The 288358-nt window shown below is 34.2% G+C and overlaps 3 non-coding genes across 3 annotated transcripts; all 3 read right to left on the bottom strand.

Moving 5' to 3' along the window:
* Positions 1–2829: 2829 nt before the first annotated feature.
* Positions 2830–2903, bottom strand: TRNAA-GGC (transfer RNA alanine (anticodon GGC)). The gene has a single exon. It is a non-coding gene; the product is annotated as a tRNA-Ala (tRNA).
* A 93646-nt stretch (positions 2904–96549) lies between these two features.
* Positions 96550–96625, bottom strand: TRNAP-AGG (transfer RNA proline (anticodon AGG)). The gene has a single exon. It is a non-coding gene; the product is annotated as a tRNA-Pro (tRNA).
* Positions 96626–260957: 164332 nt separating this feature from the next.
* Positions 260958–261064, bottom strand: LOC116157313 (U6 spliceosomal RNA). Its single transcript, XR_004141340.1, has one exon. It is a non-coding gene; the product is annotated as a U6 spliceosomal RNA (small nuclear RNA).
* Between the last annotated feature and the right edge of the window lie 27294 nt (positions 261065–288358).

The following is a 288358-nucleotide window of genomic DNA, read 5'->3' as shown; positions in this document are numbered from 1 at the left end:
TAATGAAAACTTTAAAAATTAAAAAAAATGCATTTATTAGGCAAAATTTGAACAGGTAAACAGTTATATCTAGAACTAGCTGGCTAACATAGACAAGATGTTGAAATTAATATTTAGGCATGTTATCATGCTACATTTTGGTTTGTTGTTATTGCCTTGGTGGTTTAAGAGTTCTACTTTGAGCTTTTACAAGCATTATCACACAACAGTGTTCATGCTGGTAAGTCAAAACTTTTCTGGATTTGGGGAAGCAAAGCAGTGCACATACATGAAAAATTTGGGGTCAGGAAAGTGATGGGGCCAGAATTTAGGTAGGTAGCCAGGAACCAAGAAGATAAATATCGCACAGAAATCAGAGCAAAATAGGTACCAAGAGTAGGCAGGGCATTGACAGGAAATGAGAAAGAGGTGAAATCAAGGAGAAGAGTAAGCTCCGGGACCCATAAATAAGAAAAGGCACCACAACTAAGGCAATTTTCTATTGCAGCTTTACTGAACTTTAAGTTTCTTGAAAGAAAGGACCATCTTTTATCCCAACACTTAGTAGAATGGCTGGAAATAATGGGTGTTCAAAAGTAGAATTGAAGTAATGGACTTTTTACCTTTTAATCCCAAGACAATCTATTCTGGAGTCTTTCAGCCACTTAATATAAAAAAAATTTTTCCCAGACATAAATAAGTGATAATTATAATAGTAATTATATAGTTATACTTTGAACAAAGGGCAGAAATATGCATTTTAGTTATTTTACACATGAAGGTAGATACTCTGGATTAAAAAAGCATCTAAGGGAGTATTTTTATGTTGTTTTTTCACTTTGAATTATTCCTTTATTATTACTGTTGGTATGTGATGTTGTCTGCATTTGTTTATCTGTTCATCTCCCCAGCCACCCAGTGTGAGCATCTAGGCTTGGAACATTTATTCATCTTTACATTCTCAGCTCAGGGCTGTATTGATACCTCCCACTGTTTTTGAATTGATCAGAATGATCTTCCCTTTTGGACAACCACTCCTTTCCTATCTCTTCCCCATGCTTTAGGCTGATTTAACTTCACATTCTAAGAGTTGACCTGTACCCCAGGCTTGAACAGCATTATCATTTCAGAAGTAGCCAAAGTTAGACGTGGCCAGTGAAAATAAATCCTTGAGATGATTGCTGGAGTTCTTAGATGAAAAACATTCTTTTCTTTTGAACTCCAAACTGTAAAAGTGATGTAGGTGATATTTGCTCATCTTAGAGAAATTCTACCTAAGAATGACATGAATAAAGAAGAGAGTAAAATGGAAAGATGAAGGAAGAAAGGCAGAGAGAGAGAGAGGTTTGATAATGACGTTACTGAGTCCAAATTCATTCTGCTCACCACGGGACAGGCCAATAAATTAGGATATGAGATGGTGGGGCAAGGAATAACAGCTTTATGTGGAAAGCCAACTGACTGAGAAAATAGCAGACTAATGTCCTGAATCACCATCCTCCTCAAGTCAGGATTTAGGTTCCTTTTATATGAAAAAGGGGAGGAGGTGTGGTTGGTTGTTGCAAACTTCTTGATGTCAGAATCCTTTGTTCTTGTGGCTGTCCATGTGGGTCAGGTCATGATGTTCCTATAAACGGCCAACAAGACTAATGTTATTTTCTATTTTGCAACATTTTATCTTTATATGAACAGGAAAGTGTTATACCATTAAAGGTCAGAGCTTTGAAAAAAAGGCTATCCTGCATATTTCAGGTTATAGGCAACATTCTTTTTAAAGGTGCAGAACCAGCATGACTAAGCACAGGAAACAGAGCTAGAGGAACAGATCTAATATAGAGTCAGATTTGTTTTTCCTACTACAATGATATTGAACACTTAGAGCTCTGCCTAAAATGTATCCAGGTCTTCTCAATCATATGAACCAATACATTTATTTTTCACACCTTAATTTGAACTAAGCATCTGTCACCTACAAGTGAAAAATTCACTAGTAGAAAGTAGGAGCAGCTATACAGACATTATCTGGAAATTAGGGACATTTGATTATAGACTATATTAGGTGATATAATTGTATAAATGTCAATTTCTTTGGGTATAATAATCATAGCATGGCTGTATAAATCAATGGTTTTAGGAAATACATGCTGAACTATTTAGGGATAAAGCATCATAAAATCTGTAGCTTGTACTGTTAAATGGATCAGCAAAATATATATCTATAATTAGAGATAAAACAGACATGGGAAAATGTTAACAATGAGTGAATCCAGGTGAATGATGTATGTTGTTGTGAAAATGAACAGGGGAAACCTAAGTCAAAATGGAGTTGGGAAGCCATGAAGGAAAGGCTCTGGTACATATTATCACTTTCCAGTTTAGGGACCCCAGCAGGAAGAAAGATTTCCTTCTTCTAACCCAGCAACAACAAGCTGCCCATCGCTTGCAGTGCACTCCCTTCCCAAGAAAAAGCCACAGCTAAAACCTAGTGAAATCTGACTTTCCCTTGGTCTCTGTAGTTTGCCATAGTTTGCTTGTCCCAAACTGCAATTCCACTGCTGTTCCCCAATAAACTCATTTTGACTAGCTACAAACCTTGTTATTTCATTTTTAAGGTCAACAGTGTTCACTGACTATTCTATTGACTTCCAGTAAGTTTGACATTTCTTGAGATAAAATCTGAGGGGAAAACTCCAAAAGCAATAATTCCTGAGTAGCAGAATTGTTTTATAATAGAGGCTAAACAAAATACATTTCTTTTCAATTTTTGCAAAACTTTTTTAAAATAATTTTTTTGTTTATTTATTTTTTGGAGGGGGTGGTAATTAGGTTTATTCATTTATTTATTTTTAATGGAGGTACTGGGGATTGAACCCAGGACCTCGTGCATGCCAAGCAAACACTCTACCACTGAGCTATACCCTTCCCCCTATTTTTGCAAAATTTTATAAACTCCTTTACTCACTAGAAGTAATCAAATATTAGCCAAATGAACACTATAATAACTTTAAAAAAAAATCTTCCTAGCCATGCAGAGATCAAACTGTGTAATAGCTTCAACATTTAGCAAGTGAAGTTATGTTTAACCGAAAGAATCAAATTGTCAAGTCAGATTTGCATTAATCAGAGATCTTACCCAGTACTACTTTCTAATCATTTTGAGGATATATGTAATTACTAGGTACATGTGAACTACATTCACACATTTCAGTAGATATTTTATTGCCTCATTAGGATATGCTCTGTCCAGATTAAAATATTAGGTTTCTAAGTAATATATGTAGCTGGATTATGTATGTAAAATGGAGACATTTCACTGCTGAAACATCTTCATTTTATACTCAGACAGTTACATAGGTTACATGACGTTTTCCAGGGAACTATATCTATAAATTCTCATTTTCTAGACCTGTTTACCATAAGTAATGCTGGACAAACCAGGCACCTCTTGCTAAGAACATTACATAGATAAAGGGACTTTGATAGTAAATATCATTAGTGTGTTAATCAAAAAGTCTATCTTCTGCATGTTTATGAGGAGCTTTGTCCAGATTACATAATTTTTTTCTTTCCACTGGGCATGCAACCCCTCACATTGAGAGAGTGGAGTGTAGAGATATTGCTGATTGTGTTTTCCCCAGAATCTCAACCTTCCTCTCCTATCCTGAAGACTCCCATGTCAGTTACCCATATTGGTGTCAGCTGATCTAGCTCCTTGCACCAACATTTGGTTTCCATTGCAGAATAGCATAGCAGCTGGGCAGGGGGCCTGAGTGAGTTGCCCTTGCAAATCCCTACTCCTTGTGGCCCTGACCTGGAGAGGAGAGAACTCAAAGTATTATTCTGTCTCATAGAGCGAGGGGTGGAGCCTGGCAGGGAGTGGAACTGTGAACATGCAGTCCCTAAACAGACTTGCAGATAAGAACACTGAATATTCAGAGCTAGTTGCTGGAGGGAACACTAGTTCATGAGGATACTTCAGAAGAAGATGCAGAGGCATAAGAAGCACAAAGATAAAAGGCAGTAAGCTATACTTCATCAAAAGCCAGCCAGAACAAATTAACCCTCCCCTCAATTCCTGGGAACTGAAATCAGCCCAAGGACAAAGGCAGGAAAGGGGAGAATTGTGAAATGACTATTTACTTTTAAAAGACTGAATTATATACCCTGAAATGCCTGAAACAATACTCATTTGGAGTGAGAAAGCACATTAAATTGACTAGAATATGTTGTCCACCATTTGGAGAGTGAAAGCTGAGTCAGATTTGAGTGATAAAACAATCATTCTTTCACTACACACAAGTCTAATGGACTCCTGTAAATTTTATATCTTCTGAACGTACATATTTCTACATTTTTATGGTTGAAAGCGCAAATGGTTTATATACTATAATGCTACATTGAGAAACCAGGACTTGTGGATATCATCAGAAAGCATCTTTATTTTTCTCTCCTGTTGCCTATTAAACATGTGTTTAATGATAAATTTCTTCCTTTTCCCTTGGTTGAAAATTCAGGCATTCTCATGCTTTTTGGCTTACTCCTATTATAAAAGGTTTCATAGTTGCATTAAGAAACAACACATTTTCAACTCATGTTACATACTCCTGGTTCTCATGGTAATGAAACTCACACCTGATTGAAAATGAGATCTACTCTGGTATTTTTGGGGACACGCCACTTGCTGGCCTCTTGCAGGAGAAAAGGATGTTGTTGTTCCTCCTCTCATTCCTTTATACCTCCTCATCCACTTAGCTAAAATCTGTGGCCAGATTGAGACAGTTGAGGGGAGGAGAGATAAGGGAACTAGAAAGTTGTCACCTTATACTGTCACAAACAAACTTTGTACTTTTGGGGTCTACTATCTGTCTAAAACACACTCTGATTCATTAGAGTCATTCATTTTATCTTTGCATACTCTAGAAGTACATGCCCTTTCCACTTGTAGCATTTCTTCTCCACTGACCTGCCAAATCAACAAGCCACTCCATTTCTCTTATTTCCTGCCTCTAGATTTCCCAGGTGGGAGGCACACACAAGTCTATATAATGAAGCAGAGATGCACTTTGTCTTCACTGAGTGATGTTCTATTTAACTCACTTTGCACCACTGGAGGGTAGGGCCTCACAACGCAGCCCTCTCCAAAAAAATACTCAAAGAATAACCTCTGTCTTTTTAATCACTTAAAAAAAATGCTTTATGTAGATAAGGGGGCCAAGAGTCAATAATCAATTTTGGATTATTTTCCTCTTCAAGAAAACCAACATAGTCAATACTATATTTTCATATTCAATATTGATTCTATTTATGCCTCATCTAAAACTGAGACCAAACAAATTAAATATTTATATGCTGAGTGTCTATCTATTATCCACCTATCTTTCTATCTATTTATCTGTTTTATTATAGTGAATGTTGCTAGTTTAGGAAAAAAGGGAACTTCTCATTTGCAGTGTCTATACTTAAGAATTCAGAAAAGGGCCTATTTCTTCAGGTATATAATGACCAAAGTTTGATTCTTACTTGTATTGCAAGCACTCAAAGCCTGGCAGCTTCACCTGGGATTTGGGCAGACTGAAGAACACTCTCGGAGAAGTAGGTATCTCTGACATGCCTTTATTGTGGAGGAGTACACAGGAGATGATGGTGGTGGCAGCTGAAAAGTCCCGTCCACCTTCCATATCAAGGCAAACAAAGCCGGCATCGAGCCAACTATGATAGGAGCTAACCAGCGTGCTTACGTGGTGCAAATCATACTTATATAACATTACATGGGTCCTGCACATGTGGGATAACATAGCTAAGTCACTGGGCACCGGATATCCAGCAAAAGAGCCTGAGTGACTCCATTTTCCCTACAACCCTCTTTAGATTCTCATCCAAATCTGACATTTTAAATCCTTTGCCCCTTGCTTTTACCACAGATCCTTTTTGGAGCAAGTGGGTAGTTATATAAGTTGTGTTCCAGGAATAAAATTTTATCTTTCACAATATGGCGAGGCACACAGTCTCAGTAATGAGTGTGGATAAGCTACACTGAGTTTTCTTCCATTTTCATATTGTACATTCCAGCTCACTCCAGGTGCCAAGTTGCAGACACCTTACTATAGGAAAAGCAATACATGTGTGAATGAGAGCAGTTGAGAAATTAAAATTAAGAGAAATGGCTTGGGATACAAAATGAGAATTTTAAAAAATAAATAAATAACAAGACTGTAGGAGAGTTATACCCTCCAGATCTCAAATTATACATTGCAACAAGAAATTACATATGTACAAAATTCACTTCCTAATACTAAATAAAGGAAGTGAATTTAAAAAAAAAGAAGGAAAGTGAGAAAGAAGTCTCACAAGACTGAATAACAATAAGATAAATAGCTCCCTTGGTGCTTAAAAAAACAAAGATGGTTCATATACCTCAACAGCACTAGTCCCATGGACATAAAGCTGAGACACGATGGTTTCATTGGCTCCCTTATTGAACTGTATGCTTGTATTTTTGGGAGGAGTTTTTAAAATGAACTGTTTTTTTCCACCTACTTATTTCAAATTATAATCATCCAAATAGAAAGTTCAAGAATTCTAACCTTTAAAAAATAGCAAAACATATACATTTTTGTTTCATTTCTCTTTGTCTTTTAAACATGAATATAATTTTAAGGTCCTATTTAAAATAATGAATTTGTCTTTTTAATATTTCCTTGGAATCCTCAATTCTGAAAATAACTTGACCCATTTTGGTTTTATATCTTAACTTTCCTTAAACTATGAATATATGAACAAGGCTATTTGATGCATTTTGCCACGTTATCCAGTTTAGTGATTGTACTCCATATTTATTAAAGGTATATTCTTTTTTATCTTCTGGTTTTTGTCACTGGCCTCATTACCTTTCATTGCTCGAGAAAGAATATCTCAGTCAAATGCAGTCATTAGCTAATGATCCATTGTCTCTTAAAGGCAAGATTAGAAGCACAGAGATGTTCATGCTGAGCAAGTGAGAACTGAATACCTAACACATTATGAAAATGAAATAAAGGGGAAAAATCTAATTAGGTACTCTGAGTAGGGGTCAAAAGAAGTAAGGGTTTTCGTTGGCGCTAACATATTCCCAGTGTCAGTGTACTACAGAAGGAAAGCATGACACATTGCAGAGTGCCACATTTATGAGTGAGTCACTGAACAATTTTTGCAAGTTGCCACCAAACAAAATGTAAATTACAAGCAATAGCTTAACTTCAAGTCAGCTTTTACTGTTTAGTCAAACTATCTCTGTATTGCTCCATATACTAATTTCAGTATCAAAAATGTTCAGTAACAGTAACAATCTTTGCATGTTTTGCCAGAATTTTCTGTAGGCAAAGAGTCATAGATCCTTATATTTAGTGTTCAGTTTCTAGAATTAATTTAATGAAGTAAGAAGTCAAGAGCACAAGACAATTTTTTAATTGAGGTTCAAGCTGAATAGTTGACATTGAATACTTTTTTTTTACTAAATAGTTGTACTTTTTCCTCATTACACATTTATAATCTTATTCACAACTTTATCTCCAGTCGTGGTGTCATTATTCCTCACAACTTTAATTATACTGAACATAACACTGTATAATGTTGACAGAGGGTCTTTAATTTTAGATCTGTGACTTATGCATACAGCTTCCAGAATTAATAATATAAACTTTATCCTACCCCCCCCAATTATTTTAGTAGATGTGATAATTTAAAACAGCAGAAAGGAGAATGTCTGGTAACAACTTTCTATTATTTTATGTGGCATTTCTCATATTCTTTGTTTTTAAAGTTAGACTTACCATACATAAGTATTTTAACCATCTTAAAATTATAATTTAAATATTTGAACTATCTTCTTTCTATTTTTTCTATTGATCTCACCCTTTGCAATAAAAAAAAAATCTAATTAAATTCTAATGTATCTTTCTTGCATACACCTCCCAGAGTATTATCAATTATACCATATGTCTTATCACAGTTTGGTAGCTCTAAAAACCATGTTGCATGTGGGCTTATGTGTTATAAGTACTGTTTTTATATACAGTCATCTGATACTTTAGCAGAGATGTATTTAATTTCTAATTTTAGAAAGCTTAAATATTCAAAAGGTAGGATGACTATGAAATAGAAGAGTGACCAAAGAAAAAGGCTGAAAATCAGAGGCAGCAATATCATAGAAAACAGGACAGACTGAGATGCTAACATTTAGAGAGGGAGAAAAGAAGCATCTACTCTGGTCCCACGGGAGGGAAGATAGATATATCCATAGACTAGTTTAAAAGAGTCTCCTTGGATGGAGGTGGAACCCTGGGAAGGTTAATTTTACATGTCAAACTGATTACACCATGGAGTGTCGGAATTTCAGTTAAACATTATTCTGTGTTTTGCTGTGAGGATTATTTCTGGATGAGGTTAACATCCGAATTGGTAGACTGAATAAAGCAGTTTGTCCTCCCCAGTAAGGGTGGGTCTCATCCATACTCATAGAGGATTGAATAGGACAAAAGGGGAGTAAGAGAGAATTTGCTCTCTGCCTGTTTTAGGGCTGGGACAGAAGTCTTCCCTTGCACTTGGATCAGACCTTATATCATCAGTTCTCCTGGTACCCAGGCCTTTGGAATTGGACTGGGACTACATCACTGCACTGGTTCTCCTGCGTCATGTGACCAAATTCATATATATATATGTGTGTGTGTGTGTGTGTGTGTGTATATATATTTATATATAAATTTATTGGTTCTGTTTTTCTAGGGAACCCTGAATAATAGACATGATTTTGAAACCAAGAATAGTTCTAGAGGAACAGAATTTTAAGGATGAGTTTTCTGAATTGGTTCTGGAGTTTTGGGAATTGATTCTCCAATGTTATTAGATTTATAGACACTAAAGACTCTTTCCAGTAGTAAAGAGAGCACTGAGAGTTCGTGGCATTAACTAATGACAGAGATTTACAAAATATCTCCATTGAATACTCCCAGTCAACCACTTATAAGAAATCAAGATGCCAAATGACTATGTATACAATACTTTTAAAGATTTTTGGAACACTAATGAATATAATAATTTGGCTGATTGTTCCTAATGTTCCTGGACCAAGTGTTTAAAGAAAAGGATGAGTTCAGTGATTGAATCACCAGCTCAAGCATGCACAAATGGCCTGAAATCTCCTTTGTGTGATCTGAAAGAAACTCTTATGTCCTGTAGCCCTGGGTGGAAATTGCTGAAAATCAAATGCAGAATCTCATCTTGCAAGTTGAACTTCCAGCCTCAAAAGGTGTCTACTTTTAAAGTGCGGGCATTGATTAAGACAGAATGGGATCCTGTAAATTGGGATGGGCAAACTGTTCCATGCTCTGATGAAGACATAGACCCCGAGCTCCTCAGTTCTGATGAGTTTTCTTTTCCAGTGGAAGAGACTTCCCCACCGCCAAATGGGAGTGGCTTTCTTATCTTCTGAGAGGATTAGCCCTGCATTGCCTGAGGAAATTTAAATGGCCTCCCCTGAGATAGTCCCCTTGTAAGGAAAAGATGGCTGCCCTTAACCCATCCCTACTACCCCTCTTTGCTCCTAGACCTATAACTAGATTTAGTCCCCTCAGACCCATAAAGATGGGAAGTAAAATGTGACCCATAAAGAGAGGCACTACACCACAAATGAACTACTTGGGTTTTCTAATTTATATAAGCAGAAGCTGGGGGGCTATGTGTGGGGATAGAGACTAAGGATGTGGAATAGTAGTGGGAGAGACATAAAGTTGGATCAGGTCAAATTTATTGATATTGGCTTACTAAGAAGAGATTCTACATTTAATGTTGTAACTCAGGAGTTATGAAGGGTTCTAACAGTTTGGATGGTTGGCTGAAACATGGACCAAATATTGGCTCAGAGTGAGCATCCTGGTGATGCCAGACCTTCCCTGGTTTAATGTAAAGGAAGAGATTCAAAGACTCAGGGAGACTGGAAGTTTGGAGTGGATTCATTTAAGACCTACTCACTCACACTGAGAGGATCCAGCCAGGTGTTTTAACTTTTTATTTATTTATTTATTTATTTATTTATTTATTTATTTATTTATTTATTTATTTATTTATTTATTTAATTTTCATATTCTTTTTCATTAGGGGTTACTACAAGATATTGAATATGGTTCCCTGTGCTATAAAATATAAACTTGTTGTTTATCTATTTTATATATAGTAGCATCTGCAGATCTCAAACTCCCAATTTATCCCTTCCCACCCCCTTCCCCCAGTAACCAGAAGTTTGTTTTCTATGTCTGTGAATCTGTTTCTGTTTTGTAAATAAGTTCATTTGTCTTTATTTATTTATTTATTTATTTAGATTCCATATATAAGTGATATCATACATATTTTTCTTTCTCTTTCTGGCTTACTTCACTCAGAATGACAATCTTTTAGAATTTTAAAGCAAGGTCCTGCCATTCTCTGGGGATACCTATTCTTTTAAGAAATAGCTCTTGGCCTTCTGCTGGGCCTTAGTAGAGACTGAACACTTAACCATGGGCTACCAAGTTAGTATGTAATCTGAGCACAGCTGTGCCCACCCAATTGCATGAGTTGATGGGTATTCTGAAGGTTCAAAGGTCTGAAGGTCGGAGAACTGGGCAGGCACAGCTGTACCCCTTCATCACATGGAAGTGGTATATGCATGCTTGGGCTCCTGCAGGTCTTGAAGGCATAGGAAGCAACATAAAGATGTGGCCCACATGCTTATGGTCCCCACTTCTGCTCTGTTGCTCCCTTTCTCTCAGCCTACACCTATGACCTCATGGAGAATTCCCCACATTCAGTTGACAGAGGAAGAGAAGATGTGAGTCACGTATACAGGTGGTTCTGCATGATATGCAGGTGCCACTCACAAGTGGACAGCTGTAGTACTAGAGCCTCTTTCTGGGACACCCCTGAAGGTCAATGGTGAGTGAAAACCCTTGCAGCAGACAGAACTTTGATCAGTGCACCTGACTGGGAGGAGAAATGACCAGATGTGTGATTATACACCAGTTCATGGACTGTGGCCAATGGCTTGGCTCATAGTCAGGGATTTGGAAGAAAAATATTTGGAAAATTTGTGACCACAATTTAGGGGGGAAAGATATATGGATGGACTTCTACGAATGGGCAAAAAAAAAAAAAAAAAATTTGAAGATCTTTGTGTCCCACATAAATCCTCACAAAAGGTGGCATTAGGCAATGGAGGATTTCAATAATTTAGTGGATAGAATGACCCATTCTGTGGTTACTATTCAGCCTCTTTCCCCAGCTATGCCTGTCATCACCTAATGAGCTCATGCTCACTAAATTCACTAGTCTTAATGATGTTCCCCACCATCCTGAAGCACCTCGTTTGATAGGTGAACAGGTCTTTTGAAGAGTCCTTTATACCACCAGCTAGGTGAGAACACATTGCAGGGCTGGGGCAATGTCCTCCAAAAGTTTTATATGTTCTGAATCAACATCCAACATTTGGTGCTGTTCCTCCCATTGCCGATTCATAGTTCCAGGAATCAAGAGGTAGAAATGGTAACCTCAGTGACCCACTAGCAAAATTTTTGCTTCCTGTTTTACAACCTTGTCCTCTGCTGAGGCAGCCACAGCCAAATTGGTAGTGGTAGGTAATGAAAAAACAGGAAGACTGATTCAGATATAAAAATTCTTCATGACCACAACACAGTGGTAAAGAAGAAAATGACAGATGAGAAGTAAAAAAAAAAAAAAAAAATTCATTGAAAACTTTTGTACTTATAATATCATTTTTATTTTTTATGTCTTGGGTCATTTTATATTCTATGAATAATTTTGATCATACTTATTCTTAATTGTTATTACATCACTTTTAATATATCTGTTAACAGACTTAAATGAGAATGTTGGAACACTGCAAAATCGGCTGTTATGAAAAATCCTCATAAAACAAATGTCTACCTGCTGTGAGAGTCATGAGTGTCTCATTCCACAGGTTGGAATGACTGTATTTCACCATTAAAACGAATAAACTTCTACTTATGTTTTATTTGTTTAATCTAGGGGGAGAAAAAGATCATGATGCTTATATTTATGTCCATTGCTCTATTTCCAATTATTTTTTTCTCCTTAACTAGAAAAGCTACAAAAGAACTCTTTCAGTTTAGACCGGTCCTATTGTGCATGACTTAACCAAAGAGATAAATGTGTCACGGAGAGGTATGACTTGTGTTGACATTGGAAAAGATGAGTTCCAGGAGGCACTTTAAACACATTAGCTGTGACTGAATCCTATTACTTCCGCACTACACAAATAAACACTTTCTTACTGCTTGGCTGAGTGGGTTATCACCTTTGTGTCTTTGGCAAAAATAAGGACAAGGAAGCTGATGAATTTTTAATTACATCTCTGTTAAAACATGCTTTAATTTGGCTTTGGTAAACAGGGAAAAAAACTTACTTACACTAGCTGTATTGATAATGTCTTTTGAAAGCAAAAAAAAAAAATTTTTCCAGTACGTTTAATTGGATTTGCTATTGTCTCTTTGTTTTTGGTCATGTGCATCCATGGGTCTACACACTGATGATATTCACAATATAATTTTTTAGATTATGATGTTAATTTGGAGTGGCTGAAATTGTCATTTGGACACCCTTATGTTCACCCTGAGGTATTGCTATGGTAACTTTTCAGAAGGGCTTAGATTTTCAGAAAGTGAAATTCTATTTCCTCAAAGCAACCACATTCTTGGGAATAACAGACAAAAAGCACTATCAAACTTTAGGTCTCAAATCATTAGATAGAAATGTCCAACTATAAATATATTGTGTCCAACTATAAATAACGTTGTGTTAAACATCAGTTAATGAATATTGGGTGAAATTATTAGTTATTTGTATGTTTTTATTGCTTTGTATTAATAGAATGGAAAAATTAAAAAAATATATTAAAAAGCTATGGTATGTTAAGAGCTTTACATACTATATCTGGAAACCACATTTTACAGATGAATAAATTGATGATCAGAAAGCTTAGGTGACAGGTTAAAAGTTTAAAAAAACTTACTCCCCAGTGATAAGGAAATTTAAACCAACTTTTCCTCTATACCCTGATGCCTTCTGATATTTAGAGTATGTGTAACTCTAAAGACTGTAGAAATGGCAGGAAGCCAATTTTGAAGCTCAATCAAATATATGGAAAGGCTTTTTGGTTTATTTCACAATTGCCAAATTTAGCATATTATATTGTTCTGCAGTCACTAAGTGATAACTTGAAAGTGTACAAATTCCATTGTTCAACTTGCTAGAAATTAGATATGTATCTTCAGGAATAGTCTAAATCATTAAAGAGATCAGTCATGGGTGAGTTCTGATCTTTCTTTTTTTTAATCTATTAATGTACTAAGGAGCATCACTTGACAGAGAGAAAATATGTAGCAAGAAGGAATGTTCTCTCTCCTGAACATTGCATCCAAATGTAAAATTGACTCAGGATCAAAACTCCCCTTAAAAATGTAAAATGAGTTTTTAAACAATTTTCAAGCATATTTTTCTCAACATTTCTTTATAGATATTTCAAACATATGAAGAAGTTGAGAATTTTACAATGAACACTCACCTACCCAGCATCACAGTTCTACCTGCAACATTTCGTCATACTTATTACAGAACTTCCCTTTAGCGCCTCCTCTATACCTCCACAATTCTTTTTTTTTTTTTTTTTTTGGTGAATTTAAAGAAAATTGAAGATGTTAGTATACTTCCTCCTGAATCTTTTATTATGCATACCATTAACAGAAGTTCACTATTCTATTTTATATACAATAAAATGGACACATTTTATAAACATGGGTTGAGTTTTTAAGAATGTATAACTGGGTTGCGCACATAATCTGTATAACCCAAACTCCTATGTAGCACATAGACCATTATGCCCAGCCCTGAAGTAAGTAAGTCCCTGCCCCTTGTTCACTCTATGAAAACACTGTTCTCATTTTTTTTCTGCCATATATCATTATTTTGTGGTTGTAAAGCTTCATTTAAGTGAAATCATATACCGTGTACTCTTGTGTAAGGTTTCTTTCAAATAGCATAATGTCTTTTCTTTGATGATTATAGCATTTATTTTTTTACCCCTACCACTTAGAAAATGTTACTTTTATTGCCATAAATTATTGAGAATTAGGTTCTTTTCTTTGTAGTAAACTGAGAGTATTTAGTTTAATTTCTAGCAGTGCAGAGATGTTTTTGTTTTTTCAATTCTGAAAGTTCTTCGATTCAGTGTTCTTTTATTTTGTCATAATCACAAGTTTCATTCTTTCTCGCTCATTTTTAGTCATTGATGTCACAATGATGTAAATTGTTTTTGCTTTTCAATCCATCTCTTTTTTTATCCACTTCCGTAGCCTCTCACTCTTTATTTATTTATTTTATTGAAGTATTGTCAGTTACTATGTGTCAGTTTCTGGTGTACAACATAATGTCCCAGTCGTGTGTGTGTGTGTGTGTGTGTGTGTGTGTGTATACACATATTTATTTTCATGTTGTTTTTCATTAAAGGTTATTACAAGATATTGAATACAGTCCCCTGTGCTATACAGAAGAAATGTGGGGGTGGGGGTATCTATTTTTATATATAGTGGCTAACATTTGCTCTCACTCTGAAGTGTAGATACCTCCTTCTTCAGTTAACCCCTTCTGACTCTAAAGTAAAGCATGCTTGAAATTTAACAGTGAAAATGTATTCTTCTAAATGACATTTGTTTGTTAGATTCTGAAATTCAGGGAAGCTTTTTTTGATCATCCTGATACTTTAAAATAGATTCTAAATAAATGTCAATACTGTATCTTCCACAACAGGCCAGTTATAGATGCTATTAGTTGTCTGCTCAGTTCCCTGTGCTGTGAAGGTTCACACATTCCTCTGCTGCTCTGAGTATTGGCTGCTGAGAGCTCACAGCTGTGCTCATCACAGGGGAAATTTTCCAAGACCAAAGGGCACAGGCCCACCTGGAAATTCCTGGGAGGTTACAACTTCTCTAAAGAGTACATCACAGCCAATGACAGACATGAAAAAGGATGACCCTCTTATACCAAGTAAAAGCCTCTCTAAGGTGTCATTCATTCCTGGGGTTCACCACAGGATCAAACACAGGCTAGATTTCAGCTGATTTCAATCTGGTAGCGACTGTCCTATCACTGGCAGAAACCCCAAGTTATGGAGGCCACGCTGATTTTGGTTTCCAGGGTGGTTGCAGGCTTTCCCCGTATTTTATGTTCTTCTCGTTGAAGGGGAGACACGGGCACATAAATGTTAGCCAACTGTGCTGTCATTTTATTTAGCTGGTAGAATAACAACGTTTTAAATAATGGTTGGAAGGGGAGGATATTAGCTCAAGTGGTAGAGCGCACTCTTAGCATGCACAAGCACATTTTTCCTCTAAAAATAAATAAATAAATAAACCTAATTACCACCCCCAAGTAAGTAAATAAAAATTTTAAAAATAATGGTTGGAAATCAGCTTGTTCAACCCTCTCATTTTATAGATGAGGAAATTGAAGCCCAGAGAGTGTAAGTAGCTTGCCTAAGATTCCAAAACTAGTTAGGAAAGGAGTTAGAATGTTAATTTTTTTCTTCTAATACTTTTAATTACAATAGCTTACTTCCATTGCTGCTTTTAGCTAACACTCAATATTCACTCTTCAATTGACTTCGGCCTCATTTTCTCTTCTCTTCTTGAAATGTATTGTGATATTTAATTGATTATTTTTCTACAAATTGAAATACACTGCTATGAAAAATCATTCCTGTCTAATTTTGCCTCTTTTATGTACAGTGCATAATTGAGTTACTTGTTTTGCTCTGGGCATGTGCTTGATATTTTTGCCTGGGAACCAGTAGTTATGAGAAATTTTAGATGATTCGGAAATGAGTGGCTTAAAAGGAGTGTTGTATTGTAATAATATATTGTAATAAAGGTTGTAATAGTATATTGTATTAATTTTAGCATACTGTTATTAGTAGCAAATTTACTGTATTTTTTTAGGAAATATATTTCACAGGAGCAATTTAATCAAGTGTCATCATTTCTAATATCTTCACATGGTACCTGCATATTATACTTCTTAGTTACACAAGAATTAGTGAATTACACTATTATAACAGATACTTTTAAAGGTATAAAATTATGCATATAATCAATGATATTAGGTATCTTACAAAATATAGCAAATTGATTGCTAGAACAAGAAAGAATATTTGAAAATATATGCAGACTTTATAAAATACCAACAATTATCAAAATTTATGCTTGGAGTTTCTTTTAAAATAAAAACAATCTGTGTAAAAAAATGTTTTAAAGTATATGCTGATTTAAAGAAAATTGTTAAGATACTTGTTGACTCTTCACTAGTTTGTATTAAAACAAGCAGCTTGGAAAGACTCGAAAGCTCCCTGAAGCGCCAGGGCTGTAAACATTTTCATTCCTGCTTCTCCAGTCTTGCCTTCAATTTGTGATGAAATGGCAGTTAAATAAGGTTGAATGGACTGTTCATTTCCATCTAAGAAAACCCTACCCTGAATTAGCTCTTAGTGTGGACAAGCTCTTAAATTTTAGACAGTATGCTGTGCAAAATTGGATTTTATATGGGGTGTCATATCACCAAGAAACTGTTTAAGGGATTACAGTCAAAGAGAATAAAACATATTTTATAGCAAAGGAAAACTGGAATTTATTTTTAAACTTTACCTAGATTAGAAGAATAAACAGAAAGCTTTTTCTGTGGGGAAAACCACACCAGCAAATTTAAGTAAATTAAAATTATTTAGCTATTTAAGAAAAACAAGTACATGTGTCACAATAAGAAGATAATTTTAAGTGTCATATAAACTTGGTATCTTACAAATAAATGTATGTCTGTCTGTTGAGTAGGCATTTATACCTTTATGTATGGATGTATTTACCTGTTTCTGAAGTCTTTACATGCTGTAACATGTTCTTAGGGATTTCTAGTGACTTTCTTTAGTACAATTAACTATGGTTAAATTTTCTTTTACTAACAACTCAAAATCAGGAATGAGTTGAAAATTAATCTTTCCTTAGGTCATTGATGACTTAGACCTTTATCCTAATCAAATAATTGAAATGGAAACAGTTATCTTTTCTTAGAAACTTGTTTTCTTCCTGTAATTTCAGAGAGAAGATAGACCTTCAGAACTTCATTATAGACAAAAATTCTTAAGATTCTAGCCAAGGATGACTAAAATATGAATATTTAATATTGGTTATTAAGTATGTTTTGTACTGAAAATCCACAATTTGTGATTTTTTTCATTTTTCTGTATTTAATTAAATCTGTCCTATCTTCTATGTACAACCTAACACTATTTGAAAATACTATACTGATATAAAAATATGTCCATAATATAATAAATTGAGGAATATTTCTGCAGAAATTAGAGAGATGCCAACATCAATTTTCATTAAAGTGATAAAATATAGTCAATGTATTTCACCCTTTAAATATATATAAATTTTCACATATACTCATTTTGTCCCAAAGAATAAAACATTCTAAGATTTTAAGATAGTTTCTCATATTAAAATACATAAAATTCTATTATAATAATAAAATGCTTGTTTCTTCACTCATGAAGGTGTGTTTATCCTAACAATACTTCTTCACTCATGCAATTGCTATCACATATTTCTGAAATGTTTCAAATCAATTGTGGTGATGTTACTTGGTAATTCAGAAATGTGTGTGTCTGGCAAAATATTATATATAATAAATAGTAGGTCATCTGTTTTTGTCTACTAAAATATTGCAAATAACTTCATGATGATTGGGAAAATCTTGCAGTTAAAAGTGACAGTTTGATGATTACCACAAACTTCTTTTAAGAAAAATGTATTAAATGAAAAATCTACTGTAATTTATATATTTATTAAAAACTTCCCAAGCAAAAATATTGACAAAATAAACTGCATAGTTTATTTTAGCATCAGTTATGTTTAGAATTTAATACCATTTTATACTCACATCAAATGCCTAATAACTTGTGATTTCTATTAGAAGATGGATCTCATCTAGAAATTAGCATATTAATGTAAAAGCACTTTTTTCACTATTAGCTAACCATCAGTCATTGGATAGCTTAATTTGAAATCATTTCTTATAGATTTAGTTTATATTATTGTAACTGTCTGAAAGTGTAATCTTTATCATCTTGCATTATCTTTATACTTCTTTAATTCCATGTATCTTACCAACAAAATTTTTACTGATTGTACAATATGAGAAAAATCATACCATCATACTCTTCTCCTGATATTCATTTTTATTAAAATTAATTAGCTAAGTAATATTGAGTATTTCCTTACAAGGAAAATACAAAAAAAGCTAAACATTATTTAATTTTTTAAATTGAGATATAATTGACTTCTAACATACTAGTTTTAGGTGGACAACATAATGATTTGATATATGTATATATTATGAGGTGATTCACAAAATAAGTCTAATTAATATTCATCACATTACACGGTTACAAATTTTTTGCTTTTCTTGTGATGAGAACTTTTGAGATTTACTCTCTTAGCAATATTCAATATAAAATACAGTATTGTTAACTGTATGTGACACAGCTCTCCATACATTCCCTGGATTTATTTTATAACTGGGAATTTGTACCTTCTGACCACCTTTATCCATTTTCAGTCCACCTCCCTCCCTCCACCTCTGGCCACCATCAATCTGTTCTCTGTATCTGAGGGTTTTGTTTTGTTTTCCCCAGAATCCATGTATAAGTGAGATCATATGGCATTTGTCTTTCTGTGTCTGACTTTTTCACATAGCATAATGACTTCAAAGTTCCTCCATGTCACAAATGGCAAGATTTCCACCTTTGTTACAGCTGAATAATATTCTATTGTACACACCATCATTTCCTTGTCTATTCATCCATCAGTAGACACTTTGTGTCTTTGTCTTGGCTGTTGTAATGCTGCAATAAACACGGGGGATACCTTTTTTTTAGTAAGTATTTTAGACACTCTTTCATCTTAGGTTGTTAGATAGTTTAATAAATTGAACAGTAAAAAGTTTATCAAATTAAAGGACATTGATATAAGGTAACACAAATCCACTTACTTGTTTACTGAAGTACCATGTTATACAATATTCAGGTCTAAAGTTTCTATCAAGATTATCCATTCTATATATTCTCATTCTTTCCACAGACATAACTCTACTTTGATAGTTTTGATTTTTGATTTCCCTTGAATTCACTGTCTTCTGGAATGGAGCTGTCCTTGGAAAAATGAACACAGCTGTACTCCAAATACAATGCTTCAGAAACTATTATTGACTGCTTTTATTAAATAATTCCCTTATTCCCTCTCTAGTCTTCCAGAATTTATCCTGCTCATTTAAAAAATTGACTCTACTTCTCCCTTATAATGAACTTCAACTTTCAAAATCTTGTTTTATCCCAAATTCCCAACATCTTTTTTTTAAACAATATTTTTTCCCACACTCTATTTTATAACTTTTTCTATTTAAAAAAAATCAGTATAGACATGGGTAGTCACAAAGAAATGCACAGGAAAGTCTCTTACAGAATTATAGCATTTTCCCACCCCTTCACAGTGTTAGCTTCTTATGCATTATAGTACATTTTGGAAATAAAGAAATTTACATTGATGCATTGATGCATAGAGCTTAACAGATTTCACTGGTTATATATGCACTCATTTGTGTGTGTGTGTGTGGTCCATCAAATCATACAATCAAAAGACTCCTTTGTCATCCCTTAATAACCACATCCATTCTCTCCACCTCCCCACCAAATCCAGGCACCCAGTAACCTGTTATCCATCTCTATAATTATAATATTTTTCAAATGTTACATATGTGGAATTATTTGATATGTATCCTTTTGAGATTGGTTTTTTTCACTTAAAAAAAGGTTCATCCAATTTGTTGTATGTATCAATAGTTTAATCTTTTTTATTGTTGAATATATTCCATGGAAGTACAACAGTTTGTTTAACCATGTATCTGCTGAAGTTGTTATGAATTAGACTTGCTGTTACTAGCTGCTAAAATAATTGTATTATTCTACATTTCCTCTGCTACTGTATAAGTGATCTGGTTTCTCCACATCATTGCCCACATTTGGAATTATTATTTTTCATTTTATCCATTATGATCATGTATAGTTATATCTCATAGTTTTAATTTGTATTTCTCTAATGGCTAATGATGTTGAGAATCATTTTGCATGCTTAGTTTCCATCTGTATATCCCCTTCAGTGAAATGTCTGTGCATGTTTTTTGTTGTTGTTTTGTTTTTGGTTTTTTCCTATTTGTAATGAATTTATTTTTTGAGTTTTTAGAGTCAGCCATATATTCTGTATACAAGGTCTTTGTCAAATATGTGATTAATAAATAGGTCTTCTCAGTCTGCCATTTGTCTTTTCACCCTTTTAACAGGCTCTTTCACAGAGCAAAAGTATTTCATTTTGATGAGGTGTAACTTATCAATTTTATATTAAAAAATTGAGCTTTTGATGTCAAGCATAAAAACTCTTTACTTAGTCCTGGGTCCCAAAGATTTTTACATTCTGCTTTAGAAGTTTATGGTTTTATATTTTACATTTAAGTTGATTATCCATTTTGACAAAATTTTTGAGTAAGGTTATGTTTTAGGAAAAGGTTCATTTTTTTGCTGATGGATCCTCAATGTTCCAGCAGTATCTGTTAAAAAGGCTTTCCCTCCTTTGTTGAATAATATATCAATTCAATATAATATAATTTTTCTTTTTTTCAAAAATTAATCGGACGTATTTATTGTGATCAGCTTTCTGGGCTCTGTATCCTGTTCCATTATTTATTGCAATCAGCTTTCTGGGCTCTGCATCCTGTTGCATTCATTCACGAGTCTCTGTCTGCAGCAACGCCATGCTGTCTTGGTTACTATCGCTAGATTCTGGGCCTTAACATCAGAAAGAATGATTCTTCCCACTTTATAATTCCTTTTCAAAATTCTTTAGGGTATTTTAGGACCTTTCCCGTTTACTCTCTCTTTTTAAAATCATTACTCTTTAAAACTTCACCTGCCACATTGTTGACGTTTCTAACACACATTTCTCATACTCACTGTTTCCCCGTATTTGTAGGCCTCTGACTTTCTTATTCATTATACTTCGACCGAGTACTGTTGTGGAGCCAATGTTATGATCTAAAAATGTGTTTACTTCCCCAACACAAAGTCAAATTTCCTCTCTATTCTCATGTAACTCTTTTAAATGATTTCTTTCCTGCTTTACTATCAACTTACTTTTTCATACTCATCGTATCGCTAAAATAACAAACACCGAAGATTTACTCGGTCTATCATTTCTTGTTCTGAGTTTCACTTGCTTCCATGCCAAATTTCAACTCATGGTCAGCCACTTCAACAGTATACTCGAGGAGTCTAGAATGTACCACCAAAACAGAATTTCTATCTTTCTTGCCTGGTTGACTCCAGGTCTGCAGCAATATCCACTTCCCACTGTACCCTCCTCTACTAGAGCTACTGAGTAGCTCAGAAAAGGATCATAAAATAATGTACATTTCCTGATCCCCTACACCTCTTCTATTCATCTTGTAGTGCTTTCTTGAGAAGTTACTCATTCCAGAGTTTTCAAACTGTCTCCTCCACTTTTCTGCAACCCCCCACCTCTACTCTGTAAGTGTCCCCACCTACTAATTTTCATGGGATCCAAGTTGCCAATATGATTTCCCTCAATTCCCTTCTCTCCAGCTCAAAATAATTTCTTTATCATCACACTCCTGTTCCCGCTTCCCCAACCTCTGTATTTAAAAGAGAAGTATGTACTTTATTCCTTCCCAAACTATACTTTCCTACTTTGGATTGTGGATCCCAAGAATATCAAATATAAGTAATGGATTATTTTCCCACTAAAATGTGCATACAATTTTTTTTTTTAATATTTCAGCTTAAAAATAAACTCCAGTGCACTCCAAATTAAGGAAAGGTGATTTATTGCAGATTTCTATTTGTTTCATTGATTCATGACTCTCCACCATACACATGTATTTGATGACAATGTCTCTAGTAAAAGTCTCTGAATAACTCATTAAAGCATTGACATCAAATAAGTCTCCCTGAGCTCTCTCTAGTTTGACGTGGTACCTTCTCCTCTTTTTTAAACAATCCCTTTTGTCTTCCAGGAATTTCATGTTTCCCCTTTTATCTCATGTGTAACATTCTTTCTTTTACCTTTAAGTAACTTCTTTATTTCCTTTGCTTCCATTGCTCCAGAGCTCCTATAAATGATGATTATTTTACCTAAAGTTCTGTTCTCAGGTTTACTGTTTATACTCAAAAAAAGTTTTGTTTGTTAGTTTTATCCATTTCTATGACCTCATATTACCCTTATTTAGATAAAATTAATTCTAGATCTCTCACACCATTCTAGTTACACATTTTCATCAGTCTTTTTTGAAGATCTCTGGTTTGGATGACTGCCCAGGATCAATTGCCTACCCTTCTAAAAACTACTCTCATAATTCTTGTTAAATTTGTGCCCATAATTTTTCTATTATCAGCATCTGTATTTAATTTTTGTTGTATATAAGATTATTAAAATAGCTTTCTTGTTCATTCATCTTTCCAATCTAGATCTCCCTTTAATACATCCTAATTGATAAATCATCTTTTATTTCTTCTCACATTACTTATCCAAAAATCATCAACCATTTCTCACTGCCTGCTAACTTAATTTGGAGCTTTTCACTTTGTGACTCAAGAATATTGAAGTTTTATTTTCCCCCTTAACTATTGTTCTATAAGACCTGAAGGATTCAGAAGAAAAAAAAACAAAAAACAAAAACCTAAATCAAGATTAATCTCACTGACATCTGGAATCAAACTGCTTAAGGTTTCAATATCTGCTCTGCCACTAATTTGAAAGAAATTGTGCCTCAGTCTTCTCATTCGGAAAATGAGGAACATAATAGTACTTGGCACACAGAGTTCTAAAAGGTTCAGTGGGAAATGTGGGAAAAGATCTTTGCACAGTCTCTGGCACATAGTAGATAATCAGTAATGTGAACCTTTTTTTTTTTTTTTTTTAAGGGCTTGAGGATATTTACTCTTGCATATACTCAGGTATTTTTGGACTAATATAAGGTTGTGCAAAAGCAGAAAGCATTTTTACTCCACTACAATTTTAAAGAAGAATTGTGAACATAAGGTACGAAGTGCAATGTCATATTTATTGTTGCTAATTATATTCTTTTATTCTAAGACACCAATGTTCATGACATTTGGATTGTTCTTGAAGTTTCCATTTAACTTTATTTACTGTAGCATAAAATATACATGGGTGAGATTTATTTTATTTTTTATCCATTTTTATCTTACATATGGAGGATATATGGCAGGCCACTGATGTCAGGCCACTGATTTATGAACCTTTTCTTCAGCTCTTATTTTTTTATCCAAAATATCAGGAAAGCTCAAATGTTCTTTCTGTACATTATCTACCACTGAATTAATGTAAACTTGAATAATACCTAGATGATGGGTGATTCTGTCAAATACTTTGTCATATAAAGATCTATTTGATGGCCTTTCTCCTTGGATCATCTTCTATTTCTTCCATATAATCTACACTGCATTAAAAATTTCATCAGTATTTTCTGGTGATTTTGGTATTTAAACTGAACATACTCTGAGAGTATTTTCATAGTTTTGAAGACTATCTTGAACATTTCTCCATTAAATTGAAAGAACAAACACTGCTGGATTTTTTAAATTGACTTGTTCACTTGACACATTCATTCTCTCTCTTTCTCTCTCTCTCTCACACACCCCCCACATGATTGTATACACATATATATAAAACATTAGGAACCACATTTTGGCAATATGTATAAACCAAAACTGTGGAACTGTCTCAAGCAAACTCCTTATCTGATACTTGCAAGGTTTAAATAGGAGAGTACTAAACACAGAAAACACTACACAGTAAGGACAGCGAGATATTACTGTTATAGGAGAATAACTTGGTGATTAAAATATTGTTCAGTGACAAGTGTCTTTACTACATCATTATTTCCATGAGCACTTTTTGAGCAATCTTTTAAGAAAAAAAATTAATTCATAACTTCCCAACTTTAGGCAATGATTTCACTAAAAGAATATTAACATCACCCCCTCAAGGGCTTGTAACAGTAACAACTGTAAATGGATAAGAATAGCATCAAATTTTTCCTAGAAGTTATTTTATGACTAATAATGGAATCTATGTAACAATGACATCTGAGGTAAATTATGCCATGAACATGGTTCTAGACATTTATTATGATAGTTTGCACCCTGAATTACCTGGTTATGTAATAACAGGTAAAAATAAGAATAAACAAAATTATCTGAAGCTTAATTAGACACCTGAAAATTAGAACAATGTACAACATCATCACCTCATTGGTCATTGTTTTTGTTCTGTTAAGAAGAGTATCAACTGAGTTTTTCGATTTAAAGTATTGAAACTGTAAAACTGAACTATAATAGATTATACATACCGAGTTATAAAGACAGAAGAGCCCAGCACAGTGGTATAAAGCATGTTCACTTGTTAAATATTGACCAGCTAAGTAAATAAGTGAATAAAACCCTTCAACAATCTGAGCAAATCTGTAACTTCAGATGTAAATATATTAAATAGGCATTTGGATTCCACATTTCTATGTGCATATATGTAAGTACATACACACTCTGTCTTTCTACTCACTGTCCAGTGTATTATCAAGTTCAATTTTGTAGAATTTTGCATATAGTACTTTTACATGAATGTCTATTTATGAGACAGATTTATTTATCATAAAATCAGAATAATTGTTTGGCTTAGATAACTTCCATAATGTAAGAGAAAGTAATAACTTTTGTGTTGATTAAAAGGTTGTTCTCTTTATCTTCCATTAAAATAAATGTCTATGACATTGGAGAAATATAACCAAAGTAATGTTGTTGCTAGCATTATTTTTTAACATTTTTTATTGATTTATACTCATTTTACAATGTTGTGGCTAGCATTTTTTTTTAATTATGAAAGAGTGGACGTTTCCTAAATTACCAGACAGATGAGATTGGTTGACACCAATGTTAAGGTAAATATATGCTATGCTGTCTATGCAGAAATAAGAAAGAATGAGGATAATCTATATGAGATGCTGTAGGATGTTTCTTAGCATATATTGTTAAATTAAAAAAAAAGTAATCTAAAATCAAAACAAAAGAAATAAATAGAAATCCCACCCATTAGCATGGAAAAAAAATTAAGTTCCAAAAAGGCAAATGCAGTATGATTCCTTCGTGTAAAACAGCAGAAGAAATAAACAAAACAATGTGTGTGTGTGTGTGTATGTGTGTGTGCTGTGTATATGACATCTTGTATTTGCAAAAAGGTCCATAGGGAGAATAAACCAAAATTAATGAAACTGATTTCCTGTGTGGTAGAGGAGAATGAGGTGGAAGAAATAGGGAAAAAATAACATTTTTCTAAGTGTTACTTTTCTTATACTTTTGACTTTAAGGATCATGTTACTGTTGTCCATACTTGAAATAAATAAATGAACACAGAGAGAAGGCAGAAAAAGCCTTAAAATTTAATGTAAACAGAAACAAATGAACCCAAAGCCATTTCAAATGAATTATGTAACCATACTGAAGGCGGAGCAAACATAATCTAAGTCAAGAAACTTTTGACATCGTGCTTTAACTGTACACACGTAGTCTAAAAAAAGCAAACCAAAATGTTGTACTGTCTTAGTAGGATTGTTTGCTATTGTGGTACAGGTATAGTAATTCTGAAATGATTCATGATTCTATGTATACTGTCATATTGAACAAATGAGTAAATATAGTGATGTGTTAGGAGCCAGGGTAATTCCCTATGGAAAAGGGAGATCCAAGTACAGAATAAGGAAAGTCAGAAAAAAGCAAGTATCAACCTACATTGCTCTGTCTGATGAAGAAAGAGACCTAGAAGCAAAGATATCCAAAAGCAATAACCATACCTATATTACTATCTTTTATTTTTATTTTTTTGGTTAATGGAGGTACTGGAGATTGAACCCAGAACATGGTGCTTACTAAGCACGTACTCTAACCACTGAGCTATACCCACCACCACCCCAGATCATTATTTCTAACTACAATTTTTGGATAAATGGTATTCTCCAAGATGGCTGAAGTTAGACTGTTACAAAATGAGTCTGAAACATCTTTTTTTATGCCAAAAAAAAAAAAAAAGAAATAGCTTAAGGTGTAATGGAGCCATATAAGCCAGATTTAAGGAGTTCCAACTACCCACGGCTGAGAATATGGGAGTACCACAATAAACAATAGAATTCTTATATTGTAAATAATTCAATAAAATATATGTTCATACAAACGATAGTTGACAGAAAAATTAAATAAGTGGAAGCTCTTTTTTATAGTAGGAGGCTAGAATAAGAGAATGTATTGGAAGATTAAAAAAAGTTTTTTAATAATAATAGATACAATTAAAAATATTTAATATTCAAATGACATTGAAATATATGAAAATTACTAAATGGAGTCACAAAATCACCATTTTATATCATTTTAAACATAATTCAAAGAAGATACACAGATGGCAAATAAGCATACGAAAAGGTGCTCCACATCATGTCATCAGAAAAATGCAAATTAAGGCAACAATGAAATATCATTACATACTTATTAGCAGGGCCAGTATCTGGAAACCTAACAGCATCAAAAGCTTGTTAAGATATGGAAAAAGAATTCTCCTTCACTCCTGGTGGGAATGCAAAGTTGTGCAGACACACTGGAAGACATCTGGGGGTTCTCTTACAAGACTAAACATACTTCTACCATATGATCAAGCAATTGTGCTCCTTGGTGTTTACCCAAACTACTTGAAAATTAGGTTCATACAAAAACCTGCTCATGGATGTTTATAGCAGCTTTATTCATAATTACCAAAACTTGGAAGCAACTGAGACATTTTTCAGTAGGTGAATGGATAAATAAACTACAGTGCATCCAGATAATGGAATATTATCATATTCTAAGAAGAAATGAGCTATCAAGCCATGAAAAGCCATGGCAGAACCTTAAATGCATATTACTAAGTTAAAAAAAAAAAAGCCAATCTGAAAAGGCTACATACTGTATGATTCCAAATTATGACATTCTGGAAAAGGCAAAAACTATGGAGCCAGTAAAATGATCAGTGGTTGCCAGGGGTTGTAGAGGAGGAATATATGAATGGGCAGAACCCAGAGGACTTTTAGGACAGTGAAACTATTTTGTGATACTGTTACAGTGAATATGTGTCATTTTACATTTGTTCCAATCCTTATGGAATGTACAACATCAAGAACAAGTCATCATGTTAACTATGAACCTTGGATGATCGTAAATGTGTCAAGGTAGGTTCATCAGTGGTCACAACGTCCCACTTTGGTGGGGGATGTTGAAAGTGAGGGATGTTATGCATGTTTGGAGTAAAGGAATATGTGAGGTATCTCTGTACCTTCCTCTCAATATTGCTGGGAGCCTAAAGCTGCTCAAAAAAATAAAGCCTATCAATCAAAAAAAAAAAAAAAATCTGGTAAAATAATGGTTGTAAAATCTAGAAAGGGGAAGTTTGATGATCTTCACTTAAAAAGGCCTTACTGTTTCCCTGGGCCGGGTGGCAACTTCCTGCCTCTAGGTCCCCTGATTTACCTTTTCTTTGTGCCTTTACTTTAGAAAACTTGGAATGCAAATTCCTTCTTTGTTCCTTTAAGATGCAAATCTTCTTAAAAACCCTCTGATAGTTTTAAAACTCAAAGCCCTCTTTCTCAAGGACCTTCCTTCAAAACAGAATCATCAGTGAAGACAATGCCTCTGTCTCCCAACTTCTGTGGGATGGTCAGAGGCTGGTTTTAGCGGGCAACTCCCTTCAAGTTTTAAAACTGCCTCCTGTCATGAAGATACAAGAAAGTTTATTTGGGGGGGGGGTGGTAAAGCCAATAAGAAATATGATCAACCAACCCCACCCCAGCTCTTAAACATTCTCCAATCATCTTTTCAACAGAGTTGAGTCCAAACTTGAGTCCACTCACCCATGTGCAGTAAAGCCAATCTACTGACACCAGGTTGTGGTTAAAGAAAATGCAGCATTTGTTGCAGGTGCCAGACAAGGAGCCAGGGACAGCTAATTCTCAAAACACCCTCACTCCTTGATGAATTTCAGGAAAACATTTTTAAAGGCCATGTGAGGGAGGTGGGTCACAGGGTTTGTGATCAGCTCATGTACAATTCTCTGGTTGATGGTGAGGTAACAGGGCAGTGTCACAGGGGTTAACATTATCAATCCCTAGGCTCCAGTAGGTCTGGGGGCTCCGTGCTCATTGTCATCAAGTAGTTAATTTCTTCCATTTGGTGTGGGTTTTAGCATCTGTAAAATAACTTAGGAAATGTGTACCATATACTATTATCAAGTTACTTCAGAAAGGAGCTAAGGCAGAGGATGTGGGACAGGGGTCTGTCCTGGGAAGGCCTCATAGAGTTCTGCTTGGTTACAATTCTGTTACATTCTGATCTCTCTACCCTTTATAATAACCTTGAATAAAGTCTTCTTACCTAACTTTGTTCAGTGCAAATATTGCTTTGATGAGACAGAAGGTATTTACATGGGCTTCAGGTATCTTCCCTCAAATTACTTTATAATAACAAATGGAAAATATTAATTATGCAAAGGAGAAACTGAAAAAGTACAATATATGCCATATATTTTATTATACAGATGTAGGCTCACAGAGTGAGAAAGAGAGAGAGAGGCCAAGAGACTAAGAAGATAACAGAAATGTGGCAAAATTTTAAACCTTGGTGAAATGGGCCATTGGATCTGGGAGTTAGTTATTTTATTAATAATAATTTTCTAAAAATTTAAATTTAGTTTGGAGTAAGAAGTTTAATAAGTTTAATAAAAATACCAGCATGATACTGTTATACCTCGAGTACCTCTTTCCTCTGCCTTTTTAATCAGGGACCCTTTCCAACAAACCAAGAAATAAAGACAGCAGTACCTTAGATTTGGGTCAAATATCACCTTTGTTACCAATAAAGACAGTACTGGCACATTTGGCTTATGTCATCAGTCAAATTAGATATCTTAATACATTGGGTTTAAATGTTGGGATTGTGGTCAATCAGAGCTATCATTCTTCTCTTTTCAGAGGTCAAAATTATATCAAGACAGGCTTCATTCTACCTTCACAAGCTGGTCCGCTACATCAACCCCTATTCATTTGACTGTATCTGAGGAGACATGCCTTCTCTCTAACAGCATTTGAGACACTGACAACTGCAACATACTATTAAACAAAATGTATTTGAAGCGACCATTTAAGCAATTTTTATTTTTTATTAAGTCTTTCTTTCTTAGCTTGGCTGCTATAAAAAAAAAAAAAGTGCCTTGGACTGGGTGGCTTATAAACAGAAATTTATTTCCTACAGTTTTGGAGGCTAGAAGGCATGGTTGGTTCTGGTGAGTCTCTTCTGTATTGCTGGGTTGCAGGTCTTCTTACGTCCTCATATGGTGAGAAAGAGGGTGAGAGAGCTCTCTGGTGTCCTTTTTATAAGGGCACTAATCTCATTCCTGAGGGCTCCACTTTGGTGGCCTAATCACTGCTCAAAGGCCCCACCTCCTAAGGCCATCACCTTGGGGGTTAGGATCTGGAGAGCACACAAATATTCGGTCTATTGCAACATTCTAAACCTCTTACTTTCCAAAAGATTTCTGACACTTCTTCAAGGAACTGAATATGTGCTTTATCCACTAATGTAACATTGAGACCCTCTTACATGTAGGCATTAATAGCCTTAGGACAAAACGGTGTTCTTTTCAGACCCATTCCTAACATTCCTGGGGCCCAGGAAATTGTACCCGAACAACCCCACATACGACTTCCCTGAGGTTTCTCCTCATCCTGTTGACAGCAGTTGGGTTTTGCCTCACCACAAAAGAATTCAGAGATGAGACGCAGAGGTCAAGAATGTAAAGTAAGAATTTTAAGTTGCAGGTATGCACCCAAGGGGAGAGTGGGGAGAGCGGGCAGGCTCAAGTGAGCAGCTGTGCTGGTTTCTCTGTCAAGTTGGTTACATGAGGTGTAAAAACGAATGGGCAGAATATTCATTGGAGAGGGAAGGGCTTGGGGTCATAGTCCTTGATTTTCATCCCAGCTCCACCTTCCTTAGGGGAGGAAGGATTTTTGTCCTTATTTAGTCTGGATCAGAAGTGTCTTGGTGTCAGTGCATGATGGGTACTTCCAATCTGCAAGGCTAATTTTATTGAAATGAGGGCATAATGAGCAAAAGGTCATGTTCAGACACTGGAGAATCCTGCCTTTCCCCACCTTTCTTTGTCTGCCTTCAGGACACTTGTTACCCCAAAATGTGTGATCTCTTATCAGTCCAGAGCTTCCTGCTTTTCTCTGTCTGTCCAAGGACCCCTGTTGTTCTCAAGATGTATGGTTTCCTGCCATTTGGCCTGTACCTCTCTTTCTCTGCTCATATCTGGCTCTCTGCCTGCTCTAACAGTCCCACGAGTCTGAGATTAACAGGTGTCCCTGACTGTGTGTCCCTCCATGCCCTGTCTCAGGTTGTGCCCTAACAGCATCATATTCCACATTCTTCAAAGGAAACTGAGGCTGAACGTAAGCCACAAATTTAGAGTTAGCAAAATTCAAGGAATGTAAACCAAAACATGGACTATGGACCGAGCCAGCTTCTGACCCTGGGAACCTTCCTCATCCCCTCCGCCCACTTGCCTTTGATTCCAGCACCAGTAAACATTTACCACTCGGCTATGCCTTAGATGTAGGGTGATGTACACCCGCTACCTTGAGCCCCTGGGAAGAGGGATCTAGGGAAGGGCTCTGCAATCTTTGTAAGTGGGTACAGGACCATTTGGGCAGAATATCCTGAGGTTCTGAATATACTTGTGTGTAGCTTATGAAGGGCCAGGGTGGGTTCTATAAGTAGAACTGCCTATTCCCTGAGCTTAAAGGTGGTTCTGATTGTAACCCTACCTTTGGCTACGTGATGTGTTATATCTCAGAACCCCACCTTCTAAGGCAGTTTTTCCTCTGTGTAAACAAGTGCAGAGACAACTGGAGCCCACTCTGTAGCGCCCTTAGAACCCGTGTGCCCAGATAACTAAAGATGGAAATATTGTTCCACACTGTAATGTCTAAAAGACATGCCTGCAGAAAACCATTTTCCCTGGATTCAGCTGCCACTGTATACTAAGATCTTCCCAACCCACTATCTGCCAAAGTAACTAACTCACTGCCCTCTTTCATGTGGTCATGTTTATGCCTGGTTCTGCAAGATCAATCTTGTAAAATTGCAAGTTGCATCTTTGAAGTCCCATAATGTGGTTATGATCATGTGCGTGGATGTCTAGGTTTTACTTGCCAAGGCTCAGTAGACTAATATCCACTGAGGCACGTTACTTGGTTAAAAAGTATGTTGGAGGACCCCTTGGCCATGTCAGTCGACGTGGCCAAGGGGTTCTCTGCACATCTGCCTGAGGCACAAGTGGTCCAATGTCTTTGCTGAAGCCTGCAACTTTGCACTAGGACTTGCACGTACATCCCTCCCTACTATGAATTATATTCCTTTCCAATAAACAAGGCTGGCATAAGCTGTGGTGAACTGACAAGGTCAATACCACATGTGATCTAAGGCTTCCAGCCATTCATCTAACTAGCACTAGTAAATCAGCTACTTGCATAAGACACTCAGTCACACGACCCATTTTAAGCTTTTATGAACTATCAAGATCAAAGTTCCCTTATAACATACCCAAGTCCAGGGTTTTAGCCACATGAGAAAACTCAACCTCTCCATTTATATTTTGTCCCATACAGTTCTGCTTTCCTTGGTTTATTTCCTGAGACACACAGATCAATGCAACAAATGTGTGTTTAAGGAGTCCAATAAATGCCCATCCTGCTTCTCTATGTGAGCGCCTATCTGACAAGTAATTAAAGCTGCTGAGGACCAAGATACTACTTTTATCATTGATAAAGTTGGTATTGAGAATCTGGCTTTTTCTGTATGAGAGATAACTCCCTAATACTGAGCTTCAGGATTAAATTCCATGCTCTCTGTGGTCAGCAAACACTTAAGGGGGAGAGAGTGAGGGATCAGGCTGTTCAAGATCAGCTTCTCCTTCCAAAGTCACTATTCAGGATGTTTGTCCTCTCACCCTCTAACCTACACCTCCAATAAGACAGCATGAAACAGAGAAGGCAAAAAGTTTTGTTTAATAAAGGTCTCTCTGCCCTACACCAAAATAAAACATCAGGACCAGGATGCAAGTTACACCTCAATGGAAATTGTGTTACATTTCCCAGAAAACCAAACAAAGGAAAATGGTAGGAAGCTGAACATTTGGGGGTGCTGGGGGGGGCAAAAAAAAAAAAAAACACTTACCATTTAACACAATCTTATAAAATTCCAGCTTGCTAAAACTTTCTGGTTATATTTCTCTCTAGGTCAATTTGAAAGAAAATACTAATTGGTGCATTTAACCTAATGAAAACAGCATCATGACCTTGTACATGATAGGTGTTCCCGCTGACAAGAATATGCACCAGAGATTCTGCAAGCAAATAATTATTTGGTTTCCTGCCTCTCTGATCTCTCTTGTAATGTGCCTATTAGTCAATTGTAAGACTTCTTAACAAAGCAGAATTTCATTATTTATTTTTTGAAATTTTGGCATGCATGAGAAATTTAATTTTGCAATTAAGCTTTATAGCCAACTAATACACTTTGTCTGACTTCATCCTATTTATTTAATACAATAAATGCCACATGCTAACCTATACAACAAAGTACTTTCGAATAGTTACAAAAGGCACATCTTCTGTGAAACATTTGCCCATCTGGAGATCAACTTTAAAACATTAAGATGATGCTAGGATATTTCTTAAATCTTTCAGTTGTACTTATTGACTCGGTAATTCATAAACTAGATAGATAGGTAGATAGATAGATAGATAGATAGATAGATAGATAGATAGATAATGTATCTTTTTAGTTAAATGAATTTTAAGTTTTTTACTAACTTATAAAGCAACATTTTATTTTATTTGACCTAGAGTTACTCTGGAAGTAGAATTTGGTTAAGTCTTAATCTGAGGTCTGACAATAACTTGATGTATAAATTTGGACAAATTGCTAAATTTCCCTGGGCTCCATTTTTTTTTCCAATTGTAATGATTTCTCAGCCCATTCCCATTCCAAATCCATATGGACATGTTGTTAATAGGCAGGTCATTTCAGAAGCAGAGCTCTGGGGTTTAAAGCAATGGATCTCATTTGAGAGTCATACACCTAGGGAAAATTCAATAACCCTCTCTGATATTCAATTTTATTATTTTCAAAATAATATTGTCAAAGGCATCATTTATTTCAAAGGATCAGAGGGAGAATCAAACAAAATAAGATTACATAAAATCATTTTGTACCTGCAGAGCATTATTTAATTGTAAAACACTGCTTTAATTCCAAGAAATAACTTCCATACTTCAAAGGTTTGGTGATGAAGATTATGCTTATTTTAGTCATAAGTTTTACTTTATCCAATCAGAAGTATTTATAATACTTATCATGTGTTATATATTTACAAATCATTATTTTCTTAATTCTGTTTCTGACATTATATTTTTTGTTCTCAGAGGCTGTTCCTCTGTCCTCCTGAACATCTTTGAGCCATGGTTTTAGAAATTATTAAAGAGTGTCATGTCTCTGTGTGAATAAATAGAATGATAAAGGTATTTTTTTTTAACATGGAACTAAACAATTTCTATTCTATTTCAGGTACTCCTTGTAATGGTGAAATGTTTACTCAAATAACTTAGAGGTCTCCTGTCCCAAATGAGAAGTGGGTCATCACCTTAGTTACTCTTCAAGATCACAGAGTCAGAGGTCTACCTACCCCTAGACATTTTCCAATCAGAAGTAAAATAGAGATTTGTTTTGCTGGCATTTATTCTGTGCCTGAACTGTCCATAGGTGTCAAGATCAAGTTTCCCAAATTTGTACTGATATTTAGTGGCAGGGGGTGGGGCAGAAGTTGTCACTTACTGTAGTTGAACACCCTTCCAAACTGAATCCTGGGTGTCTGTATTCCCAGAAAGTAATTTACAAAATCTCTATGTTTCTGTTTTCTGGGGTCTGGAAGAAGCAAATTTTTTTATCAGAAATTTTTATGGATCAGCAAAGATCAATCCTACTCTCTCCCTTTTGTCAGGACTTTTAACAACATTGAACTTCATCTATACAGTATTTCTCACTCTCGACAGCATTCTTATAGGATCTTGTCCGTGACTGGCCTGTGACATTCTATGCTCTGTATTCTCAGTATTAAACTCCTGTCCTGTTTGTTAATAACCCGGAATGCGATCTTTCCATTTCATCATGAAGTTTGGGGAGGGTCAATAATGTTGTGTTGATTTTTTCTTGTTTAATCTTTAATTTAGTTCAGTTTTCTTTTCTTGAGATGTTGGTTGCTCCATAGATAGATACTCTTTATCTTGCATAAATAACTTACTGTTTTTAAGCTTCATTTTTTTCTACAGTGACAAATCTGAGTCATAAGAGAGAGCTATAGAATACTTATCTACAGATTACAGTCCATTCTGACATTCAGAATTTTCAAAAACCATACTAAATACTGGAATTAATTGAGCTGTAAAGCAATTAATATCAGGAGAATATATATGTACCCAATCTGCAGAGGTACAAACAAAATTTTATACCATGTCCCCAAATAATGCATCTCAATTGTTCATTTATGTATCAAACAATGTTTGCAATGGAACATAATTTATATACACTGAAGATGTCAACATTTTTATCTGTCCCTATAATACAAATATTGTGATTTTCCAAAATAAAAAACAAAAGAATGATAAGGTAAAATATAATTCCCCAAAGATACTTACTGTTACACATTAGATTGTGACCTCAATATATACTTAAATGTAGTATTTTTTATGTAAAAGCGGTTATTGAATTGAGAGATCAGAATCCGCAGTTCTCAGAATTAAAAAAATATGGTTGTCGTAAAGAAAATATACATTTCTGATTTAGTGTCAATAAGGGATTAAAAATGCATATTCAGAGGAGTGGCAAAGATGGTGGAGTAGAAAGAGCCTGAGTTCACCTTCCCTGATGGGCATGCCAAAATTACAACTATTTGAAGAAAAGCTATTAAAGAGAATGACCTGAAATCTAGCAGAATAGATTTTCTACAATGAAACGTATAAAGAAGTTGTGGCAGATTTATACAATGGAATACCACTCAGCCATAAAAAAATAATAAAATAATGCCATTTGCAGCAACATGGATGGACCTGGAGATCATCATACTCAGTGAAGTAAGCCAGAAAGAGAAAGAAAAATATCATGATATCACTCATATGTGGAATCTAAAAAAAAAAGACAAATGAACTTATTTATAAAACATAGACTCACAAACATAGAAAAAACACCTATGGTTACCAGGGAACCAGGTTGCCAAGGAAAAAGGGGTGGGAAGGGATAAATTGGGAGTTTGAGTTTTGCAGATACTGACTGGTATATATAAAATAAACAAGTTTATAATGTACAGCACAGGGAACTATATTCAATATCTTGTAGTAGCTTATGGTGAAAAAGAATCTGCAAACAAATATATATATATATATATATATATATATATATATATATATTCATGTATGACTGAAGCATTGTGCTGTACATCAGAAATTGATACAATACTGTAAACTGAGTGTAGTTCAATTAAAAAAATAAAAAGAAGAAGAAACCACTGAGAGACAGGTAGGACGGATGGAGGTGTGGTGTCAAGACCCACACCCCCTGCTAGGTGACTCACAAATGGAAGGATAGTCACAATTTCAGAGGTTCTCCCCACATCAGGTTCCCCAGATCAAGAGTTCTGCACCAGGAAGACAAGCCCCAAAGTGTCTGCCTTTGAAGGCTAGCAGAGCTTGCAGATAAGAGAGCTGGGGGGCTGAAAGGAACAGAGACTCGGTTCTTGAAGGGCATGTGCAAGACCTCACATGTTCTGAGATGCAGAACTGGAGCAGTGACCTAAAAGGAGCCTGAGTCAGACCCACCTGCTGATCTTGGAGAGCCTCTCAGGGAGGCAGGAGGCAACTGAGACTCTCCCTGGGGACACAGATGCTGACAGCAGCCATTTTTGGGGAGCTCATTCCACAATGAGGACACTATTGTGGGCAAGAGCCATTTTGGAGTCCTCTCTCAAGTCTATTAGCACCAGGACCCCGCCCTGATCACTGGAGGGTGGGCACCAGCCTTGGATTTCCTTATGCCTCCCCACAAACCATGCTAGGAACTGGCATCACACACCAGCAGGCTAGCCTCAGCCATGGAACGCCCAAGTGGTTGGCCAGGCCCACCACAGGCAAGCACCAGCACTGGGACTTCCAGTCCCTGCAGCCAGCCATCCCAGGACCCAACCAGCTACCCTGGAGCCAGGCCACACTCACAAATGGGATGGCGCCAATCTTAGGACCTGCAGGCCTGAAAGCCAGCTTCCTCAGGGTCCCGCCCTGCCCATCTGTAGGCTGGCAGCCCCACACCAGTCAGGGCCAGTCTGACAACTGGGCCAGAAACCAGCCCTGCCCACGAGGAGGCCCACATTAGTTGGCCCCACCACAACAGAAGGGCACATTCAGCTCACACGGAAGGCTCTCCTAGATCGTATATCTCTGGTTACTGCAGGGGAGTGTGCTGCTGGGCACCCCCAGGATGTCCATGTAAGACCACTTCTTCTACAGCATCAGAAAATGTAAACAACCTGCCTAATACACACAGTAAGCACAGAGAATTAAGCAAAATGAGATTACAAAGAAATATGTTCCAAGCAAAGGAGTAAGATAAAGCCCCAAGAGAATTAAGCAGAGTAGACATGAGCAATCTATCTTATGAAGAGTTCAAGGTAATGCATGTAAAGATGCCCAGTGAACTTGACAGAAGAACAGATGAACACAGTGATCATCAGAAAACACAAAGATAAACCAATCAGAGCTGAAGAAAAAAATGACGGAAATGAAAAATACACTAGACAGAATCAGCAGTAAATTAGATAAATACAGAGGAACAGATCAGAAAACTGGAAAACAAAGTAGTGGAAACTGACCAAGCTGAAGAACAACAAAATAAATTAAAAAAATTAAAAATAAAGACAGTTTAAGGGACATATGGAAATACATCAAAAAGTACTAAAATTTGTATTATAGGGGTCGCAGAAAAAGAGAAAGAGAAAGGAGGTAGAGAACTTATTTGAAACAATAATAGCTGAAAAATTTTATAACCAGGAAAAGGAAATGGACATCCAGCTCCACAAAGCAGAGTCCCAGTAAGATCAGTCCAAGGAAGTCCTCACCAATACACTCTGTGATTAAAATGACAAAAATTAAAAATAAAGAAAACAAAAAAAGGGTGGGAAGAGTGAAGATGAAATTCTCAGGATGGAAGAGAAAATACAGAAATACAAAGAAAAGACTATAAGAAAAGTCATGAACTAAAAATTATAAAACGGACAACCTAGAAGAAATTGATAAATTTTTAGAAATGTACAATTATCCTAGACTGAATCTGAAAGAAATACAAAATACGAACAGATCAAATACCAGTAATGAATTTCAACCATTACTGGGAAAAAAAAAATCGAAAAAAAGAAAAGAAAGGACTTCATATGTGAATTCTACCAAACATTTAAAGAAGAGTTAATGCCTATCCTTCTCAAACTATGCCAAAAAAATGAAGACAATGGAATAATTCAAACTCATTCTATGAGACCAGCATATTCCTGACACCAAAACCAGGCAAAGACACCACCAAAAAAAAAAAAAAAAAAGAAAATTACAGGCTAATATCGCTGATGAATATAGATGTAAAAAAGTCCTCAACACAATACTGCAAACCAAATTTAACAATATAATGAAGGATTATACACTGCGATCAAGTGGGATTTATCTCAGGGAAGCAGTGATGGTTCAGCACCTACAAATCAACCGATGTAACATACCACATTAATAAACTGAAGAATAAAAACTCTCACTGTTTGCAGATGACATGATTCTATATAGAAAATCCAAAAGATTCTACCAAGAAACTATTTGAATTAATCCTTGAATTCAGTAAAGCTGTAGGATACAAAATTAATGTATAGGAATATGTTGCATTTATATACACTAAATAGATAATTTTTTTTTTAAATCCCATTTACAACTGCATGAAAAAGAATAAAATAGCTAGGAATAAATCTAACTAAGGAGACAAAAAAAAAAATACTCTAAAAGCTGTAAGACACTGATGAAAGAAAGTAAAAACAACGCAAACAACTGAAAAGCTACTACCATGCTCATGGATTGGAAGAATTAATATTGTTAAAATGACCATACTACCCAAGGCAAACTACAGATTCAGTTAAATCTTTATCAAAATACCAATGGAATTTTCCATAGAACTAGAACAGATAATTCTAAAATTTGTAAGGAAATACAAATACATTGACTGCACAGCCTAACTGTACTAGAGTACACCCACTCACTTGAGTCCCATAATGGTTCTTCACAGCAGGTCAGTCAGGTAATCTTAATCCACATTGAATATATAAAAAAAAAGACAGAGTTTTTAACCTAATATACTAATGCATCTATATGTCATATGTCTAGGACTAAATTTAGGTCTAAACTTCTTGCTTCTTTTTCAATAAAAATAACCCTCAAATATAAATCCTTTGATGATTTTTCCCTTTTTTTAAAAAAATATTTAAGCCTAGGCATCCTTTCCTAACTTCTACTTCACTTAACAGTCCTCTATGAAGTCATGCAACAGCTCAGTTAACAATCTCCTTACCGACATCCCTTACCCCTCCACGCTATGGCCAGATTTTTTTTTTTTTTTTTTTTTTGGTAATAAAACTCTGTCACTTCCCATATCAAATCACTTACGTGGATCTTCACTGTCAGAATAAAAATGCCAAATAAATGATTTGGTTTGCAAAACAAAGCCCTTCTCAAATAGTCATTCTTCTCTTGCTTTTCTCCCACTGGCCATGTCTATTCAAGGCACATCTGACTACCTACTTTTCCTCAAAACCATTATTCCCTTTCTTCTAAGAAAGTGTTAAACCTTATCCTCATCCCAGTAAAATGAAGGGCTGGGAGGATACTTGAACCATTCTGGTTAATGTATTCAATCTTTTTTTTTTTTTTATAAAAAGCAGATACTTAAAACTCTAATACAACCTATAGGGGGAGAAAAAGGAAAGTTTGGTGATTTTAATTGCCTGAAAAAATATTTTTTCATTGTTATCAACTTGTCCTTGGTGATATTTTATTCTTTCTTGGGTCTTTAAAATTAAATGTATCATGACATGTTGTGCCAAGGAAATAATGTTGGAGCTGTAAAGATCATAACTGGGTGATGGCACTTATGAGAAACCTTATAAATTTTAATAAATGACTTTTCTAAGAAGCTGTCGATAGCAAAACCTTTAGGCAATAAATCCAGTAATTCATTATATATCATTATCTATTACCTAATTATCTAATCCATGCACATTTATAAATTTAATTTACAATTATGCATTTGGGAATAAAAATATATTAATGTTGCTAAACACTACTATTTAAGAATAATTTATTAAAAACATGGCTCTAATCTAAATTTTAAAAAGTTTTATAAGCAATGCTATTTTCACCATATGCATAACATACAAAATGTACAGGATGTTCACAAATGTATGTATATATACAGAGAAAAAAATGTATCCTAAATAGCATGCTTGTCAGAATGCTAAAGGCTTGTTTTTCAAATTATGTGTAATATCACAATGCAAGGGGGAAACCCTGTCATTTTAGCTATGGAGTTCAAACACACTAATGAGTACATATTCTGGCATAAATGTGGTTAGAAATGTACTGTGTCAAAGAGATTGATCTTCATAATAGTTAATGAATCTGAAATGAAGAATAGAAGACACAGTGTCATAGATCCAATTTTATTGCTTGGAATTATATTCACCCTTGGCAAAGCAGCTTGTTTATTGGTGCTCATTACAGCTGATACAGTATTGTAAACTACTTTCATCTAGAAATAAAGGTTATCAAAGATCATAACATAATGCAGGCATGAGGAGTTTTCACAACACTTCAACACGCTTTTATTACTGACTATAAGATAGCAATACATGTAGTGAAGGAATTAGCATTACGATTATATTACCAACACCTTACCTGTAGTTTTAGTGTCAAAAGAAATTATACTTAGTCAAGCTTAGATAATGGTGCAACTGAAAGCAACACTGAAGAGTCAAAACTGAATGCCTGGAAAGCATCTGAAAACACGTAGGACAGACTTACTATTCATGTTGAATATAATTATTCCAAAGTACCAATGGAAAGAAAACACAAAACAATATGACATGCTGAAGGCCACAATTGTTTTAACATTAATTTACAGAGAATGCTCTTAGCTTAAAGAAATTATTGGAAGGAGGTGGCAGGCTGCTATATCAAACTACCATGTTATACAAATTTTATAGTTTAAAATTTATTGCTTCTTGCATACAAAGAATACGTAAAAGGCAATAACTTCATTACATAAGTTACATTGAAGCCCCACCTAAGCAAAGCTTGGACATTTGAAATATTCTTAACATGAATTGTCTGTCCATTAAGCATCTTTAATTGCATAGTATTTTAAAATTAAGCAGACATTTTAAATTGTATTGAAAAAGGTGGTGTTCTCTGGTTATATTAAAAGGTAATTTTCTTCTTCACCCCAACAATATCAAAATGTGTAAATAAGCTATTAAAGGAAAAAAGATGAATATCTTGCCAAAAACATGAAACGACATTTGTTGAATGAATAAATACCTGCTTTTGTTTTCATTATAAAGCTAATGGAATTTTCTAAAGCTTTGTAAACTCATATACGGCATTGAGCTTCTTTTTATTCATTTTATCATTGATACTTATAAAAATGTTTGACTAGTACCCTTGATACAATATTTCCCACTATTTTATTAAAATGCTTATGAAAACAAAGACCAAGATGTACCTAAAAATAAGTGTATCCTAGAAAGGGCACCTGAATTATTTAAAAATATTGTGTAGATTCAACCTAGTAAATTAGTGACTTAAGTAGAAGAAAAATACGTAGATATGTATTAACCAAACATGCTTAACCATAGGTGACACTAATGTTTATTAAATCTGTAATTTATTATTCTCTTTACACATCCATTTTAGAAGCTCAAATAAAGATTAGACCTTATAAACAGTCAATTTGTGATATAAAAAAAAATCCAGGATTGAATTAGACTGAATCTTTATACTGTCCATTGATTCTGTATGTCAAAGAATGATTAGGGAAAGTTTATATTCAACCTACATTATTACTGATTTAATCCCTACCACACAGTGTTAATTGATCTGGGTGCAGGCAATCTGACCACTCCTCATGGAGGAAGTGAGACTAATGACATTACTTGAAAAATAAAAACTCTTCATCCAAAAACCAACTAATTGAAGTTTTTGTCATCTAAGAACAATTAAAGAGATAAATGAGACAGCATAGAAAAAGAATACTGCAGAAGAGAAAAAAAGTTTTTACCATACTAACAACTTAGGGGCAAAATACCTGGGTTAAAAATATAAGCCTTGACAACACAGATTCAGACACTCATGCACAGTAAATTAAAACAGACATACACATGACATGAGTCTAAATTTCAACTGGAGGAATTAAAAATTTCAGCATTTAGGTAAACATATTCCAAATAATCAAAAAATCAATCACCTCTATTATATAAAGATACATGTGAGTTAATGGGTCTAAAAAAAAAATAAAAGGAAATAAAATACCAGCTACAGTTAAAAAAAAAAATCAAGCAAGACTCAATAACCCCCTTTACAACGCTAAATGAAAGATAACAAGGTGAGTTTGTGAACAAAAATACAGTTGTAAACAAGAATTTCCATATAATTTAGTTTGTTTATATATAAAAATCACTTCCGAACCTGCATGACCATAACAAGAGAAAAAGAAAAATAAACACAGCATTTTTCTCTTTCTACACAGACCAGAGTCAGATGATGTTGTTCCGAGAAATTACTGGAAAAAAATAGGTTAAAATTGATTTTTAAAAATATAAAAAATTTACAGTTCAGTATATATATATATATATACACACACACACACACACACACATATATATATATACACATACACATAAAAATCAGGTGTATACCATGATAAAATTTGTATTGGGGAATATTATTATGCTGGCAGATATGTGAAAAATGTATTTGATTATAGTAACATTAGTAAATATTAGTAACTAATAGTCTGAATGAGACTTTTGTTATAAAATTATGAGGTTTGGGTGTGTGTGTGGGATAAATCAATGGTAGTGTCGGTAAAGAGAAAAGGTAAATTATTGAGAGATAAAATCATCTGGATTTGCTAAGCAATATAAAGATTGGAATTTAGAACAAAGGGGAGAGAATTAAAAATGACGTCTACTTTTCACTTACAAGAGAATGATGAGTAGCTTCTGCCATTTTTCAGCACAAGATGAAAATTAGTAAGATAAATACATTTTTAGGGGTGAGGGAGGAGAGGGAAGGAGGAGATATGATGACTTTATTTCACATATTTACTCTGAGGTGCCCATTGGCATCTGTAGAGAGACACAGAGAAGGGAATTCAATACGTGCATCTGGAGTTGGGAAGGAGAGAGTGATTATTGGTGTCACAACTAAAGATTGTCATTCAAGCCATAAGAATAAATGGGGTTCATCAGGGACAGTCTATACATGCAGGTTTGTAATTGGTGGGTCCTGGCATATTTTTGTGCTGAGAAGGCTGAGAAGGGTTTCCAGGTGTCCCTGAAATATTTTTAGCATTATGTCTTATGAAAGCTTGATCCAGCTTAATTTCTAGAGTTAAGAAACGATTTACCCTGACATTTTTACCCCATTTCCAGAAATAAAACACTAATATTTAGATGCTAGGTACTTTATCAGGCAGAAGCAATTGAAATAGAAGAAAGAAGTAATACCCAAGGGGCCAAGAAAAAGAGATTGGTCAGTTTCATGAATTAAAATATCCAATTAATTTTGGCACGACCAAACTGTTATAAACCTAGAAGTCCAATTTAAATGTTTTAAATCAATGGGAAAACGTGATAATTAAATATCAGCTTTTCTGTTGGGCAGCTGGACTACAAATGTGAAGAGTGAGATACATTGATAGTGAGACAGTGTAAAGATAAGGGGAGTGAGCGATAGCACATGTCCACGTGGAGGGAGGAAGCGGGAGTAAAGAGTGATTGGCTTACTGTATAAAGAAGATGGAACAAGACGCCTAGAAAGAATGCAGGTGTGGCATTATCCATTGGAGGAAGAAAATGGGGTTATGGGGTTACAGGCAGACTGAAAGAGAACTGGAGAGACTTGTCCTGTGGGAGCTCATAATCCTTTATAAGGAAGTAGGCAGTGTCATCTGCTTACAGCGAGCAGGAAGCCTTGGAAAGGAATCTCAGGAAGAATAGTGAGAATCGGAAATAGCAATCTCGTGAAAAGAGTGGCTTATTAAGGACTCATTACTTTGTCAAACAGATATCTTTGAAATCATGAATTTGTAATGGCGTAAAATATATTGTGCCTACTAGGAATGCTGCCAGCATTTATCTATTTCAACAAAATTAAATGTTGCTATGAAAATCTTATGTTGTGTACATTGAACAAGCTATTCCCCTCTACTTCAGATTTACTTTATTTTTAATGAGGGAATGGATGAGGAATTTTGTCTAATATAGTTTCAAATCTATTGAAATAATCATGATGTTTTCCATTAACTTAGATTTGTTCATCTTAGTAACATGCTTCTTAAATCTCAACCATTTAAGATTTCTAACATTAAGCTTCACTTACATCAAAACTAGAAAGGAGGACGAGGAGCAGGAGGGAAAAAAGAGGAAGAAAAACATAGTGCTAAATGTTGTATGTGCCTTGTTTCATCTGATCTTTACTGTGTGTAATTTTCACCGTTATTTCCATATTCAAATTATGCCCGTGAATGTGGGCCATCCAGTGAAAGGAATGAGCTTCTGGGTATGTGTGTGAGTCACTTAATCCATCTCTTGCATAATGTGCAGCCAAACCATATACCTCATATTGAATTTTTTGGCACTGTGTGAAAAAAATTCAAACTCTCTAGCAGTTCTGGGCTGAAGAGCAACCAGTTCCAGTCAAGTCATACCACTTAGCACTTGTCCTTAGACCAGGAGGAAATGGGGCCATTCTTGAGTGAGAGTGATTGATGCTGGCAGTCCCTTGGATGACACAGACCAAAGATCTAATTATTTTTCACATCAGAATAGGCTTCTGGGCCACATTTTCTGAGCAAGTGACCCATCTCTCCACTTCAGTTTGCCAGGGTGGCATACAGGGTGATGTGGTTTCTAGCACAGTCTCGTTTTAACATCAAAATAAGGAAATGTTTGGAAATTGATTTAAATCTAGTTTATACCACTGTGCTAAAGCATGTGCCCCAATATAGTTTTCCCCTCATTTAAAATACTTACATAGGCCACCATGTCAAAATATTCTTTTACCATGTTTCATATTTGTATTTATTTACATAGAGTGTTTTTTTTAAGACCATATGTCCTGAAGGTAATCTCCTATAGTTCAAAATGTGCAAAAAAATAATTAGAAGCTTTCTGACTTGGATGTAGAGTAGGAGGAATAGAGTGTTACAACCAAGTACCATAATTTTGAATAAATTTTATGGCTTATTTAGATAGTGATGTTCAGGCACAGATTACTCAGGGAAAACAATGCCTCTTTTTACATTTGAATTTTATGTTTTTTCCTCTCGCTGTGCCAATATTTTTCAGTATAACATTTAATTTGGATTTTTTTTAACTCCTCTGTTTGAAAAATTGTTACAGGCAATGAGGAAGAGTACGCCAAAAGTAAATGTCATTGCTCTCACAGAAATAATGGATTGACAAGAAATACAAAAATCACTTTGAAATGTCTTTTCATTTTCTTTAACTATCTGATGTCTTTTCACTTCTCAAAATAATTGACTCTATGTATCTGTGCTGAGTGTACCCTATGGCTGCAACTACTTTGATAAAAGTCTGCGTTTATGTTTTCTTCCTTATTTTCCTAAGAGTAGTCCAGCACTTTTGAAATGGATCGATAGAAAGTACTCCATTCTTTTTTCAATATTGCATTTCCTTTTAATCGAGGGCTTCGTTTGTACTCTTTTTTTTTGTTGGAGATCAGTGTCTAAATGAACTGGCTTATTCCTACTTGAAATGGAATGTAGACTTTCTGGACATAAACTGTGTCTGAATCAACTACAGAGTGAATCGCACTGGCCGTAGTCATAGCAACTGAAGATACAAAGTGTTGTACACATCTTTGCACATAAAAGTTTTTCTTCTCTAATCTTCTTAAACACTTTCAATGCTGGCTTTTAATAAATGTAAGAAAATGACAACACAATCAACTAATTTGATCAGTATATTTCAAACAACTAGGTTTATAATAATGATAGAAAAATAATTAAACTGGCAATTTTGGCATTTTTCTGTTCTTTTTATTTTCAGGTACCTGGATATTTTGGCTACTAACATATTTCATTATTTTCTATGATAATAAAAGTAGGTGTGTGAACCTTCCCTGCAATTTTCATGAAGTGTACTGATATGTGCCTCAGAAGGCTTAGAGCTTCTTCACTGGATGAGCCAAGGCTGCTACCTTCCTCCTTTTATCAAACCTCTGGCACAACACATCTTTCTCCTAAGACTTTCAGCATATAGCAAAACAACTTTTCTTCATAATCAAAGGGCATGTGTACAGCTCCATATCCTGCAGTGCAAAACTCCTTAACCCCACGTAGGACCACAGTTGTAGAATGACACAGAGGCAAATTTGTGGATGATGCCTCTCCCCAGAGAAACTTCCATATATTGCCTGGGAGCACATCCTCCACTTGACTGGCAACATAGTTTGCTGCATTCTGGAGTCTTCTGTCATTAAAACATTACCTGGCACTATGTAGGGTGCTTACGATACTCTCTACTGTCTTTAGATTCGGCAGTCTCCTGAGGAGCTCTTATAGAAATGACACCAGTGTTTTTATAATTTCAGAAATGTCTGATGTTAGTAAAATTGATTTTTAATGAGCTCTGTAAATAGTAGGAGATCAGAGTATGGGAAATCAGTGAGAGTTTGTACATTTAAATCTGAGGAAAAAAAAAGACTAAATATTAGGACGTAGACAGTCATCAACACAATCTTCTATGGAAATTTCACTTTGATAGGCTCTCCATTTGTTGTACAATTTATTTGGTTTTTAAGATAATATTGATTTTTTTGCCTTTTTTAAATTGAAGTATAGTTTATTTACAATGTTGTGTTTATTTCTCATGTACAGCATAGTGATTCATTTATACATGTTTATATATATATTCCTTTTCATATTCTCTTTTATTATAGGTATTGAATGTAGTTCCCTGTGCTATACAGTAGGACCTTGTTGTTTATTTTATATATAGTAGTTAGTCTCTACAAATCCTGAAGATAATATTGATTTTTATGTTATCTATGAAAAATAGGGTAGTATTGATTATTTATGAGAAATACATAAATATTTGATACTAGTTTGTTTTGAAGAAGAGCAAGTCACAAGGAGATATATATATATATATACATATAATTATATGAATCTTTGTATAACTACATAGAGTTCATACATATAACATATACATATAGTCAACTATATATGTATGTAAATAATTTTTACATAATATTCCTTCTCTCATGCCTGAAAGATTAGGACATTTTTAGCAAGGAAGTCTGTCTTCCATAAGGAACATAACCATGAATCCTAATAGCAGGCAAAAATAAAACTGAAATACAAAATTCCTCATGGTTTTCATAGTTACTGGCATACAAGCTTCTGAAATGTGTAAGAAATGTTTTCTTTGTGCTCCCATGATAGTCTATCATTGATCATAGGAATTACTGGAATAATCACTTTGCCCCATTTTTCAAGGACTCACAGTTTTTCTGCTGTGTGGCTTTGCCATTTCTTGAGCATCAGAATCTATGCTACATCATCTTCTACGTCTACATCATCAAAGAAGTAGAGGATCATAGGGAGATATTAAGGCCTGACATAAAAATAATGCCTCACTTACTTCCATCCACATTCCATGGGACTAATCGCAACCTCCTGGTCCCAACTAACTAAAAAGAGAAAAAAAAAAAAAAGCTGGAAACTGTTGTCTGTTAAGTATCTCTGTCAAAGCCTTATATTCTGGCATTCAGTAACTTTTTATATCTTCCTTTTGCACAGTGAACATATGTATCCTCTTCCTCCAAGAATCCGAAGTCCCAGCTTGGAATAGTTCCAAGTCCAGAATGTCCAGAGATTTGCAGTCTTTGTCAGCAAGTCTATGTATGAACTTCATGGTCTGGTCGTATCATCGTTCCCCAAGCTCTTCCACAATTCAGAAAATATGGATAAATAACTTGGTTATCATCACTCTTACAGTCTACTTCATTACCACACACACACATATATACACCAACACATGTATACATGAAGAATAATGGTGATGGAAGGCCATTTGATGGTATTTATATATGTAATAGATCCATATTTACATCTACGTCTACAGCTACATCTTTGTATAATATGTAATTTATATATGTTATATATGGGTATATATTTTATATATACATCTCTATGTGTATACAGAGATAGTTGTATGAATACACATGTAAAATAAACAGGTACATATATACACACAGATATTAATTATTTGAGATAAATTTTACAGAGTGAAATGTACAGATCTTAAAGTACAATTATTTGTGGAGTTTGTATAAACATATATCATCACTTCAATCAACTTACAGAATACTTTCATCATCCCAGAAAGTTTCTTCATGCCATGTTCTACTCAGGCCTCAATACTACCCTCTTCCAGGCAACCACTGTTCTACTTTCTATCCTTGGAGATTAGTTTTGCTTATTCCTGATCTTCACATATAAAAAGAATTAAACAGTATCTATTCATTTGTGTCTGGCTTCTTTCATTTAACATAATGTCTTAATGTTAAGTCATGTTACTATCACGAATTTAAAGGGGTTATGTTGTTGATAGAGTCAGTTTGTATCATTTAAAAAAAAACTGAGCAGTATGAATTATACACACACACATTGCAATTTTTTATACATTTTTCAGTTGATAAACAACTGGGTTATTTATAATTTTTGTTATTATGGTTTAAGTTGGATCAACACGCCTATATAAGTCTCTTATGAATTTTCATTTCTTTTAGGAAATAAATTTTTTTTATATAATTTTTTTATTTTCATTTATTTTTTGAGGGGAGAGGTAACTAGGCTTATTCACTTTATTTATTTGTAGAGGAGGTACTAAGAATTGAACCCCGAGCCTTGTGCATGCTAAGCATCTACCACTTGAGCTATACCCTCTTCCCTGGGAAATAAACTTCTTGACTTACTTTGAATACCTTAAGCTTATACAACGGTACATGTTAACTACATCTTAATAATAAAAAGGAGCACTTGGAAATATTCTTTGGCCTAACTTGAAAGTTCCTTTATGTCAAGCAACTTGACATGTAAAATGATAATAATACCACCTACTTTGTAGGACCATTTTGAAGATTAAGTCATATATAGAACACTTAGGATAGCTTGTCATCTACTGAGGACCAAGACACTATCTACTGTTACTACTGCTACTGGAGGGAGTGAGGCACGTGATGAAATCGACACCTTAGAATGATTGTGCTGTGATTAAGACTAAATTGGAAAGTAGTAGATACTGGAGGTAATTAATATCGAAAAACTAAGTGTGATAATTTAGTCAAGTGATGCAAAGGGTGTGGCTAAGGCAGTGCCATTGACTGTGGAAAAAAGACTTTCTGTTTTGGTAACCATGAAATGCAGTGAACGAGGGAAGCTGTTAAAGATGGCCCTAAGTCTCCTAAGTTGTGTACCTGGATGTACAGTGATACCAACAAAAAGGACAGGTAATAAAGAATGAAATGGAAAGGTAAGGTGCTCCCACTTTGATACATTGAGTTTGACTACATTTGGAATAACCAGCTACCAGTGTCAGTTAGTAGCTAGCAAGTAATTGAAAATAAATGTTAGGAGACAAGTCACGGTTATTCATCCATTACAAATGAACGATGAACCAATGTGCTAGATTACTTTTCTTCAAAATCCATAGATTAATTATTCTCGGTCTATCTAAAGATCTGTTTCTATTAAGTACATGTGGCTACTCACATTAAATTTGAGAACAACTAGTATTAAGAGAGAATGAGCAAGAGAAGGGTATAGATAAATTGTGGGATTAATCAAGAGACAAGATAAAATTATACAGAAAGTAAAATACACATCAAGAGTTAAGGAAGAGTTACAGGGAAGGATCTTGAAGACATTAAGACAAAAGAGAAAGAGTATGGATAAAAAAGGCATCACAGAAAGCAAGATACAAAATAGATTCGAAAGTTAACATTAGTTATAATCATTACATTTAGTGTGTCACATTGTCACTTTTGCAATAGTGATTAGCTATTTAATTATAATACCGATAGGTTTAGGAGTATTATGCTGAAGAATATTATAAACAAGTATCTTATCAAGTCTAATTATTTTTGTGTTATATCAGTGTTAAAGTATTTTATCACCATAAAATGGTTAAATTAAATCAAGCAGAGGTTTTGTATTGGCCCTTGTCCATAACTTCTTCACCCTATTGTTGTAGTTAACATGATTAGGGTTGTGTTTATACACACAAAATTATTTTGGTCTACCTCTACCTACACCAAAATAAAAGAATTGTAATCTGTCTATATGGAGATAAAACCAGGGTAACAAGTAATTCTAGTTATGGGTCACATCACCTCATAAAAAACTATATGATGTCAGTTTGATATCAAGTTATATGGTATTAAAACCCATACACACATACCCAAACACACAAATACACATGCATTCATGATAGAAAACTCAGATTAAATATTTGACTAAATGAATCCAACTGCTTTAATATTTTGATAATTTTTGCCAATGTAAGTGCACAGTTCATGTTATCTATTTGGAGTAGAACATACAATTTTCTAAATAATAACTAATTAATGGAAACTAATTTATTGTACATTCTAAGCAGATAAGGGACTAGATATGTTTTTCAGTATTAATGAAGTACTGTTCTGATATAATTAAGATTCTTGAAGACTGACAGAATTCAGACACTCCCCTGCCATTATTCAGGTTATTTTCATTTTTCTAAAGTCTACTGTGCATTATTCATATGGGAAATTAAAGGGAGTAGCATAAATGGACATTTTAACAGCAGCCAAAATTCAGGATTTGTGACACAATGTGATAGCTGTTCTGAGTCCATAATCCATTTACCCTAAGGAGCCTGAGAATAGCCTTAATCTTCTGTATTTAAGCCACTTTGTTTATAGTTTTACAAATATTTAAGAAGATAACCATTTTTCCACTTAAAACTACAAAAAAGGACATCGATAATTAATGACTGTAGTTCAGCACCAGGAAGTTGGTGAGTAATATTAGGATGAAATGGATTAAAGAATTTAAATGGGGGCATTTTTATGCTCATATGGATGATGGTGTTTTATGCTTTCTTCATGCTTTACTTTGGTTTACAGCCATGTACATTTAACTACCTAAAGTCATCTATGAAATAAGATGAGGTGTTAATAAACACGTGAACTATTCATTATTACAGAAATAAATTTTGTATTTGGGGAGGAAGATTAAGACTATGGATTATGAAACATAAACCAATTATAACTTCAGGAGAGACTTCCAATGATTAACTCTGTCCTGATTTTCAAGAATGCACTTAATAGATTTCTTTTTTCATTTCTTTGTGGTTACTGTCTAGAAACAGAAGCAGGAAAAATTCCAGTCCTGTGACGTAAATAATTTAAACAAACACAAAATAAAAAAGCATAATGAAGAAAAAAAAAGCTTTTAAAGGAAGTGGCAATGACAGCACAAATATACCATTAATTAAGGAGATTGTGAGTAGCCAACATGTTAATGCTTACACTGACGTTAAAGCTTCATTCCCCCTGCCTTCTAGTTTGGCTCCAAAGCATTTATTTTGACACTCTTCAGGTTATGACTTTCCAAATAAAACCTCTCAGCTGCCAATAAGTAGGGTTTCAGTTTTTAAAGCATTCTTCTTAGGTACTATGCAGATATTAAAATTTTCACTGCAACATTAGAAAACTATTACAATATCATCTAAAAGAACTCTATGCTTCTTAAATCAAGGATAGCTTGGGTAGACCAGAGATGGTCTAAGTAACAAATATGTCCAATCTTCTTCAAGTAAAGTTGTGGCACTTCCAAGTTCCTAAAATTTCTACAAGCATACACTGACTACTCTGAATTGGGCAGACCAAATATATTTCAGACCTGCATTCGTATACCTTAAGTCGATAAATTGTATCTTGTTACTATGAAATTATTAAATAACCAATATTGAATTAAGGGCTAAGATCTAGCACATAGAATAATATTACAGCATGAAGATAAAGCACTAGGATGATGTGTGAAAAAATCTGATTTTTAATCCTAGTCTCTGAATTATCTGGCTGGTACTAGTCCCTGAGTTGATTTATCATTGGTACTACTCAGCAATTAGATATGATGAGGACATGATAGATGGCAAATGAAGATAAACATCATTAGTAACACGATTAGTAAGTTATGCTGGACATCACTTTCTACTTGCTTACTCTCTGCCTATGTGTCTGACCACGTGGAAACCTTGGTTCACGTCAGTGCATGGGAAGGACCGTCATAGTAACTTATATGGCGCTCACTCAGGAGGCAGTTGGTTCCATGACCACTGTTCTTGGTTTCTCAGGGTATCTTCCTTAGAAAAGACTGTTCCTTTTTCACGAGCCTTCCTCTTCCCCTCTTTCGTCTGGACTCATTTAGGACTCAGTAAAAGAGCAGACCATGCTATTTTGATGGCAAGTCTGTGGGCCTAAAATACTTTATTTTTTATAGACAATTTTTAAGGGTCAAACAGGTAATCATAGAGTCTCTAACATTTACATTAAACTAAAAAAAAACCAGTTGCAGCAGCTTAGATGTGATTTATATATATCTAAGAATAAACACTCCAGTGTTCTTTTTATTTACCTAGCTTGTGCCTCTGTAACTAGCCTAGCTCACTAAAGATGCTCATCTTTCTGTCCTTAATGTATGGGTCTTCTGAAAAATTGTGGCAACACTGTGAAAATCTGAAATTTTTTTTTGTCTTTTCTCACAAAAAACACAAATCCATCAGCTGCTTGACTTGTACAAAAAAAATGAAACCTGACAAGGTCAGTGGAGTGCTGACTCTGGTTTCTGATCTGTTGAACTGTCAGCATATTTTAGGTCCAACTGCTCCAAATCAACTCTAAATATTTACTTACGTGGAAAGGAGTGTCTATTTTGAGAATATTACTGCTTATTTTAACAGTGGAACAATTATCATCATGCATTTAAGATAAATAATGTTTCTGACTAGGGATAAACTAAACACTTCTCATCCTATTTGTTTTATGCTATGCCTGCCATGTGGAAGCACCAATGCTGAATGTAGAGTAATAAATATAACGTGAACTGGCTCTTTTAATGCTTTACAGTGTGTTGTTATTTAATTTCTCTACTTATAGCCATGTAGATGAAACCATTTAGAGAGAGAGGAAGTTGAAACGGAAACTATGATAAACAAAATTTAATAAATATTTAGTGGTATTACATTTGACTACGTTTTAACTTTGCTTTATTATGGAATATACTGCTTATCTGTATTAAGTATTTTAAGGTTTATAAAACTCCTGGGATAAGTTAAAAAAAACACAAAGAAGACTTTAGAAAATAATAAAATAGATGTAAAGAGTTTAACTATTTTGTAAACAATGCTTTGATAATACCCGTGAATTGGGAGAAAAAGTTATCTTGGACTTAGATCTATGTTCCTGACTGGTAGTAAGTGTGGACCCAGGATCTTTCATGAATGACTAATAAAACAAGGAAGAGAAAATTTTGAGAAGTATTCAAGAGACAGGTATTTCTGAGTGTAGTTGATGTCAGAGTGTAAGAAATAAACAAGTATATAATATGTCCCGTGATAAAGAAGACAATGAAGGGGGGATTGCTTGCTAATGTTAGAAGTTACCATGAGAAATAGTGCAAAAAGAGGTGAATTTGTTGCCTAAATGTAGTAGCTCTGGGCCATATCAACCATTTCTAGAGGCAAAAAATAATATCTTCAGTGATCAATTTATAAATACCCAGAATTTTACAGAACTAAAATTTACTCATTACATGAAATCTCATATTAATGACCTTACTACATATAATCTCAATTTACTGTCCTTATTTATTATAGAAATCACTTTTCATGCAAATCATTTTATTGAGAGACTACTTTGTGCTAGTTATACTCTGAAGTGCTAGAAATGCATAGTGAACAGGAACTTCCACCAAAAATATTCTAAGAAATTTAAGTTTGATACGGTGAGATTTTCCAGGAGAGGTGACAAATAGGTTGCTAGTGTCAGTATATGAGACATTTGGGTGAGATGCTTAAATCTGGATATAATCATTTATGAAGGAAATTGAGATGGAATAAAGTAAAGTTATCTCCAAGTAACCTTCACATTTGGGTAGAAAAGGAAGAGTAACTCACACATGTCTGAGAAGTAGCATCAGCTAATTGCACAAAAATCAGGAATATGTATTTTCATCATTCATTCAAAAGAGGAACATTTTTCTAGCAATGTTATTTGCTACAATAAGCATCTAGAAAAACTGAGAAGAGGAATCTGAAAGAAGGATTAGAGAATGAATGCAAAGTCAGAGAAAATATTTTTTTAAACACCTTTATTATGGTTTGATTCCTGTACAGTAAATTACATATATTTCAGATGTACAATTTGATGAATTTTATAGATATATACACAAATGCAACCAGCACCATAATCAAGATAGCTAACATTTCCATCAATCCTCAAGAGGTGCAAATTTCAAATTCCCAATTTATCCCTTATCTTATAAGCGATATCATATAGTATTTTTCTTTCTCTTTCTGGCTTACTTCACTTAGAATGACAGTCTCCAGATCTACCCATGTTGCTGTAAATGGCATTATTTGATTCTTTTTTATGGATGAGTAGTATTCCATCACACACACACACACACACACACACACACACACAACCTTTATCCAGTCATTTGTTGATAGACATTTGGGTTGTTTCCATGTCTTGGCTATTGTAAATCATGCTGCTGTGAACATTGGGGTGCATGTGTCTTTTTAAATTATATTTTCCTCCAGATATATGCCCAGGAGTGGGACTTCTGGATCATATGGTAAGTTTAGTTTTACTTTTTTACAGGACCTCCATACTGTCCTCCATAGTGGTTGCACCAATTTTCATTCCCACCAATAGTGTAGGAGGGTTCTTTTAGAGACAAGGGTTTTGATAAGCCTGCCGATGAAGAGGAATAGAGAAAATGGGCTGTCTTTGAAGGATGATGTGGGGAGAAGGCATATTCTTGGTGTTTCATATTTTGCTTTGTTTAAAGAAAGAGAGACACAAAAGCATCTTTGTAAGCAGTGGGTAATGATACAACAGGAGTCAGAGAATCTGATAATGCTGTACAATGATGAGTTAACCAAAGAGAAAAGTCCTTGCAAAACTAAAAGGTTATGGCATCCAGGATACACTGCAGTGATTAATTTTTCATAGAGGGGGGACAAATTTCATCACTGAAATGGCAGAAAAGAACGAGGGCACAGAATAGTAGTCTACCTGATTTATGGAGAGAGAACATAGATGGCTTCTCTTTGTTCAACATAGTATTGAAAAGTCATAAGTGGAAAGTGAAGTGGTGAAAGGGAAGAAAAGATCTGGGAAGAGAAAAAGTGATATGAAATAGTCCTTTGGGGAATGTCAAAGTGATTTTATAGCTTATCAAAGAGATACAGTAAATGGCTGAGCCCACTAAAGGTTCATCCTATTTTGCAGATCATGAGTTGAAATGGATCCAATCTGCCCAGTAGGACACACTTTTTTCCAGCCATGCTTAGTCCCTCCCTCCCCATTCCCCACCACAGGAAATAAGAGATGGAGAGAAGGAAAAGATATCTAAACGATTTTTTTCTTTTTTTTTTTTTTTTTCCAAAAGAGAGTTTATGGTAGATCATAGATCTATTAGCTTCCTAGGGTTGCCATAACAAATTACCACAAACTGGGTAGATTAGAACAAGAGAAATGGTCTCTCAGAGACCTCTGAAGGCTCTGGGGAAGAGTCTTTCTAGCTTCTGGTGGTCCTAGATGTTCTGTAGTTGGTGGTAGCAGAACTTCCATCTCTTGTCTCCTTCTTCACATGCTTTCTTCTGTCCATGTATCTCTCTGTCTGAATCTCCCTCTGCTTTCTCTTATTAAGTAAGATTCCAGTCGTTGGATTTGGGTTCCACCTAACTCCCGGATAATTTCATCTTGAGATCCTTCACTAACTATGTCTGCAAAGACTGTTTAATCATAAGTTATATTCTGAGATTCCAGGTGGACATAGATTGGGAAGGGAGGCACTATTCAACTCACTTCAACAGACTCAGCACAGGCAAGAAAGCCAAGGAACTGACTGTGTCTGTGGAATTTGACTGGGACAAATACATTATACATAAACATTTAACTTATCCCTCTCATTCTCCACCTTATTAATTTTCCTCCCACTCCCTCTAGTATCTGGTAAGTTTGAGCCCAAATTTTTCTCACATTCTTTTCCACAGATTGTATGCTTTGCATCATTCCCCAGTTTAATACTTCAACCTTGTATTATTAACTTTCAGTCTTCCATCATCCACAAATGTATTAAAATCTCTCATTTCTATCTTCCCAGGCTCCTCCTTCCATCATCCTGTTACTGTATTGAGTTCATTTCTTTCTGAATTTCTTTACTTTAATTGTAGGGTGGTTTCCCAATGAAAGACAGAGTCAAATGTGCATACCTAGTTTTTCATTTTGAATTAATTTCCCCCTATTTTTTAATGACTTGCTTTCTTGCTTTGCTATAGGAATTGTCTTTTCATAGTGTTGTTTTGCTTTTATATGAATGCTTCACTGCAATTTTTTTACAAGGCCTGTATTCTGATTTTCTTTTCACTGATTCACTTTTAACTTAAACTTAAGATAATATATTAATGCTCTATTTCACAATATGAAAGATGAGAAAATTAGTTCACTTATACTTCCTTGTGCCACTCCTTCAATTCATTTTCCCAATATTCATTAATTATTGTTACTATTTTTAGTGCTTTTCATGGTTCCTTTACCAAAGTATTAAAAGACCATTTCTTTATTAACTTTAGATACTTTCTAGGGCCCCAAATCAGAGGAAAAGCATGAAAAACAAGCCCTTCCATGTCATCTTATCTCTGTTATCTGTCTTATTTGTGTTATATTGGTATACTTAATTGCGAATGTCATAATATTTAGTTTTTATTATCATAGTTTTCATGGTTGATTAATCTTGGTTCTACCTTTTATAAGTGTAATGGTCACAACCAGTCATTTCACTATGGCTTAGAGGGAATTACCTTCAAAATCAGCTGAACTTGAAAATCTTAAATGCAAGTCTAAAGGGGTCATCAGAGAGAAGAAACAAGAGGAAGTTACAACTGGGGTAGACATGTTGGCCTTCAGTGAGATTAGAAACATCTTTCAATATTAAAGGAATGAAGTGGGAAAGGAGTGAGAATACAGACAGTTTTGGAGAGTGATGGTGAAAGTTGGAGGCAGAGCACATTTAATGTCATTTAAAAACAATCTGCAGATACTAACTACTATATATAGAACAGATAAACAACAAGTTTGTACTATTATAGCACAGAGAACTATATCCAATATCTTGCAGTAACATATAGTGGAAAAGAATATGAAAACGTATGGACGCATATGTATGACTGAACTATTATGCTGTACACCAGAAATTGACACACAACATAAACTGACTAGACTTCAATAAAAATAAATAAATAAAGACAATTGTGACAGTGACACCACTATGTGTTGAACTGGGGGAGGGGTGCTTTTGAGTTCAGAATCTGAGAATGAACAGAGAACATATAAAATTGATAATAAACTGTAGACATATTGCAGAAGTTAAAGAGAAAATTGACAAGAGAAAAATATCACGGGGCAGGATTTAGGTGTTTAGTGAAGTTGGTGGCCATGCTCTTCAACACGATCCTCTAATGTCTCCTGAAGCCAATATCTGTAATGTATGGGGCTCTTACGTGCCAGATGTTTTACACACATCACTAGTGGGTCTCACAAATACACTATCACTTGGTATAATTATTTTTAAACATGAAGAAATTAAGACAATGTTGAAGTAGCACCGAATTTCACAATTAGAAAGTTTACCATGTTTTGTTCTGTACTAAGAAATAGCAAAATTAAAATTATATGCCATTACCAATTTATTCTTATTTGAAAAAATATACTAAAGCTTGCTTCATTAAAAATGAGGACACAAAGTATATTAACACAAATAGAAACTAGCTGGGGTAAAAATCCCTAGAAATAATTTACTTAGATTGGTTTTAATTGCCACAAAAGACAATATACTTCATGTAGATTTTTTCCATCCAGACACTAAATTATTATTATCATTAGACCTACTTCTACTGCTTGAATATACACTACTAGATTGTATTTAATATGATCATTTAAAGGAGTCTTTTTCTTTTTAATTACCTTCAAAGAGAAGTTGGGCCAGAGCAATTTTATGCTTCATATGGTGTTCGTAATTTGGCATACCACAATCATGAAAAGACCAAAAGCATGGAGTTTAAACAGATGTCTTACTTGTATAGGTCCATAATACCTTGGCAGCTTTTTCATCATGAACTCAGACATCCTGCTTTCAGTTAGGTAGAAGAAAAGACAGACCTGATAAATGTCTAGGAGGAAAAAATAAATCAGTGCAGCTGTGACCCAGGTCAGGATTATTCTTAATATTCACAATTAATTTCTGGAGAACAGCTTGAATACAACATTCCCAGCTGCTCCTTTAACAACTATGCACACATTTTGGCAAATACAGATTTAGTCATTTGCTCTACTCACATGAAAACCAAAAGGTGAACTCATCTTGCCTGCTTTCCTTTTTTCCCCTTCCCAGCTTCCTTTATAGTGATAATGCTTTTTTTCATAAAAACTTCAAGTAAGAGTAAATTAAGAATGACGTGGCTGACACCTGAGCTATGAATGAGCATTGTTCAAGTTAGCATGCATCTCTTAATTAAAACACTGGTGAATGGTAAAATAGATGTCTCAATGACTTTTTAAAAAAAATTATGAATTGCTGTAGAGATACTTTTTCACTTTTGCTAATCCACATATGTACTTTGTTTAAAGTATAGATATCGGCTGAGATTACATTATTTCAGATTCAGTCTGGGATGACATGAATCTGTAATAAAAAGACACCACTGTATGCACTTTTTTTTATTTTTACGGAGATGAATGGTTGGAAGCCACCATGTTATCTCCTATGAAAGGTGATACCCTTCTCTCCTACTGAATCTCTTTAGAATTGTTTTTTATAGATTCCTGTCCAGAGGCTGAAAGACGAACGACATGACCTTTTGACATCAATTTCATCTACATGCAGACTTCCAACACTAAAGATACACCAGTTAAGAAAATTCAATAGTACCATGTAACTATTATTTAAATGCATTCAAAGGTGGGGGGGGGGAGCAGCATTACAACTCTATAAAAACAGAAGAGCTTTGGAGTAATACAAACTTTGTTTTTATTTGCAACTTGCCAATTACAAGCGATGTTTTCTTAAAAGATTCAACATTTTCAAGTTTAATTTGTAAAAGTGAGAGTATATGTATATATTCATAGGATTACTGAAATGCAGATTCCCATCAAGTCTGTCATGAATTCTGTGCTAAAAAGGAATATAGATTATGTTCTCTTTTCTAAAATAGATTTGAGACAGCTTAAGAACTAAGTGATGTGGGTGGGAATGAGGGGGCACTTCTAAGGGTTACGCCCAGAAGCCCCAGTGTAAGTAGTAATAGTTGAACAATAACCAATCTTTATTTTGAGCACTTGTATAGTCAGAGAAATAATGGGGAGGACCAAATCAAAATTCATATTTTGCTTATTTAAAAATAATAATTTCTACGATTAATTAAAAAACAAAGACTTGCAGGTTATTATCATTGTTGACTTTTGAGAAGGCGTATGTTTTTTGAAAACTTCTAACTTTTTTGAAATGTATTTGTAATACATATAGCCTCTGTTATTTCAGGGATGGCTGGAGGGAAATAGGACCAGATTTTCTTTAAAATTCAAATGTATTCAAGCACTGTATTAGTTTACTAGGGTTGCCGTCATGAAGTACCTCAGACTGAGTGGTTTAAACAACAGAAATTTATCTTCTCACAATTCTGCAGACTAGAAGTCCAGGGTCAAGGTGAAGCAAAGGCTGATTTCTTTTGAAACCTCTCTCCTTGGCTTGTATATGGCCATCTTCTCCCCGTGTCTTCACATGGTCTTCTCTCTCTGCTGATTTGTGCCTAATCTACTTCAGGATGACACCTGCACCCCAATATTCATAGCAGCACTATTTACAATAGCCAAAACATGGAAACAGCCTAAATGTCCATCAACAGGTGACTGGATAAAGAAGAGGTGGTATATTTATACAATGGAATACTACTCAGCCATAAAAACCGACAACATAATGCCATTTGCAGCAACATGGATGCTCCTGGACAATGTCATTCTAAGTGAAGTAAGCCAGAAAGAGAAAGAAAAATACCATATGAGATCGCTCATATGTGGAATCTAAAAAACAAAAACAAAAACAAACAAACAAACAAAAACAAAGCGTAAATAAAGGACAGAAATAGACTCACAGACAGAGAATACAGACTTGTGGTTACCAGGGGGGTGGAGGATGGGAAGGGATAGACTGGGATTTCAAAATTGTAGAATAGACTACACTGTATAGCACAGGGAAATATACACAAAATGTTATGATAACTCACAGAGAAAAAAATGTGACAATGAGTGTGTATATGTCCATGAATAACTGAAAAATTGTGCTGAACACTGGAATTTGACACAACATTGTAAAATGATTATAAATCAATAAAAAATGTTAAAAAAAAAAAAAGAACACCAGTCAGATTGGATGAGAGGCCACCCATAGGATATCATGTAATTATCTCTTTAAAAACCCAATCTCCAAGTACAGTCACTTTCTGATCTACTGGGGAATTGGACTTCATCATAGGAATTGGGGGGAAGACACAATTCATCCTATAACATATGCCTCACTATGATTGTAAGTGTACTGAATTTTTGTACTACAAAGAGTTGCCTTTGCAATACTTAGCAATGCTTTACATGGAATCTTTTAGGACAAACCTGAAGGTCTGTGCATTGTATATTAATCATTATAAAATGTTGCTTTTTATCCTTTCCTATTGTCTTGGTTTTCAGTTCAACTTAGCAATTTTGCTACTAATGCCTTTTTTGTAGCTTTACATTCACTTGCCTGGAGTTCATCCATTGCATAATATTCAGTGATGCTGCATTGTTATTTTTAAATTTTTAACAACAAAATGTTGAAGGAATTTTTTTAACTCAGTTATAAAGTTCATTTGTTCATTAGCTTGTTGATTCATTTGTTTTACTTGCATCACTTAAAAATGTTCAGTGGCTTTGCATTACACTTAGAATTAAATCCAAATCCTTTATTCTGGCCCACACAGCCCCACCTGATCTAGTCTCTTCCTACTTACCTGTCCTCTTTTCTCAATACTCTCCCTCAGGCACTATGCCCATGTGTCAGGGGCCCCCTTTCATCCTTAATTTCCTCAAGTTTTATGCTTAGAATTTGTGCACAGTATTTTATGACTTTAGAATGTTCATATGTAGCCATAGCAAGTATATAAAATATCTGTAAAATTAATACATGAACAGACCAGTAAACAATAGGAACATGTAATCTATTTATAGGATTGTGGTTCTTCATGCATTTTGTTTGCCTCCTGCCTTCCTATCATAGTATGAGCATCTTCTTTTCCCTCCCTGACTTTAGTCAAATTGATCAAAACTTTCCCTTTAGTTTTCTCTTATACATTTGGATATTCAAATAACAATTTTGAATATATGTTAAATTCTTATTAATTGATGCCAGACACTTCTCTGAGGTCTTTACATATATTAACTCATTTGATGTTTACAATAACCCCAAGAAGTGGGTTTCATCATTACCCCATTATACACATATGGAACTTGAGATGCAAGATATTGAAGTCACATGTTGTAGTTATTCATGTCATAAGTGAGGGAGGGAGGCTCCAGTGACCACATTCTCACTCATTGCTCTACGTTATCTTTATTTATTTTTTTTAATTGAAGTATACTCAGTTTACAACATTGTGTCAATTTCTGGTGTACATAATGTTTCAGTCACACATGTACATAAATATATTCCTTTCCATATTCTTTTTCATTATAGGTTACTACCTGTTTTGCTAGTGGCTACTCTTAAATTAACAAATATTTGAAATTATTTTCACTGTCATATTGAAACATACACATTAAGAAATGAGTATTAACAAAAAAAAAAAAAAAAAGAAGACCAGATCTATGGCACTTTCTTTTCTAGCAGTTTCTGTCTTTTACTTCATTCTTATTCCAGGCTGACAGTTGTGCTGAACTAATTTGGATTTGGAGGTTGTTGAGAGATAAGTTTCCTCTTTGCAATAATCCTTGGCCTCAGCAGGCAGGATCCCCAGGGAATTTTAGAACCAGCTAAGCCATACGCTACCAATCTGGGCTCTTTCTTTCCCATCCAGGTGGCTACCTTGAATACCAAGACAAACAGTAAACTTTGTTTTTTTCCTATCACGTTTTCCTCCACGCTTCCATACTGACCAACTAGTAAACAAGTAAAGCAAATTTTTTTTATCATTATATAATTCATTAATGTCACTGACATATCTAGAGTCAACAGGAAAACTAACTGCTTTATAGAAACAAAAAAATTCAAAAACCTTGTTTAGAAATATATGTATATACACAACCCTCCATCTTTTGGCTCCAGTTGCACTCTTAACTTGTCTTTCTGGGATTATTTGTGTCAAAGAACTGCCTACAGTTATTCTCAAATTAGTTTTGCTTCTCTACCATTTATTTCCATGTCATTAGTGGCATCAAAACTTGAGTTTGGATTTGCCACAGCCCATCCTTGAAACCTGTGTATTTCTTTCTTTGTAATGACCCTAATGACAGCTGATTTTCTTCCAAATGTGCAGAAAATATGTTTCTGTGGTCAAAATTATATAAAGAACCAAATGTTTACTTTCTATTATGTCTTATAAACACCAGTTGGTGTTAATATGACCATCACTATTCTTATTTTGGATCTGTTTTATTGCACAAGTCTTTTTTACCTCTGATGGTTTATTTCTAAAACATTATTTGTGTTAAGTAGTAATATAGTTCATTAGTTTCGTTCTTCACTGTTTTACTCCCAAGATATATAGATAAATAAATAGAGATGAAGAAATATGTACATTCAAATACTGATGGAATCCAGGTTTGTTTAGCAAAAACACTTTAAAGCTCATAGGAAATGTAGGTGAGTAATTTTTGGACCTGATGTGGGAAAGGATTTCATAAGTAAGACATAAAAGAAAAGTTTAGTAAATTTAACCACATTAAAATAAAAACACTTAAAGATGGTAAAGACACAGGTTATAAACTGTTTAAATATAAAAGGACATTTAAACAGATATCAACAAAGGATTCCTATCAGGAATACATAAAGAATTTGTACAAATCAATAAAAAGTATAAAAAGCTAGGGAAGAAACAGGATGACCAATAGGAATGTGTATTTCAAAGACTGGGAAACACACAAGGCCAATTAACATAGAAAAAGACCTGGAATCTAACCTGTAATTACAAAATCCAGTTGTTTCTTTTTATTTTCACTTCATTATTTTACAACATTGCATAAATCTTCTCACATTCCTCAGTGAGTCTCCTTTCTTTACTGACTTGCAGTACATGCTCAATCACACTCCTCTGTACGTCAGAAGAATCCGTATATGTTACAACCTTCTGCTTATTCTTAGTTCAACAGTTTCATTTAATAAACCTGTCTTATACACCTTTTGTATCCCAAGTGCTATGTGACTCATGGATGATAGGAAATGAAAAAGACATAGTGCTTGTTCTCCTTGTCCTCGAAGTGCTTATGATCTAGTGAGAGAAGACAGGGACATAACAGGTCATTTTTAGCATGAACTTTCTCACCCAATGATTCTATCATACGAACGTGATATATGACTTCCTCTGTGAAGCCTTTCCAGAGCTTGTTTGTCAGTTGTCACAGACAATCTCGGTGGTATGGCTACCACTACTACTTCATTATCTGCTTTTTGTGGGAAGGGATGAAATTTTCATTTGGTCTAAGAAGAAGGCAACTAACTGAACATACAAAAACCATGTTCTACTTTTTATAATGAAAGTAATAAAAATATGTAGAGTTTTAATGCAAATAAAATCAATGGGAGAGATTGCTAAAAGGAAATTTCAGTGGAGCAAAATGATGGTCAAAATGGATGTATCAGTAAGGGGCACTTGTTAGAAATGAGAGAAATGTGATTAAATGTTTCTCCTGATGTGTGCAGAGACAGTAAGGCTGTGATTTGGCTCCAAAGAGGTCTCAGGACTTATAAACTTTGTTTCAAATCAACTAGAAATCATAAGAAAAGAAGTGGCTTCAATTTTAAAATATGAGCAACTATGGGGTATATAATGCTAAAGTCAGTGGTTATTGTACATATTAATCACATCTCCTGCACTTGAGGAATTGCAACAGGAGAAAAAAAAATAATATTTATATTACATAATTTCAAAAGTGCAGGAAATTAATAGAGGTGAGTCAGAGATTTTTCTTTTAATTGAAGGAATATTTGGTGTGATTCTGCTTAGTTCTTGTGCAAAAAAAGGGTAAGACATTTTAGCATCTCTTAGAATGTATAATATTGCTGTAATGATGTGTGTAGCCAAATGAAAACTTAGAAATTATCTAAATCTGATATTTTCTCATATGCTTCAGTTGTAGGTGAACAGCATGAGATTGCAGTGTGGATAAGGAGAGACTATTTTCAATGTTTGTAAATATTTTTTGGAGAGTCATATTCTGAAGGGTTCAGGCACAGTATTTTGGGGGAAATATTCAAAAAGAACACTTCTCCAAACTAGGAAATATGTAGGCTACAAAAATGGATTCTAAGTTAACCTGAAATCTGACCTAATTTTTGTTGTTTTCAAAAACATTTATTATTTTTTAATTTATTCAACAAATATCTATATTACTATTTCTTGGCTATAATGCTAGTGACTATGTGTGTATGTTTGTGGTGGTTGGGTGATCACACAGGCATCTCTAACCTTGAAAAGCTTACAGTCCAGGATAAGGAAAAGACACGTGAACAGATGGTAACCCAAAAAGAAAAACAGTAGTGCAAATACTGAGGTCAAATATGAGTGTCAAAAATGCCCCTGGGAAGGAAGCAAACTTGATTATGATACCAATTGGATATTGTGAAGAAGAGCATTGCAGGCTATTTGCTTTTGCCCAACTCTGCCATATCCCACAACCAACTTGACTCCCATTCATTGCTCTGCTCCTCATTCATGTGTTCGTTCTTTAGTACTGAGTCTCCGCACTAAGTCATGTTTCTACAAGCTGCTTGGTGGAGTTGACACTCTCTTAAGACTAAGACCTAAAACTTCCCACTTGAATCCACCCTTTTTAAACTAACTTACCCTTCTACTTCCATCATTTCTGTATTTTTTTCCTGGATATTTTAATGCCTACGACTGTCAGGAGCTCAGCTTTCCACTGTGAGCACATTGTCTACTGGTCCCTCTGATGCCCAAAACGATTTGAAGTGACCAGATGACAAATTTCATAAAGCCCTATAAATACCTAATTCTTCTCTCCATAAAACTTGAGTCACATTTATTTTGTCCATATTGCCCTCATACAGTTTTACTACTTAATTTTGTATCTTTCCTTGACCAAAGACTCATGCTGTTATTTCTCTCTTCTCCCTGTTAATAGTTTAATATTCTTATCATACATAATTTTTCTTTTTTTAATAATTTTTTAAAAATTTTCCCCTTAATGGAGGCACTGGGTGCTGAACACTGGACCTCGTGCATGCTAAGTATGCACTCTACCACTGAGCTAAGCTCCCCACGCCCAATATGTTTTTCTTTTTTAAAAAATATTATTATTATTATTATTTTATTGAAGTGTAGTCAGTATACAATGTTGTGTCAATTTCTGGTGTACGGAATAATAGTTCAGTCATACATATACATACATATATTCATTTTCATTTTTTTATATAGGTTACTACAAGATATTGTATGTAGTTCCCTGTGCTATACAGTATAAACTTGTTGTTTATCTATTTTATATATAGTAATTAGTATCTGAAAATCTCAAACTCCCAATTTATTCCTTCCCACCCTCTTCCTCCTCTGCTAACCATAAGTTTGTTTTCTGTCTGTGAGTCTGTTTATTTTGTAAATAAGTTCACCTGTCTTTTTTTTTTAGATTCTACATACAAGTGACATCGTATGGTATTTTTCTTTCTCTTTCTGGCTTCCTTCACTTAGAATGACATCTCCAGGTCCATCCATGTTGCTGCAAATGGCATTATGTTATTATTTTTTATGGCTGAGTAGTATTCCATTGTATAAATATAGAACAACTTTTTCTTAATGAGTAAAGTACTACTACAACTTACACATCCCTCATAGTATGCAAAGTAATCAGGAATTTTGCTTTAATTGCATCCATGACCACAAAATTAAACTTGGCAGCATAAGCAAAATGCATTTCAAAATGCCATTAGCTTCCCCCTTTCTTTTGTAACTTTGACACAAAACATTATTTGAAGGACTCTTTTAATGCATAATGGAAACTTTGTTCTTTGAATTGAAGGGAAACATTTTATTTCTAAAGATTCAAGAACGCTAAGTAAGGAAAACTTGAAAAAAAGTTAGAAAAAACGTTTACATAAAGTTTGCCTTTCTCAAGAGATCCACAATCTAATTAAAGTAAGTTGATCTACCATTATTTTTAATCTTTTAATCAGGTGCTCTTTGCATTTTTTTCCCATTTGAACAAGCTTATATCTTTTAAGCTAATGAACCATAAAGTTACTGCTGGTCTGCAATGCTAAAAAGACAGACTTTACAAATCATCAGGACTGTTCGGGTAACGTAAGTCAATTTCATCTGTGTAAAGTAGATCTCCCTATCAGGGCTTTTTGCTGCAGGTCTTTTAATTTCCCTACAGGTTTTTAACTCCATGATTTTTTTTTTTTTGTAATTAAGAGTTATATACTTGATGACAGGAGGCTCGCCAGGTAAATTGCTGCTGCCCACACTGCTAACAGCCAGCTAAGAGCTCTTCCTGAAAAGCTGGCTGCATTGCCGAGCTGAAAGCAGAGAAATCTAAGCTTCCCTCTCCAGGGAACATGCCATCCTCTCAGACGTATAATTCACCTGGTTGATGAGCAAAGGTTTGCACTCGATAGACTCAAGAAACAATCTCATACTGTTGAAAGGTTTCAGATAAGGTGGAAGAGTATACAAAATTTAACACTGTCATTAAATTGAGGAGCTTTTCAGTTGACACTGTTGCAGGCAATGTCTAATTTCATTGGCAAAAAAGTAAAGAAAAGTAAATTAATTAAAAATCTTAGACAGAAAACACTGCTTCAACGTAACCAGAACATATTTCCAGCAGTATGTGCACATTACTTTGCTGTGTTTTGCAAATGGGATGTTGATTATTGTTATTACATATTACAGATCTCTTAAAGGAGCAACTTTACCGCGGAGGGATGATGTTCACTTTCATTCATCTGCCTATGAGTTGTAGCTAAGAAGTATGATGGTTATGCTTAACATTTGCATCACTGTATCCTCAAAAACACCAAAATATAATGTTTCATGTTGTGTGATCAGGACTGAGTGTATCAACACACTTGCTTCAACCTCTCTTTATGCTCCTGTAGACCACTTGTCATTATACTCTAAATTAAGGGATCTACTGCAAATGATTTTTTTAAAGAATAGAATTCTGATTCAGATTAGTGGACATATTCAGTGTCTGATTTTTATTCATAAAATATTAGGAATAGTTTATATGATGGTATGGTGTATATATAATAATGGAATGTATTTTCTGTGGGGAATTTTTAACTTTTAATAGGTAAACACTGGCACTGTTTCCAGTCCTTTGAACCAACAAACACCTTTAAAATGTTTGAAAAATACGTGTTTATTTAGATAATTTTTAAATTTATAAAAAAGTAGAGAGGATGAAATAGACAACTGAACATACCCATCATCTATTTTCTATAATTATCAATATGCGGTCAATCTCTTTTATCTGTAACTCAATCTTACTCCCTCTCAAATTATTTCAAGAAATTCTAGACATCCCATTATTTTACCTATAGAAGTCTTCATTTACATTCCTAAATCATGGACGCTTTTAAAAATGTAACATAACTACAATACTATTATCACATCTAGAAATTACCAATAATTCCTTAACATTATCAACTATTCAGTGAGTATTTCTGAGACTTTGGGTGCCTTATAAGTGGTTTTAGCTACTCATTTCTTTATGAGTTTTCACATAGTATGGTGTCAATAAGGATCCAAATCAGTTTATGTATTGTAACTAGAGCTTATGTCCTAGAAGACTACCCAGGCCCATAGCATCTAGCACTTTTTAGGATATATTTTTACCATGGCTCATGACAATTATATTAAAATAATTCTAAGTTTTGGATAATTTCCTCAGTGGGATAATCAGATCTGAAAGTTATTTATTAATTGTTTGGAGATTTATATTGTGAGAGAGTTGCAATAAATATAATCCTTAATAGTTTTAACCCTTTAGATAACAGTATGTACTCCAAGAGGACCTGACAGTTTCAGTAGCTTCTGAAAAAAGAAAATGATTACTTGAAAAAGAAGTGCAAATTAAGTCCAAAATAAGAAGAAGGAAGGAGATAATAAAGAAATAAACAGAAATCAGTGAAATAAAAAACAGGAAAGTAGAGAGAAACCAATGAGTTAAAAAGTTGGTTTTCTGACATTGACAATAAAATTGACAAAACTCTGGTCGGACAGATTAAACAAGAAGAAAGGAGGAAAAGATAGAAAAATAAAGGATGGACAGCAGGCAAAACACATTTTACCACATCAGGAATGAGAGAACTTCTTTATAGATCCTACAGGCATTAAAAGTGTAATAATCGAGTATTAAAAAAAACTTCCATCAACACATTCAACAAATGAGATAAAATAGCAAATTCCTTGAAATACACAAACTAACAAAGCTTACTCAAGAAGTGAATGCCCCTTATCTATTAATGAAATTAATGCCCCCCCCCAAGTCTAGATAGCGTCCCTTGTGAATTCTACAAAATTTTGGAAGAAATCATATCAATTCTACACAAAATCTTTCAAACCATCAAAGACAAAAAGAACAATACCCAATTTCATCCATGAGGCTAGAATCATTCTGCTACCTTGCTATAAAAACCAAAGACACTGAAATAAACAAACAAGAAAATAAATAAATGGTCACAATGGATGCAAAACAAACATTTGAAAGAAATCCATCCATTTATAATAAAAAAGAATTCAGTTATTAAATTAGGAAAGTCCTCAACCAGATAAAAGGTATCTACAAAAAACTTAAAAATTAACAATACTCTTAATAGTGAAAGACTGAATGCTTTGTCTCAAAGATGCGGAAAAGGGGAAGATAGCTAAACACAATACTTCCAGCGCAACTGAGTGATAAATAAATAAATAGACGAAAATTCAGCCAAACTTAGAACTGCTTTCTCTTCAAAAGACAATGTTTTGAGAATAAAAAAGTCAGTCATATACTTAGTTAAACACTAAGTGGAAGAAGTGTTACAGTAAGTGAAAAAAGCCATTTACAAAAGAATACATGGTGCATATATTAAGTTTTCATATAATAAGAAATACTAATTATAGTTATCTATTGCTATTTAAGAATCTTGATTTTTCCTGGTGCTAATAACCAAAGATTCCACCCAACTCCCAAAAGCTCAAGGTTTTCAGTCTGATATTTATATCTATTATCTTGCCTTTTAGTTCCATACCACAGATTTTTTTTATTCCATTCTCCAGAATCTCTCAGATGAGATACCAGAAAGTTTTGCCTCAATGATCCTATTGTAATGTCTCAGTTTAATCTGGCAAATCTCTAGTTTGTACTGAGTCAGAATCAATCAGAACCCTTACGCGAGAGGTACACCAAGGACTGAAGCAGTTAATTTTAGAAATAATTCTTGATTCAAAGATAGTTCAAGTGATTAAGCTCAATTTACATGCCTAGGATGTAACGTTTATACTTAAGTAAAGGCACTTTTAATTTTTCCTTCTCCTTTTTCATTTCATTATGCTTAAAATCTCCAGGATTTCATTAAGAACATGGTAACTGTTTTAGCATCCTTTTAATTAAATTTCGGTTTCAATTAAGAGTTGTTTGTATTGACAAATACTTTGTTTCATTTTTTTGTTTCAGATATTTTGCTATGCTTTCTCCTCTAGGAAAAGTCAAATATTTATTATAGTTGTGGAATTACCCTATCACCCAATGCTTTAATTGTTATTATTCAAATAGTTTTATGAAAATTATCAATAATAAGTAATCCTAGCACAAATATATAACTACTTTACTTGACCTTTCAATCCATACCATAAGTTTTAAATGCATTTAATAAAAAATAAAATAATAGGTCACACACATGTGCACACACGTGTGTGTATAAAAGTTATTTTAAAATAATTGCATGAAGATGTTATATTTTTCATTTGAATCACCAACACATACAAAATTGACACTAAATATAGATATTCAGCACTTCCAGATTATTCAGGCCTTCTAATATTGGCTTAGAATTCTATGATTTATGATGCAAACATGCTTTCAGGCTCAATCAATTACTTCATTACAATATGTTTAAAATTTATTTTACATGTGTTCACATGACATAAATCTATGTTACAGAAGAGAATGCTTGTTGATTCAAGGCTTCCCGTCTTCTTTCCCTAAAGCTAAAGCCCTGTGTATTATGCTGAGAGTCTTTAGGGAATGTGCATACATGCACCTGTATTTATGTTTTATGTATGTATGCTTTAGCTGACATGCTTAGATTTAAACATTTTGAATGTGAATTTCTTCCACATTTCTTATTACTGACGTTCTTTAACTGAAATTTTAGAGTGCATTTTTGTTTTCTTTTTTTTTCTATTTTGTATTTATATATTTTTATTGATGTATAGTCAGTTTACAATGTTGTATCCATTTCTAGTGTACAGCACAATGCTTCAGTCATACATGAACATACATATATTTGTTTTCATATTCTTTTTCACCATAAGTTACAAGATATTGAATACAGTTCCCTGCGCTATGCAGTATAAACTTGTTCATCTATTTCATATATAGTAGTTACTATTTGAGAATCTCGAACTCCCAATTTATCTCTTCCCACACCCTTCCCCAAACTGGTAATCATAAGTTTGCTATCTATGTCTGGGAGTCTGTTTCTGTTTTGTAAATATGTCCGTTTGCCTTTTTTTTTTTCTTTTAGATTCCACATATAAGTGATATTATATGGTAGTTTTCTTTCTCTTTCTAGCTTACTTTACTTAGAATGACATTCTCCAGGTCCATTCATGTTGCTGCAAATGGCATTATGTTACTATTTTTATGGCTGAGTAGTATTCCACCGTATAAATATACCACAACTTCCTTATTCAGTCATCTGTTGATGGACATTTAGGTTGTTTCCATGTCTTGGATATTGTAAACAGTGCTGCGATGAACATTGGGGTGCATGTGTCTTTTTGAATTAAGGTTCCCTCTGGATATATGCCCAAGAGTGGGATTGCTTGATCATGTGGTAAGTCTATTTTTAGTCTTTTGAGAAATCTCCATAATGTTTTCCATAATGGCTGCACCAAGCTAAATATCCACCAGCAGTGGAGGAGGCTCCCTTTTCCCCACACCGTCTCCAGCATTTATTGTTTGTGGACTTTTGAATGACGGCCATTCTGACTGGTGTGAGGTGATATCTCATTGTAGTTCTGATTTGCTTTTCTCTAATAATTAGTAATACTGGGCATCTTTTCATGTGCCCGTTGGCCATCTGTGTGTCTTCACTGGAGAAATGTCTATTTAGGTCTTCCACCCATTTTTTTGATTAGGTTGTTTGTTTTTTTCTTATTAAGGTGTATGAGCTGTTTATATATTCTGGAAATTAAGCCCTGGTCAGTCTCACCTTTTGCAAGTATTTTTTTCCCATTCTGTAGGTTGTCTTTTTGTTTTGCTTATGGTTTCCTTTGGTGTGCAAAAGCTTGTAAGTTTAATTAGGTCCCATTTATTTTTGCTTTATTTCTATTGCCTGGTAGACTGCCCTGGGAGAACATTTTTGTTTTATTTTCTAAAGTTTCCTAGCTAATAATTATTCTCAGGAATTTCCATCATCATCATCTCTATACTGATTTTCACAGACACTTTCTGCTCATTAGACTCTAAAAGGCAACTGGCTTTCGGCTTACTTGTATATAATTACATACTGTAAGCATAACTGACATATCCTAAGTTGATCTGGAGATGCTTCAAGGTAGACAATCTTTTTTTTTTTTTTTGTCCACTTTCAACTGTAATAGATGTGAACATATCTACATTATGATTACTTTTCTAGAAAGATATCAGATTATTTCAAGCATAGTGGCTTATCTATGTATGAAACAATGCTTCCTGAGCTTTTAAATGGATTTCCAGGGTTTGAAAATATGTCCCCAAATTTAACAATTAAATAAGTACTACAAAATTTAATAATTTCTTATTAATATCCCAAATCACAAAATGCTAGAAATTACAGCTGAGGTTTCATTAACTGAACATTGACTGAATATCTACTCTATGCTAAGCACTGTTTTAAGTGCTTCATAAAGGTGTGTGATACCTTATTCTTTTGGTGCTTTCTCTCTGGTGAGTAAAAATATTGCTCTAAAGATAAACTGTCATTCAAATAGAGATTAGTGATATAGATATAATAGAACAGGGTATGAGGGAAGAATGATGGAGGTGAAACTTATAAAGGCAGCTCCGGGCTGGTCTCTATGAAGAACAATATTGGAGCTGGGACCTGAAGGAGGAGAGAAAGCAGGTAACAGGGAAATCTTGGGAGGGGCAATTTAGGTAGACATAATAGAACGTTCAAAACCCTAAAGATGCAGTGAGAGACTGAAAAGGGGCCAATGTACAGGGCATACAGGAAAGAGTATTAGTAAAGGATGCTGTGGGAAAGATAGAGAGAATGTGATGCAAGCTTTTTCTCGTAGAACATAGCATGGGGTTTGGATCTTATGCAAATAGTAATGGGACGTCATAGATGGTAGTTTAGTCATTATCTGATGCAACTCTATCATGAAAATTGCTATTCACCTAACCCAAACACCCAAACTATTAGATACAGTGCCAAACTACAACAGGAGTCACTGTATCACTTGACATTCTATCACAATTGTGCAGTATATACAAATATTCATGAAAATAATTATATTCCCATATTATGCCCCCTTATCTGGTATTTGTCACTTTTTAAATAGCATCTCTTAGAATATTTATGGTGTCAGTCCATTTCTTTTATCTTACATAGCATAATCCTTTACTAAATTGTACAATCATGGAGGAAAAACTAAAGTGTCTCCAATATTCAGTGCCGTGATCATACAGATAGTGATCATATCTTAGTTTGATGACCAATGGAACAAAAAGAGATGCTGAGGTGAGCAGAAATGAGTAACAGTCCTGAAATGTTCACGTACAGCCATCATTTCATTATTCAGAATTTGCTATGGGCTAATAATGATTCAGATCTTTGAACTAAATTGTTTATTCGCTTGCTGTTGGGCTACTGCATTTCTTAAAAGTGTTCTTATCTATGTGGGGAAAGGAAAAAGAGAAGAAGAGAAATATTAATCAAAGAATTAATCAGGGTAACCAGTATATCCTGAACCTAAGAGTTCAGTTATGGATTTTACTGGGCCACCTCAAGTGGTTTGGCAAAAAGCAGTTGTCTGCTGCCTTGTGTGTAAAGACAATCTGGACTTTCTGTATAATTTTTAATAGTTTACCTTTAATGTAGTTATTGATATGGTTAGATTTAAAACTATTAGCTTGATTTTTTCCCTATTTATTCCATCTTGTTTCCCCTTTCTTCTTTTTCTGCCTTCTGTTTGATTGACTATTTCAAACATAATTTTATTTTATTTCCTTTTTTGAGGGGGCTTATTAGCTATAACACTTTGCCTTTTTTCTTAGTTTTTGCTTTAGAGCTGATAGCGCAGATCTTTAACTCATCATAGTCTACCTTCAAGTGTTGTACCACTTCGCACGGTATAAGAACCATAAATAGTATATTTTCACTTGCCTTCTTCTGACCTTTGTGCTTTTGTTGACGTACATTTTCCTTTGGGGAGGGACTCTAGGAGATGGCTATGTGGAAAGAGATTTCTGTTTTGTGATGATACTCTATTTGTAAGACACCAATAAATTGTAATATACACAGGCATTATTCTGGAGAAGTAAATGTTTTCTCTACAGTTCTTCTATCTTACAATTTATAATTTACCTAGGGCTACCCTGCGGCAGATGTAGGGCATTGTTTATTCTTTATTTCAGGTATTCAGTGCCTAAAACGATGGAGTTTAATAAATCTCTAATCTCAAGTCAATCAGTTTACAAATCTCTTTAAGAGAACATTTTCGTCTGAACTATCCCAGAAAGTTGACTTTGCTAGCGAATCAGTTTTGTGCAATTTGATAGTTTTGGGGGAGGGAAAAACCAGTAGATATGATAAATTTATGGACAGCATTATTTTCCTACTGATTAGTTATATTTTGCTATTTGTTTATTAATATTTACGACCATCACAATCACGTACACACAAAAAGATCTGATACAATTTTCCAGGAGATTAAGTGTAAACACAATAAATTAAACAGGGAAAAGGACAGTATCAGAATTTAATGATCTTTTTCTTGCCATGCTGAATAGAGGTTACAGATTTTTATCTTCAAATTTAAGCCAGTGACATATTCAAGTAGAGAATCCAGGATTTGTTGATAGAAGAAAAGTGCTCCCGTGCTTGCGTGAAGAATAAACCTTGGGTGCTTTAATATAGGATGTTTGCTTACATAAAATGTTTATCATATAATAGATTGCTTGTCCTACTTCGACCCTGAAATTCAACTCTAAAGCAAATTTTGTTATGCAGGACTCACACAAAACTGCTTACACATCTGTCATTGTCCTTTACAAGGCAAGCTTTAAGTCTGTACTATATTTATTATGCAAATTCCTTTGAAATCTGTGGTGCAGGTGCCTCATGCCTTTCAAAATTAGTTTGCATATTAAATGTAGCATAGAAAATGATGGCCCACCAACTTTAGCTGCTTTGGTTTTAATGAGAGACTGTAGAATAAAATGTCTTGGTTATTCAGAATAATTCACACACAATGGAAACAATTTATGGAAAATATTCTAGGACACCCTTTGTTTCATACTATACAAGTTGAAGAAAGAAGTTGTAACCCAAACACATTTTCCTCAATTGTTTCCTTTTATTTGAAAACTATCTGAACAAGAAAAAAATGTGCAATCCTTGCTAGAAGCATGTTTGGGTGATTGAGTTACTTTTTTTTTTAATGTACTTTTTTAAGTGAAAAAATTGCCTAAGGATGCCAGATATACTTTTCTCATGACTGTATAATGAAAATGGACAAATGCTTTATGCAAATATTTATCAGAAAAATAAATCACTAGAGCATTATTTTTTAAACAGAATGAATTTAAATAAAGTGTAAATCAGCAAATAAATTGATGCATAATTTCAAGCATTTCAGAAATGGAATAATTACTTTAGTGCCCGCTCCCATGATGAAATCTGAATTACATGACCATAACAGAAAATTTTATTTTTTAAAATATGTGCAGGTAGTTGGGGGAGGGATGAATAGGTGGAGCACAGAGATTTTTAGGGCAGTGAAAATACCCTGTACGGTACCATGATGATGGATACGTATCATTGTGTATTTGTCAAATAGACAACAACAAGAGTGTAGCCTAATCACCAATTTTTCCGGTGATTTTCATATGTCAATATGGGTATGTTAACTACAGCAAATGTCTCTGCTGTGGGATATTGAGAATGGGGGAGGCGATGCATAGGGGATAAGAGGGCATTTGGCAATTCTCTAATTTTCTCTCAGTTTTTCTATAAACCTAAAACTGCTCTAAAAAGCTGTCTATTAAAAAAGTACTTCCAAGGTAGTATTTAAATGCCATTTAAAAAGATAACTCAGTAGTACTTCCCGTTTCAGCTCTAATATTTGAAGAGCTTGGAAGTCATCACGCCATTCTTTCAAGAAGTAATCACTGAATAACCTGAAAATCAATGATTTTTCTTGGACCAATAAGAGAACTGAGGTTTCAGGTATTTTTTTTTTTTAATCTTCTCTTTGTTTTCTTCACTAACCTATTCGTTTTTAGTAGCATATTGTTTAGCCTCCAAGTGTTTGTTTCTAGTAGTTTTTTTTTTTCTTATAGTTGATTTTTAGTCTCACAGCATTGTGGTAGGAAAAGATACTTGATATGATTTTAATCTTCTTAAGTTCATTGAAATTTATTTTGTGGCCTATCATGTCATCTATCCTGGAGAATAGCCCATGTGTACTTGAAAAGAATGTGGATTCTACTGCTTTTGTTAAATATGTATGCATGTATATATCTATTAAGTCTATTTGATCTAATGTGTCATGTAAGTTGAGTGTCTCCTTACTGATTTTCTGCCTGAAGGACCTGTCCATTGATATAAGTGGGATCTTTAGGTCTCCTGCTATTATTGTGTCACTGTCAACTTCTTATGCTTGTTAATATTGCCTTTATATATTTCGGTGTTTCTTGGGTCCACAGATATTTACAGTTATTCTATCTTCTTGGATGAATCCCTTAATCATTATGCAGTGTCTTCCTTTGCCTCTTGTTACAGTCTTTGTTTCAAAGCCTATTTGGTCTGATACAAGTTTTGCTATCCCAACTTTCTTTTTGTTTCCATTTGCAGGGACTATCTTTTGGTGCCCTTCACCTTCAGTCTGTGTTTGCTTAGAGCTGAACTCAGTCTCTTTTAGGCATTATATACATAGGTCCTGTTTTTTGTATCCATTCAGCCACTCTGTCTTTTGACTGAAGCATTTAATCCATTTACCATTAAAGTAATTATTGATAGGTATGTACTTATTGCTATCTTGTTAATTGTTTTCATAGTTATTGTAGTTCTTTTGTGCTCCTTTATTTTTCTTTTGCTCTCTTCTGTTATTTGATGACTTATCTTTAGTGTTATGTTTGGATTCTTTTCTCTTTTTATATGTGTATCTATTACAGGTTTTTGGTTTGTGGCTACCATGGGGTTTATATATAGTAGCCTATACATACAAATATATATATACATATATGTGTGTGTGTGTGTGTATGTATATATGTGTGTGTGTGTGTGTGTGTGTATACAATTAGTTTGTTGATCTCAAGTTCTAACACATTCTGTCAACCCTGTATTTTTACTCCCTTCCTCCACTTTTAATGTTTTTGACATTACATTTTACATCTTCTTGTTTTACCTGTTAACTACTTACTGTGGAAATTGATTATTTTACTCCTTTTTAATCTTTTAATCTTCCTACTAGCCTTATAAGTGATGGATCTACTACATTTACTGTATATTTGCTTTACCAGTGAGATTTTTTCTTTTTGTTATTTCCATATTTCTCATTGTGGTCTTTTCTCTTCTGCTTAGAGAAGTCCCCTTAATATTTCTTGTCAAGCCAGCTCAGTGGTGCTGAACTCTTAGCTTTGTTGTTTGTAAAACTCTATTTCTCCTTCAAATCTGAATGATACCCTTGCTTCACAGAGTATTTTTGGTTGTAGGTTTTTTCCTTTTATCACTTTATATGAATTGTGCCTTTCCCTTCTGGCCTGAAATGTTTCTGTTGAAAAGTCAGCTGAGAGTCTTATGAATGAGTTCCATTATATGAAATTAGTTGCTTCTCCCTTTCTGCTTTTAGTATTTTCTCTTTATCTTTAATTTTTCCATTTTAACTACAATTTGTCTTAGTGTAGTCTTCTTTGGGTTAATCTTGTTTGGAAATCTCTCTGCATTCTGGACCTGGATGTCTGTTTCCTTTCCCAGTTAGGGAAGTTTTAAGCATTTATTTCTTCAAAAGTGTTCTCTGACACTTACTTTCCCTCTTTTCCTACTGGGACCCCTATAATGCAAATGTTTATACATTTCATGCTGTCCCAGAGGATTCTTAAAGTGTCCTCCTTTTTTAATCTTTCGTTGTTGTTGTTGTTGTTGTTGTTGTTGTTGTTCAGTTTGGGTGATTTCCATTTATCTGTCTTCCAGTTCACTGACCCATTCTTTTGTATCATCTAATCTACTTTTGAATCCTTCTGGTATATTGTTTATATCAATTATTGTATTCTTCAGGTCTGTTGGTTCTTCTTGGACTCTTTTTGAGTAGATTACTTATCTACTTCATTTCTTCTTTGCAGGTTTTATCTTGTTCCTTTGTTTGGAGCACATCATTTTGTCATTTTATTTTGCTAATTCTATGTGTTTATTGCATTTATTAGGTTATTTGGTTACATTTGTTCAATTTTAGAGAAGTGGACTTATGTAAAAGATGTCTTAGGGGGCCCAGCGGCACACTCCCCTCTGTTCACCAGAGCTATATGATTGAAGAGTGACTCATATGTAGGCTGAGGGGGCCCTTCTGTTTTGGCAAGGCCAGCTATTGTGGGTGTGCTTCTAGGTGGGGCTGTGGATGCCCTGGCTGGCTTCCATGCTCTTCCTTGTGCAGAGGCTACCCATCATTGTTGAGCAAGACCGATCAAGGCATAGCTGGCTGTGTTGTCCATGAAGTCCTGGGGTTGGTGCTGGCCTGATGGCAGGAAGGCCAGTCCCAGAGTGGCTCGCTGCAGCACTAGGAGTTCCTGGTACTGGTGTCTGCCAGTTGGTTGACAGTGGTGGGTCCTGGCATGGTTGGGTCCAGAGTCTATGGGATCTTGAGTCTGGTACCAGCCCACAAGTGGGTGGGGTTGGGGCCAGGGTGGCAGACTGTGGGCCCAGGTGTCCTGGGTCTGCTAATGGGCCACTGGTTGGTGGGACTGTGGCCTTGAAAGTCCTGAGGCTATTGTTATCCCTCTGGTGGGTGAGGCTTGTCCCACAGGGGCTGGCTAGGAGGCCTGAGGGAGCCCAGGGCTGGTCTTGTTCTGTTGGTGGGCAGGGCTGGGTCCCAAGGAGACTGGTGCTCACCCTGGGTGTCCTAGGGATGGTGTCTAATGGCTGATTGATAGCGTCGTGTCCTGGTGCTAACAGTCGAGGGAAAACTCCAAAATAGCACTTACCAGCACCAATGAACTCATGGTAGAACAAGCTGCAAAAATGGCTGGCAGAGCATGTATGTACCTAGGGGTGTCCCAGTGGCCTCCTGCTTCTCTGAGAGGTTTCTCCAAGATCAGCAAGTGGGCCTGACCCAGGCTGCTTTCAAATTACTGTCTCTGCACTGGGTCTCAGAGCATGTTAGAATTTGTGTGCCCCTTTTAAGAGTGGAGTCTCAGTTTTCTTCTGCCCTCCAGCTCTCCCGTTTGTAAGCCCTGCTGGCCTTCAAAGCCAGGATGTTCTGAGATCTCATCTAGAGTAGGACCTCCAGGCTGGGAAGCCAATGTGGGACTCAAACCCCTTGCTCCTTGGGGAGAACATGTGCAATTGTGATTATCTTCTTGTGGGTTGCCAACCCCAGACAGTGGGCTTTGAATATACCCTGTCTCTCTCTGCTCCTCCTACCCAACCTGTTTTGGTACCTTGTTTCGTTGTAGAAAATCTTTTCTGTTAGACTTCTCATCTATAGTTGCTCTATAAATTGTAATTTTGGTGTGCTTGTGCTGGGAGGAAATGAGGTCAGAGTCTTCCTATTTCACCATCTTGGTCAAGACTTCTGAATTTTGATAAAACATAGTTATTTTAAATCCTCTGCCTAACGATCCAAAAATATGCAGTTTATCTGAGACTGGTTTAAATGTTTCCTTTTTTCTTCACACTAAGTTTTTTTTTTTTTTTCCTTTCCCATGATTTCCAGGAATTTTTTGTTGAAAGGTGACCATGATGTATCATGTAATAAGCACTGACATAATCTGACATTTAATGTGAATTTTCATGTAATTTGGCTGGGAACTGGGCTGTATTTACTGTGTGCTCTAGCTGTAGGTGCCAGAAATTTCATTTTGCTCTAATTTCCTTGTTTTTGATTGTTTATTTTTCCTTTTGCCTGTTGTTTTTAGGTTTCTTTAAGAAATTCTGCTAGTGTTTGTCTTGTTCTCTCTCAGCTGCAATCCACTGTAATTAGGCTGAAGCTTGCTGATGTGGTGATAAAGTTTTGGGAAGGAGAAAAGTGTTCTATCATGATTAAATCTCAGCTTTTAGTGGACTCTGGCTATGATCTTTAAAGTTGTTTCTTATCTTTTCTTCTCTGCTTAAGTGAGATAGAAAGTCTAATTCGGAGTTTACTAATTACCCTTCCCCAGGTCATAGAAAGTCTTTGGTAATGTTGATATCCTTGGAAGTCAAGCCTTGGTTATGAAGAAAACTTTAGCATATTTCAAAATGGTGACTTGTTTCCTTCCCCTGCTAAAACACAGATTTTCCTCCAATTTTTTTCATGAGAATCTGATGGTTTAGGGGCTTCTGTAAAACAGGTCCTAGTAGTTTTTGTTTTGTTTTGTATTATATTGTTATTGAGATTTTATTTTTTTCAAGCAGTTCTAGGTTAATAGCAAAATTGAAGGGCAGTACAGAGATTTCCCATAGACCTCTGGCTCCATAGATGCATTATAATGCATCTCTCCCATTATAAATATCTCCTAACAGTATGGTACATTTTTTACAACTGATAAAATTATGTTCATACAACATAATCCCCAATGTTCATAGTTTATGTTATAGTTAACTTCTGATTTATAATTCTATGGATTTGGACAAATGTATTCAATGTTATGGTAGCAGACAGAATATTTTCACCCCTAAAAATCCTCTGTACTTTGCCTATTCATTCATCTCCTAACAAAACCTCTGGCCACCACTGATTTTTTTTTACTGTCTCCATAGTTTGCCTTTTCCAAACTGTAAATAACTTTCAGTTTATGGAATGCTGTTTCACTCTTCTACAAGATCTATTTGAAAAAAAAAAAGTTCCTTATTTTCTTAGATCAGTATCCCAAAGCAAAAGAAATAAAGGCAAAAGTAAATACATGGGACCTAATGAAACCTAAAAGCTTTTGCACAGCAAAGGAAACCATCAACAAAACCAAAGACAACCTTTGGAATAGGAGAAAATCTTTGCAAATGATATGGCAGACAATGGGTTAATTTCCAAAATATCCAAACAGCTCATATAACTCAATATCAAAAAAACAAACAACCCAATCAAAAAATGGGCAGAAGACCGAAGAAGACATTTCTTGAAAGAAGGCATACAGATGGCCAAGAGGCACATGAAAAGATGCTCAACATCACTAATTATTAGAGAAATGAAAATCAAAACTACAATGAGATATCACCTCACACTGGTTAGAATGGTCATCATTAAAAAGTCCACAAAAATGATAAATGCTGGAGAGGGTGTGGAGAAAAAGAACCCCCCACACTGTAGGTGGAAATGTAAACTGATGCAGCCACTATGGAAAACAGTTTGGAGTTTCCTTAAAAAACTAAAAATAGAGATAACATAGGACCCAGCAATCCCACTTCTGGGCATATATCCTGAAAAGATGAAAACTCTAATTTGAAAAGATACATGCATCCCAATGTTCATAGCTGCACTGTTTACAATAGCCAAGACATGGAAACAAACTAAGCGTCCATGAACAGATGAACGAATAAAGAATATGTGGCGCGTGCGCGCACACACACACACACACACACACACACACACACACGCACACACTACGTATATTACTCAGCTGTAAAAAGAATGAAATACTGTCAATTTGCAGCAACATGATGGACCTAGAGAATATCATACTACATGAACTAGGTCAAACAGAGAAGGACAAATATTATATATTACTTATACATGGAATCAAAAAATCATACAAATGAACTCATTTATAAAACAGAAACAGATTTACAGACATAGAAAACAAACCCATGGTTACCAAAGAGGAAAGGAATGGGAGGAGGGATAAATTAGGGGTATGGGATTAACAGATACACGCCACTATATATAAAATAAATAAGCAACAAGTATATATTGTATAACACAAGGAACAAAATTTAATATTTTGTAATAACCTATAATGGAAAATAATCTGAAAAATATGTTTATATAATTGAATCACTTAGCTATACACCTGAAACTATATAATACTGTAAATCAATTATACTTCAATTTAAATAGTTCTTAAATTTTAATAGAATGTGTCAAAACTTTTCTTTTTTTTTATATTTTCTTGCATACATCTTATTCAAAAACTGACTGAGAATTTAGACTAAGTCTAAAGTTATTTCCTTAAAAAAAAACTACATTACAAATTTTTCCTCTGTAACGTTTTTAAAATATTTGAGTTTTACTTTCCTCATTTTGATCTTTAACTTACCTTAAATTTTTTTGGATATGATATGAAATAGGAGTCTTACATTCATTTTCTACATATCTAAATATTCAATTACTTTTAATAGCCTATCAATTTCCTTACCATTCTGTCAACTCACTCTGAGATAAATCAAGTTTTCCTTTATGTATTTCCCCCCATGGAGACTCTATTCTGTTCCATTGATCTATCCCTATATCAGTACCAATTGCCTTAATTACTAAAGTTTTACCTCTTGATATCTGGTAGAAAAATATCCCTCACTCCCTGCTTGTTTTCTCTTTTCCTTAAAATGTACTTCGGTGAAATGTAGTGCATCTTTTCAGAGAGAAGGTTTACATTAATGAAGGCCCTTATATGTTTTTCATACGGAAAGGAGAAGCAGACTTCTAGAATTTTTATGATAATCCTAAAATAATAGAAAAGTTCTCCCATACTTATTTCTACATTAAAATTTGCCTCTAGGCTTTTCCTCCTCAGGGTAAATGTAAATTAGTTTCTTAACTTGTTCAATGTTGTCTGATGTTTAGTTTGTCAATATAGCTTACTTCTGCTTTTCACAACATCTTCCCTGTTCTAGAAATAATATACATATATCCTCAAGGTTCTTCCTGTCATTTCTATAAAAAAAATGTTTAAATCACCTGAGTAATATATATTTAGTTACACTTCCTCCAGCAATATTTAGATGGCTGTAACTTTTTCTACACATTAAAAGGTTTATTCTGTAATTCCACACTACAGTAGACACATCTTAAAATAGAGATACACGTCAGCATTTACAATTTTTCTTAGAATAATGCATATCTGTTTGAGAAGAATGAATATACTGACTGAATGAAAAAACAATGGTTGTGTTATATTTTGTTATATCCTGTGGTTTAATTTGGATAAGAGGTAATCCAGTTAGCATTAACAAAATGTTCATATTCTTTTAAACAGATTATGGAATTTAAAAACAAATTTACAAATTGCAAATACAGAAAAATAGTGATTAAATTTTTTACAATTTTAATACTTACATTTACAGGACTCTAATAATAGATGTAACTTTAATATTTGGGTACAACATATATAGATATGTGTGTGTGTGGATGTAATGTCTACAGAAAAGTATGACAGTAAAAAGTTCATTTAATACATATTTGCTGAACATGTAATATGTACCAAGACCTGAGTTTGCCATCATTTAGTATAGAATATATGAAAAATACGTATCTCACAAACTTAGGTATCTTCCAAGTTAATGAAATTGATTGAACATAATGACTCTCCTGTAGTATAATACACAGTAAAATAAAGGTCTGATAAAAATACTATGTGAATATAAAGAATGGGATGATAACATGCAAACTCAGAAGATTCTCCCCCAAATATGTCAAATTTACATCAAAGAAATTTTTATAGAAGTAACTGAAGATTTAGGAATTGTTCAGCTAGCAGAACGATAACTGTTTACATATGCTGAATATACCAAGCTCATACTTTCCAGAATGCATGTGTAGTTTTAGATATATCAGGTATGAAAATGGGAATTTCAACTGTATTACTTAGAAATTGGAATTTAAAATTTATACTGACATGTATATATAGAATAGACAAGTTTATACTGTATAGCACAGGGAAATATATTAATGATCCTGTAGTAGCTCATGGTGAAAAAAGAATATGAAAATGAATATATGTATATTCATGTACAACTGAAAAATTGTGCTGTACACCAGAAATTGACACAACATTGTAAACTGACTGTAACTCAATAAAAAAAAATTAAATTCAGAAAATGTATGAATTTCCAATTTTTCTGTATAGAGCACATTTGTTCTGAATACCCTCTTATAAACACATTTCTTTATAGTTCAACTAACACAGGAAATTTCTTTTATAAAACACACATATAAATGATTACAAAATATTCCTTAAAAAGAATACAGAGGTCTGCAGATGGCTTTAAAGTCTTTAACTTGAAATTTAAAATATTAATAAAATATTTACTGCTCTAGGACTGTGGTGGATATAAAGATAGACTTATCTTGTCTACTAGAATGATAAAATTACCATTATATTTATAACTCATATTAGAATATTAAAAAGAATGTGGCAAATATAAGAACAATATAGAGTTCTAGGAAATCAAAGAGGATAGAGTTGTTTGTGATGGAGAGCGAGAGAGAGTTATGCTGGAAGTAGGCCTTGAAGGGTAGACAGGATTGTGTCCCACGTTGGTTGCTCAGGTAAGGAGACTCTGAGACAGATATTAGCATAGTGGGGAATGACTAGGTCGTGCTATTGGGATTATTACTGTGGACAGGAAGGTGAAGAAGCAAGTAACACAGAGGGAGATGTAAGGCTGGACATCTCAAGAGACTCAAGCAAAGTCAAGGAAGTCGCTGAAGCTGGGCTAGTCCTTCATTGTTACCCAAAGATAGAGCAGTGAGGTGGCCATTTGTATTTTTATTATTGGCCATTCACTGGTTGTGGGCAAGACAACTCAGATATTTCTAAGAGTTATAGCTGAAGGCTCTACAACCTTAATTCCAGCAGTTGAAGTAATAAATATTTTAGTCTTAAAGGAGAGTCCAGGTGGCACATTCACAGCTTTCATTATAGAATTCAATGATCCGAGATCAGAGTAGGAAATCTAATCTCAGTATATACAACAGCCTTAATATACAAAACATACATGCAGGAAAATGAAGATTTTTTTCTAGTAAGGAGGGAAGAAAACAAACAATTGGAAAAATGATATTTTTTTACCACATCACTGAGACACCTGAATATTATTTTAAGTTCTTTGCAGCTTATTTTGAAGACACATTTTTAGGATGACATTTACACGATTGTTAACAGAGAAGTCAATGAATGGGAAGTAGAATGAAACTAAAAATGGACACAAAGCATATAAGGTATTGCAGTATTCCTCGTGAAAGCTAATGAGTGTACTTTCTGTACTATTCGTAGACAAGTAAAGAAAGTAGTTCATTGTAGAGAAAACACATAAATAGTAATAGCAAAGATTTCATAAGATGTTACTAGATATTAAGCATTTTAGATAAATTATTTCATCTGAGTTTCATAATAATGCTATTGTTGTCATTCACATTTTGTGGAGTAGGTTCTAAAAAACAAACTAAGTAGCATGCTCAAACTAAGGTCATGTAGCTAGTAAGTCACTGAGCCTGGATTCAAACACAATTTGACTCCAGAATTAGCACATTTAACTAGAAACAGAGAGAGAGAGACAGAGTGAGTGTGAGTGTGTGTATGTGTGTGTTTTCCTATATTCTCAGGCTGAGTAGGTAGAGCACTTGGTGACTAATACTGTAACAAAAATCAGGGGGAAGTTGACAGGTGTCCTAAGATTTGAAGCTGGAGTGACAAACAGTGATGGTGTCATCAAAACATAGAATTATAAGAAGAACAAATTTTGGGGACAAAAGTATGAGTTGGGTTTTGATTATGCATTTTTAGGGGGGGTCTGGCAATTCATCTAGGTAAAATTAGAAATATAAAAGAAAAGCTGAGGTTAGAGTGCAAATTTGGAAGTTTTGTTTAGCAGAGATAAATTTGTAGGCTTTAAGACACTATATGGCATGAATAGTTTTGTATACAGTCTTTAGTTGACTAAAGCCATGATATTCTAAAGGAAAAAGGAAAAAAATCTTTAGATACTAAAATACCATTCACTACCATTTCATGTTCTTTGATGACTCTTGGTTATCTCCTTCCATGCTGTGTTTAGAGTTCTCTCGCCAGCACTACTTCACTACTTGGTTCCTGATGTATCTAATTAGGCAATCAATAATGTACTCTGGTTTCACATTGCATATCTGCCCTTTACTTCTTAGGCAGTGTGTATCACTCGCAGCTTCTGGGAGCTTCAGAGAACAATACAACCACATTTTCTCCTACATGCTCATATCGTCTCCTAATAAAGACAATTAATACCTTGGAAGTTATGCAGCAACAAAGGGATAATATTTTTGACCTTTACCCAGCCCCACCACCAAATGTTTCTAACTACCCCACATCTTTTCACCCAAAGAATATGTAGCATTTAGTGCTTCTAGAGCAGCCTATGAGAAGGCCAGACTTGGGGTTTTTTTAATAGAGTTTTTAAATGTCTCCTAGAAATAGTCATTTGAAAGCAAACACATTTAATTTGCAGAAGTTTGACTTTACTAAGAAAGAAATGAACTTTCTCTGAATACTCAAATCTGGATACTAACAGTATAAGACAAATTTGGGTTCTAATAGGCTATAAAGTTTATACAATAATCCATCAAATGGATATAAATTATGGGATAGATTTTAACCATACGGGATGAGGAAGAACACTTTTTTGAGTGTTAAAGAGTTTAGCTAAGCTACTTCATGGCACTGCATCCATTCAGTAGTGACTTTAAACTGACACTAGTCCCCTCATGTAAGCACATGCCTGAGACAGCAGCCCACAGAGTCCCAAGCAAATGTAAGTTGCTCATATGACCTCACCAACAGTTCATGTGATTAACAGTCTCCCCTGCCTCCCAGCAGTTGTATGACTTATGTGCCTCTCAGATAAGACCCCAGGGCTTGGCAAACCTTGCTGTTTTGATTTAAATACAGTAATCTAGCTTGCATTGGAAATCCCAGAACACTCCATCCACGGACCCTAATACAGCATGTGCCCAGGGTTCTGTCTTAGTCTGCACTTTGCCTTGACCTCTCTGAGTGGCCCCTCCAGGACCTGTAAGTTTTAAACTTCTCCATTTTAGTTCCTCTTGTGGTCTGTTGTAGAACTGAGGAGGACCATCATCAGGCACACTGGGCTCCATTTGTTAGGTGTTAATTTGACAGCTTGATAACGCTGAGTCTCAGGAGTAAGCCAGTTAGAGACGAGAAATGTCAATTAGAACTGATTGTCCCTTGCTGCTTTGCTTATGTTAAAAGTCCAGTGGGATGAAGGAAGAGATGCTCATCTTAGCTTGGAGGGGACCAATCACATTCCATACTGTGACTGGTGCTTGTTTTCCCCAACAAACACTATGGATGCTAACATGTCTATAATCAGTGCATTGGTCAGGGTGCCAGGTCCAACATAACACAGGGACAGGAGAGTGACAGGGTAGGTGCCTGAGCATACTGAATGAGACTGAGTGGTAAGAGAAGCGTTTAGAGATTTTCTTGAAAAAATTGTGAATTTTATTATACAGGGAATGAGAGCTAGATTCACAGTCAACTTTTGATCTACTTTACTTTTTATACAAACCTCTCCACAGTGGTTTATTATAAGAATAAACTGTGGAGATAAGAATGGAGACTAAGTGTGATAAATGAGAGACTAATTACTAGTCTATAGTAACGGTTCACTTTAGGGATGAGGGTGGCTTTGACTAGAGTTGAATAATATAAAAGTGAGAAGTAATCAGGAACATGAATTATATTAGAGATGAAGTTGACAAGACATGGCAGTGCAATTGTTGTGGGCTATAAAGAGAAATAGGATGATAGATCATGTCCAAGTTTTAAGTTAGAGCATGTGAGTGAGTGGTGTTAAAACGTGTTGACCCCAATGTTCCTAGCAGCACTATTCAGAATAGCCAAGACATGGAAGCAACCTAAGTGCACATCGACAGATGACTGGATAAAGAAGTTGTGGTGTATATATGTGTAATATATACTTATATGTAAGACAGAATACTACTCATCCATAAAAAAAATGAAATAATGACATTTGCAGCAGCATGAATGGACCTAGAGATTCTCATACTAAGTGAAGCAAGTCAAAGACAAATATCATATGATATCACTTATATGTGGAATCTAAAAAATGATACAAATGAACTTATTTACAAAACAGAAAGAGACTCACAGACACAGAAAGCAAACTTATGGTTACAAAGGAGAAAGGAGGGAGGGGTAAATTAGGAGTTTGGGATTAGCAAATACAAACTACTATGTATAAAATAGATAAACAAGGTCCTACTGTATAGCACAGGGAAACAACATTCAATATCTTGTAATAACCTACAATGGAAAATAATATGAAAAAGATAAAAAAGTATGTTGAGATGAACTCATGAAGCTACCAGACTTTATGCTACTAAATACCTGCCTCTAATAACTAGATTCACGTCCATTCAGTTATCTCCTAGCGATAATTTTTCTCCCCATGTAGGTTGTCTATAGGGAAAACAAATTAGTACTAAGGCAAACACAGAAGTCTGACCTACCTCCTGTAACATCTCTCACTGTAAATTAATTAATTGCCTCTCTGGATTACATACTTTGTGTTTTGTGAGTTTTAATCAGTGAAAGTCATCCTTTAAAATTCCAGTCAACAATGTTACCTGACAAGTCTTATACTTTGGTCCCCTTAGATAATACAGCAAATTCAGCAAAGTGCCTCGTAGAACCAACCACCTAGAGTAAGAGAGAACCACGGTTCTCCTTCCATTTCAATTGCTGTTTCCAGCAATTGTAAATTTTCCTGCTTTACACTTTGCAAAAGACATAAGGGACATTTCTGGTCAACCACAGCCTCTAACATCCTTCTGTGGAAACTAGTGCAGGAAACTCAACAGCCACAGCACACAGAACATTTGAAAAGGAATATCATAATTAATTTGAATCCTCCCTAACTCCACAAATTCTTAAGGTACTATTTTCACTATTTATTCTGCCAGAAAGTTGACTGTCTTCCATCCAGGCCTTTGAGGTTTCTCCTCTCTGTCTCGCACTATTTTCCACTGTGTCGTGTTCCTGGAACAATCCTGAAACAAGCCACTTTGCCTGTAAATTCTCCTCTTAATCCCTGAAGGCACTGAAGTTCTTCCAGAGATGATTATTAGTACAAACACTCAAAAAAAAAAGTTGGCTTTTCAGAAGATTCCCATTATTTATTATTTTGAAAGTCTATTAAAGCCCCACTGCTCCAGTAAAGCAGAAAACATTTGTCAACCATCCATGGCAATCCCTTATCTGCAGTTTCCTGTCTAGAGTTAAAAAAAAAAAAATCATAGTTCAGACCTAATCCAGAAACACTGCTCTTAAAGCAAACTTACTGAGCCTACCTCAATTTTCTACAGGAAACTTGATGTGAAGAGAGAAAAATATATTTTCACTTTAAGGTAAACTTTCCTCAAGGAAATATTAGAGATTGAAAAGGGTACTATAATTCATTGAAAATTGCTTTATCCTATACAAGGTGATACAAATGTTTGCCTTTTTTTTTTTCCTATTTCTGGTACAGCACAATACTTCAGTCACATAGGAACATACACACATTCGTTCTCATACTCTTCTTCACCATAGGTTACTAAAGATACTGAATATGGTTCCCAGTACTGTACAGTACAAATTTGTTATTTATCTATTTTATATATATATATTAGTATCTGCAAATCTCTAACTCTCAATTTATCCCTTCCTACTCCCTTCCCCTGCTGGTAACCATAAGTTTGTTTTCTATGTCTGTGAGTCTGTTTCTGTTTTGTAAGTAAGTTCATTTGTCTTTTTTTTTTTCTTTTTTTAGATTCCACATATAAGTGGTATCATGTGGTATTTTTCTTTCTCTGTCTGACCTACTTCACTTAGAATGATGATCTCTAGGTCCATCCATGTTCCTGCAAATGGCATTACGTTATTATTTTTTACAGCTGAATAGTATTCCATTGTATAAAAATACCACTACTCCTTTATCCAATCATCTGTCGATGGACATTTAAGTTGTTTCCATGTCCTGGCTACTGTAAGCAATGCTGCTATGAACATTGGTGTGCATGTGTCTTTTTGAATTAAGGTTTGAATTGATTTTTGCCTTGGTCTTAATACACTAAGTCTACAATCGAGTTACACTTTAAGGTGCTCTAATGAGCAAGTTTCACCCCAGGAATGGTTTTGTTAACATTTGAGAGACTAAGCCAGAGTTTATGGTCCCAAGCATTGATAGAATGCTACAAGTATTTACCACTAACACTATTAGCAGGTGTTAACATACACAGATTGACTAGAAATATTATTATAGGCATCCACAGAGTTGAATAACTATTATATAATAATATCCACACTGCAGTTGTTCCTGAGGTCAAAGACCCCATTCAATTCTGTATCCAACCACTAAGATGAAGGATTCACATACTTAATCAACTAGAGATGGAGTTAATCATGCAACAAAAATAGCTAGTGTTTTTCTTCGATCACTGAAAAAAGTTTATTCATGCGGTAAAATTTGGTCTTAGATTTACATTTGTTGGGTTAAATGACCAGGTTATGTGACTATGGGAGTAGGGGACATAAGCCCTTTTCTTCCTCTAAATTTGGAGGCTACAAAGATCAAGTGAGGACATGATAAGAGGAAGAAGTGAAATAACATTTATTTAATATAAACTAAGTGTCAGACTTTATAATAAATCAGTGCTTCTCACATGTTATATCTATCTATCTATCTATCTATCTCACCTAGGGAGTCATGTTAAAATGTAAAATGTCATTCAGTAGGTCTGAGGTCTGGCCTAAAAAGTTCTTAAATGGAGGACTACTGTTACTCCTTGTCTAAAAGCAAGAAGGAGGTAATGCATTTGTGTAATTATATCTACACATAATTTAAATATAATAAGATAAGTGTCTATCTATTGCAGGTGCATGCTTAAGACTCTAATACTGTTAGGGATTTTCAATAAAATACAGGAAATAATTAAGAGAGAGAAAAAGTGTTCTTTTTTAAAAATGTAAAGTAAGTCTAAAGGAATGGGGGATTTAGAGATGTCCTGTATAATTCTATGGTAGATGTGTTTTTGAACTTTCTAATGATAATTTTGAATTGATTACTAAGTTCTTTCTGTCTTGATTCAATTCTGATGCCTGCAGAGACGAAACTAAAATTTCCATTTCTCTGAGTTGGCAATGGCTCTTATATACCAAGTCATCAGTTATTCTGTAGTTTAATCTGAGATTTTTGAGACTTTAGTAACTTCTATAAAAGCAGATGGATTTTCTTTTAATATAAATGTGGGGAAGAGGTTTATGAAAAGAGACTTTTCTGCATACTTGCTTGTCCTGATGTGGTAGAATTCTCTAATTCATAAAAGAAAATTATTAATTTTACAAGGCTAAGGCTAAATATATCATTTCTTTTCTTTATATTTTTAATAAAGAAGTTCACTTCCTTTTCAATTTTTTTGTTTTGTTTTAGGGGGAGATTAGGTTTATTTATTTGTTTATTTATTTACTTATTTATTTATTTATTTAATGGAGGTACTGGGGATTGAACCTAGGACCTTGTGCACACTAAGCACGCACTCTACCAGTGAGCTATACCCTCCCCCATATTATATCATTTCTTAATACCAAGCAGATGCAAGAAGTATTTATCTGTACCAGGCACCATGCTAGGAACTGTTGACTTAACATTAACTGTTGACTTAACATTTAAACATGTCTTCAAGTAGTGCTTGGGATGGGATGGTAGAGCAATCAGCCAAATAAACAATACATACAGCAAGAGATATTGGATGTGTTTAAAGATGCACAAGTATTTCGATCAAATAAAAATACAACAATAGCCAGTTCAATATTAAATATGTACTCTAGTATATAAATTGAGTGCCTCTCTGTGAATGGAGTTAAAGAGAAAAATGGAATTTTTCCACACTTCAAAACAACGACCTTTGAGTTGGACCTTTGAGTTTGAAGGATGAATAGAGTTTGACCCTGTAGATGAAGGACTATAAGATGCTGGAAAAAAGAAACAACTTGGGTAAAGTGAAGAGGCAGGGAGGGAAGAGAAGGTTGAGAAAAGATTAAGCCAAAAATGGTTAACATTTTCAGCCTATGGTTACGTTTAAAAAAATGGAAGATGCAACTTTTAGAGAACATTCAGATGTTATTGTATGGGCTATAAAGTAAATAAAAGATAAAAACCTTCATTATCTTTTGACACATTAATGATATCTCTATTAGAATTCATTAGATGATACTTACTAACAAAAACTGTTTCCTTGTTTTGCTGAATAAGAAACTGATGATATAAAATAAGTATCACTTTGATTTTCATGTATCCATATCTAAAGGAACTGCCTTAACTACTGAGAGCATATTATTTTTGGTTTCTAATACAATTATTTGTCTAAGTTTAGTTATATAGGTATTTTTATTAGAATTCACACAGAACTGGAATGTGATAAAGTAATACATGGCATTTGTTTTTGTAAATACATTTATAGAAAAACACTGATAGAGCAATAATGTGCTTTAAATACCAACATGCATCTTTAGCAGAAATAGCCTAAAAAATGCTTTTGCTTTAAATATTCAGAATCCTAAACAGTGCCATTGCCATTATGCTAATTTGTTAGGTAACACTATTTATATTTAGTTTGTTATTTAATTTGTATATATTTTAATTAAAATATTATATTCATGCCCATATTTGTTTCAGAATGTCAGCTTTCATTACTTCATTATAAAATGAGTTTAAAGTGGAAAGAATGAGAAAATAGAAATCACAGTAGGAAAAAGTAAAGCCAAAAATAAGGCTAAAATTATTAAACATAATGATTTCTTGTATACTAAATTCAAGTTCACAGATTTATCCTTTGAAAGGAAAATCAAAAAGGGTACCATTATTAGTTAAATAATTCAAAATGATGTGAGATTAAAAGCAATGATAACAGCAACAAAAACAAAGTTTCTCAGGAGAAATATATTATTTCTGGTAACAATATATGACTGGATTTTTCTCAGAGTTGTCTGTAAAGAAAATACTGAATATCGCATTTATATTAACCCCTAAATTAAGCAACTTCAAAATTTTATAGAAAGAATTCCATTGGTGGTCAATAAATTGTGATCTAAATATTCGATAGTGTCCTGAACTGGCTTGATATAAGGGCATGCATTATAAAACAAAGTAAAGAGAATGAATTATATTCCTTTTGTGCAATCTTCCCTAAAAATTATTACTGTCAACTGAAATTTTGATAAATAATAACAGGTCATAAAGCTTAAAGGCATTCAAAAATTTGGGGAACTTAGCTGTACTCTTTCTTAAGTTCATTAATTTTGATTTACTTTTCTTTTTTATTGAAGTATAGTTGACTTACAATATTATATTAGTTTCAGGGTACAACATAGTAATTCAATATTTTTATAGGTTACACTCTATATAAAATTATAAAATATTGGCAACATTTCCACTGTACCTCTCAATCCCCTTCACCTATCTTCCCCTTTCCCCACCCCTCTCCCTTCTAATAACCACTACTTCATTCTCTGTATCTGTGATTCTGTTTCTGTTTTATTTGTTCATTTATTTTAATTTCAAATATAACTGAAAACAGACAATATTTGTATTTCTCTGTCAGAGATACACATTTATTTTAATTTTTTTTAATTGAAGTATAGTTGATTTATAATATTACATTAGTTTTAGATGTACAGCATAATGGTATATTTTTACTATGGATTAACACGGCCACCCCAACTCTCAGGCTTCTTTTCCAAAATTTCTTCCCATTATTCACTTGGCTCCAGCCACACTGTCTTCTTGATTTTCCCCCAAACAGGTCAAAATCACTCTTACTCTAGAGCACTTATACTTAGCATTATCTCTATTTGGAATGATTCTGAACAAAATATCTGGGTAGCTTGCTTGCTTCCTCACTTCATTCAGGGCTCTGCTTACATGTCATTCCATCTGACAGGCTTTCTATAACAATTTTTCTTAAATAAGCATCCTCAGTCTATTACTTATCACTCATCCTGCCTTATTCATCATCACAATGCTGATTATCACTGACATATAATTTAGTAATTGTCTGTTTGCTTCACTAAAACATAAGCTCTATGAGAGTTTTACACATATTTTGTAGATTTCTGCTTCCCCAGTAACTAGATCAATGCCCACCCAATGAATGTTGGTTACATAAGTGAATCAATAACGCATCAGTGATATATGATGGATGTTCAAAAATGCTATTAATACCCCCAGCCAAATACTCCAGTACCTATATACAAACTAAATATTTAATACTACGTGGACAGCTTATTATATTCAAAATCAGAGTACTCACATTGCCTAGATAATTTAAGGCAAACATGTTTCCAATACCTCTTAGTACTTGGATACAAAATATTCTAAAGTTCTGAGGTCACAAACATAAGTAAAGCACACACTCCTGTGTTCAAGGAATTCACAGTCTAAGGAAATGGATGAGAGTATGTGCCTGTATATTCCAAACTGTGTAAAAGATCATTTCAGACAGCAGTGCTTTTGAGATCTGAGACCATGATTTGTTTCATAACAAATTTCCTTGCTAAGTCTAGTATCAAACCCCCCCCCCCTTCACTGTTGCACTTTATTTGTTGGCATCCTTCTTCTCTTTTATTCTGGGGCCTCCGCCTAACCATGATCTCCCACAGGGGCTATTTTCTCTGCCAGGTTACCTCCCTGTATAAAGTAAATTAAAATTCTTATTCCATGCCTACCAAACCAGTGATCTCTGCCTACTTACAGCCAGAGTTTTTCAAATGTGAAATAAATAGGTTGTTGCTCTGAACACTTGAATGTGGGTATTTTTACTCTCAGTCCTTGTTATTAGGCCAAATCTTTCAAAGTACACTTTGGAAATAAAACAAAACGTAGGCAACAGTTTACTTTAAAATCCATCAGAGTCATGTGTTTACACTGAAACAAGTATAAAACTATCTAGTTTCTACTCCAACTCACCCACCTCTAAAGGTAACACTTATTATAATGCAAATTGCCACTGCTGAAATACATCTTTTCATCTTTATACAATGAAAATCACTAAGTATTCGTTTTGTAAAATGCAGTATCTCTGGCCAGTCATTTAGGTAGTACCAATGCTAGGCTACGAACACTGCTATATTTACTGTAATTGAATTTCTCTAGGATGGCAAGCTGTTAGGACTATTAAGTGCCCAATCAGAAACTTCCCATATGTCTCAATTAAAATGTGGCAGCTACACAGGATAAATAAACATGCATTCCTCTAAGCCATGTGTAACACTAAGATTTTGCTGTCAGATGAATCATTTTTAAACAATCTCTTTATGAAAAATACATATCTATGTGTTTTATTCTCCCCAAATTTTCATAATTTTATCTTACTTATCCTCCTGAAGGAAAGCCAATTCAAGACTAGTTAGGCCAGAGCCTTATCTTTAATCAATTGTTTTTAGTGAGTTTTAAACATTCTATATTTTGGAATACAGTTAAATTATCATCATAACTCATTACAGTACTGTCAAATACGTATAAGATTAAAATTGTAAGTAATATTTATCTGATAATGCTTAGGGTTGGTTTTGTTGCTTTAAGGAGCAAAGCAAATGCACCATGTGCACCAAATGTATTTTTCAGTGTTTGCTTTTAGGATTTTTAAAATCATTTATTTTTCCACCAGTCTTGAATCTTCATTCTTATTTATTTTCTAATGAAAGAGAATTTTCTGCTGACCAGAGACTGATTTTATACAGATTGAATGTAAGTGTGAATGCAGGTGTCTCTGTGTGTGCACATTCTCAGTTTTTGGTTTGTTTTTAGGTTTTTACTATTTCTAATTAACAAATAGATCTATTTATTGTGTTTAATGTGTGTACATGGAAACATGTATACAAATATTCAAAAGCTGCATGTAAAGTGAGTCATAACAGATTTTTCTGACATTAAATTTACCTAAGAATTGCTTATACTCTTTTTGCAAATGAGATGACACTCACATTTAGAGATGCGGTTGTTACAATACAATAAAAATACATTAAAATAAAATTCACAGCCTTAGTGGTCTCAATATTAGAAATGAGTTTTTGCTACTTCATTTGTGCAGGAACTAAGAAAATAGGCATTTGGAGTCACTTGATGGGAGTGCGTCCACAGGGGCGTATTTTTGTTCAGTCTTCAGATTCGTCTTGCAGAATTTAATTATAAATAACCCTAACCTAATGCATATTTAATCTGGGAAGTACTTGGCATGTGGTTGTACTTTTAAAATTCCAGGAACCTCAAAGTTACAAGAATATCAAAATATTTGTGTGGGAGAGTTTCTTGGTTCTGTAGAAGCATTTCCTCATTTAGAAGTTTTACCCTCATTAGTCAGAAGTGCCTTTTGGTCTATTATATAATCTGAGAAAAAAAAAGTCTCATATCTATGATGGCATTTATTGCAGTTTTTCAATGCTATGCTTTTTATTCTTTTACAGTATTTTTTTTTTCTCAAGTTAATCTTGAACTCAGAAAAATGTACATTTGGTCAGGGATTATCCTGTTGTGTGTGTGTATGTTTTTGGTTTTATTTGGTTGGTTGGTTTGTTTCTGTTTTGTCTTTTGGGGGGGGTCAGGTAACTAGGTTTATGTATTTCCTTTTTTTTTTTTTTTAATGGAGGTATTGGGGATTGAACCCAGGACCTCATGCATCCTAAGCATGCACTCTACCACTTGAGCTACACCCTCTCCCCTGGGCTTAGTCTGTTTTGAAAATGAATGTATGCCTTCCCAAACAGTTCCTCTGACCACTACACTGTTTTTTCCAACATTGTTCAAAATCATAGTTTATTCATTTTCCCTTTATTTGTTTACTGGTACTTAATTTTAAATGTTTAGATATATTTTGCACTCTTATGTTAAAAATATATTGTGTGCATGCTGTGTAGTATTTCTGGATGTTAACTAAATAAATATCTTCATGTTCTTTGCCTACTCCTTCTTCTTTTTTAATGTAAGTGAGCTGAAACTCTCAAAGTTGGGACACTTTATAGTGTCCCAGTGAGTCTTAAGAAAAGTTAGGAGATATGTTCTACTCATACATGTGACCCTAACTATATAATATTGAGACAATCACATCACTCTTTAGATCTAGTTTTTTTTGCAAAACAAATCTAAGTGACTTGATAGTGTTAAGTTCTTTCCTTCTGAAATGACATGATTAGTTTTGGGTCAAGAACTATGCGACATCATTTAACCATGAATAAAATTTTCAGAGATACACAGCAATATTAATTCCTTTGAAGCGTATAACTGATTCCCTAGACTTTTCACTCTTTCATTCTTGATTCAAATACATATTATCAGCAATCTTTCATTTTCCCTTTATGTCTCCATATGTTGGAAAAATACTTTAAAATTCAATGCACTCCCAGTAGCAAATTGGCTGTCAGGATTTCACAGAAGAAACAGAAGCCACGTTAGTTATTTCCCATGAATGGAATTCAATAGAGGAGACTTTAAAGTACTGGAAGTGCAAACAAAGGAAGTCAGAGTCACTGTAACCAAGCTGCACTTCACTGCTGCTTCTGCTGCTACCCTGACTACAGCAGCTCTGCCTCCAGATGCCCTCAGGGCTGAAATGCTGACTCTGGATGCCTTAAACACTCAATTCTTGTGCCTTGTCACTTGCTGAAACAGCAGCAAGGGGCGCCCCTGCTACACATTTGCTTTCTGTAAGTAAACAAGTGAATCTATCCACTCATTTCCAGAAACTTGACTGCAACATAGACCAAGAAACAGAGTTTTCATACGTCCTATCTTTTCTAAATAGCAAAAAAATGGAATGATGAAAGCTAATGTATCTACTACACCGTTATATCTAACAAGATTGTCAAATAAATGGATGTCTTAGGTGGACTTTTTATTTCACATATATTGCTAATTTGCTTGAAAACCCCAGCAGGCATCTTTAAAAAAAAAAAAAAAAAGATCTGAAAGAGAGTAGCTGTGGGAAAAGACAGCCTTAGTGAATAGATTAAAATATCAAGCTTAAAAAAGAAATACACACACACACACACACACACACACACACACACACACACACACACGAGTTTTACAGATCAGTGTGCTTTTCAGATGATTGGCAGGCAGTGATTTTAAGCTCAAGTGTAATATTTTATAGTTATCCGCAAAACTCTAGTGGCTGGATGCAGCTCAGAATTTAGTACGTAGAGCTTGTATCAATAGAAATGTCACTGAAAGGATTTTTGCTGGATCTTACTTTAACTCATCTAATATGATTAGAATTTGAAAGGGAAGATTTGTAATTTTCTCAACTCGATTGGTTATTTATAGGGGTGTTTTTTTTTTTTTTTAAACACACACACAAAAAGCCTTAAACGTAATCTGAATAATCAGATGGGCATTATGTTTTGGGTTTTGGTACTGGGAGCATAGCCAATTGGGGTGGAATTTTAATAGCTGCTTTGCTACTTTTACTATTTACTTTAAGCAAATTTTTCATAAAAAGAGCTGGATTGACAGTCTCAGAGATCAAAGTCCTCTTTTTATCAACTGAACAGATACAGCACAGGGAGGAAAAATTTCCCATCTGCCCAAACCACTGCTCTGGAGATTTTACCTATAAAGGATGAGAGGATTTTTCAAGCTCTTTGCCTTTGTCTTTCTCTTGAGAGGGTTCCCCATGCAGTGGCACTTACACAGGCAAAAATGTTTTTTGAATTAGTACTCCTACACAGATTTCATTTGCTTTAGGCATTCTTTTCACTCCTACTTAACATATCATATTTGGAAATTATTTTAGAATTGACTGTCTATTTTAAACTTAATAATATGTTTGTAAGCTTGTATTTCCCTTTTGGTAATTAATAAGTTGAGTTAAGAACATTAAGTTATGTCTCTAAAATCATAAGGTCAATTAATAGTAGTGCTCGAGTAAATATTCATAGATTCTGATCATATAATGCAACAGTAAGCAAGAGAACTGGCAATGGATTTGTAGGATATTATCATGTTTATACACCACATTTAATCTGCTCATCAAAACTGCTATAATAAGAGTCCAACTGAAGGTGAATCAGAAAAGAAACTGACATTCAAAAGATCTAAGGAACCATGTTATGTATTTTACATATACTATGTTGCATTATGTAACAAACATGAAATGTCTTTGTGATTTTTTAAGAAGCACATTTCTGAAATTAGAATGCGTTTTGCTATTGATGACTTGTTGCAATTAATCAGCCACATTTACTCTTTTTCAGTGGAGTAAAGCATCACTTACAATACATGGTGTTTTGGATGGGATTAAATACAAGGGCTATCACTACCTTCACTTTATAGACGAGGAAAATGCAGATTAGAGGGAGAAAGTAAGCTTTTTCAAGTAATTTTTGCAAGTTGATAAATCATGTGGCCTGAATCTGAATCTAGATTAATCTAATTCTGAGTCCCTCCTTATACAAGTATACAAGTACACAGAATACTGTATATGACAAAAAAGACAAAATAGAATTGGAGACAGTCAAAAGATGTTTAATTACCTTGCTAACATGCAGCAGATAAAGCTGCCTGAGACCAGGCAAAAAGACTGATTTTTTTTTAAGTTTGAAATATGCTCAAAATCTCCATAATCATTAAGCGGTAGGTATGTACTATACACACACACACACACACACACACACACACACACACACACACACACACACACACGAGATTTGCTCCTTTAATCAAGGTATATTGGAGTAAGAGTCAGGAGCTTGCCATTTAAAACCTGGCACTGATCATTTCAGGACAAAAGCTCAGAATATCATTTTTCACATTTATAATATACAGAGAAATAGCTGTCTTAAAAACAGTTTAGAGATGATGGGGATATTCTTTGTTATGCCTTCTGTACTTGTCAGAGTACGTCTGTGTAATTTAAAAGATACAATACTGCAAATGCTGCTTTTACAATAAGGGAGGATGAATGATAGCACAGGAGATACAAGGCATTCTAAATTCTCCACAACAAAAATCAAACTAAATATTATTTCTACTCTAAGGAAGAATACTGGAAGAGGTAGTGCACTGAGTCCAATAATGCAAAGACTGAATTCTGGGGGCACCCATATTTTATTCTTTGTGAAACTCTTTGATTTATGCTGTCCCCATCAGAAGGTCATTGTCTTCATGAAGACAGGGACACTGCCAGTTGTTTTATCCCCATTGTGACTCTATAATTCCCACTGTTACTCTAGCTCCTAGCAGAATGCCTGTCATAGTTGTTACTCAGTTTAACTATCACATGGATTAATTAATTCAGAAAGATAATTTTGAAACTCTAGTATTATGCATATAAAGAGAAGGGGATAGCTCAGTGGTAAAGCGCATGCTTAGCATGCAAGAGGTCCTCGGTTCAATCCCCAGTATCTCAATTAAAATACATAAATAAAATAAAAGTGAAGCCTCTCCCAGGTTTTAAAATAGCAGGTACAAATATTTTGCAGCATATTCTGAAACAGTCAGCCCATTTGGGCAGTTCTGTTAGATGACAGAGCCTTCAGTGTGAAAGTCTCAGTGGCACTGACCATACCTAAGTGGTCAATACCTAAGGTTTAAAGGTGGAATAAATTGCATTGAGATAAATGCCTATCTCAAAAAAAGTTTCTACTCATCTAATACTCATTTAACATCTAAAGAGCGTGACAAGCACTTTGCAAGGTTTTGATACAGCATATACACACATACACAACACACACACACACTCCCCCCAAAAATGAAATTTACAGTCTAATAGGGGACACAGATGATTTAAATAAACCCTCTGTCACTTCACTTTTCTCCCTATTTGTGGATTTAGGGAACCAAAGTGCAGCATCCCACCTGCTGCTTCTGTTTTTCCAGCAGCCAAGGAACCATTTACAGTGGGATGGGGTAGGGTTGGCCGTGAAGAGTGCAGAGCTGGGATGGTGGAGGGAGCTAGTGGGAGGCACTGGGGTACCTAGAAGCTCCGAGACACATAAGGCTGCTGGGCGTGACAGACGGAGATCCCTTTTAGCTAGTGACCGGGAATGCCCAGGCAGCACTGAGGCTGGTACTTGGACGCTCGCTCCCTTTCCAGAATTATGAGAGCTTGCCCACAGCCAGCGGGGATGCCAGGTGGCCACTTCCCCAAAAGGCCCACCCATCCTTGTCCTGTTTAGGTCTAAGAGCCCAGAACGGACAGAAGGGTACATCTCCTCCTTACCTTCCACTGAGGCCCAGTCCCATCGCCAGAGGCTGGCCCAGGCAGGGCTGCGGCGACTGGGGCTGTCACTATGTGAGTTCTGAGCCCTTGGTAGTTGAGGGTTTTTAGCCGTACCTGGGGCAGCAGCGGCATGGGGTCGGTGGGGTGGCTCGCGCTCCAGGGAGAATGAGAGGCTGAGGCCCACAGTCCGGAGTCCTCCAGAGATGGGGTTGGGAAGGTGGGAGGGGTGCAGACAGACAGAGCCAAGGTGGGAAGGCCCAGCCCTGGGCCCGGGGCTCAGAGCTGGCGGCGGTTCGCCTCCTCCTACGGGACCCCGCACCGAAAGTCCACACTGCGTCAGCTGCTCTGCCTCCGCTGCCGGGCCTCGGCTGCGGTAAAAGTAGCGAATGAGCGGGGCTTTCTCTTGCTCCAGTTCGTGCGGCCACGGCGTGAAGAGCCGGGGGCATCCTGGAAGCCGTCTTGGAAGCCGTCCTGGAAGCCGTCCTGCGCAGGAAGCGCTTCCGGCAGCCGGAGGAAGCCGGTGAGGCATGGTCTTCCTGGAGCTTCGCGTTCTTCTGTCAGGTGGTGGTGCAACCTGCGTGTCTAATATGGGGAAACTGACCCTACAAGTAAACCAGGTAATGCTTTTGCTTAAACAAACAAACAAACAAATTATTATATCGTTTCTGTGGGTCAGGAGACCATTTTCAGATTAGCGGGGTCCTCTGCTCAGGGTGGAGGAAAGGCGCCCGGTGGAGAGGTGATTGCATCTAAGGCCCAGGGTTCTCTTCCAAGCACAGTCAGGATGTTGACAGAATTCAGAATTAATTTGCGATGATATGACTGAGGTTCCTGTTTCCTTGCCAGCCGCTGTCTGGAGACCTCTCGCAGCTCCTGGACGTCACCCTCAGCGGTGCTGGCTACGTAGCCGCTTCTCTCCGCAGCCCGGAACGTGGCTGTTGCTCTTCCCGGGCCTGCAGGCGAGCTGCTGCTGCTGCTTCTCGACCTGATTAAGTTGGCCCCACTCCATGTTATCTCCTTTTTCATTAACTCAAAGTCAGCTGATAAGGGACCTTAATTATATCTGCAAAATCCCTTTTTATGTATAATGGAGCATGATCGTGGGAGTGATGGCCGTCTTATAATTCTGTTTACTATAGGTTAAGTGGAAGCAAGCATGGTAATGAGGGCCATAATCAGTTATTTAAATAATGGCATTAACATAGTAACACTAACATAGGTGGTGCTAATAGAATACCTGTTTAAGATTTCATTTGTGCATGTGTTTCACGTAATGCTTTTTTGAGACATGTTTGCGCACCCCCCACCCAGTGATTTTAAACATACACTTAAAAGGATATATTCCTGAAAGATTCTGAAAGATATTTTCACTGTATCTGGAATTCTGGGTTGACAGATTGATTTTCTTCTAGTTCTCAAAAATTAGTGTGCCATTTCTTTCTGACCTCCACTGGTTCTTATGAATAATACTGTATTTCTAATAATTTTTTCCTTTACGATGGTATTTTTCACTCGATGCTTTTCAGATTTTTTTTTTACTTTTAGTTTTTAGAAGTTTAATTATAATGTCTATTAGTGTGGATTTCTTTGGTTTTACCCAGTTTAAGTTTCATTCAGCTTGTTAGACCTGTGGGTTTATGTCTCCGGCTGCATTTGGGAAGTTTTCAACCACTGAATGCTTTTTCAGCCTTGCAGGTTTTCTCCTCTCCTTCTTGGGCCCTGAAAACATAAAGTTAGATATTTTGTTGCATTTCCAAAGGTCCCTAAGGCTTTGCTCATTTTTTTTTTTCTTTTAAAAAAAATACTTATTTTTTAATATATTTTTATTGAAGTATAGTCAGTTTACAATGTCATGTCACAAAAAGACAACCCACTACTCAGCCTATTTTTTTTTTTTTCCTTTGAGTCTGTTTGCTTTCTGTTTTCAAATTGGATAATATCTATTATTCAGTCTTCCAGTTACTGATTTCTTTCCTCTGTCTCCTCCATTCTGGTGTTGAATGCACCCACTGAGCTTTTGTTGCATTTTTGAGTTTTGAAGTTTTCATTTGGTTCTGCTTTATATCTTCCTTTTCTTTGATGAGACTCTCTATACCTTTGCAGAGGCTTTCTATTTTTTGTTTGTTTGTTTGTTTCCATTTTGTTTGTAATTGCTAGCTGAAGCATTCTTACCATAACTGTTAAAAATCTAATTTTGAATTGGACTTAGTTTTTAAATTAGATTTAACACCTGTGTCATCTTGATGTTGGCATCTGTTGATTGCTTTTCTGATTTAAATTGAGATTTTCCTGGTTCTTGTTAAGAGGAGAGATTTTTCAGATGAAACCAAGCTACTTTATATTTTATTTGAGGCTCTGGAGCTTATTTAAGTCTTTTGTTTTAGCTGGCTTTCTTTGACACCCCTCAGATAGGGGAGAGAGGGATGGCACCTCATTACTGCCAGATAAAAGTTGAAGTCTAGGTTTTCTACTCAGCCTTTGTTGACATCTGAAATGAGGGGAGGGGATTCCTGATCAATGCTGAGGAGAAGACTGGAAGTCCAGGCTACCATTATGGTTCTCCACTGACACTTCTATGAGCAAGGTGATTGTAAGTCATCAGGGTTGAAACTGCTAACACCCTTCTTGGCCTTTTATCACATCATCCATGCAGGGATATTTGCATGACTTGCTTCAGGCTCCAGAGAGTGGAAATCTAGGCTCTGCCCTCAGCCTTTGCTAGGGTGATGCATGTGGGGCCAAGTTTTTTTCTGTTTAATGGGGATGGGTTAGACTGGTTGTTGTCTACATGTTTTCTGTTTTCTTAGCCTGCCCATTTGTTTGTCTTTACCTAGAGAGAGCAGGCTTTTGTTGGCTTTTAATGTCTGTGCTCATTGGCATTTCTAGATTGCTGGCTTCTTCAGCTCCTAGTTTTGCATATATGAGGCAAAAAGAAATCCACCAAAGTTTGTGATCATGTAGTTTCTCAGGTCCCAAGTTCCCTTGATGATCTGCCTTATTTTTCTGTTATTGTGTTGAATAAGATTTTTATTTTGCTTTGTTTTGTTTTGGTATAATTCCTATTGTTTTTAGTTGTACTTAGCAGGAGGAGTGGTGAAAATTACACTCCATTCCCAGAAGTGGAGGCTGCTATTATGATTATGATGATGTTGATGATGATTTTCTGGTTTTGCTCTCTTATTTAATGTTTTTTAAATTATTCCCCCATCTGATGAAATACTTGTGATGCTCTGAGGGGAATTTTTTTTCCTATTTCTTGACTGTATTTTTAACTTAATTTCTTATCTACAGTTTCTTTGACCTTTGGTGGAATTAAAGTACTTTGAAATTGAATATCAAATGCAGAAAAAATCAGGTGACTTTTCTGGTCCATTTTTCTAGATTACTGATTAAACAACTTGATAGGTCAGAATATATTTCTACTATATACCTTCAAAACTCTTATGTGCTATTTTATTTTATATGCTACCTTTCTTCTAGTTTTGAGAGATTTTTTTAACTTGTATTTTAAATACTTTAAATTATTTGGTACTTTGTTTTCATAATGATCTCTTACATTTTTTAATTTGCTAAATTAGAAAATTTTCCTACTGTGTTTTGTTTGTAAGTAATAGGCAGTGTGCTATCATAGAAGAAGCACTGCCATGAGTTAGGAGGACCAAGTTCTGATTCCAATTATGCCATGAGTTTAAATCTTAATATCTGTCATGAACAAATCTTCACACCTTATCTATTCTCTAGCATCTTTACCTTTGAAAACGATGTGTCTAGACTCAATGACCACTAAAATGATATGAAGGTCCAAGATTCTACACTTTTATAAATCAATCATTGTCATTGTCTCTGGTCTATTTATTTAACCTTATGAGTATACTCAACTTTTGACAGGAAAACCTTCAGACAGTAAGGAAACTTGATCTAAAATGACAGCAAAATGACAAAGCAAAATTGTTTTAGAAGCCTAAGAAGTTCTGCTTTAGCTTTATTTCTGAATCATATGAAAAAAAAAGAAAGAATCAGAGATCTATTAACTCCAACAATTCTTGTAGAATGTTTCTGTCTGCTTTTGTCAGGTTTGTAGTCAGTTTTCATTGTGGATTTTCCTTTGACATATATTTTTTGTAAGTATTACTTTAAATACTTCTATTATTCTGGAAAAGCAGCTATTTAAGTAGTTGTGTTTGAACTATTGTGTTTTTACAACTTTCGATATGCGGTGGATATGTGGTTCTTCCAAACCAGCTTATGTTTTCATCACTGCCAGGTGCAATAATGAATCAATCTGTTTGCAACCCCAGTTATCAGATTCCCCTCTTAGGTTTTAGCCATGCCCAAATATTTTTATTCTAATTTTTATTCTAATTTTCCTTTTCTTCTCTGATGTGGTAATAGATATCTAAGAATAGTCAATTTGTTATCCGATCTTGTATACTTTGTTGTCTAGAATAATTATGTTTGTTTTTGAAGAGAATATATCTTACTGTTTATCACAAATTTAAAAAAAATAAAATTAGCTTTAGTAAAAGCAATATATTTCTATGATTTCATGTCATTAGATCATGTTTATGAACCTTTGGCCACTACTTCTTGTTCCTTCATATCTTATAATATGCAAAAAATGCAAACTCATCTTTAATTTACTGGGCAATATTGATGGATATAACTTTTATTTATACATATGCTTTCTATGCAAGTTCTGTGTAATTGAATTATTTTTTAATTTAACAAAGAAACTCAATGAAATTTTATTTTTTTAAATTTAACACATACTTATTCCATACATACTTTGTTCCAAGCTTTAAACCAGATGCTGTGGACACATTCAATGTAGGCATCATAAGTTGCGAAGAGTAAACACAGAACACCTAAATTAACTGGATGTCTCTCAGGAAGAGAACAGGAGAGCCTCCCAGGCAGAGGTAAAATATAAGTTAATACTTGAAGCGTAAATTGGAATTATCCAAACAGGGAAAATAGGAGAGCAGGTGGTGAGTTCGCAAATGTCACTTTCTTCCTCTGTAGCAACACTTTCCAAGAGCATGGGTATCAGAAGTTTAGAGGAGTTACTCTCCCCTTACTGCACTTCCCCAGACCACAGTTTCATCACGTGTTCCTAATAACTCTTCCGTCTATAAAATACTTCACATGAGGTATGCACATCTCCCCTCTACCCTCTATGTTACTTATTATCCACTTATCATGAAGACACTGTTTTATATGTTTTGGAACACCTAAGTGCTAGTCAGCTGGCAATTAATTATTCTGCCTTCTGTCCTATCATCACTCTTAGGACTTTAAAGATGAATGGTTCTCAAACTAGCCTTACTAATCTCCATTTTCAATTATAAATCTGATTTAAGAAATAATTGGTTTCCTTGTCACTTGACTCCATTAACAATGGCACGTGTATAATGCTTTCATGATTTCCTGTGATCTCTCCTCTTGACTTGCCTCCATTCCCAGGCTTCAGACTATCAGCGATGTGATCATAGGCATCCTAGATGAAGGAATCTTCCCTGTTGCACATCTGAGATAGCTCAGTCCCAAGAACTTATATGCTAACGATAATGAAATTTCTGTTGAAGATATCAGAGAGAATCTGGAGATAAATACAAAATAAGTCCTTAGAAAGTATACTGTAGATCTGTATTAAAGAAAGGAAATGTTATCAGCAGGACTAAAAGAGAAGTCCCGGATAAATATAAGTGCTACCATGAGGTGTTGATAAATTAACATATAGTGAAAAAAACTGAATGCTGTTATCTTAGAGAACCAAGAAGAATTTGAAGTATTAGCATGAAACAAAACTGAGGTGTCCTTGATTCATAGTCAGTTAAATTTAGGACCATGATATAGGAATGCTAGGTGGGCAAACATTTTAGGTTTGGGTAAATCACTCGATTTTCTGAGTATCTATTTTTTTCTTTTTTCCTACCCGTCATATCAATCTCATGGTTTGATAACTTATGGAATAATTGTTATTCATTTTCTTAATACTGCTCCAGGTTGGCTTGGTAGTTCTAGAAAAATCCATGAATGACAATTGAATCTCCTCCAAATTCATTCTCTCTAACCCCAACTATAGTTTTCTTTTCTTTTCTAATTTTCCACTCATTTTACTTTCAGCTCACTCACAATTCCTTTTTCTGGGGAAAAAAATATAAACAACTGTTTTCTTCTCATGTATTTCAAATATCTTATTTTTTTTGTTTGTTTTATACAATATTTCTTCATTTCCTCTATCTTTAAAGATGACATAGAAATTTTTCTCTCTTTCATTAGATTTGCCTTCTCAACCAAGCCATGATACATGGGTATCTCTCAAGGTTTCCATTATCCTTATTTTTTTCTTTATAATATTCTATAACATCTGTGCATACTGATGGATGGCTATTCACCTCTAAATATATATAAATATATTTATCTGAATATATGTAAATAAATATATCTAAAATATGTACAAAATTCTACATTTTAAGGTTTTATCTTACCTTGATTTACAAATTCTTTTTCCAGTATGTTCCTGGGTATCTCCACATGGACAGCCTGCTATTACTTAAAGCTAAAAAATGTATAACACTAAAGATTTAAATTTTCCTCCCCAAACCTGTTCTGTCTCCCATATATCCTATGTGAGGTTAATGACATCAGTATCTTCCCAAAGAGTTCAGATTATACTCAACTCATCTTTTTCCATTAATACTATGACTTTCAAACTTGAGTGAGCATCAGACTTGTGTGGATGGTAGACTCAATCTTTAAAACAAAGTGCTGGACTCCACCTTTAGACATCTGATTTAATAGGTTTGTGGCGATGCTCAAGAATAAACATTTTCAAAAAGTGATATTGATGCCACTGGTATAAGAATCATATTTTGAGAATCACTACTTTCACCTCATTATGTAAATAGTCATTTTGATGTTGTTAATTTTGCTAATGACATTTTTGTATCTCTCTACTACCTATAAAATATACTTGAAATTAAATAGTATGGATATTAAAACCTTTGGTGATCAGGTTATAGTTACATTTACATTCCTCTCAAATACCATACCAAGGCACCACCATCGAAACATATTTGACCCTTCAACAGGTGAATAATTCTTTCAAACGTGTTCTTTTGTTTACTTAATCTCTTTTTTTTGTAGAAATTCTCTAAATGTGATTTAAAACAAAGAAACAGAAAACAAAAACCACATACGTAAGTGCTGCAACTACCCTGAATTTCAACTGTCAATTTCCGTTTATATTTTGGGCATTTCTACCTGGATGTCATGTCCGCAGCTCATACTTTGCAAAACTGCCAACGTTAAGAATATCAGCCATAATTTATTCATTCTTTCTTTTCTCTTGGAGTACCAACCCATTGTTTTAATACATGTTTATTATTAACTTTAGGACATTTATAAATGTCTGTTGAATTGAAAAAAGAATAGATACTTCTTCCATGCAGCTGTGCCACGTCAACTTCTACATTAAGTTCTGTGCCAACTGAAGACTGTCGCTAGCCATCTGGCTCTGCAGAGCTTAGTTGTCAGTACAGCTGCTGACCTTAAACAGACTCTGAAAGGAGTTCAGGGCAGAGATCAGGAATGAGACATGCTGTTCTCTAGGCAAACTGGCAGAACGCGTCTTCACATAGATATTTTTAGGAGATATTTTTTTATGAACCTGTATTCTTGCTTCTTGCCATACTTAGAAAAGCACTAAAACCATTAACTAAGATATCCATTCCTCATAACTAGCAGCAACATTCTAATGAAATGTGAGCTTGGTCATACATACCTCCTTCGCTAAAATCGCACATACACTGACCACCTCCCTTACCTCTTTGGAGCAGTTTCTCAGAGATATCTTGCGAGGCTGTTTCCTGGGCTATAGTCCTTAGTAAGACACTGAATAAACTCAATTCACAGCTTTCATATGGTGGATTTTTTTTTTTTTCAGTCAACAACTGTATATTACCCTGTGTTTCCTAGATGATTAAAAGGGTTGTTTCTCTTGTTTGTCTGAGAAACTCTGTGTATATCTGTTAATCATCATTTAAAGGAGTGAATGACCCCCTCAGTCTTTTACAGGTCTTTTTTTAATAGTTTCTACTTATTATTAATATTTAATGTTCATGTTTAAACAGGAAGGTATTTTCTTCTATAAACAGGGTAAAAACAAACATGTATACATGTTGTCCTCATCACACAAACACGAACTCCTCTAAAGCATGGGACTATAGGAGACATTCTGTATATCCCCAGAGCACATGGTTACACACCAAGAAATCTAGTCCATGAATACAAGTTGCTCTGCAGAACAAAAGCACTGATCTTACACTAATTAGCAGTATGTTCTCCAGGAAGGAGACCACTCTTCAAAGGTTTAATACATAGTAAATGTAGAGGAGCTACTCATACTTTGGTCTCAAAGAAAGGTCCGTTTCCAGGTGCAAGCACCGTTCGTTTTTTTTTTTTTACCCCCCAACAGTTTCTTCTCAAGTTACTGATACTGATGATGGTTTCATCTTCAATTTTGTGCTCCAGAATGGACATGGTCTTAATTTTTTTCTTTTAATTGTCCTTTGTTAGAAGGAAAAACAGGGAACATTTTCATGTTCTTTTCCTACTGGAATGGTTCTTTTGAGAGCTTTTCCTAGCTCTTTGTTTTGGATTCTGACTTCTGTCAGTTTCTCTGTAGCTGCTTTTCAGTAAGCTGCCTCATTTGTAGGACCTTGTAAATGTCAATGACATCAACTCCATGAACGCCTTTGAACTCCCTCAGAAACTCCTTTCCTATAGTTGATTCTTAAGCTAACATTCCATTGATCTGTTTTTCCCTTTCTTTTACATTCCGTCCTCTACTAGTCACTACCTGTTTACCCACTCAGCTACTAACTCCCATTCACTTTAAACTCCTTTTTATTGGGACTCATGCAGACTCTGCCACGCTCTCATGCTGTCTTTCAGTAGCTGGCCTCTCAGAGCTTTAGACTATTGATCATTCGGCAGGTGAGAAATTAGGCTGAAATTCCTCTGCTTCACTTCTGCAGTTATTCATGTTAGGCTTCAACTCAGCATTTCCAAATGTGTTTTACTTTATAGAAACTATTATCTACATTAGTTGATGGATTATTTATTAGTAACTAATATACTCAAGAAGGAGTGTAAGAACTCAAGTGACCTTGAATATATCAGTGTATAACTTAAAGATGAGGAAACTGAGATTCAGAAATGTTAAGTGATTGGAAGCAGATTTAAGTGGTAAATTAATAAAAATCTAGGGGAAAAAAAATCTGATTTTCTAACTCCTGATTTAGAGTTTTCCAGTGTACTATAATTAACTTATCAATATATATATTTATTACTAGCCAGCGTTACTTTATCATATAGGCATTTAAAGCTTTTATATCTATACTACTGAACAGTCATTGTTCAAGTAGAAAATTGCTTTCCTCAAATTTTGGTATTCTTTCTCCTAATAGTAGTCCTGTGAGATAATGGAAACTAGACGTTCATTCTTAAATGGTATATCAAAACCAGATACTGTGAATAGTGGTTTAGTAATAGTTGCTCATGGTCATCTGAACTATTTTTCTTTTAATTTCATCTTTTCTTTCTTTGTGAACTGGAAAAGTCACTGATAATGTCCCTAAAATAGCACAAATGTTTTATTTTACAGTCATTTTCACAGTTTTCCTATATTGCTTAGAAAGATCTTCTCAATCTTAAGCTCCTGGGCTTGAGAAATTAGTTCTAGAAGTTGCCTAGTAGTGAAAGACTAATAATTTAAAAAAACATTAAAATTGTGCTATATGGGTTCCAGTTGGTTTTTCAGAACCTGAAGTCCCCATCTCGTTGGATTCATTTAACTTTTACCTTAAAGATCTAAGCCAGCCTCAATTTCTAACACCAATACTGATTTAAAGAGAGAGAGAAAAAAGTGAGATTGTTAGTAGGTGCATTTTCTACTATAAAACATTGATTTCAGGACCATTTTACTACAGACCTTTTTCATTTATTCTAAACTCAATTCCCTATTGGTTCCCCAGGACTGATAAATACCTCCCTGTAACTATTTCCTTTTCATGATTATTTGCCTCTCCATATCTCTAGGACTTACTCTCTGAATCAGTCTAGCCAATTTGTTAAGAATTCAAATCACACCCTTTCGCTTCAGCTACCCCTAAGATTACCACTTTCTAGTTTGTATTTGGAATATTTCTGTGTGAGGAATTTCATAATCTATTCCTTCCGGTGGAACTCTACAAAGGTATTGGCCTCGTAGGGTTCTCTCCAGGAATAGACTTCCTACTAGCATATTTGATAGGAACAACTTCCAAATTTCAAATACTAGTACTTTTAATTTCCCCTATCCCTTTGAACTTAAATGTAAATGAAATTGAGCAATAACAGATTTCTCATAAAAATGTTCCATGTAGTCTTAAATTGTGTATTTTACTAAATGTTATTTTTAAACTTTATTCTTCTTTTTTGTGGCCAACCTGGTATTAGATGGATTAGAAATACAATTTAAAAAATTTTAGTCTGCTTTAAAGTTTAAATTGATCCACTCAGATCTCCTAAATATCACCTATGTTGTTTATATATCTATAGTTGCATTTATTAATACCACTGTTAGAATAGTATTTTTGTAGATGTAGGCCTTCCCCTTCATCAGGGAGAAATAGTTAAAGAATCATGACTAATGAATTTGCAAGTCACAGTTGTAATTTCAATTAAAAATTTTGGTTTGGCATCAATTATGAACATAAGTAATTGGAAAGGTACAAGTTATAGTTTAGTCTCTGTTTTGTTCTTTTTTTAAAGAACAAAATTTGTACAGATATTTGTACAAAAATGAATAAGACACCAAGTGCCCTCATGTATATATAAGCAGTGAATTTTCCTCAGAATGCTTGTACCAGCATCATCACTGTCATCTGGGAACTGGTTAGAAATGCACATTTTCTGGCCCCACCCCAGACCTAGTGAATTAAAATCTCTTACTAGGGCCCCACACTCTGTTTTAACAAGTCTTCCAGGTGATTTCTTAGGCAGTACCATTTGAGAACCACAGTCTTAAATGATAAATCAGCTTTCAGTGAGAAAGTAAGCTATTCTCAAAGAGTAAGAATCAATGGATACCTCATTTAGAATGTAAAACAAAGTGATAGAAAAAAAATAAAATAAAATCAGAGGGAAAAATGAGTTTATCTTCATTTTTCATGCAAAATCCTTTAGAAATGTGAAAATGTGTTTAGTTTTTCAGAATGAACTAATAATTGTCATAAAATGTATGATGGGAATTTAAATTTTGGAACTCACATGATAGTCTATGCTTGTATACCATGACATCAGTCACTGGGTCAGGTTATGCATAATTATCAATGGCCAGTTTTACTATTCATTTGTAAATACACAAATTTTAAAAATCGTGGGAAGAATATTTAGCAATTGGCTTCTCAATGAAGAATTTGAAATGCAATTTATTTTCTTGGCTTTGTTAGCAATGCATATATTAGCCCTGCTCTAATAAAACTCACATTTTCTCTGCCTGCTTACTGAGTGAGCTGTTCAAAAGGCAAAGATCAAGAGCTTTGCTTAGTAAACAAGAATCAACAAACTTATAGCAGGTGTTGCTAGCCTGATACTCAAGTTTCACAGGGAAACGATTTAGAAACGTTAGTGAAAGCAAGAGTGTGGACATTATATGTTTAAATTTTTTTTATCTTTTGTGACTATTTTTTTAAAAAGTCATAGACTTTTGAGGATAATTTTTATAATTTGTCCTTGATCTTATAACTTTTATAAAACTACCTGTCTAATTTAGGTCTGGTATTATCTTACTAGTACTGTGAAACCCACCGATGTGTTTCATTCACTGCCTTCTCATAGGAGTCATTAAAAACATTTATTAGAGTTGACCGTCAAATTGACCAAAGCCTCCTTTAGCAATGGAAGAGATTACAGTGTGGGGCACACTAGTATAGAAGTCTAATTTTTTTTATTCAGTAAACATATATTGGCCACTTCTTATAAGAAAGAGCATTGTTCTCAATGTGTGGTTCCCAAAAGGGCAGCATCAACGTCACTTGGAGACTTAGTAGAAATGATAACCCACAGGTGTGCAACTCCAGACCTACTGAATTGAAAATTCTGAGGTTGGCGCAGCATTCTGTGTTAAAATCACCTCCAGATGATTCCAGTAAATGTTCAAGTTTTAGAACCACTGTCCCAGAGCTAAGCATTCTATTAGGTACCAAGTATACCCAGATAGAAAGATAGGAGGGATGAGAGAAAGGGAGAGGCGGAGAGAAAGGATGAAAGATGGATGGATGGATAACAATTCTATTCTTGCTTTCAGTTTAGTCGCAATCTGGGAAAGGAGACAATTAGATTGGCAATAAATGTAGATTAATAAGTTTCCAGAAGGATCCATAACCAGGTTCGCTGAGAATACTGTGGGACTGGTGGACAACATAGAGCTAGCAGAGAAAGCTATACTTGAGTGAACGCTTGTGAAGGAGACTGCTAAGTGCATTTCGAGTAAGGCCCTATCTCTAACGTCATACACGTCATACACATACCTGTCTCTTCTTTTTTTTGCCTCTGGTTTAGATATCTTTTTTTTCATATTTGGTTTGGTAAATAAACTATGCTTTCTGATCACTTAGTACCGGAAGCAGTGTTTGTCAGTATTAGGAGGCTAAGAAATAGAATCAAAGGCAATCAGGTGGATATTTCTATGGTTCGAAAGCATTAATTGATAAATCAATTCAAATTTGGTTTCAAGGAATTCTTTTTTAATTGAAGATATTAATGATAATTTTGCTTTATCAAATAAGAAAAGAGAGGCGTGGAAAGATGGTCTGGTTTCCTCTAGTTGTTAGGGCAACTGAGAGGTGAGACTTAATACACATTCTCTCACCGTGATCTTTAGGTTCTTCCCCTTACCCACTTATTTTTTTTTCCTGCACAACTAAAAATAAGCCCAAATTCATGAAATTTTGACCAATGATGGGGAGTTTATTCTCTGTTTCATAAGAAGGCAGTAAAAAGAAAACATTGCACACAGAAACATTTTCAAAGGAAACATAAAACAAGAATAAAATAATGTATCATTAAATAGATATAGAAACAACATAATAATTCATACAGCTCAACATGTTCAGGCTTTCTGTTCTCTCTCCTACTCCGTTTCACTTGAAATTAACCCTACCTTAGTATACAGACAGATACCTGGCGCTTTGATTCTGTAGTGTAGGTTTTCTACCACCAAGCAAGCCAGCCTGTCACGCACTGCAGCTAGCCTTGCCGTACAGCTTTCCTTAGATCTGTTTTATATCTTTAGAAAGGATGCTGTGTGTGCTGTACTGTGTAACAGAAGGCAGTTTGTAATTTGGTGTGAAGTATACCGATTAGGGAATGTGGGGACCTTGGTTCACATCCCAGTTCTGTGTTAACTACTCGTGAGACCTCTGGATACTCTGTCCTCCCTGTCTCTCAATCTGTAAATTAGAAAGGCTGCACCAAATAGCCTACCAATTCCTTTCCAACTCAGTTTTGTTGTTGTTTTTTTTTTTTAACAAATACGATAGCAAGCTTAGCTAGTCTGATATTTTGTTATAAAAAATACTGTTTTTTTCCTAACGGTGCACTCTGGATGCAGGAGAGTGATTACTGGTAGTCAAATGTGGCATGCTGTTTCCATGTTGTATCCAGTCATGCTAAATAACAAAGTTAATTTTAACTTAAATAAATACTGTGTTTGTTTTTCATGACCGGAAACTAGTGCTAGCTTTCTCAGTATTCGCACGAGCACCCTGATATTAAGACCTGCTGCTGTGCTGAGTTTGGACTAGTCAATTTCTGCAGAAAGGGAGACATCCAAGTAAAGGGGGAACATGACTAAAATAAAAAGGGAAAAAAAAGATAGTAGGATGAGAATGGTTGAGTATTATATTGACAAAATTATTTTTTATATGCCTTACCCCATGTCACTGCATCCTTTGGGTGTCAAGCAATACTATCAAAAGTGTTGCTATAACAACACTAATTAATTATAGTGGGATTTCATGCACTGCAGCTTAGAGCCGATTCACGGTGCTCTTACTGCATGTCACACTCAACGTGCAAGGCAGCTCTTCGTGACTATTTTAACCTGTGGGCTAAGTTATGTGCATAATCTCATTTTTGTTGTAAGCATATGGCATGGCCATCAGAGTTAATGAAGCTTAGAGTGTACATGTACCATGGACATTCTTTGAAGTCAAAGGAAAATTGTGATAAAGGACAGATTTGTGGAACCCAGGTTACCACTAATACTGAATTAGAGGGCTGAAAAAACTCACGGCTCTCAATGCGCTTACAACAGTTAGTCCCAGGGATTCTCAAACGACTACAGTAACCATCTGACAGAGAGATGCAATCCAATGTAAGCCATAAAGAATCTGTGATATTTATTCTCGAGGAGGATGTCCAGAACAATAAATAAGAGTACCCAGTTGTCTGTGTTTTACCTGTGGTTGTTGCAAAATGTCATCGTCATTGTTTTGATTACTGAATTCATCATCCCTTCTTTTCCTTCCCCTAAATGCCATGTTTTCCATAGTTTCCTACAATAATCACTACTGTGAAATGCCGGTATATTGAAATCCAACATGTTTTCCTTCGGGGTATATTATTATACCCAAGCTATTACAGATGCTGAAGAAAGGTTAAAAAGAACTATTAGCTTAAAAATTATTAACAATCTTTAGCTAATTCATTTCCAAAAGATGTCTATTTGTCCCTAAGGTGGAGAGAGCTGGTGAAATGAGATTACAGATCACTAAGCAATTGACTAGGTGAGGAGAAATTTGAACTCTCAGCCATGATTAAAACAGCAACAACAAAAACAAAAGCAGCCCGTCTGGTAGTGTGGGTTAAAGCAATGCAGACATTTGGAAGGCAAGGTGGATGCTTCCCGATTAGCAGTGTCGAACCTGATTGTCATGTCCCTGCATCCGGCTGCCAGCTGTGTAAGGGGCTGCCAGCGACTGTGATTCCCCTGCAGACATAACAGCAGCTGTAACGCCACCTGTGTAAGGAGATGAGCCTGAGAGACGGGAGAATTACATTGACCTCAGGCTAGTTTTGTCTTTCTCTAATTTCTGCACCACTGTCAGATTTGAAAAAGAAAATCACCACCTTCCGATATTGTCTCATCAGACCCCTCGGTGCTCTCTGTAGGGCGCTCGGTAGCAATCAGAAGCGTATAAATACCAAGCACATCAGTGAGAAGCACGTGAGCTCTTTGGTCCTTTTAGAGAGATCTAAATTAGATTAAGGGTAAGTGATAGACTCGAGAAGAGATGTGATAACAAGGAGTAAAAACTACCAACTCTCTCCGGTGGAGTTCATCATTTAACCTTAGGAAATCTGTGGTTATTAGTCAGGAGATCCCAGGGGAAGTCTGTTTTAAGCCAAAAAAGGAAAGGACTGCAAGTAATTTGTGTTCTTGATGTAAAATAGAAGGTTGCTGCAGGACGATGAGGAATAAGAAGGGAATGTTCACAACAAAAATAATGTATATGCGTTATACATTAGGAAGGAGTCAAAACAGGTTAACGTAACCTAATCAGAATAAAAAAAGTAAATGAGAGATTGTGATGATGAAGTAACACATGGAAGCGATATCGTCTTAAGCAATTTCGAGATTAGCTAATTGTCAGACCAATAGGACAACGGAGAATGAAATGAAAATAGAAAGTACTGTCTTACACTATGAAGATGCTTCTACAGTCCTTGTTGCAGCCAAATTCCCACTGGTTTCAGCTGGGGTTTTGGATGGAACCAGAAGACATATGCTTCAGTAGGGTACTTAGAACTGCAGTGTTTATTTTAGTAAGAAATTTAGAGAAATCTAGGAGACAATAATAATTAATAGATTTCTAAAAATCTGACACACCTATATTTAAAGAATAACTTTAAAAAATTTATAAAAGGATCTTGTTTTAGAATTGGCGTGTTTAAGCGGATGGCATTAGTATGTATCAGTGACTTTTATCAATTAACCAGGAATCTGGGTCTCTCAGCACAATTTCTCCATCCATCTTTGTGGTGAAACTGGAAACGGATTTGTTTAAATTATTGGTCTTTTAATTTGCCTCATTTTGTCTCCTGTCTGAGAAGCCTGTTTATTTGCAGGCAGCTGCATATGTTGGCGTGATTGATGAGGTCGGCTACAGTCAAGCAAGCAGCCCTGGGCAACCAGTTTACCCTTCCCCGCTAGGGTTTCAGCTGCCAGTTGCCCCCATTCTGTGACAGCTTCTCCTTCTCCTTACCTTGTCATCCAGCCAAGATTGTACACTGTAGGAGGACAGGTAAGCATCTGCCTCCCGAATCATTGCCAACAGCTCTCCATTATCAACTGCCAGGGATGCTTCAAAGCAATGCAGAGCTCTTTCTCTTGACACAGACTGAGTGTTTTCATACCTCAGACAAACTCTGCCTTTACTGACAGGGGAACCTCACATTTAGGTCTGGTTTTTTTTTTTTTTTTTTAATTGCATCCCACATCACTACAATATTATAAAACAGGTCAGATCAGCCCCCACTGCCACCCCCACCCCCTGCAGATGTTCTCCATTAGTCTAGGCAAAGACCTGTCATTTAAAGATAGGATTTTTTTTTCTGATTATTGTATCCCTGTATACCCCTCAAAATTAAAGAGCACTGTCAAATATTTTCACTCCAGCATAGTGTAAATTAAATCTACCTATAAAGGTGAATTATCTTGTAACATCTGTCCTTCTGTTTGAACAGCAACAACATGTGTGGATCAAAAGCAAATGTGAAAGAGAATGTTTGCATTATAGCAATGTTAGAGTGGGTTGTCCTGCTTTGGTTTTTAACTGCACGATGCTGTTTTATTGCTGAATGATCTGTTGTTGCAATTTAATATTTATTGAGAGCCTGTAGTAAGCTAGGAACTTCATGAACTATCAGTACAACTCCTGCTTTTAAAAGGAACTAAATATTTACAGTAATACAGGTTATTAATTATATTTGTGCATCCAGCGATTTGTGTATAGAGAATCCAGTACCTAATTTTGACAAAACCATGGTTGTCAGAATAACATTTATTTGCTTCAAGATAGTTAAAGACAAAATGTTAGACAGTAGTTACTAAGACCAAAGACTGTCACAGAAAGAATTCCATTCAAATCCTGGGTTGGTACATACCAGCTGGAAGATCTTGGACTCTTGGACGAGTTACTTAACTTCATGGAACATAAGTTCCCTTATCTCCAAATGGTGATAAGGAAACTTACCTTTTGTGATTCTTCTGAGAACAGAAAATGAAAACATATGTAAATAAATGTAAATCTCAGTGCAATGCTTGACACATAGCTATTATTATTACTAAAGCAGTGACTGAAGTCTGTAGGTCTGAGACAGTCATGATCTGCACTCTAAGAACCTTGTATCAGTTGAAATTCACTGATACAGCTGTACATAGGAGATACAGGGTATAAATACAGTGGTCAAGGAGAGGAGTTTTTTTCCTGTGAATTTTTGCCTTAATGTAGAAATGCTTGACCCAATTTAGTAAGTCAGAGAGACTATAGTCTGATTTGTTACCTCTACAAAGACAGGATTCGAAGTCTACTAAGGCTCCTGTTTATGTGATGACTCACTTTGGTGAGCCTGATACATCGCTGGACTCTTTAGCTTCTTGGTGTCTATTTTCTCACGTGTAAAATGACCCAATTACTAATTACATTTACAGATTACACCTGCCCTTCCCAAGCTTCAGCTTCCCTGTTTTGAGAAAATAGCAGAATGTCCTCTGCTTGTGGAATTGTTCGTGGATTTAGCCAATGACAGTCCTTTTTTTTTTTTTTTTAACTGATGCATGATCATTGTGAACAAATTATTCAATACTCCTAATTCTTAGTTTCTTGATAAATAGCATGGTAATGAACATCAGGGAAACAATTCATGGAGAACACTTGGCAGAGAGCTTGGTTCATTCCTTGCTTTATAATTAGTACTATTAGTGTTATTATCAGTATCATTGTTTCCTTATATTTAACTGAAGTTAGAAAATTGGCCTTCCAATGTCAGAGTAACATGGAAAATTATTTTCTAACTCAGTTTGGATTAAAAATGTTACTGGTTGCCAGATAATAACTAAAGGTTGAAGGGGAGAACCTTTAAACTCTGGTGCGTGTTTTCCCTACCCAGAATTCCAGAAGACAGATGGAAAGACAACTGTATTTGTACAAGTAGTTCATGATTCTCACCAGGGGGTGCAGTTTCCCCTCATTAATCTGCATGTAGCTCTCAGGGTGACACTTATCGGAATGAGCGTGTGATCACAGCTAACAGGAAAGAGTAAAAGATGCACTATGTAAAAAAATCATCCTTTTCCTTTTTTTTCTTTCGCAAATTATTGTCATAACTGTGACTACTAGTCACATTGATTTAAAAGTAATCCATCAACAATATAACAAAAAGTAGCATACCAGTCACAAATAATATTGATTTTAATCGCATTTTAACCCATGCGCTGATGTTGGCAGAATACTTGAGTGACAGAAACAAAAGGAACAGGGATGGATATAAAACCATTAGGCTATTTTGCATCATAATCTCAAGGTGAACAGATCTTTGAGTACTCACAGCAGGGAACGAGCCAGTAGCTCTCAGGAGAACAAATGGGAGTCACACATGAGTGGGAAGGCAGAAGGACAGTATTCAGACAATATTTGTTGGAAAGTTTTATCCTAGTAGGGTAAGCACTGAAGCAGTACGCATGCCAGGGGTTCTTCGGTTAATAGAGAAAGATATATAGACAGTTTTGTAAGTAAAAAATGACTGAGGAGGAAGGAGTGAAACACTTGATGCAATAAAGCATGAAAATGGAAGATGGACTAACGGATGCATTGGGACTATTTTGCCTTTTATTTTCATTTGGCTTGAGAAAATTATCCATGATTTATCTCAATTTTTCCTAACTTTAATAAGCATATTCATATACAAAATATGTATCTGCTTCCCTCTTCCTCCACATTGAAATATATCTTTTTTCTCTTTTTTTCCCACGGACTTTGAGACAGAAATTACCATCATATAATATATAACACAGTAATAATGTTCATTAGTATCTATCGCCCTGTATGAGAAAAATGAAAGTAGTTCACGAAAATAGCTATTGTCGTAAAAAAAGTAATCTATGTTGGTCAAGAATAAGTCAACAGTGAGAATTCTTAAATCATTCAGTGGTTTTGGGTCAGTGACTTAATTTTTTGCATTCTTTAGTTTCTGCAAAAAGTAAATAGTATAAAGTACACCATTCATCTTCACACCCTATGGGTACTAATTTTAATGAGTGCTTTTATTAAATGCAAACAAATGTCAATCTATATTAAAACATATTTTATTATATTAAATTATCTCACAGTACAATTTTTATTTTACACATAAAATTACGATTGCGCCTATACTGTTTTGTTGAAAAAGATTATGTAGTATCTCAATGCAGTTCAAGGACAGAGAATGTATTGATAAACTGTGTTTCATGCACAATGAGAGCAGAGTGAAATATTGGCTATTTCTGATCCAAATAACTAACTTGTTTTCCTGGCACAGTCTTATTTAAACCTTCAAATCTGTGATAACTGTTTGTAATCGCTCTGTTTTTGAAAAATTAATTCTATTCTGTGGTAATTATCATTGACTGCCTCTCAGCTCATTGTTTTATTAAACTGGAGCTTAATCCTATGAACAAGTTGAATTTAGAAGAAATTGACAATTCGAACCTATTACTAACTCTCAGCCTCCCTGTTTCATTTAAGTAGACTGATCACCCGGGCCTGAGGAAATCAGCCTTCCTTTGCTTGAAAATGCCGTGATAATCTCCCCTGGTGCAGGCATTTGTTAGAGGGTACTGATTCTTCTCCAGATCCTAAGAAATCACCCCTTATTGTTATGTGACCCATAAATAGTCAGATACCAACATGAATGTAAGGAAATGGCTCCAATGAGAGAATTATCTAAACGTCTTCAAAAGGATATATTATTTCTAGCTTCCAAGGCCTTCACTATTCAAACATACTTCTTACTTAGAAAGGCTGGAGCATATAGAAACATGAAAATGTTCCTGGAGAATATCTTCCAACAATTTATTGTGAAGAACAGCAAGGACACACTGGTAACTGCTTAAAGCTTTGGCCTATAGGGGTCTCTATGTTTGTAATTAATCATCACCTTCCAAGAAAACAAATAGATGGATGGCAGTCTAGAATATTATATGACTTGTATAGCAGGGGGAAAAAGCCTTCTAGGTGTGGTGGCCAAAAATCTAATGAGTCACTACAATGAAAAATCATGGCCTTGCACTCAGTTTCTAGACTGAAGCCAGGCACCACCATAGAGCACCTTGACTGTAAGGGAGACTGGTCCCTCTTGGAAAAGAACCTCACACTATTGCAGCAAATATATACTATAATATTCTTTCAAGCCTGTTTTCAAAGGAACTAGCAGACATTTATGGAGTACCTGTGTACAGGAATATGTAAATGCCCAGAATTTATGGGAATTGCAACATTGGCTCTGAGTTGACAGTACTTTCTGGAGAGCCAAGACATCACCGTGGCCCATTAAAAAACTGAAAAGGTAGTAAACCAGATGTAGCACTGCAGCTTTGGGAGGATTGCAGAAATTAATGGTGCGAGGGTGGTGATAAGTTATGTATATACATTGAACTTGCCTGTTTGGCCTATGTGAAAGGGGGCTGGATCTTGAAGATTCAGTATAGATCATCATAAACTTAATCAGATGCTGATCCCATTGTACCTGCTGTCCCAACTGTGGTGTCTTTACTGGAACGAGTCAACACATCATTGAATACTTTGTATACCGCTATTGGCATGGCTGATGCTTTTTTTCCTCCATATTTTGTAAGGACCCCCCCAGCTGTTAGTTGCTTTGATCTGTCAAGGCTGACAACAGTAAACCTTCATAGCCTTACTTCTAGGCTACATCATCTTTCTTGTTCTAGATATAATTTAGTCTGCAAAGAAGTTGATCATCTTGACTTTTACCAAAACACCACACTGATCCACTATATTGATGATATTAGGTTGACCGAATCTGATGAGTAAGATGTAGCAATTACTGTGAGGTATCTTAGTAAGACAAATACTAATCAGGATCTGGGAGATAAACCCCACAAAAAATGTGCAAGTATGCCACTTCATTGACACTCCTGTGAGTTCAGTGGTCTGGAACAGGTGAGGATTTCCCTTAGTGGTAGAAGGCAAGTTACTTTATCATGCATAGCCACAAAGAAAATATAAAGGCTCAATGCTTGGTATGGGTTTTAAGATTGTGGAGGCAACATACACCACATTGGAGTGTGTTTCTTTGATGAATTTACTAAAACAGACATATGTTAAGGCTACCTGTTTTGAGTGAGGGCTATAACAAGAAATGCAATAAATTCAGGATGTAGTGCAAGCTACTCTTCCACATTGGACTAATGATTTGGTAGACCCATTGATATTCAAAGTGTCTGTGCCGGAGAGAGATGCTGTACAGAGAATAAGCACCGATAGAAGAATCACAAGGATGACCTCCAGGGTTCTGGAGCAAATCTTTGTCCTTTCTCTGAAAGTAAATTTCCTTATTCTGGGGAACAACTCCTGGCTTACTATTAAGCCTCAGAAGAGAACAAACAAGGTGACATCAGATGAACAGGAAGCCTGAGTTTTCCATGTCTGATTCATCTATTCATAAAGTTGGACATGTGCAGTAGTAATCTATCATCAAGTAGAAATAATATATAAAAGAGCGGGTTGGGGCAGGGCCAGAATATACAAGTTGCATAATGCCTCCGTCTCTTGACACTGATTCCCTCTGCATCACTTTCTCTTAATCCACATCTGTGGGCCCATGGACGTTCCGTTCAGCCAGCTGACTGGAAATGAAACACTTGAGCCCAGTTTACAGATGGATCTGCAAGAGACGTTGGTATTACCTGAAATTAGACGACTGCAGCATTACAGTGGTGACCTGTCTTACAGGTTGCAATATGTGCTTTGCAGCAGAGACGAGTATATAGATCATACTTTCCATCCATAACTAGGATATGTGGTTTCTGGAATCAAGGGGTGGAAGTAGGAGTGGTTCCTCTTGTTTTTACACCCAGTAACCCACTCACAGAATTTTTTATCCTTACTTGGCAGCTTTTTCTCTTCTAGGTTTTAAATTTTTAGTTCCCAAGAAAGAATGATTCCACCAGCTGACACAGTGTTTCACTGAATTTGAAGACAAGACCTGGCCTTTGTGTGTTTCTTCTATCAGTCAGTAAACAAACAGGCAGGAAAGAAGGTTATTTTACTCACTGGAATGAATGATTTCCTTTACTGAAAAGAAATTGCAAAGAAAAATGGGCAAGTAAGACTACGTCAGTTACCCAGGAATTTCTCTAGGATATATGTTAAGACTCCCATGCTTAATGGTAAAGAACAACCACAAAAGGCAGGATGATTTAGGACTCAGACTTTCACAAGTAAAATTTGGGGTCATTTCACCAGGTGAAGCACACCACCACCTTAGATTCTTGCTGAGGACAAAGTAAATGTCAAAAAGCAGTAAAAGGAAAAAAGAAGCTATGATATCAACTATGATTTCATGTTCAATTACAGAAAAAATGAATAGCTTTGCATAATTCCCCTGTGTGTATGTAAGTATATTTTGTATATATTAATTACGTTCTTCTTTACTATCTCCTCCTTTATTATTTTGCATACATATTGTTGGAGATTAACTTTAGAATTAATATTCTGGCTCCTCATTTTAGAGAAAGGGCCAGAATGCCACTTGTACAAATGATAACTGTCCTTTGTTTGGTGGAAACAAGAGTTGTTTTATTGTGTTGATGTTCAAATACAAATAAAGGGTATTTAAAGAAGCTAAGTAGCTAAAGGAGTAGACTAAACCTGTTACCAAATTATTACCTCTCAGCTCCACAGCTACCTTTCTTTGAGCTGTTATTTGATAATGAAGTTGTACCCTGTGAATAGTCTGATGTTGCACTTTGTCAAGAAAGGGGACTGGAGGACACAGCAGAGGTAGGAGCTACTCTTCCTGGTCCTGGTGTGCTTTTGTTTTTCCCTCCTATGTCATGGCTACCAATAAATTGAGTCAGATCCTATAGTGGGGAGGGTATAGTTCTAGTGGTAGAGTGCATGCATGGAGGAGGTCCTCAGTTCAGTCTTTAGCACCTCCATTAAAAAAAGACCCTGAGATCCTGTGGCACACTGTCTCCAGTGAGTTTCCCTAGCACTCCAGCAGTTGGTGCCTTTCGACCAGCTCTTCCATCTCTGTCCTGAATTTCTATACCTTACAGTGGGCTATAGTCACACCTTCTCAAATGAGGTCTGTCTCCAAGTTTTTTGATCCTTGCCCTTGAAACAGTAGCTTCTCCATATATAGGTTCTCTCTGTATTCCTTAGAGTTCCTTTTTCACTTTAGTAGGTTTTCTTTTTGTACATGACAACGTTTTACAGGTAAATAATTTTTATATTCAAGTTCCAAATTACTGGTACAGTTTCTGTCTCCTAACTGGTTATTAATTAATACTTATTCTTACAACAGATTATATAAGCAATCTTAAATTAATAATTTTCTAACATATAATTATTTGTCTTAATTTATTTCTCAAATAGCTAGAGATTAGATTATATATTAACATTATCTCCCAATTTCTGTATGACTAAGTTTTAGTCAAAATAATCTGATTATGAACATTGTATCAGTTAATTCTCTGAGATTAATTTATTTCAAGTTTAACTACCATATTGTGTAAAAATGTAAAAAAAAATTAAATTGAACTTCCATTAATTGTTTTTGACTTACTGCGATCCCTGGGTCATTGTTGTCAATCAATATAATTTTGAGAAAAGTGGATATTACTGACTTTTTCCTACATTTGTTGGGAATTATTCTAATGTTTCTCTCACAGATAGAAGATTTCTATTGTTTTCCCTTTGCATATAGACAAATGAAAACTAGATTTTTTAGTTGCTTAAATTAACAACAAAAATATCCAACAAAACTGAGGAGGCATCTTAATTTGTTTTTTTTTCCATGTACTTACATAGCTAAAATTTTTTAAAGTTTATTACTTAAATTAAAATAAATTCCATGTGGATAAAATATTTTAACATAAAAACTATAAAAATAACAAAAGAGAAGATGAGAGATCTTATAGGTCACTTACTGTATTCCAGAAATTGTGAAGGAAATATCGACAAATTTAACAACATTTAAAAGGGGATGTAGTGTGACAACAGACAAGGCCCTTAAAGGAATACAAGTAGGAAAAAGGATTTTTAACTCACAAGACAGCCCCATGACTAGTATTCTATTCTAATATATAAAAATACCTTACACATTAATAAGAAAAATACAAAAAAAGAGGCTTAAAACTTAAATTTGAAAACATTAGACCTGAAAAGCACACATAAATGGATTATAAATAGGTAAGAAGTTGTTTAGACTCATTCCTAAATAGATAAATGTAAGTTAAAAAATAAGAGGACATTTTATACTTTGAGAGAAAAGCTAATTTTTTTTTTGTATTACATAGTTTAAATTGGTTTATAGTAGATAAGATTTTACCTTACACCTAGATAATGTAAACTGGAGGACAACTTGGCAACTATTATTAGTTATAAATGTGCATACTCTTATAGTAACAAATATTCACTTAGGAATTTAGCTTATAGTTTTGAATCTAAATAAAAGTGTATATGAATAGGAATATTCCTGAAGTATTATTGATAAAAGCAGGAGTGATAGAAAACTTATCGATCGACATTGAACTCAAACAACGTATCTATAATAATTCATCTCATAAAGTTATTTCCCATATTTATGTTTTTTCATGTATTTTTCTTACAACAAACACAGGTAGCCCACTTAAATATCTTGGATTTATTCTATTATAGTGTTGTCTAATATTTATGCTTTTCAATATGGTAACCATTAGCCACACATGACTACTGAACACTTGAAATGTGGGTAGTGCTACTGAGGAACTGAATTTTTAAATTTACTTGATATTATGAATTAGTTTTAAATTAATTTATAATTATATATTAATATCAATAGTATTAATCTTAATATTAACTAATATAAGTTTAAATTTTGTGGCTAGAAGACATCTTATTTGACAGTATCGTTTAAGGCAAGTTTTGTTTCCTTTGCCAGCCATCTAAATTAGCACCAATATCTGTTAAAATTATCTCCTAAATATCTTCCAAATCATCCCTCTCCTTCTCATGCTGATAGTTACCTCCTTTAATTCAGTTTTTTTTTAACCTGTATTGCTGTACCATCTTCCTATATGCACCCCTGTCATTGAACCCCGCCCTCCCAAAGGACCCTAACATATTTGTAATATATAAAACTTAGTTTGTTACTTCTATGTTTATAAACATTCAACTCCCTAAAGCCATCAGTATTTTTGCCCCAGATTCTCTCTCTAGCTACATATTCCTGCCACATTATCAAAAACGCACCCTATTTCTAGACATGTCACTCTTTCTAAAATTATCTTTAAAAATCATGCACTTCTTTGATTCCATGGCTTTGAACATTCTAATGCTTCTTTCTTGAAACCTTCCTTCACTTATTTTTTTTTTTACTTTTTTTTTTTTACTTATGTTTTTTTACTTATGTTTCTCCAAGTCTTTCTTTTTAAAAAAAAAAACTAAGCTCATTTGCAGCCTGGTGGTATTTAACTGTCCCCAACTCCCCAAAGAAATCTAAATTAGGGATCTCTTTTTACATTACATCTAGTCTTATTACCCCAGTGATATCTAATAAGTTGACAAATAACTATAGTCATAAATGAAAGCTCCTTAGTGTAGGAACTCACGGTATAGGACACGTTTCCTTAGAACTGACAGTTGACTGAGAGAAAGCCCCTGAAAGATGGCAAGAATTGTCAAAAATTAAGTAAGGTTTCAAGTTTGATGGTTTGAGCTACTTTGAGTATTTTATTTTCACTGCCTGTTTACAATCTCTTCTTTGACAAGAATAATGTTGGCATTATGTATTTTAATTAGGGGTGATTACAACTACCTAGGACATGATGAATGGGGTCCCACTCTTCTCCTTGCCCATCTTTGAGTAGTACCTTTGTACTTTTTGTAGGAAGCTAACATCTGGAGGTCAGTCACCAATCACACTATGAACATATCCCAAAGTCATATCCAGTACTCCTATCTGCCTTTGTGAAAGTCCATCCTTTAATCATTCTAAATATTTCTGTCTATCTTTCAAGTCTGTGGTATTTAAGCAAACCAACCCTGTTTGAGGCTTTATAGAGTATAAGGTATGTGTGACATGTTCTCCTGCACTCACAATGTTTCCAGTCCAGTAGGAAGTTCAAACTTTGTCCTGTCTTTGGTTGCTAATTTTTCTGTCACCCCAATCCCATTATTTGTCCTGTCATAGTGGATTTATTCCAGCTCTCATCAAAACTCCAGTGTAATTTATCACATTTATCTTTCAAAATCCAATGTATGTATCAATATTAAATGATAATAAGATTGATAAATTACATTTATTCTGTGTTTATTATGTGCCAATCACTATTCTGAGCATTCTTTTTACCCTATATGGTTTGAGGATTTACAGTGCTTACTGATAATTTACTCAGAAGAGTCATATAAGTAAATGCTGCTAATTGTCCTATGCGCTTAATGAAATTTAGTATTGCTATCATTTAAATACAAAGCCTGTAAGTCATACTGAGCTCTGGTTGGACTCATCCTGTGGTATCCCCCAATAAGTCAGATCCTTGTATAAACCCATTTACCCAAGTGTGAGTGGAATTTTTGACTTAATTCTAACTAGCAGAGTATGACAGAAGTGATGAGATGTTACTATCATGATTAGATTACAATACAAATATAAAATTTCATCTTTCCAGATTGCCTTAGCACTGTTCTCCTGCTGGTCTCAAAGAACTAAACAGAGATGTTGCGAAAATGCCGATGGAAAGGCCTACTGGCAGGGAAGTGCAGGCAGCTTCATGGACATGAGGCTGGCCAACAGCCAACAACTAGTGAGAAACCAGGGCCCCAGTTCCATAACCGTAAGTAAGTAAATTCTGCTCACCATGTGAGTGAGCTTGGAAGCAAATTCTTCCAGAGTCCATCCTCCACATGAGAAAGCAGCTGACACCGTTTTGCATCTTTGTGAGTCCCTGAGCAGAATGCTCCATTGTGCTGTGCTTGGACTCTTGGCTCATGGAAGCTGCTAGATAATAAATAGATGTTTAATCCACTGAGTTTCTGGTGATTTGCTGTGCAGAAAACTAGTATAAGTGCCATTCCCCGAGTTAAAAAAAAAAAAAAGTATCCTTTTAACAGTCTCTTGAGTAAGCAGTGATTGATTTCACTCATAAATTCTCGAATGTATGTTATCAAAATGTTTAAGTTGATGTATAATTTTAAAATATTTAGGTTGTCAGTGAAATTTGTTCAAATAAACTGAACAATTTCTATTACTTCCTTTCAATATTAATTTTATATTGAAAAATCTCGCCAACCCAGATTTCAATTTGCAGAACATTCAAAAGTTTATAATTGAAGGACAACAAAATTTTTAACTTTTATATGTCTCAAAACATTCCGTTTAACAGAACGTGATGGTGATGTTTATCTTTTTTTTTAATTAAAGAGTGCTTGAGAGATGACACAATAGAGGATTATCAAATGATCTAGAAAGTGGTTTCTGTGAGATTTTAGTGTAACTTTGATAACTTGTTATTTTTTTCCCTTAGGTAGTAGAGGTTTATTTTTAATGTTAAAATTCTGATTTTCTTGACATATTCTGAATAATGTAACATGTATGAGATGCAAAAGAGAAGTGACCCCTCTCCCCATTGATACATAATCTGGTATAAAAAGCAATTTAGTCACTTGATGAGATTAAATATCAATGAATAAAACGTATCTGCATTATATATCATAAAATCCATTTTTAAAATTTTATAAATATATTATCTATTCCTGTTTCTTGATCTGTTACACTTACTGAGAATCTCACCTTTGATGAGCTTTCTTCTGTACATGCCTATTTTATATTTGTTTTCCTTGTTGTCTCAGTGTCTTGAGTCATAAAAGTATGCATAATGGGAATAATTACTCTTAAACTTATATGCCCTTCATTTCACAGTGCATTTAAAAGATCTAGTCTATAAAAGAATGGCTTCCTTATCCCCTGAAATAACTACCAATTCAACAAGGTGTTTATTGGTGGCAACGTGGTCTATTAACACAATCCCCCAGGACTTGCACTGCTATGATGAAAAATTCTGCTATGAAAGAAGCATCCCAGGCAGTAAAAATATAATCTCTTTTCAGAGTCATTGCCCTCAGCAATTAAAGCTTTTAAAACTAGAAAACACTCATATTTTCAAGTTTTTTCAACAGATGATCAGATTTTTTTTAAAAATAGGGTATAAATAAGGAAGTCACAATTGAATATTTTACTCTCATATGAATAAGTACCTTAATTGATTTGCACTTTGAAGTTAGTCTGAGCTACTCTAGTAACCTTGCTCTTTTAATAGTAACTCTAATATAATTTTTTTCAATTTTAAAATGCTTGTTTTACAATTTTTAAAACTCATTTGTGAATTCTGTTGCTCATGCTATATAAAACTGGGTATCTTGATATAACTTTCATTTGAAGAAACTAAATTTCTTTGTTAATTGCTGAGAAGTCACGAAAGTAAAGATCAGATAGAATCTAAAAGGAAATTAAAGGAGGAATCCTGGCAGAACTTGAGCTTCTTACACCATGGCTGTGTACAGTGCAAGGACAAAGATAAAGCCTAGGTTCTTTCCAAGATGGAGCCAATAGAAGAGTTCCCTGCTCCCATAACACACATGCACACACATGCTTGACACTGTGGTCAGTGTGGGCTACACAATCAATGTAAACATGAACAGAAATGAACTCTTGCAAAAGGGGTAATAATGAAACCTGCCTATCCTAATGTTTTAGTACTTAACAGAGGGAGGAAATAAGTTTCCCTTTGGAATGCGTACTACCTGGTAGACCTCATATGATTTTTTGTAATCCAGAATTAACACCACTTTGTAGCAAGAATGTACAAAGAAAAACTAAACAAGCCAAATGGAATTTCAAAAGTTACCCAGCTTTTCACGTTGATAATTATTTACAGTACTTCTTCCAAGTCAGTACTACCCAGACTAACCAACAGACATGGAAGACAAGTCCTCTCTGAAAGAAGATAACTTAACCCTGTGTCACAGCAATCCTACAAAGTTCTAAGAAAAAAGTCACTTGATTTTTTTTTTAATCATGAAATGTGTAGAATTTAATTTACCAAAAGAGAATGTTATGGGGGAAAAAAGCAGTAAGATGAGAATGCATGCAGTCTTTAGAGATTAAAATGATCACATACCTACTATAAAACTCATATTTTAAAATACATAATGCTAAAAGAGAGTAATGTCATATTTTAAGCAAAAAATAGAAGACTGTGTAAAGTGGTAAAATAATTAGAAAAAATGAAATGTTTAGAAAATAAAATATAATAGTTGAATAAGTATGTAATTGTTGGATCATGAAGTTAAAATCAAATCATGCAGTTAAATACTGCTTGGTTATAATAAAAGCATACAAAAGATTGGTTATAATAAACATAACAGATTGGATGTAGATAAATAGAAAACTGATGTACCAAAGACAGGGAGTGGGGAGAACTGAAGGACTTAATTCAATATGCCTCTTATAGAGACAGAGAGAAAAGCAAGATGTCAGTATGAATGGTAATATGAAAAAGAGGTTGTAAAATGGAAGATAGAATGGCAAGAACCAACAGAAACCTTTTGGAAGTTGTATAAAAAAATATAAGTTAAAATGGAGAAGCCAAAATATCTGAAGATAAAATGGACAAGAATTTTACAGGATTATTCAAAGATATCTTTTCTCAGATCCAAGAACTTTATCAAATTCCAACCAGATAAATAATAGTTAATTAATACATAGTTATTTCATTGGAAACTAAATAATAGGAAGAAGACATTAAAATTAGTCAAAGAGGGAAAAATGACCCCCAATTAGTTTAAAAATTAACAGGAGAACAGCCCAGTGGAAGCCAGAGACAAGAAAATATGTTTGAAGTTCTGATAGAAAATAGCCTTCAATTTTCAACTTTATAGATGGCTAAACTATCCTATCTTTAACCAACAATGTTTAAATAAATGTATTTTCAAGTGAAATAAGTGAAAAAAGAGTTTATTTCCGATATATTCTTGATAAAGGAGCTTTTAAGATGTGCTTCAGATAATAGAAAAGTGGTCACAGGTGGAAATCTAAATTTGAAGGTTCAATATTAAGTGAAAATATTGTGAAATAGGTGGATAAATGAAAATAGATCTCAACACCAGAAATAACAAATTCTAATTTTTGAAGAAAAACAAGGTAGAACTTAAAATCTGGGAAAAAGGGGAACAAATAGGTTATCAGAATTTAAGCATTTTAAGATCCTTGAATATTTTAGGATGAGGTAAAGGTATTAAATAACTTTAGATACAATTCATATGCGTATTTAAGTTGCTCTGCTAATCATTAAAAATAATAGTTGTCATAAGTAATATAATTTTTTAAAAGTTGAAGGGAACAAATGGAATAAGCAAAAAAAGACAAAAAATTTGAATCAACTCAAACCCATAATGGAATAAAAGATATAAGGCATTTAAAAATAATGACAATAGTACATAATAATTTCGAAGAAAACATACAATTAAGCTGTCCTTTTAAATCACAGAAATAGTCCAAACAAAACACAAAATATGGTTATATCTTCTTCCAAGGCACATACCTAAATTTAAAAGACTGATTTAATTTGAAATCATAAAATACAAATTATGCAAATACAAGCAAATAAAAATATAATTATACAATTTCTGACAGGTAATTTTAAGAGAAAAAAATTGAGATTAAAGGATGTAACTGAGTAATATGAAAAGCTGCTTAACATAAAAGGAATATATAACAGTTGTAAGTATATAAGTATATAAGAACATTTTCAAAGCTATAAAGCAAATTGTATAGCTCTTTTACATGAGAAATTGATAAATGTACCAACATAATGAGAGATTTTAAAATATCTCCTTAAGGTATTGATAAGTACTCAAAACAAAAACCAAAAATATATGGCATACATAACAAGTTTACACAGTTTGATTAACAAACTTCATCTCTAGACATGTGTCTACTGGATAGTACATGTTTAACTACATGTAGAACATTTATAAAAGTTGACCTATATGTTAAACTGTAAAACTGAACTTAACAAATTTCAGCTAATTAGTGTTACTGAGTCTATGCTACAACCAGGCAAATAAATAAATAGCCAACCTACCAACCAACATATTGAATTATATGTCCTAAACAACATTTTTAGCATTCAGCCAAAAATTACAAAGTGCACAGAAAGATAAGGCAACGACACAATTTGAAGAGACAAATCCCAAGAATCAGAATCAGTTATGACAGATGTCAGATAGATCAGGTGAGAAATTTGGAATAAATATGATTACTATGTTAGAGTCTCTAATGGAAAAAATAGACAAAATGCATGATCAGATAATTTCAGCATGGAGATGGAAGTTAAGAAAAAGAACTTAAAATGCCAGAAATCAGAGAAACAATAAGAAAAATAAAGAATGCCTTTAATGTGCTCCTCTGTAGCCTGGAAAAAAACTGAGGAAGTTATCTGTGCGCATGAAGATAGGTCAACAGAAAATTAAAAGTTTAAAATTTGCTTTTAAGACTTCGAGATAAGAAGTTGAAATAAATCTCTGGCATTTTTAGGTCTTATTGACGTCTTCAGTCAAAATGTCATTAGTTATTCTAGTAAACAAAACCACAAACACACTTTCTTGTTAGTTTATTTTATTATTTTAAATGGAGGACTATTTCCTCAAGGATATGAGCTGGAAACAAGTTTGAAAGAAGCAGTTTCTCTGAAGCTCAGTTCGGTTAGAAGTATTGTCAAGTTTGGCAGAATACAGAGAAGTATCTAGTTTAACTTTACTTGTTGGGTATCATGGCTGTGAATGATCATTAGGATGCGTTATCATCAAGACATTTGTGTCTTTTCATAATTAGAGCTATAATTATTGCCATCCATTTCAGCCATGTGCCTGGTATAGAGTCAGGTAGTTTTTATATCTTATTTTAACTCTCAATAAATATAAATAATATATTTTATTTCATTTTTTGGAAGAACAAATTGTAGCTCAATATCACACAGCTGCAAGTAGCTGGGCCAGGAGCTGATAGCTGTCTGAAAGTTTGACAACTATTTTCCAAACATTCATGTCAAGACAAAACTAAAATTAATGTAGTCTCAGTGATGACCTATAATACATGTTTTATATTTAATCATCATTTCTGTCAATTCTAGTCTAGACAATTTTAATAAATGAATAGGTTGTGTGTCGGTTATGTGGCTGTGTTTAATCGGCACAGAGAATGGGGTTAAAATTAGATTGTGAGCTAATTGTATTATTAGAGAAGGATACATAATTATGGGAAGGATATTAACAGGAAAGATTTTTTGAAAAGTGAGTAACAGACATTTGGCGGTTACAAAGTTAGAAAATAAGTGAGAGATCCCTATGTAAAAAGAGGATTCAAATATTAAAGTAATTATTTTAAAAGTGCAATAAATTATGATTTACTTTATTATTTTAAATAGTGGAAGAATTTTTTTAATATCCAGAAATTCAAGCTAATTAGATTAGGCATTCATTTATCTTTTTAGTAATTCACCTATAAAAATGATGGTATAGCATTTTGAATAGATTGTGTGTTTTGGAATTAAATGTATCTATGCTCAAATCCTGACACTGCCATTTATTGTTTTATCTGTGTGATATTGGGTTAGTTATTTAAACATTATATTGTTTTTCTTTAAAGCATGGGGGATAGGCTAAAAATTAAATTCATAACTCTCTCTCTCTATATATATATATACATATAAAATTATTTAATTTCAGTTTCCTGAAATTCTAATCCAGTTTTAATGAGAGATACAGAGCAGAATACATCACAATGTTTGGGGTGGTGCTGTCACTTTAAACATCTATTTCATAAGTACATTTCAAATGTATTTTAGATTGAATTTATTTATGGTTATTAGTACTCTTATTTATCTATAATTACTACAATTACCTTATTCATAATTAGCGCACCAAAGACCCAATTAAGGTCCCAATTAAAGGCTAAGACTGGATGGTTTCCAAGTTTTGAATTGAGACTGAAGAAAAGGGTTGAGAGGGGAAGGCTCAGCATGGCTGCTGAGACCTCAGGGGCTTCCTTCAGCTTATAAATAATAAAGGATCTGAACAAATGTGCCAATAATTCAAGCATAGGAACAACAGTCTAATATTTACCTCTTGTGCATTATTGCATAGGTACTTAAAAAGTAACTATTTCCTGTTTTCCTATGCCCTTGTTTATTACTTGGAAAATATTTAACAAAGTGGTATTTTCTGATTTTGATTTCTAATAGTGACATTTTCAGATCTCCTTACTGGTCTGGCCTTCTTGACTCTTTTTATTGACTTTTTTTAGTTACACTTTTAGTGGATGTAGATCATCATCATCATCATCATCCCTTTTTAATGTGGTACATTTTGAAAAGGTAGAATTCCAAATAACAGAATCCATCTGTCTCAATTTTACTCTGTTTTTTAAGTTTACTCCAAGCATTATGTATGCTTTCTATTATGCTGCCAGTCACAAGGGACACTGCATTTTTTAAATATTAAGCAAAACTAAAATCTCTTTTTCTTAAAAATTTTCTTGTAATTAAGTTTATTTTGTTCATTTGTTTATTTTAATGGAGGTACTGGGGATTGAACCCAGGACCTCGTGCATGCAAAGTATGCACGCTCACTGAGCTACACCCTCCCTCACCAAATAAATGTCTCTGCTGATTTTTAGTAGTCCTCAGCAACCAAATTAAAATGGTGAGTGAATGTAAAATCGGTTTTTATTACACCCACACTTTATTTGCTGGGAGCTATTTTCAGTGGCTTTATTTCCAGAAACACGTGAAATAGAGCATCATGAAACTATAGAAGATGTATTGCATAGCCCAGTATGTGATGATGGAGACAGATCATTTTTAAAAGCTGTATGAAAATCCATTTTGTGAATTAAGTAGGTTATAAAATTGAGCACAAATAGGCCACCAATCAAATACTTTGTCGAAATGGGAAAAGATACCTGTATCTTTTAAAATAATTTAAATGTAATATATTGAATCAAACTGGATTTCATTTTGTGACTAGTAGTAGAAATCACATAAGAATTTCTTGAGAGGAATTTACTTGGATCACATCAAAGTATTATTCAAAATGACCATTGATCTGAGTGACTGTGATCTTTGTGCCTTTTCTGATAGTCATGCTTCAGTCTAAAATGCTAAGAAGATTCATATCATTTATGAATGCCAGGTTTACATATACTTATAGGATGGATGATAGATAGATAGATGATGGATAGATAGACAGATGTTCTATGACTGACTTCAAGGCTATTTAAGTGCAGTATCAAGAGCTATTATGTAAAGAGACAGGAATAATACAGGCAAAAACAATGTCATCTTTTTCCCAATATATTTAGACAGTTCACACAGAAACACTTTCAAAATTTATGTTGCCAAAAACTTCTCAGAGGCATCTAAAAACCTACAGATAATGCATATCTTTAAGATATAAGTTAATTGAAGCACAGGGACGTATCCTGTTTTATGAAAACAGAATGTCTTGCAGTCTTACTTGGAATCCAAGTTAATTGCCCAAGGAGGACTAACATTTAAAGGTGGAATGTGAAGCTACGTTATATAAGTTTGAAAGTGAGTTTGAATACATAGTCACCTTGAACTTAAATATTAAAAATATGAGATCCGTGCCTATCATTACTTTTTTGCTTCAGGATATAAAATGGATTGATTTAACTGTGGATCATTTAAGTCCCATAATTCACTGTAACTAATTTAAAGTTACTCATCTTATCAAAAAGAGACTTTGGTGGGAAAATATAATATTTAAGATCCTGGCTCTTGGACTCAGACTCCCTCAGTATGAGGCTGCTTAAAGATTATCAGACATTGGGAAGCCATTAAATTACTCTGTTCTACAAATTCACCTGCAAATAGGAGTATAACTAGTACCCAATTTCTACTTGTTTTGTGGATTAAATTATATATATATCTCAATTGACTGCTTGTCATGTGTTACATAATTATTTCCATTACTCCTGTTCTATTATTATAGTTAATACTGCATAGGTGTAAGTATACCCCTAGAAGGATTTAAATTTCTATTGACAAGAATATTGTCCATAGAGGAGGAGAGACAGTATATGTAATAACAAATAGTGAAGCACAGGAACACAACAAAACTGTGCCCAATTAAGACACAGCCACTCTAATGTGAGATTAAGACAAAGAGGTGTTTTGTGTCAGCAAATAACTTTGAGGAGAAATGTAAGCATAGCACACACATGAAAGTTTTCTGAGCATAATGTTATAAAGTTGGAAGTGAAAAAGCAGAATTCTGGGTAAGAAAGACAGAGGTATGAGCAGGAATATTAAAAGCATGCAGCCAAGAATAACTTCAAAGGACACAGATCTCAGAGGGTTTAAACCAATAACATTTTCTGTCTTTATAAGGATCTAGTGCCAATAAAGTTAAAATATTTAAAAATATCCAGTAATATATCATGCTTACACATGTAGTTAATATTCTACATGAATTCCAAAGTATATATTTTGCAATGAACATTTAACTTATAGTAAAGAAAAAAAAGTATATATATATATATATATACAGAATTCAAAAAATAATAATAACAATAGCTAATTTTTGTCAAGTGCATAGTCTTTGTTAGGACTATGATAAGCTTATTATAGGAATTATCTCATTTATCTATCCACAAAATCCTGTACAATAAGGACACTGCCAGACCTAATTATGAGTTAATTTTATACAATAAAATTCACTATTTTTAAATGTATAGTTAAATGAGTTATGAAAAATATGTATGTGTAGCCAACACCACTATTCACATATATTACATCTGTTTCATTGCAATAAAATATGTAATGAAAATTAAAAGTCATATAAACAGTAGCCCCCAAAATATGTCATATTTTGTGGAGAAATTAAGTATGCACAAGACCTGTACACTGAAAACTACAAAACATTGCTAAGAGAAACAGAAATAAGCTTAAATGAAGTGCTGTTCTCAGACCAGTGGAATCTGTATTGTTTAATTCCTTTTCTTGAATCTGACAAGGCAGTGCCATTTTCGTCATAAGCAGAAATGAACCTTTAAAAAGAAAATTTTACACCAAGTAGAAGAAGCTTTTGTGTCTACATGGATCAATATATTTACGCGATTTCAAACAGATTTAGGATAATGCTGGTAGCAGTGTATTTGCTAATAGTTTAGCCTCCTTGAGCCACAATTATCATTTTTTCTTAATGCCCTAGACTCTCTATGGCAGGTGTCCCTTTGAAGCTCTCACTTAGTCCTTCAGGCCACTGATGCAAGTCATTTGTGTCTGTGCTGCAGGTCTGTGCGTGACAACCACACCTCTTTGCGTCCCGAAGAGAACATACCTCACTTCATGCCTGTTACACTACAAGGCCAGATGGCTGCCTTATTATTGGTTCCTGGTGAAATATTTAAGCTTAATTTTAACATTTCTTCATTGCAATAGTGTAGAAGTCTCATTTCTATTAAAGATGAAACTTTAATGTTAAAAAAATTGATCTTGAAATTATGGATCTACAACAAAATTGACAAAGTTCCTTTTATGTGCAGCAAAAATGTCTAAATGTTACGCTCACAGTTTTTTCAGATTGTAAGAAATGCATGAAGAATCCTTAGTGATAGGGAAAAGGCCTCTGGGACCTTAGATGTCAGTTATAAGAGACAGATTGTTAGACTTATAAATTTGTCTCTCCTGGAGCTGACATCCAAGGTCCCAGAGCCTTTTTTTCCATTCACTGAGGATTTTTAATGCAATTCCTATAGCATACTGTATTCCATTCTTTACAAGAAATGTTCAACCATTCATATTACGGAGACAGCCGGACACCTTGCCTCCTGCTAAAGAATGGAAGGGAGAAGTTAGAAGTGAAGACACGACGTATGTAACACACCTATTGTTAAAAAACACAAAGGTGTAATTACAAAGAAAGTTATTTGCCATGTTAATGCATTCAAGTATGAGTGCAGGCCGTGTATCTAATTTAGAAAAAGAATAGAGTGTAGTGATCTGAGTTGACTTTATTTATTTATTTTTTTTTTAGTGAAAATCATTGAGCTAGTTAGTTTTTAGTAATTTCAAAAAAATTAAAGTGATTTTTTTCCTCAGTGTCCTTGTGGCTTTGTGCTGGTAATAAATGATACTGTTAACGAACTCAGATTTGGCCACTCGCCACTCAAAAGCCAATAATTTGAGAGGCAAGTGTCAGTAGAAAGGAAAGGTACTTTAATCAGAAAAGCCGTCAGTCTGGAGGAGAAGCTGAACTCATGTCCAAAGACCAACTCTGATGATTTTGCTCAGCCACGGCAGGTTTTAAAGGGAGAAGTGTTGGGAAAGAATCTCAGTGAATCACTGAGGCAGGAAGTTGGGTTCCCCATCATTCTCCATTGCATGCAGACTGGCTGAATCTCTCTTCAGGTGTTATCTTGTCCATGTGACCTGCCTGCAGGATTGTTGGGGGTCAAGAGCTAGTCATTCTGTAACAGATTAACTCTTTATTCTTACTTCTTTTTATCTAGGAAAAGAATCAACAGATTAGGCGAGACGTGGTGTGCGCTTAGGAGAGAATGAGGGTAGTTGCATTTGCTTAGTGGTCTTTCCTATAATTAGGTTCTTTTAAGATTAGAAGGGAACAGAAATGGGCAAAAAGGAAACGGGCAAAGAAGCTGTTTTCATTATCCTTTTAGTTCAAATATAATTAATAGAATCATAGGTCTCTACACCAAGGTAACAGATAACATAAAATTGATTTTTGTTTTTATCATAATCATCACATTGAAGATTACTAAACTGATTTTGTTGGAAGTCCAGTGTATTTTGTCTTAAATAAAATATAGCTTTTAATTTTATGCCGAAGATAGCACTACATTTGTGGATGTCTCTATAGGAAGGGGCTTGGCTGAATCACTAAGGAAGTTTTTGACTTGGAGGATACACATAGCTTCTAGTGCCACATTCATTCATAGCAGTAAAATGTGTTTATTTATTTGCTCATTTATTTGTGATGTCATATAGTAACCAAAATATTTTTAAAATTTCTTCTGATTATTAAAATAATAGTGGGTTCTTGCCGATAATCGGAAGTTGTATTCTCTAGACAGAACCTATTTTTTAATTATTTCAAAATAGCAAAAAGGTAGATATTTCAGGACACCAGCCAATATTAGGAGAAATTAACCTTATATCTCTATGTAAAAAAGTACACACCATGTTTAGATATTACACTTGCTTTTAGCCCTCTGATTATTTACAGTTTTATGCTTGTAAAGAAAAATCCTTTCTTTTTGCTGAACAAACCTGGAAACCTGAACCTTCAAAGGGTAAATCCAAAGAAATTTGTCACTCAACCCAGAACCTCTTTCAGAGTGGTAAGATGTGTTTACTCTGCTCATGACCCTTTTCAAATAAAAAAATATTGATTGATGACCTCCAATCTTATCTGCTGTTTCATATAAGAGATTTGTTGGGAAAGCCTTCTTCCTCCAATAGCACTTTTAAACAGCAATAGAGATTTAACACAAGAAATTATTAAGCGTAACAATTTTCAGGATTATAATGATGAGGAAATTACATTTTTGTTATAGGTATTTTTGTTAGTGGGATTTATTTGAAAACTAGAGTTGATAATCAGATTCTTGGATTTTCATCATTCATTACCAAGAAAGAAGGAAAAAGGAAACAAATTATATGTTGAACATTAAAGGATGTCAAGAATCTAACTGAGAAATTTGACCAAGAGCTTCTGGGAAAATATTATTTTTCTTTTGTATTTGATAATTATTTTCATTTATATGTGAAAGATATTTGTCTTCTGGGAACACCCACCAAAAGACTCCTGCTTATTATGGAGACACGCATCTGATAAAGGATTTATACTTAAAGCTTATGAAAATGTTCAAAATTAATAATAAAACAACTCAATTTAAAAATAGACAAAAGATTTAAACAGACATTTGGCTCAAGAGGATGTATGGAGGGCAAATAACATAATTGTACAACATGAAGTCATCAGTCATTTGCGAAATGCAGATTAAAACAATAATAAGATAGCTTTGTACATCTATTCAGTTGCTAAAATAAAGACTGACAAACCCAAATGCTGGAGAGGATATGGAGGTACTGTAAATCTCATACACTACTAGCTGGATTGCAAAATAGTACTGAAAATGTTTTGTGTGGCAGTTTCTTTAAAAATATAAAATTGTAGCTACCATATAATGCAGTCATTCTACTTCTAAGTATTTACCAAAGGAAATAAAATTATATATTCATACAAAAATATGTACAGTTTTATTCCTAGCAATTTTATATGTTGCAGCCTAAAACTTCAAATGTCCATGAATAGATGCATGCATGGGAAAATTGTTATACATCCACACCAATAATATTACCAGAAACACAAAGGGGTTAACTGAGCTGTTGAAACTTGTAACTAAATGGCTGGATCCCAAAATAATTATGCTCAATGAAAGATGCCCAGATTAATTATGGTGGATGAAAGAAGACCAAAAAGAGTATACCTGTAGGATTTTATTTATATAAGAATCTAGAAAATTCGAAATATCCTATAGTAACAGAAAGCATATTACTGATTACCTGAAATTGGAGAGGGGACTACAGGAAATCACAAAGGTACACAAAGAAAATTTTGAGGTGGCGGGTAATTAATCATTACCTTGATTAATTTTTTTAAATATTCTGTGAGATAGTATATAAATAAACTTAATTCTGGGAGAGTTTCAGATTTACAGAGAAGTTTCAAAGAAAGGGCAAAGAGTTTTCATATTCCTCATACCCAGTTTGCCCCATTATTAACATCTTAATATGATAAATTTGTTATACTTTTTAATAAGCCCACATTCTTTCCAGATTTCTTCAGTTTTTTATTCCTTAATATCTTCCTTTGCTCCGGGATTCTACCCAGGAAAGCACGTTATCCTTATTTGCCACATTTCAGGTTCCTTTTGACTTTAACTTCCTAGACATTCCTTGTTTTTGCTGACTCAAGAGATTTGAAGAGTTATGTCCAGGCAATTTGTCGAATATCAATCAACTAGTATTTTTCTGATGTTTTTCTTATGACTGGACTAGGGATATGGTGTTTTGGGAGGACAAATACAACGTTAAAGTTCCATTTTCACGACATAATACCAAGGATACATACTGTAAACGTGGCTTATAATTGTTAATGTTAACCTTGATCATTTAACTGAGAGATTTGTTAGATGTCTCCACCATAATTACTCTTTTTTTTCCTCTTTCCACACCATATACTTTGGAGAAAAATCACGATTTGCAGCCCACACTATCTTTCTTTTATTAATTTCTAATTTTTTTATTATCTGAGAACATATTTTGTATGACTTCTGATCTTTTAAATTTGTTCAGCAGGGCTTTATGCCTTGGAATTTGATCTATCTTGGTAAATGTTTGATTCTTGAAAAGAATGTGTATTCTGCTGTTCCTGGAGGGAATATTATTATAAATATCAATTAGATGATGTTTGTTAGTGCTGATCAGGTGAACCTTACTCTTACTGTTTTTTTTTTTTTTTTTTGCATTCTTGTTATATCAATTACTGGCAGATAGGTATGAAGTCTCCAACTATAATGATAGTTTTGTCTATTTTTTTTTTGCCTTTCAGTTGTATAAGTTTTTGCCTCATAGATTTTTAACACTTTGTTGTTAGGCGCATGCATATTTGTAATTGTTAGGAATTCTAAGAGAATTGACCCCTTTATCCCTGAAAATTTTCCTCATTCTGAAGTCTATGTGAAGTTAATATAGCTATTCCAACTTTCTTTTGGTTGATATTAATGTGGCATATATTTTTATATCCCTTTCCTTTTAACCTGTTTGAGTCCTGATATTTTAAATGTCTAAAAAAATTTTTTAGGCAGCATGTAGGTGGGTCTTTATGTGTTATACACTCTGACATTCCCTGTTTTTTAATTGGTGTATTTAGATGACCACACTTAAAGTAGTTATTGATATAATTAGATTCTCACCATGGTAGCAGGTGGGGTTGGAGATGGATGGGCCAGAACTGGAGCTGGTTGTGAGATGGGGCTTCCCCTCTGCTCAGTGGCTGCCACTAACTTATTGGAGGCAGGGTTGAATACCCAGTTGTTGGAGTAGAAGCCCTGAGGTTTGGATCCAAGTTGGCTGATCATTCTCCCAGTACCATGATCCTTGACCCAGAGAGAAGCAGAGCTGAAGCAAGAAAGGCCTGCTTGTGCACTCATCTCATGATGGGGCATGGGCTTTGGTGAGTGTGTCCTGTCTCCAATGTGCCACCTGTTAAAGCACCAGCAGTGGCTGCCCTGCCTGCTCAGACACAGCCTCGGGTTGAATCTCCTTGATTCCTCACACCCAGTTACTACCCCCAGCCTCTGCTGCCCTCTCCCTTTTCTGGAGCTGTGCTGCAGGGCAGATGAGGCCTGTTTGGGTTCTAGGCATGTATCCAGGCATGGGCTGTGGCAGTCCAGCTACTGTCAGTGACTGGGACCACCCTTGATGCGCTGCTTGTAAAAGCACCAACAGTGGCCACCCCTCCACCCCTCCACCCCTGCTCTACTCAGACATGGCCCTGGGTCCGAGTTGCTTCTGTGTCCCATGACCAAACTCTTTTTCCTGCCTTGGCAGTACTTGCTCCAGGATGGAGGTGCAGTGTGAAGTAAGCAGGACTAGAGCATTGGCTTGGCTTAAGCAGGGGCCTGCATCAGTGTGGTTGCAGGAAACTGACCATCCACTCAAGCAGCCCTCTACAGCCTGGCTTAGGAACAAGCCAGTATGCGTGCACTATTTCCAAGTGGTGTCAGGCTTCCTAGAGCCCTCCTGTTAGTCCCAGTGGTCCTCCAGGCAGCCAGGGGACCTCATCTTCCCTGTCAGACCCCAGGACTGGGGGACCCAATATGTGGCTTGAGCCACTCACTCCCCAGGGCAGATCTCCACCTGTGTAATCTCCTTCTTCCTCTGAATCCCCTCCCAGAGTCACAGGTTCCAACCTGATCATGCCTCCCTTCCTCCTCTGATTCTGTGGTGATATTTCTTCTTGTACATGTCTTTCTGCCAAATTCCAATTAGTTTTCAGTGAGAGTTATTCCACATGTAGAGGGAAGTGATGTCCAAGTTCTCTTATCCTCTATGTTTATCAATCTCATAATCTCTTTAAAAATATTCACATACGTGTGACACTGTTTTCAAAGTACATGCCATACTCTCTTCAGTGCCATTTATGTACATTAATATCTGCACCATAAACCGTGTTTCCTTATTTTAAATACTGCTCCTTTAATTGTAGTCTGTTAGTTTATATGAGAAATATGATACTAAGAATTTTTTTGAATTGTTGAATCTGTTGAACATTTTAAATAATCCTTTCTACTTTTAAGTGGTCAGTTTATTCCCTAACTCCATTCTCATTCTCACAAATTCTGATCAAATGAAATTTGTTTGCAGCTGATTTCTCATTCCATTTACTTGGTTAGATCATCACTTTTGAGTACTTGGCACAGTGACAATAATTTTTTTCATCACAAAGCATTTTACCAACATTGACTTTAGAAGTATGTATTACTAAGATTATTTATTCATAGGTATCTGAATATGTTAAAACATAGAGTGACATAGTCTATGTTAGAAAATTGCTAAAAAGACTAAACAGTAGGTCTAAAAAGCTAAAAAGATAAGATTCACACAATAGAGAACAGAAAAACTATAAATAAGGAGATGGGCATTTTTGAAACATGTAAATGATTACATTATTCAATTTATACTGTCTAACATCATTATGGGAGCTTCTTTATTAAATTGAGGCTTTTTTTTTTTGGTAATTTACATGGAGACCAATCCATGGTAATGAAGAATAAAAAAATTCTGAGTAAAATAAAGAACATATAAGTCTGCTGTGTTTTATCTGAATCTGGCTATTTTGGAGAGAGAATTTTCCTTATATCACTTGCTTTCCGTCATGGCTTTGTTAGATGTGTTCTGCACTATCTTCCAAAAGATGTTTGTATAAAAAACAGCCTTTATAGTAAAGATAGTGTCTCCTTTCAGGGAAGAGAGTGGATTTATTTCCCAAGGAAGAAACTAAAGGCAATGTCTGCAGAGTTTGCCAATAGCCCCCCTTCTAAGATTGAGGGTTTCCTACGAGTGAACTTCCTCTGCTGTGACCCACATCACTGTGTGTGCAGAATCACTTAGACCTCCATGCTTAGACCATGGGTCTTGGACAGTAAGGGGAACTGATGTGAACTTGAAGCTCATGCCATGAGTAATACATTTCTTTGTCTCTGGTCCAGCAATCTTGTGGCTTCTGTCAATATCTATGCAACAGTGTTAGGCTAAATTGTTAGCTTGCTTGCAAGTAGGGTAAAATCTCAGACCCCTCACAGTTCCAGACAACTATAAACAGGTACATTCCCAGAATCTCCTCTACTATACCAAAAATATATCTTGTCATGACTTCTTTTTCTAGGAGCAAATATAAATTGTGAATAGAAATATGATAAGTTGTTCATTTAAGAAAAAGGAAGAAAGAGAGAAGAAAAATATAAAAATTAAAAGCAATGGTTTTTCATCTGTTATTTAATTATTAAATTAAGAAGTGTCTATCCCATCTTAAGCACTTTTCAAGGTAATACAATAGAGAACAGAGTGGACAGGGTTCCGTGTTTATGGAGGATACTTTCTAGTTATACATAAAGAAAAATCAACAGATGATGATATGTATCATGAAAGAAATGAAGACGATTGGAGGTAATGTAAGAGAGGGCTACATTAGGCTGTGTGATACTAAATTCCTTCTCAACTCTTGGAGACTTAATCTAGGAGCTTGGCTTAGTGAAAGAAGGCCCTGGAATCCAATATGGATCTAATATTTATTAGTTGTGAGATCTCTGCAAGGAGATAAAAACTGATACTGACTGATATTGTCTCTAAGAGTAATATTTACATGCTGTAAACGTATTTTGATACTAGAACACATAATAACACTTTGACATTACTAGTAATACTTATACTTGCCAGAATTGTGTTCACTTAATTTATTTTTTTCAGGTCAACTAAAAGTTGATATGACCCTTTGTTTCGCCTTTAATACTTGGATATTTTCAAGTATTAGTATGCGTTCCTTATACTATTGAGCACTGTGGGTAAAGTCAGGCTGTCCCTGATAAATAAGCTCCTGAAATGTCTCTGGATCATTGTTTTATACAAGCTATCATAAAATAAAGTCATTTTGCAGATGTAAGTGTGAGTTTGATTTTGAGTGAACACTACTCTAGGATAAATCAAGGAAGCTAAGTAGCCTTTCCCTCTTTTAGCTTAGACAAATTGTTTCTTTTTATGTTTTCTGTTCCTCTTGTGGAAAAAAAGGGAGGGACTTATAATTGCATTCTTGCTAAGTGGAATTTGGACTGTTCAGAAATTGTTTTCTGTAGTATATGAGTTAGAATGTTTGAAAAAAGATCTCTATTTAATAATTCCAAAAGCTTCTCCTAAATTGCTTTTAATCTCTTCAAATCACAAAACAATAAATGCATAGACCTCATAGTCTCATGTTCAAATCTAGGGACCTACTTCTTGTAAATTAAATACAATTTGATTCTCATTCTTTATCATGAAGATTATTAATGAGGAAAATGCTACTTGCTTAATTTTGGATTTAATAAAAAATGTTATATAGGTTAAAATTTGTTCTAGGTTAATTTTTTGAATTTTACATCGAATTTATTCCTTGATGAAAATTCAAATATAATTTACTCCTATTACAGGCAAAGATAATACAGTAAAAATAAATAAACAATTTTCTAATAATCATATGACTAATAAAGTTAAAGTAAGTTCCATAAATTTCTTTTTCCTTGTAACTATTTCATATTTCCCAGATGTGATTCTTGGATTATATACATCAGAATCATCTTTGGTGCCTGTTGAAAATTCAGATTTCTAGGCCCCCCAGGCCATGTTGACTCTGAATTAGATTGATGAGGCTTAGAAATATGCATTTTAATAAGTTTCTTTGGGACCTTATGTGTACTTGGAAGGTACACAGTCATAGAATTAATTAGTACATTTAAAACAAAATGTCTGACTGGGCTACTAGAGTTATTTGAAATTGTAATTTATATAAATGAAACAATTAAATAAACAATAGACTTTTCTTTAGAATTTGTTGATAAACTTGTTTTTGTCTTGCAATTAAATTTAATTTTGAATCCTTAATTTTGCTGCAAAGACTGTACATAATGCTGTGGATAGAATAAAACGTATATACGTGCCCACACATGCGCAAGCAAATGCATGCACACAAACACACAGCCTTTAGAGCTCAGATGATAGGATTCTATGCAACAGTAAGTAAAAAGATATAAATGATGAATAATTATATAAAAGAAATTAATTTAGGATAATTTATTTTAAAAGTTATATTTTTCTTATCATTTATTATATTTGATTCCTTTAGATTCACTTAATCATCTTCTAAGAACTTCTTTTGGATCTCAAAACCAAAAATTTGAGTCTTGGGTCTGTAATTCTTTCTTCTCTAGGACAACAACCCTCTCCCCTTTTGTTTTTTTTTTTTAGTTCACTAATAATTTCCATGCAGTGAATTGCATACAAATTTGTATGTTTACAGTTGGGTTAATTAATGTAGTTTTAATGTTGAAAATGCAGCTAAAATTATTGGGAAGGAAATATATCAGATAATATTTTAAAATAGTATTCTGGTTTACAAGGAATACGGTGTGGCTCTGTAAAGTTAAGTTATTATAGTCCTGTTAGTTTTAATTGTAAAATCATGAGAAGAAGGAAAGCTATTGTTAAGATGTGTACTTAAACACAAGAAACCACAAAAGAACACCCCGAGAATAGTTGCTATAGAAAGCTGGAGTAACAACTGCAGGTGTAAAGACAAGTTTTGAAAAGGAAGCCAAGTGCTAGAATTCTGCATCTTGGTCAAGTTGCTTAATCTCTCTGAAGTCAATTTTACTCATATAAATTGGGATAATATTATAATATCATTCAACAAATATTAATAGGGCATATGTGTTAGGTAGCATCCTATTTTCTAGGGATATACTAGAGGAAAAACATGATGTATATAAAGTCTTTAGAAATTCCTGGCATATAGAAAGCACTCAGAAAGTCATGTTAAATAAGATGAAAAATAAAAATTAAATATGCATAAATAGTAAGAAAGAGCTCCCTAGAGGTGGTATATAGCTACACGAGTATTTACAGTCCAGGAAAAGAGGGCAGAGACATAAGGAGCTGAAATGGGGTTCTGAGAAATAGGTTATTTCATACAAGAACCCCCAATAGTATGTGCAGGGTAGAATGGGGAGAAAAATAAGGACAGTGGATCTAGCCCTTCTTACAGGTTCTAGTTAAACCTCTCATGTCCTAAAAGATCTATTTGTGTTTGTGTGTGTGTGTGTGTGTGTGTGTGTGTGTGTGTGTGTGTCAGGTTGGGCAAAGGATGTGAGGCAGAGCAAGAGTCAGGAAGAAGCTGCAGTCATGAAAGGCGATGGGGGTAAGGCAGGTAACCAGTCAGTCTTTGGAGTAGAGATCAAGGCAGAAAGTGAAACATGAAAGAGCAGATCACACTGAGTGGGTGATTTGGGTGTTCGTTGACTCAAGGAACACACAGGAGCCCAAAGGTCACGCCTGAGGTCTTTGAACTTGATCTTAGTTTTGGTTGGCAGGTGATGGAGTGGGTCATTAAGAGGACATGACTTCAGGTTGACCCAAGAGTTGACCGAAGCGGTTGGAGGCTTCTCACCACCACCCCTCCCACTCCCGTCCTTGGAGGGTGCGTTCCACCCACCATTCCCAGACTAAGAGTTCTTTCAAGGACACAGATTTGAAGGGTAAGGTGTTGTTGAGACCATTTAGTTTCAGTAAGTGACAGAAAGCAGTTAAAGCCTCTGTACAAACTTTTAAAATTTTGTCAGGCAGTGTGGAGACCTACTCCTCTGGTGGCCATCCAAGATTAAGCCTCTTGTATAAGTTTCTTTGCTTCTCAAACCTGCCACCAACCAGTCTGGAGTGGTTTTCTTTCTTCAGCCTCTACTTGTCCTCCACATATTGGAGCCAGTTTCAGATATCACCCCAGAACAACCCAGTTTGGGAATACCCCAGCAGGACAAAAATCTTTATCTGAACTCTGGAGAATAAGGGGACCGGAATTTCACAAGAGCTTCCACTTTGAAAGGACTCTCAAGGGACTCCCTTTCAAGTGGACACTTTTCAAGGACTGAGGTAGATTTGGATGAGGGTGATTCTCTCAGTAGATTCCACTTAAGGCATTAGGAAGAATACAAAAGATCCTATAAATCTGCCAATTTCTTATTTAAAGATTCAGTTGTTACATATTTATTGGCACCCTATGGTCTCTCTCCATAATGATGACTTTTATCTTATTCCATTTGTGCAATGAATTGGAATGTTGGAAAAAATGACCATAGGTATGCTTACACTAATTTAAGAAGATCTTTTTGCTGATAGATGAGGTTTTCTGGGGGAGAGAGGGGTGGTTTCTGTCTATACTGTTCCTTCTCCTCATCAATTAGTGGTTAATGTGTCTTCACACTTTACAGAAAAAAACACAATTTAATAACCAGGGAAACATCTGGCTAATATATTTTAAAAGAGTTTTGATTAATTTGTGAAAGACAAAGATATTTAGGAGGAAGACAGAATTTGACAGAAGGGAAGGGATAACTTTGAACTACCATTTTTTTTAACTTAATTTTTTTATTGAAGTATAGTCAATTTACAATCTTGTGTTAATGTCTGGTCTTACTATTTAAACAAGGTTCAGAGTAAGGATACAAGCATAATCACAGAGGCTAAGTTGTGTTATTCTTTTGTTTCCTTCCAGGCATCCCTCCATCTCCACTTTCTTCCAAAATCCAAGTTAGACTGAAGGCTCCTATACCACTCTGAAATTCAAATGTAGCACTTATGTGTCTGCATTCTAGAAAAATCCTTCAGAGCAGGGACTGTTTCTGTCACCTTTTTCTTGTATCTTTGGTGCCTAGACATATGCCTTAAAACTTAAGAGGAGCTCCATGAATATTTGTTCATCATTGAAAGAACCTCATCTCAACTCAGTCAAAAATAGACAATTTTTATTATTTTTAGTTTACCATTTGCTTATTTAGCCTGTGCTTCTTTCCTCTTGAGGAGGAGTTTGGAAAGACAGAAGAGAGACATGATAAGACATGTATAACCATTTCTCTCTGTCTGGAGGTTCTGAATCAAATTTGAATCTTGCACCCCTTTGCCAGGAGTGCTGCTTGTGCCGTCCTCCACATGAAAACAAGATTCTGCCAAAAACTGTGGTGATGGTGTCAGGTAGTTAGATAAGTGGGGGTGTCAGGCAGATAGGTGGAGAAAGGGAGGACAGTCTGGAAGATGGCGTTATGCCCACCTCCAGCATGAAGGGGCTTTTCTTCCTCTAAATGAGAGCCAGCAAGAAACTGGTTAGAACCTGACACCATGACTGCACGGTAGCAGCAAGGACCTAAGCAGACAGGACTCAATACTCATTGTAATATAATTAACATGGTGGTTTATGGGTTTTTCTGTGTGCATCATGGGTAAGGACATGCACAAAGAGGACAAGCATGACTAAGCACTCCAGGGACAAAAGCCGTCAATCAATCAAGAGACCACCTCTAAGTGAGGGTATAAAAGGAAGGGCAAACAAAGACCTCATTTTTCCACCCTTGGATCAGCCCGCCTCTCGTTCTTAGAGGTGTACTTTCCCTTTGCTAAAAAATCCTGTAAAATCTAACACTACACAATGCTCTGTCTCCTGTCTGAAATCTTAGTTTTTGAGTAAGACAAGAACTGAGGTCTTTTCCCTTCCCCTTTTTGGGGTAACAATGGTGCATGTTTGGATGTGGCCTCCGGGTTAAGCCCCGTCTCCTCCACGTGGTACCCTTCCATGTTGTGAGGGTTGTTCCTCTTTTCCTGGGATTTCTAAAATCTGTTCCTCTTTGTGGCTGCCAAACACTATATAGATGGAATATTTATACAAGATTCTCAAGTTTTAAAGTTTTTATTAGAGCTAATAACCTTTCCAAACCTGAATATCAAAGAGCATTTCATCTGTGGGAGAGAAATTTTTCACATGCTTTTATACACTCTAAAAATATAAACTGAAGCTGTGGTGTAACAATGATGTGTACTGGATCACTTCATGTATTACTATTCTGAGAGATATGCGCATTTGCCTGAGGGTGTGTGTAAGATGGTTAGTATAAAAACATAAACAGAGTGGGCGGGTGATAGCACAGTTAAATGAGAAAACATTTAATGGAATGTTTTGCACTTGGTATTCTACTTTGAACACTTTATTTAGGTGACAATCACAGGACTTGAATTTGAGATGGAAAGAGATTTTACTGGAAGCAAATTCCAAAAGTAATTGTGTGGGCTGCTCGGAGCAGCCTCTGGGTCCTCTTCCTGATTAGACTGCTGATGAGAAGGTTCAGGCACCTCGATCTCTCCTATAGGCCATTTCCTTTTAATTCCCTGTCAGTTCAGAGAAATTCATATGATCTTATTCACTTTTGAATATGAATAAAGATTCTTAGAATCTTTAGTGAGATTCATATTAAATCAGACCTCTCTATAAGAAAAAAAAGGTTTTTTTTTTCCTTTTTGTCTTACAAGATCTTTTTGTCTTACAAGAATTTTAACCCTTAAAACTCACTTTCTCACTGAATTCTTGACTCTTTGGTTGGTGTAATCCTCACAAAGTTTTTTTTTTTTTTTTTTGAGCCTTTCAAAAGTGTAAACAAAATTTAAAATGTTTTATCTGTAATTTGCCTTACACGCCCCTGGGAAAACTTTAATTATGAAAGCTAATAATTTTCTAGATTAGGAAAGAAACATGTGTTTGTGTAAGTGATTTTTTGATTGAAAAAACATTTTCATTTGTGGCTGTGTGAGGACTATTTTCAGTTCCATTGAAGTGATAGCTTAGGACTCTTAGAACTTCCAGAACTTGAAAATCACATTAGAAATAGCTTGACAATTGTGCCTATAGTTACCAGGCCAAGAAGGAATTACTTTGGATAATTTCGGAGTTTAAAAGTGATGTGTTATAATCTGTCGTCAAGAATGGAATGGCTGCTGTTTATTTGCTGATGTAGTCATTATTGGAGCCTTATTTGAAAGAGCAGTGATTGTGCATAAAGCTAAACACCCAATTTTAAGCCCAGATGGTTGGCTTTGGGAGAACTAATTTTCACCCTCAGGGAGAACGTCAGGTAAAACAAAGCCTTAAGATACTTCAATCCTTTTCTCCCCAGTTTGATACTCAATAAGGAGCTAGAATATTCCATCTTAAAATTTACTTTAAGAGGTACATGAGAACAAAATTAGAAGAAAACTATTTAATGCTAAAAAGTATTGAAGCGATCTCTTTTCAAATTTGGTTTTTTTTTTCATATGATCTATCATTAAGCCCTTTACATGCATTTTCTCACTTAATGATTTGAACAGTAATAACTATAATAGTTACACACACAGTGTTCCAGATCACATTTTCACTGCATTGTTCAATGTAATAAAGAGGTATTAAATTCTAGGGGAAAAGGGATTAGTGAAGTAAATTCCCAAATTTCAAAGCATTAACAAACTTAACCTGAGAGATATATATGTAAATACATAAATATAATACAACATTGCAAATGTCATAATAATGCTATGAAGACATAGATGGAGAGAAAACATAATAATTTGGGAGGAATATTATTTATTTTATCTGGTCCTTGTACTAATATGATAGATATTCCTTAAAGGTTATTCAAGAGCTTTTCTACATATTATCCTCTCTTTCTCTCATGACTTGGAATGTTTTCTAGACACTAATTCCCTGACATCAGCACTAAAACATGGTTAAGTCTCTCTGTGCCTAAAACACACAGACATATAAATGAAAGTAACTTAAAGTCAAGTTCTTGTTCAGATACTCTGACACCTCTCACCTGCCACGCCCACTTCTTCTTTTTTTTATTGATAACTACAGTTTCTCCCACTTTCCACATCATTCACCCATCAAACAACTCACTGTGGCTTCTAATGCCTAACATTTTGGGATGTTAAAGCCCTCGCCAAAAGAAAAAAAAAAAAAAAAAGCTATAAAAGGCTAAACAATTTGTCCAGAGTCAAATAAACCGTAGAAGATAACTGAGCGCAGGGGGTAATCCCTGAATTCTAAAATAGCCTGAGAAACCAATTTATGTTTCACATCAAAAAGATGCATATTTTAATGCCAATCTGTTGAAGTTAAATAAATGGAATATCATTTGCTTTTTTCAACACATAGTTCTTTGTTTCTGCTCACTGACATACAAATACATGTAGAAAACTTCATATACTTCTAAAATTTTAACAATGTTGATAACTGAAAATATGTCAACAAGAATCACATCAGTAATCCTGTATAAAGCGGTCAGTTATTTTATATTACCCTTAAATTCAGGTCCAAGTTGCTGGCAATGACGTGAAAGCCAATGCTGGTTTAGGCTCTGCCTGCTCTGTGATCTCATCTCAGGCACAAAAAGCAGCGAGGAAATACAAGGTGAGTTCCGTGAACTGACCCTGTGTGGCAGCCATTTGGACCCTATGTGGTGGTACAAAGAGTCCCTTAGGAAACAAGCTTACACAACCAATCATAAAAAGAGGAACTGACTTGAATATTAGGATTGCAAGAAATCCTGTGCACCCCCATACTGTGGCATTTTGTTTTAATTTGTAATGAACTTGTGATTTGATTGACAGACATTTTCAAGATTTGTTGCATATGATTCAAGAATAGTGGTGGCAGCTGGGAAACTGCACGAGACGCTTTCTTAGGGGAGGTCAATGTCTAATATAGTAAACACGCAATAGACATTTGTTGAAAATGAATAAACAGATGAATTAATAAAAGTTAATTGACTGACATCCTTTGAAATAAATTCAGTTAATTTAGGTGATCCCCAAAGTAGTGTTAGCATGAATAATTTAAATTGTATTTAAATGTATTTCACTGGGTGAGACCCAGTTTTGGATTTTATCATTTTTTAATATCTTACAATTATTATGGGTGGTTTTCAGATTTACCAGTAAGTAAAGAATGCTGATGAGACTACTCTAAAAATTAACAATGAATTATCAAAATTAGAAGATGTACTTTACAAAATGATCCATAAAGTTCAGTAATTTCCCTTTTAGTTTTTTTTTTAATATTCTTATAGAAGATTCTTTTGAAAGCAAAGAATTATTTAAAGTTAAGTATTCTCAGCTTGGGTTTCTTCTGTGACCTTTCATTGATATCACATCATTTTAGTCTGATGTGAAGTTCTACAGGAAAGTTGGAATTAGGGATATCATCACGTATGCAGAGACACCATCGGTACAGTCGTCCCACAGGTAAGATTTACAGCTGAAAAGAAGGATGAATAAATGGTAATTTTTTAATTTGAATATGTCTATTTTTCTCAAACTATTTCATTGAAAGTAAGACAAAAATTTTAAGATATTTCTAGTTAGGGAGATGTATTTTCTGTGATTTGTGTTCATTACGAAAATGCTTGTCAAATATAGTAACAAAAATTGAAGGTACTACTGGGTACATGCTTATGATTCTGGTTTGGAAAGGTAAGAAAAGGGGTAGAATAGAATAAACAGGGCACCTAAGAAAGATGGATTTAAAAGTTAGAGCAATCGGTTTGATAATTGCTGTGTGAATGAGATTTTTTTGTTTCTTTGTTTAGCTTAGAAAAATATCTATGTAATATATTAGAATACCCTTAGATTCATCTTATATAGAAAATTATAATTTCTCAATTACTATAGAAGTATATCCTAACTTTTATGTTTTATTTTATTTTTTTACATATGTATATATATTTATTGAAGTATAGTCAGTTTACAATGTTGTGTCAATTTCTGGTGTACAGCACAATGCTTCAGTGATACATGAACATACATATATTTGTTTTCATATTCTTTTCACCATAATTACTACAAAATTTGAATATAGTTCCCTGTGCTATACAGCATGAACTTGTTTATCTATTCGATATGTATCAGTTAGTATCTGCAAATCTTTAACTCCCAGTTTATCCCCTCCCACCCTCTCCTCCCAGTAACCACAAATTTGTTCTCTGTATCTGAGTGTTTTTGTGTTGCAATTAAGTTTGTTTGTCTTTTTTTTTTTTTAGATTCCGCATATGAGTGATATCATGGAGTATTTTTCTTTCTTTTTATGGCTTATTTCACTTAGAATGACAATCTCTAGATTCATCCATGTTGTTGCAAATGGCATTATTTTATTCTTTTTTATGACTGAGTAGTATTCCATTGCATAAATATAGCACAACTTCCTTATGCAGCCATCTGTTGATGGACATTTAGGTTGTTTCCACGTCTTGGCTATTGTAAATAGTGCTGCTATGAACATTGGGGTGCATGTATCTTTTTGAATTAAGGTTCCCTCTGGATATATGCCCAGGAGTGGGATTGATGAATCATGTGGTAAATCTATTTTTAGTCCTTTGAGGAATCTCCATACTGTTTTCCATAATGGCTGTACCAAACTAGATTCCCACCAAGAGTGTAGGAGGGTTCCCTTTTTTCCACACCCTCTCCAGCATTTATCATTTGTGGATTTCTGAATGACAGCCATTCTGACTGGTGTGAGGTGATACCTCATCGTAGTTTTGAATAAATATATTTTAAAATCTCATGTAGTTAAAATTAACTGTTTGATTATACTTTATCATCCTAATCAGCATTGTTAAATGCTGCTAATATTTTAAAATATTATTTCATTAAGAGTTCATATTTTACTCATTATGATTCAGATTAGAAAAATAGTTATAGATAGCTAATGTAGAAATGGGATATTGACTTGACAGTACAGCTTATATGGTACTCTTCTCATATACATGCCTTCTTATTCTAGAACAACCTTGTGAACTTGAGCATCTTTTTGCAGAAAAGAAAACTGAATGTCATAATAAATAATAAGAAATGGAATGAGAAATAGAATTGAGATTTTTCTGGCTTTGTAGGTCATTGATGTTCAAATATAATAAGTTGGAAGTGATCCTTAATACACATGACCTTGACGTTCAATAAATTGAAGTTTAGTTTATAGTTCTGCCACAAATTAACTGTCAGCCCTTAAAGAGGATAATTAACCTCCTTAAAGAGTAGATTCCTAACTTGGAAATTAATATATTTAAGCATCTTGCCATCTCTAAAATTATTCTCTGTGACTGGGATCCTACCATCCTCATGTACACCTACTGAGTGTGAGGGCATTCAACAGAGCAGCACATTTTCCTACTTAAATTTGGACCCAACTCAACCAAGTATAATAAATGTGAAGAACAAAATATCACTTTATTATTTGTGAAGCTTACATTGGAGAATGTGGTTTATATTTTTAGGAAACTAGACTCAAATTAACACTCCAAGATAAGATAGATGTATCCACCAGTAGCCACACTGGATTGAGCTGGCCAGTCCCCACTTTTAGAAACAGAATCTGTCCCTCTACTAACATATGCCATTGAGGAACAGTGCAAAATATATCTTCACTTCTCGAGAGCCAATTTCTAAGGGAGAAAAATAATGAAGTAAGGGGTAAAGTCCTAAATGACTGGAAATTCACTTCCTCATACTCAGCAGTTGGACAACTCTCCCCACCTCTGATGGGGAGAAGTGAAGTATAAGAGAAAAGCCAGAGGTTCTGTATCAATTTATCTTCCTTCTCTTGAAGTATGAAGAGTAAAGAAATATTTTGCACTTAATATTTTGCTTAATTGGACCTTAAATTACCCTATACTCAAATTCCCAGAAGGGAGTAAAAAAGTACTGAGTTTTAAAAAATCTGACTAAGTTGCTTTACTTACCCCATTGGCTTTCTTCTATAACCATTTCAGTTAAATGCCATAATAGTCAAGGACCTTCTTCTTTGGTTTAAAGTGCATTTTTTTCTATACCATTATTGGCCAACCTCTCTACATTCACTAAAAATGGTCATTTTTTCACTAAAAAAGTCAATTTTATTATATTTATGATGTTCAGATATCTCCTTGTGTGTGTCTCTGATGTCAAAGATTTACTAAATTTACTAGATTTTTAAAAATAGATTTTTCTAGATTTTATAGATTTTTCTTCATATATGTGTTAATTTTTTGCATATGGAGATAAGGGTTTGAAGGGAAAAATGTAAGTTCTATCTACCTGATTAATTCTGATTCCTCTCTAAGCTGTGTAGATATCTCATATCTTACTCATAGCTTATCATTAATTGGTCTTTTTATAGATCAGAATCTAAGAATGAGATCATTACCTTACTATGTATTCACACTTTACAGAGATGGGAACAGAAATAATATCCTGCACATTTGTTGTTCTCTGATATTAACCTTTAAAATCTCATAGTCATCTTGCTAGTATGAGAAAACAGAAATCCATTCTCTCTGAAAACTTCTAGTTACTGAAAAAATATATATATATATGAATGGTAGAGTAAAATCAAGGAAAGAAAAATGAAGGAGGACCAAGAAAATAACTAAGGCTTTTAGAAGAATAAATACACATCTATATACACATTTCAATCTGAGGGTAGAAAAAGAAAATATTATAAATCACAAAGAAATAAATAATTTGCTAAGAATATACATATTTTCCTAATAAAATATTTATCGAACATACATAATCTATTAACCACTGTGCCAGGCACTGGGCTTAATACCTATAAAATATGGTCTCTTACTTCAAGGTGGAGGAAACAGACACTTAAAATAACAGTTTAACCCAGTGAACTCAGATTCCTAACAGAGGAATACTCAGAATGCTATTGGACTCAGGAGAGAGATGTTTATTCTATCTGATGAGTCAGAGTAAGAAAGAAAGAGGAAACTTCAATCAAGACTTGCTAGAATAGATTCTAAGATGAAATGCAATGAAATCTAAAGAATGGTTGTCTGGACTAGCTGACTACACAGAGATCAGTTTATGTATATTCTATGAGTAACCAATAGTACAACTCAATTAGAGTATTTTTAACATCAGGCATTAGAAAAAAATAAGGTCTATTTATTGAGCATAGGTTTAACAAAAGGAAAAATGAATGAAGTATCAATCATCTTTGGCCTCTTATTCCCCCCATGTTGTTGAACCATTCTGTTTCATTGTGTTACGGTTAGTAATGAATTTAATATAAATAATTATTATTGGACCATCATTTTGATGCACTGAATCTTATTTTCAGTACCTTGTTTGTCATTAAGGACAGAATTTGGGATGATTTTGATCTACTCTAGATTTGCAGAGACTTTCACATGTTTTCATCTAGAAATTGTAGGTTTAGCTTTTAAATTTAGATCTCTGGTGCATTTAGAGATTTATAGTTAATTTTTGTGTAAGGATGGGTTAAGTTTCCTTTCTTCCCCAGGAGAATATTCTAGATGTACTACTTCTTGGAAAGACTTCCTTTTTCCAGTTGAATTTCTCACTACTTGCCTTGAAACTCATCTGAAAATGAATAATTGAGTCTTTTTCTACACTCTCTAGTCTATTCTTTTTTGCCAATGTTTGTCCTTTTACCAATATCATACTGTCTTGATTAGTGTAGCCTTGTAATAACTCTTAAACTCAAATTATAAAAATCCCTTCAACCTTGTGTTCATTCATAATCTTTGTCTGTTCTAGGTTATTTATATTTCTATAAAACCTTAGTTTGTCAATTGTTACACTAAAAAGATGTCTGCCAGAATTTTTATTCTGACTGAATGAATCTATAGATCAATTTTGAGAAAACTGACATCTTAACCACACTGAGTCTCCAATTTGTTAAATATGGTATACCTCTCTACGTATTTAGAGTTTCAATAATTTTTCTCAGCAATATCTGTAGTTTTAGTGGAGAGAACTCAACATGTCTTTTCATTAACTCCATACTTCAAATATTTTATCATTACAAACTTATACTGCTTTATATTACATATCCATCCTGCTTTATTAGATGTACAAGGCAAACATCAATTAAAAATCCTGCACTTGTATTAAAATTTTGGATATGAATGTGATACAATCAAGTTTAAAAATAAGCCCTTTTTCTAATAAAACTTATAAATAAAACTAAATAGAAATATCTAAATATACTTAAGAATCCATAAATTGACAGAAAATGAATCATGAAGGGACCCTGTTGAAAGAAAAATGACATCGAGTAATATGTTCATGTAACCTTCCCAGTTCTTCAGCTATATCAGTAAAAATCTTTTTTTTAACTGTAAAAGTCGTTGAAATAAATATGACTCAATAGTAAAATAAATCTTTTTCTCTTTTCCTTTTAAACGTGCTAAACTGTTTAATGATGTTTCACTTGCTTCCTTTGGTTTCCATTTAGAGTGTTTAAGGAGTTTTAAACTGGATGTATTTGCATTTCTAAGCTTCCAAACTTTACATAAAGCAGTTGTCATTTTAAAATCAATTATGTTTTCTACTGCTCACATATACTTGTTTGTTATCATCTCACTCAGTAAAATTTAGAAGTACCTACTCTCAAGACCATTTGAATCAAAAGTACTAACCTTTTCTTTTGGCTTCCTTTATTTTTTTTCCCCTTTCTTGCAGACAGGCAATTGAGAAAGATTATAATTAGAAGAGGGGAAATTTCATATCCTCACATGATCATTCAATACATAGCTAACATTTTAGCTTTATGTATGAAACAGAAGGTTTTTGAAATAATTTAATTGTATAGAATAGATAAAATTAATGTGATACAACAGCCATTAAGCCAGATTTTACACAGAGAAGTAACAACACACACACACAAACACACACGAACATACAAATATATACACATCATCACCACAGCAGCTGCCACTACTGTTTTTTTGTAAATATAGTTATGGCTCAGTATTTTAGATATTTAATGATTTCAGAGAATAAAGTTACCCAAATATTGGATTTAATTCTGCTTATTTTAGAATGCAGGCTCTGAAGGAAAGGAATAAGCCAAAGTTAGCATCCTGTGACTGTTTCATCTCTCAACCAGACCGTGGACTTCACTCTACATGTCTGACCTTTTGTCTCATATGTTACATCTACAATTAATGTGGTTCAGTGCCCCTCTTGTCAGTAGCTGCTAATGAGATTTCAAGCCATCTTTAAAACCAGCTTAAAAGCTTTAGTGTCATTTGATGGCATTTTTTGATCTGCTTTAGTATTATGCATGTTAAAAGAACACCGAAATTGATGTTTGGCACAGATGTTGATCAGGCATCTGATGTAGTACTCTTGTTAAATTTTAATGTATTCTTTGTATGATTTGTGGTTGGTGAGGTTTCCTTCGACTAAGGGTATTCTCTTTGTAATTACCATTTCTGCTTATTTGTTTGTTTTTGGTGTTTACATCAGTCTCATTCATAGAACTTGGAAATATGTTGCCTCTATATTGTCAAAATCATTTTGGACTATCCCTAAACCAAATATGGTAGTGTTAGTAAAATAAGTGGAGACCCTGGGCAGATAGGTGGAGGAGAGGGAGGATGGTCCGCCTCCAACATAAAGGGACTTTACTTCTTCTAAATGAGTACCAACAAAAAAACAGAACCTGAGAGCCATGACTGTGAGGTTGCAGAAAGGACTTAACTGGACATGACCCAGTGTTCACTGTGTTATAATTAACATTGAGGTTTAGTTCCGCCTCCCCCACCATGGGTTTTTCTGTGCACATCATGGGTAAGGACATGCACAAAGACCAAACATAGCTCTAAGCACTCTAGGGACAAGAGCCATCAATGAAGAGAGGATATAAGAAAAATGGGAGACAAAAACCTCCACTTTTCATCCGTTGGATCAGCCTGCCTCCCGTTCTTGGAGATGTACTTTTCCTTTTATAAACAAATCTTTTAAAATCTTTCGCTACACAACGCATCATCTCCAGACTGTAAATTTGTCTTTCGGGTATGAAAAGAACTGGGGTCTTTACCTTTTTGGGGTAACAGTAATAATTCCAAAACTATATATACACTATCTGGCAAATAATGTGAATTTCCAGGACCCTCAATATAATAACATTTTTGTAGTTTATCAAATCAATAAAATGTAGTATATTTTACAACTTGTAAAATATAATTCACAAGTGGTTTGTAGAAAATATAATGCCCTTTGACTATATAAGAAAGATCCCATGAAGAAAGAAAAATTATTTGTTCAATACATGTTTTTCTGATATTAGGTAAATACAAAAATGATACACAATTTTATTTTACATCAGATTGGCAAAGAGGACACAAAGGAACGATTCTTTTCATCCAGTTTTCATGGGATCATATTTGGTATAAAGATTTTAGAATTGTAATTTTGTAATATATATGAGAAAACTAGAAAGTTTTATTAATCTCTTGATCATATGCTCTTCAATTAATACGTAATAAATAAATAATCAAGTTGAAACAAAAGACTTAGTACATATAGTGTGTTGCAGGATTATTTTAAATAACAAAATAATAGAAATTACTTTATTATTCAAAAATAAGGTCATAGTTATATAAGACTGTATATATCTAATGGGTACTGTACTGTGGTCAGGAAAAATATGGTTCAATGTTTTAAAAATAATAAGAACAAGTGCTTAAATATTAGAAAGCCAAAAGAAACCAACTCAATACTGTAAATTTAGTGAAATGAATATACTTAAAGAAGTATTAGATTGCTAGAAAGATAAGCAACAAACAGGTAAACCTGCCATTAATTGTGGTTATTTATCACTTTTGAAATTATGGGTGATTTCCATTTTTTATGTGGTTAATGTGTATACATTTTCTCTAATATGTATAGATTTATTCAATAATCAGAAAAATAATGTATATTAGAGCAAGATAAAACCAAACAAATGCAAAACTACCCACACAACTCTCTCAATTCTAGATTCAGTTCTTCTATGGTTATTTGATCTTTCTAGCTGTCAATATTTATCCTGGCTGAAGTGGCTGGTAATAAAATGAATTCTTTTGGCCAAAACGAGATTTTGATTTCACCACTCTTTAAAAGTCTACATATGCTACATCTCTTATTTTGTATTATCTGTTATATTTTTAATAGTCAACATTTCAGGAATAAATCCATAATATGATACATTTTCAGACAGAATAAGCCTTACAAATACATAATACTCTAAGGATATTACACTTGCATTTTTAACACACCTGTAATTCATAAACCTAATCAGATATTTTTGTATAGTAATACCTAAACTAGTTCTTAATTAGCTGTTGTAAATATAGCAAGGGGTTTTCTGTAAATAATAATCCATATTTAGTAGCAAAGAGCACGTATAGTTTTAATATACATGATGATACAACCTAAGACAGAGATTGGCAAGCTATGGCCATAGGTCATGTCGATCCTACCCCCTGTTTTTGTACAACCTAAGAGGAAAAACCAGCTTCTACATTTTTTTAGTACAAAACCCTTTTATTTACTGTTTATATTTTGTCTCCCTATCCCTACCCCCTGATCTGGAACCCAGCCAGCTCCTAAGGCTTCCTGCTGTCTGGTTCTTGAAATTGGGGCCTTGGGGACTTGAATGGGGGTTATGAGCGGTGGGAATCTCTTCACCCACTGGTCATAGAAGCTTCTGCATTTTTAAACATTGAACATTAGTTGCAATATGGAATCAAACTTTAACTCAACTTTTCATCCTTCATTACACTGAAATCTGTTACTTTCCTTGATTTTTCAATGCAGAATTAGAGTCACAGGCCATCTGTGAAGTTCCCAGTGCTTCTCAGTGTCCTAGGGTCCAATCTCCAAGATCTGGAAGAAAGCATCCCCTTTCCATAGTATCTGAGAATGAAAAATTACTCAAGGTGTCTATCATATTCTGATAATATACCAGTTAAAGAGCAACCCTCTTCGCATGGTCTGCCCCAAAGTCAGAGATTTCACCTAAAACTGCACTTGTACAAAAAAATGCCAGGAAAGCTTGTAGGATTAACTTACAAATACCTTAGAAAGTGGGAGCCTGGGCCGCACAGAGAGTGCTGTTTTATGACTGCACCATCCCAGGCCCTATAATACTTCACTGTTTCTTTTCCTATTTCCTGGATGGAAGTCCTGGTCATCTTCAGATTCTAAGGCAAACATCTTCATGCACTCTACTCTGTTTAAAGAAAAAGAGATGTAGCCGACTTGAGATATGATGTTCTTATTTGCTAGAATAAAAAAGTGGAAACCATTCATCCAAAAATGTGGAAGATACTGAAATTAATCAATGATACAAATATTAATGTGTTAGAAACCAGATTTTAAGGACAGGTACTGAAAACCAATGAAAGTCAGATATTTGTATGCCTATTGGGGCATGGTCTGTGAGAGGGAGAAGGTCAGGAGAGATATCCTTGGGTGAAAACATGTACAAGAACATGTGGTCCTGGACCCAGTGCTCTAGATGTGATAACAGTGGTGAGCACTGAGAAAAGTGCAGTCAGTTATTTCGACACCATTTATACTCAGCCAAACTGATACTGCATTCACTTTTTTAAACAGCTGCATCAAACAATTATTCTTCAAAAGCATGTCATCTGTTCCCCCAGATATCATCAGGTGTTTTTCAAAGTAGTATTTTTAATGTAGTTCTTTTATAAAAATTGTTTGTTTTAATTTACATGACATATTTGTAAATTACCGTGGAAAAATGGAATCTCTCTTTTTTCTCTATTTCATGTTTGTTTTCTGGTCACTTAATTAAATATTATGTTTCTGTGATGTAATCCAGTAATGACAGCTGAGATTTAAAGTTGAAGCTATGTCTTCTTCCCTTTGATCAAATAATGCATTTGGGGGGATTTTAAAGATTCTATAGAGAGTTTTCCTCCAGCTTTTCTGTCATAAGTGTTGAAATTTACCTCCTTGGGCTCCTGGAGGCTGTTTCAGTAATTTGTCAGACAAATAAAGACTTTATATAAAGACAAATAAAGGCTTTTTTCCAATTCTGGTCCACCACCATCTAGTCCTGTGTTAATGAACTCAAATAGTTCTGCTACTTCACCTGTGGCCATGATTCTTTTCCTGGGCTGTGTTCTGCTCTGGCAACTAGCAGGACTAAGCTTTCACTACCCACAGTGGCCGTGTGCTTGATAAAGTGTCCTTTATTGATTGGTGTTTCTTTCCTCTTTTACTCTTCCACATCTCAACTGGCATTCACTTAATCTCTTCCCAAATATACTACTTGTGTTTATACATCTGTTTTTTAAAGTCTGTACCTGGAGGATTGAAAACCAAAATCGCTGCCTTTTTCAAATTTCTGTTTAGATGGTACTCATCTAAGATCACTAGGTCCTTTATTCTCCTGGGCCTCATCATGGGAAGTCTCCAATTAGAGCATTCTTAAGTCATTGCAATCTGAAAACTGATCAGTTTAGACAGCAAACAGATGCCTACAGGCAGAAGTATTTGCAAAGACATATGGAAAAGTCTAAAAGAGGAGAAATATACATCTCATTCTGATGCACAAGTCATGGACACACATAGTATATTTGTGCCATGAAGCTAGCCTAGCCTCAACCTGCCACCATGATTCCTTCAAAAAGATAATACGGTAGCAGAGAAAAGTCATAGCATCAGATTAAGAGAAACACTCACGTCTCAAATATAGTCTGAATCTGACCCAGTAGAGACTTATTAGAATGCATCACCAACCTTTGAAAGCCCTGGTGTAGATTAAATTTCTCACTGAGTGGACCTAGTATATCTCTAGTTGTATATAATATCTGCTTGAGAGGGGCCTGGGTATGGAGGGAGCCAGAACTGATATCCGGTCTGGCTCCGTATCTTTGCTAAATACCAGGAATTCTTAGCCTTAGTGTCTGCTAGAAAGAGGGCAGTAAGTAGTATAAGGAGATTGACAAACACCCAAATTAGCATCTTCATAAATACATACCTCTTAAGCTTTCTTTGCAGTGCACATTCACGCCCACACACATATGTGCATAACATATGTAATGTATAATCTTCTGCAAAAACACTTGATCCTTCATGTTGCTCATATACATACATATATATATATATATGTCTGTATATTTAGTTAATTGTCAAAACTAATTCAGAGCACTGTTGAAAGGTGTCTTCCATACTCTATCAAATCCTGACATTAAAAAAAAAAAGTCTTGTTTATATGCAGATGTACAACAATACTTGTTTGTTACCAAAATCACACTCTTATAGATCAAAAAATCAAGGCTGCAAGAAGTAAAAGTGTGTCCTAAAATCTAACCTACTGCCCTTATGGAATTTCACATCCTCTTAGGATTTTTACCTGTTTTTCCAAATCTCATGACTCTCATAAACTTCCTAAACTTGATTCACCTAACAAGGAGGTTCAAAGATTTCTAACATAAACTTAACATCCCTTAAAGCAAAACAGATTTCTGCAGTAATTTAAACCAGTTGCAGTAAAAAAAAAAAAAAAAAAAGGTATCCTGAAAAGATGTAGTAATTAGTGTGAGTACACTCAGAGTCACGTGAATTGTTCTATGTGAAGAATGCTATTCTACAAAGGCAAACAAGAGCATCTTGGAACTTAAGCAATCAGAAAGATACAACTAAAGACATGTTGCCTTTTTTGTTGTTTACCTTCATGTGGATTTTTGTAGAGCCAGCCATCTGTTTACTTTTACCTTTCTTATTTCAAATAAATAGTTTTCCAGTCCAATCCCACATGACTTCCATCCAGCGTTTCAGTAGACACTTTAATCTGAAAGTGGCCTTTGAAGAAACCACATATCTAGCGAAATGCTCCAGCCCTTTTCGGAAATAGTCTCAGAGTCTTTGTAAATGTCAAAAGGAGACCCACAAATCTCAAACACTTGCCAAAACCAGAATATCTCTGAATGTCACAGGATGCTTAGCGCAAACCTACCATACACGGCTTTTGTGCGAGTGTCAAATTCTGTCAGGTTCATCTTAAAGAAACATAGCATTTTAGGAGTGGGTTCAAGAGTTTTAGGATAAAATAAAATTCATGTTTTGCATAGGCCATCAGTTATTGCAGTTGGCCATCAGCAGGTTGAATAGAGGCATGTTGTTGCAATTCAATACAATACAGGAAGTTTAATTAAATTATTTTATTTTATTTTTTTCCACGAAGCTATGAATAACAACCTTTGGATGCTCTATACTTAAGTTACCCCCTATTTCCATTCTATTTTAAGTTTCTGGTACTTTTTTGACATTTTATTTAGTGACATGGGTTAATTTCAAATTCATTAAGAGATTTCCACAACTCAGACACATTAGGTTACTATAGCAGCAGGTTAGTATTTCTAATAACATCTGGGGACCCTGCTATAACTCCCTATTATGATATGAGAACTTTAACCCACAGCACAGTTTTACCACTTAGGTATCTAGAATTTCACAGGAAACTAAGTGTTTGCTTTAATAGCCTGTTATTTGTATTGAATACCAGAAAATATACATTCTTGGAAAATGCTTTATTTATTTATTTTAAATTAAGCTATTACGTTAGGCCACCAACATGTTTCTTTCTTGCAGATTTTATATAACTGGATTTTGTCTGTTTTTGCTTTCAGTATTTATAAAAAGACATGGCTTTTGGAAAGGCCATTTTTATATGGGTAGTATTTTAGTTATTTATTTTGATGCTTTATTACTATTACAGAATATCTCAAATTTATATTCTGGCTTTTAATACTTTTCGTTGTCTATTTCTTTTATATATTCTACTTTCTAAATTTTCAACCGATCCCTTCCTAAAATACAACTGAATTTCAGGCAGTTTTAAAGTGAAAACTTGTATTTTCCCCCATCTAACTCCATGACAATGTTGTTCTCTCTAACAAAGATGTCTTTCAACCCCTTCACATTCCTATTTTCATCTATATAAGTCCTTGTCTTCCTTTAAGATTCATCATAAAGCTCTTCTGCAAAAACTTACTTGATCCTTCATGTTCCATAAAACCTCTTTCTTTGAAATAAATGTCTGTAATATATAAGAGGTCCCTATGATTCATCATTTGGCATTAAATCTGATCTTGCCTATTTTGTAGAACAGGAACCAGTTCTTGAGTATCTTTACAGTCCACCATAGTGCAGTATCTAATATAGTGCCCAAAACAGAGGTTAGCATTTAATAGATGAACAGTATAATTCTGAAAGAATGGCTGATTTCCCTTTTCTTTCTTAGCATATGGCTGCCCCTGTAGTGACTACATTTCCCATCTTCTCTTGCTGTTGCCTCTGGCCATATGAGTGGCTTCCTGACAATGGACTTTAAGCAAAATTTCTATGAAACAAATAGTTAATAGACACAACCTTGTTCCCTGAGTGACAGAGAAATTGAGCCACTTTTTAGACTTAGAATGCACACTTCAAGACTACTGTTTGAAAGAGAAACAAAAACAATAACAAAGTCTTTTTTATTCTTTAACCTATTATTTTATTGGATCTCTCTCACTCTCTTTTTTTTCTTTTCCTTTTTTTTTCTGTAGCCTAGTTTTAACCTAACTAATTTGTTTAATAATACAAATAAATAATTTTGAAGTATTTGAGAAAAAGTGTTTTATATTTAACACCTTTGGATGAGGACTTCACATATCTTGACTCTCTATCAAGTACTCAAGAATGTCCATGGAATTATTATATTGGGTTATATAACATGTACATACAGAAGGCAGTTTGATTAAAATATGTTTAAAACCAGCCCATTGAATATTAAGAAAATCTAAATGCAGACTATTTTGTACCACTTTGGTTGGATACTTGGTAAACTTATTTATTTTATTAAATCGCTGGAAAATCCGAAAAATATAATTATTTATAAGCTATTAACATCATCAATTTTATGGAGGAAAAAGGTCAAAAGTTATTTCTTAGAACAGCATTTCTGTTAGAAAACAGGCAGTGATTTGGAAAGTTGCTCAAAAATCATGTATTGAATTTGTTTTTTGGCCCTTAATATCATTGAGTTTTTAAAAGGTTCTGCTTAATGATATCTATTAGCTCAGTGATATTTATCTTTTAAATGACTTATAAATATTAACACATTTGTCTTCAAAAGAAAACTCTTGTAATTTTAAAAGACCATAGCACTGAACTGTTGACCTAATATTTCATTTTGCCAAAAAGAAGAAATTTTGGACATAGGTTGATACTATTAATTAGACAATGCCATTTCTTAGTAAAATGTAAGATAAAGCAAATATAACAAAGAACTCTTTTTGTTTCACATCACTGAGGTACGAAATTTCATCAGTTATCTCTAAACACATTCTTCAGCTATTTCTACCTAAAAAAAAGGCAGAGAAAGTGAAAATGTGATTCATAAAACGTTCTGATTAATTTAATCACAAGAGATCATCTTTCCAGATCATTTAAGTTTTCTATGTTTTCTTCAGTAGACGTGTGCTTTAGTTACTATCAAATGGATATTTGTACTAAACACTGACTCACTCTGTACTAAACACTTACCTGAGAAGTCTGTTATGTTTACATGATCATTACCTTTATAAAGTATGTATTTGGTAGTCACATATATATAAAACTGACATAGATACTGAGCATTGTTATAGAAATACATAGATCCTAATTTTTGTTATCATCTCCACATACTCTGACTCTTTAAATCTTAAATACAGATGTAGAGGTTATGAGTACTTTCATTAATTTCAAATACCTTCTCTGAAATTTTGCTTTTCAGAGATTAAGAGTACTTTCATCAAAACTTTGTTTAAAAACTGTCTTATACCTTACAGTACAGTAATTCCACTCCAAGGTATTTATGTGAAGAAAATGAAAAGACTAATTTGAAAAGATATAGGTACCCCAATGTTCCTTGCAGCAGCATTTACTATAGCCAAGATGGAAGCAACGTAAGTGTCCATGGACAGATGAATGAATTAAGATGTGGTGTATATACACAAAGGAACATTACCTAGCCATTCAAAAAAGAATGAAATCTTGCCATTTACAACAACATGGATGAACATGGAGAGTATTATGCTAACTGAAATAAGTCAGACAGAAAAAGACAGGTACTGTATGTTTTAACTTATATTTGGAATCTTAAAAACAAAACAAATCAATAAACAGAATAAAAGAGAAATGGACTCACAGATACAGAGAATGAACTTGTGGTGGCTAGAGAGCAGCAGGTGGGGGCATAATAGGTGAAGGAGATTAAGAGGTAAAACCATTAGTTTAAAATAAGTAAGTCGTAAGGATGTAATGTACAGGATAAAGAATATAGTCAATGATATTATAAAAACTTTCTATAGTGTATAATCCATAAAAATATTGAATCACTATATTGTACACATGAAACTAGTATTTTAAAGTCAACTATACTTCAATGAAAAATAAAATTGTGTTTTATTATAAAGGTGTTGGCCCACTAAAGGGAATGGAACAAAGAGCCAATATATCTCATGATATTTATCTAATAGACATTTTTGTAAATCTACCCAAGAGAAAGAAAGGGGCAGCAAAAGTAACTTATATAGTAATAAAGATAGTAATAAGTAATAAATATAGTAATAAGTATAAACTTATAAAGTAATAAATAGCAGGAGGTAGGATGGCTGAATTATTATAGTCCCACAGCTTTTCCCTGTAGTCTCAACCATTTATTACTCTACTCTTAGGTAAAGCTTTAGAAATGAATCAGAAATTGTCTCCCTGATAAATAATTGTCTCAACTGATACATAATAGGGAAAGGATTAGGTCCAATTCAAGAGATCATTCTCTGTGTTATGCTTAGTGAGAGTCAAGTTCACACTTACATTTTCAGAATATAAGAATAACTCATTTAATTATCTACGTACAGAGAGTAACACTGGCACACACACACACACACACACACACACACACACACACTCTCAACAAATTAACCTTACAAGTCAGCAAAATAAAATGGATAAGTATCCATAAGTTCAATTAGGATAATTTTTGGTAAAAAATGTTCCTGCTTAAAAATAAAAGATAGCCTTAAAGTTATATTTTTGGAACTAAATACTTAGATCAAGTTGGCACAGAAAAGAGTACTTTTTAAAATGAATTGTTTCTCTTATTCAGTGTGGTTAACTAGCACATTCTCTCAACCAATAGTACTACTGAATTGTTGGAGCATTTCCAGAATCCTGGGAGGAGAAGTAACTCCTCTCCTTGATTGAAAGGCTAATAAAATCCAACTCAAGCTTCCTAATTACTTGCTAATTGAATCCGAGTATGCCTGACTTCTTTATGCAACCTAGGAGCGTGGGGTGAGATTACTAAATGTGGAAGAAGAACAGTAGTTGTGAAATCTTCTAAGATTTAAAGCTACTGGTCCAAATCTTAGGATGATCTTAATGACAAGGACTGCATAAGTGACTGCTTTTACAAAGTCTTGAGAACTTCTGCCTCAAAAGTGATTCTGTAATTGGAATAAGTCAGTGAAGAGTCTTATTGAATGAACATAACATCTATAATGTTATATTTTGATTTGTTAACTTACTAGGCTATAGTCCTCAATTATACAAACACTAATCTAGGTGTTACCATGAAGGCATTTTGCATATGTGATTAAAGTCCATAATTAGTAAAGGACTTACTGATTTTAAGCAAGGATGATTATCCTAGATAATCTGGTTTACCCTGATTCAATTAGTTGAATGGTCTTAAAAGTAGAGCTAAGACTTCCCCAGTGAAGAAGAAATGCTGCTGATGGGTAGGAACTTTTGCTCATGCCTGAGAGTTCCAGCCAGCCCTTTTCGTTGGCTTGTCTTATGTATTTGCCTAACAAATTACTTTCAATAAACATCTTATAGATCCTCTACTTCTCTAGTTGAACACTGACTGATAGCAGATTTTGGCTATGGCACTGGTTCTAGAGGAACAGGCTCTTAATAATGAATTTTGTTAATAGTTTTGGGTTTTCTGTTGATTCTTTAATTTAGGGTAAGACGTTAAGATTCTATTTCTAGAGGAAAAGAGGGCACTGGTGGTTCATGGCATGGTGTAGCAACAGAGTTACTTAAAATATCGCCATTGGATACTCTTAGCCAAATACCTATTGAACATGAAGTTCTCAATAATCATTAGAACATTTTAATCAAAGTAAAGATGCACAGAGCTTGACTAATTGCTCCAAACTGCATTGAAGAAAGTGGGAAAAGAAAAGCATGAGACCAGGACTTCAAATTCCCAACTCAAAATCTGCATAGATAACATGGAAGCTTCTATATCTGTCTTGAAATAAACCAAATCTCCTCAGCTTCAGAGTGAAAATTTCTGAAAACCAAATTCAGACTCTCATCCTGTGAGTAACTGAATAAAGACACAGTTGAATTATTAATTTCTCAGAATATTTTCCTTTAAAGTGCTAGCATCATTTTGGCAAAGAAAGAGGATTCTGAAAATTGGAATGTGGAAAAATAGGAAAATCCAAATGAAGCTGAGAACATCAAACTGTTCATTTCTGCTGAGTCTTCTTTGCTAGTAGCCCTTCCATCCCTGCCTAAGGAGGTTAGCTCTCCTTTGCCTGAAGAATCTGTAATGACCTCCCTCGAGGAAATTTCCTGTCAAGACATGCTTTTTCTTTCTCCAAGATCTACACTGGCCATCCAAATTCACCTCTAAACATATAAATAAACACAAGTCCCAGGAGACGCCAAATGATGAGGTACAAATTGCATCCCATGAGGATAACACTACCCATACACACCAAAAGACTGCATTGTTTTCCCAATTTATGCAAACAGAAATAGGGGGAATGTATGTGTAAAGAGATCTTAGGAATGTTGCCTTACAGTGGAGGAATATAAAGTTGGATCAGGCAAAACTTATTGACATGGATCCACTAAGCAGGGATTCTGCATTCAGTGTTTTAGCTTGAAGAGTTAAAAAGACCTCTAAAATGTTTGTTGATTGGTTTCCAGTAACATGGACACAAGGGAGGCCTACACTAAATGAAGTTGAAGTGCCAGAAACCATATTATAAAAGAAGGAAATCGGAATGTTAGAGTAGATTGTAAGTCATGTTCACTCAACCTGCAAGGTTCTAGAGGACACTCCTTTTAACATGACTGAGAAATGGATGTGCAATACTTGAATCCTTGAAATATTCCATGGTTGCTTGTCTCTGTAGGTGAGAAATCAGAGTGGGGACTGCTACCATCAAACCTGGATTCCTGATACAATGGGGATAATGAGATCCCAGGTTAGCAGGGGCCAAGTGACATCATTTAATCAGCAAAGACAAGGTGAATGCACTTACCATAACCCACAGCAGAGACAAAGCAGTTGTCAGAATAGCCTGACTCACAGAGGCCTATGGAATTGACTAGATGATCATGATGTCTGTAGAACATAAAGAGGTAGACCATCTATTGAAGTCTTACTTGATTTGTACAAGTGGGAAAGTATTGTGTCTAGTGAACATAAGTTTAATTTGAATAACCAAAGCAGAGTTGCAACCCCTCAGTAAGTTCCCCAGAATTTAGCCAGTTTATAGACTCATATCACCTTGAACACAGGTAGACCTCCTTAAGAAAAGACACTATTACACTAGTAAAAATTTATACCATTAGTCTTTCTTCTGGCCTTTCTCAAAAGGACCTAGAGCCATGTATCAGCCTGACTGTGCATTGGATAGATGGAAATAATAAGACTTTTGGGGGAGTTACTGAACACGGGGTCTGAACTAACACTAATTTCTGAAGCCTCAAAACATTACTGTGGTTGCCCAGCAGAGTAAGTGTTTAAAGAGGTCAAGTAGTTGATGTGGTTTTAGGTAAGGTATCTCACAGTGGTCCCAGTGGCTCTCCAAACACATCCAGTGATTATTTCTACCTTTCTTTAATCTAATTGAAAAAAAATTGCTGCAATTTGTGTCAGAATATTCTGCCTGTGTTTTCCTCTAGGAGTTTTAGAGTATCTGGTCTTACATTTAGGTCTTTAACCCATTTAGAGTTTATTTTTTTATGTGGTGTTAGAGAATGTTCTAATTTCATTTTTTTTACATGTAGCTGTCCAATTTTCCCAACACCACTAACTGAAAAGACTCTTTTCTCCATTATATATCCTTACCTCCTTTGTCATAGATTAATTGACCATAAGTGTTGTGGTTTTATTTCTAGACTTTCTATCCTGTTCCATTGATCTATGTGTCTCATTTTATGTCAGTATCATACTGTTTTGATTACTGTAGCTTTGTAGTATAGTCTGAAGTCAGACAGTGTGAGTCCTCCAGCTCTGTTCTTTCTCAAGATTATCTTGGCTATTTGCGGTCTTTTGTGTTTCCATACAAATTTAAAATTTTTTTGTTCTGATTCTGTGGAAATGTCATTTGTAATTTGATAAGGGTTGTATTGAATCTGTAGATTGCCTTGGGGAGTGTGGCCATTTTAATGATACTGATTCTTCCAATCCAAGATCATGGTATATTCTTCCATCTGTTCATGTTGTCTTTAATTTCTTTCATCAGTGTCCTATAGTTTTCAGAGTACAGGTCTTTTGCTTCCCCAGATAGGTTTATTCCTAGGTATTTTATTCTTTTTGATGTAATGATAAATGGGATTATTTCTTAATTTCTTTCTTTAATGTGTAAGTGGAATAAAGATACTCAGCAGCTGATAGAATCTCCACACTAGCCCACTGACCTATGGAATTAGACCTCTTTTAGTAAGAAAGGCCAAGTGAAAACAACTACAACTGCTGTTACCTATCAAAATATTAACCAATATCAATGCCATGTTCCTGGAAACTTTGCAGAGATTAGTGCCACCATCAAGAACTTGAAAGATACAAGGATGGTGATTTTCAGCACATGTCTACTCAACTTGCTTATTTGGCTTATATAGAAAATATGTGGATCTTAAAGAAGAGAGAGTATATTAAACTTAATTATGTGATGATTCAAATTGCAGTTGCCATTCTAGATGGCTCTATTGCTTGAACAAATCAATACCCCCTTGTGAAGCAATTGATAAGATTTTCTTATTTTTTATACACCTGTCAATAACAGAAACACTTGGCTTTCAATAATATACCTTCTATGTACCATCGGTAATACATCTTCTCTGTCCTGTCTCTAGGATATATCAACTATCTAGTCCACTGTCATAGTTTAGTCCACAGGGACCTTGGTTGCCTATCCTTTTCACAAGATATTATGGTGGTCCTTACATTGATATTATTATGCTGACTGGATCAGTGAATACTAAGTAGCAGTTAGTCTAGATGTATTGGTAAAACATTCATGTGCCAAAAGATGGAAAATAAACCACCTCAAAATTCAAGGGCATTCCATCTCACCAAAATTTCTGAGAGTCCAGTGGTCTGAAGCTTGTCGGGTATCCCTTCTGAGATGAAAGATAAGTTGGCTCTTCCTAAAACCGAAAGAGAGTGACCCCAAAGCTGCTAGTTTTGCAGAGTCCCAGAGCAAGAGAAAACTCTGTGATGGTTCCAGGCCGCCATGAAAACTACACGTGATTCATATAATTTAGTTCCTAAAATAAGTTAATATTTGAGGGAGATCATAAAGATGGCTAGTTCTAAATCTTATTAATATTCAATTAATTATGGAAACTTCATCTGTTGTAAGTCTACTTATATTTAATTCTTCTCTATCTACCTAAAGAGATGATTTAAAATATTAATTGATACTATATGCATTGCTTTTATTTCTGCATATGGTACCTTATAATGAGTAAATCACCTCATACTTTTTATGGTGATACACGGAATGAATGGCAGGTGCTTTCTTCCTCACTGCTTACAAGTTAAAAGTAGACAATTTATTGAAATACTGCATATTTTTTCCTTGTAATGGATCCTGATAAGAAAATATTCATTCTGTGTGACTTTGAAAATGCCCTTCCCTGGCAGTCAGCCTTTCTTGCAGCATTCCTGTTTGCTGGCATTCAACAACATGATCGGGGCCAATTTGAAGTCCAGGAATAAACCTAGTTAGGATACAGAGTCTTGCTTTGTAGTGATTATTCCCTTGAATGGATATGCAATCTTTATTATTCCATAAATTCTGCTTAGTTTAAAAAAGCATAGAATCACTTATGTATATTACTTCACTGTAGATAACATTTTGTATAAAATTTTCCAAAAAGTTTGATGTATCGCATAATGTCTAATAATTTAGTACTTTAGAATTGTAAGTCGGTCTGACACACTCCACTGGATTGTGACAGGGAGAGAGAACCAAAAGGAAAACCACGCGCAAATGATCCCATTATCTATTTCATATAGAGGAGTTCAACAGAAAAGTAGACATGAAATTTATTTTAACCAGGAGATTCATGACATTTGATAGCTTTCCCAATAGGTTCAGTATTACATCTTTTTCATCATTTCTCTAGGCCTTTGGAACAAGATCCAACATTTCAACACTTAAATTTAGATAGTATATATTAGAGTATGTTTTCTTAGTGACTAAAAGAGTTGTTACCTTTTCATTTCTGAAGTTATTCTTATTATTTATGCGTGCCTCCATCTTTGCCTTGAATGGTGTGCGGTCAATGTGAAATGTGAAGAGAAATGTGAAGATCTTCAAACTTATTTTTATTTACTTATAAATAAACAGGAAATGGTTGAAGGTATTTAGTACACAGTAACTGAATCATTACATATTCTCTGCTGCCATTGTTACAACCTTATTATTATTTTAAGCTTATCTGCTAAATCTAATTTCCTAATTGCTTCACAAGCAAATGAAGATGTTGGTGCCAAGAGGGATGTTGTGTAGGAAAAGAAATACGTAAAGAGAAAGTAGCATGCCATGTTTATAGGCCTTTTCATGCTACCTCATGTCTCCCATTGTGCCTTTTTGACTGAATTCAATTATGCAGTATAAAGAAGCTAGATAAGGTATTAAGCATTGTTAGATAACAATAGAGACGTTTTATCTTAATCTCTCTACAGCATGCACTCATGGGGGTGATAAATGAAAGTTGTTTTAAAACATGCTGACTGATCCAACTTTAAATTATGAAGATTGACCTCATATGGGGCCTCAACTCTTCCCAACAATCATAGTTTAATTCCAGTTTCCTCTCAGGCTCTCTGCTTTCCTAGAAAATGATTTCATACTTTACTGTCTCTTTTGCCCTTCACCATCTCTACACCCATCATTTTTTCAGCTGATAAATCTGCACCCTGCTTCAAAAATAGAGCTTGCACGAACTCCTCCCACCCCCATCTCAATTCCTATACACTGCTGTCCCCACTGTCGCTAAGGAACTGCCCACTTTCCAATCGACATGCACAGGAGTGTCCATAGATGCTCCAACATTTTGTGCTCAGAAAGAGAGGAGAAAAATTTAGAAAAGAAAGTGGAGAGAGAGTGTCCAGTTAAGTAGGAGGCATAAACGGGAGAGTATAGCCCCTTAGAAACACAGTGAAGAAAGAATTTCTGTAAGCATCAAAATAGTTATATAAGAATAAGTAAAGATTATCAAACACTCTTGAGCATTTGAATTAATAACTAAGAAGTAGACAATAAATTTGAAAATATTAAGTATTTCTGATAAGGCAGTGTAGTGGATTTTTGGAGTAGATTAAAAAGAGACTAGGTAGGGAGGAAATACAGATAATTTATATAGATGTTTTAGAAAACTTTGGTATAAAATATAATAGAAATGAGAAAGAAGGAATAACAAAGATAAAAAGGGAAAATAGATGGAAGGGAACAGAGTATATAAGAAGAATTTTTTTAGAAAATATATCACAGCATGTTAAAATACTGATGGGGATGGACTGAGAATAGCAATGGAAAAAATGATAATGCTGAAAAGTAGAGGTCTGAGGAAGGAAAAAAAATTGAAAATAATAAAGTGGATGCCATCAAATGCTCAATTTGAGTGGTTGCGTTATGTTTTTGTCGTCTATTCCCGAATATCAGATCACTCCAAACAGTGTGTTATATCTCGCAAGTTTGTGAATCTGAAATTGGAGCAGGCCTGAGTTGGGTGGTTCTCTTGTTTTAGGTAATGTTAACTAGATCACTTGATGGCAATTAGCTGGCAGATAGGCTGATTTGGAGGATTAAAATGGCTTCTGTTTCGTATTTGATGCTTTGGCAGGGCTAGAAGTTTAGATTTGGCTGGGACTGTTAACTAAAATTTTCATGTAGCCTTTCCAACATGGCAGTCTTACTTCAGTCAGAGATATTATATGTAGCCCAGGGACTTCAACGAAATAGGGCCAACGGAGTCTAGGCAGAAGCTGCGAAACATCTTGTGACCTCACCCAAAGTGCACAGAATTTCACTCTGCTACACTTTATTAGTTAAGCAATTTCCTATGTCCAATCAGATTCAAGGGAAAGGAAATTAGGGTTCACTTTTTAATGAGAACCATAGCCAAGGATACATAGTTATTTTTAATTGACAGGAACCTTACATAGAGGAAGAGAGTTTACCCGTTTGCTGCTGAGGATAATAAGTAAAGCACTAGATCCCAATGCCAATAAATTCATAGCTTGCTGGTTATAAAACAAGGCAGTATATTCCTGAGGAGTTTCATTTTTTTTTCCCACAAGAAAGAAGGAAGCTCTTCCCCATATTTTAGTTAATGTTAAAATTAGAATGTTTTAATCTATTCAAGGATTTATTTCAAATTTTCTACTTACTTTAAGCATGTTTAAATATCTATTTACTTTGATTTTCTATGGAAAGTTGCCATTAAATGTTGTTTCCACAATCAGTTTGGGTTTTAGATCTAGAGTTTCTGTATTGATATTTTCTTCTGAGATCAGTACACATGATACTTATACTAAAAATTGAATTAATGTGTAAATTGGATTTTATTTGATACATATCAGGTACTAGCTTTTTGAAACCTTTGACAGACACATTCTCTTTTCCAAATTAGTATGCATTTGTGCAATATTTCAAAATTAAAACAAAGTAAGATACAAAGGTTGAGCTCAAACTACAAACATATTTTCTGCCGTACAACCTCATTCTTTCTTAATAGTCCCTTTTGATTTCCACAATGGGTGTGTGTGTGTGTGTGTGTGAGTGTGTGTGTTCGCATATGCGCACCTGTAAGTTGGTGAAAGAGAAACGTAATTGTGGAAGTAGGGAGAAAGAAATGGTCAGGTAATCCAGCAATGCTGGAATGAGACTGGCACCGGGTGACATGTACAACTAGCCAGTGTCAGCAAGAAGAGCCTAAAAGAAGTGGAAGAGAGCAAAGTGAAGGGAAAACCACAAAGTACAGTAACACTACTACTGTCACAATTTGCCAAATATTTTTCATTACTAAGATCCTCCTCATTCTTGTAAAATAATTAATAGTACAGATGGAAATTAGCATGTAGGAAGGAATTGGAATGGTTGACAGAACTCGGACCAAGTCGGGTGGTCTAAGGGGACATGCTTCCATATGAAAGGTAGGATGAACAGTCTGGTATTATCATTATCCCATCTTGGAACTAATAAAATAGTTTGATGGCAATTAAATAAACCTGATACCTTATGTCCATTAAAATAAAATCAAGGAACATTATTTGCTTTAAAATTAAAGACGTTGAAATTATTTAAAACATACATTTGAATTGCTAATTTTGAACTAAAAATGAATTAGATCATTAAATTTGGGTTTTTAAAAAATCAAGGTGATTTTGTAGCCATAAATGTTCAGAAATAAGTTCTGATGCCAGTCTGAGGAAACACTGAGAGAATTTAAAAATGTATATGACTTTCTCACTGAACTACAGATTAGTTTTCCTGTTGCTGTTTGCATCCCATCTGTGAACAATGTGAGGAAATACAGCTGCTGCCAAATTAAATACTTTCCTTCCTGATTTGCATTTTTATTTCACCAGAGAAATGATAAAGGGATTAAAAAAAAAAGAACTAAAACAGATGTCATTGATAATGACCAACTTCTACAACCCAAGTAGTAGTTTGTAAAATTAGGAAAACAAAATTAGAGTAGCGTATCCTTCTTTGATTGAATCACTAGATGAATATATATATATATATATATATATATATTCTGGTATATGTGTATAGTATAGTATAGTAATAGTATAGAACTGTTTCTATCTAAATATATGACTGTGTGCATGTGTGGTTGTCTTCTAAAGTAGAACCATAAATATATCAAAGAGATCCAGACTATGTGCTCTGCTCTCTTAAAATTAATAAGTAAAGCAAACTGATAAAATAAAGCCAATGATTGCTCTTTCTGCTTCTAGGATTTCACTCAAAACCATTCATACTAGTGGGAGTTCTAATTAAAACATAACTATCTGCTCATCTCTCTTTCTCAAAGGGCATTTTTCTTGCTCAAAATTATCTGGGAGCTCCAATATAAAATGTATTTTATGTGGCAGTTTTTAAACATGATCCCCAAACGTGCTAAAATGAGGAGCCAATACACTGCCTCATTTCCCACCACTTCACCGCCTTACTTAGTAGCCAAAAAACCCTCTGAGTTTTTACTCATGTCATTCTTTGTGCTCCAGTGCTCTTCTCCCACTGTTTCTTTTCAAACTACTCATCATTCAAAGGTCAACTCAAATGTCACATCGGAGGATACTCCTCTGACTTTTTACCTCTTGTCAAAATTTGCATTTTTCTTCTCATTATCACAACTTATGTGTTTATTCCTTATAACATTTAGATAATTTATTTCCAATTATTGTTAATCCTGTTAATCTACTCCATATTGTAAAAATAAGTCCAAATATTTTAAAAATAAATATACCCCAGTATCTTATGCAATGGTATAGAGGCACTCAGTACATATTTAATGCATCCAATACATGTATTCATAAAGAATAACTGTTACCTATACAAAAATGATTTATTTAACAGCAGATGCAGAAAAAACAAATACACTGAAGATGGGAAAAACATTACTAAGTTTACTTTAACTAAACTTAGAAAGTAGGACGTTTACAACCAGGCCTTACATCCATAAATATATTTTGGTGATGTGCATTTTATCTTAAGTATTTTCCCTTAATTCTTCATTTCTTGATTTCACACTGTTACACATTTTATTACCAGTTAGATTTCTCTAGTAAGAATACAAGTAAACAACATAAATTTTTAAAAAACTCCTTACAATTCTTTTCAGTTTTCAACTTCGTGCTTTTAAATTATATTCTATAATTTAGAATATCTTCTAAATTATATTTTGTTCTAGGTAATAACACGAGCATTAATCCAAGAAGTGAGGTTTCTAAAACTTATTGGGAGAGATTCTTATGGGACTTTTACATTAGCCTGGAGTATAATTTTAAAGGAAGTTTTCAAAATGTTTACAATGATGGTGTCTTATTTAAGGTAAATGCACAGATTATTAGAAAGACAATGAAATATTCTAGATGCTTTGTCATAGAAAACATTTCCATAGTGTTTTTCATGGCATGCTTACATTTTTGTTTCTCCAAAACATTAGGACACTTCATATTGTGTTTGATACAGTGATATGTAGGAAGCTTTGTTTGGAAAATAATTTTTTGAAAACTTGTTTAGGAAAATAAGGAATCTTAGAAGTGTTTCCTTTTTTGAGTTAATTTCAGTGATAATGGTACTTCTGGAATTGCTAACCATTTCAATTTTAGTATTCTATACCGGATAATGCAGCTTAGTAAAACAATTCCAAAGGCTTCAGGTTTTTGTTACCTTTTTGGTTTTGAGACAAATACCTGAAGCCAATAAGATTGGGGGCTCACATGGCTAAAAATATTAATTATTAAAAATAATTTCCTGTGAGAGTTTTTCCTAGGTATTAAAAATGAATAATTGGAAATGTCTTAGAATTTAACATATATTAACCCTTAAAATAAAGCAAATAATAAACAGAACACATTTGTACATGTATTATTTTTATTTCAGAAAGAAATCATCTTTCAATTTTAGAAAGAATATATATAATTTCAAATATTGTAAAATAAAAGTATGTTCACTTTAATGAAAGTAGGTTAGATCCTGAAGTAACCTAAATACCAGATGCTTGGCAAACACTACACTCAAAAGAACCATCTATCATTTATTGCTTCCCACCTGGCCACTCTTCAAAAGATGTATCCTGTGATTTGATTCCCAGTGATTCAAACTGTGTGCTTCCCTCATCATTCTTACTGCTGTTCTAGCTACTTGACTAATTTTGGGGAGCAAAGATGATACATTGTAATTTTTGACAACCTTTTATGAAGTGTTACTTTCCATTAAAACATTTGAAAGACATTAGTCTGCATGAAGAGAATTTTTACATGAAATAAGCTTTTACATGATTTAAAGTTTTAGCCTGAAATATATTTTATATGAAAAGTTTATATAGAGATCATTTGAAACCTCATTATTGAAATGACAGGCCTGTAAGTACATTGCATTATTTAGATAGAATGTACTCAGCTCTGGTTCATTGTTTCTTAGGTGAATTGACATGATATTTCAAATCTGGAACTCTAGAAAAAAATTTAAGGTGAAACTTACTTCTTTCGTTTACCCTATTAGATATATAGAACACATTTCCTATATTTTTATGCAAGAGTTGAGTACTATCTAAGCTTATAATAGATAAATACTTTCAGCCACTTAACAAAATTACTGTCATAAGAACACTTGACAAAATTATTGTCATAAATGAACAATGTACAAGACATTATGCCAAGCATTGCATTGGACACAAAGATGAAAACCACATGGTTGCTTAAGGTCCAGTGGAGGGTATCAGTCACTGAAGCACTGACGTAACATTTGGCAACAGATCTAGAGTCGGGGGGAACATGGGAGGCAGTGTGGTATGAGGATCAGAAAATATCTCAAAAAGAAAGGAGTGAAAAAAAAAAGACAAGAGTGGCATCAAAGAGAAGATCAAATTTCTATAGCTAGAGAAAAAGGTGATGGAATTTTGACTTAACTGTTTTAAAAAAATCAGACACTTATCTGTATATATTTAGAGCCAAATATTAATAAATATTAGAGTTTGAAATAACATTCCCAGCAGTTAAAAAGATATCATATTTAGATTATAAATTTTAGAAATTACAGAAAATTAGACTTGGCAGTTAGAAATAAAAGTAACAAGAACTCAAGAATGAAATAAAATGATGGCTGAACTGGGGCTTATCTTCCTAGAGACATAAGGTGGAGGGAATGAATCAGAGTGCAATAAAATGTAAAAAAAAAAAAGTCTCACTGAATGCCTCCATGGGGAGAATGAGTCTTCAGCAATAATCATGACAGTTCAATAAAAGTTGGGCAGGGAAGGCTGGTTACCAAATTCAGCAATTCAGGTATAAGAAGTTAACAAGGTTATCAGGCAGAATCAGTTATCTATTGATCCACTTAATTCATTTATGCAGTATTTGTTAGTGTGAGAACTGTGCATCAGGAACTGTGTGCTAAGTAGAGGAAATGCTATAATCAAGAAGACAGAGACTCCTGTTGCTGTCATGAACACTTAGAATACAGTGGCAAAATGGCATTTTTTGATAAGTTAGATTAAGAATGATGAGAACGAAGATAGTGGAGGTAAGTAGAAGAAACTAGGAAACTGTAGAAGAAGGAAAACTCACCTTGCTTAGAAAGCTTTCTGTAGTAGTGAGGCAGAAGCTGACACCTTCAGATGAGTTGCATTTTCCCGGGAAATGAAAAAGCAGATGCTCACTGGGCATGGCTCACCCACAGAGAGGAAATCACCTGTTCAGATCCCATAAAGGTGGACTATATAGGATGAGGAAAAGATGTCCAGAAGCGAATCTGTGGAAGCTTCTGGAGATAAGATCCTATCTTCCCTCATATATAAAGCAAGGGAATCGCCAAAAACTTTAAAGTATTGAACCAAAATAACCTTCTGTGTATCTATTAAACCTTGAAAAATCTTTAATAAACAAATTTAAGGACTTGGGAAGAGCCTGGGTTCTCGGGCCAGAATCCTCAAGCTGGGATTAGAAGTTCCATGCTCTGGTTAAGGTTATGGTGAATGCAGACAAAGCTAAGAAATCCCCTCTACCTTAAAGTTTCTTCTTCTCTGCTGAAGATAAATGCAGGCAATTTTGTGCTAAGTGTATGTCTGAGGCAGAGCTGGGAAACACTGATACAGGAAGGAAAGAAGGGGGACACATGGTCCTCATTTTTCCTGCTTTTAAGAGTCTCAGTAAGGCTCAAAGACAAGCCCTCAGTTCACAGCAATCTTACAAATAACTTTAGGTCAACTCAACCTTAACTTGCTGAATGAGGGTTTCTATGGAAACTGGTGTCCCCTCGTGCCCACTGCATGATACCTGCAGTAATTACTTCTCTAAATTTCACTGGAGAGTACCTCAGTTCTGATCAGGCAGTCTTTGCTGGGGCGTGGACGTGGGGCTAGATTCCTTCATGCAACATCAAAGAGGCATCCGATTAGTCTAAACTCCTGGGGCTCCTGCCAGTAATGCTTCAAAGTCTCCTCCCAGCTTGTTTGGGGTATCTTGTTCCACTACTAGGAATCTAAGGTAGCTGTTAGGACACTGGGTTGAGGAGGGTGCTCCTGAAGAAATAACTGTGCCTTATATCTGTATCTCAGGAAAAAAGGGGAATATCTTCTAATAACCTATAATAGAAAAAACATCTGAAAAAGAATTATATATGTATATGTATACTGAATCACTTTGCTGTGCACCTGAAACTGATACAACATTGTAAATCAACTATGCTTCAATAAAAAATTATTTAAAAAAGAAAGGAGAACCTGTATTAAAAATAACCACTGGATGTATTATAAGAAATACCTTGAGACAAAAAGAAAATTGTATGCAAGGATAATTTCAAATAGTTTGTGCAGAGCATGGCATCGATTAGCTAGAATAGTGTAACAACAAAGGATCCGATTGCATTCCTTGTGATTTCAAGCTCCATATTGATGATCCATTGAAAACTGATCTTTAGTTCTTTGACCACTCCTCTAGATTCACTGTTTTGAATTCTGTCTCCCTGGGCCATAGCCATAAACCTGTCATGATAATAATTGCAAACTCTTCAGATTCTCAGTATCAAGGATCTGACTCTGCTGACATCATCAGCCATCTTTCCATTTCACTGACTCTTTATGTTTTCTTCTGACTTCAATGAACCTCCAAACCCACCAAGACCACAATACTTGAAGAAAAAGAATTGAGACTGATAGGCACACCAGCCGTCACACTGCATCTTTCTAGGCCATTCAACCTCTCCCTCCCATATACATGGTTATTTCATGCTATCTCTTTTCTACTCAAACTTCCAACTTCTCTCACCTATCCAGTCTGTTGTGTTCTTACTAGATTAAAAAATCAAGGCAAAACCCAGAAAGTGTCCATGACTGCCTTTTACCAAATCTACCTACCTGTCTCCTCCTGTAATCATTCAACCTGCCTTCTTTTCTGTTACTATGGAAGGACTCTCAGGTACCAATCTAAGGCTGGCCTTCCATTTGGGCATTAGATTCCAGCTTCTCTCATCTACTTAGAGTCATTAACTTCAGCGACCTATCTATTCATCTCCTGTATCAATTTTTCTCTTCTTACAGTATCAGCCTCATTAAAAATACAAATATGCTCTTATATTCTCATTTTAAGAAAACCATCTTTTGATTTTGTATCCCTCTCCAGTTATCACCTCTGCTCTTCCTTACCGTAAAATTGTATAAAATGTTGACTATAGTAATTATTTCCAACCTTTTTTCTCTTGTTCTCTTTGGAACCCATCCAATAAACCTTTTATCTCCACTATTTTATATGAAAAATACTCTTGTCAAATTTTAATAGTCACCTCTTTCCTAAATCCAATAGTTATTTCCCATTTTTGAAAAATATTTTTCATTTCAGGGACATCATGTGCTCATGCTTTGCTTCCTGCCTCACTGGTCTCATTCTCAGTTTTTCCATATATTCCTACAGCTCTCTCCCCAGGGCTTTGCATTTGAATATTTTTACTTTCCCAAGATGAGGGACGACAAGAATTTATCTATCACCACATGAAAGAATTTCTGCGTCACAGTTAAATACTTGAATTTTTTTTGTTCACACAGAGTTTGTGTCTTATGCATCTTTTGTGGGGGGATAGAGTAGTGTAAAGGTAGTCTTGTTAATGGGCCCCTGCAGAGATCATGGATTTATGCTAGCACAGCTCTACTAAAAGTTATTGTAATCAGTGTGTCTTTTGTATCAGCAGCAACAACATCTGTAGAACCTTTGGAAACTTCAACAGAATTGCCTAGGTTTCAGGATCATCAGCATCAGGATGTGATTAACGGAAAGGTGGAACAGCAAAAAAGGCAAATGGAAAAGCAAGTGACATCTACAGCAAGCATTGATGGTGAATAAGGAGGACATCTTTTGGTGTTTCAGAAAGGGGCACACAAAATATGAAGGCAAGAATTCTTCCCCACACCACATAGTTTATTTTTTAAATAACATTTTCAAGAAATGTATCCTCTGGAATCCTGTGGATCAGATTTTAAATATCTAAACTTTAGAACAGCAAATCAAAATAAATTTCTGATAATGCAGTCTCTTGATCAGCACACTTGATTTTCACACTGAGGATTGCTATGTGTGAGGCTCTGCAGTGTTGATTTCTTGATCTAAAAGCTTCCAAATGCTAATAAAAATAGAGTATGCATGGAGAATGTTTCCAGATTAACTAGGACTGGCTGTGGATACCTACCATCTGGTGCTACAAAACATGGGTGGATTAGTTATAACAGCAGAGAGAATGAAATGCTTTGCACAATCAGATGGTAAAATGGCAATAATGATCAGTGCACATAATCGAAGTACAGTGTGGGGTAGACAGAACTCTGGCAGCCGGCAACCAAAGAAAGAGCTAGAGTAGTACTATCATTGGAAAGTTTACCAATCAATATTGTTGGGACATTACAATATCCAACTGGGAACAGCATGCACTATATTCCATTGGAAAGTTTAAATTTAGAGATGTGGTTGTTCCTTTTATTTTCAACTAACTGTAGGATTTGTTGGCAAGTCAAATGTTACACCAGAATTTGTAAAATTAAAATAATAGCAAATTAATGTGCAGGCTTTAATTAAGAGATGAGAAATACAAAAAGAAATATAAACTGAAGAACAATGGATGGATTTAAGGAAACTACAATTCTGGGAAAAGTAACATTTTATGGTATAACAAAAAGAAAGAAAGAAATTCATTAATGGGGGTGGAAAAAACAAGATATTTTATATTTCTAAGAGCAGTATATATAGAAAAATATTTAAACCAATCAACAAGGATTGGAGATATTTCTAAAAAAATTAAGATAAAATTTATGTAAACATACATATTAACTCACACATACAGATAAGATCATTTTAAAGATTAAGGTACATATAGGAATTAAATTCTTTAATCTTTTAAATACATTTACTAATACATTATATACATTTATACTTTTTAAATCAGGCATATTCATAAAATTAATAAGAACTGTATGTGTGTATGTGTGTGTATATATATATATATATATAGTTTAGCATTATGTAAATACTGAACCAAAAGAATATAAGGTAATTAAAGATGTATGTTAGACACAAAAATGAAAGAGAGAAGAAAAATGACCATGAGGCTATTTGAGTAAATTAGTTATAACTAGGAAATAGAAACAATGAATAATTGGTTATGAAATGTGGTCAATGAAAGGTACTTGTGATCACAGGCATAGAAAAAAATTAGCTATTCTTTCTGATAGCAGCTTCAAATAACCAAGTCACTTCAAATAACATGATTTGTAATGAATCAAGAAAAAAGAGAAAAAAAGTGCCTTCATGTTCCACTATTAAAAGAATGTATGAATTAGCTAAAACATCAATTTGTTAAGCATCATCTTAAGGGGATTATCTTAAGGGAAATATAGAATTAAAAATAAATTTAAGTGTGTGAGAGAGCTGAACTTGTGTCCAAAGCTATGTAGGTTGTCCTAACAAATGGAAAAAATGTTCATTTTTTAAAACATATTTTTATTTAACTTTAAAGAACTCAGATGTTTAAGGTGTGAGGAGACAGGTTTAGGCAGTTGGTCCTGAAGGGCTAGAACAAAGAATCTCATATCTACAATTCATAAAAGGGAGTGGAACACAGAAGCTGAAGTCATAGGGGAATAAGTATTCAAAATACTTACTGCAAATAGAGGTGACCTTGGTAAAATTTGGAGGTGAATATAGAGGGAGGTGTGTGTTCAGAGCCAGGCAGATGAGATATAGAGATAGGGAAGCAAAAGAGGTGAAGCACAAGACAGTCTGGAAGGGTTCCAATGATGATGGTCAACACTTATCATGGGATTTTCCCCCACAATACCAGATTTGCAAGGGACCTGAGTGTATTTATTGGGACTATGATCATACAGACTTGCACACGTGCCCTCTTGAAGGTGGGCAGCTCCATGACTCACCTTCTAATGTGTTCTGTTTAGTGCAGTGGTTTTCTAAATATTTTTAAACATGGGAATCGCTTTGCCAACACACACAAACAATTTCTTACTTGAATCCCAGGAGCTGAATTACCCTAATTGAAGAGAAGGAAGTAATCTCCCTTACTTAAAGTTGGTTGACAGTAGATGTGATTCATATCTGCAAAATACTTTCACAGCATCTCTATACTACTGTTTGACTAAATAACTGAGCACCATAATCTATCCAAGTGTGACCTCCCATCACAGGGTGATTTCTTCGATCTTTTGTCTTAGGACCTATTTATACACTTTGTTGAGAAGATCTAGCAAATTGCAACAGTGTTGTTAAAAGACTTATGTGTAGAACATCTAAGGCAAACACGGAAACATGTAACATGTGGTGGGGAAGGTAGGGTACCTGTAGTTGCAGATTTGCTCTTACCCATCTATGTGCTGAACAGTTAAAGCCACATACAAATGCTTTGTCTCAAGAAAATGACATCTTAAGGGGCAACAGAGATTGACCTCCACCTCCGTGAGAAATTATTTAAGCAAGATATTTTTTAGCCAGATAATCACAGAAAGAGGTAGATAAGACAGGCCTAATACTGTTAAACTACATGGAGGTATCGAAATGTGTGGGCAGTGGATGAAATCAAAGACTTGTCTATAAAAGACTGATCATAGTGGAGGAGTGAGCAGAAGGACCTTCTATCCTAGAACCAAAAGCTTCAGATCTTGGACAGATTAAGCACACATCCAAATGGTATGATGTCAGCATAGTGCCCTGTACTAGACCTCACTTGAATTAGTATCTGACCTGTCATAATAACTTTCTAGAACTAAAGGAACTGTCATAAAAATGGTGCATTTCCCTTCCTATCTTGACACTGCAACCATTGATGCCTTGTTCATCAAAGACACCTTCTTACTATGGCTATAAGGGGTTATTTGAATTTGTTATGCAGGAAGTTTTCCAAGATGGTATTACATTCTCTGATTGTTTGAAATGTCTATCTTTTGCCTTTATGAAGAGAACAGCTTGACTTAATCCACATTTTATTTTCTTCAGAATGTTCTAGATACAGTTCCACAATTTAGGAGGATTAAATTGCACCCAGTGAACCCAGACTGATTTTTCCCTTTGTGTGTAGATTTCTGTCTTGATTCTACATTAAGCTCTCTCGGTCTCTGGAGTTTTGATGTACATAGGTACTATGGAAGCTTATTTCTAATTGCTATAGCCATTGCATAATTATGGCTATATGATAAAAAAAAATTCCAAGGTAAAGACAGAGTGTCTATAGTTTTGATTCAAGTCTGTGATTTTAAACATTTTTCACAAATCTGTGCAATTGCCCTGGAATATATTCCACTTAGTTTTTAGCACTTCTGACATTCGGTAGCCTACTCTAATTCCATTATATCAAAGGCTGTTAGTACTATTATCTGGTGTTTGCTGCTTTCTATTCTTCATCCAGCCTCATTTTTTTTTTTGTCACTTTTCTCTGTCAGAAGCATGCACATAGATACTGAAAATGTTATCTTCTTCACTTTCACTATCTTTTCCGTTTAATGTGATCAAACAACGTATCTACAAGGACACTCTCCCTGTTATCACAGATCACCCACGCTGCTAGACTTACTTTAATCACAAGACCACTGAATAGCCCATCCAACACTGTGTAGCTTACTTTCAAGGAAGTAGAGAGTCTTCTTGATGTCTGATAGGGTATATATTATTATTCACTCCCAAGATTAGTTCTGTCTTTGGCCCCAAATTCAAAACATTTGCCAAACAAGCTTCTTAGGATCTCCCTTGAGACTATGAGTGGGGCTTTATTCCAAATAATATTTTTAATTTTTAAAAAATTCTTTTGGTGACTTTTGATGGCTTTGACAGAGAAGATGAAATAAAGTACCATTACTCATTTATGTATTCATATCTTGCACTTAGCATGTTTGTTTATTTATGTATTGTCTATCTCTTTATATAGACTACAAATTCCAGGAGGAGGGAACATTATTTTACTCCTTGCTCTGCATCTGGCAACCAGCAATACGTTTTCTATATTTGAGGCATCTAATGAATAGTTGTTGCAAGGTTAAAATAGATGTTGAATTAATATTACATCTCTGAAACTACTTCATTGTATTTTTCCTCAATAGATATAAGAACACCATTGAACAATTTACTACATTTGCGTATTTACTAGTGGATTAGAGTAAAAATATCTATTATTTTCAAAAGTCTTGAGATTTCTAAACCATAATTATTTATAAAATCAACCAAGTAGAATTTAACTAAATGGAAAATATAGACAAATAATAGGAATTTGACAATCAGTCAAAAACTTTATGAAACAGTGGGATACACACTATTATTTTATTATGTTGTATAAAGCTAACATTCTCTCTAATCGTCCTTTCTCTAATGACTGATTTTTATCTAGCATTGTTTTTCTCATGTTGGAAACAACTTTTAAGGGCAAATTTTAAAGTTTCTTTGTGGAAATGTGAGCAAGATGGCAGAATAGAAGTCTCAGCCCTCATCTTCCTCACAGAAAAATGAATTTTTACAACCACGCATAGATGAGAGTACTTGCACAGAAGCCCAGAAATACAACAGAGACATCCCAACACCCTACTGGAATGAAAAATGCCAAGAATACACACATTGAGGAGGGTAAAAAGGACACTTTTACTTTCCTTGCATTACTCTTCCCCTAAAGGAGCACAGCTCAGTGCCAAAACAGACCTCTTCAGCCCCTGACTTCAGCCATGGAAAAGTAAAAGCGTAGTGAGCTCCCAGCTGTGCCATTTGTTTAGAAGCTACAACACACACATGGCAAACAATGGGTCAAAGAAGGGAAATTTTAAAAATGTACTGAGTCAATCAAAAACAGAAGGACAACACCCCAAATATTATGGAGTAGACCAAAAGCAGTTCTGAGAGGGAAGTTTATAATGATACTTTCCTACATTAATAAAAAAAAATAAATATCTCAAATAAACAACCTAACCTTACGCCTCAATAAACTAGGAAAAAAGAACAATTTAAGCCCAAATTTAGCGGTAGAGAGGAAATAATAATTACTGCAGAAATAAGTGAAATATAGAATAGAAAAGCAATAGAAAAGATCAACAAGACTAATAGCTGTATTTTTAAAAGGAACAAAACTGACAAAACTTTAGCTAGAATAACAAAGAAAAAAAGGGACAAAATTATAATGAAAGAAGAGACAGTAATACAAAGGACTATAAGAGAGTACTATGAACAATTGTATGCCAACAAGTTGAATAACCCAATAGAAATGTACAAATTCCTGGAAACATACAACCTACCAATTCTGAATCATGAAGAAAAGGAAACCTGAACAGACCAATAATGAAGAAGATTGAATTAATAATTTTAAAGACACTCAACAAGGTAAAACTAGATGAGATGGAATGAATTTGTCTGAATTCTACCAAACATTTAAAAAAAGTATTAACACTAATCCTCATAATCTTCCAAAAAATAGAAGAAGAGGGAAAAATTTCTGCACTTATTTTATGAGGCCAACATTACTCTGATTATCAAAGCCAGACAAGGACACTACTAGAAATTACAGGCCAATATCCCTGATCAATATAGATGCAAAAATTCTCAACAAAATATTAGCAAATAGAATTTAACAGCACGTTAAAAGGATCATACATTATGATCAAGTGAGATTTACCCCTGGGATGCAAGAATGTTTCAGCAATGCAAATCAATAAATGCAATATACCACATTAAAAGAATGAAGGACAAATGTCACATGATCATCTCAACAGATGCAGAAAAAACTTTTGACAAAATTCAGTATCCATTCATGACAAAGATTCTCAACAAATTAGATATAGATGGAATGTGCCTGACACATTTACAATCAAATAATCTTCTACAAGGGTGCCAGGAATACACAATGTGGAAAGGATAGTCTCTTGAATAAATGGTATTGAATAAACTGGACATCCATATGTAGAAGAATGAAATTGGATCCTTATCTCACACTATATACAAAAATCAACTCTAAATGGACTAAAGACTTAAACATAAGACCTAACACTCTAAAACTACTAGAAGAAAACATAGGAAAACAATCTTGACATTGATCTGGGCAGTGATTTTTTTGGATATGACTACCCTCAAAAACATAGGAAAAAGGAAATATAGACAAATGAGATTGCTTCAAACTAAAAGCTTCTGCACAGCAAAAGAAACAATCAGCAAAGGGAGAGACAACTTATGGAGTGGGAGAAAATATTTGCAACAATATATCTAATAATGAGTTATTAATACCCAAAATATGCAAGGACTTTAACTAAATAGGAAAAACAAACTCCCGAAATAAGTAATCTGATTACAAATGGGCAAGGGACCTCAGTATACTTTTCTCATAGGAAGATATACAAATGGCCAACGTGTTTATAAGAAAGTGCTTAACATCACTAATTCTCAGGGGAATGCAAGTCAGAACCATAATATTACCTGACACCTGTTAGAATGGATATTACCACAAGACAAAAGATAAATATTGGTGCAGATGTGGAGAAAAGGGAACCCATGTACACTGTAGTTGGTATGTAAATTGGTAGTCATTATAGAAAGTAATATGGAATTTCCTCAAAAAATTAAAAATAAAAATACCAGATTATCCTGGAATCCCATGTCCAGGTATATATCCAAATGAAATGAAATCAGGATCTCAAAGAGATGTCTGCACCTCCATTTCCTTGCAGTAATTTACAATAGAAATGATATGGAAACAAAATAAGTGTCCAGGAACGGATAAATTGATAAAAAAAAAAAGAAGTATAATACATATAAAATAGAATATTATTAAGCCTTAAAAAAGGAAATTCTATTCTTTAAGACATAGATGAACCTGGAAGACCTGCTAAGTGAAATAAGCCAAATACAGAAAACATTCTGCTTAGTCTCTTTTCTATGTGGATTCTAAAAAAGTTGAACTCATAGAAGCAGAGAATAGAATGACAGTTACCAGGAGCTAAGGGGATGGGAGAAATGGAGAAATGTTTGTCAAAAGGTACAAAGTTTCAGTTATGCAGCATGCATAAATTCTGGAGGTCTAATGCACAGCCCAGTGACTATGGTTAATAATACTGCGTTGTATACTCAAAATTTGCTAAGAGAGTAGACCATTTTTCTCACACACATAATAAATGGTGATGGATATGTTAATTAGCTTGATTATAGTACTTGCTTTACCATATATATATATATATATAAAACACACATAAATAGAGAGTGATATCAAAGCACCACATTGTACACTTTAAATATATACAATTTTAATTTGCCAGTTATATCTCAGTAAAGCTGGGAAAAATAACATTTACTTGAGTGATTGGCTTGACAATGCTTAAAAACAAGTGGTTCTTTTGTTGTAATGACTTTAGAGAACAACAGTCAAACACTTTATTTTTTTTTGAAGAAATACATTTCTGTTCATGACCTAGAGCATATGAAGTTTGAGGAGTTTTAATAGTAAAGCATTTTAGTAGCAAAATACTGCATGTAGACTGTTCTTGGAATAAAGTGAAACAAATACAATTTTCCTGTGTTCAACTGCAAATGTTTCCTCTTACAGGACTGGACCTTAGGCTAATTGTAAAATTCATGAAGTTGCTTTCATTTAGTACCCTTACTGCCTGTCACTCGTGGCTGACATATTCCCATGGTATCTTGGGATCTTATAATGTGGATCATTTCCCCCCATGTCCCATCTAGAAATATTTAAATCTTTTGGCATTTATCAGCCCCTCCATCCAGAGAAAATATAGCTGGATTGTAGTTTATTTCCCAGGAGCTGATAGGGGTCTAGACTTTTCAGAAAAATCTCTTCTAGAGAATTTCCCCCATGCATCTACTTAATTGATCTAACTCATTTTTTACACAATGTGTGAATACACCAATTTTCATGGGTTGAGTTGTGTCCCCCCAAAATTCTGCTGAAACCGTAACCCCCTATAACTCAGAATTCAATTGTGTTTGGAGATAGGAATTTTAAAGAGGTTATTAAGTTAAAATGAGGCCATTAAGGTTGGCCCTAATCCAACATAACTGGTGTGCTTATAAGAAGAAAAAATTAAGAGACACAAAGAGACACTAAGGATGCATGAGCTCAGAGGAGAGACCACGTGAAGACCTGCGGATGAGAGAGAGAAGGCCTTCCACAGGCCACAGAGAGAAGCTTCGGAAGGAGGCCAACCCTGCCAACACCATGATCTCAGACTTTCAGCCTCCAGAACTATGAGGAAATTAATTTCTTCTGTTGATGCCACAAAGTCTGGTATTTTGCTGTGGCAGCCCTAGTAAATTAACACTCCAAGTGACTGCCTATTTCTACAATTGTGCTTGTGCTTTTACACTTTGAGTGTCACTGTAGTGTCTGTTCAGATTCTTATGTCCTTTGGATGTTATGAGTATCTTGAGAAGTAAGAACAGAAATAGTAACACTTTAGTTCTCACTCTTTTACCATCTAGCTGTGTGAGCTTTTGTAATTCACTTAACTTCTCTGCTACTGTAAAGTATAGCCAAGTGAGAAAAATAATTCAGGGTCCATCTCTTACCATTACTGCTGTGGTTGTTTTTATAACATTTGAATGTAGTTGTTAAAGTTCCTGATACAGCTCTTGGCAGAAGTACAAATGTAAAACTCAAATGTGCGCACCTTGTTGGCAATGTCCTCCCACCTCTTTAATTAAGTCCTATTTTTAAAAGCCCATTTTAATCTCTCCTCATGTTTTATAACTTTTCCAAAGGCCCAAAAATAAATCAGCTGTTTCACTTATTTTCTTCTCCTTTGAAAGCATTTTGTTCTTTACTCTCCTTTAATACACACTCTGTTGTATTGTAATTTATCTGTCATAAGACCTAGTGCCCACATGAAAATCTTAGCTGCATTCTATCAGGGACAGCGTCACACGATAAAATTACATGTGAACTCCCAGGATTCTAACACTGTCTGGAATGTATTAGACGTTCAATTAAAAAATGAGTAGGTGAATAAATGAAAGTGAATTTAATATACATAACTCTATGATTTAAAATGGGACTTATAAGGAAATGATCCAAAAAGATAATAGATATTCATCAGTATGTGATGATAAAAATCATATTGTTCAAAGATACATTGAAAAGATATTATTACTCTTATGCAGATATAAAAATGAAAACATTAATGATTTTAACTCTTTAATCAATTGAGGAAACCATGAAGATTTTATAACCATTTCCAAAGCAAATTTCTATAAGCAAATTCAAAGAACAGACATATTTATTGACCATGGATTCTGGAAGGACATACAAATTCAGACCACATCATTTTTTCATTTCTTTTGCACAGGGAAGGATTGTTCCTCCAGAAGACAGAATTCATTTGCATATCTATATACAATAATTGTTTTGCATCTTTATCTGTATCTATATCTGACAGAATTGTAAAATATCTCCCATATGATCAATGCATGGTTTGCCATTGAGTCACTAATCCTTCCCTACAAAGTCAAAGCCATAAAACTTGCAAAGGCTAGCTGAATTTTTCTTGTCTCAGCAGCAAAAGATTGGTGCATTTTAGCTGAAGGAAAATTAAACATCCCTGGCTTTGTTGATAGACACCTTTTCTGTGTATAAAGCATTGGAATAATTATTTGAGAAAAAAATTTGTTTGAGGGTATTTTGCAGGTAAAGCCAGCAAGGTCAGTGTCAGCTTAAATTAACTATGGTTTTGTATCTGTCAGCCAAATTAGTGCTGCTTAGGAGGGAAATTTAACCTGAGCACTCAACAAGTCAGGAAGGTTTTTTTTTTTTTTTTTTTTTTTTCTCATGAATCAGCAATTCTCCATACCCTCCTTTCTTTTATTTGCAAAGTCAAAAGGGTTTTACCATCACTATAGACCTACTTCCTTGCCAATTGGTTTATACCTTCTATAGCTGTGACAAGTAACTTGTTGCCCACTGAGTTTGCTTGACTACTGATGAATTAGAATTCAGCATCATTTTATTTTATTCTCTGTGGGTGTGCACCTACAAAATAAAATTTTAGCCTATGTAGGACACAGGTCCTTTCTGAATGCACCATTTCTTTTTATCATGCTGAAATATGTGTAATGTTTTATTAATAGGGAATTTAGGATGGATCTCAACTGAATTGTGACCTGATCACAGGACCCATGGCTTAAGGATACTGTGCAGGTGAAGGAGAAAACTAAGCAGATGTGTGTTCACACAGTTCTGACAGTCTCTCTCCTTAGATGTTGAGAAAAAGAAGGACATTTAAAAACACTTTAAAAAAATCTGGCATCTTGTCAAAGTCTTCCATAAAATGGAAAGGTTTAAAATATCATCTGTCAAGGACAGAATAGGAGGGACTACTGAATGATAATAACATGAATCCTACTTGTAAATGTTGGCTTCTTTCTATATGTAACTGGCAACCGTGGAGGTGCATCCCATTTCAGGAGAGAACATTCTGCAAGGAGTGTAGCTAGTTGAGATGCTCTCGCCAAAGTGCCCTCAGGATCCACAGCAGCCTTTTAGCTGAGGTCTTTCAGGACAGCATCAGCCAAAGGCTGAGAATGATGTTCTACTGTGGTCTGGCTATTTCCTTCCAAGGTAGGAATCATTGCTCGGCTGTGCCCATTTCTACTGTCTGGGACATTCTCAGAGGTGAACTATAGTCTGAGGCCCTTCCTACCCAAATGACCTTCCATCTACCTCTCCTTTTACATGTGTCAGCCTTGAAGAGTGGTCCTTAGACTTTCCATGCCTAATGCTTCATCCCGCTCTTCTTTCACTGAATAGATGTTTGCCACTTCCAGTTCAGTCTTAGTATCTGCTTCCTAGAGAACACAAATATAGACTATCTACAAACATAGGTAGTAGTCATATAATTACTACATACATATAGAAACAAATGCATACAGATGTATGTATACAGATTATATTTTTTACATATTTTCACTTAAACCTTTATAAAATCACGGGATGTAGACATGGCTATACCCATTATACAGATGAAAATATTTTACACTCAGAAATTGTAAACGATTGTCTATGTTTGCCAGGTTAAAAAAAAAAGTGACTATATATATCTCATACTCTTAATCATTGTATGCTATTACATGTTCTGGAGAATTTTAATAGGTTCTATCCAACACAAGTTTCTTTGCTTTTTAAATGAAAAAGAAAAATACTATTACACATATAATTTTCCATCCATCTCCCAACAAAAAACACATACTTGATTAATGAATCAATCATGGATGAAGGCAAAATTAAACAGAGAGGAGCCAGAAGCGACAATGGTTTTATGCAAGAAAGAGCAAAGCCATAAGAATAAGAAGAATGAGGAGAGAGGGTGTACACACAGCCCTGCACAGTCTGGTAGTTGTGGATTGATAAAGACTTGAATCGTGCTTTCAATTACACTTTGTAGTCAGATTAATTTTGTTTGACTGCCAATTAGATCAGAGACTAGAACACAAGGGGCATCTTTTTCCCTCTTTGGTGAACATTGGTTTTTTGTTTGTTTATTGTAATATCATTGATTTGCAGTTTTAAGTTAGTTTTGGGTGTATAGCACCAGATTTAGTTATACATTTAAATACATGTATATTCTTTTTCACATTCTTTTTCATTGTAGTTTATTAAAAGATATTGAATATAGTTCTGTGTGCTAAACAGTAGGACCTTGTTTATCTGTTTTATATATAGTGGTTCGTGTTTGCAAATCCCAAACTCCTAATTTATCCCTACCCCCAGCCCTTTCCCCTTTGGTAACCGTAAGGTTTTTTTTTTTTTTTTTTTTTTTTAATGTCTGTGAGTCTGTTTCTGTTTTGTAAATAAAGTTCATTTGTATCATTTTTTAGATTCCACATATAAGTGACATCATTTGATGTTTTGTCTTTGACTTACTTTACTTAGTATGATAACCATGAGCTCCATCACAAGGAATATCCTTGAGAGAATATCACATCCACTCTGTTCCACTTCTTAATTTCTTACCTTTCCACGGAACTATGGAAAGAGGAGAAAATTGCTGAGACATTCACACACTTAAGTGTTTAGAAAGATCCTATAGCGAAACAGTTACTTTTCCTCTTCCTACTTCCGGACTGCTCCGTACCTCGGACGTCGGGTGAACGGATTCCTGCTCCATGCTTTTGGCCTTGAGTTGCAAGGCTTATCGTTTCTTTGTATCTGATGTGTTCAATTAAGAGTCCACCCAGGAGTGAAGCCCACTGTTGCCTGATTAAGGTGGGAGAGGATTGCAAAATGAATTTTAAAAATCTTATGGAATAATTGGATAACATATGTGAAATTTTAATTAAAATTGTGATGGAGAAAATTGCCTTCCTTCAGTTCTCATTCTGCTTTTCTACATCAGTCTTCTTCAAAGACTTTACTAATTTTTACCCCACTTAATTTGCCAGCTGCTATTCTTATTGCCGAGACAAAAGACCTCCTCTTTGCCTGGAATGCCTTTCCATGTTTTCTCTACCGAGTGAATTTTTACTCATCTTTTGGACTAAGTCTCATACCCCTCCTTAAGACCCTCTTCCTCCTATGACCATTTACTCTGATTTTTCCATGTGATTCTCTTTTTCATTAGACTAAAAATATTCAAGGGCATGCCTTTCTCATCTCGTTTCCCCCATAACTGATATATAATGGTCAGCAAATTCTCACTTTGGCATTTAATTACTTTATAGACTGTCACTATTCTAAATTTCCAACCTAACCATTCAATTATCTGTCATGCAGACTCTGATTCATTCAGACTAGTCCATTTACCATGCAAAGCGTATCAGAATATAATTATTTAAAAACACACGCTTGTTCAAAATAATCAAGTAATCAAACTGCTTATACTCCTTCTTCCAAGACTACCCTTTTTATTCCTTTGTCACCTCTTCATAGACCACTGATTTTTTCAATCACAAAGATAAATTTCACCTTCTCCATGAACCTCTGCTTTCTATTCCAGGTCATGTTATCTTTGTTTCTTTTAACCTCACAGTCTTTATTGCTTATATATCATTCATGGGCACAAGGTCTTATTTTTGTCATGCTTTATATTATTCTTGTTGTGGTGTTGGTCTTGATGGTGACATGTTTTGGACTTGTACATGTGACAACTAAATTATACACTGTACACCAGAAAGAAATGTAAGACATTTTGTTCAAGTACGCTGATTTAATTTAAGGGTGGGTGGTTAGTGGAGATCTGGAGGGGAAGGACATTTGCTCCTTGTGAAGAAACTCAATAGGCAAACCAACAGCAGAGGGGAATAGATGAAGAGGACATTTGGGCTTTGGCAGGGGAAGCCAAGAGTGTGTGGAGGGAAGTTTGGCAGTGGAAGAATCAAAAGCTTCCTGTGTAGTTTAACTCCATGTGAGCACTTTACAATAAATATGGAAAGGAGAGGAGAGGAATAACTAGCCAAGGGAGCATAAGGGAGCAAAAACATGCCAGCTGCATGAATTCTCTTGCCAATGAAAATGCTTCTCTTTTGTAGAAAGTCGGCATTGAGAGCAACAACAGCCCTGATGGTAAGAATGAAATGCTCCACCTTGTCACTTGGAATCTATAGGCAGTAAGTCAGCAGGAGATTGCAGTGGAAAAGTTCTTTAACTTGCACACACATAAAATTTAGAGCAACTCAGGCAGCTTCACAATGATGGAGTGCTAAGTGGGACATGAGGACATGGGGGAGATGGCATTGCGGGCTAAGTCCCAGGAAGTATTTTTTGTTTCATGATGTATATGCTCAGAGTAGTGTGACCTAAGGAAATGCTTGAAAATCTTTGGAAATATTTGAAAAATTTATTAAACTTAAACTTACTTTCTGTGAATGTATCAGCCCCCCAACTATATTGTAAACTATAGTGTTATTTGTTGTTGTTCTTATTTTTGTTCTTTTGGTGAATATGCAGTTAAAAAATAAAGACCAGAGGTGGTTTTTTTTTTTTTTTTTTTTTTGGTGTGGGAGTGGGGGGTGTTATTGTTTTTGTTGTTATTTTGTATCTTGCCCCAGCTCTGTTACTAACTAGTGATGTGACTTGGATAATTTACAATAAGAGTGATTATAAATATCCTCTGCATCTTATTGCATTATCTTTAGTAAAATGAGACAATTTATATAGAAATACTTTGAAACACAAACAAATGATGAGAATCCCAAAACTTTCTTTTCACTCAAAACTAGTAAATTTTTATTTATATCATAGGTGATGAGGCAAAGATTACTGAATGATGGGCAAGAAGGCGGGAGGTAAATGTGATCGGGAAAGGATACGTAACAGCTGGAAACAAACAGGCTACTGGAGGTAGCAAGAACTGGTCATCATCCATGCAGATCCCACATTCTGGATGCAGCTTTTGAGATACTGAAATGTTACTATGCTACTTCTCTAAGTACCTAAATATCTAACGGTTGCAGTACTATAAGAACTGGATCACTAAGTATCTAAGAATTGGATCACTATCCTTGAGTTCAAACTCAGATGAAACACCCCAACCAAGAAGAGATAATTGCATCAAACAAAACGCACACATATTTGACTGAAGCACTATCCTAGTGAATAATGGTGTTCTAGTAACTAAATAAGCATCCTTAGAAACCAACTGATTTCTATGGAAGCATATTCGGGGAGAAAAGAGAGGATCAAGATGGAACTAATTTTATTCTTTGAGTTTCTCCTTTCCACAAGTAGAGCATTTCAAACTCTTTCTTCTGCTTAAAGTTGACAAAATTCTCACTTCCTTAAACTCTTACTAATGAGTTACCCGAAACCATCAGTTGATAATTGATGTAATTGTGTAGCTGAATGGCCTGTAATTTTTGTTTGTTGTTTTGCATCATCACACGATCTATCAACTCTAAAGGCAAGGTATCTCAATTTGACTTCGAGTAGCCCCTGGCCTCTTCAGCAGTATATGCAGTGCAATCCATCCTTCTAGAAAAGACTAAGATATGGATTGTCAGTCAGTCACATTTTATGAGAAAGTATACCAGGTTTATTCACAGACAATGGCATATCCTCATCCATTCTGATATTCTGATGTACCTTGTGTGTGTGGAACCTATAGCTTCCGGAGGTTGTGAGAATTGCTTGAGCTTAGAACATACAACTCACCATATTTTCAAAAAGTGTATAATTTGTTGGCCAACAATTTATATTATCAACATTTCTGGACTGCTATTTATCACACAGATATTTCTATTTGTTTTACTGAAATTTATAATTGCATATGTTCTTCTGCTGCTGCCAAGTATATAAACTCATTGATGCAATATTATTAAACACCTACATCTTATTTTACCAGCAATTTTCATCCTAAGTTACTGACAAGTCTGGATATTGGATAAACATATGCCGTCATTCGCTGAGCACGTAACAGGACATGAGCTAGATCAGACATGGCAGGTTACTTCCCAGTCTTAAAATTTATGACTTCACTAATAGTATTTACCACAGTCTAGACAAATTCGAATCCCCAAGGAAGGGGAAAAAGGGTGAAAGAAAGAAATCTCTTTGACATTGCAAGATAAAGTTACTTGAGGTGACTGAATTAGAAATATCTTGCCAAAGAAACCTAATTTCCCTCCCTGAATCTTTAACTCGAAGACATGACCGCAGTCCACATAGATCATCAATTAAGGATTTTCAGCCAGGAATCCCAACACATTACTGAAATAAAATGCATTTGTGTGAAGTTTTTCTCTTATCTATTTTTTTTTGTCCTTTTGCCACCATTGGTTTAAATACAGACAGTTAATTTGGTATTTTGGTTTGAAGGTGGTCAGATGCTTAACTTTATATTCAGTTCTGCCTATGAGCAAAAAAAAATGCTTAACTGCTTAGAAGTTTTGTTAACAATGTTGGAAAATAGTAGATTGAATAGATACATATTATATTTCAGAATAGAAATTCTAAATGATGGAGATGACAGCTCTTTTCATGAAATAGGGAAGAAAAGATAGGCAAAAATAAAAAACATATGCTTAAGTGAAAAGAAAGAAACCATTTGGTTAGTGAAGGGGGATTACCAAATTAGAAACCATTCAAGTAATTAAAGTGGACTATTTCATGCTGGTATTGAAAATTGTGCTTGGGTATTAAAAGATGATTAGACATGGATTAAATGTTTTATGATGATCCCTGGCATTCATCCAGAATTTGCATCAAGTGCAAGTTCATGAAAAAAAAATCAACCTACTAGAGTTCTACTATATGCAAAGATTTGTCTCTGTTTTGATTATGTAAATACCTTGGAACTCATCACATCATCTCAGTTCTCAAAAATAAAATTGTTTATTGTTCATTGAATTCCAAAAAAGTAAGTCTGCTTTGGAAATATGTTTATTGTTTCATTTTTTTAGAAAACAGACTCTCAGACATAGAATACAAACATGATTACCAAAGTGGAAAGGAGGGGGAGGGATAAATTAGGAGTTTGGGATTAGTAGATACTAAGTAGTATATATAAAATTGATAAACAACAAGGTCCTACTGTATAGCACAGCAGACTTTATTCAATATCCTGTAATAACCTATAATGGAAGATAATATGAAAAAGTATATATATAACTGAATCACTATACTGTATACCAGAAACTAACACAACATTGTAAACCAATAATACTTCAATAAAAAATAAAAAATTAGGGATACTTTTAAATATGCTATTTTAATTAATAGTCACCAAATTAAGGTTAATACATTTATACTTTTTCATAATATGACAGTAATAATCATAGTTAAAAAAATCCTCAGACTCAAAAAAGAGTAGGTACTTTGTCCAAAGTCACACAACTTATGATTGACAGTCATAATATTTCTATATGTGAATGTTTATATTTCTATACATTTATTAACTCCAGTAATATTTTAAATATTGTTTTTAACTGTATACATTGGCCTCCTTATGTAACCTTTTCCTCTCTTATCTCTGTCTCTCTCACTCTTTTCTTCCCTGTCTCCTTTGACCTTTGCTCTTTTCTGTGGCCAAGTCTGATTTATTCCTGGTTCACACCTTTGGACATCATGCTTTTGCCACTTCATTGCAAACTACCCTGTTGATATGGGCATTTCCAATCTCCAGGAACAATGTTTAAAACTCTTGCTTCTAAAATCCCAGCTGTCTTACCTGACTTCATTTTGGGAGAATCCTGCCTGGACCAAAGCTTTAGCAAGGGTATTATATTGTAACTATGTAATGCCCTGAACATATAGATTATACTGATAAAATTATAATCTTCATCATCATTTATCTCCTAATATTCTTTACCTACACTGTGTGTGTGTGTGTGTGTACATATATATTCCTATTTTGCTTCAAATGACAATGTGCCCTGGTAAAGATTCAATTTGTCAGGCTCCTGTATAATTAAGGGTGGCTTGACTCTGTTCTGGACAATGAAACTTACAGAAATTTACTAGATGGAGGTTAGAGGAAAGCTATTGTTTTTCTAATTAAAAGTTGAAATTTCTAATGGGCAGTGACTTTTTTAAATTGAAGTATAGCTGATTTACAATGTTGTGTTAGGTTCTGATGTACATCATTGTAGTTCAGTTATACATTATATATAAAAATATTATTTTTCATGTTTTTTTCCATATTATAAGATATTGAATATAGTTGTTTGCACTATACATTAGGACCTTGTTATTTATCTATTTTATATATAGTAGTTTTTATCTGCTAATTCCAGACTCCGAATTTGTCCCTCCACCCTCCTCTGTCTTTTCCCTCTGGTAGAATAAGTTTGTTTTCTATATCTGTGAATCTCTTTCTGTTTTATAAATAAGTTCATTTGTAAAAATGTTTAGATTCCATATATAAGTGATATCTTATGATATTTGTCTTTCTCTGTCTGACTTGCTTAGTATGACAATCTCTAGGATTAAAAATAGAGTTACCATATGCTCCAGCAATCCCACTCTGGGCATGTATCTGGAGAAAACTCTAATTCAAAAAGGTACTTGTGCCCCAGTGTTCATAGCAGCACTATTTACAATAGCCAAGACATGGAAGCAACCTACATGTCCATTGACAGATGAATGGATAAAGATAATGTAGTATATCTATACAATGGAATACTACTCAGCCATAAAAAGGAATGAAATCATGCCATTTGCAGCAACATGGATGGCAATGACTTTTTGATCTTTATTATTTTTCCCTCCTGCCTGAGACAGGCATGCGATGCCTGTGGTACAGTAGCCGTATCATGAGCACCAGGGTGAAAGCCATAGCTTGAAGATGGTAGAGTGAAAAGAAAGCAGGAAGTTGCATCTTTTTGTTATCATGGAACAACTGCCATACTCACAGGTTCATACTTTGTGGGGAAAAAATAGATCTCTACTCGACCAAATTACTCTAGTGGTAGTTTTATAATATGCATCCTAACCACATAGTTATGGAATCTAATTCCACTGTTCAATGAAGCACTGACTCTGATAATATCTAAAAAAGTGACTAATCTTTTCTCAATTGTACCTTGGATGATAATCATCAGTAAAAAATCAAACTGAGTACCCACTTCACTGAGTAGTGTGCTGAGACTCACAGAAAGAAGAGCAGTGGGGTCATGAATTAAGTACAAATGTGGGTCCTGACTTTAGGATTCTAGAGCATTTTTAGCAAGACCTGTGAAAGCAAGGAAGTAGTTTTTTTCCCCCTGAAGGACATCAAACACAGCACATCAAAACTCTCTTCAAAAAATGGAGTTGCAATAGCCTTATATATATTCCCTCTCAGTTTCTTTTGGAACTTAAAAAATAAATCTAACCTCATACCCTAAGAGTTTTGCTAATATATAAGTCCTCTTGCTCTCATACAAAATGGTTTTCCTTATGTGGAAAACTTTCATTCATGCCACAAATGTGCATTAAATGAACAGTTAACTGTCCTGTGTACTGGAAATATAAGGAAGGTCAAGAGTGATTCTTTTCATTCAGAAAGTTTACCAAGTAATAGAAGCAGAAAGTGGGAAAAAAAAATGTTTTAATACCCCTTGCCTCAACCTCCTCTTATTATGAAGTAAGCAAACAGCTCCATTTGTAAGGAATAATAATGATTGTCAGCACTGTAGGGAGAAGTATGCATTGCTGTTTATGTTTTTATAATATATCTGAACTAGATATATTAAGTAGAAAAATTTCTTCAGTTAAATCAGCTCCAGCAATAAAGACTGAAATGTCTGAATCTACATGTAACTATGTGACAGACCACGTAAAATAAACTGCTCATCAAAATACAACCCCAGATTCACACGAGACACCATTGCTGTAAAAATGCAAATGGAATTATCTTGGAGGTTTTCAGGGAAAGCAAGCATACCTGAGAATGTTAATTATACACAAGGATGACTTCTTTCAAGTCTAAATCCCTCCTGAAAAATGCTTAAAGTATAATGAAATATACAGTATATATTATTAATATTAGTACTTATTATCTATACATGTTTCTTCATGATTTGAAAACACAGTTAATACCTTCAATGCACCCAAGAACCATAGAGAGAGCTTCTCTCAAAGCACATGGACTGAAAATAGGGAGAGGGTGTCCCCCAGAAGAAACCTCAGGGTAAATTTCAGTTAAAGTGGATATCAGAAATGCGAGACATGTTCTTACAAATAGCAGCATGCACACACACGCGCACACACACACACACCCCTTTTAAAGAAAACTATTTTTACATCTGTGTATATTAGCCATTATTTTAACCCTAAAGAAGCCTGTAGACAGTACATTCCTGGACAATAGACACATTTTTTTCATAGTCTTTACAAACTGTTCCAATCACCTCTGCTTTCTTGAGTTCCATGTTTCTGTTCCTTTAAGATGTAATTCTGGGCTGGTCAATTCCAAGAGGAAATCAAATGTCAGCTTCAGGTCACTAATGGTTAGAAGCACTGATAGAAATCCTAATTAGAGCTAAGCATTTAATTATCTTTTTGTTCCTCTCATTTCTAGTGTTACCACATTTCTCAAATGACTTGCATTTTTTTGAAATAACTAAAAATAGCTATCCATAAAAAATGAAATTGGCCCCAAATCTCCAAATTCAGATTCTGGACTAGATAGATTATAATGGTTCACTTTATGGGAGAGAGATCAATTTTTATAAATAAGTGATCTTTTGTGGTTTGCACTGTAACTGCATTGAAAATGTACTAAACTGAAAGAATCTCACTGGCTTGAAAACCAGTTTACATTGATTTTTCAGATGTACTGAATTCAGTGAAACTGCCTCCCGATACCACTACAAACTTCCCATGTTCTAGCCCTAGAAAATATCATAGAGTAATAATAAACTTAAAAAAAATCCTTTTTAGACCTCTATAGTATTTACATTTTAGTATATTGCACTATTTCCTAGGACAGTGGTTTGTTTGTTTGTTTTTCCCAAACTCCAGCATTATCGTATTTTTTTTTTTTAAACATTGATGTGTATGCCTTTTTCTATTGCTGTATTGGTTAACTTGGGCTAGCACAATGTTTTATTTAGTCCTGACTGCTTTCCTCAAATAGCTTTTGAGGTGAATGTATGGTATTCGGCTGTAAGTTTGAAAGAAATAGACAATCAGGTTTCTTCAGGTGACAGGGTATTATTGTAAAGATACCCAGAAAAGCAAGAAAGTACAGGAAATTGGCTCAGTCAGTTGCAAAAATCAAGACAGAGTAAGATTACTTTTGTTCAGGCTACAGTAGAAATCCCAAATATCCAAGCACAGTTCTGATTCTCTGTTATTCTATTGATTCAGGTTCCCTTTTCTCTGCCTCTCTGCTTCTTTCTTCCGTTGCTTCAGACATAAGCCAGGGTTTCTGCCTGCTATAGTTTGTATGGTGTGCATCTTGGTTTCCACTCTTTCTAATTGGCTTTGTTTGTGTGTCACATTGACACACCCCCAGTGTGAAAAATGGATTCAATATATTTGTTATTTTAGAACATCTTCATTAATTCCAGAACTGGTACCCAACCAACTTATAACCTCTACTTCAGCCACCAGTTTGCCTTTGGTCCAAATGGCTGTCTTCTCTCCATGGTTGATGAACATTGTCATTAGTTGAGCAAAACTAGGATCATGTCTGTAAAAGAAGCTCAATCCATCAGATCATGTACAGAGGGCATGTGGCTGATAGATGCTCTGAGGCTTCCTGATATTCATTTCAAAGGGAATTTCTCTTCAATTTTTAAAATATTGTTTATTTTTATGGATGTTGTCATGGGATGGACAATCTAAGACAGTATTGGTGAACTTCCAAGTGCTTCTGCAGAAATGTCAAAACTCTCTGGAGATGTATTAATAATAATATTGGTGATTCATATATCATTTGAAATTCCCTGAGTGCTTTGTGTGGAGGATTATTTAATAGGGTTTATTTTTATAACGTCCCCGTGAATGTGCACCATTTAATTCTCAGATTATATATGGTGGAAGCAAAAATAAATGCAAATTGTGAATTTTAAGAAAAAAAATGGTAAAAGGTTGAAATATGGAAACTTTTCACTGTAGAATATAGATCTAAACTCCATCCTGTTAGCCCAATACTTTACTGTTCTATAAAATTTTATTGAAGTTCTAAACTGTATTATATTTAGAGTCTGATAACTCTACAGGTAGTAAAATGAAAGATTTAAATTTACTTATAGCCAATTCCATGGAAAGTCTGTATTTAGTCTTTTGAGGAATCTCCATACTGTTTTCCACAGTGGCTGCACCAAACTACATTCCCATCAGCAGTGTAGGAGGGTTCCCTTTTCTCCACAGCCTCTCCAGCTTTTATCGTTTGTGGACTTTTGAAGGATGGCCATTCTGAGTGATGTGAGATGATACCTCATTGTAGTTTTGTATAATCCCTCTTTGACTAGTAAAGAAACCATTCCTTAAATTCTTTCGGGATATCTTTGTATCTTCTTCTCAGAAAATTGTATTTGTGATTTTTTCTAAGAACCTAAAAAAATAAGTATAATCTACTTAAGTTATAGGGAACTGTTAAGCAGATTATAAAAAAATAAAATCATGTATATCCACGTTCTCATTATTTTACATAAAACACCCCCAGAGTATACTTTTGATAAATTAGTACTTTATTTTAAGGGTTTTAATAAGAATATTATTTCTCTTTCCACTCTATATGCATTATTGTTGAGGCTTCAACATTTCTCATATATACCCTACTTATTTATTTGCACTATATGAACAGCGCAAATAAATAAGTGAATGAATCAAAAAAAATAAACAAACTAGAAATCAACAAAAGTCAAGTCACAATGACAATTATATTTCATTTATGTCTGCGAGCCACTTAAGATCAGTAAGTCTAATTCATGCTCATGTCCCCAGAGGCCAGCACAGAGTTGGCAAGCTGTAGACATCTAATCTGTATATAAAATGATGAAGGGATAGGCAGCAGAAGGTAGTCTCTATACTATTAATATTTTTTTCAATAAAATTAGAATTTTAAATAAAGTGGGTTAGGAATGAAAACTTAATCACATCAAGTGTTTATTGAATTCATTTACTATTGCGTTAGCATTAGATTTTAAAATGTAATTAGGCTTACAATGGGATTAAGCAGGAAATGTTGGTTTTAATTTACTGAAAGGTTACTACCTTTCTCATTGCAAATGAGATAAGTGTCTTTCAACTTTAATTGAATATGACTGACTATTCTTTATCAAGTCAAATCACTTTTTTCAAAGTGATGTCATTATTTTTGTGTCAAGATAGATAATAATCTGCCATGTTTGGAGTCAACAGATGATGGCAGAAGTCCATTTACCCAAACCTTTAAAGGAGAGAAGAGGAATTTTTCTTGGTTCTTAGATCATAAAAAAATAAATCTTCAGTTCCAAGTATGTTGTCCAGCTTAAGAAATGAGTTAATATCATTAGTGTTTCATATGTATCAACAAAATATGACATGAAAACAAAACTATAGATTTCTATAAAATTATTATTCATTATTTTTGATTTGTTCAAAATTACTTGAAAATTTTAAATTTCTATTATTTGGGAGCATAATGGGGTTTCACTAATCTATTAAGAGTCTAGTAAAATAATTTTTCACGTAAGTGAAATAACTATTTGTAATTTCCCACTTTTTCTCTTAAAATTGGTGAAATATATATGTCACTTATTAATATTAATATTTTGACATATTTACTTTCTCAGGCACCCTCTCACTTAGTACATACAGACACACACACATCTTATACTGTCATCTTTATTATTTGATCAGTGATTTGAAGTAATTGGCAGACACCCACAGTCCTACACCACTACATCTAGCAGAATTCATGAAAAATCTCAACATTTATACAATACTAGTATTTAATATGCAATCCATATTAATATATTGCCAATTGTCACAATAATGTATTTTGTAATATTTTTTAATTGGTCAGATTTTACAAACAGGGTGCACAATAATTAATTTTTATTTAGTGAGATATTTTGCCTAGAGAAAGAGTTTGAATTCTCTGATTATACAAGTAGTTTCCAAATTTTGGAATACAGCTTTATGCTTATTCTAGCCCATGGTGCCCTGCATTACACTAAAACCCCACGTAGCTCCCAATGACTTAGAGTCTCGTAAGTCTTAGAGTCTCTTATACCTATGTGTGCAGGTGAATTGTCCTCTGTGTTCGTAGCCTGGAAGTACTTGACCTGTGAAGAGCTAATGATGGAAAGACTCTGGATCTAACGTGGGTGGAAAACTTGTTGATCCTCTTGGGGCAGTTTCTCCCTTAGTGAAGAATAAGAATCAATGCCCACATGACTGTAACAAACAGAGAAAATCATTCTTTAAACTTCTTTGGGCTATTTTTGTACCTTCCTCTCATAAAAAATTATACTTAGTACAGTTTTCTAACAATGTTAAACTAAGCAGGTTTTTGAGATTCTCATGGTTTCCATGTTTATTAATAATTGAGACAAAGAAGAATAAAGCATGCTACTTGTACTGCATAGAGTGCATCTTCATAGGAAAGAAAAATGGGGACATGGTGAAACTCTTAAAATTTCAAAAAGTTCAGAACTTTTACAAAAACGTTCAATGGGATATTGCTGTTTTTACATTATTTTCATTCTTTATTTTTCTTTATCCATGTTGACTTATCTGTCTCTCACTTTTCTGATAATCATTTGAAGTTTTAATTGCCTTATAAAAACACAACAACTCTTCCACACCCTAAGTACATTGACTTGAAGTTATTTATGGTGGATTAACCAATGTATAATATATACTATATCTAGGTTGGTATCTAATTCACAGTATTAGATGTTGGACAATTTGCCCTTTGCTTGGAAGTGTATTTCTTTTTCAAAACGTGGCATGTTTGAATGTAAAAGCAGATTCACTTAGATTAATAATATATATTTCTATTATTTAATTATCTTGACTTTTGTAAAACTAAAAGAAAAAAATAATACTTTCCTATTCAGGCCTAAAAAAAAAAATGTTTTCTCCTCTAATGCTAAACAGCACAGGTAGAAAAACAGAAATGATATTTTATCATGTGCTAGCTACATCTAATAGGATTTTCTGTCAACACAGAAACTATGAGTTGTATGTTTTAAAGATTGCAGTCAAATTGTTTTCTTCAGTAAATAGAAGCTGGATTCCTGGTGTGTCAAAATGATGCTCTCTGAAAAACAATGAAATTTTGCATCTAAACAACATAAAAATTGCCAGCCATTTAGACACATTCCTGTAGCTTACTTCAAATTCCAGTAAGCAACATTGAAATGCAAGGTTTAAGCCTATGCTCTGTAATATGGAAATGCTGGATGGCTTCTGTAGAAAAGAGGCTTAAATCAGGACAAGACTTTCACCTGACGGACAGTCAGAGTTATTCTGCATCATTACAGGTAGCATCCTCACAATATATTAAAATAATGGAACTTGTAAAATATTATTTTAGTAACACATATAAAGCTCAAGCTCTCAGATACAGAGAACAGATTAGTGGTTGCCAGAGGCCTGGAACAGGGAGAAATTGGTAAAGTGGTCAAAAGGCACAAACCTCCAGCTATAAAATAAATATGTCATGAGGAGATAACGTATAACATGATGACTATAGTTAATGCCGTATTGCATATTTGAAAGTTGCTAAGATCTTAACAATTCTCATCTTGAAAAAAATTGCAAGTGTGTGATTACGGATGTTAACTCAATTTACTGTGGTGATTGATCATTTCAAAATATATACACATATCACATCGTTATGTGTACACCTGAAATTAATTGTTGTATGTCAAAAAGAAAATTAAGCTCAGGCTCTCAGAGATCCTGTATAATTAAATTATATTTGAGAATGGTAACTAGGATGAGGTTAAAGTTGCCCATATTGAGCTGAATAACATAAGAATCATAGATGATGTGGCAACTTCTTTTGAAATTGATCAGCTATTTTAGGAAAAATAAATGCGGAGAATGCTTTTAAAAAAATATCCTCAGTAAGTCAGTGCTTTGAACTTACTCTGACAGTATATCATTGACCTTCTTTGGCATATCATGCTTACTATGCATGCCCTTTAAAGATCTATTTAAATGAATGAATTTACACATTCCTCCAAGAAATGCTATTGATTTTTCCAAAAACAAAACAAAACAAAAATAAACAAAAAAGAATTAGCATTCACCTGCAATTGAATTTAGAGCATGTAGCTTTTATATGTCTGTATCCCTTCTGAATTAAAAATTCACCACAAGAGATTCTGGAATTGTCCTCAAGTATAGTCCTCTTAGAGAGGATAGCAAAAATCTAATTACATTCCTGTTTAGAATGCTTCAGGATTGCACATTACATTTAGCCTAGATTTTCAAGTTGCTTTCCCAGCTAAATGACATCACTTATCTCCAGTTACTCTTTAAACATTTATAAAAATGGGACTATTACAGAAGCTGTGAGATATTGCATACAAAGCAAGGTACGTGTGGTGGCATTTTTAACAAAGCAATACAAACATGGATATTCAGTTTATATGAGTTTCATTGGGTTGTTTCTTTTGGACTTTAACTTGATTTATTAGAATGTTCTTTTCTCCTCTTGTGAATATTCTCCCCAAGCATTTTTATATCCCTGTCAATACCAATCCTATCTACCTTCTTATGACCCCTAGTTTTTTTGATAATCAATGTAATGAATGACCTTAGGGTTCTCCTGAGAATTCCTTTGTCCTAGAGCCTATTTTATGATAGGTAAGCAGACCAGAGAGATAAAGTAAATGTTCTAAAGTCCCATAGCTACATAATGTTAAAGCCAGGACTGAGTTACCTATTTCTGACTCTGAGTTCTCCTGACCTATGACCCTTGGAGAGTTGGCAGATAATACTATAGTTAATAGCAACCCATTCTCACTTTAGGGCTTTCTATATTTTTTCCCATTTAGTTCAGTTTTTCATTCTCCAGAATGAGTAGACTGATGCTTATGTTTTCCCTAACATCTGTATTTTAGGTCACAAGATTTTATTTTTATGCTATTAAATTTACTTGCTTGAATTTAAGCTTTTAGGGAAGGCTATTGTTAAAACAGTTCATTGGGACAGTGGAAAGAATTGAACTCACTTCTCTGATTTGCAAAATTTCTACTCAATAGTGCATATGAGATAGGTCGTAGCTCATTATCTTGACAAAATAATGTTTTACCAAATGGTATTTAAATACTCAGGTTTGTGTGGAACCATTCTGGACACTGCACTAAACATTGTCAGAATTTTAGGTTTGACTTTATTTATAAGAGACATAAAGTATCTCAACATAGTAAATAAATTATTTGAGTACTTATTATGTTCCATGTAATATTCAACATTTGATGATAGATTATAGTAAGATCAATTCTTTCTTTCCTAAACACCCAGAATGTTTCTTAATACTCACGGTCCATCTGGTCTGTAAATGCCTGTTTCCTAAACTAAAGGAAGAACTTATGAGTTGTTTCATATTTTTATTGAAGTATAGTTGATTTACAATGTTATGATAGTTTCTGGTGTATAGCATAGTGATTCAGTTACACATTTATATGTATATATATTCTTTTTCATCATAGGTTATTACAAGATATTGAATATAGTTCCCTGTGCTATACAGTAGGACCTTGTTGTTTATCTATTTTATATATAGTAGTTTGTATCTGCAAATCCCAAACTCCTAATTTATCCCTCCCTGACCTTTCCTCTTTGGTAACCATAAGGTTGTTTTCTATGTCTGTGAGTCTGTTTCTGTTTTGTAAGTGAGTTCATTTGTGTCATTTTTTTTTTGATTCTACGTATAAGTGATACTATATGGTATTTGTGTTTCTCTGTCTGACTTACTTCACTTAGTATGATAATCTCTAAATCCATCCACATTGCTGCAAATGGCATGATTTCATTCTTTTTTATGACTGAACAGTATTCCATTATATATATAGATATATATAGATATATATATATATCTATATATATCTCACAACTTCTTTATCCAATCATCTGTCATTGGACATTTTGAATTGTTTCTTTATATCCAGTGCAATACCAGACACAGTGTTAGTCATATTATTGATTCTCAATTTTGTTTAATTGCATTTGATCAATTAGAAAACTTTTTTATGTCATTAAATATTGCTCCTTAGTAATTCTTATAATTGGGCCACAAGTACCATCATTACTTTGGTTCTTTCTGGCTCAGGAATGGGTCTGTGTGTCAGTCTTCATAAGTCAAAGGATCTCATTCCTCTGGTCACAGTGCTTTGCTGAGGGAAGATCAGGACACCCAATTATTTCCAAGGAAACACAATGAGAACTTTTCTAGGGCTGCTGGAAAAATCATTCTGGTGATTTTTTTCTGCATGTGAAGGCTAAGTAGTTTTAGGAACTGGAGATAATGTACAAAGGAAGGAAAGCTGTACAAGGGAAGGAAAAGCTGAAAACAGACATACGTGAAGTTCTGATGGTATCAATGAGTTCTGAAATCCATCCATACCTGAAGAAAGTCCTACGCATGGACGTTTTATTTATATGATCTAATGCACTGTGGGATTTTTGTTTGTTTGTCTTTTATCTTTGAGCCTAGTTTTTGTGTCATTTGCAACAGAATCATCCTAACATTTATAGCATTTAATCTGTTACAAATACTATTCCAAATCACCTTTATTGAGTTTCTGACTTCCAAATGAAATAAGAAGCTCAAGGAACAAGGCTCCTGCAGATGCCGTGCAGTGTGTGGAAAATACTTTGTGAACCATAGCTACTCACTTTGCTTGACTTGAATTAGATAGATTTAAGACACACCACTTGCTTGTGAGGAATTTAGAAACACAGAAACAAGACTGGTTCACATATACACACAGAAATGCCCTCACACATAGACACACACTCACACACATGTGTGTGCACACATACACAGAAGAGTTGAGAAGAGTTTCAGCTGAACCTTTATGTCTTTAACCAGTATGTGTCACAATTGATAATAAGACACTAGTTAACCCAGTCGCACATAGCCTTTCTTCTTCTCCTTCTTCTCCTTTTTCTCCTCCTGCTCCTCCTGTTCCTCCTGCTCCTCCTGCTCCTCCTACTCCTTCTCCCCCCTCCCCCTTCCCCACCTTCTCCTCTCCTTCTTCTCCTTCTTCTTTTTTAATGGAACTTCTACTCTGTAAGTGTGGATATTCCAGGATGGTGCACCTAACCTGAGGAGATTTTACCATAAGAAAATTTAAAACAATTATGATCCATTAATCTCACTTATCAAAATGCTACTTCATGACATTTAAAATGGAATACCATCTGCTCATCTAACATGTAAAACCATGACAAAAAAACAAACAAAACAGACTTTCACCAATAGAAAGGGAAACACAAATCCTGCAAGATGTATCATATAGATATGGCTAATTTCTAGAATCATGATTCCTAAGGAAGTATTAGAGAACAAAGAGATTACATGCTAGTCATTCAGTGTATACTGTCTCTTTGAGTAAGAGTTGCCTTTAATATGTATAATTAGTAGAAATCAAATATTAAAAAGATACAAATAAATGTTTTACATATGTATAGACAAACTCTTAGATTAAAAAGTTAAATTCAAGTCACTTATTGGCAAAAAGCAACAATTAGTTGTTTTTGCTGTAACACTTCACTGACTTCAATTTGCATTATTTAATCAGTAATTACGGATGGACATTACTCATTACAGTGTACCAGAAAAGAGCTCAGTTTAGCAGTACAACATTAAATAAAGCAGGTTACCCTAGGAATTAAAGATCACAGCCACTTATGCATAGGTTATTTTTGGAATCAATTTCTGATTTTCTCCTCAAGAGATACCAATATTCAGGTGACAGATCGTACATCAAATGATCCACTCAAGTCATTTTCTACCTTCCTTCTACTGTATAAAATAATGATATTTTTATTTAATAACAATACATAACTTAATTATTGACCGCAGAAAACAAGTCAAGTTAAATAAAATAAAATAAAACCAGAAGCAAGAAAACAGCTTGCCTGTTGCCTTAGGCAACTGACAACTGACAGATGATGTGATGTCTGGTGATACACAGGTTCTGATCTCTTTTCTTCTTTCATAGTATCTATGTGAAAATACAAAATATCATAAATGGTTTTGTCCAATCGATAAAGATTCAAAGAGTTTTTATAAAATGTAGATTTTAATTACAGAAGATGATCCCTAATGGATAACACAGGGGCTGAAATTATTTCAATTTTATATTCCAACTTCAGTGCTTGCCAAAGGTCTGCTGTAGGAAACTCAACATTTTAGTGAGAAACTTTCCATCATAAAACTGATTTTCCACCAATTTTGATATTTCTGGACTAACCGGTAGAGTGTCAGACCCATCTGTTTGTGCTCTATCTGCTGATATGAAGTCAATGAGAATACTGGTAATATTCAATGTTCTCTTGCATCTGGGACTTGAATCCCCCACAGTGACTGCCAGGCATCGCAGACCAGAGTGTGATCTTGATCAAGCTGCTTAGGGTTTCTGGACTTTGGTTCTCTTATCTATTTAAAAAACAAAAGCAAATGAAAACAAACAAACCAAATGTTTATAAAGCACTTAGGATATTGCCTGGCCTGTAGTAAGCACTCAATAAATGAGAAGAGCCACTATTGTCACTAAAATCCACAAATGCCTCTGGTGTAATCGTGACTGCAGTAAACGCAGGGTGTTGCTTTTCTTTTCTCTTACCTCTTAATTTTACTGCATTTAAGAACAGTACTATTTTCCCTTCATTTGACAGATAATGAAAGTAGGGAACAAAATTACGAAACCAAATTGATCTCTGTCACTTTTTATCTTTGCTTCAGCTGAAAAATGGAAAAAGTAATTGTAACTAAAATTTCTTATGAAGAATAAATGTGCTTACTCATTTAAAGTTTTTAGTAAAGAGTGCAGCATCATTTAGGACCCAAAAAATGTTAGAAGTCTTTATTATTGGCATTATTATTATTATTATTTGCATTATGCACTGACATTTCTGGAAGGGCATGCAAATATAGTACATTCTTAGTGAGAAAACAAAAACACAGTCTAGAAAATAGTACCAAATAAGGCAAACACACACACACAACTTCTCACATCAAGTCACCTGTCAGTCCATATAATGTCTTCCTCTGAATCTACTCCTGTTGCAATGGCCTGACAGCTGAGGATTTCTTAGGCTACTTTCAGATGCTTCATAGTGAAAAGGCTGTAAGAAAAAGAAACATTTCTCCTGACAGTTTTGCTCTTCTTTCAATCTATAATTTTGATGTAGGTATGATAATCTGAATGAGGGAGACAGGCTAGAAGGGGAAAGAAAACTCCATTCTGCTGCATTATGGATATTATTGCTAGTATTGTGATTATCGTGATCATCATAATAGCATCATAATCATTTTGTCCTTTTCTCTAAGTCAGTTAAGGTTAGGTTTAGACCTGGGACCTTTTCCGTCTGTCTAGTTTCTACCATTCAGTGTTCTCATTCAGTCTCATGGATATAAATATTCTCTATATGCCAGTGAATCCAAAACTGTAGCTTTTCCCTAGGCATTTTAAGTAAGTGTAAAAACTGGATGTTATATCTATTAAGTATCTTCATGCTTATCAACAGAAACCCGTATATCACAGATATACTTTGGATGGCTTTCCTCTTGGCAGTCTAATAATCTCAAAAATCTCAAACATATGTCCAAATAACATGTCCAAAACAGATTCTGAGTTTCCCATCTTATCACTAACACTTTTCACTCTTGGTTTTATATCTACCCACGTGTTTAAATAATAAATCTAAGAGTCATACATGATCTGTTCTTTACTTAACACTCCTCATTACCATCATTTTACCACCATGTATTAACTTTGAGTCATAGTTTACCACCAACTGTTTTTTTCTTTTAAACACTTTTCTTTACAGTTACTGCTACCATTGTAGTACAAACTACCATCATGTTTCTTGCAGTGATCCAAAGGCTTCCTAATTTATCTCTTTTTTTCTTTCCTCCAGCAGCCACAGTAATTCTTTAAAAATGAGTCAATCTATGTCACTCTACTGCTTAACTTCCTCTACTTAATTCCCATCTAATTTAGACTAAAATGTGAATTTTTACCAAGATCTACAAGATATTGCATAGTCTGTACCCTGAGTATATCCATCATTCTTCCTTTCACTCACTCTGTTCTACTGCTTCAAAGCCATGTTTACCACTTCAGAGCTGCTGTATTTGCTGTCCCCTTTGCCTAAAATAATCTTCCCCAGATACCCTTTTGGTTTGTTCCTTCTAAGCATTCACATCTCTGATCAAATACCAACTTCTTGCATGGGTGCATAATCTATCTTGAATAGAATTTCTCACCCATTTTCTACACTCCACTTCATTTTTATTCATAGGACCTACTACTTATATCATATCATATCGTATCGTATCGTATCATATCATATCACATCATATCATATACATTGCTATCTGTTGTCTGTTTTTTCTCTGTGTTCTCCCAATACAATGAAAGCTCCATGCTGAAAGAGGATGTCCTTATTTTGCTAAATTCTATGTAACCAGTGCCTAGAATTGATGAAACATGATACATTCTTAGCAAATATTTTAAATTAAATTCTGCCACTTTCACTTTGCCAGCCACCAATGTTGAACTACACTGAAGCTCTGTGGTCCTGGTAAAGAAATCCCCTCACCTTTCTGTGTTCTGTGAAACAGCTGATGCAAAGACCCATCCTTCCGCATATGACTTACACAAGACTCATGGATGACTTTTTGTTTCCCTGTACAATGGCTCCAGATTTTACGTGTCTTCATTGCACTCTTACCTCCAGGTGATGTTCAGGCTGTCAGAGATGCAGTTACTGTTGGAAAGGACACTGGCCGGAGGCCTTTCAGTTTCCTTCTGCCTCCTCACCCATAGCTTCCCAAGACCCTGGGACCCCAGAGCAGTAGATTGTCAGTGATGTACTTCAGGGTCTTTCATGATTCCTTACCACTGGACTCAAGAAATGATTTTTGGAGCCACATATAACTTCGAGAAAATTCAGTCCATACAATTATGCTAGACTTGAACTTCTGTTCACCATTTTCTCTCTGGACTGAGCTCAGCTGGTACACAATGAACAAAGCTCTCTGCTCTGTGTTTCCGAGAGCTTTCTAGTATTCAGAAGTGTGTTTTTTAAAGGACATCTATGCATTTTTTGTTGTTTCCATTTATATTTTATCTATTATTGCTGTTTGTTTAGCACAGAGAGCCTGTATGTGTGTAGATGTGAACTTAGTATACCATTATTAGTCCAAAGAGCTAGATTTGAGATAAAAATATTTCAATGCAAGGCAGACCTTTAATGCTATCTTTTTCCTATCCCACCCATGCAACCTACTAGGTTTTGAAGCTCTTTGAAATCTTCTTTGGTGCCCTTCTGATTTTATGAAGGAAATTTTTTTTTTTGTCTATAAAGGTTACAGTACAATAACTTTCCAAACTGATATCCAGCTTTGTGAATAATCTGAACAAGGAATAAAGTTGATGTCATCTATCCTTTTCTAAGACATTTTGTAGATCTGGTGATGTTGGTGGATATTGCTGTTTAGTATGGTTATTTGTCTTGTTTATATAGCCACAGCATTACAAGTGGAGATGTTGATCAGATAAATAACAGAGAAAGGCAGCAGAGATTGAAGGACATTCTTGCAACAAATGAAACACTGAAAAAAGCAAAAAGTCATATCTATATGCCCAGAAAAGAAAAACACACCAGAAAAAGTCCAGCAATTTCTGACCAATTTTATATCTTAGTTTCAGTCATGTTAAAGAAGCTCCTCTTTTCTCCTTGACCAAATTGAACTTAATTAAAAAAATTTTTTTTCATTTATAGGGCAGGCTGTGAGAGTTCTGTTTAAGCAGGGGAAAAACACCTGCTAAATAAATAGAGCAGCTCCCCCCTCTCTGGGAGCCACCAGAGATAAGACTTATTTAAGCTTAAATGATAAAACAAATAGTTGCCAAATCAAACAAGAACCTTGTGTTGTAATAGATTTTCCCCCTGAAGTATTTCTTACTACAAACATAAATTGCTGATATTTCATGGAACTTTTCTTATTAACTATTTCCCCTGACAATCCTCCATGTAACTATAAATGTCTGAACAATTCTGATATATTGACATATATAGATATCAATATCATGTCATTTAATCCATTGTCATTGCTTTTGAGAAAAAAATGCAACATGTAATTATATATAATTTTATCTCTGGACTCAAGAGAAATTAAAAATAAAAATGAAAAATTATGTCATTAGTATGATATTTTAAAAATATATTTATTATTGTGAATGAATTGTTATCTACATAAGACTGTTTTGAAGAGTGCACACCCTAGGATCAGTTAGTACTGGATTAGAATTCCTGCTCTAACCCTGACTTAGACTTTGTATGGTCATTCATCTCTAGGTCTTAATATTCTCATTTGTCTAGGGGGATAATAATAACATATTCATAAGGTGGTTGTGAAAATTAATGCAAAATATCTAGCATGGTTTATAGCTAGGTTGACCGTATGTCCCAGTTTTCTCTGGAAAATCTGGGTTAACACCTAAATACAAACTTACTCTCAAAATGTCACTTACGCCATAAATTATAGCACTAATATATGTTAGTTTCTTGAATCCTAATAATCTTTTAAAAATAGCTGGTGCATTCCTGTGAGCCATTTATTGTGTGTGCTTGGCTATAAAATAATTCATTTTTGTCTTTGAATATTTCATTCTCTGGATGCAGACCTTAGTTATGAAAACAGAAAAGACAAAGATCTTGACATAAAGGATCATCAAGTTGAATAATTCAGACCAAAGAGAGTTTTTATCATTGCTTTCATATTATGGTTTTGGGGAGAATAAGAAATTTTGGAAACCACTTTAGCTCTATAGTAAGACAGCCTGTGAAGCCACTATGGAATGAGAGAGCCAGGGAGTATAGGATCTTAACGAAAACCAAACTTCTGCAGTTATCCATCTTGCCATGGTATCCTGGATTCAAATTTAAGTAACATATAGGGCTGAAGTATTTCATGGCTGGTGTGTTAATAGCACCTGATTAACTTTTTGAGTTAGTCAGAAATGACTGAATGTTGGAACATACTGTTTTCATAATTTTGTAGGTGCTTTTGAATTTATATTCATGAAAATGGAGTTGTGATGACTACCCATGAGCTTTGTTGCTGCAAAGGCTTTGCATTTGAGGAATCCTTACCAGATTGCTCCTCATTCTTGAGACATTATTTCTTATAAAAATGTATGAGCTTGGGGTCTGATGTTCTTTGAAAAATATCTATCTATTACACTTATACTTGAATAACGATTTAAATAAGTTTTGACTTTTTGGTCCCATTATGTTTCCTGAAAACCTTGGTGATACTTGCTTCAGTTGTCCTCTTGTGGAGCCTGTTACCATGGAGAAATGAGAACCAAGCCCAGTTTATCCTTCTTGTCGTTGACTTGAAGATCTGCTTTGCTGCCTTTGGGATTCTTTATCTTCAAGTCAATTAACTGCCCAGGCTGTATGTCAGGATGGCTTGAACTGCATAATTTTTTTTTCTCGAAAGTTCAATCTAAAGATTTGTTTTTCTCCATTTTAGGTACATCATATTGATCTCCATATTTGGCAGCTTTGTTTCACTTGTTCTTTGTGGGGGAATATGTTAAATATTCATATTTTGGATCATTTGAATCAGTGGCTATAAATTTCTTTCTAAATTTTATAAACCTCCTGTTCTTTATTAACATTTGCTCAGTTTTCTCTCATTATACATATAATAATAGTTTTGTTATATCTGTGCCTGTTTTCTTTTCATATTCTTCTGTGATCTTATATTCTCTGACCTTGATTTCTTTTCCTTGCCTTGTCTCTACCTGCTCATTTGTTCTCTTTTTCTTGAATTACCATTTCATTCTAGAGCTTTTTCTTTTCATAGTTTGTAACATGGACAACACCTATATGTTAATATATTTATTTTCTGTAGTAATACTTGTTTATATTTTTACTTCCTCTCTGCCATAATCTTTCCAGCATGTGTGTGTGTGTGCATATGTGTGCATGTGTGCATACAAAAGGTGTGCATTGTTTGTTCTTGTGGTATTTCATAGCTATTTAGTTTTTTATCTTTCTGCAAAATTTTCAGTATTGCTGTGTGGTTATATTGCTTTTCATTCATTCATTCATATTATTAAAATAAGTTGTAAATAAAGGTAAATCTTTAATCTTTTAAGTTTAGAGGAATAAATGAGGAAGGACTTGGTTGAGTGAGAATGACAGAAATTTTGAAATAGTTGCTAGTTTTGTGAAAATTTCTATAGAAAATTGCCTATCAACAATCTATCCTAGGAGTATAATTCTTTTCTAGGGGTCTATGACCTTACTGTGGCACACAGACAAATCTTATCAGACAGGATTATGTTTTCTTGCATCTGTGTGAGTTTGTAGATCACCTTGCACACTTCTCTCAATCAGTCGGAATCAACATTTGAATGCTCTCCACACACAGCCTGTCCTCCACTTCCACTCATCCTTAGCCTGAATTTTTCTATAACTATATCTGCTTGATTTGTCTTCATTTAGTCAAGCCCTTCCCTTTATTCTGGCAAAAATAAGTTTCACTATGTTTCCTATAATCTCCAAATAAGTTATTAATTTATTTCAAAACGGAGGTTATTGTTTTTGCCTGCAATGCAGTAAAGTATTAACTTATAACTTCAAAAGCTAGAAATCTTCCCCCCCGCAAAAAAAAAAAATGTGCCTTGACCCACTCCATGGAGATGGCTTCTAATAACATAATATCCTACCTGTTAAGACTGTCTTTGCGTATCTGTGGCCTTGGACCAAGCCAGATAGTTTATGATAGCAATGTGCCTAATGGCAGGAGCCTGGGGTCACACTGGATTATTTTGGCCTCTGGGAAGGGCTGAAGGCTGGAGACTGAGTAACTAAAGTCAGTCATACGAGCACTACATGTTCATGTAATCAAATCTCAATAAAACCCTGGACACCAAGGCTCAGATTTGCTTTCCTGGTTGGCAATGTGGTTAATATACATCATTTTTGGAAGTATTAAGTGTACGGTACATGTGATTCCATTGGGGGAAGAGGAATAGAAGCTTGAATCTGTTCTCTTTAATTCTGTCCCATGTGCCTTTTACCTTTGCTAAATTTAATCTGTATCCTTTGACTGTAGTAAACTGTAACTGTGAGTATAACAGCTTTGTTGAGTTCTAAGGGTGCTTTAGCGAATCATTGATCCTGAGGATCATCCTGGGGACCTGTCACACACCTGCTGTACATGCTCACCACTGTGGCACACATACTCTCTGCACTGGCCCCTTGAGACAGCAGAGAACTCTTCCCAGCTGACCTGATTTGACTGTATTTGAACAACAGTAATGTTCAGACATGGTCTGTTTCATTGTTAAAGATGATGATGCTGTAGATGTTCATTGTTTCTGTGTTTCATTTGAATAATTTTAGAAAGGCAAATTTCATCAGGGAATCTTTACAATTGATAGGGCAAAACTGAACTGCTTCACATGTACAAATCTATGATACTTAAAAACTTGGCATTATTATATAATTATGAAACATATTTTCAAATCAAAAAGTTGAGTAATGGATTAATGATCCACCATCCCTTATATAATTCTTTAAAAATATGACACAATTGCTCAAAGTTGTATAGAAATCTACCAAAAAGCAATGTGCTGTTCATGACACAGGATTCCAACATAGTCACTAAGAATGTTGTCTCTGAAGTCAAGCTACCCATTTTAAAATCTTACCTGTGCCACGTGGCACCCCTATAACACTGGAGACACATTTAACCTCTGTTTTCTTCAGTTTTCTTATCTGTGAGATTGGAACAATAATTGGACCCAACTCAGGTGTTTTGATTTTGTTTGTTTGTTTGTTTGTTTGTTAGATTAATGGGATTAAATGAAACAGTATACGTAAAAGTACTTAGAAGAGATACTGGCATAAGATAAGTTAATTATATTAGGAAATGTTAGTTATTAATAATGAAACTAATGAAATTTTTCATTAATGAAAATCCTTAACCTGCAGCCAGCTAGTCACAAAACTATCCAGGCCAAATATTGTTATCTCTTAAAAGGAGACATCTTTCTATAAATATAGAACATTAACCTTTGGTGAAAATTATTTTACTACAGTAATTAAGGATTCATTAAAAAGTTCTTTAACACATTATTAAGATGTAGTTTACAAAATTAACTTTTGAAGCATATATTTTAATTAATCATAATGCCAAAATATTCTGTTATTGGGAAGGACAAAAGGGAGAGAAAATATCAAACGCTTAAATGAAGTAAAAGAGGCAGTTAGGATACTACAAATGGCCACCTTCTCTAAAAGTCTCAGTGCCTTCCAGAGCTGTTATTTTATTATTATCATAATAACTATAATGCTACTGAGTCTTCTAGACATTGGAGAGGTTTAATTTACTAGATGAAATGCCCTGAGCTACAGAATGCCTATGATTAATAAGGACATGACAATAGTTTTTTGTCAAATTCAGACAATAACACTGAAATAAGTCCCGTTTTCAGAATGAAGTCCAATGTGTTAAGTAATTAAATATTTTGAAGTCCTAAATATTTTAATACCTTGGTTTTGTGCCTTATACAAATTATACATATATGGTGACTGGAATCACACTTAGCCTATTTATTTTAATTGATCAATGGTATGATGATTACAATTCCCAAAGCAAACAAACTCCTAGTTAAATCAGCAAACATGTACGTAAATTCCATGAAGTCCTTGAATATGCAAGTGCTTATTAAATGCAGTAGTATTAGATTTTAACAGTGATGGTTACAATTCTCTCACGGAACCGAAGTCAATGGGAATATATGATCACAATGGACAAGCAGAGAATCTTTTTCTTTTTCTTGACTTCCTGTAAAACAAAAGCTGCTCTCATTAATATACAGTTGGACTTATATATAGGAAAACTAAAAAGATAACACATATAAAAATTGTTTCAAGGTCCTTTGTCCATCATTTACTGACACTTAAGAAATTGTAAAAATCTCCACCATTCTGATATCTATGCTATGCTTAGTCACAATAACTAAGGTACATACATATAAGATTTTTGTTCAGTCAACAGTCATCTATGAGAAATGATGTTTACTTTGGGAGGTAGAAAGATTAAACAAGTTATATGCTTTACCCTCAAAAAGATTACAGTCTGCTTGTGAAGAATGCTACATGACTGACCAACTACAACTAAACATTATAGATTTTAAAATTGAAATTTTATATGTTACTGTAAAAGTACAAGGGAGAAAGTGGGCAAATTTACTTTAAGAAATTAAGAAAGACTTCATAAATAAAGTGATAGGTGAAGTTATTCCTAAAAAGTAAAGTATAATCGTGAATGCTAAGCAAAAGAAATATTATCAAAGATATTGGGGGCACAAGAAACAAAGAATCTAGTAAAATTTTACACCCAAAAGTATACATTTCTAAGTGAAAAATAACTACCATTATAACCATTATCTTGAAAAAATCTAATCAGTTTGAAATTTTATGTCTCTTACATTGCTTACTTAAAATTCCCCAATATGCCAACAGCAGACTATAGTAGAATTTATTATATTGGTGTCACTAAGGCTATCTAAAATCGTCATAATATAAAAACAAAAATTGAGGATCTGAAATACTGGTTCTGTTAATTCAAATGTAAAGTCAACTGTGGCTCTTTAAATTGAAAGCAGGAATATTTATGAATTATGGAAATTAGAAAACAGAACAGAATATAGATTTACTTAGATATTATGAGTTAAAAACTCATAAAATATCAGAAAGATTAAAAAAATCCTGTTAGATTTAGACTTGCTATTGAATTTATGTAGCAGTAATAGTTTTTTTTTAAATATTTCAAAAAATAAAACAGTCTCAATGTTTTTATGTGCTAGTCTATTTTACAGTAATTTCAAAGAGAGGAAACAACCTGTGTGGATAAAAGCCTTTCAAATCAATATAGCCAAGTAAATTCTCTTTGTATATTATGTTAAATACATAATTTTCAGCAAAGGACAAGTCCTTTTAGGTTTAGTCTCAACTCTGAATTTAGAAGCACACAGTAAAATCATTGTGAATGAAGAAATATTCTACATTAACATGGAGTGTATAAATACAAACGCGAGGGGATTTGTATTATGTCTAAAAATTGCCTTCTCTGACCGCTATTTAGTTGTGTAGAATTGATATGCGGAATATACCTGCCAGGCTTTTGACGCTGATGAGAATTCTACCTCAAGGATATAATAGGCTCATGACTCACATGACAGCAGGGCAAAGGATTAGAGTCCTATTGGAGATTATATGTTTGCCATTTGTGTGCCTTTAGTTCAAGCAACACGTAGCAGGAGTGAAATGTGAATGTTCATATATTGTGAATTGTACTGAAACTGTGGTTTAAATGTTAATATAATCTATTCCACGCTTAGGTGTCTAAATTTTGTTTAAAATGGCATAAACAGTTTACAGTTATTTCAGTCATTTATGATAGTCAAGCACATAACTACAATTTTCAGTCTAACTAGCTTCAGTGTCCATCATTTGAACTGCATCCCCACCTGCCTCCCACCCACAGCCCCCTCTAGGACCAAACCTGTTCCTTGCCCAGTCTCTCCTGTATCATTGAAGATCATCATCATTGCCCCAGCCTCTGGCTGTCACCTTTTCTCTAGGACAATTCCAGTAGCCTCCTAAACTGTTGCTCTGCTCTCACACTCCACATAGCAGCCAGAATGTGCATTTACACACGTAAATCACATCAGTCACTCCTCTGCTTAAGGCTTGCCAAAGGATTTTTAATAAAGCAGTAATGTAATTCGGTGTTTTCTCTAATATGGTCTCAATTCCATTAATTCTCCAAGCTCATCTTTTACTCTACTACTCACACTTCGCTCCAGCCCTCCGCACTCCCTTGCTGTCCATCAGTCTTCCCCAAGGTAGTGCCTCTCTTGTGGCCCTTTTGGGTACTTTCCCTGAAACACTCTTCTTCCAGATCTTCAAGAAGCAGCCCTTATATTTTAGGACTTTGATCAATCGTCACCTTTTGGAGTGGAATTTCAGATAGCAATATCTAAAATCTCCAGTGAGACACGTTTTACTCTGATCTCCAGTACATTATTCAGCTTTATATTTTTTTCCTAGAACTTACTGCTTTGGGGAATCCTTAATTTTAATTATTTATTAATTTATCTACTTATTATTTGTTTTCTTAAATTTGAATGACTTCTTTTCCCATTTTTCTTAGTGGATAGGATAATCAATAAAGATTTACTGAATTGATGCTCAAATGAATAAATAATATGTGATGTAACACTATATAAAGCTGGTAAATATTTGTCATTTTCCCCCAAATTATGCTACCTTATTATGATAAAGAAACTCTAATAAACCAGATGCTATGAATTAACCTGTATACTTTACTTCTCTTTTTTGGGTTTTATTTTAGAAAAAGGAAAGAGATCCTAAACCCTCCCTTCATACTCTTTTTATATATACATACTCACAAGACACACTCTTTGGTTTACTTTACAATTCAGAAAAACATATACCATGTACTGTATACTGATTTAACATTAAGTTTTAAATTTGCTAATAATGAGGATTTACTAATGCATTAATAATTGTTGCTATTGTAATAATATATTTTAATTATAATTATAAAATTATTGCTAATGTTGGTCAAGAGGGAATTGAATTACTAACTTTTAAAAGTACTTTTGACTTATGTAAATAGAAAATTACTTTTATTGAAATATTTGTTTCCCTGGAAAGATATTGAACTTAAAGACAGTTGGTTTGACATTGAATTCTTTGATGCATTCCAGTTATATTCTGGCTAACTCCACACTGACTAAACGATCTTGAGTAAAGAGTGGTTTTTTGCTTCTTTCTCTCTAAGGTGGACATAGAAATCTCACACTTTTGGAATTGAACAATATAATTTGAGTGATCGCATCTGACACAATAGAAGCCCTCAGTGTGTGTTGTTTGTTTGTTTTGTTTTTCAGATCCACGTATAGCTATCAGCTGGCTAGGAGCTCCAAATAAAATCCTTTGTGCTAAATATTGTGAATCAAAGATATTTTACATTAGCATGGAAAATATAAATGCAAATGGCAAGGGGCCTTGTATTATATTTTAAAATAACTTATCTGACCTCTATTTGGTTGTGTAGAATTGATATACTGATAGTTTCTAACTACTATCACATCTTACCAAGATTACCACCATTACCCATCAACCTGACTTTTCCACTTCTTCTCTTGTCCCTCAATAATCCATTTTCCCAACCCCAAAGTCAGAGCGATTATTTAAAAGGACAAATCTGTTCATGCCAGTCCCTTAAAAAAATTTAGTGGCTTGCAGTTTATCTTAGAATGAATTTATATTGCTTACCCTAACCTAAAGGCTCCTACCCATCTCTTCAACTTCAACATCTATCACTCTAAAAATTATGCTCTAACAACCGATTTACATAATATTTCTTAATCACATCAAGCCTTTTTCCTAGTCTTACATCCTTTGCTCTCAATGTATTTTCTTAGAATAATCTTCCTACAAATCTTCAAACCTGCTTTCTTTTGTTCCTCTAGGTCTCACTGCAAATGGTAGCTTCTCCTGTCTAGTGAATATTTGTCATTCTTTCTCGCTGCTCAGGACATTTGAAAACATATCCTTCCTGGAGAATTTCCTATTGTCATATCTACTTCGCCAATATAGAAACCAGAAGACATCTTTTCTCAGCTCCTTTGAGTATGGGTCACAGGCAAGTGCCTCAATCCCACTAGCTGAACATGCACGTCTAAGACTTCTTATGCCTGAGACTCCTTGTGCTTCCACCCTCAACTCTGCTCACTCCTTCTATTGTAGCAGAAATCACCTGGGCACATGGCACAGCATATCTGTCCATGTTGTCCAAGCTTCCTTGTTTGGTAAGTTGGGGTCAAGCGATTAAGTTCTGGCAAAGGGCATGTGAACAGTATTGCCTTTGAAAGGGGAAGAAGGTACGTACCTTTTGTCTTTTGTATCTCTTTAAACTGGTAGACATGATGATAGAGCCCTCTATGGAGAAGACCAGAGTGCAAGATAAAAAGAACTTGGTCTCCTGAAACCATGAGGCTGTCGTGTCAGCTCAAGCCTGTTTGCACTTGGACTTCTATGCCTGGGAGAAACTTCATTCTTCTTTGAGGCATTTTTTTATATATTTGCATCTTTGTTTCAGAAACTGGTATCTGTATCCTAATTAATATTCTACAGTTTAGATATAACTAAAATGAGAACGCACAAGTTGCTGCTTAGAATCTTTTCACGCTTATTTCTGTGGGTTTTGTTTGTTTATTGTTTTGTTTTACTCTTTGTTTTCCAAAAGTGGTAGGTATCCGTTTTCTTAAGATAGCACGTTGCTCCAGCATTGTTTATTGCACACAAGAACTTTGGTACTTGTGGTTGAAGCTGTCAAGTTTATAGTTTCTAGCCTAGAACTGCTTTGCATTCTCCATTTCCTCTTTAGAAATTTTTTGCTGTGTTTTGTTGTAATGTTTTGTTTTGGTTCTGGAAGCTTAGCCTCAATCTAGTTCTTCAACCTTACAAGAATTCTGAGCTAGCCAGTATCCTTTTTCTGTTTATTCAAAGTCAGCTTCTATGGCTTACAACGAAGAGTCCTGATGCAACACTCTGCCTAACCAACGTAGCTGTCTCCCCAGGGCTCTCTACTCCATTGCCCCGTGTATTTCTCTGAAAGGAAGGTCACATTTCTTCAACTATTAACTGAGTATAAATTTCACAGACTATGAACTCAGCTGTTTGAAAGGTAACTTTGTCCACTGATTGCTACTTGGTTTCTATCTCAAGCATCATTCTGCTAAGAACAGACAGTTTCAGTGTAGTCAAGGGGAAACCAAGTCATTTGGTAATCTTTATTAGTCAGTGTTCATGCTTCCCGTTTTCCTTCTTCCCACTGTTGGATCTAAATTCTTGTGGATTTGTGGAAAGGAGCAATGAGTAGCGTACCATTCTTGGAGGGGGAGGGTGTGCAAGGTAATACATGTAAGAATTTGTTGTTCTTCTGCTCTAGTCTGGATACTAGGGAATTTGTCTTTTTTCTGTAACTCCCTACATTTTATCTTAACTCCTGAACTTTTCTGGACTTCCTCTTCACCCCCCCAATTTAATTAATTTTATTTTGTTTATTATAGAGAAATAGATTTACATTATCTTGTAGCTTTTCCCCTTTAAAGGTTTACTTTATAAATAGTAGGCTCTAGGATCTTCAGAATTAAGCTTTTAAAAATTTAGCCTTTGGGAATGCAAAAAAATATTTTTCTCAAACTCTTATTTCTTTCACAGGTACTGAAACTGATATTAAGACTTGAGTTTGTATTTTCTGTTAAAAATTTCTTCTGATACTCTCCTTCCCTGAGACACTAAGGATGATATGCACAGTAATCTGAGCTAGAAGAGCCATCTAGGAAGGGATGTGGAAGGAAAAATAATTGGCTAATTCCTTACAATACAGTCTACTCAAAATCATCTTGTTTACCATTTATTTTGTGTATTTCACACCACTCCACCTTTATAAATAAAAGGTAGTCCCTTGACTTGTTCATTGAACTACCTCCACTGTATTACCTGTCACTTACTCTAAACCTAAACTTCATAATAAAAGAAATTTTCTATAGTTGAATTATTCATCTCTAAGTAGATCAATTTTAATGTTGTCTGTGTCTAATTCTATGAAATAGTTTGAAAAAAAGTACTAAATTCATGAAACAACTTATCTGGTTCATTGGAGGCTAACAAGCTTATTATCTTAATTCAGCCTATCAATGTTAAAGTATACAATAGCTTGACAGAGTTAGATGATGAGCATATTGAGAGAGAGCATCTGTGTTCACCTTTCTAGTCCTCATTCTGGCATCATAACTGTATTTGGAGAAAACAAGCAATAAATGCTGAAAAATTAGCTTAGTTTGTTTATCAAAGTTTCTCATTTTACACGAACAACTTAGTATATGCAAACAGAAAACAGATACAAATCCATTCTCTGCTTTTTTTTTCCACACTAGATAAAAATTCAAGCCATATTGCTAATTGTCCCTTTAATCAGGGTATCAAATTAGGAGACATTTAAATTTTTAAAATTTCCCCAGACTTAATAGTTAATTATCTCTAATAGAAACTGAAAATAACTATGAATAACTTATACTCCATGGATACACATTTATTCTAATATATAAAACATTCTTGTATCCTGTAGCCTTGCTAAAATTACATATTACTTACAGGAGTATTTGTCAATTAAAAAATTTCCATGTAAACAATCATGTCATCTGTGAATAAATACAGTTTTATTTCTTTCTTCCCAATCAGTATATTTTTATTTCCTTTTCTTGTCTTGTTACATCAGTATTATTTCAGTATAAAGTTGAAAAGGAGTGGTGAGAGGGGACATTCTTGACTTGCTCCTGGGTCTTAGTGGGAAAGCTTCTAGTTATAGAACATTAAATAGGTTTTTAAGGTGTTGTTTATTAAACTGAGGAAGTTTTCCTCTATTCCTACTTAACTGAGAGCTTTTTTCATGAATTTTTTTTGTCAAATGCTTTTTCTGCATCTATTAATATGAACATGCAGTTTTCCTTATTTAATCTGCTGATGTGATGGGTTACATTAATTGATTTAGAATGTTGAACTAGCCTTGCATACCTGGGATAAACACCACTTGGTTGTGTTGTGTAATTATTTTATACTTAGATTTAATTTTCTAATATTTTGTTGAGCATTTTTACATCTATATTCATAAAAGATATTGGTCCATCATTTTCTTAGAATGTCTTTATTTGGTTTGGGTGTTTGGGTAAAGCTGGATTCCTAGAATAAACTAGGAGATAATTCCTCTGCTTCTACTTTCTGAAAAAAATGTTAAAGAATTAGTATAAGTTCTTTATTAAATACTTGGTAAAAATCACCTGGATGCTTCTGGATCTGGTGCTTTCTCTTTGGGACTTTACTAATTATTGATTGCATGCATTTAACAGGTACAGGTATATTCAGATTTTCCGTTTCTTCTTGTGTAAGTCTTGATAATGTATCTTTCAAGGAACTGGTCTGTTTGATTTGGGATATCAGATTTGAGGGCACTGGGTTGTGGATAGTATTCCACTAGTATCTTTTTAATTTCCGTGGGGTCTATAGTCATGTCTCCTCTTTCATTTCTGGTATTAGTGATTTGTGTCCTCTCTCTATTTTTCTCAGTTAGCCTTGCTAGAGGCTAACCAATTTTATGGAACTTCTTCAAGAAGTGGCTTTTGATTTTGTTTATTTTCTCTATTAATTTCCTGTTTTCAATTTCATTGATTTCTGCTCATTTTTATTTTGTCTTTCCTTCTGCTTATGTTGGATTTAGTTTGCTCTTCTTCTGGTTAACTCAGATGGACGCTCAGACCATTCATCCTTAGGTTTCTCTTCTTTTCTAATGTATGCATTCAATACAGTAAATTCCAGTAAGCACTGTTTTTGTTGTATCCCATAAATTTTGGAGAGTTGTGTTTTCATTTTTATTAAGTCAGATATTTAAAAATTTCTTCTTGACTCACGTGTTGTTTAAAAGTGTGTTGTTTAATCAACTATTTGGGGATTTTTCTACCTCTCTTTCTGTTACTGATTTCTAGCTCAATTCCGTTAAGGTCTGAGAGCAGACATTATATTATTTATATTCTATTAAATTTGGTGGAGTATGTTTTATGGCCCAGAATATGGTCTATACTGATGAATATTCCTTTTGAGCTTGAAAAGAGTGCATATTCTTTTCTACAGGTAAAGGGTATTTCATCTGGCTTCTATCAGAAAATTTTTCCTTTCTCTTTGATTTTCTGTAGTTTGAGATATGCCCAGGAGTAGTTATTCTGGCATTTATTCTGCTTTGTGTTCTCTGATCTTCCTGGATCTATGGTTTGTTGTCTGACATTATTTGGGGAAATTCTCAGGACTATTATTTCAAATATTCTTTTGTTCTTTCTCTCTTTATTCTCCTTCTGACATTCCCATTAGGTGTATGTTACCCCTTTTGGAGTTGTCCCACAGTTCTGTTCTGTTTTTTGCAGTCGTTTTTTTTCTTTGATTTTCAGTTTAGGCAGTTTCTATTGAGATGTCTTCAGGTGCAGTGTGTCCAGTCTACTCTTAAGCCCACCAAAGATATATTTTTTTTATTTCTGTTATAATGTTTCTATCTCTAACATTTATTTTTTACTTTTTCTTAGAATTCCCATCTTTCTGCATACATTGCCGAACTGTTTTTGTATGCTGTGTACTTTTGCATTAGAGTATTGACATATGAAACATGGTTGTTTTAAATTTCTAATTCGATAATTTCAACTTCCCTGCCATATCTGAATCAGGGTATAATGATTGCTCTGTCTTTTTAAACTATAGTTTTTGATCTTTAGAATGCTTTTTAGTTTTTTCTCCATAATCAGACAGATGTGAAAGATGGATGAATGGGTAACAGAACTGTTGTAAATAGGACATAAGTAATGTGATAGTAAAGGGGCAGGGAAGCATTCTATAGTCCTTTGATTAGGTCTCAATCTTGTAGTGAGTCTGTGTCTCTGGACTGTTCATTTCAGAAGTGCTTCTCTGTACCCCCTACCCTTAGATGTCACAGGGTGGCTAGAGGGGACTGGAGTGAATATTTTCTTTCTTCCACATGGAAGGCTAGAGGGAGCTGGAACTGGGTATTTCCTTTGTTCCACATGGAATGTCAGAACCAGCTGGGTTGAGTATTTGCCTTCTCTTAAGTTAGTTGGGCTCTAATAAAACTCAGCAGATTTGGTTCTAGTCAAATAGTTTCTCCTGAGGGCAGACCTCGTTAAGAAGCACAGAATGCTCTGGTTTATTACAAGATGGCTTCCTCCCCTCACCCCTGATGGAAGTAAGTGGGGATTTTCATCTAATGTTCACTGTGAGAACCTGGTAGCACTTTGGAGGTAAAACCTAACAAATGTGTGTGGGTTCCACCCTCCATGGCTACGTCCCTGTGGAGTTTTAATCTCTCAGAGTTTCCACACTTAGCTTCCAGTTATTCCTCAATTGCAGTTCATCTTTCCCTACACCGGTACTGGCTCCTGCAGTGTGTTCTGTCCCAGTAATATGTGATTCTCTGTATTTGCCTATATATATATATTTTTTAACATTTTTTAATTGAATTATAGTCATTTTACAATGTTGTGCCAATTTCCAGTGTAGAGCACAAGTTTTCAGTTATACGTGAACATACATATATTCATTGTCGCATTTTTTTTTTTGCTGTGAGCTACCACAGGATCTTGTATACATTTCCCTGTGCTACACAGTATAATCTTGATTATCTGTTCTACATATACCTATCAGTATCTACAAATTTCGAACTCCCAGTGTGTCCCTTCCCACCCCTCTCCTCCTTATATTTTTATATGTTGACATTCTTTATTTGTATGCTTTGGTAATGATCTCTTTTCAAGAAACTATGAAATATTTTATCATCTCAAAAATAAATTTTTTGTGTGACTACTTTCTCTGTTTTTTCTTTTTAATTAACTTGTGCACTAATTTTATTACTTTTTTCTACTTTTATTGGATTCAATATTCTCTTTTTTCTACCTTCTTGGGGTGAGATAGAGATTTAATAATTTTTTTATTGCCTACAGTCTTTCTTCATGCATGCTTTTAAATTAAATTTTATTTAATGCAGCTTTCTAATAATTTCATTGGTTCTCCTATAAATCTGTTTCAATTGGCATTTGTTTTTCTTATTTTTAAGTCACACCTTTTGCCTCTGTATATGGTTATTTTTTAGTACTGTACATTGTACTTGATTGCCATACATTTTATTTTAATGATTATATAAATATTTTGAATCTATGGAGTATTTTGTTATATTCTCCCATAGAGGATTCATTTTTGCTTCTGCAGACATTGGATTAGAGGTGTTAGTATTATTTTGATTCAATCATAAATTTAATAAAATAATGATACAAAACTGGACTTTAATCCCTATGAATGATTTTTTAAAAATTTCCTTTCCAGTTTACCCTTACTCTCACAGTGTTATTATGGAAGCTGAATTCAAACCATGGGATAACAGATTTTTATCCTAGGTTTATGATTCTTTCAATATTCTTTAAATACACATTCTAAGGCTCTTACTGCCTTATTCAGAATCTTCAAAAACTACTAATGCAAAAGCAATGCCTAATGTCAGGTTGACTTCCTCAGGCTTTGTCCTTCTTACATATCTTAGCCCCATAAACCCTAACATTTTTGTTGTTAGCTCACTAAAGCTTTCAAGATCTTTATGTTTTTATAAAGCTTTTCTAGTCATTCTTGGTGGATGCATTAGTCTGGACCAACAAGTTCACCGTTACCAAATGTATTTTTCATTGTTCTTCATTTTATTTTTATTCCTCTATTTCCATATGCTGTCATTCCATCAATTGAAACACTACTATTATTGTTTTTATTATTATTTCTTTAGGCCTACTTTTGACCAATTATATCAGTTGTGGTTTATTCAGAAAATATTTTTGTATTACTTTTGATACTGAAGAATATTTTGTTGTATGTTGAATTCTAGGTTTGCAGTTATATTCTGTAAACATTGTCATTTGACTTCTAATGTTACTATTGAGAAGATGACTCAATCTGATTGCTGTTTTTGTGAAGAAACTATCTCATAACCTTTGGAGCAGTCTCAGACATTATACCTTTTTTTCATATATATATATATGTATTTTACTGAAGTATAGTCAGTTTATCATGCTGTGTCAATTTCTGATGTACAGCATAATGCTTCAGCCATACATGAACATACATACATTTTCATATTCTTTTTCACCATAAGTTACAAGATATTGAATATAGTTCCCTGTGCTATACAGTATAAACTTGTTGTTCATCTATTTTATATATATATATTTTGTTAGTATCTGCAAATCTTGAACTCCCAATTTATCCCTTCCCAAACCTTCCCCCCCAAGTAACTATGTTTGTTTTTTATGCCTGTGAGTCTGTTTCTGTTTTGTAAATAAGTTCATTTGTCTTTTTTTTTTTTTTTTTTAGATTCCACATATAAGTGATATCATGTGGTATTTTTCTTTCACTTTCTGGCTTACTTCACTTAGAATGACATTCTCCAGGGACATCCATGTTGCTGCAAATGGCATTATTTGATTTTTGTTTATGGCTGAGTTGTATTCCACTACATAAATTTACTACAACTTCTTTATCCAGTCATCTGTCAATGGACATTTAGGTTGTTTCCATGTCTTGGCTATTATAAATAGTGCTGCTATGAACATTGGGGTGTATGTATCTTTTTGAATAAGGGTACCTCTGGATATATGCCCAAGAGTGGGATTGTTGGATCATATGGTAAGTCTATTTTAGTCTTTTGCGGAATCTCCATACTGTTTTCCATAACAGCTGCACTAAACTATATTACCACCAACAGTATAGGAGGGTTCCCTTTTCTCCACAGCCTCTCCAGCATTTATCATTTGTGGACTTCTGAATGATGGCCATTCTGATATAAATCTTAGCAAAGTTCTTCTAGGGCAGTCTACCAAGACAATAGAAATAAAATCAAAAATAAACAAATGGGACCTAATTAAACTTATAAGCTTTTGCACAGCAAAGGAAACCACAAGCAAAACAAAAAGGCAACCTACAGAATGGAAGAAGATATTTGCAAAAGATGAGACTGACATGGGCTTAATTTCCAGAATACATAAACAGCTTATATAACTTCATAATAAAAAACCAAACAGCCCAATCCAAAAATGGGCAAAAAACCTAAACAAGCAATTCTCCAATGAAGACATACAAATGGCCAGTAGGCACATGAAAAAAAAAAAAAAACCTCAATATCATTAATTATTAGAGAAATACAAATCAAAACTACAATGAGGTATCACCTCACACCAGTCAGAACGGCCATCAGACATTGTATCTTCAACAACAGCTTCTTCTGCTTTCTCTCTCCTCTTCAAGCTTGAATTGCATGTATGTTAGGCCTTCTTTTTATATTTAAATCTTTTATACCTTTATATATTTTTATTCATATTGACTGTCATTGATTTTGATCTTTCATTGTAGCCTATCTTCTACTATACTAATTCTCTTTTCATCTCTGTCTAATATGAAATTAGATCCATTTATTAATTTTTCCTTTTGATTTATATTATCATTTCATTCAAGATTATACATTTTATTTTTATGGATTACAGTTCTAGTATGAATTTATTATTTTACCTTTTTTAATAGTTTAAATATTTTTCTGAAACAATTTTTGTTTTTGCTGACTCTAAAATCTGGACACACCCTGCAATCTGTTTATATTTTGTATAATATTTGGTGCTTCTTGTTCATATGGCCTTTTCTCTTCTTTTTCTCATTATTTTTATTGTGTGATAGATCTTGTGCTATAAAATGTTCATGAAAATAGGTTGAAGCATGTAAAGACACTATCTACCTCCAGATGAGCTCTACATTTATATCTGATAAGCACAAATCAACCTATTTCAGTTAGGTTTGAGTAATCATTATACATGCTAGGATCAATTTTATTATTGTATTATTTTTAATTAGAATTCAATTTTAGAGATTGGTATGAACTGACTATGAGCTACAATCCCCTATGGATATATGAGATTTTCTATTACTTTGAGGATATAGTCCTTCAGAGTCTATTCTTTGGTTCTGACCTCCAGTTCCTGTTGCCATATCACCACAAGACTATCAAAATTTTCATTTAGCCTTCAAGCATCTAGGTTGCGTGGCTTGAATTGGCAAAGCTCCAGATGATAACAGTAGTTATAGATATCATGTTTAATAATGTTGACCTTTGTCTTTCTGTTATCTTGGCTTGGTAATCTTCAGCAGAGATGGTCAAATTTATATAGTTGTTAATATCCTAAATGGAATTATTCCTTAATCAATTTCAATGCAAAATTTTATGTATTCAATCTCTTATCCATTTGATTATTTCTTTCTTAATTCAAAAATATCTTTCCAGGTACTGCTACTTAGGTAGCATGGGTACGTATGCTAGGAATTCAGAAATAAAATGCATAAGCTCTTTCTCAAGGATTTTACAGTGCTATGCAAATCAAAGCACTGAGAAGTAAGGAAGAATTATGAAAGTATTCTAAGTCAGCCAGGGGCTGCTAGGGAATGGTTCCCTAAGGAGTTAATTAGAATTGATAGTTGAATGGTTAGGAGTTAGTCAGGTAAGGAAATGTGAAGGAGAATTTACATGTGATAGTTAATCCAGGAAGAGGAAATAGTAAGATTAGATACCAATTTAAGTCAAATGATAACTTTTTTGTGAAGTGGACTGAAGAAGTAGAGGAAACAAGTCAAGGGAACATTATGATATAGGGAATAATTTAGATTTTTATCATAAATATAATAAAGAGGAATCAAGCTTTTTTTTTTTTTTAGACATTATAAAGTCTGACTTTCATTTTAGAGGATAGATTTCAGAAGACCAATTGTTATGCATAAAGTTAGAAATCGGTAAGTGGTAGTGGCTCATTTTATAACCATTGACACTGCATGATATTTAGGAGATGAAATACAGAGTAATTTGTGGCAGATTTGATAAAGAAAAAGTGGAAAAGATGTCAAGAGCAATTGTAGGCTTTCTTCTGGTGTGAATGGCATATTGTATGCCTCAAATAAAATGGAGGATTCAGTGAAAGAAATAGATTTGGAAGGTGTGGGAAAGAAGTTAACTTTAATTTTATTTCAAATGACCTATTGAGTACATGTTAATCTGGGGCTCAGAAAATCCTTGTTTAAAATCATCTGGTTTAGTAATTTGAAGAAGAAGCATAATTGACTTCAAATTAATATTAATATGAAATTATAAGAAGCACTCATAATTTAGCAGGAGAAATAATTAGTCCAATTCCAGACCAACCTAGTTTATAATTTGTTATTTAGATATACAAATGCAGAGCCTTTGATAAATGGCTGTGAAATCAGATATCAGGCATTCTTTTCTTTTTCTTTGCTTTATTTTTTCTATTCCCTTCCTTCTTTTTTCCAACACTGTCTCTGTCGTTTCTACATGTCATCAGAATTTAGAACGCCAATGAAAAAAATGTGTCGTGGAATCCTTCTTACGCTAACTGTTCCTGGAGGGCCATGAGTTCATAATGCTCTGAGCGAGCTTCATGGAAAAAAACATATATTACAAAAATAAATGATTTCACTCAGGGTGTTCTTTGTTTTAGAAGTCTCTTGTAGCTTAAACTGTTCTATTTACTCAGGCACAGCATACACATTAAATTGTAATGGTTGTGTTTATATTACATATTTCCTTCATTCTTCAGATTGTTTTTGGTTTTGTTTTACTTAATTCTGTATGTAGCATTCAGTTAATGTTGTACTCTCAAATGGAATCTTGAGAGAGAATTGTAGTTGTGTTATTCCTAAGTAAAATTTTAAATTTATATTCTCAAATTTATTTAATCTAGATATTTCAATCATATTGCTCCTCTTATTGATCCTTTAAATGACGCCATTGTAAATAAAGGATGGATACTTACCTAGAGACATGGAAATGATGAACCATGCCTCTGAGATAGAAAGGAAACAGTGACATATGAAAGTGGGAGTTCAAAACTGCTATGAACCAAACAATGCTAGATTCATATCAGTTGTGGAGAAAAAACATTTATCACACTAAACTGTTATTAACCATGAAACTACATATCATAGGAATGTAAATAGGCAGTCTCTAAATCTGATAAACGTGTCCTAATTGCTGGAAGCATTTTCCTCAGTATTTTAAATTCAAGTCTTTCATAGGCTTTATAGTTATCTGAAGGGCTTTTTGAAGTTAATGCCAATAAATCCCCTTGAGGGACTGTAGAGAAATTTGAATTGTGTTGCTATGATGTTTTTATTATTCTGGCATCTCAGTGTACATGTTTCATGTTTTGTAGATAACACAGATCAGAAAAATTTAAACCTGAAATGTTCCACAGCCTGGGGTTAGTGCTTATAATTATCATTTCGGTTTATCTAATGTTGACCTACTGGCTGGAATCTGTCTGTGTGCATGCTGGCGTAGTTTTGATAATTATAACTTATAGGTGAATATCTAAAAATTACAATAACACTGACAGTTTTTTGTTGTAGTTAAAAGGAACTTTTAAGATGGTATTGGATGCTGGAGATAAAAATATGTCAAATAACACCACTCTTTTGCTGACTCAATTCATAACAACATGGTAACGTCAATGACAGAGATGTTACTGTAGCCCATGCTGTTACAGGATCCAAGAGCATGGGATGGAACAGGGCTTAGAATGTTGGCAACTGGGGGCATGATGATAAAAAGCTGCCACTTATTTCAAGAATAAAAATCAAAATTATCAGAAAGAACAGTCAATAAATGTAAAAAAGGACCCTCAGATTGTGTTTATTAATTGTGGACACCATGAGTTTTCCAAACCTAAAACAATCATAGTTTGTACCAGTACCGTCATTTTGCTGTACATATTGGAGATAATAATTCCATGCTTATTCACAGTGGCCCTTTCTTTTGGAATTTTATGTTCAGTCCTTGGATGTTAACATTTATTGATAAATAACTACTTCAACAGAGGAAACTATGCAATTATTATCTCATGAAAATAAATCATACGAGAAATAATTAAAGAAACAATGTGAGGTAATGATAAAACAGCCTTGAGAATATAGTATAGCTACCTTAAATATTACAATAGCTGTTTTATTTACATCAGAAAATGTAGCTTTTAATAACTTATCTAGGGTAAACTGGTGGCTGTTGTTAACAAAAAAAAAAAGACTGGTTTTGGCTCATTGACAGTTGTGTAGGTACAATTTGCATAGTGTGAAGTATGCAATCTTAAGTGTGTAGCTTGGTGAGTTTTAACAAACATAAGCACTCATGTAACAAACACGTTTACCAAGATACAGAATATGGTTGCCATTCCAGAAAATTACAGCATGACGACAGTTAAACCACTGTTCTGATTTCTATCACCATAGATGAGTTGCGATTTTTAAAATAAAAAAAAAAAATTTTTTTTAACATTTTTTATTGAAATATAGTCAATTACAATGTGTCAACTTCTGGTATACAGCATAATGTTTCAGTCATACATATAATTATTTTCATATGCTTTTTCATTATAGGTTACTACAAGATATTGAATATAGTTCTCTGTGCTTTACAGAAGAAATTTGTTTTTTAACTATCTTATATATAGTAGTAAGTGTCTGCACATATTGAACTCCCAGTTTATCCCTTCCCACAACCCTTCCCCTTGGTAACCATATAAACTTAAATCTTATAATAATTGAGTCATGCAGCATGTACTATTTTGTGTTAGGGAATCTTTTACACACTAGCTTATTAATTTTTACTTCTATGTAGCATAACATTACATGAATGTATAATATTTTGTTTATCATTTTGTTCTCATTATCTATTTCTATATAACTGTTACAAAAAAATAATTATTGCCTTTAAGAGTTGTGAGGATTGACTGGGGTCAGCTGGGCAGTAATCACTCTGCAATCACAGTTGGGCTGAAGCTGGGGCTAGATGTCCCAGATGGCTCAGTCCATGACTGGCAGTTGATGCTGGATGTTGGCTGGATTATTAGCTGGGACTGTCAACCAGAGTGCCAGCAGATGGCTTTTGCACGTAGCTTAACTTAGGCTTCTCATATCAGCGTGACAGGGTTCTGTGAGAGAGTGTATCAAGAGAGAATGTTCAAGAGACTGAAGAGGAAGTTGCAAGTCTTCTTTTGAACAAGCATTGGAAACCATGAAGTTTTACAGTGGATGTATTCCTTTGATCTATAACAAATTATAAGAGCAACACAAATCCAAGAGTATAACAGAAGGAAATGACTAACAAGAAAAAATGTGGTTAATTGGATAGTCATCTCTGGGGACAAGCTACCATCTCACTCTACTGTTAATGAACACTTGTAATTGTTTTTGACTATTATTGCAAAGCTGCTAGGAAAAATATTATACAAGTCATTTTTGGGACATGCATTTCATTTCTCTTAGATGCATACCTAGAAGTGGAATGGTATAGAGTACATTAACTTATATTTACAAGAAATATCAAGCCAGCTTGATGAACAGGAGGCAGGACAAAAGGAAATAAGATGAGCAGAGGAAGAAACTCAAGACCGTAGTCGAGACTGTAAAAACAAGGGAGGAATCCAGGGAGGGGAAGAAAAAAAGAAAAGAAAATCATAAATGAATTTAAGATATATCACATCTGACAGAAAATAGAAAAGACTTTTCAAGACTGAGGAAATAACATGAGAAAAACCTGTAGTCATAAATTGACTTGTAAAATGAAATTATTATTACCTTATATTCATCACTAGAGGGGTGAACCTCTTACTTTCCAAATGTTTGAAAATAGAAAAAAATATACATATGTATGTGTGTATCTAGGTTAGTGTCAAACAGTGTGAGATGAAGACTAACATTTTGTCTACGTTGTATTTTTTTTCCTAAGCTAATTGGGAATTATTTTTGAGCCACTGCATTCTACCTACACAAGGTAGAGTATTTTATAATCGCTGGCAGTGGAGATGACTTCTTCCAAATGAGGAACTTGTATATTTCATCATAAAATCAATACATCACCTTATGAATGGGAATCAAATCCACCTAACGATATCAACATGAACATAGGTTTCCTATTTTAGGTGCATGAAGGGACCGTTGTTATTCTTTTGAGAAGAATCATGCTGTGTGGTTTTTCTGTATATGTTTCAGAAGCGTATAGGGCAAGCTGCCAGCAGTTTTATTTCAAACCTGATTCACTTTGTAAATGCGATAACTGGCCATAATAATGGGTTCAGGGTGGATGTGGATGTTGGGGGTGTTGCAGAGATAATAAGGGGGCTCTGATGAATTAAGTATATGTGTTCCTGTGGGGCGATGGAAATAGAATAGAATCTATAATGAAATTTCAACCCTGCAGCTGTATTTCATCTAAAACATTCTGTTCATAGGATTCTTCTCTTCCTTAGGCTTCTAACTAGCTAAGAGGAATACAGAAGATAAGTTTCTTTGAGACAGAAAGTCTCACTGAATAAAGTTATCCATATATAGGTGTATATAAAAAAGAAATAGTTTGCTTTAAAAAAAAATAAGCATCTTACTTAGCAGTATTTTATATAACAGCATGCTACACAGATTTTAGCATGTGTAATGATCCTTTCAATATGGGGAGAGTTTTGTGTAGTAGTCTCTGACTTGCTTCCCAGGCAAAATACTAAAACTTATTCTCTGCTAATTTTTATGCTCTTTCATAATGCAAGCTATTATGTAGTTCTTTCATCTCCTGATAATTTAATGATTATGATACAAACTATCAGGATTTGGGGAGGGATTGGGTGAAGTTACCCAAGGAATAAAATGCCATGGATTAAAATATTTAAAATAATTATTGATCACTGCCTAATTAGAAATGCCATTATGAACTATCAAAATCACCTTCCTCCCCCAGTAAGAGCAAGCTCTTAGATAAACTAGCAGATTCTACGATTACTCCAAGTCCTTCAACTCCCTTTGCTGGAAGGATTTGTCCACCTGTTTTTACTACATATTCCCACATGACCCAGAGATTCCATACTCTATTGTCAGGCTTTTCCATCACTTTCTCTGGCCAATAGAACAGAAGAGGAAGTGACTTATTCCAGTTTCAAGAAAAAACTTAAGAAGCCATGTGGGTTTCTGCTGGTTCTCTTGTAATTCACTCTTTACCCCATGAATGTCAGGACCAAAGGGAGGCTCCTCCTTCACTCAGGCATCCTGTGGGTCCAAAAGGAAAACAGAATGTGGAGCACAAGCAAAACCCCAGCTAGTACACAAACAAGAAGTAGAACCTTATCATTATAAGCCACTGAGATTTCTTACTACAACAAAGCTGATTCATATAGTAAGTCTTGTTAAAGACTCTCTTGTACATTCTGAAGATAAATCAGTAAGGAATTTAAGATGAGTAGCAAGCACTTCCCATAAGCTTCTCTAGGGCAGTGGCTGAATTTAATTTATATCGAATTCTCAAGGTCTAAAATACAGCATGATACATAATCAGTAATCAATAATTATCCTCTGACTGACGGATTGATGAATGAATGGGTGAGTGAATGACTGATTGAGTAAATGGAATATCCAGAAATAAGCACATTATGTGAGGGACTGAAGATTCAATACAAAATGAATCTCTTCAAGGGATCATAAAAGGCTCAAGGAAAATTTTGTGAATTAGTGGGAATACATGCTGAAAAAAATACAAGGATGAAATTAAGAGATCATGTGTCTAACTGATGGCTGATGATGGGTCTAATTAGAGGCTGTTAGAAAAAGATAGGAAAAATAATTTCCAAATCATCTACCTTCTTGCAGTTTCCGTCTGCTACAGGAATGGTATGTCCCTGTTGGGGCTGCTTCAGGTTTTTAAACAATTAGGCCTTAAACCTGAAATTGTGTAACACCCAGTTAGACTTGAAAGCTTTTGAAACCTGTTTCTTAGCATCAAAAGAACACCATCCTGATTTTCTCTGTTCCATTTCTTAAATTGTCTATGATATTATTTATAAATTATAACAATAAAAAATAAGCATGCATGAAAACTGTCCATAAATGATATGTAATATACAAATAGTAATGTTTTCTGATTGTTGCATTCAAAATATACATTGATTCTTTGTATATACTATAACTTCAGTATAAATGATACACTTTTAACAGATGTCATGAATTTTATGTCAAGGTATTTTCACATCTTTTCTATCTCAATCAAATGGGTAGAAAACCTTATTATTATTCACGTTTTCTGCGTTAGATGAATATTGGAATTTTCACTTAGTTGAGTGGCTAAAGCGATGCAAAACATTGTCTTGCATCCCAGGAAATACACTCTGCATTTTTGAGCTACATTATCTGCTTCAGTAAACGCTGACATTCTGCATGGTTTTTCATTCCAAGTTGTCAGCTGCAGGAAAACCCGGATTAAACTATCCAAACTACAAAGGAGGGAAAAATAATTAAAGCTGTCTGACACTACACTTACCATGTAGTCTTTAATTTGTGAAATGGTAAATATTAGCCCCTTCCTTGATCTCTACCATCTAGAACTCCCAGTGGAGAAAGCAATTGGCTTCATTCGTAAAGCTTCTCTGAAGACAGGCAAGCTTAAAAATGCACTACTTTATCAGAATTCTTTAGAGATTTTCATGTATACACACTTCATTGATTGTCAGTATTTTGATGAGGCTTGCTGGAGTTTAGAAGGCTCCCTAGAAAGATTCTTGTTCTCTGGGAAATGAAATCATGGTCTGTTAGCTGGGAAACAACAAAATAGTAAAGGAGAAGTAATGGGAGAAATGGATTTTACATGTGGGGTTTAGGAACCAGCCTTAGCATCAGCTGATTGACTGGTGAGGATTTCCTGAAAAATAATTCAGCAATAAACTTGGATGTGAAATTTTTCATTACAGGTTTTTCAGCTGCATTTACATGAACTTATGGGGAATCCATTTTGTTCTGTTTTCACAAAAATATGAGCACTAGTAACTGTAATATTTTCAGTATTTACAAATGAATAATTATGGAATATATGTGAACATATGATTACTTTAAAATGTTGATATGTAAAGAGCTTAATAGCTTAACACTCAGATATAAAAGCAACACCAACAGAAATCACGTATTCCATATATAAAGGAAAAAATGATGAGTCATGCAGTAATTTATGGAGTAGAGTATGGCCAACTCTCTGTAAATCATAACACAACTTTAACGAACCTTTACTGACACACAGATACTTGCATCTCCTCAGTGCAAATGTTTTGCACAGAATATGTAGTAGTAGTAAAGCTAAAGTAATGTAAAATGCATGGTCTTTTCTCTGAGGCTTGTCCATTGTAACAATACTACCAAGCAGATGTCCTATGCTTTTCTCCTTTTCCTTTAAAGCTGTAATCTATTGCATTACAACGCTATGATTAATTTAGAAGATCCGGTGGCAAAAACAAACAAAAAATAAAAACACTGTATTATATCCATATATAGATTTTAACATTTTACATATGCATGGCTACACAATTTGTTGAGCAATAATGACATATTCAACTGCATGCATAGCACTTTATGTATGTGATTTTATTTATTCTCACAATGACACTGAGTTATTTTTCAGATTAAGTAACAGAGGATAAGGAAATTTCCAATATATTTGTTGAACCTGTTAATAAATGCCCAAGCTTGCTTGGGTGCAAATCCAGGTATGCCTATGGTCTAAAATTGTGAAAAAAATGTACATACACATACAGAAACACACACATAATTTAACTCAATGGAAATATAATTACTATTAATGTATATCTGACTTTATATTATGTCCACAAGGACAAATATTTATGTGAACATGTCATGTTGAGTTCCATATCTATATATAGAATATAGTAAGAAAAATATTTATTTTCATTTTCATGTTTAAAGTAAATGCAAATAAAATATGGATTACTATAGAATTATTTATATACTCATGATATTTCAGTGGTAAAAATATGTCATTATAACAAAACTACTTGTGGCTTTGAGTTTCCCATTTGAAACACTATAATGCATGTTTAGAAAAAAATCAGTTGGATGAGCCATTCATTCCATTTGTGTGCATATGTCAGGTGTCTGACACATGATAATGAAAACAGACATTGAGTAAGAAAATATGGTATGCTTTATGTCCTGATCTCAAATTGAAAATGAAATCCAATGTGTGTTAAAAGAAACAAATTCTAATATAATAAATTAACTGTATAAGAAAGTTGTTTTATCACTTCTCTACTTTTGTAACAACACAGTTGATTTATAAATTGTATCCCTTTCTGTTGAGTTGGTACCAATAATATGCATTATATTTACAAAATATCATATATTACTACTTAACGGTATGAATTAAAGCACATATATAGGTATTTGTATTCTTGTAAAGTGGAATGCAAAATATATATCAAAACAATTGCTAAACAAACTTGCATTCATATAGTTAATTGACTGTTATCTTTGGGGGAAAAGCAGCAACTTTTATTATGCATGCAGTTTTGATGCTACTTAGAAATAAATAAAGTAATAGAAACGTGATTTGTTTCCATAGTTTTAAATTTTAGAGTATTATTTACATTCTAGGTGGCTTTGACTGAAAATAATTTTAGATAATTGTACAATAAATAAATAGAAAACTATAATTTCATAGATGCTATTTCAACACAATTAACATAAAACAATTATGAGTATCTTTTCAGAATTAACACAGCAACTCAGGCATAGTTATCTGCAAATGCCACACTGTTATTTTCTTATTTTGTTAGTGAAAACCAATTTAAATTATGCTATATAAAAATGCATGGGCATTTGGGAATTTCTATTACCTGAAGAATGTTTATATACATTTACTTAATTTGAAAGTTGCACGTCTTTTTTTTTTTTTTTTGGCTTAGATATGTCATCAGTTTGTAACATTTAAAAAAATACTTAGTTAAAAATATTTTTAAACAATTATTTTAATTTTTTTATATTTACTTTTTATACTTTCCCTCCCATATTTATCTTAGGGATCCCACATCCCATTGTCATTTAAAGAAACTGAAGCACATGCAGACATGTTAGTTATGTTAATATCTGTCACAAGTGAATTTACAATTTTTTAAAATAATACAATATAGTCTTGAGATACGTGTTTTATAAAATGTTTTATGCATATTTAAAATATGTTCAGTACAGTGGTAAATTTAATAAACACAATAAACATTTTTATGTTTAAAATATAGGACAATGCAATTTCCATAAGGGTATATATATATATATACATATGTATATATATATTTAATAGACTAGAAAAGTAACATAAGACAGCTTATTTCTGAATAATTAATCTTTTCCTCCCAGGGGATTACAATTGGAAATCCTCAGATAAAAACAGAATCTATACCTTTTCACTTTCCTCCACTATTAAATTTCTTTCTACACTTAAAAAGGCAGTTTAAACTGCCTATCTCCTTCAAAAAATATTTTTTTATTGAATTATAGTCGGTTTGCAATGCTGTGTCAGTTTCTGGCATACAGCACAAGTTTTCAGTCATACGTGAATATACATATATTCATTTTCATATTCTTTTTCCCCATGAGCTACCACAAGATCTTGTATATATATTTCCCTGTGCTATACAGTATAAACTTGTTTATCTATTCTATATATACCTGTCAGTATCTACCAGTCTCAAACTCCCAGTCTGTCCCTTCCCACCCACCTCCTCCCTGGCAGCCACAAGTTTATATTCTATGTCTGTGAGTCTGTTTCTATTTTATATTTAAGTTCATTTGTCTTCTTCTTCTTTTTTTTTTTTTTTAAGATTCCATATATGAGTGATATCATATGGTATTTTTCTTTCTCTTTCTGGCTTACTTCACTTAGAATGGCATTCTCCAGGGACATCCATGTTGCTGCAAATGGCATTATGTTGTTGTTTTTATGGCTAAATAGTATTCCGTTGTATAAATATACCACTACTTCTTTATCCAGTCATCTGTCGATGGACATTTAGGTTGTTTCTATGTCTTGGCTATTGTAAATAGTGCTGTTATGAACATTGGGGTGCAGGAGTCTTTTTGAATTAGGGTTCCTTCTGGATATATGCCCAAGAGTGGGATTGCTGGGTCATATGGTAAGTCCAGTCCTAGTCTTTTGAGGAACCTCCATAATGTTTTCCACAATGGCTGCACCAAACTACATTCCCACCAACAGTGTAGGAGTATTCCCTTTCCTCTACACCCTCTCCAGCATTTATCATTTGTAGATTTTTGAATGATGGCCATTCTGACTGGTGTGAGGTGATACCTCATTGTATTTTTGATTTGCATTTCTCTCATAATTAGTGATATTGAGCATTTTTTCACTTGCCTGTTGGTCATTTGTATGTCTTCATTGGAGAATTGCTTGTTTAGGTCTTCTGCCCATTTTTGGATTGGGTGGTTTGTTTCTCCTTCAAAACTTTTTGCAAAATAATTTATCTGCTTTGTGGGCTTGTAATACTTGCCTCGCACACACATAATTTACAAGCAAATGCTGCTCATCCCTGCTAGTATCAACCACTCCTTGTCATTGTTTAGCCCCATGAATTGTGCTAAGGCTTAAGATTATCAAAATCTTACTTTAGTTAAAAAACAAAAATTGAATGGTCAAATGGAAATAGAAAAAAATAATTAAAAGCTTTGGATCTCTAATCTTGCTCTCTGTTTTTGTACTATATCCTATAGTTATAATTGACTACTGATATAATAAAAATATTAACAAAGATAATCTTTGGTGGACTTGCTATTTGCCAGATATAGTGTTAATTCTTTGACATGTAATTTCTCATTTGATTTAATTATATTAAGGACATTTGTATGTTTGCAATATCATATATTTATTTTCATTTACATTTAATGGAATGCAAAATTACATATAAAAAACTAAAAATCCTGCACTTATATAGTTTATATATAGCTATATATAAATATGTATATGTATATATATTATTATTATATTTATTTAAGGAAATTTAAAGGCTTGCAGCTAGATGACCAGAGATTAGAGTTTGCCTTACTCTTAAGGCTGCATTCATAATCACTACAATCCATATAATCCATAAAAAATCTATTGAGTAACTACTATGCTTGAAAATGTTCCCAAACATTGTGAGGGATATACAAAAAATGATGAGATAAAGATATGGTTATCAAAATCTTACTAAATACTTGTGAAAATAAAATCACCACATACTAATTCAATCACTTCAGTGTCCATCTATCAACCAAACAAGTGGAAAACTTATTCTTAGTTACCAAATCCAGTTCATTGTCACCTTTGTGAAGTCCACAATGCTCTTTCTAAGAAATTCTATATAGCTTTCTGTCTTATGTTCACATAATATTAAAAAATACTATAAGATTTAACCCTCCAGTATACTCCAGTTATGTGTTTCCTTATTTTTATCTGTACTTGACTGTGAGACTGCAGAATAGAGTGTAGAACTCGTCTACACACCTCCATATGTATTATGTGCAGACTGACATGTAATATTAATAGAATCTTTTTAAGTATATGAGAATGCAATTAATCATCTGAATGTGCATTTTGTAAGTATGGTGGAAGTGTTACAAGAGAAGGAGAGATCAGTCAATTTGGTGTAGTCAAAAGTGTCATGAAATAACTGAAACAAAGATACCTTTGGAGAACAGTTGAAGAATGGGTAAATACAGAAAAAAGAAAATGAATGAATATCTAGAAAGAGGAAGCAACTGTCATGAGAATATATTTCCCATAAGATACAAAGGATGGAAGTCTTTCTGAAGAAGGCATTTTGTACAGAAAACCTGAGTAAATAATAATAAAATTGTAAATATCAGAAAATGGAGGGCCTCCAAAGCAAAGCAAAATAGTTTAATCATTTTATGGTAGGTGATCAAAGTCATTAAAGAAACTACTTGATCATAGGTGTCAAATTCTAAAAGTAGTGGCTCAAGAAATGATCTAAGACAGATGAAAGAAATTTAAATCAGATCTTTCTGAAGAAATTTGACTGTTTAAACTTGATTTGGGGAGAATCTCCATTAGGACAATAGCAACGGGCATAAAGATCAAATCAGATCATATTAAGGACTATTGTAAAACATATTTCAAACCCCCAAATTAAATAGTTCATACCAGTTTGGATGAGGAAACAAAAGAGAGAGAGATAAATCAAATTGAAGACTGTAAGGTAGATAACTTAAGAAATGATGGTGAGAATGGCCCCAAAATAGATGTTAATATTTAATATGTCAAATTAAATTTGTTACCACTTCAACTGAAGCACTATTGACATATAGAAGAATGCACAATCATAAGTGTACAATCGAATGAGCAAGCATATATTTGTAACCACCACCTTAGTTAAGTAACATTGCCAAGCACCAGAATCCAACCTTCTGTCCTCACCCATTCACACTACTGCCCTGCTCCCAGAAAGTAACCAATGATCTGATTTCAGTATTACAGATTGATTTGCCTGTTACTGAATATTATAAAAATGAATTAATACGTTCTTTGTGCTTGACTTCTTTCAATCAATATTGTTAGTAAGATTCAGCCATACTGTTGCATGTAGCTATAGTTATTTACTTTTCATCATTATATAGTGTCCCATAGTATGCATATACTGCAATTTAGATTTGTCCAATTTACTATTGATCTTTATTACCAGTTTGGGGATTTTATACAACTTTTTTCTATGAATTTTCTTTTCCAAGTCTGTTGGTGCACTTGTGTATCCATTTACAAAGTTGCTGAGTCATTTGGATGCTTGCATGTTTAAACTTAATAGATAGCGTCAAATGGTATTCCAAAGTCATTGCAGCAATTTATACTTCCCATCAATACTGTATAAGAATTCCATTGTCCTTTTGAAATGCATTTACCTTCCTAAATATATTTTTCTGAGACAGTTATATCATCAATATTTTTGAGACATTCAGAGGCTATTTTATCCTAGGTGTAACAATAAACTAGTCTGTGATCAACCGCATATACAAAGATTGTTTGCTTCTGTAGTTGAGTGAACAATAATGTAAACAAAAAAACATTATATATTAAAAGACTCAATATACTTTTGAAATTTAAGACTTTATACTCAAATAATATCCTAATACTTGGTGAGAAATTTCCTTGTACCGCAGCTTTTTAAAGCCTTAAAAAGCAACTGTCCAGTAGTTCAGAGTATTAAAGGAGGTTGTAAAGGGCTTTGGCTTGCCACTGCAGCCATTCATACGTGACATCTGAGAAGGCTTTTATGGGCTGGATGTTGTAGGTAATTAATTTGGGAAAATTCCAGAGGTTAAGACCAGACGAGCTCTTCCACTTCTTCTGGACATGCTGCTGCTGATAAATGGTTGAGAAGTTTGTGTTTATTGGCACTGTAAGAAACTTCCATGAAAGTTCTGCTTTTCCAAGAGGAACACTAAAAAACACTGTGAAACCTGGGTTAAATTTCACACCACACATAGCATGGTTGCATGATTGTCATTTGCAATGTGGATTCTTCTAAATGACAGTTTTTCTAGATAAAATGTGATTTTTAGCTCAGAGAATCAGAAACTGCTTATCATTGAATTGTAATGAGACTGAGGAAGGTAAATAAATAGTGTACAATGTATCATCATCTTCTTTAAGGTAGTACTTAATCTAACTTATAAGTCTTTACTATAAAAGCCAATGTTTATTGTTGATTTAGGGAGAAAAAAGGCATTGGCTTGAAAATGCCAATAATGCAATGTCTGCACTGGTGAGGTACTGAAGAAAATATTGTTAAATATCTGTAGAAGACAACACTTGTTAGTAAAAATATAGTCAGTAAATCTCAAAATATGTATAGTAAAGTAACTATAAAATTAATCTTAGTTCTGATAACCTGTGATTTTTGCCATAATAATCTTATTAAAAATATACTGCAAGTTCTAACATCACATATTCTAAGAAATTTGTTTAGAAACTGCAATTAAATAATTCAGAAATAATTAATTCAGAAGACAACCCATTAAATTATAACCCTCCCCACAGGTTAACTTAGTGCCAAATGTATTGTTTAATTTATCATTCTTAGTATTTTTAGACGGCCTCAAGGCAGAGAATGAAGTAGTAATAAATAGGGAATAGTGGATAATTAGAGAAGGAAATGTGGAACAAAATTACTAAGGGCTTTAGGTGAAGTTCATTATTACTATTTAATAGTGCCCAAGAGCTTTCGATCAAATTAGGGATCAAGTTGAAAAGTGGGCTGAGTGAAATCCTTGTGGAGGAGAGTTCTCTTACTTTTTTTTTTCCCTCAGAATTGAGCTAAGTGTTTTAAAATATATTCAAAATCTCCCTGAGAAATTACATTTTGACCAAGCCTTACAGAGAATCAGTCTGGGAGCATTGTGTATGTATGTTGACAGTTAAGTCACACATATTAGGCTGAGATTATCCAAAAGTGGAGACGATGAGAGAGAGAAAACATAATCAAAGAACCTGAGCTTGGTTGGCACTGGGCTGTGTGCCACACAGAGACCAGTACGTGATTAAGCAGTAGGGCACTTCAGGGGTGACTGGTTAAGTGACATATTTTAAGTATAGCCCTCAGGCCATTTAATGCATGGGGAAATCTTATCTTTCTAACTGTGTAGCTTTCCTCTTTTCTTTTGGCTCACTCCAGAGCATCATATTTTCATTATTAAAATTTTAACAAGTGTAAATACATAATTTATTTGTTTTGCTTATTTTATTTTATTTCATTACCATAGTCATGATTGTGCAACCTATGAATGTTAACCAGCCCATGTGTTATAGAGATATTCCTCCCAGTTTCTTAAGTAAAGCCAGTTTATTTAGGTAATGAATTGGAGATGTGCAGTTTTTATGTATGCTATACAAAACTAGGAGATGGAAATTTGTGGTCAGAGCGAGGAAAGTGTGTTAGGCCTGTTTATTCAACTCTACGCTGCAGGCTGAGTGACATGGTTAGGAATTCTATTGGGACTAATAATAACAATATTAATATTAACCATAGCATGTGTTTATTTCTTGAATTCTAAGAAAACTATACCTTATTCCTGTACAACTTGACTTCATGTTTATCATATACAAAGTAGCAGAGACTAATTCCCAGATTTCAGCATATTTTGCCCATGCAGGAAGTAAATAGCACCACTGCAAATTTCTTCTATACTAATGGTAGCTATACTATTGAATACATTCAGAAATCTATGCAAATGAGTTCATAGTTGTTGTCTAACCTGTGGGGGAAAATAGTTTTTTGTTACTTATTTACAATAACAGCATTTTGAGGCATGAACGTTCAAAGTAAAAAAGAGTTGACAATAACATTAGAGTTGGCTAAATTACCCAACTCGATGAATCACTTATAAGTTGATAATCAGTATGATCTCAGTGTGATTCAATCACCAGTTCTAAAATACTCCCCTTGGACTAGGCACTGCATGATAGGACCTGAGGATATGGTTCATGTCTTAGAACTCTAGGGGCCTCAAATAATTACAAAAGGTAAATACCTACTCACCCAGTTATAAATTACATGAGCTATAGAAGGTATCCGCAAAAAGATCATGAAAGAGCACAGAGGAGGAAGAATTTATCAAAGAGTTATCATTTGACTTTGACCTTAAAGTTCTTGGTTTAGATTTTTCCTCATTGAGATAAGAGAACAGAGATTCTAAGAAGCAGCATTAGAAATGACAGAGCTCATTTGTGGCATGGTGAGCAGTCCAGTTACTGGAGCATAGGGTAAAGATTGAGTAGTGGATGAAATTGAGGAGGGAAAGAAAAGTTGTGCCCTCTTATGGAGATCTGTAAGTCCAATGCTAGAATTATCAAAAAGTGTCCATTCATCATGGGATGTTATGAGATGATTTTAAATAGAGAATGGCATGACTTACTTCCCTTTTTTAAAAAAGGATCACTCAGATTTATAAAAAATGGATTATAAGGTAAAAATAGGACAAAAGAATTATCATATGAATAGAAATATGATCACATTAGGTCAGAAAAATTTGAGCCAGTGAATAGAATTGTTTAGAGGGAAATAAGGATCATTGAAGAGGGGTTTGATAGGTGTTTATTGCTTTTTATCCAAGACAAAGATGATGATGGTTCAAAGTGAATTTACAGAATCTATGCACAAGGAATAAATGTGTATCAGGGGTGGTGGGAATTAGGGCAGGTAACAGGGAAGAGATGACAGGTTTGAAATGGAAGATATGAATGGACTTGAACACTAATATGAAAGGGAAAACTAAATACGAACAGCTTTGGAGGGGATAAAGATAGTGAAGCTTGAAATCGTAAACCTGAGATACGTGTTAGTTATCTAGATAATGGTGACAAGTAGTTAATTGATTTTGGATCTGAAAGAGCTCATGAGACATATTATGTCTGGACAAAATATCCTGGGAATAACTGTGTGTGTGTGAGTGTGTGTGTGTGAGAGAATCACACTTAAGATTAAGATGGTAATAGTCGACGAGGTTATCTGTTGGGAGGACAGAACAAGACAAGGAAAGAGAACCAGATCTGAAGTCCTCAGATTTTAGATTTTACAGGTTGAATAAAGGAGGAAGTATCAATAAAAGAAACTGAGAAATGTTGATGAGCTACATAGAAGCTAAGGGTAAAAAAGGCATATCATGAAGGAGAGAATGATGAAACTTTCCAAATGCTGAGTTTGGATAAGAAAGTTTAACAATATGGAGATCACTGTAAACTTTAAAAAGGGTTCAGTAGAGTTTTGGTAATGAAAGGCATATTGGAATAACTTGCTAGAGAAATGAGAAAGTGTAGACAGCAAATGTAGATAAGATTTTTTCAGATATTAGGGTAAGGTGGAGAACAGACATATAGGATGGTAGCTCGAGCAGACTGTTGAAGCTTTTTAGCATCAGTCCATAATATGCTTCCCACACAAATTCAACATCAATTTAGAGGTAGATTCAGGAGCCAAAAAAGTGGGATAATAATTATTATCAAACATTGTATTATTGGTAAATTTTAGGTTAGGGGATATGGGTTAACTATATTTCCAAATGAACTTGGTATCATGCTCTGCCCCACTTCATCCTCCAAAAAGGTTAAACTTGGAAACAGAGCTCCTGAGGGCAAGTTTTAATTTTCTCTACAGACATTCCTACCCAAAACTGTTGCTTGGTCCCAGTAGGGGATGGATAGGCAACCCATGTCCTCAGCTGGTGATAGATTAGCTCCAGCCAATCAGGAATCCAGAGCAAAGGTAAGCCACCAGAAATGCTACTCAGAGTAGGTATTCATGCCCACATATACTCAATATTAAATTCTTTTACCTGCTAGTTACAGATTTTGGTCACCCAGGGTTTAGTTATCTCCTTTGGAATAAAAAATAAAAATAAAACCCCCAAAAGAAACAGGATTCTGTCTTCACTATTCTACTCTTAACGTCCGTCAGCTGCTTTCAAAAAACAAACTATGTTTCAGAGTTAATTATCCTGGTTCCTAAAGGGAGCAGTGTAGAGCCTTCCTCCGGAAAGCAAATAGCACATTAACTTAATTCCAGTCCCACCATGTGTCCAAGACTGAAGATTTACTTCCTATCCTATTATCCACCCAAAATATCTCCAACCATGCTCTCAGTTAGTTGTCCAGTTGTCTCCAATGAGTTTAATGGTATTAGCTGTGCAAAGCTGGCAATGTAACAGTACCCCTCATTTGAGCAGACCTTTCATTACTCTGAGGAAGGGAAAATGTACTTCTCTGTCCTCCACTGCTAACGCCAGTCCTTCATTCTCTCAACACTCCTTACTTTTCCAGCCCAATCAATCAAAGACCAGTGGGGGCAAGCCTGTAGTTCTACAAAGCCAGGTTTATGGATCTATCTCAGTGAGAAAGACTGTATGCTGATGGACCCCATGAGATGTTTCCACAAAGGAAAAGAGTAAGTTTTTGTAGGATATGGGACAGGTGGCATGCGGGTGAAATATAACGGAAGCCTAAAAACAAGCTGGGCTTTGTATGAAGGGGTTAACATGTGGTCTAGACTGGAAAGTTGACCCAGGATCCTGTTTCCATAGAAACAACAAAATTAATTTAAATGGGAACTACGTCTGGAAAACTATTATCTGCATCTCTGAATCTGGAGTGAAAATCGAGGCTGCACGCTGTATCAAAATGACACAGATACTCAGGCAAGAGTGACATGTTTCATTCTTCATTGAATGTGTTCAAACCACAACATTTCTAATGGTATGATTTTCAGGGGACAGAGTTTCTCGGTGATTAAGAAATCAGCAGTCACTAAAGAGGGTGGTTGTTGATGACACATTACAGCTGCAGCATCTCCTCAGAGACATATTGTCTCGTGTTAACTTTGAGCTGGCCTTGTCTGTTATCCTAGCCTAATGAGTGAGAGAGCCAATTTACAGCTTTCTCAGTATGTGCTAATTTTAATTTTGTCATTACTGATTTGTGACATATCAGGATCTCTTTATCTGCCATTTTCTCAGTCTCAGTTGGCTTTGCCTCATATTCACATGTGTTATCCCCCCAACTTGTTACAAATTTCATTGCTGGTGCTGTCTTCTCATCCTATCTAAAATTTCAACTTTTGCCTTGGAAACTTGTCTCCTTCTCTGCATTACTTTTTTCTTAGTCCTTATCACTGTTTATGTACTAACTACAGGATGCAGCCTCTAAAATGGCCCCCAGTGATTCCGCGTCTCCTGGGATTCGTGGCCCTGTGCAATCTCCTCTCCTTTAAATGCGGGCGGGACTTACTGACTCACTTCTAACAAAGAAACTATGACATAATCAATGGGATGTGGCTTCTGAGATTGTTTCTAATAAAAATGATGGTTTTCCACCTTCTTCTTTGGGGGAAGCAAGTTGCTATTTTGTGAGTCACCCTATGGTCAGGCTCAAATGACAAGGAAGGATGTCTCCAACCAACAGCTGGAGGGAGCTTGGAAGCAGATATTCTGACTGCAGTGGGGAATGACATGTTGACAACAGCTTTATAAGCGACCCTGAGCCATAAGCACCCTGAATAGCTGTGTCTGGATTTGTGACCCATAGAAATTGAGAGGTAATAAATGTTTTAAATTAATTTCTTTCGGCATAATTGATTATGCAGTACTAGATAACTGTTACACTTATTTAGCTTGATTATCATTTCACCAATTAGTACCCATCCTCACTTAAGGAGTCGGTGATTTTGATTTTTTTCCCCACTGTTTTTCCTTGTGACTTAGCACTGGGAATGGCACTATAATTGAATATTAATATATAATCATAAGTGTTTCAAATTTGGTACCCTGATAAGGAAATAGAATATACAGTCTTAATACTATCTAGCTTATCATTTATATAAAGGCCACTTGTCTGATCACATAAGAGTTTACTTTGCAAAAAAAATCTGATTGGTAGCAGGTACAGCGAAAAGATTGGCTGGAAATTAACATGTCTTTTTGACACGCATGAGCCACATTAAGAAGGGCCAATAATATTTTGCCTTTTAGATAAATGAAGATATAAACAGCACAAGAGTTCATCAGCTCTACCTCAATTGTTTCTTCAGTTCTTTGATGTTACTTAAAAAGAGCAAGCCTTTAACAAATTCTATAGTACCATTTTGCTAATACCTACAGCAACTTAATAGGTATAAAGTCCTGATGAACCACAGACAGTCTTCATTGGTTACTGAGTTCTTGCTTGGCTCTATCTAACAGTTACCAAGTGAAATGGTTTGCTTAGTTGGTACGTACTATGAAAAGGAGCATGTCCTTTTGAAATTATACAAGCTTTTCCCATTCCAGTTCTGGTCACTCCAGTTCTTTCACTCATCAAGTTTCTGTACGTGTGGGAGGTAATTTCCAGAATCTCCACTCCACTGAATTAGTCAATTTTACTATCCCTGTCCCAATATATATGCTCTCTTAAAAAATTTAGCTTCATTTAAAGTCTTAATAATTGTTGAGACAAGTCCCCATTCTTTATTTTTCTTCTTAAAGAAGGTATTTGCATATTCTTGGGTGTAAATTTTTGGAAAGGATTGTTGACCACACATCTCACAAAATTGTGAATTTTGCTGAAATGAATCTAGAGATCAAATTAGAAAAAAAAAAGGAATTAAATGTTGAGTCTATTCTTATGTAAACTTCTTGCACATATTTAACTTATTTATAGACACTATATATTTTTGTTTTTATTATTGGTATCACTTTTTAAAAATGTATTTTTCATTCTCTATTGGTAGTGAGTAAAGTTGTAAAGGACCATAATGTCCTTTATAAACAGAAATCTTTAATTTTGATGTAACTACATGTATCATTTTTTGCCTTGTCATTTGTTCTATAAAATTTTATGCAAGAAGTTTCTTTTCTGCCTGTTGGACACAATAAAGTTTTCCTTAATTTTCTGTTATTAACTTTACAGTTTAACCTTCAAAATTAAATATTTAGTCCACCTAAGTTCCATCCTTATGTGTCATGTTCGATTAAGTTCCTTTTTCTCTATATAGGGAGCTAGGTTTCCTGATGCAGAACTCTCTGTCTTTCCCCAATGATTTATGGTAACATCTTATTGTATATAAAATGGCCATATATAAATTCTCTGTCTAGCTCTCTATTTTTTCAGTTGGTTTAGCAGTGTGTTCTTATACATGTCAGATTTTAAATCCTGTAACATGCTATAGCATATTATACCATGTCCTATTTAACCTTCTTTTAAAAAAAAATTGCTGGACTTGTTGTACATTCTTATACTTTTCTGAATATTTTAGAGCAATTGTCAGGTTTCTCAAAAAGAAAATAAGAATTCTGGGATTGGGATTGGATAGACTTTACACACATTTAAATAGGAGAGGACAGAATTGAAGATGCCTAATAGAAAAAAATCAATTATTATCTAAAATATGCAAATAGCTTCATCAAATTAACAGCAAATGTACCAAAACTATGAGAGACAGTGAATAAAGTGTGGATACAGGCACTTTACAGAATAAGAAAGCAAAAGAGTCAAGAAGCATATGAAGAAGTGCTCAAAATCATTGGCATTTAAAATACTGATTAAAGCAACCCTGGGATATCCTTTTATACCTCAATTACTGTCAAATTAGAATACTTTATAAGTCCAAGTGTTGGTGGGGTTGTGTGAAATTGTAAAATCCCCTTGGTGGTGGGAATATCTTTGAAACTCTCCTAGAAATCTAAATACAATATTTTGTGCTTGGCACAAAATAAATGCTCAATATATTGTCTTAACTAACTGCCTTAGATAATCCAGTTCAAGAGAAATTACATCATACAAGAATGTGTCTTCTTGAACAATAATACAGCTATTATCTTGCCATGCTCCATAAGGGCAATAAGACATGAAAATATCTTAGATTTCCTGAAACACACATTAAGATGAATTATTGATGCATACCTCACACAGATAAAACGTTATACATACATTAATTTTTTTATAGACACAAACAATTGAAAGCAAGTGCACAAAGCATAAATAGTACATATGAGATCTACTGCAATTTTTTTCTATAACCACTGAGAGGAACAACATGAAGAAAACAATACAGATTTAAATCTCTTAATTATGGTATATATATTTTTTTCTTTTCTTGTCTCTGATTTTCCCTTTGTTAATTAATAATTGTCTTTACACATTTCAATATCCTTTAAATTTTCTACTTAATCAAAACTAATTTTACACTGCACAGTACATTATTTCTGTAAATGCAGCAATAAAATCCTAAATTCACTTATTTAAAAAAAAAAACTTATTTAACATGACAGATATTCACGTCATTATGTAATGTGTAAGAGGCAGCAAGGGAATGGATGTGGAATCAAAGCAGAGATCAGAGTGATCTTAACTACAGGGGAAAAATATGGACATACAAGAGGACAACTCAAACAGAATCAAAAGTAACTATGTCTAATGAACTCATCTACAAAACAGATACAGTCTCACAGACATAGTAAACAATCTTATGGTTACTGGAGGGAGGAGGGTAGGAAGGGATAAATTTGGGAGTTTGAGATTTGCAAACATTAACTACTATATATAAGAATAGATTAAAAATTTCTGTGTAGTACAGGGAAGTATATTCAATATCTTGTAATAACCTTTAATGAAAAAGAATATGAAAATGAACATATATATATTTATATTTATATATATATAAATTTAAAGGACATTGAAATGTGTCAAGATAATAAGTAATTAACATATATATATATATATATATATATAACTGGAACATTATGCTGCACACCAGAAATTGACACATTATAACTGACTATACTTAAAATAAATACATAAATAAATATTAAAAAAAAACTATGTTAAAATCAAAGCAGTAATAAATTTCTCTAGATACAACCAGCCTCTGTTATCAGTAGTTTAATTGAAATCTCTGTTTTTCCTTAAGGATAAGACTAGAAAATGAAAATGACAAGAAACTCATGAAACTTAGTATAGGGAAAAAAAAAACTACTCTGCAGTTTCTTTATATGAATTCCGGTTTATTTCAATGAATTTTTTCATGTATTCTCAGTGAATTGCTTAATTTCCCCAAATTCTATACATTCACTCTGCTACTGAACCCCACAAATAAAATTTATAATAATGATTTCCCCTTGTTTACAGAATTATTTAAAAAATATTATTTTAGTTATTTCTTACTCAGGCTTACTGAAGTAGTTAGGTCCGGCACATGCTATTCTCAACAAACCTACAATGTATTTACGAAGTTAAGTCAGAAAGATCTTCTAATAAAGAACAGCAGTGTGTGAATTAAAACCTAGCTCTTACTCCAACAGCTGTGTTGCTGCCATGACTACATTCTGATATGATATTATCATAGAATTGGTAGTAGTTTAGGTAACCGAGGGGATACAAAATAAATCTTACTTAGATTTGCATGTTTCGATAAGAGAACAGTTATTATTGCACTAAATCTGGCACATTCTGACAGTGCTGGCAAGGTTCTGTGAAGCAATTCAAAGAAAAGGACGATCCTGTGTTTAATAAAAATACTTGGCTTTCGAACTGTTCTAGAATTATGTTGTTATTTGTGAGATAAGCAAAAATTAAAAGACAGTATAAAAGGTCAAACGTCACTTTTTATAAATACAAAATTGAAAGATTGTGGCTCTTTAGCATAATAAATAAGGAAAATGAAGTTGGTGAGGGGGCAGCTCTAGCAAAATGGCAAGGGATTCAGAAACAAATTTTGAACATACCCACAGACGCTGCAAAACAATTTCTATAGAAAACAAGAAATATATTTTTAGGAATGACCCTGTGATATTAAAAAAAAAAGTCCTCCGTGGCTTTCATTACAGGTGACTTGCTTATTTTTCAGTGTATTCCATTTGTCAATCACTGTTCTATTTATTGTTCAGCTTTAAAATGGGAAAAAAAAATAATGATAACCATGTTATATTCTTGCCTTTCTAATTAATTTCCAATTTTCCATTACAAGAGTAAGGAGACTGAGGAATGACGATGCAATGTAATGAAACCTCTACAGATTAGCTGTATTTTTGAAATCTTATTTCACATGTATCTAATTTGCTACTTTAACAATTTTTAAGCATAAATTCTGTGGTATTAATTACATTCACAATGTTGTGCAACCATCACCAACATCTATTTCCAAAATTTTTTATGACTTTAACAAAATCTCTGGACCAAATAAACAGTAAAAAAAAATAAAGTACACAAATGTACATGTTATTCTTGCACAAAGGTCATGCTAAGCTTCTCTGCATCACTGCAATTTTTGTATATGTGCTACTGAAGTAAACACTTGAGTGGTTCTTCTCAAAGTAATTCCCATGTAAAGCTTCAGGAATTCCATCAAATGGAGAGATGGTGTTCTATTGAGTTAATATTAAGAAGAATTTGGATTTGGGGTTTGAGCTCTGAGTCCTGTCTCCTTGCTAGCTGACCTCTCAGTAAAGCTCTTACTTTTCTCAAAAGCCAGTGTGATAGCTTTGGCTTCTATGCAAGTCAGACAACAAGCCCTTATCTGTAAGAACAGTGACAAATTTACTGAACATAAATTAATATGCATTAGTTAGGTGCATTTTGTTATATGATCACACAGAGAGATTTTCATCATGGGGCTATGAAACAACTTTTTTTCTAATTTACTGATTTTTTGCCTTTTTTCCACACAAACCATTCCATTGTCTTCCATTCTCTTTCATTACTTAGGAAGCCAAAATTATACATATATACAAATAAATATATTATGAATATATATATAACTTAATTATGTATTGTAAGTTATATATGTAATTTGTCTATGTTCCTAGATAACGCATTGTTTGGCTATTTTTATATATCTCACTTTGCTTCATATTTCACTTGGCATTAGTTTCTTAAAGTTGATATATGTATGTGGAATGTATGTAATATATCCACTTTTCAAGAGATGGATTGAGCTGCTTTCACTGTTGAAAAATTTATACACACAGGAACTTGTGTGTGTGTATATAAATAAATACACATACATACATACGTATATATACATACATAGAATAAACATCAATACATATTAAGTATACAGAGTTAAACTTTTTATTAATGCTAAAAATGTATTTGAGGAAATGTGTTTAAAAGCTAAAAAAATAAAAATAAAAATGGAAAACAGAAGTAATGTCATCCAAAGTTCCGAAAAGAGCTGAGTAGAAGGCTCTAGAAGAGAGAACAGACAATACCAGGAGGAAAATATATTAAAGAAATGATATAAAAAATGCTTAGAAACTAAACCACATATTTATATTTGAAGATTATACTCAATGACCAAAATGGAAAAACAAACAAACAAACACAGAAAGTTTTCACAAAAATTTAAACATTAAGAATAAAGAGATCTGAAAAGCTTATTGAATGTGACAAAAACAAAGTTATTTATGCAAGAAAAGAAGTGGATTTAAATTGGACTTTCTGTCGGGAAAGGCAGTTTCCTTGTGCCTGCCATCCTTCCGCCCTCACTGGGTCACTCAGGACTGGGCCTGGGGCTTGCAACACTTTCTGACCAAGAGATAGAGAACCCACACAGCCTGTGCGGGGCTTATCACCTCATGTGGCAGTATCTTACCCTGTTTCAGGCTTAATGGATGCTCTTTTGTCTGCTTGAAGTGCGTACAACATATGATGCCTGACAACCCCACTGTCACATCTGTCCTCATCAGGGAGGGTGCATGTAGACAAATTGCCCTGGGTTGGCTCCAAGAGAGACCCGCTCACCCTGAGGGACCAATGCCCACTATTTAAGGTGATCTCACTCTATCTCTTTCGCATGTGAGTAAGTGTTGTTTCATCCATTGCTTGACTGGGTTGTGTTCTTATGACTCTGATACTACGATGCTGTGGGTGGAGGTGTTGAGAGTCCTCCCCTGGGACTGGTAACCAGTGCACAGTAATCTCCTAGATGCTTTCCAGTGGCAACATTCGATGGTGGTAGAAAATGTAGTGGTGGTAGAAAACGTAACTGTGATTTCAAAGTTTGTATTCTTATTTTATTATGATTTTAAGAAAAATGTGAACAGCGGTGGCCTAAAAAGTATAAAATTATGAGTGTAACTGGAAATTTTAATAGTTGAGAAGATGTTTGAGAATATAGGTAGGCATGTATTTATCTTAAAATTTGTAGAATTACAAGATATATTGAATACATATTGCTTCAAAGTATGTTTGAGTATAATATCTAAAAATATAACATTAAAACTCTTACCAAAAGTACAACTAAAAGGAGTAATAATTTGTTTATTAAACGTTGGGTCAAAGAAATAATGTAAATAATCTAAATCCTCAGTGTTCATATGATATCTACTGGATATTGTCTAAAGTTGTTAAGATTCTGCACCCAGTTCGGATTCCATTCAATTCCAGTGTGTCTGGGGACCGTGATTCCCCACACCACCAAGCAATTCTAGGACACCAGCTGGGTGTCCTACAATTCAACTCAATTCTGACACTGTCTACCTGAAGGTAGTAACAGATCCCACAGGTTAAGGACTCAGTCCTGTAACACTGGACTTCACCTCTACTTCAGATGTTAGTTGCAAGTCCAGATTGTTACCTGTGCTTCTGACCAACTAGCTGTAGATTGGAGATTCTAACCACCTCCTCTTTGGGTTCTATTAATTTGCTAGAGCTGCTTACAGAACTCAGGGAACACTTAACTTGACTCCCAATTTATCATGAAAGGATATAACTCAGGAACAGCCAAGTAGAAGAGATGCCACATGGAAGCAATGCCTAGGGCACAGTGTGGAGAAAGGGTGAGGTGTTTCCATGCCCTCTCTGAGTGCACTGCTCTCCCTAAATCTTCATGTGTTCACCACCCTGGAAGTTCTCCAAATCCTATCCTTTTTGGCTTTGATGGAGGCTTCATTACACAGCCCCCCTCACCTCCCAGGCAGATGGGGATGGAAATGAAAGTCTTGACCCTCTAATCACACAGTTGTGTCCCTGGGCAGCCAGTACCCATCCTTGGATGTGGTTCAATATACCCTCAGCAATATGACAAAAACAAGATTATTGCTGTCATCATACAGGAAATTCCAAGACTTTTAGTAACTCTGTCCCAGAAACAGGGGTGAAAACCCAGTATGTATTTATTTTTATTAATCACAATATCATAGTTATTAAATCAAGAAATAAGTATAACTATTTTACATAGTTATTGAGGTAACATCAGAAGGAATAAAACTGAAAAGAGTTAAAAGAAGCAGTTTCTGGTACATCAGACTGAGATTGAGAACAAACAAGGCGTGGCTTTTCATTATAATCTCTTTTGTCATTTTTATTTCTTATCATAAATGCATTGCACTTGGAGAAACATGCAACTAAAATAAAACTAAAGCAGAAAAAGATGTAGATCTTATTGGCCTGAAGTCCAAGAAAGCTCTTTAAAGCTTCCCTCATCTTACAGAAAAGGTATTAGATCTATGAATTTAACTGCAGTCAAGAATACTATCAAATCCCCATGAACCTCACTATTTAAATTCCAATATTTTTAATTTCTTAATATTTGTGTGTTTAAAGTTTGTTTATCCAAGTGATAGAGCCATATATAGTGGCGTCATAGCTAAAATGATGCTACTTGAATTACATGGACATTGTTATATATACAGAAATCCATTCTCTGAATATTCTTTAGGTTAGAAGACATTTAAAACATTTTAATTGTTTTCTTGATAAATGTCTGAAAGGTAAATCTGGTGATAAGCTCAAAGATTATTAAAATGGAATTTTTGTTTTGAAAACGTGGTGATATATTTTTCATTCTAACACTTTATCATCATTTAATATCTTTTTAAACTACCTGTTTTAAAAGAATGTACTTTAGTAATAAATTTAAATCCATTCTTTACAGGTCTAATTAATCATGTAGTTACTTCATATCATGAAAGTTCATTGATTTTCACATGTACATAATATGTCGCCTGGAGGAGATTTATGACAAGAAGAGGGATATATATATATATATGTGTGGTATAACACTAAAACAAGTAATATTCAGCTTCTTCTTTGATAAACATGTCCAAACAATTAAATCTTGAATCGTAACATTCTCAAATGCTTTCTATTTCTTTATTACTTTGTCTTTTTGTTCTGTTTTCTATATAACTTACCTTAGCATTGATGCTTCTCAATGCTCCACAGTCACCTGCCTCATGATCATGTGTATACATTCTTTTGTTTCTTATCGGAGCCACTGTTTCTCAGTCTATCCTCTCCCATACTCATCCCCCAGAAAAACGCTTTTCCTTAAAACCAATCTTATATCTACCAAGCTACTATCAAGTGACCAGCTGTAACACCCCTAATCCCCAGCTTGGGGACTTTCTTACATAGTTCAGATTGTCTCTCTAGCATCCTGGGCAACATTAAACTCATTTTTAATTAAATACATTTTTATTTTCATTTGTCCTATGTTTGAAAATAATTTTCATTCCAATAATCTATGGTTCTCTCCACTCCATTTTAGCAATATTGTCACCAAGACACTTGCTAGGATTTTAACCCGCTCCATTTTGAAATTTGAGATATGGAACTATACTTTCTGACTAAACCTTCATATCAGGGCAATCATCCTATTCCATGATATACTAGAAATTGAGTGGGCTTTGAAGTTTAAATATGAGTTTTACTGTGTGAGTTTTTAAATAATATTTAAAGCCTGAGACTCGTTTTTTTCTTTATTTAAAATGAAAAAAATGCTACTTATCCCACAGAGGTTTTTCTTTTTTCAAATATATTTTTAAATATACATTTGACTATAGTATATTTATTTTCATTATTGCAGAAAGCATTTGATTGTATGTTTTTGTATTTTGAAAAGAGAGCCAGCAAGGTGGAAATACTAATTTGGGCTCTACACACCAGGAATATCTATATATTAAGCCATATGTATGTCCTTCATTACTATCTCAGAAAAAGAGAAGAAATCTCCCATTTTATGACTATCTCATTAAACTGAGTATTTTTTTCTTTTTGCTTACAAGGGACCAATGTCAAAATGATCATCTCTTTCTCTTGCATTGTTTTTCCCTCAAAAGTTTGTGAATAAAGGGAATAACAGTGTTAATAACCAACTAGATCAAGGAGAGTGTGAATGGAAGATGTCCAATCCCTGTGGACTAAAAGAACCCATGGGATAGATAATTACTGACATTTGTGACCCCACATGTTTGACATTTTCTTACATCTGGTTTTTAGAAAGGTAAAGAACAGCCAGCAATTATTTTTGGTGCTAATGTCATAATTCTTGAAATTATTCAAGAAAGAAAATAAAATCACACGTACAATAATTGAAGGATTTGTCACAAAAATTAGAGTAACTTTATGTGCCATTTTGCTATAATTGTCAGAAGAGAAGGCGAACACAGAAAATAATTTAGTGGGTTTATATTTTGGGAGGAAGTCAAGCAGCTTCATTACAAGATGACCACAAGAAATTTTATATGATCAATATGAGAAACTGAACAGGAAATCTGGTAACAAATATTTATTGTTTATATCTTTAGAGTTTTTACTAATGTTATTAATGCCAACATTAGTCCATAGGCTAATCTAACATACTTATTTTTTGCTAAATATTGACAATTATTTTTACTCCATTTGAAAAATGAGCTCACTCTCAAGGCTGTTGGACTTTGCAACATAACTTTAAACAAAGCAACAGATGATTTCTGGTGCTTTAGCAGGAAATTTGTCTCTAAATATGTCCTCCACTTCTACAACACTCAACTTTCCAATATGTTCTTCAGCTACTAAAGCTGAATATAGAAAGACAACAGATTTTCATTTTATATTGTCACATTTGATTCAAGTCTTGACTGAAACTCTGACATACACATCGATAATTATTGCTGTTCCTATTTAAAAGTAAGCAGGCTTCAAAAGACTTTTTTTTTTCTGTCTTTTGTTTTGTTTTGTTTTGTTTTGTTTTGTTTTGTTTTGTTTTGATTAAAGGGTTTCAGTGCTTTCTCAGGCAGTGTTTGGGTTCCACCAATGCAGCACATTGTTTTATTGGCAAGAAACAGAAAACATTACCTGGGCCAAGCAGAATAAGGGCTTGGTCAAAAAGCCTAAAGAAAAAGTTTGGCCAATATTTTCAGAGACATCCAAAATGATTTAGAATCCCTGCCTTGCATTAGTAGTTTAGACAGACCAAGTCCAAATCAGAAACAATCAAATTGGTATACTGGAGAAGCATAGGGATAGTTGCTACAACCTCAGGTGTGTGTAAAATACAATCTTTGGCATTATAAGCCCTTATAAGCCTTAATTAAAATCATTTTTAAAGAATTACTTATTATTGTCACATTTCACATAATTTTAAATTGTTGAAAATGTATTATATACTGAATATCACATGAGGCTCTTTATAGACATTGTTATCCTAATTTATTTGAAGTTAAGCATGCTTGCAATAGTAACATACATGCATTTAATTAGCATCTGGGTAATGATTATATCATATCATTAGTAAATTAAGATTTACTTTACTGCAATGCTGAGGAAAATAATAAGTAAAGGTCAATCTACCATTGATGAAATAAAATTTTATCTATGCCATTTAAAACCCAGCCTACCCACAGCCCTCTAGAATGAGTGTATAGGTTGACAGGTGAGTGAAACAGTAAGCAAGGCAGATTCACAATTTAGTAAAGATGCCTTTCTTCCTGGAACATAAGAATCTGAACCTAGGACCCTCACAGCAACCCACATTGAAAAGCTATATTTCTAGTAAAACGGAATACAGAAAAAAGTAGTCTTCTTAATGTAGTACTTTTATATAATTTAATTGGTTGATTAAACATTTTCACTTTATACCAGTATTTTTTTCTTTTATTTTTAAATATAGATATAAATACAGTTGGAGAATTTTTACTGCTTTAAAGTCAATAGAGAGGCTTGTTATATTAGCTTTTTACTCTAGATTAATAAATATGCCATTATTCATTATATCTAATTCATTATCATATGTGTATGTTAGTATAAGCATCAAAATTATTAATCTATAGATACTAAGATTGGAGAAAGTAATCATCTTTCCTGTTTTAAGCAAATTCTGAAAATTCTAATAATCTCTTTAACATGTTACTGTAGAGAAAATTTGATAGTTAGTTCTTTATGTAATACACGCCATGTTTGCTTAATTTATAGTCACTTAATTTTAAATAAAGACCGCTTAGGTTCTCGATCCTCAGCCAATGTTGGGCTATGAAACCCTGACTGTTAGCTTGGCTCAGTGTCCATGGAGATAAATCCCAGATTCCACAATAGCAACAGGATTTATATGGCACTCTTCCTACAGTGCATCACTTTGGACTAAATAATATTCTGTAACATAAAAGAAAAAATGCTAAAGTACCAGACCACTCAAATCCATGGTGAAAAGGAGAGAATTCAATTTATGCTGAAAGTGTAACAGTAACTCATTTCCAAATGACATAAAGAAAGCAGCAGGCATCAGATAAGTTTATTGCTATTTGTGTGAACTGTCAGGAAAAGAAGAGAATCATCCAGCTGAGCATACTGAGAAACTTATTATCACATACAGATCATAAAATTCAATACGGAAAAGTGGTCATGATCATCTGCCAAAAAAGAAAAAAAAATCTGGAAGGAATCAAGATGTTTGCCTTCCATCCCGACCAGTAGAGTTTTCAGGGACCCTTTATTAATCGTTCTTTGTTCCTACAATCATATGAATGCCACACATATACACACATTCACTTGCCAATCAAATCAGATTAAATGTTAAAGCAACATTGGCATATTTTAATTTCCCTGGTCATACTCTTTTGAGGGTCTCTTTTATCTATTAGGTTAAAAAAAGGAAAAACTATGTCGCTAGAGGTCTTCAAAGTTCAGACTCACTTTGATTTTATTTTTCAAAATTATTGATCATTCAATGTGTGTGGATCAGTCACCTCCATGAAAGTCTCTGTAAAGACAAGCTAGAATTCAAATACAGTTAATACTGATTGAGTACCAGCACTGTCCTGGGGTAGGTATTTTAACGTGATAGCTCACTAACACTCATAACAATCCCACAAAATCACAATGATGGTTCAACCATTGGACTCAGAAGAAAGCCAAACAAACTAGTCCTTGTATCTCCTAAGTTAGATTTTTTTTTTTTGCCATTTTAAGTCTCTTTGCCTTTTACTTTCTACCACAATTAAATTTTAAATTATTTTATTACTCAGAAGAGATCTAAACAAATTTACTCTTTGGAAAAAAATGCAAGAAAATGTAATTTAAATCAGGACAGAATTCTACTCCTTAAGGCAAACGTTTTATGTCAGATAGTTTCAATTTTGTAGAAATTATGAATGTTGCTTTATATTTGCTATTTTGTAATTGATGAATCTGCAGATTGTTTCATATTTTCTGTAAACTACTTGACTCAGTTTTATCATTTCTGAAATTAGCAGAAAAATGTGTCATCTGTATTGAAGACTAAGTTCATGTGTTTTTCCCAGCTTCAGAGGTAAAATAAAATTTCAGCCTTAATGAGTAACTATTTGAAATACTAATTTATATGCAAATATAAGCACCCTAATAATGATATTAAGTAATTATTTAAAGAAGAAATAGAAAATACAGAGATGGCAAATAAGCATATGAAAAGATGCTCCACATCACATGCCATTAGGGAAATGCAAATTAGAACAAGATTCTATTATGCAAATATTAGAATGGCCAAAATCCAGAACACGGACAACCCCAAAGGCTAGCAAAGACATGGAGCATCAGGAAGTTGCATTTATTGCTGATGGGAATGCTAAATGGTACAGCCACTGTGGAAGACAATTTGGTGGTTTCTTACATACTTAACAAACTCAGCAATCACATTCTTTGGTATTTACCTAAAGGAGTTGTAAACTTATGTTCACACAAAAATCTGCACTTGGACATTCATAACAGTTTATTCATGATTGCCGAAACCTGGATGAAACCAAGATGTCCTTCAGTAATGGAGGAATAAAATGGTACATCCAGACAATGGAACATTATTCGGCCCTCAAAAGAAATGAGCTATAAAGCCAGGAAAAGACATAGAGGAAAATTAAATGCTTATTTCTAAGTGAAAAGAAGCCAGTCTGAGAAACATAAATATTATATGATTCCAACCATATGCCATTCTGGAAAAAGCAGAACTATGGAGAAATTTTTTTTCTTTTAATTAGTGTTTGTGAGGAAATTGGGGGAGAAAAATAGACAGAGCACAGGGATATTTTTAGTGCAATGAAAATATTTTGCATGATATTTTAATAACGATTTGTCCAAACCTATAAAACGTACAACACCAACAGGAAACTCTAATGTAAAGTACAGAGTTGGGGTGCTTATGATGTGTTAACAATGTTGGTTCATCCTTGGTGAAAAATGTACCATTATGATGAGGGATATTGATAATGGGGGAAGCTATACAGGTGTAGGGGAAGTGGACATGTAGGAAATCTCTTACCTTTCAATTTTATTATAAACCTAAAACTGCTTTTTAAAATCATCTTGAAATTTTAAAAAAAGAAGGAATAACCTCTTTTTATCTTTCAATATACAAAAATTTCCTCCTGACTTTACCAGCTAATTAAATTAACCAGTTAAATGGCCACCTTCTCTGGAAGATCTAACTGCTAATTTTATACATAAAACACTATCGTTGAGCATAGAATTACCATTCACTTCATTTAAGATGTGCTCTGAAGTGGCTCTGCTAGCATTCACAGCATTCTGGAAAAGTAAATAAGGTAAAAGAAAAAAAGGTGGAGACAGCATTTTGTGTTTTCTTGTTTTTAGTCCTCAGAAGAATCATATTTAAGTTGTCAGTTACTCCTCACCTAGTAGTTAAGTAGACATATTATAGAAAATGGGGGAGCCTATGGAGGAGTAAAAGAGATTTTATTTTCCAAAGCCAGGAACCAGACACAGTTTTGCACTTATTAAATATTCATGTCCTTTCCTAGAAGCATAAATAGAGAGAACTACTCTCCAATATTCAGCTGATTCTCACAATTATTTATCATAATTTTATAATAAAAACATAAACCTCTAAATTACCCAGCTACTTGTAATGACCTCTAAATAAAAATGCATATTGTGCGCATTATTACTGCCTGCACTCTCACTGGAATTCTCTTCAATACCCCACTACCAACTTAAAATCTTTCCAGAACTGACACCTTGCATCCTTTTATGTTTTTCTCAGTCCCAGTCCCTTAGACATTACCTGACATTTGGTGTTTGTGGTCTTAGATAATCTATTGTATAATTTATAGTATCCAGATTTTGTTTAATAAATATTTCAAATCTAGCTATTATTAAAATGTGGGACACTTTGATTGACATTGTGTATTCATTTAAAGTATGATGGCATCTTCTTTTAGGACTCTTTTTCTGTTGGAATTAACAAATTTTATTTTCCAGGTAACTTTTTTTACATGTTATCAATTAAGGGCTTCTTTGCATTATAACATTATTCTAGCATAATCAATACTACGGGTTGATTACTACTTACCATAACATCTTTGATTTGGCTACCCTAGGTACAGCTCAAATTTTGCATTACCTATAAAGTTCTAATAATGTATTAAAATGCCATGCCTGGAGACAAAGTTACCTTACGGAGTTTTCAAGTCCATTTTATACAGAATGTTAGCTGAATTCAATTGACATAAATCTCTCATTTCTTTGGGTTTGAAATGTGTCATTTTGAGTGATGGTTCTGTTTGCTGTTTTGCACCTGCTTTGTGGAACTCAACACGGCTTACTGACATCCTTTTCCTGGGTAAATTCTATACTTCAAGCAGATCTCTTGTCGCTGATTACGTTAATGATTTAGCATCAGTGCACTTTTTTTTTAAGCGTATAAGGCATTTAAAAACTCTTAATGCTTAAGGTTAATATAAATGTTTAGGTCACTTAAGATACAAACCTGAAAAAGAATGCTAACGTAAGCATTGTGAAAAAATCTATCTGCTACTCAAACTTCATTCATTATTGTGTTTCACAGTGAATTCAATCTTATCTTAGCAACATCTTACCCAAAATAATAAGCAAAGATAAATCTCAGACTGAATAATTAAATAAAGGCAGTATTAGACTATATTTATATATGAATATATAACCAGATCTCCAAAGGATATACAGTAGAGGTGAATAGCCCATTGTGCAGATGCTGATTTCTATGCAGTTCACTCAGAAGTGAAAGGCGCCAGGCCTTGTGACAGTCATGTTCCTTGATTATATATGGCTCCTGAACCTACTTTGTGTGTGTGTGTGTGTGTGTGTGTGTGTGTGTGTGATCTTGAAGCAATGACAGTAAGTATCAAAGAAGCTTAGATATAACTATTTAAGATATTGCCCAAAAACATCAGCAGTTTTTGATGTTACCGTATTATATTCATTTGCCTGAATAAAAGTAAATGAATATTGTTTTGCTGTACAAAAAGAATCAGGTTTGGCACAGGTGCGATAAAGACTACGGGAGAAATGTACTCACCCTCTTGTCACTGGAGTATGCAAGACTAGCTAACAAACCTCATCGTCTTCATATTTATTATAATATGATAAATAATAAATTAAGTACATTTATTTAAATACAATAAATAAATATTATAATATAATAATAATGAAGGTGGATTTCCATACCAACAATAAATAGAATAGTGTGTCTAGGGGTATAAAATTGGGAATTGGGAAACAATGGGAAAAAACTGTGTTTAATGAGAAGAAATGTTCTGTCTTATGAGCAATGGAAAGCTATGCATGACTTTTATTTATTAAAGCATGTAATAAAAGTTTTGCTTCATTAATTTCACTGAAAAAAAAATCCCTGAACAAATAAAGTAAAATATATGTACAATTACACAATAGTGCCTAGAATTTCTAATATGGTAAAATGACATTTTAAAAAAGTTTCTGTAATGTAAATGTTGCCCTTTCCCCTAGGAAGGAAATTTCATACTGCATTAATATAGATCTCTGAGAACAAGGTTTTAGTATTAGTAATATGCCATTCTAGCATTTTTTTTAAATATTAATAGAAAGATTTGGAAAAAAATTACACACCAACTCCAGAATTGTTACTGTGAAAAAAAAAAAACTTCCATATTAATTCTTTGCTATGTTTTCCATTAGAAAAAAAAGTTTATACAACCATGCTTTTATTTCTTAATTTAAATTTCAAATTAGTTTTTCAGGCTTTCAGATCTTGGCATCTTATACTTTATAATAATTCTAGTAAAGTTTGAGATGTTGTCTATATTTTATCAAATATATGATGCTATGATTTTGATTTTATATTTAGTGTAGGATTGATCTGTGAAACTATGTATAAGTCTTTTAAATTATTTGAGAAATGGAGATTTTGAAACTAAAATATACCTTAACCTCAGAGATGTGAAGAGGTCATTTTAAGGTTGTCTTATTCCAAAAAAATTGACTACAAGAGGGTAATCAGGTCTGTGGTTTCCAGAAGTAAACACAAGAATACCAAATATATCCTGTTGATTATTAGAAAGGAAGATTTGAGTTTTAGCCATGAATATTTTTTAATTATGTGACAATACATAACCTATTAATTTTTCTTAGTGTACACTATACTTTTACATAACAACTAAATTGATTATTCAAGAAGTGAAAACATTAATTACATATGAAATATGCTTATAATCACCTCACCTGTAATTATATCTCATCAGTATCATAATCACCTTTTCCATCAGCATCTTTTCAGCGTCTTTTCAGATACTTCTCTCTCGTGTATGTGTGCAAGTGTGTATGGGTGTCTGTGTGTTAAAGTGGGAAAATACTATTTACATATATGTAAGTGGGTATAAAAATGTGTATAATGTGTAGTATGTGTATATATAAAATTGTACATTTATATACATCGATGTGGCATATATATGTGTGGGTAAAAGTAAATGCATATATTTTTATATGAATGCTTATTTATTTAGTTCAGAACATAACATGCAGATTTGTCATGTTCCACAAGTGATAGATTTGGAGAAAATATATGGAAAACTGAAAACCTAAAAAAAAATTCCCTGTAGAATACAGAGGACATATAAATCATTTAGAGGAAAACTCAAGTGAGCATGTGCAAAGATGTTCCAAATTGCTAATAATCAAACACATATTCAAACTTCGATTGAGCAAAACTATTCATTACTTCCCAGATTTAAAAATTTGTCAAAAAAGAGTAATAATTGATGAGTATGTAGGACCGCTAAAATTTTATACACTGCCAGTGCATCCATTTCTACAACCCACTTAAGACAAAGTTCGAAATGCCCAGTAAAATGAAGAGGTTCATATCATTTGACAGAGTAATTTGGCTCTTATTTATATACTTAAGAGTTACTCATATATATGCACAAGCAACACGTACCGAAATAAATTTTTGCACTTGCAAATGCTGTGAATCACCCCAATATTTACCATCTGGAGAATGGATTTATAAATATATATATATTTGAATAAAATAATGCTATACCGAAGTGAAAATTAACAGAAGCTATTTATATACCTGGATAAATATTATAAAGATAATTATTAGGAAATGATGCATTGTGAAGATGGGTTGTACAATAGGATACCATGGAGATGACATTTACAATTTTTGCAATTAATAAAATGTATAATTTGCAACATGAACATGCATAATAAAACTGTAAATTACAGGTTCTATGTGCTCTGATTTCAGGGTGACACTTTCTTCTGGGAGGGAAGAAGGGACTGTGATTGGGGTTAGGGAATGATACACAAGGAAATAAAACTGCCTGTGTAATATTTAGTTTCTTAAGATGCATTTTGGTTCTGGAAACACTTATATTATTTCCTTTATATTCTGGTCCATCAAAAATAGGTCATTTTAGGAAAAAAGCAGAAAAAGGGGGAAACTTAGAAGTACCAAACAGCCAATCTAATGATGAATAAAATATAAAAATATTGTGGAGAATGAATTTGATGGGTTTCACAATACATTTTTTTACAGAAAAAAATGAAGAAAATAGCAAAAGAATACAATAGTGAAAAGCAAAAATGAGGATAATATATATACATATATATGTATGTGTGTGTGTATATATAATATATATACATATATATGTATGTGTGTGTGTATATATATATATAGTCATAATACATATTATTGCTCTGAATGAATTTAAACAGAAAAAAAAAGACTTTAAAAAACAATTCCAGAGGTGTAAAAACTAAAACGTATATAGTGTTACCAATGGTATCAATAGATTTTTTTTAGGGAGTTTGGTTTTGGCCCAAAATTTGAAATTCTGCATTCCAGCTCATCTATGCAAGCAATAACAAAGTCATTCTGAGATTCCAGAATTTAGAAAATATATTTAACAATACCCTCCTTGGATGTCTATAAGAAAAAAGCTTAAATGAGTACAAGTGCACACACATGTGCACACTCGATAATCAGAAATTTATTGTATAACCCTTTTTAGACACTTTACTATCTCCCTTGGCTTGACTGGTAAGTAATTTTTTAACAGTTTTGTGAATTATATACAAAATTGGAAAGTGGATTCAGAGCTAGAATGTTAAGGCATGGCAGATAGACTGAAGGAGGCTTGAAGGGTAAATGAGAAGTGCTAATATTCAGAGAAGAGGTGGGGAAGGTAGATTTAAAGGACCTCCTGAGGGATGCTGTGATCTCAGCTAAGAGGATTGGACTGTATATAACGAAGAACGAGAACTGTCCATCAGTGGTCCTGGAAGACACACACACACACACACACACACACACGGGCAAATCATATTTTCAAGAAATTGCCCCCTCCTAGTATTTATTCTCAATGTGTAAGTTTGCTATATGTGTAAATATTGTTTTATCCCACCAAATGTTTGGGATAGTGAAAAAGCTGTGGGAAAATGTGACAGAAATTTGGTTCAAAACAAGAGTCATCACTGAGGAAACAGATACTTGACTTCACATCTAATTGGAAGGAAAATCAAGAGAGAAAACATCACAGAGAATAAGAACATGAGCTAATGTGAGATGTAGGTTAAGGAACGGATTCAAGAGAAAAGAAGTCAAGGTGACTTCTGGGTATACTAACATAGGATATTTTATATACTTAAAGTAGAAGTGAAAATTCTATCTACTGTAACCTATTGATCAAATGAGATCTGTGTTTGAATTACAAGCAAAATTTGGGTTTATCTCTTACTAGAACTTTGTTTCTCTTGCTTACAAATCATGATTCATGCAAAAGAACCACTTAACATGAGCAAGGAAACTCACAGTAAACAGAAATGGTAAATGATGTTAAAACACTTGAAATATGGTCATGTAGCTAATTCTCAAATTAAATTATTATGAAGAAGTAGCATTTCTAAGATTTAAAGAAAAGTATTATTCAAGACAAATATAAATTTCTGTAACAACTCTCACTATATCTCAATAAGAGACAAAAATAGGATTTGCTATTTCTGGCAGCAAATTAAGTGAATACTTAATTCACTCAATCAGATTTTTCATCCACAAACAGGATTTTATGGTAGGGAATATGAGTTCTTAAAGATTCTTGCAATATTTCATTGAGCGTTCCTATTTAATACAAATATGTGAAAAGGAAGTATGTTAATGAGCTTCCTTAAGTTGCTATAAATAAATGAATCAAAGAGGTTTATTTATCTGTTGTATTTACTTTATGAAGAAATATTTTAGAGCTAAAACCAATTAAATTTTCAGTAGCTTATCACAGAAATTATATGAAGCAGCTGGTCAGTCTGTAATGGCTTTGCTAAGGGAGTGCTTAGAATATTTCCAACAGAGTTCTGTCACCTGGATTACTATCATTGTGTTAAACTGTGAAACTGTGCAATGAATTTTTTAAAATTTGAGTGCTTAATTGTTCATTAACTCAATTATATTAATATTTTAATTTTGATTCTGCTCGTTTATGACACACTAATTTCAAGTATGTATTTTGTTCAGAAAATGCTCAGTGATAAAGAAGGGGTACTTGATAATTTCTCCTTAAAAAAGTAAAAAGAGATTAAGGATCAGCCTTTTCCAAACAGATGTTGCCTGCTCCAACGTAGCGTAATATCCTCCAGGTACATTCATGTTGTTTCACGTGGCAGGATTTCCTTCTTTCTTAAAGCTGAATAATATTCCATTGTATATCTAAACCACATTTTCTTTATCCATTTATCTATCAGGAGACATTTAGATTGTTTCCATAATTTGACTATGCCTAACAAGGATATAAAAAAGTGCTCAACATCAGGAATTATCAGGGTAACGCAAGTCAAAATCAAAATGAGAGATCACCTCATACTTGCTAATGTTGCTGTCATCAAAAAACAAAAGATAAATGGTGGTGAGGATGTTGAGAAATTGGAACCCTAGTACATTGTTGGTGGGAATATCAAATGGTGTAGCCTCTATGGGGAACAGTAGGGAGGTATCTCAACAAATTACAAATAGAACTACTTTATAACCCTGTAATCTTACTTCTGGGTATATATTCGAAAGAATTGAAACCTGTATCCTAAAGAGATATTTGCATTCCTATGTTCATTGCAAAGCTTTATGGTTTTAATGAAATAAAGGGATTAAGATATTTACCATTATGGTACTACCTGTTAGTGAGTAAATTTACTTAACTTTGTATTTATTTGCTAATAATTTAATAATGGAGACTTAAATGATTGATTCTGGGCCTTATGGCTTCATTTGTTTCTAGTTTTGGAGGTGTTGTGGGGGAGGGCAAGAGTAGGTATTAGATAAAGTCAGATGGTCAGGAATTCACCTTAGGCATTATTGGGTTTATAGAATATAAAGACTTTAGTAAATTTATATTTCCCTATGGAGAAATTTTATGATATGAAATTTTATAAAATTTATATGTATATGCATCATAAAACACATATATTTATGAAATTTAAGTATATATTCATCATATACTTTCTCCATAAGAAAATATAAATTTAATCTACCTGTTAAGTAAACATACTGAATCAAATAATACATTGCTATTTTGTGCAACCTGGAATAATTTACTCAAGGCTTAATTTGGGGAATTTAGTGATTTTTCCAAGTGTTTGGTTAAAAAAAGTTTTTGCTCAGTTACATAGTCGGTTACTATTTACTTTTGAGAGTATAGACTTTGACCAAGAAAAACAAGATTCTAATGTGAAACAGTAAAAATGTACATCATTTCAGGCTATAATTTCCCTTCTTATAAGTTAAAACATTAATAAATGTTATTCCAATGTAGGGAAATTAAAGACCTGCAGATGAAACAACTTCAGGTGCTTTGATAGTGGATATACTTCTTGCAGTGTTACTTGTGTAGTAGATACTTCCCAAACTGATAGGTATATTTTAATTAGTTGTATAAAAATACAAAACCTACATTCCTTAGAAAACGTATAACTTAATATTCCAGATACTTGCACAATAGCAGAAGGAGGTTTGGCACCAACTGTATTAATGTTTATACTCTTGCATGGATGTTCACACAGGGAGTAGAGGTAAGCAATTTTCATAAGGAAATGTCAGCGCAATCCCTTGTCCATACTGGTTTTAAAAGACTGTGACAGTATCAAGACTTGAATTCTCTTAGAAGTATAAGAAAATTTAAAAAAAGACAGCGTCATCTGTTGAAAGAGATTTGGCATCGGAGATGGGACACCAAATCTGCTATGAACTTACTCCAGAAGTTGAAGTGTTACTTACTCTCTATGACTGGAAGCCTGTATCCAAAATAAGTGACAGACACAGATGTTCACCACTCCTCCTAATCTTTTCAGCCTGTATCTTCTTTGAAGGAACAGCAACCCAGTATCTTTCAATCCCATGGCAAAAGTGAGATGAATCCACAAAGTGTTCCATCACCTCTGATTTTGCTATAGTTGTAAATTTGTCACGTGGTGTCATTTATAAATGGCGGTAAGAATTGACTTTTGTCTGCTTTCAAAGTACTTTTTAGCTAAGTGTGATGATAAACATGTCATTATCAGTAATATTTCTGAAGTGCTCTGTCATCGGAACAAAGGTTGCATGTGCCATATGCCTGAATGTTAAAAGAAAAACAAAAGTCGTCAACGTATGATGATTATCACTCAGTTACTTGAAGTATGTGCTCCTGAAAAAAAGTGAAAGTTTGGAAATCTTCCTACCCTTTTGTATTCTAAGAAAACTTTTACTTCAAAGAAATGTCTTCTTACAGAACTAGATAAATTTCATGTTTACCTATGATGAGATAAGATGTAGACCACCCAAATTCTTTGCTTCATAAGTGATTAACAGAACTGATTGTACTCACTGACCAACCTCGACAGAACACCTGCAAGTGGAATTGACTTGACCAAAGTTTACTTGAGCTTCTTTCCTTCCCCTCTGGCTCCTCAACATTGACCAACCCTCAGTCAGGGTCAGCAGTGGAGTTTGAAACAACCCCTCCTTAAGGGCACTCTTGAAAATAGACTGCCAAATTTGTCCCTTCCCACCCCCTTTCCCCAGCAACAAGACTGTTTGAGATTTGCAAATGTTAGCTGCTCTATATAGAAATAGATTTAAAAAAAAAGTTTTTTTCTGTATGGCACAGGGAACTATATTCAATATCTTGTAATAACCTTTAATGAAAAAGAATATGAAAATAAATATATGTATGTATATACATGCCTGGGACATTATGCTATACACCAGAAATTGATACATTGTAACTGACCATACTTCAATTAAAAAAAAATTAAAAAGTACCGATACATATAATAAAATACAAAATGTGCTTGGAAAAAAAAATAAAGAAAATAGACAGACCTCAGGAAAAGAAGTTTCCTACTCAACTGACCCATCCCACAACTCCATTTAGCCTGGCCCATTTTAGCCTCATTTAAACCTCCCTATAAAAGAAAAATCCTTTCTGCCTGACCTTTGAGCCCCTTGCAGATCTTATGCTCAGAGCACTCCCTTTATTACAAGCTTCCCTCCCTTACTGTGATAATATTTTAAATGAAGTTTAACTTTACCTAAGTCCAGATTTGGTTGTTGCTTTTTTTTTTTTTTGACAATCTCTTTCTCTCAGAATATCTTTATTGTAATTATTTTGAATCCAGACTTGCACATATTGTCAAGGTGAAATTCTAAGAATCACATCAAGTCTGTCAATCTAATTTCATGCCAACAATTAACAAGAAACATGTTTTTGCTATCTTTATTGAAAGATAGATATCAAGTTACTTGGATACTGGTGGTTATGCAGTAAATTTGACATTGGTGAGACAGAAAAAAGGCAGTTTTTTAATTTGATAAATCTATAAAACTCTTGAGGTTATCTAGTCAGAAAAGCCACTAAATCTGCACGAATGAGAATATCTACTCAATGGAAAAGCGAAAGTCAAATGAAAGCAAAATAAATGAAGAATATGTATTTATAATCTCCCTTGATAAAGACAGATATATAGGTAGATAGATAATATACCATATATATGTGCACATAACATATATCATACATGTATATAATATATACATAATCTCTATGTTTATGTAAGTATAAATAATACTTATATACCATTCATATGTTGAAACCCTAAGCTCCAACATGACTGTATTTTGAGATAGGGACCTTATAGAGGTAATTAAGGCTAACTCAGGTCATATAAGGAGGCCCTAATCCAGTATGACCACTGTCCTTATAAGAAGAGGAAGTGGTGGCAGGAATGTGTGTACACAGAGAAGAGGCCACATGAGGACATGGTCAGAAGGCAGCCACCTGCAAGCCAAGGAGAGAGGCCTCAAGAGAAATCAAATCTGCCAATACTTTGGTCTTGAACTTCCAACTTTCAGACCTGTAAAAAAATAAATTCCTGTTGTTTAAGCCGCCTAGCATGTAGTATTTCATTATATAGTGATACAGTACCTCTCCTGAGTGTGACTTTGATGTAAACCATCATTCAACATCATCAGTGAAAGAATTTATTTCTTTTTACAAGAGGCTCTATCCAGAGTTATAACTTTTGTCCTGATATGAGTGGGAGAAGCAGCATCATTTGACCACACCGTGTTTATAGTCAGGAGCACATTGTGAACATTCAAATGGCAGTGACTGTGTGACTTCCACAAGTCACGTAATCCCACTGTGCCCCAGTTCTCCATATGGAAAATGGTGATAATAGTACTACCTAATTCATAAGGTTATTATGAACATTTATAAGATGATTCCTATAAAGAGCTTAAAACACAATGTTCCCATCACTTAAACATTCCTCATTCAGTCTTTTTTTTTTTAATTTTCTGGAAGGAGAAGCATATAACTAGGTTTGTTTGTTTGTTTGTTGTTTGTTTGTTTGTTTGTTTATTTATTTATTTCAATTTTTTTACTTAACGGAGGCACTGGGGTTGAACCCAGGACTTCGTACGTGCTAAGCACACATTCTACCACTGAGCTACCCTCCCCACTTTTCTTAGTTTTTGTTTCTATTTCCGGCACCCCCTCCCCCCAGCTTTTCATTATTAATTCCTCAGATTAAGCAGATGGTCATTATTCTTTGAAATGGAAAGTACAGTCTCTCCATTTTTCTTTCCACACACATTTCCAGTAAGTTGCTTTCATAAAAATAAAAGTGGGTAGGGAAATGAAAAATATTAATTCTCCCTAACATTGTGCACCTTAAATCTACATAATGTTATATCTCAATTATATCTCAATAAACTGGAGGAAAAAAAAATAACACCAAAATACTCCAATCAATTCTGAATCAGTGAAAGCATATTGTTTTCGGTAAGGGTTGAAATAATAACAATGCTCTTCCTAACCCACTGGCAAATGAATAGGAAAGGAAAAAATTTTGCCTGTGTTTTTTTCCTATGCTGTAGCATAAAACAAAAATAAGCAAAGGTTCAATATTGGCATTTGATGTGTTTCTTATCTCCAGGAAATACTGCCTCCTCAAAAGCTCCAATGTAAGACGTTAGCACAATATTTCTAAAAAGCTACAGGGTTGTTTTTTTTTTTTTCCTTTCCCACGAATCACATCCAAGAAGGTATACCTAATATTAGGAGTCTTTTTTTTACAGTCAGCTTAGTGCTGTGGATTAATAGACAGCCTAAAGAAGACAAAGGTCATGTACTAAATTGCACCAGATGAAAACTACATGCACTCAAAACTCTTCCTTGGCAACACCCATCTGAAAGTTGTCACTGAATTTTGTTACTCAGCAGGATGCTGTCAAAGAACTTATTAATAGACAAGAATCAGAGAAGTGAATCAAAAATCTCAGCATGTCCTTTGGAAGGCCAACATTCTGACATCCATGTTATATTAAACTCCAGGCGAAGCTAAAGATTTACAGAAGGATGGTACCACTGGCTCCTATATGCATGAAACTCAGATTTGTCATACCAGCCTTTTCCTCTAAGAATTTTCTCAGTGTGCTAGAGATAATATTAAGTGGTAAGGCAGCATCGGCTGTAAAGACATCACAAGTTGTAGTTCAGCATTAGAGTTCCTGAATTTACTGGGCTATAAAAATAAAAAAAGAAGGAAAGAAAATGGAAGACAAGATGCATGCTGTGGTAAACTCAGAAAAGCAAAACCAAAGGGGTGGGGGTCCAGACACGCTGAAATGCTTTGTGAAGTTATGCATGTTTGTTGATGGCTGAAAACTTGGACAGAAGCTGTTACTGGAAATGGGGTGGTTCTCATTCAGTAAAGAGGCAAACGACAAAAGATAAACCAAACCAAACCAGCAAAACTAAACTAAACCAAACTGAAAATGTTTATAAGCACAGCTACACGCCAAAATGCAATCAATGAGTGGTGTCTGTCATTGAACAAGGTAGAGCTTTCAATCACACATTAAGTAACTTCTGTGCAATTAAATTAAGAGAAAAACTAGGTTGATAGAAATAGCATGTTTCAATACTAATGTAAAATTAGACAGATGCATATAAATTTGTAATTACATAATAAAACTGATAAAAAGGCCTAGTTTTATTCAAAACTAAAAAAAAAAAGTGTTTTTTTTATTTAAAGATGCTTTTGCCTTTTACCATTACCAAGTAACCAATATTGGTCAGTAATTTTTTTTACCATAAATACGGCAGCTAAAGCTAATATCTGTCCTTATATTAAATACAATTATATTCAAATATTCTGAAGTAATTTGCAGACTCCATTTTGTAAGTGAGCTTTACTTAGCCAAAATTGAAAGCAGTTCCTCTGTGTTTTGTTTTGTTTTGTTTTTTTGCTATGATGTTTCCAGTGATGTAGAGATTTTAAATGCAGTGCACATGGAATTTTAATAAATAATATAGGAATCCCATGGACTTCTTAAGAGAAAAGAATTTGAAGAAAACAAAACCTCAGGCAGAACAATTAAAACCCTACCAATTTATAAAATAATGCTAATGAAATAACATAAAACTACAACATACTTAAATGGTCTTTTCCCTTTTCTCAATTAGAAATGCAGTGAAAGGGTTCAGTCCCTTTTCTATTTTTTAGATTTTTCTACTTCTATTCTGATCTTATCATAAATTCACATTAAAATGTCCAAATTTGTATAAGCACACTTTCCAAATGATCAATATTTGCAGTTTAAACATCATAGAATTTGAAATTAGGAAATGTGAGTTGCCACGTAGTTTTGGTCTTTATTATTAGCTTGAACTCTAGGAGAAAAAATTATCTTCTCTGAGTTTCTATACTTCTTAGTACAGTTTTTATACTTCTAAGAAAGTGTACAGTAAAAACTGATAGATGGGTTTTTTTTTTAAAAAGCCAACACAAACCTGATGTTCAATAGATGTCAGTTTCCTTCTTCTTGTTCTATTTTTGATTAAAAAAATACTTCATTGCAAAGCAAAATTAAAATAACAAGAGGTATGCAGAAACTAAATTGTCTACAGTTCCACTTGATAATCAAATAAATGTTAACTTTTCACTTATATTTAGTTTTTATGTATTTGCAGTGATATGGATAATTTTTGTATTTCATATATATATATATCATATCTTTACTTAGCATTAGAGGTTGCATAATTCTGTATTTGGGGATAATCCATTAGGGGAAAAAAATAACAAATCCTAGGTTTTGCTTCTTAAGAAGCTGGGTGAGTATAATTCCAAACCTCACCCTACTCTCATACACTTGGTTTGTTTTGTGGTGGTTGTTGTGTTGTTTGTTCTTGTATAGCTTTAAAAAAAATAGGTTCACCTTATACACTTTTCTGTGCAATTAACATTAATTGTATGATTTAATCACTGGTCATGTATCATATCTACTCAGGTATAGAAATGATTTTCCTCAGGTTTTCGTCCTTTATTAATCATTCAGAAATGATAAGCTGAAACTCTTTTCCTTTACTTGTGACTTTTATTCTTTGACCATTGTCTGGCTGCACTTTAGGATGCTGAAGTTACAATCTATGATTTGCAAATCTGACCTTGAATTTCTGTTTTTATTCTAATTTCTACATTGTAATTATGTTGTCAACTACTATTGCTACCACTTTAATGATGTATCTGCACAGTGATATTTACATGCACAATACATGTGTGTCTTTCTGGTTCCATGGGAAAAATATTTTAATACTGAATTTTAATATGAACTGAGATAAATATTTGTACTTTTTAAAATACTAGTCGTAGTGATTTATTTAAGGCTTCAGCACTGTTTTATGGGTTGTTTTCCTTGGTGGTGTATTTCACGACAAAAAGCTAATCAATGAATAATTAAAATACTATTTTAGATAGCTGTCAGCTACAGAACAGAAGGTAGATACAAGGGAGTACAATTAATTAATATCCTCTGGGCTCTATTGTGCTTTATCAGGATTTCTTATTCGATATGACAAAAACTTAGAACTGTTTTGATTTCAAATAAATAAAACCAACTTTAGCCTAAGGAGAAAGGGATGATTTATTATGAGAATATAGAGAAATCTAATAAAAACGCGGGGAACGCAAATTGACCTCAGCAAAAACTAGAATCAAAAAGTCAGAAGCTCTTCATCCCTTCTCTCTGCCTCTCTAGGTTTACCTTTTTCATTGTTCAGTGACTCTCCTTTCCATATTCGCTTTCACTACAGGCTACTACTATAGTGTATAGTATAGTATAGTTCCCTGTGCTGTACAGTATAAACCTGTTGTTTATCTATTTTATATATAGTAGCTAGCATTTGCAAATTCAAACTCTGATAATTTATCCCTTCTCACCCCCTATTTTTTAATCCATCTATGTCTTTATATTTAAAATTGGTTTCTCTTAGACAAAGTGTTGAATTGTTTATTTATTTATTTTTTTTACCTACTCTCTCAGTCTCTGTCTTCTAACAATTAAATTGTGGCCATTTGCTCTGAAAGTTACAATTGATAGTTTGACTTATATCTACCTTTATCTATCTGTAGCCGCTTTTCTAGTTATTGTACTTGTTCATTGCTTCTTTTTTTAATGTCTTTTTTTTTTAATGGGGGGAGGTAATTAGGTTTATTTACTTAGTTATTTAACAGACGGACTGGGAATTGAACCCAGGACCTTGTGCATGCTAGGCATGCACTCTCACCACTGAGCCGTACCCTCCCCCTATTGTTCATTGCTTCTTTATCTTCCCCTCTTTTTTAAACTTCTCTGATTTTAACTGAGCACTTTATATGATCCTGTTTTCTCTCTTTTAGCATGTTAATTATACTTTAAAAAAATTTTAGTGATTGTCCTAGATTTCAGAGGATACATATACAACTACATTCAGTTTCTAATAACACTGCACTGCTTCACAGACCCTCAGAGTAATCTCAACTCCTCTCTCTCATCTCTTACAATTGCTTTCATTAATTTCACTGATTTATAAGTTGTAATTACTCAATATATTATTACTGCTAAAGTGAATAATTATTAGATAAATTAAGAAAAATAAAAGTTTTAATCTCCATTTAATCCTCTTAAAAATTTCTGAAGTTGTAGATTTGGTTTCTTCTTTATGATTTTTTCAAAAATTAAGCTAGCTTTTCTTCTGGAAAAAATAACCCTTGACAATTATTTAAAAATTTAGAAACACAAACTGAAAAAAAACTATCCCAACCTCACTACCAAGATAATATTAGTGTTAAGTCGTGCATTTTTCCCTCAATCTACCAATGGTGGGTTTGGCTGTCTTAAAGTTTTCAGTATTACAGACAGAGAAAGAAGAGGATATTTTAGGTTATAGAATTTTAGCAAACTTTATTGGAGTTAAGAGCCTACTGGCTTCATGACTACAGGTGGAGTTGCATTTTGAGTCCAGTTTTAAAGGATACATTATGATAAAAGTTGATTTTAAAATAATCATATTAAGAACATTTCTCCAGACTAATATTAAAAATAGGTGGATGTGAATTACATTACTCTAATAATTAGCAAAGGATAAAGGTAAAATTGTAAGTTAAAAGCTAGTGCCAGTTTTAAATATAGAGAGAGATGTATATGCAGAGTGTAAAGGGACTGACTCTAAGAGTGAAACCATGGACAACTCTGCTTCAAGAAAATTAGGCAATTGTCCCGAATCTTCCATCTACACTGGACTTCTGTGAACAAAAGAAGCAATAACCACCACATACTTATTATGAAAAAAAGCACCTTTTATAGTTTTAAATAAGTAAAATTAACTGAAACTATAATTAGTAATGGTATGTTATGTTTTTCGATGCCATTGGCTTTCAAGCTTTGAGTTCTTAGTATTTTGCTCTCTCTACTTTAAACTGTGTGTAGACAATATCTCTTTTTGACCAATGTGAAAATATTTATCTTCATGAGACAATTTACTCCATTCAGATTTATTGTAACCACAGGCATTTATTTCTCCCATCTTATTTTGTGTTATTTTCTTTCATTTTTTTTTTATGTGTACTTTTTTCTTGTTTTTTTTTTTTTGTGTGTGTGTGTGTGTGGACATTTTTCTTATTCTACAAACTATTATTTGGAAATTTATACACTCATTATAATTGTTATATATGTCATCAATGTTAATACTCATTCTGAACCGACTTTAATACTATTTAATATTTTTATTGCCCACCTAAACTCTAAAAATGTCTTAAACATTTTAAAGTCTATTATCCGTTCCAATTAAATACGATTGTGTTCATATATTTTAGATCTATTTTACGTTGTTAACAGAATCATGCTTTTTAAAAATAAAATTAGTGTTACTGTACATTTAGATATATTTTTATTAATTTTTTATCTTCCCCTATATTTTCAATCACAGAAATTCCATTTGGTACCATTTCCTCCTTCCTCTTATGGTACAGCATTTTGAATTTCCATTAGTGCATGTTTCTTGAGGGTTAACTCTGCTTTGATTTTGAAACTATATTTGGATTACATGTAATTCTTAAAGGCTATCTTTAGGTATAGAATTCATATAAACAGTACATTTTCAGTTTCCTGTATGTTGATTAAATTACTTCACTGGTTTCCCAAGTTGCTCCTAAAATTAGATATTAATTTCATTTTTGATCATTTGAAGTTAGCTTGCTTTTTATTTTCTGTTTTTTTAAAGCTCATCTATTTGTCTTTAGTGTTTTGGGTCATTGCCTTGATGTGTCTAGGTCTAGATTTTTTTTTAATTAATATTAGTTGGATTCACTGGGCTCTGTGAATATACAAATTATTTTATTTCATCACTTCTGGAAAACTTCTGGCTTGTGTATCTTCTAGTGGTATCTGTGACCTAATAACTCTTTTTGTTTTTCTACAAGTCTTGTTTATCATGTTATCCTCCATGCCTCTTAAGAGTCTTCATAGTTTTCACTTTTTTTCTTTTTAATCTCTCTAATACATTCTGGATAAATTGTATAGATTTATTTCTCCTATAATGTCAATTTGTGGTAACATAACACTCATACACTGGATTTTTACATTTAAGTTATTTTATTTTGTTTTATTTTATTTATGGAACTTGATTTTGGTTCTTTAAAAAATTTTATATGTTAGAGGCCTTATTATTTCTGAAATATTTTAATTATATACCTAACGATTCCTTTATCTGACGTCTTTTTCAGGTCTTATTCTTTTTTTTATGTGTAGTTTGAAATTTAAGTGTGTTTGTGTGTGTGTGTGAGAAAAAGAGGGAGAGAAAGGTATTCATTTTCCCTATTGCTTTATCTAGAGATAATTTTTAGGGTCTAAAATTCATAAGACCCCTGAGAAAATCTGTACTTGCTTCTGTGAGATTCATCAAGACACTAAAGTTCTGGGACCATTTTTAACAAAATTATCAGCTCGATGTTTCTTGAGACACATTGTGTGGTGCTTACTTCTAGTTCCTACTGCACTGATGATATTTTTATCTGAAGAAACTGGCTTAATATAGTTGTTTTCTTATTAAATTAAATTACTTTGGTAGGCTTTGGGCTCTGTGAGATCGCAAAAATCAGAGGTTACCATTCACCCGGCCTGGGAAACATCCTCAAGGCAAAAGCGGACTTATAAATGAATAAAGTCAGATTCTTAGAGTTGAGATCATTTGGAGTTTGAACAAAATAAACAGTGTGTTGTTTGATTGAAAAGCCAAATGGAAAACTATGAGAACTGAAG

Source organism: Camelus dromedarius, chromosome 13 (assembly GCF_036321535.1).
Source record: "Camelus dromedarius isolate mCamDro1 chromosome 13, mCamDro1.pat, whole genome shotgun sequence".
Lineage (NCBI taxonomy): Eukaryota > Metazoa > Chordata > Mammalia > Artiodactyla > Camelidae > Camelus > Camelus dromedarius.
Note: the sequence above shows the minus strand (reverse complement) of the source record. Positions and strands in the feature narration are given on the sequence as shown.